Raw genomic sequence first — 288,358 nt, 5'->3', positions numbered from 1 at the left:
TGAAAATCTAAATAGCATTAATCACACTGATATGGTTTCAAAGTGTCCGCTTTGGATCCAAATATTTTTAAAAATATTAAAATATATTTTACTATGTATATTCTTTGTCTATACGAACATATTATTCCTTTTTATGAGAAAACTAGTATTTTCTTCAAAGTAACGTATCAACATATTGCGAACACAACAATACTTTTCCCCTTCTTTTTCATGGGAAAATCATATTTGGAGGGAAGTGTACCTAAAGGTCCGTGGCAAGAGCTGCTGTCTGATTCATTTTGTTTTCTGAGTAAGGATTCATCCCTTCCCTCTCCCCTTCCCCTCCCCCGTTTATATATTCCTGGATACGCCACTGATAATACTTAAAACACTTCATTCTTCTTTCATATTCTTCACTGCAGTTCGTTTCATGGCCCTTGTGAGCACCTACGGCTTCACCCCATCATCGGCCTCCAGCTATCCAGAGACGGACGACAGCGGGTCGACGTCGACGACGACCAGGAACGAGACCAACGACATCCCTCCCATGGATCAACCCGACCACGTCTTACCTTACGACGAGGAAGACGACAACGCCACCAAACAGTCTTACGTCCTCACCAACGGCAAGCTCTCCTGTTATAAATGTGGCGCCTATCAGAACCATGACGGGGAAGATTACGACAGCATCCTCGATGACTGCATGTTCAAAGCGGCAGAGACAGCAGAATATGAAGAATGCCCAAACAGTGTAATGAATATTTCGACGTTTCCATCATGCTACGTAAGTCAAACTTTAAAGTAATTTTGAGAGATTGGGAAGGACACTTTCGCAACAGGTGATTCATGTTCTTTAGTAGAACATCTTTTCAATAATTGTGAATCCGAAGCTCGTCGAATTCACTAAAAAATCTTGTCACCTTTGATATCGTAGATCCAATTTTCTGAAATATCTATTAAAAATGAAAACAATCTTTTTATTCTTAACATATTGTCAAGAATAAGAGTTTTTTAACTCAAATTTTAATATACTGTAGTATTTTCAAATATTTTTTGAGATTGGAGAGGGCAAGGCACTGGTTAATAGGGATATGGGAATGTGACAACCTCATATTTTTTTGGATCATTGTTTCCCCCTAAGTTTCATGAGGCAATTGACCAAGAGGATTTTTCAGGCACAAAACAAATCGTTTTACCCTCTTTCGGAGAATTTGACAATCAAGAAAATGGTCGTAAGACAGTTATTTGTCCGAAAATTCCTTGTTGTTAAAAAAAAATATTGTAAATATCCCAAGCATGCGTACTCCTACACTGTTTAAAATACATATATCGCATATGCCACGATTTTGCACGGTAACGTTCTCCCGGTATTCCAATTATGATTTGGAAAAATATCTTGAATATGTCTGTCAGGTATCGTCATAGATTTTATATGGCATGGCGGAGCCGGGGGAAATAAAAAATGATATCTATGTTCTCAAACAATATCTGCGTCCGTGACTAGTGCAAAATTAGGCTTTTCATTTCTATAAATGAAATTGAAGAATGTGTCTTTGGCGCAATCAACGCCTTTGAGACAATAACACGACAATATTATTATAAACACAATTATGAGAGGTAATTACTGTCGTTCATCATTGCCTCAGACCAATAAAAACAGTGCTCAACTAAAAGAGCACAAATAATGAAGAATCGCTTTGACGTTGACCTTTTACTGTTACACGATTCCCGGAGGGGGGTTTGAGTCATAGTGCACGAACTGTTCACTTCGAATTGGGTTTAAGTTATCGTGTACCTTAGGATATTGACGGTGTGCGGAAAGAGATCTGTTCTGCACTTTACCCACAGGAACACAATCCATCCATATGACTTCTCAGTTTAAGCATGCTGGGAGTTAAATATCCATGGAAAAAAATCCTTCTCGGTTTCAGCAATCCGGAATTTCCTTCCCTTGACCAGCAATGCTACTGAATGTATCTTTTCCGAATGTAACGAGTTTAGCAGAAGTGTCGCTCTTTTTTAAATACATTATTTGTACACATATAATTCCAACAAACTCTGTACGGTGTATCTATTATCAGTAGCTTACGTTGAGACGCTTTGGGTCATATGCCTACCATTCGAATGTCAAAAAGAACGAAAAAAGATGGGGGAAAGAGAGAAAAGAGAGAAAAGAGGAAAGGATTAGTATCGCCAAAAGAAGATTATACGATTTCATTCCCTCTTCTACTCAATGGCCTTATCCTCCTGGGTTTTTATCCTGTTTTTGAGACTCTCTCTATGACATCAGTGCTTCTCCAATGGATGGATTCATGCTACACAGCTTTGTATTACGAACTAAAGCAAAATTTCAACCGCACTTTTATAATATATTAAAACGAACTTATTTTCCTTCTACGTACGGGTATATTGAATACTGGACACAAGCTTACACACAACATGCGTCGGGCTTACTTCGAATCATCTGTTCATCGCATCTGGAACACGGCTACACGACCTGACACGATGACCAAATGACTGGAAGCTGGTGCCTACTTTCGTGCTATAGCAAAATCTCATAAGTCGAGTTTTGAATTTACTTTGGAAATACTTAAGATAATCATTTCATTTGTAAAATAAAAAAATACTTCATCAGTAAAGACAACTTTATTGCAGATCCTGGAGATTTTTTTTGGTTTGCTTGGACCTGGTTTCTATCAGGTCTAGGCAAGTGAAGGAATATCCTATCGCTTTAGGGGACAAGATTGGAAGACAACTACTTATCACCATGTTTTTTTTACTTTCTTTATCACGTTCTATCTTTTTTCTCTGTTTCCTGATTAGGTAAATAAGATGATGGCAGCCGGACACATAACCAGTTTTTCAAGAGGCTGTATGATCTACCATGAATGCATACTGGCGGACTACTGCGAATCGTCCCTTAACAAGACCGGTGCTTGCCAGTCATGCTGTCGGGAGAACTACTGCAACCGAGCTGCCGGAGAGTGCCTGCCACGGATCGAAGTCGTCAAGCTTCTTTTCCTTACCCTCTCTACTTACTTGTTCTTCGTCAGATAGCGGATTACCAAATAGAACCAAAGACTCACTTTATGAGATGATGAATACCCCTTTGGTGTTCTGTTCGGTTACCTGGTGGAAAGGCAGATGCGGATATAATGTGCTAACACGAAGGAACTCGGAACTGTTATCAGTTCTAAAGGCTGCTTTAATCAAGAAGTGTTATCTTTGAGTCAACTTTTGAATTGATGATCCCCCTTTTGGGGTTCTGTTTGGTTGCCTGAAGGAAGTGCGGCTAAGAATCGCGATGTGTTTTTGATGTATTTACTTACTCTACGTTGTGTTACCAACAGCAACAACTGGTGATGATTGACAAAACTAAAAAAAACGGAGAACCCCGTTGTCGGTGTTCTTTTAGATTACCTGCTGGAAGCGCGAATGCGAATCTATTGTGTTTTGTTTTAATGTACTACTCACCCAACGTAACGTCACCAATCGTGTCTAGACTTGCTGACTGTGATCATGAACTGCTGAAGGGACCCCGAAATGTTATGCCAGACACAAATCTGTTTTAACAAAAAGGAGTTATGATCGACTCGCATCGTAAGAAGAACACCTTTTTAATGCACTAATTGATTCCTCGGTTAAATGCAGGTGCAGAGCAAATTGTTTCATTGGGGTTTATTACCATACGTCGCGTCACTAATGCTGTCTAGATCCATTGACTGCGATCATGAAGGGACGTCGAAATTTGTGAGCCGAAGTGAATTGGATATGTTTTTTAACTTAAAATATATGACAGTACTGAATAACAGTACTGGTTTAAGGAATACTATATAATATACATACGAATTATCGCAGTCAACGTAGAATATAAATTGAGTAATTATCAATATTTCTGCGTAGCTGATGTCTCTTGTATTTTCAAAGGATGTCTTTCTTTTCAAGCCGCGATCCATGGAACCTAGCGGTTGCTATCTCCCAGCTTTATGCGGTGATGTCTTTTTACCCATTCTGCCGGCCCAGTATAATCCCCAGTTACATAAAGAAAGCGATAAGAATATCAAGTAAAAATGTGGTTCGTTTGGTATTGTGGTATACTAATAATTTGGCTCTGCCCTTTTCATGGAAGTGTGAAAACCGCCAGACATGATCGAGAATATTGTACGAGTAAATTTTACATGTGATTTGGACAATTCCGCGTATTGAGGGTGACGAAAAATAGGCAACCAAGGGAGAATGCTTCTACATTATCAACTTATTCAACCACAGAGAGACCGGAAGACGGTTGTCCATGACATCGACTCTACAGATATGTTATTTTTGGTTTGCCATTGGGCAATGCTGTTAAAGTGCTCATGTTTCGTCCTTTGGGAATGTCCGATGCATCGGGAAAACAGAAAGATGTCAAAGTGCAGTAGCCTGCAGAAGGAAACACTCCGATATTGAAGGCTGGTCAGGGATAATGCTACTTTGACAAGAATCCTCAGCACCGCAAAGTAGGACGGCAGTTGTCATGGTTTTTGCATCAGTGATTAAAGCCATCTATTGTTCATAATCTAGTTTAGGTATAAGAAAATCCATATGAAATATCATAATACTGCGGTTTTGACGACATGTGTTGAGTAAAATTATGCCTATTGCTGTAACCCAGAGCATATGTGAACGACATGTAAAGAGCCAAAAAGAAAAGTAACTGTTTACTCGGGGGAATATATGGACGCGATTCCACTGGCTGTCTTTGACACTATCCGGATGTAACTCTACCCGGCCAGTGCGGGGCGAAGGGAGTATCAGGTGACCGGTAGCCTTGCCATGTGGCTAGATTCTTGCAAGAAAACACCCCCTAAACGTCCAGCTAGATGGTCTGACTTATCGGGAAGATGTGACCCACATTCACTTAGTTCATTGGCCTGCCAAGCCCACTACTTTGTTTGACTGAGAATGTTGTTTTCCAGAGGTTCTTTTACCAGTCGCGTCGCGACGGATGGGATAAGCAGGGAAATTTGAGAAGCAACAACACTAAGAAGACTGTTCATCATATTTTGGTTATGCGGGTTTTCTCATCATGGAGCTAAAGAATATTGTTACAAGAAATTATATGATGATACTGCACTGCTTTTATATAAAAATTGGGCCATGGCCACATTATCCACAATAAAAAAATAAAAAACAGTGGAATTCTAGGAAACGGGAAAAGGGTGAATTTGAGAAAACGTGAAATGCGGTAACGTATTGTTTTAAGAATCGTTCGTAATATTAGAACTACAAACAAAGAAAAAAGGAAAAGTTCAAAAAAGACATTTCCACTTCTCAAAAAAAAGGTAATAAGTATCACGTCGCATATCTTCTCGTAAAAAAAAATATATTGTTATTAGAATTCTCATCAATGTTTAACCGTTTTCGCGATAGCGGTCGTAAACATTTCCAGGAAATTTCGAAAAATGAAACGGATATAATTGTTTATTGTCCTCACACAGGTATTACTGTTTTCCTTAACGGTAACTTGAGGCCTGATTCTCATACATTTTTATTAGCATCTAAACTGTTTTTTTTTAATTCTATAATTTAAAGCCCTATTTGATTTCTGTTACCAGCACTCAGTGGCGTACGCAGAATTTTTTCTAGGGTGGGGGTTTTAACATTTTTAAATCGGACCGAAATTTCGCAACGCCTCAGCCAGCCGCTGAATAAGCTGGGGGGGGGGGGGTAAGTTCACTTTTTGGGGGTCACCCTTTAGCACAAATTTAAAAAGAAAAGGTTTTTCTTTTATTATTTTTCTTTTTTATTGAAACAAAATTGAGGGGGGGGGGTCATCAAAAATCACACACGCCTGCCAGCACTTGTGAATCATTTCTTTCTTAAATGGGGTTCTACGATAGCAATACAGGTTTTTGGTTGCCAGCAAATATCACATGAGAAATGCTATTTCCAAAATCTAAATAAAAGGTTGATAGGAATAGGTTTGGGCAGGCCCAAGGTACGTCCCATAATTTCACTAAGTACTATTGCATTTTGTTATTAATTACATGAAATAGTGAAGAAGAATTTATATTTAAACAAATATTTCGATGTGTTGTATAATTCACGCTCTGGTAGTGTTATTATCCTCGTATGTTAATGAGATAAACTGAACATGTTGGCAAACTATTTTCGGAAAATCAAGCTAAGGCAATTTTACTTGCCTTGTATGTCACCAATTTAAACGAATTTAAATGAGTAATGAAGTAATCCGAACGTAAGTTCTATGAGATTTAAAAAAATGGTGTTTAAATTGTCCTTTAGTTGATTAATAGAAAATAGATGCGATCGTGTTTCTGACATTTAAGACGTAGTCGTGTGGAAAAATAGCTTAGACTTGCCAATGTATGTTTATATATTTATGTAGGCTGATTCCAGCGATACAAATTTATAACAATATTTTATTCAACTACCACTAAGCATAACCGAAATATCTCCGAAGTTTAGTTTTAGCCGTTATTATATGTTTTTTTCAAAAATACTCTTCTTTGAAAATGCTCTGCCAGTTTCCAATTAGATCCGTTGACATCTCTTTTAGCTACGATAAAACGCATTGTGTACTGCGCGAAAAAGCTGTTTTCGATTTTCCGTTTAAAAAAGGTCTCACTTTTTCCAAGGACATTTCATGGTAGGAATGAAATTGATATCTTACCCTCTTACATATAGGCCTACTTGAAGCATGCTCCATCATATAAGTGAGAAGAAATCAAAGCGAGAACAAATGAAATTGATATCAAATTAATATGAGAACAATAAATTGTAACAAGGATGATAAATGGATTTTTGCCTCCAGATCCAGAGCCACGCATTTGGTTTGATATTTCGTTGTAAAGTATTGGAAACGCGCCCACTCTTTTAATATAATTACGATAGGTCTTTCGAAATGTTGCATACATCGTTTGTTGTATTAAGTTTCTTTGAGAGAGGTCTAATACCCCATTCACAGTGGTTTTGAAATTTGTAGCGGCGTTGTAGCGGAGCGGCGACACCGCCTTAACACCGCTACAAATGTATTCACAGTAGAAAAGTTATCCCGCTGCAGCAGCGGGATAAATATCATGTACCCATTCACGCTGCAGCGGGTGATTTTTATTACCTCCGTAACAAACACGTGTATGCATGGCTCATGACCCGCGAGTGACCCCGATATGACCGGAAATACTTCAGCGCGTAAACATGTCAAGTTGCTTTTTGTATCCTCGATCATATTACTTTTTAAAAAACTAGCATTTTTATTGCTTCCAGTCAGAATATTTTAATTTTTTGAAGTGTGAAATATTTTTATTTGGATAATTATAATATCTACATAATAATAAAATCAATTTGAATCCACTGGTTACTTTATTTCTATTTCACTTTATGTTCCCCATTGCTGGAGAAAAGAGGTCAGTGATAGGTAAGTAAACAAATCACACGTGTTTGTCGCGGTGTTATAGCGGAGAGCCTTCACACTGAGTAAACACCGCGACAGCAGCGGGACTGTCCCGCTGCTGTAGCTAGGCGAACCTAGCGATAGTTTGTCGCGGCGTTATCGCGAGGCGGTGTTATCCCGCGATAGTTTATAACGGGTCCGAGCCTTCACACTGAAGACAACACCGCGACAGCAGCGGGACAGTCCCGCTGCTGTCGCGGTGTTTGAGGCCACTGTGAATGGGGTATAATTGAATCAATCTTTATATGATCCTCAATATCGTTTCCCATTCTAATGAAAGGATTTTCAAAAAAACACCTTTTGGGATAAATTACTTGTTTGTAACCTCATACGATTGAATTCGATTGTTCGATAACAAGCTTAGTTCTTACCCCTGCGGGGAAGAAGTAAGTCAAGTATTACAGTATCCCGATTATATCGCTTTCCTTTTTTTAAATCTCTTGTTTTTAAGGAGTAAGAGTTTTAATTCGATAAATGTGCTTCGATGGTTCGGAGAGATATTATGTTCTAAAGTTATACTAACTAAATACTATTTGGTATATTTCGTTTAAGTCATAAATGTTAACTTACAACTTTGAGGGCAATCCCATAGTGTTCGTGTAAAGGAATTTTTTTTAAATAGACTTTCACAGTAAACATACGAGTAATGTGAATGAATATTTGTCAATATCTTAATCCTACACACAGTAAGTAAATGTTAAGATAATTTGGCATCATCATGTAATTCAACCAGGCACGGAGTTGTGTAAATGAAGGCATGTTTGTGTAACCCCAACTGAATGATTTAGTTTAGGATTTAAACAATAGATTATACTTAATTCTGTGTTAACAATACCCTAGATGTATGCTACCACTAAACTTTACAGTAACTTATGTAAAGAATAACCAAGGGTAAATAACTTATATAACCAATAACCTATGTTACCCATAACCTGCATTACCCAAAACCTATGTTAACAATAACCGATGTTACAAAAAGCTGTTGCCAATAGCATATACGTTACGAATGACTACAGTGGCAACCTATGAACAGACGGAGATGATCGTGAATTAGGAATTTTGACAGTTCTCCTATGTGTTGTGACATGGGCCATTCAGTTATTATACATCTACTTCTCGACTGTTTACTGCAGAAATTAGTTCAACGGCACTAATTTAATGACGTGTGCCTGTGTCAGGACAGAGGAGAGAGTAATTATCAGCTATGGTCACCCAGTTATCCGAACTTGTGCAAACACTCTTCTTTTTTTTACACGGATGGAAGTTGGCAAAGCTTTGGAAGAATGGCGGAATGTAATAGAAAGGCACGCATTGCATAACGTATTTCAACCGGTTTATGCCAGTGTCAGGAACAAACATGACAGTTATTATCAGCTTTTGACCAACCAATACGAGCGAAACATGTGCCGAAGTTGATTCATTACAAGAACTTTGAGCGGGTGTTATTTTGTTTTCACAGACGCGTATCGAGTATACATGATTGTTTACGTCTGGGACCAACCTTTAACATCTCCATCCGAACGACGTGACTCTATTCCGAACCTTGGTTCGATCAGAGTCATTTTGTGAGCAAAGAGGCGTACCATTAAACAGTACCGCAAGACCAACTTACATTACGAATATTATACGAAATGAACAGTCTGAAACTTGAGAAGAATGGAGGAATGTAACTGCAAGGCTTTAATACGCATGGTGGATAGTTCCTCTGAGCAAAACATGTAGACCCCTTTGTCACGTGGTCGCGATCTCGGGCGTTATTGGTCAGTTGGTCCAACATGAAAGTGTCATTCTCACAAACAGAGGGCGTTCCTCAGCAAGGGAAACATGTGGTTCTGGACACCATTTCTCCAACCTGGCTCTAGAGACACACCAAGAGAAGGTAAGACAATTAAACATTCGTAGTTTTAATATTTGAATCTCTTACTTAATAACAAGAAATATATAACCACGAACATAATTGAACAGACTTTCAAGAAATCACCTAAAGGGCAGTTTCAATACCCTATCAAAATGTGCTTAATATTATGTAGCAATAAACGTTTACACATTTTAAAGGTGATGGGCAAGGCCTTTGATATTATCTGGACTTAATTTCTGGATGTCTTTGTGATAGCGTTCATGTGAAATATTCTTTGTAAACAAAAAATCACTGTAAACATGATAAAGATGAGAATGTATGTTTTTGAATGATTACGTCTTGTACTAGCACCCCTTGAAAGTAATACCCCTAGAATAACAATCCTGGACGAACACTCCAAAAACCCGGAAAAAACATGTTTGAAGGTCAGAAATTGAATCGACTTGCAAGAGTTGTAAAGTGGCGCGCCTAAATAATACACTGCCCCCCCCCCCACACACACACACACACCAATGGATACACGGCTGGGATAATAACAATCCATCCACTTAATATTGGAAAATTACGAAGAAGGAAAATAGGGCATTTCTCATAATGGTTCCTTTAAACTAACAAATACTGGAGCAAAATATAAATATAGGATAATTATGATAATTGATTTATAATTATTGAGTCCTATTTGTCCCAGGGTAGCAAAATCAATATCAATACTGCTTTTCCTGCGGATCCTCCAACTTCTATCACCTAAGTCATTGCCATTAATCCAATGAGAGTGGCAACGGTGGTTTAATAACTTGCCAAAGGAATTGATAGCTTTGATTCAAACCCTTATCCCTTGAATTCAGATTCAATTGAAAGAACCGCTATACCATGACGCCTTCACTTTGCGTGGGTAAAACATCACTAGGAATGCTAGTGTGTGTAATCATCCTCGGAATGTTGTCCGGTTTTGAAAGTTCAGGGACAATGTGATCCTAACATCAATCGCTAATAGCCCATTTTATTGTTGAAATAAAATGTAATGCACACGTTCGTTTGAAGTTTCTCGTTACGAATTATTTAATTTGCCTGTTACGAATAACTGAATATAAATAGTCAGAATGCAAATTCTATATCTTACGTGTTGATACGTAGGGCAAGCTGAAATGTTAGTCCTACCATTCCCAAGCAACAACTAATCTGTTACCTGTAACAGGTGAATGAAATAATTCGTAAAGGGGCACTTTTCATAGACGTATGCATTACGAATATGGCCTATTTTTTTCAGAATCTGCTGTAAACGTTCATATCTACAAAAGATAGGTAATTCCAAAAAAAATATCAATTTTGAGTTGAGGTGTCATAGTGTGGTCCGACATAGGTCATGGTTTTGAGCGCTGGCAATGCCTCAATTTTCCATTTAACTATGCATTTGGCAGAATTTGATAGGAGGGTTGAGTCATCAAAATAAATAATAAGTTCATATCTACTGATGATAGCTGATAAGTTACAAATCAACTTCGACTTGGGCCCTATCGCGTAATCAGATTGTGGGATGTAGACCCTTAGAACATCATATAATGAGTTATTTAAAATTCATGTAGTCAATTATTAATATCCTCATTCTTTAAATTACTAGTACTACTACTGTTATTTCTTCTTCTACTGCTACTACTACTACTACTACTACCACCACCACTAATACTACTGCTATTGATTCTTCTTCTTCTTTTTCTTCTTCTACTACTACTACTACTACTACTACTACGACTACTACTACTACGACTACGACTATTTCTTCATTCTAGTACTACTTCTACTACTACTACTACTACTACTACTACTACTACTACTACTACCACTACCACCACTACTACTACTGCTTTTTTTAAATTTTTTACTACTACCACTTCTACTACCACCACTACTACTACTACATCTACTACTTACTACTTACTACTACTACTACTACTACCACCACCACTAATACTACTGCTATTGATTCTTCTTCTTCTTCTTTTTCTTCTTCTACTACTACTACTACTTCTACTACTACTACTACTACTACTACTACTACGACTACGACTATTTCTTCATTCTAGTACTACTTCTACTACTACTACTACTACTACTACTACTACTACTACTACCACCACTACTACTACTACTACTACTACTACTACTACTACCACTACCACCACTACTACTACTACTACTACTACCACCACCACTAATACTACTGCTATTGATTCTTCTTCTTCTTTTTCTTCTTCTACTACTACTACTTCTACTACTACTACTACTACTACTACTACTACTACGACTACCACCACCACTACTACTACTGCTATTTTTTTTTACTACTACCACTTCCACTACCACCACTACTACTACTACATCTACTACTTATGCTTCTACCGGTATCCCGAAAGTCACTACTATCATCACAACGACTTATGTACAGCTACCGCCAAAGAGTCTGATACCAAAATCCACTCAGACTGTCCGAAATAAAAATGGGAATTGACGTCCTACGTCAATACAAGTGACCCTTTTGCGGTTGAAACTCACCTGCTGAGGGGGGGGGGGGGCAGTCCCTCTTCATCACAATAACTACTCTGTATGATTCATCTATATGTCTTGTCAATCTTGAGGCCAATTCCTCCATCATAACCACACCCCCTCCCCTCCCCCCCCCCCCCCGAATCGTGCCCTATTATATCTAATTCATATGAAATATTCAGGGTGTTACACGATTTCTTACATTCCTTATGTATGTATTTGAAAAATAGTCACGTTTGTCAATGTCATATCAATACGATTCATTGTAATGCAATGTATTTCAACAGAAATTAGTGATATTTTGGTACACGACAAATGGGAGAGTAATCCGTAACTACGTCACAATCCACGGAAAATTGTCAATTTGAGATTTGCCTAGCTGTAGTGATCTCATATTTCAAACATTCATAATTCTCTTATTATCGGGCCGATTTATTTCAAACTTTCGCCATTGTGTTTCTCTGATTTTTCTGCTTTCATTCAAATGAACTTGGTATGAGGTTGGATTGCCCTTTAAGTCATATGTTCAGTACCAAGCCCAACATACACTCGTTAAAAAAAACTGCCAAAACGACCTCCCAATGAAACATAGTTCAAAGATGTATCCCTTCACTTACCGGTGCTCTTAATGACCATAACAGGAGTGTGGAAGATAAACGACGTCGCGTGAAAGCAGATGAAGGTAGCATCTCCCATTATTTCGGCCATCCATCCCTCTTAGCTCTAAGATAAACAACAAGGCCAGGCCCCATCATTCTTCTTCCATCGCCGATGGCAAACCAACAAATTCGGTCGTCTTATAGCCCGCACCCAAGTGCACTTTAATGGATCACACTACTCATCCGGCACGATACGAAGATAATTATCACGGTGTAGCAGACGTGCAGCTTGAATAGGAAATGAATTGGAATTCAATAGGTGCACGGCTTTGCAGGACAAACTGTTCTACTTTCATGTCACCTCGGAAAGTGTGTCTGGATTGTTAGAGCTCTGTAGGCAAACGGAAAGGCAGACGCCACGTGTTAAGAAACAAGTCAGAACCAAAAATACTGAAATGAGCTATTCTATACGGTTAACTCAAATTAACATGAATTATGTTTGAAGTTTTAGGTTTATTGATGTGGAATAGCAAGATTATTTTTCTTTCAGTGTCTATATTAAAAACTTTATTTTCCCTTAAAAGATCTACCTAAACACCTTATAGATGTAGGGAGTCGGATTCGGTGCGCGAGGCCAAAAATGCGGGTGTGGGTGTGTTTAGATAAGCGTGTGTTTGGGTGTGGGTGTGCTTGTATGGCTGTGTGTGGGAGATTTCTCTTCTTTTTTTGCAAATGCTTAAATGCGGTTGTGTTTTAGTATTCGCGTACGCTTGTGTTTATCTGAGTTTGACCCTTTTGGTCAAGTGTAATCAAATTAACTGAATTTTACTTTTCCGACGGATTGCATGTTCGAGAATATGGAAAGCCTCAGCTGCGTGGTTCCATTCCAAACCAATCTTTCTTTAGACAAAGTATCAAATATTAGCAGACATTCCATTAGGATCATGGAAGAGATTTATCAAACTCTCGCATCAATTATAGAAAAGGTAATGACATAACATTATTGCATACAATGTTGAAATGTTGTGTAGGGGTGCTCCAAAATGTCTATTGTAAACTTTCCTAATACTCTAATAAAAACAGCGATCTTTTTAAAAATACACTGACATTAAAGATAAAGTTGAGTTCTGGTATTGCCGTTGCATTGTGAAAGAAACGTTGTGGAATCATTCAGAAAAGGTTGGTCATCTACCATATAAGTATTGGTGTGTACTGCAAGGTTCTGGAATCATCAAAATGATAAGAAATTTTGCCCAGTCTTGGTAAAGTTACAAGCACTGTACACAGAAAGATGTATATGGGACTACACGAACATGTGGCGAAAAAACCCTTCCCTATTTTTTATGATGTTACATGCCATATTTAGAATATTAAGGCATTTAAAGATCTATGCTTTTCAGGGAAAGTTTTTTATCTGATGTTCGTCCACACTTGCATAATACAATTATAACGCTCATAAATTATTTGTCACCTCTACCTTCTCTTTAAAGGTACTATGCCCCATTTGCAGGCCAAAAAACTGAAAAAGTTAAATTCCAACTGCATTTGAAAGATAATACTTATTTAGAACTTCCCTAAAAATGGTGGGGCTTGAAAATGTCTTCAAGTAGGAAAATAATGACTATTATTTGTCAAATCGACTTTAGGGCTATAGAGCCCAAAAGTAATAGTCTTGATTTTCAGACAATTGTACCGAATGGTCATACGTTTTATGCTGCGCAAAGATTCAATCAGTTTAATCTTGGCCATCACAAGAAGTGGGTTATTGATGTAGACAAATGCTCATGTACCCTTTACAACTCTTTTCATGTATGTTATTACCAAAGAAGAAAAAAAAGCCAGTCAGTCACTCAATAGTGTCTGACAGTGAAGTCTAGCAAGTAAACAGGTTTCCCTGCATAAGTTGAATATGAGGACACTGCTAACGTTTAAATTTTAAAGATAGGACATACATGACATATTCATAATTCCTACAAAGTTCTACAGAATTTGAGGTTGGCTGCAAAAAGGACATAGTACCTTTAACTGAATATTAAGGTATGATGTTCGGAGTGCTTGTCAACAGTACGAGAATACACCAGACGATGGTGTGTGACAAAATAAAAATGTAATACTACATGCACAATTAAAAAAAACTATTAATATGAAATATATCCAAAGAGAGAGAATGAAATAATTCTTTTCTGGGTTCATTGTTCCTAAATCATGGAAACACAATTTGATTTTTTTTTCTCGCTCTGGGGAAGAGTCCCGCCCTCTTGTGTCTCATGCTATGCCAGGTTAATTAAAGGCCTCCCAATAAACAATAGGTTTATTCACTAGTCATTAGTTCATTAGTTATATTGTTTTGAATTTAGGGTTAGGGTTAAGGTAATATACTAGTTTTTATGATGTCCTTTAAATGTGTCGTATATGAAGATGTACTGTTAATGTACCATGTAATGTCATATCTATATGTAGACATATACCTACCGATGTCTTCATATATCATATCATGCAACCTCATCGCCCATCCATATATGCTAAACCTCTATTACCCGCCAACACTCACATTCTAATACATTGCATCAGACCTAGTCAACGGTAATGCATCAATTCGCTGTTACTACCCGTGTCCTAGATAACGAATTTATTACAAATGCCCTTGAATTTTAATGTCACAGAGGTCGAAAATACATTTCCATGTTTTCCATAATACCTAGAAGGCAATAAAGTAGTCACTCAAAGAATCAAAAGTATATTGAATTAATGCGAAATTCATATCATTTCGAAGGGGAAGCCTTACTTATCAAATAGATCAAATTCTCTTCAAAATAAGTTTGGGGAGCGCAGTAATCATCTCTCAGAAATGTTAAATTTGAAATCCATATTTTTTTGCCTTCAGCGGTCCTCCGTAGAGCGTCAATATGCGTGACGTCACATGCAAGACACGGCTAGCCAAAACATTGCATTTTACGCCTTTCCATGAGATCTATTTGATTTTTCAGGAAATTATTCATGTTTTTCAAGAAAAAATCTGTCCAACAATATATAATTTGTCTATAATTATCAGTTTCGTGAATTTTCTTCGGGTAACTACATTAAATTGTTATATCTAGAACGTCTATTTTTTTTCCTTCTCTCGAGAAACCACACACGGCATTGATTTTTGTTTCTGACGCAGTCATGTATGTCAGCATCTTAAATGTCTCAGGCATAACATCACGTAGGGTCTGTGTTAGAGGCTCGAACATTTAAGTTCAATATTGAACCAGCACTTGAACTCAAATTTTAAAAAAAATCAAATCGTCGAAAGCCAACCTGCTATACATGTATTTTTTCGTGGAATAATGTTGTGGTTATATATATTTCATATGTTTGCCATTTGGAATGATCCCCACGTGACCAATTCTTCGTAAATTGTGAAGATAATTAAACCACGGCACTTTATTTATCCGAAAAGATCTATATCTACACGAGGTTGGCTTCGAAAATATTTTCCCATGCCTTTTGTACACACTTTCTCGCATTAAACGTTTATAGAACTATATTCATTGAGCGTTATTCACTGTTTAGTTTCCGATAATTTGTCTATATTCGGCTCTCCAAAGTTGTGTCTGACAAATGAAGAATGGTGTGGAGTTTACGTTCACGATATATAAAGATTCACATTATACACTACCGAATTAAGAGCCTGAAATATTTCGCTACTCTAAATTGAAATGTGACTCGGGTAACCAGCTCAGTTTTCTCTGAAGTAGTTTGGAATGGGTTGTTTAGTCTCCTTTCAATAATTAATGATTCTCGTACAGATGAAACTGAGATAAAATCTTGCAGGGTATCGTTCGTTACGGCAATTCCTTTCCGTTTACCAAACAAAACTCGCAGCTAAAAGCAGAACAAAATAAACAAGTGCAGATACGGAAAAGAGATTAGAACATCCTCTAAGACTCTTTCTGTTATTTCTTCAAATGACTGGTTAACCCATAGCATGTCAGAGTTCTACAGGTTTAAATAAATCAGTATGTATTCCTCAAATTGGCAAAAATAATATGCATATTATTCTCTTTTATAGCTTTAAAAAAAAGAAAAAAGGTATAGGCTATCAAATGAAACTTACGAATGAAAATTATCGAAAAGAAGAAATTGCTCTGTAATTGCTCTGTACTTTTATAGCTGCTCCGGACACAACCAAAGACTGACAGAGCTGGCTGTGGTCGAGGCTTGAGGATTTGTAGTAAAGTCTCGAAGTCTTGCAGACTGCGCTCTAATAGGGCTATTAACTTAATACACAAATCAGATAAAATGTTAGATGCAGTCGTTAGGTACGTACGTGATTGATAACATGGAGTTATCCCTATATATGAAAGTAGGTAGTGAGAACACGTCCGTGTTCAAACGCTCTTGCATTACATGCCACATTTCAATTACCAAAGCGGCACGCGTTGAATAATTCAACACCAGAAACATCACCAGTTCCATCATGTCTTTGATTCCCAACCCAAGGCCTGGAAACAGAGTCAACGGTATATTTATGTCAGGATCATTTTCAAATACCCAAGCCGATTTCCAATTAGCCTAAGAGGAACTCGACGCTTGTATTATCATAGTGGTGAGATGACAATGTAGGCGTTTGAAGTAGCTGAGTTTGTTTAAAAGGGAATAGTCACACACACACACACACACACACACACACACGCACACGCATACACACACAAAAGAGGGGGAAAATCCTCTAGATAGTTTGTGTCCCTGCCACTATGCTACACAGTTGCCCATAGAGTTAGAATAATTTTTCTTTAACTATTTTTATTTAAAGATTGAGACAATATAAAATATTCTTGACAGATAAAGTCGATATCTTCTCAGAAGTTTATTGATTAATCCAAAGAGCCATAAGAATCGATCAATAAAGCTCTGGCAAAATATAAACTTTATCCAAAATAAATCATAATGTCGCAATCATTTCATGAAAAAAGATATATATAATAATTTCGACTGTACTGGCGTTAGTGTATATTCAAAATATAAGTTTTAAAGACCGTCAATACTACTGGGCCAGAAGGGATTAGACCACACAGCGAGGTCACTGACAGGTGGCTTTCTCATTAACTCAGCTCTCAACTAACATAAGAAAAAGAGGATCATGGGGGACCAACAGGCATCGGTTGGGGAAGTTTTCTATATAGAGGGAGCAAGTAGCTACAAGTAGGACAGTAGGGCTTAACCGTTATCGCTGTAAATTAATATTTAAAAAAAGTTATGAAAACACTTGAAATGAGAAAAAAAGGCGTGGTCTTTTAAATAGTAATTCAGTAGACCACCCGACGCCATTATACGCACACACCATTGCCTTAAAAGGGATCCGGTAACTTTGTCTTATATCCTTTAGAAATAATCCTTGATTTAGCTCATGCTGCAATGATAATTATAAACCTTCAGGTCAGTCAGGAACCCCATGACTTTTACAAGCCGATCGCCTGTCTGATTATCAAGATATTAATGATTGGAATTACAAATTTTGAAATCCGTTCGCCGAATGGTTTTCATAACACTACAGTCTATTGGGGAAAACGAGTATGGTAAAACCGGTCACTCAAAGATTTTTACTTTTTTGAGGCACTTCTTGATCATTTTGAAGCGCGTTTTTTTTTTTAGTGCTTCAATTTAACACCATATCAAAGACACTGGTAACATGTAGGACCGTGTATCTCAGATTTAACATTGTTAAACGATCCCTTTAATTCAAGTCCTACTCAGGGTCCTTGCCCTGTATTTCATGTCCTCCTTTATTTACTTCAAAGGCATACTTCTTAACCGTTGTTCTTGTTCTTGTGTTATTAGTAGTGGATGTGGTGGTGGTTTTTTTCTTTCTTTTTTATGTTTTAGTTATTTTTAAACATAATATCCGTACACAAAAAACTTTTTAGGTGATCAGATGATCAGACCACTTTAACATTGCCAGTACTCACTCAATATCAAATTAAGTCACTATAAAGGTTTTCGACGATAAAAATAATCTTAGTTCAAGCATTGCTCCCGGCTAACAAATCATTTCAACACCCTTTCGCTCCAGTTTATTATAAACTAAATTTACAAAGCAAATTCAAATTATCTAGCACTTAGACGGTTCAGTTTTCACTCTCGCATGTTCACGGCTACACTTTGACTTCTATAATTATTCTGTAGGTAACAATTACATGTCATGTCTGTCAGCCTACGGGACTGAAGCATCTCACTGCTTTGCCAATTTGCCGAAAAGCCTCGTTGTTATTAGAATAGCGATTATCGAGTGGCATTACGTGATGAAAGCATACAATAAACTAAAATGGTGATGGTGATAGGGTTAAAGAGACAGTGTTGCATTTTCATCAATCAATGTTGAGGGCTTTCTCGAGGATAATGAAGAAGGAACAATAATGCCAATAAAATCCTTCTTATTTTAATTGATTCTCGCTCTAATATTTCTATAGTTTTAGATGTATAAGGATTGTGTTATAGCTAGCGGTATTAAACAGCAAAATATATATACAACTTCCATGTTTTTATAAAACTTTGGTAAAAGATTCGGCAATAAGAAAGAAAGAGAAAATACCAATAACCTCTTTATTATGTTAATGTATTTACGATATACGATGTTTATATTTTTAACACATAGGGATGAAGATTACAGTAATAATGGTAAAGCGAGCGTTAACGGCACATTACAAAACAACTTATATATATAAAATGTGGTTCTCATTAAATTTTCGAATTAGTACGATTCGATATTCATTATATATTATACTGCTTTCTGCATCATTACCCAACCATATATGTATTCTGTCATACCACGCATACGTTAATGATCTTCCATCTGATGTATTTTTCTTGTTGGTAATATTGTCTGTATAATTAAATATTTTAAAACTATTAGAACGAATTCGGATTATCAAGAATACAACATAATGATTTAAAGGATGAAAATCCACGTTTGGTTGTGATTATTTTATTTTTCTTCCAAACATTATTGATATATATGTTATTGGAAAATCGTTTGCGATGCTGTTCAGGCATTGTTTGGCAAAAATAATAATGAGCACCGCAAACGCCTATTGCAAAGACAACATGAATTCAAAATAAGGGGCTTTTTATTATTCCCAACGCCTTCAACATCATTGCATACTCTTTTTAATGTATTGTCGACCGTACACGTGTATAAATATAGTTTGTTTTCATTACTGACGATTTCAGTGCTATATAGGACAGTCACATAAATGGCAATTCGACCGATTAGAATTTGTCTTAATGTGTCACAATATATTCACAAAATTTAATAAATGTGTACTCTAAATGGAAAGGAGTGGTGAATACACTTCTTAGGGTTGTAGCTGAGTTTAGATCATGTTTAGGGCTGCGAGTGTGTTTTATAGGTTATGGTCAGGATTGCGTTTTAGGTAAGGGTTAGGGTTGAAATTACATTTTACATTAGTTTTAGGGTTAGGAATAATGTTGGATACAGAGTTCAATTAGTAATGTTTAGTGTCGGAAATTACCGCAAAGCAATTGTTGCAAGAGTATGACGTACCATACATCCTCAAGAAGTGAATGTCGAATTCTATCTATTTAGAGAGATAGGGTTACGTGATATAACGCTGGCTACGCCCTGTAGCTTTTCACCCGGATGACGTAAGCGTAATATTTCAATCGCAATGTATCGTTCTTTATCTCCTATATTTCAGCACTCCATGTCTGCGCTTCAATCGTCTCGATTTGGAGATCTTCCTCAAACACTCCGCGGCTCGCAGAGTCAACACAAGCCAAGCAAACACACTCCATACCGATGAAAGTGCTACCAGGAAGGTGAGTCTTTGATTTTTCAGACCCGTGTCCAAAAGCAGAGATTTTAAAGATACCGTTAAGCTAGAAAGTTATCGCGAAGTGCTAATGATAGCCGTTTTTGCGACAGGACAATTTTGCAAACTTTAAGCTATTCTTTTTACTATTAAACCAGGGCTCCTCATTTAAGTTAATCATTTGCACATGATTTGTAAATATCTTGATGTCCAACCAACAGAAGTATTCAAACTGCACATTATAAGGTTTACTTTATTTTAGACATTAAACTTTCCTAAAATCCCGGCCAATCGCGAAGACGCAAATGTTGAATGCACGTAGAGGTTTTAAGTTTTGCACAAAACTCTTCTTTGCGTAATTAAAGCAAAGCAGAAAGAAGAAGAAAATCCAAAAGTCCTTATTTGTCATATAACATGTAATGTACATTCTAAAACTTAATGGAAATTGCCATTATTTTGCCGGCATTTTGATAGGAAAGAATTTCCTACCTGTCTCTGTCTCTTTTAATGTGCCTTCTCTCTCTTTCTCACTCTCTCTCTCTCTCTCTCTCTCTTTCTTTCTCTCTCTCTCTCTCTCTCTCTCTCTCTCTCTGTTCTCTCTCTCTCTCCCTCTCTTTATCTCTCTCCACCAGGGCTCAAATTAATTTTTTGTCCACGGGGCTCTTCCCCCCCCCCCAAAAAAAGAGCCCCCGTGAGCCTTCTCACGGGGGCTCTTTTAGTACTGACGGGGGCTCTTTTTTATACAAATATCCATTGAATTGGTACCTATGATACTCCTCAATTATTTGCTATTTCATCATTATCATTCCAATCAGCATTTTCCCTCTTACAAATTTACAAGCTACATAGCTGTTACTGGCCTGTGTATATAATATATACGCATACAACACTGATCTTTATGATGTCTTTAACGTGACATATCTTCTTCTCCCCTTGCAAACGAGAAAGAAAACAAGGTCATTAAAAGGGATTAAGCGACAAATAATGATTGTGATTCAAATTGATGCGAATATTTGTTTGAATAAGCACTGCTATTCACCCGAATCTTCTTTGTAAAAACAACTTTTACAAATCTCAGTCATGCTTACTGAGTTGAGACGTTCCATTCAATGTAAAATACTCATTAAAGAATACACTTCTCCTAATCTGAAAGTGATCTTACAACACAGTGGCAGATTTGTATGGCTGAGATTTGTAAAAGTCGTTTTTACAAAGAAGATTCTGGTGAAAAGCATTGCTTATTCAAAAAAAATCCTTGCATCAATTTGAATCACAATGATTATTTGTCGCATGATCCTTTTATTAAATAACCTTGTTTTCTTTTTTGTTTGCAGGGGGAAAAGAAGCTATGTCACGTTAAGAAATCATAAAGATCAGTTGTATTATGCGTATATACATTATGATACCAGAACAAATGTTGATTATCAGAATGTCATTTTGGAATACCTCTAAACAAATACCACATTGTCTTTAGCCCGTATCAGTATTAGTATCATGCAATATAAAGCTATTATTCTTTATTTAATTCAGTATAATGCTTTTCCTCAAAAATAGTTTTGCCATTTTTTTAGGGTTGAGACGCTAAGAAATGGTTTCAAATGCACATTACACAAACCCTGAACCATTGCAAAATGATGGTGGTTCTCTCTCTCTCTCTTTATTTTAATCATGCATTATCAACTACATATAAAGCAGCAACCAAAAACTTAGGGTTATCTGAGATAGGTGAAAGTAAGAGTTAAAAAGAAAGTCATGCTAAAACGGCGCTTCACTCTCCCCCCCCCCCCCCATGAAAAAAATAAAATAGATTAGTAGTCCTCCTCTCCAGCACCCCCCCCCCCCCCCGCTTTAATATCACATTTTCACTTGGCAGCCCAAGGGGGCCGGGGGTGGGAGGAGGGGGTTAAACCCCTAACCCCCCCGTAGATCTGCCCATGTTACCATATCATTCCACGACATCTTGGTCTTCCTCTTCTTCTCAATAGGGACTTTTAGATTTGCGTGGACGTGGACGTGTTACGTCCTTTTAAGGCACTGGCAGTCACATGTCACGTCCTTTTAAGCACTGGCACTGCCTTAAAAGGAGATCACACGTTTCAGTCCACGTTCCCATCGTGCAAATCTAAAGGTCCCTAATATTGATTTACTGGTCGAGGTTCATTATTTGCTAGTCATTTGAAATCACCAGATTTCAGCGGGTTAACGCTTTCACAACGAAAAACTTCTCCATGACCATGTTTCTGCCCTTGCGCGATCGCCTCCAGCTCCAGCAGACATAGCGCGGCAGCGTGCACACGTACCGCTACTAAGGGCGCAGTAGGCCTATAACCACTGCTGACGGCGGCACTGCACTGTGAGCTGAATCGGTAATAATAGGCCTACTCATAAAACAAGAAATCTTGCACGCTAATCTAAGTTCCATTTCATTTGAAAATTGAAACTCAATATCGTGTTAAAGTTATACCAGAAAAGAAAATCTTTATATTATAATTCCACGGGGGCGATTTTTAATTTTGCAATCGCCCCCGTGAGCAACCTGACGGGGGCGATTATGTAGCTCACGGGGGCGAATCGCCCACCGCCCCCGTGTATTTTGAGCGCTGCTCTCCACTGTTTTCGTTGGATTCATTGATTCATATTTCTTTGTACGCTGGTTGCTGTATTTCACGACCCCTTTCTCATGCTGTCTATGAATAGCCAGAAGCGCATTTAGACCATGAGTCCATTTAGTCCATGTCCATCTGGCTTTCGACAGATGATATTAAGTTCTCCAACATCTTTCACAATCAATCCCCTAGCTCCATAAGATCTTCCTCCATCTCCCCTTTCTCTCATTCCTCAATCTGTGCTCGTTGTGATTTTCATGAATTAAAAATGAAGAGCTTTTAGGGAGGATTTGGGAATACTTTGCCTGTCACATGGAACATGAATGAATTGCTAATCGTGACAAAATTTGTCAATGGATATGTCATCAACACACGCACTGGGATGTACTCCACCATGTCTCCTGTCAGAATAAATGAAATTTGATTCGATTTTTTTTCCTTAAATGTATCCTCCTCTTTCATTTTTTTTCCTTGTGGTATAGATCTCTCTCTCTCTCTCTCTCTTTCTCTCTATCTATCTCTTTCCTTCATCCCACTTATCCACCCACCCCCCCTTCTCTCTCTCTCTCTCTCTCTCTCTCTCTCCTTCATCCATCTCTTTTCTCCTCTCTGTCTCTCATTTTCTTTAGTTTCTCTTTCTCTCTTTATTACTCTCCCTGCTCTAGTGCTCTCCCTCTCTTTCTCTCTCTCTTTCTCTCTTTCTCTCTCTATCTCTCTCTCTCTCTCTCTCTTTCTCTGTCTTCCCTTTTACCATACATATCTAATTCATATCTCATGACTTGCATCTCACAGTTCTCCAATCTTCTCGTTGCCACTTTTTTCTATTTTTCTTCTTTTGGCAGCTGTCCAATCTTTAAATCTAAATTCCCATCTTCAATTTCAGTCAATCCCAGAATCTTAACTGACAATGTGAATAGTTCATGCGTATAATATTTTCCTGTCTCAGTTGCACTGAGTCCTTCGCGTTCTGGTGAAAAATAAATATTTCTAATAATATTGTTCTTTGGTTGTTTTATAATTATTCACACATTAATTTGTCGAATGCACAGCACCATCAATTCATTGCTCTATCTATTTAAAGCCACATAACATCGGAAGTCATATTTAAAAACCATAAGGATCTGATTTAATCATGAATATAACGATGCCAAGTGATAGCTATTAAAGTGAGATAAAAATGAGGCAAAACAACCTTCATTTTCCCCTCTGGCACGCAGCAAGGAATGATTGATGATACATCAAATAAGCCACAACATAGTGAGTGATAAGGAATTAAAAATGTATTAAGTTTCATTCCAAGATAATTGGATTGATGTGTAATGTAGCTTTTTAAGTATGTAAGTGGTAAAGAAATCGTGCATGTTTGATGTATAAGTTTGTTTTATTCATCGGTGGATATAGTGTTATCTTAAAGGGGCGCGACTGTTTCCTTAGGGAATGTGATTTTAGTGTCCTTCCATACTTACTCCAGGTAGACTGAGGACAGGTTATCAATTTGTGAACGATTCCTCGATCTTTGTAGTTAACATGGTTAAAATTGAGTGATAATGATTCCCCGAGGCCTACATTGTTTCATTAACTGCTATAAATTAAGTTAAGAACCACTTAGCTATTCTTTCAAAGCAATATTGATGTTAGGGAAGTGTTTGGTTGAATTAAATGGAGACTGCTCATGTTTGCGCCTTAATTCATGTCTTCATTCAAACCATTAAAACCGCTAACGGACTGTTTTAAAAAAGAATGGAAAATCAATGTTCCAGGCGGAACTTCATCACGAAAACACATGCTGCGTTTGTGTATGAAGTGTAGGAAATTAAGGTTCCGATCCCAACCTACTTGAAATGTCCAAACACCCTATTGCTTTGAGGATGTCAGTAGCATTTAAAATTATCCTATTTTCGCTGAAAGAACTTGCCCATCTCTTCTCATCATATGTATTATCTTCATTACCATCATCACCATTATCAAAGAAATCTGATCGTCGTCATCGCCATTCCCATCGCCACCAACATCATTGCCATTATCAATAAAGTAATCTGATCATGATCATGATCATTACCATTATCATCACATCCCCCATCGTCTTCATAGTCATCAGTAGCCGTTACCATCATCACCACCGTCATCATCATAAGCGTCATCCCCATTTCATCAACATGAATTGAAAAAGAAGACCTTCGGGTTACAGTTATTTAGTTATTCTTTTTCTTTTCCCGGCATCGATATGACTCTTTTCCATATGTACTATTGTTTTGTATTCAATGATTTTCTTTGTTTTTGACGAATAAGAATAATGATAATAATAATCAACATCGTCACCACTATCATCATCTCATTCAAAATTATCTCCCTCCTCCACCACCTCATTCTCCGCCTCTTTCTCATTATTATCATCACCGAACCCTAGTCATACCAGTATTCTCGAAAGCCTTGCCTCTGCCAGGAGGCAGTCTTACTCACTCTCGACCTTTAACCACCATCATAACCCTTTGACAAAGTTTCATACCGTCATTGACTCGGGTCTGATTTCGACGACCACCACTAGCTGCAATCTGGCGGGAAACGCTAGACGGCCTCGACAAACTCTGCAGCGGAGACCTGCCTCTGATCGGAGAAGATTCCAAGGAGACGGGAGTGATTGCCCGTGCATCTACGCATTATCTACATATTGATACAGCGCGAGGGGGGAGAATGCGAGAAAAAGGGACTTGGTCACGTTCTCTCTGAGATTCAAATCTTGGAGAATGCGTCAATCTCTTTCGGAATGACAGCCCGAATTTGAGAAAGCAACAATTGCTGTCGATTGTGAATTGAGGATTGAGTGTGATGGACGTATAATGAGAGGTGTCATTGATATGTTGTGACACAATGTGCGTGTGCGTGTGCGTGTGCGTGTGTATACCTGTATACCTGTATATCTGTATAAGTATACATATGTGGGTGTGTGGTTGTGTGTAGGTGTGTGCGTGTGGGATGTGCGCGCGTATATTTGTGTAAATTCTATTTTCTTTTGTACTCTTTGACGTATACGTTCTGCTCTTTATCATGATCACTAGCAGTTTATGACACCCCCCCCCCCTTAAAAAAAAACATTATCTCACATGTAGTTATTGTTACATGCTTTTCCCTACGAATAATCACTCTACTTTGTGTTTCTTTCTTTTTACTGACTTAAAAATCCGTCCCGTTCAACTGTCTATCTATAAATCAATTGTATTTTAAGCATTTCATCGTTGTTGTCATCTTTTTTCTTCGCCGTTCATAACACTTTTTTTCTTTCTTTCGCGTCGTCATCGCATTTCTCATGTAGTTGTGTAGTTCTGCTTCTTCTTCCTCTATATAGATAGATAGATATATATAAATGGTATTTATTGATTGTTGTCCATGTATCGCAGTTACAAGTTTCTGAATTGCACCTGAATAAAACATTGATGGAAAAGACAAGTATGCATTTCAAGAGATACTCTGCTGTCATTAAAATCATGGAGAAATATATTTAGGAATGAACTTATCGTTCCTTTAAAGGAGGAGACGATTCTCAAGTCATTCGTACTATAGCAGTAGAAACTAGAGTGCCGAAACCCCAAAAGAGAGGAAAGTGAATTTGCGCCTAATCTGATTTCTCTAAACGTGAACTTTGCTTTATAAGAAAATGTATCTTTTCCCGGTCTCCAAGGGCAACCGTTTCGTAAGAGCTACATTCTTAAAGACCACGTTTCTCGTTATCTTTCACTTTTAGACTAATTCCTTCCACTTTGTCCAACATCTATCCAAATCTAATTTCGACTCCCCGAGGTGGGATGTGAGAAGAATAAAGCAATATCGATCACGTGTCCTGCGTGACGTCGCAAGTTCCCTTGCATTGCCGATTCGAATACCAAACTTGGAATTCAACCCGCGGGTTTGGTGGCATTTGAGAATGCCTCTGTAGTAAGTGATAAGGTTGGTCAATGTAAATTTGATTTGATTTGATCGAATAACGTGGTTTTTATCTAATTTTATGTAAGACGATCGCCAGTAACTACGGCAGAGACAGCGCCATGGGCAGTGTTGACTCTCTACATTGTTACCTTTTTGTCATTCGCGCAGAATGAATGGTTGAAAATCACCTGAAAGCTGGAGATACTTATGGAAAATAAAAGAGGGAAGTGAACTTGTTGACGAGAGGAATGGGACTAGGTATAGAGAAAAGGAGAGATGGAGAGAGAGATATGACGAAATAAAGACAGTAACGCTGCGCATTGTGCTTTATTTTATTGCATTATTAATGGTCTTTTGCTGCTTTGTGAACTGCCAATTTATCGCAATGTATCGGTGAGAGTAAACTATTCAATATTGAAAAAAAAAACACTAAACAAAATTCAGTACTAAACTATGCGATTTTAAAGACCTCCAATTATTAAAGTAGAACTACTGGAGAACTACAAATATATTCACGATCATTAAGCATGCTGATGAGGATTCCGCGAACTGAATTTTAAAAAACATTCTCTCTAATGAGCTACGTTTGTGTCGCTCTAGCAGATTTAATGGTTGGAATCGCCATGTCCTAAACGAGATAGAAAATGAAAGTAGTAAACACTTTTTGAAAAGTGAAAGGATAAAGTCATTATGTTGCAGAGGGGGTAGAACTTAAAATGGGTAAAATCTCGCTGTGCTGTTTGCAGAATATATTTATTGCATTGTTAATTCCCTTTCACTACTGTGCAATCTGTCCCCCCCCCCCCCCCCCAAAAAAAAGGGAAATTTGTGTTTTAGGTAGAAAATTGATATTTCAATGAGTTTCTTTTAAATTTCAATTATAGAACCACGAATATATGCACGTTACAATATATCAGAACGTACATCAATCATTTTAATGAAGTTTCCACATACGTATTAATGGAATTACATATGTTTCAGTCTACTGCGTTACATTTGTGTCACTTGCGAGAATGAATAGTTGCATACCACGTGCCCTCGACTGAGTTAGAAAGTGACAATAGAAGGCACTTTTAAAAACAAAACAGGGGTAGTGAAGATAAGAATGGTGCACATAAATAGCAAGCAAAATTCTATTTTGATCCTCTTTGATGTTTTCCAACAATAATGGGATGGCACTGTGATATATGATGAGAAATTTTCGAACCACACGGAGCTGAATTTCGTAACATTCCATTTGCGTTCCATTTGATATAAATAAAAAGACCCCTCAAAGAAGGAAAACAAATTGCCCCGGGCACCTTTCATAAGTATACAAAAGTCAATAGTATGCATTATCGGCACAGTTAACGATGCTTTTACATATAAACGGCTTGCAGACGGGCACCATGTTATCGTTTATCGAGGCATTAAGCTTCATACTTTATTCATTTGACCTAAAATGGGGTTCCCTAAGTATAAAGTTGATAACGAGGTTAATAATGCTTTCTGTAAACCAGGCCGGTAATGCTTTTGCTCGTAGAGCGGACTCTTTATCGTATCCGTGAGATGAAACATGAATACTGATGAGGTGTTAAAATGCTCCCCCGTTCTCGCACCCATGCCAGACAAATCCCAACACGTTTTATCTTTTCTCTTTTTTTCCCGTCAGATTTGGCGGGTTCTTTTGACCTAATCCCGTTCTCTTCACCTCGTGAGATTAGTGTGATGCTTGTGCCTATCATCTTACCCGCGAGACTTTACCTTTCTTACCCTCGTTCAGACTTGTAAAAATTCATCGTATAACCAGAGACTTGCCCTGGCTTAGCGGTACAAAAACCATTAAGTCATTATTTTGTCTTCTTGTGTGAAGTCCTATAACGGAATGTTGTAAAGGGAAACGAAGGTTTGAACATCGTTTCGAAAGACAACCTTTAAAAAAATTGATCTGACTTTCAAAATTCATTGTTTAGGTAAACGTAAGCCGTACATCTAATATGATAGGTAATTTCTTTTAAGTCCGACCAACGCCATTTAGCGCAAAGTCGTAAAACAAAACGTTTCCCAGCGAAACGTCGTACAAGGAGACGTTACTTAGAGAAACGCCGGTTTCAGCGTTGTTTTGACTGAAAATTTCAGTTGACCTGGTAAAAAATAGTTTCTTTATACGAAGTTTTTACACGATACGGTGTTTTCCGAGTGCAAGCTCCTTTTTGCTGCTTGATGATGCTTTACGTTTCTTCACACGAGTGTCGTATAAATTTATCCTAGTGTAAATGCGCCTAAGGTAATTCTCACCATTCCCTTCGACACTTTGACATGCCGATATACACTGATATACTCAACTGATCCCAAGATTTTCCAAGGCGCATTTCGATAAGGCGAGGAATCTTCTTTTTGTTTTCGTTCTGACATCCATGCAGTTTCAGTCGCCTTGAATTTCTTGTTCGCCATGTTTGAGATACTTATAGCCCATGCATGATTTTAACATATGAATTGAAGTTCATATTTTAAATGACAACAACATATTGACAAGGTGCTCGTGGAAGTTTATAAGGTCATATATATTTTTCTTTTTACCAGAAAGGAATGACTAGCTTTTCAGAGTTGAAAAGCTAAAAAAGATGAGATAGATCCTTGACGTTGATCTTAGGTACCAGTACAATTTTATCTTCATATTTGTTCTTGTAAATACATCCTTATGTCGTTAACCAGGAGATATATTGCTCATCAGGATTACATAATTTTGTCCAGCATGCTAGCTATGATGTTGACTAGTACCATCTTATATTCACATTTGTTATTTTTAATCAGTACAGCCATATTTCTTTAAACGTCATATTTCGAATATTACGGCATGTGAAGAGCATTTCTCATTTCCTGGGACCGTTACATCCTTCCAAAATGAGCGGTATAGAATTAATGACAAGCTCAAAGATTAATTTTTCACCTTCACCAGAACTCAAACTTTCTTTTCAATCTTCGAACTTTCAAAAGTCTTTTGAACGTTCTTACTCGATTGGAAGCATAGTTGCCAAGTTGCATGTAAAGAAGGTCTTCTCGACTTCAATTTCAATTTAGCAGACAGCAAGATCCTTTCCGTTGGTATTTCTTCTTTTTTAAGGGGGAAGAGCTAATATATCATTCGTGACATATTTCAAGTTTCATCATGGGTAGCATACGTAAAGTGGCTGAAGAGGGTTTGTTACGTTCTTATCAATTTTTACCCACTCTTGTTGCGACTTTGTAGAGTACTGCGAAATAAAGATGACGAAAAAGTCAATTCTCCCAAGGCTTTATTATCGACAACTCAATCATGATTGATAGTATTATATCAATTTTCTCTTTATTCTTATCGATCTTATTATGGCACGCAGCAGCCCTAGCTTTAGATGAATTTGGATTTAATATTTGGGGGGGGGGGGGGTTAGGATTATACTACCTAGCAGTTTCCATTCCTTGTTCTGTAGCCCATCTTTATACAGTTCAGGATGGAAAATTAAATAATTTCTATGGAGTCGATCTGACCTTAAGATGTAAGTGTTTTTTTTTCAGAACATACTTAATTTATATTGCGAATGTAAAAAGCCTTTTATCTTGTATATTTTAAGGAACTGGAATAACTGATATTTATATTACCGGTTTACATTAGGAAAGTTTCTCTTCCTTTTAAAAATTGCGATAAAAGCACTCAATTATTTGAAACAACAAAAATATGGGATTGCCCTTTTAGGATGAGTTTTTCATCAGCGTAACCGTAAGTAACTACTTGTCTCGTACATTTAGAATAACAGAACTTAACCAGCGATGTAAAAACCGTCTTGTCGCAGTAATCTCTTTAACATACTAGTAAGGCAATGATGGCAAAAAATTGAGATGCGTGGTCCTACATGTTATCAGTGTCTGTGAAATGATATACTATTGAAGCCCTGAATTGCGCTTCAAAATGATCGTGAAGTGCCTCCAAAAAAAAGGGAGATCTTTGAGTGACCGGTTTTACCGTACTCATTTTCCCCATGTAGTGTTATAACAAACCGTTAGGAAAACGGAAAATGAAATGTCGATTTCCAATCATAAAAATCTTGATAATCAGACAGGCGATCGGCTTGTAAAAGTCATAGGATTCCTGACTAACCTAAAGTGTATATATTATTGCAGCATGAGCTAAATCCAGGAATATGTTTCAGAATCTGAGACAAAGTTACCCAATCTCTTTAAGGAACATGAACTTGTCCTTTAACTGGGATCTCGTCTACAGCACTAATGTACATAAGCCCATACCGTCTGAAAGGATGAAAATAGAGATGGGTGATAATGTCGTTGAACTATTTCTCCATTGTCCCTTGCCATTATCCAACAGGATGGGCACTCGTTCAATCTTCCTTTTCCCTCAGGAAGGCGCGATTCTCGGCTGTCTGCTCTTGTGTGTTAACATAAAAAAAATAACGCCCCAAATATTAAATTCGCGCGACAGCACGACCGCGTTTTCTCTTATTTCGTTATCTAGTTACTCGAGAGTACTGTATAATATTATGAGGTCTTAAGTTGCTCCAAGGAAAGTTCCCTTCACCCTAGTCTTCACACTTTTTTTTTGCAAAGTAAATCCCAATTTATCCTCTTATTTTGACATAACATGTTTAGTTCTTGAATTTCTGGAAGGATATTTCCCTTTACCCTAGTTCTTCATATTCATTTTTTGTAAAGCACCATAATGCTTAACTTGATCATCTCGTATATACTCATTCATAAATGGAATTACGAGTTCTTGAATTCTTTGAAGAAATGTCCCCTTCAACTTAGTCTAGTATATTCATATTTCGCAAAGTAAATATTAATGCTTTATTTGATCATTTTATATAGGCCTAGACAAATGAAATTATTATACATTTTCAGTTTTCACGGCATTCTTCATGACTCTATATGAAAAAGTGGAAATTGGAGATCCATTCCTTTAGGAGTTAGATGGATTACTATTTAACTCATATCGAGATGAATCCACTTACAAATTGTGAAATGGGATCTGCCACAAAGTAATATTGAATGGCTTTCGAAGATTGGATTCCAGAAGAAAGAAAGAAAGAAAGAAAGAAGAAGAATTGGAAGTTGAAGGATAAGGTAAACAAAATGATGGAGAAGGAGAAAAAGAAGAAAAAAGAAACAGAGAGAGAGAGACAGACAGGGAGGTGTAGTGATGATGGAAACGGACGTAAAATATTATGTGGCCCAACTGTATCCTTGCCTCACTTATTCACATATCATACAATCGGGATGACCAGTGTTCCCTCAAAGTAAGTTTACGAAATTACGAAGAAACCTGGAATAATAGTTTTGGAAAAGCACGGCCTTCATGTGCACGGCATTTTTGTATGAACAATAACATGATCAAAATACAAGCAAGCATAATACTGTCGCTGATCAAAAATAAGGGAACTAAATTCTAAGAAAACAGAAAATCGACAGCAATAGCTATTAAAAACATCGGCGAAAACGAAATGCTAAAGGTAAAAAATGCCATTAAGTGTCCTACATCCTGTATCTAGCAAATAAAGAGTAGTTTTTCTTATGGAATGACAGGCGTTGGGTGCCATAAATGTTTGTTAGAAGAGAGAGAGAGAGAGAGAGAGAGAGAGAAAGAGAGATACATAAAATTCGATGATTAAAACACCGATCCTCTGCATTTGGTGTTTTATGATACCATTATATTTTATGTTAGGGAGCCTAAATTGTATTCATAAACATGAAAAGGTAAATTAATATCCATCGCATATTTTAAAGGATCAATATTTTCCACCCTAACCTTTGAGGCACCAAATGCCTGCCATACCAAAGTGCACCTCAGTCGTTAATGCGTTGCTACTAAACCAATTTGATTACTCCTTTATGACACCAAATGCATCAAATCTATAATTAAAAAACCGGTAATTTTTAGACAAATCTGTATGGCATCATCCCCCTGCCATACAATGTACTCCTCTGTTGCTGAATTTTTGTTAGCCATTCCATCTCACCCCACAGCACCCCCCCCCCCTCCCAATGGGAAGATGCAGAACGTGATAAATCTTCTTTTTTTTCAAACCGTATGGCCCGAATTCACAAAGGTGGTTTGTCGACAAACCTTGGTTTTAGTGCGTCATTTGACGCGTTTATACAAATCAGGTTTGTACAAACGCGTCTATGACGTACATAAACCTCGGTTTGTCGACAAACCTCCTTTGTGAATTCGGGCCTATAACTTTTACATGATAGCTCCTTTTTTGTCAAGTCGAACCTTTATGACACCGTCCGCCTTCCATACGATGCGACACCTCTGTTGTTGATGCATCGGCAGCCATCCTTTCTCATTCCAGCACGACCCCATGGGAGGACGGAGAACATGATGAATATTTTGTCCCTTTCTTTGCGTGTTCGAACTTTATAAAATGCATTCTTCTTCAATCGAACCGCTTATAGCGGCGCCAAACGCCTGCCATTCACCGCTACACCTCCAGTCGATGATCCATTGGTAGTCAGCCCATCTCATCCCACCGCACCCCTCATGGGAGGAGGCAGAAACGTGATGAATCTTTACCCGTTTCTATCGCACCACCGTCCCCACGGAGAGCATCCAAGTAGCATGACATTCGTCGATGATACATTTGCGATTTCCTCTTCAATCATTCTGCTCGGGTGTACACCTGGGCATCTTTTCACAAAACGTCGTTAATTTATAAGTACAAGTTCGCCAACAGCCCCATAATAAGTAATACAGCGTGTCAGTGGGATGTCGGTGAACTTGTACTTAGGAAGGTTTTGTGAGACGGTGCCTAGTATGTTTTCTTTTCTCAGTTCCGTCTCACAGTACATTGGGTTCCGGTAGGCATTAGGTTGAGCAAATAATGATTTCTTTGAAAGATAAAATTTTGATCTCAAATACAAAATCTTTACATCCGAAATGTTAAAGGTATTACAAAGTTTTGGGAAATTTTGAAAAATGGGTGGATAGTGATTATTTACAATTTTGATATATTTGGATGTACAAATGGTAGCTGCGACCATGAAAATCTCAGAATATGTAGCTGAGGTATATATTTTCCGAATGGGAATAGATGATTGGCCGATTTTAGTCAAGAAACATTGTTTTACAGCTTAATTAATATCTTGACCTTGAGAGGGAGCTATACAAGCTATATGAAGTGTTTATTATTTACAATTTCATAACTTTAGAGTCGATTTCCACCGCGACAACGGTCAGTGAATATTGTAGGATCGCATATGGTTTCAATATGTTCATTTGAACCAAATTCACGACCCCATACCAAAACTTTGTATTACCTTTAAGCTATTCAGCTACAGTCTCGGCCAACGGTGTGACCCGACTTGACCTTTCTGACGTCATTGGCAATAATCGTTTCGTGGACATTCTAAAGTTTGTAGCCCCCCCCCCCCTGTCTTTGGTGAGAGAAGTTTTGAGGGACCTGATGTAGATAGCTTCTTTCACTCCCCTTTACATAGTACCACAAATAAAAATGAACGTTAATCATCGTGAAGTGAGTACATTCTTGAATGAGAAGTGTTCATTTACTCAATACCCAGGACATATTTCCTAATAAATTTGGATTGAAAAAGGTAATAACATTTCTTTGTAGTCTTCAATATTACTTATTTTGTTGAATTGTATTTGTGTTAGTTAACCTTTTCGCTATTAATCAAACGCAAACAAATCCTTCAAATCTTATATAAAATCTTTGGGGTATGGAAATAAATATAGTCTTAAACATTCCGTATAAATTATGTTAGGTTCTATTCTCTAGAATATTGTTTTTTCCTTAATAACGAGCCCCCAATCCCACCTACCTCTAAATCTTATGTTAAGCTTTTAAATACTATGGGTAGGAATATCATAGTCTTAAGAAATCAGTGTAATTTATTTGTTTGCATTTTATTCTAGTCACATATTTTGTATCATCATTATTAAAAAACTAACTTTACCATCAAATATCATGTAAAGCACATGCATATCATTAGCATAGACGATATAGTCCTTTAATAGTAGAAACGAGACCGCATATGTCAAATAATATATGACGAGTTTTACTCCAAAAGGAGCTAAATCCACTTTTGATGAAAATTGAGTTATTGATATCAAAACATTGTGTACTTCAGTACCCGTCTTTCATCAAAAGTATTTACCTAAATTTCGGGAGCAATTATGAAAAAGATGTACAAAATCTGGTAAACAAATTCTTTTTTCTCTCAATTTACAAAAATGGATTTAGCTCCTTTTGGAATTACATCTATATAGCTGCTCGCATCCTCACTAATGAGGCTTAGTATGACGCAAGGTCTCATTATCAATTCGTTTTTTTTTTTTATAATAAAAACAGAGGAAGGTCTTCTATCTTGTTATAAATTGATGTTCAACATTGAAATAAAAACAAACAAAGGAAGGCCTTATTAAACTGGATAGCGGATGTCATTATGTGTTTAGGTTGTTTAGAATTTTTCCTCATTAAAACATCATACAAAATCTACGTCATGAGATCTAGCATTTGTGTGAAAAGCCAGAATCTGTAGAATTACTTGACGTTAGAATTCAGAAATCCCAATCGTTGAATACTATTGAATCAAAGTTAGATTACGTCGTTTCATTTAATTATGACAATAGTTTTTAGTTCATCGAGATTTTGTCAGAGACGTAGAATGAATTTGCATAGCTTCTTCGATCTTATAAATTGGTATAAATGTACTATTATTTAGTATTTTTACATCACAGAAAATGATATCATTTAAAATCGAGGAAATTGAACAGATAAAGATCCACTGTTTTATCTTCAGGTGATAGAAAAAAGGCGATCGTGATCGTAGTAATGACTGTAGAAAATGAGAACACAGCCATCGCTCTGAGCGATCCATCCTTAATTTTTGTAATTAATTATCTTTTTATAATGCATACGTATGTATATATGTTTTTTATACGGATAATAAAAACCGAACCAAAACAATAAATGAACCTAAGGCAAATTCAATAGTTCTGTCCATCATACACTGGGATGTGCGAACATTTTAATGACGCATTACGCAATCCTAACATGATATCTAGGGGATCTACAAAGAGGAAATTGAAATTGGTATTGAGTTGATTTTTTCTCTCGAAAGTCTGTGTGATCGTCTTCACACTCATAATAAAAAAAATTCTCAAAACATTTATGCACAAACATGAAGAAGCGAATCAGGGGATAGATTTGTATTAATCAATGAATTAACGATATAGGCGAAAATAGAACAGGACAAACATCCCTCTCTCTCTACCAAACTAATTCAAAAAACGAAACCCAAAATCAAACGGTGTTTGTGAACAAACTATGAGCAGTATAAATACAATAAATCTGACAGAAAGGGATTTGAACATGCTATTTTCAAAACAATGTACCTCGTTGAATCGTGTGTGGGTTAATTAAATCAAAGTATCATTTGAAAGGATATTATCTTTACTTTATGAACAGCAAATAATTTTTTCCGTACATAATAATAGCTTGTTCGCAATAACCGTTTGCTTTCGAGTTTCGTGTTTGTTTTTTTCCGGGACACAGTGTACAATGTCAATTCTAGATACCTGTACAAGACAATCACTTATTAGGATACAATCTTTTATTATTTTGTTTTCTTCACACATAATCTGATCTTGTAAATCGTATTTTTGAAATCGTCTCACACGTGGCGATTTTTTGTGTAAACAATTTAATAATAAGTACTTGAATCAATGTCGTTAAAACTTTGGACTTAGGGTTTAATTTTACCGAACTGAATAATCTGCTCCCGATCTTCGACGTGTTTTCATCATTACGTAGGAAACAAACACATATAAATACGGCGAAAAACAAACATAATTGGGAAGATGACTCACTTTGAGACTGACTATTGCATCTGGCGGCACCTTCGGGATATAAAGAGACACATCTCGGGCTTGTTCTACGTCAAAACATCAAAGATAATGAGATCTGCTATAATTGGGTTGCAGAGCGAGAATGAAAAAGGGACAGACATACCGAGGAAGGACGGACAGAGTAAGAGGGAAAGAATGGGAGGTGAAAGAGAGATAGAGACAGCGAGACAGATGAAGGACGAAGAGAGTGAGAGGGAAAGAGAGAGAGAGAGAGATGGGAGGGAGGAGACGGGAGAGAGAGGGAGAGAGAGAGAGAGAGGAGAGGGAGAGAGAGAGAGAGAGAGAGAGAGGGGGGAGATGGGAGAGAGAGAGAGAGAGAGAGAGAGAGAGGGGGAGATGGGAGATAGAGAGAGAAAGAGAGAGATGGGAGAGGGAGAGAGGGAGAGAGAGAGAGAGAGTGAATGAGAAAAGATGAGAGAAGGGAGAAAGAGAGAGAAACCTAGGCAGGAAAAAGAGAGTGGGAGAGAAAGAGAAAGAGGACAGGAAAGGAAAACCATTGATATTATTCCCTTAATAACTCATCTTCGTTTAAAAAAAATCCATGCTATTGTCTGGATGTATGACTCCGGAACTAAAGAAAAAGAAATGACTGATATTAGTACGCCATTAGTCAGAAGAATCGTCCAATATACCTTTGAAAGGCAAATTGAAGTCGCCCTTGAGACGAGGATTAGTTCCTTCGAGACTTTCAAACGAGCTTGATGCCCGCAATAATAGTTTCGCTTGCCAGTGATAATTGGTCGATAAAGGCAATATATATAGCAGTTGTATCAAATATTATTATGTGATATTTCCGTGATTTTCATCTTAAGACGAGATTGGCTCGGATAAGTGTCTGCAAGAATATACATCCACAGGGAGAAAGTTGAATCAAAGGTAGAGAACTACTTATTGATTGGTCGCTCCTATATTTCACAGTTTACCCTACTTACGTTTCATATCGATCAAAATTGTTCATCTCTCTCTCTCTGTCTGTCTGTCTGTCTGTCTCTCTCTCTCTCTTTCTCTTTCTATCTATTCCATTTTCTGTGTCTATCTCTCCATCTCTCTCTCTCTCCCTCTTTCTCTTTCTCTCTCTCTCTCTCTCTCTCTCTCTATCTATATATATATATATATCTTGCTATCTATCTCTACCTATCAATCTACCTTTCTATATATTTACCTCACTCACTATTTCTCTCTCTCTCTTTCTCTTACTCTTCTCCTTCTTCTTCTTCTTCTTTTCTCTCTCACTCTTTCTACTTCATTATTATTTTGAACTCCCCTTTCGTTGCGAATGTCATTTCCCTATATTAGTCTTGTTGTCTTGGATACAGGTTCTTTATCTTAAGGATTACAAATCTTTAAAAAATGTTCAACTCTAATATTTCGTGTCTTTCACTTTTTGTTAAATCTCTCTCTCTCTCTATTTCTTTATATAATAAATATCTCTTTCTTTTTCTTTGTTATGCCCTAGCATATATATAATTTTACGTCTTAGTCGAATCGTTCGCTCGGGCGAAATAGCAATTACCACATTTAACAAATAATCTCGTTATTGATTTCGACATTGTATACGTTTGACTATATACGTTGCAATAACTTGCATCAATTATGTAATTTATCTAGAGACGGATCCATTATGGTGGAAACCCTACTCGCCACTTGGAAATCATACTTGGCGAGACTTCCACAAGTAGTTATCTTTCCTTGCCTATCTCTATGAAAATGATATGGACTAAACCAGGCTAATAGACCATTTCATCTCACTCTCCACCTACGCCGAGGGTTATATAATTGACCGATCATAATCAGATCCGCGCACAGATGTAAATTGTGTTTATTTAGAGGATGGTGACATTTTTCATTATGCACGGCTGTCAGGAAGGCTTTGCACGCTTGCGCTTTAAAGATAAAGTTGATAAAGTCATGCGATTGCATTGTGAAAGAAGCGTTGTGGAATCGATCAGAAAGGTTGATCATCTAGCATATAAGTATTGGTGTGTACTGCAAAGTTATGGAATCATCAAAATGATCAGAAACTTGGCCCAGTCTTGGTATTAAGTTACAAGCACTGACACATACAGATGTATATGGGACTACACGAACATGTGGCGTAAATATCCGTCCCGATTTTTATGATGTTACAAGACATACTTAGAACATTAAGGCATTTGAAGAGCCATGCTTTTCATGGAACATTTTTTATCTGATGTTCTTACACACTGGCATAATACAATAATAACGATCACAAATAATTGTTCACCTCTCCCCAGAACTCAACCTTCTCTTTAAACACAGATCCAAAAAGTATCGTGTATTACGCAGTGCGTTAACTATACAATAATATTGTCATGCACTACATGAGTGTAACCATATTGCTCTCGCAGAATCTGTTTAATATCATATTGCCTCGTGCATTTAATCGGGTGATTGGATGAGCCGCTAGCTTTAAAATGTTGCCTACAAAGTTTGTCGTTGGCCTAACTCGTCGTTAAACCCTTCCAATCGAATTGATTTAAAAATCACATTTATTCCCTTCTCATGATCGGTAAATAAGTAAATACTTTCAAAAAGGAGGCGAATACCCGGAAGGCTGTGTTAGGAAAACAATAACAATATATCAACAAGTGGCATCAAGAAATACCCATGCTCGTTTTACTTCTGGTTCGTTATACACTACTCGGAGTAAGTTGTAATTTCCCTAGATTCAGATGTTTATATAGAGCATGAGGTAAAATGAGAGAAAATTAAATTGCACAGTCTTTCGAGTATGATTAATGTAGTTATTTCAAATGTGTTGACAAAATGACTTGTAACAAATAGTCCTTTTGGGATTACTTATGGAATGGCACCCATCGCTCATAATGCACTGCCGTCTGTTCCATTAATGTTATTAATGTACGAAGAGAAAGCTGGGTTCTTTTATTTTCATACTTTTCAGGCAGGATCTATAAACGTGGTAGAAGCATTTCGAAACCATTTGGACTTAATAGTATTAGTATGTCTCTGGAGAGACGATATTCTACATCTCATGCCCAAAAAATACAGCCAGAGGAAAAATCTAGTGGTCAAACCACCATCGAGAGGAATCGTGCAATTAGAGAAAATAATCCCATTGTCTTGAAGGCAAATTCTTAACCGAAAGTCCATTTGCTAGATGTTTTTGTCTGCATGCTAAGAGCGAGGAGGGCGTTTTACTAATAGCATTTTACTTTGAGTTAGAGGTAAGATTGAGTTCTGATGGAAGAGAAGATTATCTTTGAGCTTTTAACAATTTTCACATATCCGAAGAGGAAAGATCTTAAATTTCAGGTCACAAATACAGCCGGAAGAAAAGAATCCCGTGGTTAAAACCACCACAGAAAAGAATAGTACATTTAGAAAGAAGAATCCTTTTGTCTCGAAGGCAAATTCAATAATAGAAAGATAATAACCCAGACCGCAAGTCCATTTGCTAGATATTTTCTTCCGCTAAGAGCAAAGAGGGCGTTCCACTAATAGCATTTTACTTGGAGTTAGAGGGAAGATTGAGTTCTGATGGGAGTGAAAATTATCTGTGAGCTTTTACAATTTTACATCTCCGAAGAGACATAATCCTAAATTTCAAGCCACAAATACAGCCCAAAGAAAAATCCGGTGGTCGAAACAACCTTAGAAAAGAGTAGTATGTCTAGAAATAAGAATCCCTTTGTCTTGGAGGCACGTACTTGATCAATTTAGAGAGCCCAGTAGATGTTTTGGTCCGCTGGGAGTTATAGGAGGGACCCTTTTTCCACGGAATAGCCATTAGCGTAAAAGGGAAGGTTCTTAAAAATGAGCTGTAAATGTTGTATGTTAAAAACAAAGGTATAAACTCGAAATTTTACATTTCATGCCCAAAATACCGACAGCCTGATTAAAAAAGTGTGTTGAGTTTAGAGAGAAAAACCTCTTTCTCGTGGAGGCAAGTTCCTCTTAGAAAAATATAAAATACTTCATCGAAACGGACAGTCCAATAATTGCTAAATGCTTTCGTATATGCGAGTATGAAATATTTTAACTAATTGAAGCACTAAATTCAGAGTTAGAGTGAACGCCGAATTCTTGTGGGGGTAAACATTATTTGTGTGGTTTTATATTTTGGCAATGGAATCACATATCCAGTATTCAACTTAAAATTCATAACCCTCCTGGCATACACCAGATATTTTTTCTCCAAACAGTGTCTTTTGGGAGGGGACAATCGAAATGTACTGAACATACACTAAAGGCACTAACAAACGCCGGGGTACGGAACACTATCCAATCATTCATAAGATTGTGCGGGTAAGATAACGGAAATGGAAGCGGTGCGTATAGTAGGGCATCAACCCCTATGGCATTTATCACTGATCATGTTGATAATGTTGAATTGTGCACTGGTGCACACCGCGCTGTCGGCCTGTCACACACGAATGCATGTGCAAGACGCCCAAGAGCTAATTTATAAATGTTTCAAGTTTTGAAACAAGACTCCTCTACTCTCTTGATGCGGAAGAGCGAGAATTGTACTCTTTAATCCCCCACTGCACTACTTACATCTACTTGCGCCCTCTGTATAGCAAACAATACCTAATCGGTGACCATTGGTCCCCCGTGATCCCCTTATGTCAATTTTCAGCTGATTTGATGAGATAATCACCTGTCGGTGACCATGGTGGGAGGTCTAATCCCTCCTGGCCAAACCATTACAGAGGGGCTTTAACGTGCCAAGCGAGAGGTCACATCGCTCTGGAGTTGGATCCAGTCCAAAGTATGATAGAATCAAATAAAAACTAGTTGATTGAATAAGTATTTGACCCATCCGAAGTGTATTTACTTATAAGGTGGATTGACACTCTTTAAACAAATTTATCCCTACTGTGACTTCTCAAAGAGTGGGTTTCTATTCCTTTAAACTTCAAGATTAGAAAGGAATGACTTCGCCTAATGCACGTCATTAATTCGTTGAAATTGATATTTAATGAGGAAAAGTAAAGACATCGTCTGAATAGGGAATGTTCCGCACGCTCCTCAGACTATGTTTAATCTGTATGATGAGTTTCACAGACTTGTCAGACCAATGTAGGGAATACTTTATCACGTCAATAGATCTATCAATTTTGCTAGCAAACAAACATCAAGGAACCGATCGAGAGGACAACGGCCTTTAAATTGCCTGTAAATACCAGTTCAGTTTACAGTTCCATAAGATGTCAACATGATTTGGAGTTCATATCAAGGGAACTTCTTAAATCGCAACTTTTTTGTTATATATGCCCATTTATGTTATCAGTAACTTACAATCTACTGAAGATAGTATAGATGACGATTCTGTGCCTATAACCTCTGATTTAAAAAAAAAATCATTAACGATTCTCACTTTTTTTCATAGAGGATTTTAGGCTAGTTAGAGCGCAATTCAATATAAGAAGTAATAGATAATAACTTGAATTACATAATTTACGCATTTGGCACTCATTGAATTACCATCTCCTGAAGATAACACTTACATTATTAACGTGTCATGGGGGGCGTTTCACAAAGATCCTAAGTTGAACTTATCTCTAAGTTGGACTTAACAATATTATGGAAAGCCGTAAACATCCTTGAAAATATTTTGTAAAAGTTATTTTAAAAGGCATAAATGTTGATTCAAATCATTCATATTTTCTATTATCATGGTAGATTTCATGTTCTTGATGTGGAATTTATGAAAAGTCTGTAATACTTTAATTTTTGCTTTTGAATATATTTCATAATAAAGGCTACAAATGGCTGTACATAATATTTAAGTTCAACTTAAAGTTAAGTTCGACTTCGAATCTTTGTGAAACACCCCCCCCCCCCTGTACACTTAACAATTTTGGGTTTTCTTCAGATTTAAAACTACATTTTATCCGTCTAATGACGCTGTAAAATGTAAATATATAACTGCTCAGTCCTTAATTAAGACGAAATGGTATACTGCTCCCATATTCTGTTCTCAGTAACTTGCTATCTACTGAAGATAACACGTATAAACAACGGTAAAATTTTGTCTTTTTAGATTAAACCGCTGCTCCATTTTTCTTTCAAAAAGATAATTCGAGACTATCAAGGCATGTATTAAAACATTAACTAAGTAGAGCACACTATGCTAATACTATCGTATCAGTATGTTTACATCTACTATGGATTAGACCATGACGTTTTTACATGAGAACTAAATATAGGGCCCATATATATGTATATATATATAACCCTACATTTGGTATAAACAGGATCTGATAAAGATTGGTATAAATTACCCTAACCCTAACTTCAAAACAATGTAACTATTAAACTAATGACTAATGATTGAACCTATTATTTCTCGGGAGGCCGTAACGTTTCCTCTGCCTGCAAACGTACGTAGAGGGCAGTAATTCTATAGTTCAATCGTTAACAGGACACAGAGATGTCCTGCTCATGACCACGTATACTTAATGACTCATTTTAAAACTACAATTATCCGTCTAATGACGCTGTAAAATGTAAATATATAAAGGTAGGCTGTAAGGGACTTATTAATTGACCCGTATCAATTAACGTAGATCAATATGATGATTCTATTTTTAAAAGTTTATATATAAAGTGCCAAGCGTCTAAACGTCTGTAATTATTACAAATCATTATAACTGTGTACCAAAATATATAGAATAGGATCATGAAAATGAAAATGAAAATAAAGCATTGATTTCATAATCATTAATTTTCTTTAATAAAAGTATTATTAACTAAGTGCTACCCCGAATCGAAATGAACCGAGTGAAAAGATATGGAAATAGGAATGGAAGCAAACCCTTTTTGGTTGTAAACAAATGTGCAATTCGATCATGTTGCTCCCAATTTATGGGCACATCGTGACCAAACATGGCAATCAATTGAAAATCCCCTCCTTGAAAAGCGACGGCGAGCCGTCTGATTAAACAACATAGAAACCTCATTATTCCCATAGGATTCCAAGTAATCGAAAATAGTACTACAATATTAAAACGATTAAGAAATACGATTTTAATCATTGTGGTCACGTTTGCTCACGCAGATGAATTATGCACCATCATGTTAAAGGAAGAAGGTTCCATTAGTATTTACATCCTCTCAACGATTTCTGGGAACTGTGGTTCGGGAGATTTAAGTCTTAAGATTGAAGCCGTGGTAGTAAATAATTCCCCCCCCCCCCCCTCCCGTAGGGATGTGTTTGATTTTTGAGAGAGAACGTATTTGGCTCATTATTTCCAAAATGGGATTGTGCCGCGGTTTTCAAAGCAATTCTCGCTGTTGCCAATTTATATTTAAAAATAACCGTATACTAACGAAGGACATTACATTAGAGGGTTCGTTGGCTTGTTGGACAACCAACGGTTGTACAGTGCGTCCCAGAAAAATCGAAACCGAGAATTATCTATGTTTTATCATAACTTAATCACAATTATAATTATTGATTTAACTCATATGATGCATATTTTACGCATGAGTAATTAAAATCAATTTGAAGAGAGGAAACCAAAAAGTCATTTGGCGGACGGTATCTGAATTTCAAAGGGAAAATCACATTTCTAGAAAGCTGAGTTTCTGCCCTTTCATATGACACCTCAATCAGGAAAAAATGAGCTAGGAATAACAAAGTTCTGTTTGTTTAAAGTAGTGCTTGAAAGAGGGGGATCTAAGCTTTCCAAATATGTGTCATTTATCAATTATAATTGTGATTAGGTTATGATAAAACATCGATAATTCTCGGTTTCGTTTTGTTTTCTGGGACGCACTGTACAATACAAGTACATAGGAATTGCCTTACATAGTTGTGTCGAAGCTTTTGCAGTCAGTCGTGTTGCGCGTTTGTCGCAAATCAAACAGATTGATATTATAGCGATTAAACAATCACGTAAACACGTTGTTTTTTCTATGAAGGTCAATGCATGTCATCATAATACCCACTTTATTTTATTTTTGAAGCAAAATAAATCTCCTCCGAACATTTTCGTTGGAAAGACGCGTTTGTGCCTCGGGCGTGATATTGCAGGCCACGTATTGATGTATATTATGCCATCCATCATTCGGACTCTCTCGGGCCGGATGAGGGGCAAGTTCGATGGATCTTCCCTTGACAAGCCCCGAACCTTTTTTTGTGTGTTTTCAAGAAAACGCACGCTATATTCCAAAGGGAGTCGGTGAAGTAAATTAATCATTTGGTAATCTTAAAGGGGACGTGGAATATTGTAGTAGGATGAAGTGTAATGCAAAATGTCCGATGATTTTCGATTTAATAATAATAATAATAATAATAATAATAAATTTAAAGGAAACAAAACGGAATATGAAAGATATTTACGTCAGTATAAATATTGGTTAAATATAGTTGCCACGAAAGGAACGTGTCGAAGGTACTATTTAGTAATTCAGGTAAAAATGCTCTGTTCTGAATAGGCAATCATGATGACTTAAGGGGGAGTGCTTTTGCTCTGCTTCTTTGCCTTTTGGTCGGCCTTATTTGACGTTCTTCAAGGGTTCGAACTATTCAGTCTCTCTCCCTCTTTCTTTCTTTTTCTTTCTCTCTCTCTCTTAAACTTGTATACGGAATATTCTTTATAATAATGATTGCATTGCTCTTCCACTTTATTATTTATGTCTCTATTTTTCTTTCTAGCCCTCTACCCCCTTGCGCTTTCTCCCAGACATTTTCTCTCAACATCCCCTCCTCCTCCTCACTCGCTGCTCCCCTATATCCCCGCTCTCTCTCTCTCTCTCTCTCTCTCTCTCTCTCTCTCTTGCGCCGTCATCATGAGCTTAGGCTTGTCCTTTCTCGCACGAATCGGCTCCCGGGACTTAAGGCTCGTCCAAGTCGCCTATATAGGGTTTGATTTATGCAAGTACCATTTATATTCTACCTTCGTACATGTAGATCACCATTAATATGTTTTCCAATCAGATTATGGAAATCCCATCTTGACAGGGGACAGTCCATAATAGCTTGCGTAAACATGGCGATCCGTCAATCTCATTATTCAAGCAAAAAGAAAATTACATGCGCGACAGACACTGCGTGAAGAAGCACTATTCTTGTGAGGGCCAAGAGGGCGTTAGCAGGGTGGAAAAGTTCATAAAGTAACGTCCTACTGGCTCTAAACAGATGGAACGGACTATGTTATCAGTAGTACAATGGTTGTAGGGGCATTGGCATCATCGACAGCTGGACACAAATTCGGAAAACCGAGTACGGGTTTAAATACTCGGAAAACATATTTATCTCTCAATGTGTAGCAGTGTATAAGGCATAGCTAAAAAGTAAACCTGAGGAGTGTTTTACAAAAACTAAGATCGACTTTAAGTTTGAATTTACTTTGGCAGGCCGTTCATGCCACTGTTTGCTTCACCATTTACTGGCATTAGTCTTTCAAGGGATGTCATGGTCACAAATCTACAGAATGCATTTTTCGATGATTCATCATCGAAGGAAAAGTATTATGTAAAGATCATAATGGTAAGAGCAACCAGTGACATGAATGGCCTGCCATAGAGAGAGAGAGACTTAAAGTCGGTCTTAGTCTTTGTTAAACACTCCACATCTGTTAACATGTTTTTGTTATCAATAGCACACTGCACACAAACCTACTGCCTTACAATGAACGTTAAGGGCTGTATATTAACCAAGCGTTATTCGCTGTTTTCCAAGTATTTGCCTGTACTCAATTTTCCGATTTCGTGTCTGACTAATTGGGGACACCAGTCTCACTACGTGAATGCTTTGCGATTTTACAAACCACTGATTACATGGAAGGTACGAGAGCTGATCGCATCATCTCCTATCAACATTCCTCTCCACCACCCCCCCCCCCCCCCCCCCCCAACCTCCCCCTTCCCCTCCGCCTTCATTTCCCGCCCATCTATGTTGCCATTTGATTGGGAGTGATACGTAGCCCCGTGCCTCCTCTATCTACGCCGTAATGTTGTTGTCCTGCTAGATTTTGTTTTCTCTCTCTGTCTTTCTCTCTCTCTCTCTCTCTCTCTCTCTCTCTCTTTCTCTCTATCTCTCTCTCGCTCTCTCTTTCTCTCTATCTCTCTCTCTCTCTCTCTCATCATAGCCATGTGCGTAGTGTGCCAAGTGGGGTTATGTTTTGCATACTAATTCTCGAGAAAATCACATATCGGGACAGATTTTCAAAAACCCATCATAACTTCAATTTCACCGACATCCCATTCAGACGCTTGTATCAAAATTTGCACGGATTTCAATTGCATATCGGCAAATTTGTTCCTACGACAGTATTGTGGAACGTTACCCTTATGTACTGATTGAGTGTTTCAACCATACTTCATTATTTCGGCGTGTAAAGTGAGTTATTTCTCAAAGGTTTTCATTGAAAATTTCCTTTATACGGTATAGAAAAACCTCTTTCGATTTAAGAAGGGCTTATTATCTCATAGTCGACATAAGTTATGAAGTCAATTAAGCAAATACGTGGTCAGCATTTTGCTTGTCATGCTTGCGGGGAAAGTTATGATGCTTGGGAAATCATTTTAATGTATCTGACACTATAATGGTGATGGTTAGTGTATCTACGGGGCTGACAGGGGACAGGAGGCACAAAGGACAGGGGAAGAGGAGAGGGAAAAGAAGGTGGTACTCCCCCCCCCCCCCCCTCCTCGTAATGTTTACGGGGAGGGGCATTTATCCTATGCCCCATATCGAACGTCAAACGGAAGTTGAAAGAAGGAAAAAGAAAAAGGGTGAAAGTGGTCATGGAAAGTCCAAAATACGACACCCCATCACCTCCCCCCCCCCCCCATTTGTTGTGCCTCAATATCTGGATCAACGACAGAAAGACATTTTTCTGTGATAGAGAAATAGAGAGAGTGAGAGAGAGAGGGAGAGGGGGAGAGAGAGAGCAAATAAATAGACAAATTAAATCTGGGTAGAGAGACATCGAGAGAGATAGAAGTTTGGGATTAAGAGAAAGGGGAGAGAGAGATGCAGTTAAGATCGAGAAAGAAATTGAGAGAGAAGACAAAGTGAGAGAGAGAGAGAGAGAGAGAGAGGGAAGTAAGGATAGCGATAAAGAGGGAGAGGGTAAGAAAGAAAATGTAAAACACCAATGCAACATAGTAATAGAGAGAGAGAGAGAGAGAGAGAGAGAGAGAGAGACGTGGAGGCAGAGATAAATAAAATCAGACAGAGACTGAGATAGACCATAACCTCTTATCGCGGTTAACAAATCGAAGCAAGATTGTTCAAAGCTAGGTCAAGTCCGCCTGTTGAGGCAGTCTCGCTGAAGTTAATCAATAAGCACAATATGTAGAATATAGCCATGTTCACATGAAGCCACTCTATTTTTTAAACTTTAACTACATGTATATGCAAGACCTCGAAGTTTTAAACAACGATCCACTAACGACGCGGAGGGTTCACACGGGACCGAAATGAACGACTATTCGAAGTTTTAACATTCAAACTTTCTAACTACAAGCTGGCTAAACCTCGAAGGTAATGGCGTCTGCACGGCGCATAACTTCGAGAGAGAACCCGGAGGCTCGTAGTTATCACACTAACTATAAGATCGCCCGCGGTATGTAACTACGTTATCTTCCGCACGGTTCGTAACTACAAGTTAAACCTCACTGTTTAAACCCAAGACATAAACTTGAAGATCAAGTCCACTCCACTGAAAAGTTGAGCTGATTAGATTGACAAAAATCTAAGAAGCCCAAATATAACTTGGTTTTGGAAAATGGTGCTCGGACTTATTTTTGATAATTTTTGTTAATGAAAAAAAAAAGTTAACGATCGAGCCGGTTTTCCCCAAAAATATATTGAGCTATGTTTTTGTGACGTAGGGTCCTCTCACAGACGTCCGCGAATCGACTGTTTCTGTATACAGCGCATGCGCATTCGAATGTGTTCTCACAGACCCCTTTGTTTTTACCGAATTCGTACGTTCGCATGTTGAACTTGTCAGTCCCAATATTGTTTAGCCATTGGGAACGATGTATTGAGCGCTATATAAACACGGAATATTATTATTAATATTATTATTAACATCTCTCCCTGTCTTTCAAAGGGTTTGGGATGGCAAAGAAACTTTTCTTAATACCATCCCATTCTGGCCGATTTGAGCAACCGTAAGACTGGCAAATCGGCATCTTAAATTGTCAGAATGTACATCGCTGGCGGGACGCGCGCTTTCCTTGTGAGGAGCATACGTCACATCACTTGATCAACAATCTGACATCTGTGCGGCAAATTTAAATGTTTTGCTCGAAATAACCGCAACAAAAATCGTTCTTAAAAATCACCTGATTTAAGTTCGCCCGTGTATTTTGCAGTTTTAACCTTTGATTTATTTACAACATGCTTTAATTTTTGAAAATTGGAGTGGACTAGGCCTTTAAAGACAGTGTACGTGCTGTCGTGTGAACCCAACACAGTTATGTAGCAGTAACTCTTGTCCTTAAAGATAATGGCAGATACGAAGAAAATCGAGTATCCGCTTATCTCTTCTCGGTGTTTCTGAAGCGAGCTTCTGGTTTTTAAGGTCACTTGAGCTCGGTAATGACGCGTTTGTCAGGGTATTCCATTGATCTTCTTCAAGACAGTTTCGCCCGCTTTCGTGTCATTACAAGACGATACAAAACCTGGGGCTTCGCTACTGGGGGATGAAATGGTGTGGTGATCATTTTGCCCCCTCAGGGGTACTCTGGTTGTACCGGTTCGGGGAACGAATTGAACTTCAGTTCCGATTGGGTGCTTGCATCTCATGTCAAGATTTGTTAAAACGAGGGAGCGGAACCAGGAATCTTGAAAGGGGCACAATTTCTGTAACCAAAAAAAATATCCTGTAGGCAAAAGTAAAGGTGGCCCAAGATTAAAAAAAAAAAAAAAAAAAGGCACAGTCGACTGCGCCCTCATCCCTCATCTTGAAACACCCCTCAAAAGAAATTGTTCTTTGAATTTTAGGTGTTAGCGATGTTTTCTCTTTTGTGTGTGTGGGGGAGCGTCACCTCCAGCCCCCCCCCCCCTTCCCACGCACACGCACACACACACAAACACACACACTTCTTTTTCTTTTCTTTCATAATACTGGACTCCGTGGTCTCTTCATGCCATTCCATCTGTCTTCCTTTAAAACCTGTTAACATGTTTAAAGTTCTCCGTGAAACAATGAAACTGTTTTCACGAGAAAGCGACAGATTCCTGAGGGGGGATCGAAGCTATATTCGGGCCTGCCATCCAATCACTTAGACCTATCAAGGCAGATAACGTGCGATTATTGAACTTTTCCTCTAGTAGTCCGTTGATGCCGAGCTTCTGTCGCAATCGAGCCGAAAATTGGAGTAGGAGAAGCAGATTGGTGACTATTTCAGTCAGGGCGTAATTCATCACGTCGTCATTGAGGCTTGCACGAGGCAGAAAAAAAGACTCAGAGGAGAAAATCACAGCGTTTTTGTTGTTGATTTTGTATGTTTCCTTCCAGATGTGCTGCTTTTTCGGTTATCTCTTTCGAAACTGGGTTCGGGAAAAGGATTGTAACTCCCCAAGGGGTCGACACATTTGGTGCATCTCGTCTGCATCCTTCCGACAATGATTGTTCCGGGCTGCGTTATTTTTTTCGGCGGCACAGATTGGGGTTAGGTGCGTGTTGAGCCTATGGGAAAGTTTAGGGTTAGGGCTATGGTTAGGGTTAGGGTTAGAGTTAAATCAAGACCCCTTTTAAAAAAAACACCCCAATCTGTGCCGCAGAAGAAAATAACGCGGCCGGGCTTTATAGAGTGATAGTTTTAGGATCGCAAAAGGGTTTCAAGGTACGGTTTAGGGTTAGGGTTAGGGCTGAGGTGTTCTGGTTAGCAGGCGCGCCGGAAGCAGTTTGGGACTGGGAGGGCAAACATTCCAGGGGGGCTCACATTCCAGGGGCAGTGACGTAATGACAAAAAAAGTTCGGAAGGGGGGGGGGCACACGAAAAACCTGCATCACCACCAGTCTTACACGTTACATGCAGGTCCCGCGGAACGTTTTTCAAAGTGGAGTATTATCGATCAGGTAGAGCGTAAATTGGCGTGGGGTCCAGGGAATGAGCCTCGGCAGGGGGTCAAGGGGCTGAGCCCCCGGAAGCTCAGGGGTTTTAGGTATTTATTTACGGTTAGATGAGCATCCAGGGGCCCTCTGTAAGGCAATTGACGTGTTCCAAGGGGGGGGGGGGAGAGCCCCCAGAAATTCACGGGTTTTGATATTTAACTACGGTCAGATGAGCATCCAGGGGCCGTCTTAGGGCCCTTGGTGTGGTTCAGGGGGCAGAGCCCCCGGAATCTCAGGGGTTTTAGGTATTTAATTACAGTCAGATGAGCATCCAGGCAGGGGCCCGCCTTAGGGCCCTTGGTGGGGTCCAGGGGGCAGAGCCCCCGGAAGCTCAGGGGTTTTAGGTATTTAATTACGGTCAGATGAGCATCCAGGGGCACGCCTTAGGGCCCTTGGTGAGGTCCAGGGGGCAGAGCCCCCGGAAGCTCAGAGGTTTTAGGTATTTAATTAAGGTCAGATGAGCATCCAGGGGGCCGCCTTAGGGCCCTTGGTGGGGTCCAGGGGGTTTTAGGTATTTAATTACGGTCAGATGAGCATCCAGGGGCCCGCCTTAGGTCCCTTGGTGGCGTCCGGGGGCGGAGCCCCCGTAAGCTCTGGGGTTTTAAGCATTTAATTACGGTCAGATGAGCATTTTTTATACCTTATTTGTGACATTGGCAGGTCACTTATTTTTTTCTCCGTCTTTCTTTCTTTTTTTCTTTAACATACTTTTTCAAAAAGGAGGGGGGGGGGGGGCTCGAGCCCAGCCACTTTGCAGACCATGACATAAAGGCTTCTAAATTAGCGTATTTCGCCTGACTGTAATTTGGGAATTTCTTATTTTCCAACAAACGCATAAAAAGGTATGACTTACAAAAGAAATGGAGAAAAAATGCCGGAAAATCATGTCACAACATCAACATTTGTAAATCAATTGTTTCGAATAAGAAATACATCATCCCCCCCCCCCCCATCAGTACGCCAGCGTTCAGGGGCTCATGTCTTCTCACCCCTATAACAAAAAAACGGGCACGCTTTCCCATTCTCGCACAATATGTCCACGATATGCGCGTATCGCTATTATAGAGACCTCCATTGATAAATACCGTATAGGTGGCATGCGCAATGTTTATGAAATTTAATTCCTGTGAACTTTCCGTTTCTTCGAATGGAATTGTATATGTGATTTAATTCAGGTTTTTATTATTGTTACGTTCTTTTGGATTAAAAATACAAGCCTTTACTGTTTTTTTTTTTTTTTTTTTTGGAGGGGGGGGGGGCGTTTTGGGGGGGCAAAAATGCGTTTTGCCCCCCCCCACTTTTTTGACTGGGGGGGCAACTGCCCCCCCTGCCCCCCCACTTCCGGCGCCTATGCTGGTTAGGATCGGGTAGTACACCCGAATCGCACGAGGCTTCATTTGTATTACATTATTGCGCTCATAATAAAGCCAATTAATTCTTAAAGGCGCGGTAAACAACGTTTTTTCTTCTTCTTACCGGTAAACGAATGGCAACTGTGCGCAGCAATGTTCATACGCGCATCCACTTCGTTGTAAGTTAATCGTTACAGAAAAGTGTAGCATATTAAACTTGCGTCATTAAACTACAAAACAAAAACGCTGCGGTTAACTGCGGTTTATCTGAACAAAGCTTTACAATCGACTCTGTAATCGTGCGGATGACATTTTCGTTCATGTCTTCTCGATTCTCGAGAGCATTCTCTTATAAAGTATTGCTCAACACATTTTCAGACGAGCTAATTTCATCTTTGAAAAACGAGTTTAATATCGAGTAGTAAAATTCCTTTAACCAGGCAAAACTAATGGAAAGTAATGTACCATTTTGAAGAGGAAAAAAAGATTAACTTATACTCCCTAACCATGTTAACGATACAAAAGTGCTTGATCTATTTTTCGGAATTCGCGGCATCACTTATGATATGCAGCGCCCTCAAATTAGATGGAATAAAATGGGGGTAACACATCTTGAAGAGTACCGCTGATTACGGATAACCATTTTGCGAACTAAATTAGATTTAACGATGTTTTCAGATAGCGGAAAGAGTGGGGGCGGCATGTGGTAATGAGGAAGCCAGATTTGAGTTTGAAGAAGACTTAACTTTTTCAAGAAATATTTGTCTGGGGAAAGGAGGCTTTTAGGTTGTTGTTGTTGTTGTTGTTGTTGTTGTTGTTGTTGTTGTTGTTTTTTTTTGGGGGGAATGGGGCTTGTTTATCCTGCATTCAAAGTCATTTTCTATATGTGACTCCAGAAATTTATAGTAAAGGCTTGAAGATACGCGGGGGGCGGCATGAACACCCCACCCCCTCTAAAATCATCACTGATCCTTTTTACAGACGTGAGATTTAGACTTGCCTTAAGAAAAAAAATCATAATATGGAAGAACATACGACTTCCTATTGAAAAATCCCTAATAATAAGGTGGCTTGGAATATGTTCTGTTTAATGTTGTCAACTGCTAATATTCTAGCAGATTTTAATCAGAAGAAATAATTCAAAATGTGTAAATTGGTAAGGTGTTCATCAGCAGATTAAAGAAAATTTGTTCGGCTAACTTTATTAAGTAAATCTATTTTGTTTTAACAGTGTCCTTTACAACGTCGTATCATTGAACATAAACAATAGAGATATTTTATCACGAAAAGTCACCATTGCAACTCATATTAAGTATATCTTGAGAGGGCACTTTAATGATAGACAAAAGAAATAGATGGAGAAAATGCAGAAACTTCTTGAGATGGTTGTTCGATAAAGAATTGACTGCTTCGAACATAACAAGCTAAGTGCGAGGGAGCAATGCGGTAAATTCTGGAGAGTATTATAGATCGCAGGTGGATAAATGATGTCTCTTCTTTACAACGTCTTTACATAATCACAAGAAACGTCGTATTTCTATTCAAATGACCATAAAGTTATAATCTACTTCAAAGTTCACAATGAAGAAAAAAAGCATGATAAAGAGGAAGACGAAGCACTATTTTCGTCTTATATACTTCATATTCACGCAGATGGGTCCCTTCCCTTCCTAATTTTAATCTGTTTGAGATGACGAGGGAAAAAAATGGGCTGTTTTCCAGTGCAACAACATGTTTTCAACCATTACATTTCATGGCTAACGGGCATATATGATATTTCATCTTTAAAATGTCTCCTCTTGTAAAGAATATTTCAAGTTGGGATGATATCTGAGCTCTTATTTGCAGATAAACTGACCAAAATACGAGGGGTGTGCGTTAACCATGGCCAGGGGGTGGTCGCAGGCGCGGATCCAGGATTTCTTAGGGGGGGGGCCCAAATTTGAAATTTTGCGAGCCAAATATTGGTACGTAATGGTGACAAAGAGTGACGTAAAGCGGGGGGGGGGGTCGGTGCAGGGAGGGGTGATTTTCCCCCTCCTTCCTCCGCGAAACGCGGAAGCTTTGACGTTTCATTAAATTATTAGAGAAAAAAGACGATTCGTTGTACCGTTCTCAAAAATAATTCTCGTCTGAATTTAGTTTTTGCACTTCCCGCGCGAAGCGCGGAAAATTTTAAGATTTATTAAATTATTAGAGAAATAAGATGATTCGTTGTCGAGTTCTCGACTCTTAATCCTCGTCTGAATTTAGGTTCTCCCCCTCCCGTGCGAAGCGCGGAAGCTTTTAAATTTCCTTAAATCATTAGAGAAAGAAGACGATTCGTTGTACCGTTCTCGACTCTTAATCCTTGTCTAAATTCAGTCTCCCCCTCCCCATCCGCGCAAAGCGCGGAAGCTTTAAGTTTCACAAGTTTATGAGAGAAAGAAGACGATTGGCTGTCCAGTTCTCGACTCTTAATCCTCGTCTGGATTCAGGTTCCCCCCTCTCGCGCGAAGCGCGGAAGCTTTTAATTTTCATTAAATCATTAGAGAAAGAAGACGATTCGTTGTACCGTTCTTGAGAATAATCCTCATCGGAATTTAGTTTTCCCCCTCCCGCGCGAAGCGCGGAAAATTTTAAGTTTCACAAGATTATGAGAGAAAGAAGACGATTCGTTGTCGAGTTCTCGACTCTTAATCCTCGTCTGAATTTAGGTTCCCCCCTCCCGTGCGAAGCGCGGAAGCTTTTAAATTTCCTTAAATCATTAGAGAAAGAAGATGATTCGTTGTACCGTTTTCGAAAATAATCCTCATCTGAATTTAGATTCTACACCACCCCCTCCTCCCGCGCAAAGCGCGGAAGCTTTTAAGTTTCATTAAATAATAAGAGAAAAAAGACGATTCGTTGTACCGTTCTCGAAAATAATCCTCATCGGAATTTAGTTCCCCTTCCATCCCGCGCGAAGCGCGGAAGCTTTTAGGATTCATTATATCATTAGAGAAAGAAGATGATTCGTTGTACCGTTCTCGACTCTTAATCCTTGTCTACATTCAGTCTCCCCCTCCCCCTCCCGCGCAAAGCGCGGAAGCTTTTAAGTTTCACAAGATTATGAGAGAAAGAAGACGATTGGCTGTACAGTTCTTGACTCTTAATCCTCGTCTGGATTCAGGTTTCCCCCTCTCGCGCGAAGCGCGGAAGCTTTTAAATTTCCTTAAATCATTAGAGAAAGAAGACGATTCGTTGTACCGTTCTCGACTCTTAATCCTTGTCTAAATTCAGTCTCCCCCTCCCCATCCGCGCAAAGCGCGGAAAATTTTAAGTTTCACAAGATTATGAGAGAAAGAAGACGATTCGTTGTCGAATTCTCGACTCTTAATCCTCGTCTGAATTTAGGTTCCCCCCTCCCGTGCGAAGCGCGGAAGCTTTTAAATTTCCTTAAATCATTATTTGTAATCCATCGTTGTGGAATTAGAAATAAACCACGTTTGAATTTGATTTCCCCCAAGCCCCCCCCCCCCCTTTCAGTACGCCAGTGTCTCCTCTTTTCCTTTTTTCTTTCCCTTTCCTTCCTTCTCTCTTATTTTCTTGATGGGATGGGGGGGGGGGTCAACAGCCTGGGAGGCAAGGCCCTTTCGCCTCCCCCCGATCTCCTTCTTCCCCCTTTTCTTTTCTTCTTCCTCTTCTTTCTTTCCCTTTCTCTCTTCTTTCTCTTTCCCTTCTTTTCCTTTCTTCTCTCTTTTTTTTTTTTTTTTTTTTTGCGGGGGGGGGGGCCAAGGCCCGCTCGGCCCCCCCCCCCCCCCTGGATCCGCGCCTGGGTGGTCGGACTAGTTTTTCCGAGAAAATAGAGAAAACTTTTAGAAGAACAGAAAGAAGAAATTTAATTAGGTGTCATCACTTCGTCGAATTGTCAACGAGGCTAAAATTTCCGAAAGAAATTTCTAACTGAGAAGGGTTACATTTTCACCCCCCCCCCCCTTTCCCCTTCTACTTTTGCATTTTTTCTTCAGAACAGTCATCCGTCGATCTTCTTCTTTTTTAAATATGATTATTATTCTTTATAAGATGATGACGTGCATCCTATTCAAATGATCGGTTAAAAGTGTACACGTGACCAGGCATATATTTTGCCTAACGCGTAATTTGGATAATGACCGGTCATTATCCAATTCTAATGACCGGTCATTAGTAAAATTAATGTTTTAAAACATCATTTTATATGACAAATAAAACATAATCTTATAAAACAAACATTACACAGCATTTTGTTCGGGGGTTAGTAAATTACCCGCACTCGGTATTGTGTGGGTAATTATTACTAATGCCCTCACTGCCGTGTATTATTTGTATATTATTTGTATGTATCTTTTTACCCTTCTTTCCTTCATGCTTCCATTTGAAAATAAAAAGGCAAAATTCAGATTGCAAAAGTATTTAATACATTCTCATTTATCGAAGTGATTATACTGCCCAGATAACTGCAAAGAAGGAAAATTAACCCATCTTGATTGCTTATTTCTCGCAAAAAATGTCTTTATTTTCAATGTATTAATGAACTTGTGTTTCATGTTTTTCCTCTGGAATAAAGAAATGATAATGGCAAAATTTAAAGCACATTAAAACATAACAATTCCCCTAAAAGTCCTGTACGATACATCACTTTCACTGCTACTGTCTTATGAAATGACATTGCGGTGCATGTGCATGATGCTTTGTACGGAGTTTCTTCTTAAAGCGTCATGATTAAAGCATTTTAGAATTTGTATTTACAATCAGTATCATTTAGGTAATTGTTCTTTAATTGTAGATCTGTCCAAATGACGCTATGGCATGAATCTATTTCCGACTATACATGTAAGTCTATAATTAAAAGGGAGATTGTGAGCCGATAAATAGAATTAATTTTCCATGTACTATTTCCTCTCATTTCTTTACAGACCTTCAAAGATGTCTAGTCACTTCCGAACGGTTGACGCAAATTTGACGCAAGACCTCACTATACAACCTACCAGGATGGGAACAGAGTGCGATACAGCTTTGGAAAGAAAGACTTAACGTCGAATGCCTCATCCCGCCGTGCCCCCTTTCCGTCAAGGAGATGGCCGTTTTCTGAGGACAATGAATACCCTCCGTTAACGAGACACGTTCCGCATCAGTGAACACCCATGCTCTTTGAACTGCAATGGTCGATATGGCGCTGCATACGTTAACCAATACCAGAATGATCGGGTATACACTAGGAGCTATTGACGTCACGGTGGTTTAAAGCTTTATTCGTTGGATTTCAATCAAGGGTGTGAAGGTTCGCATCCCTGTCTAGTGCTCCGAAGTCTATCTACACCTGCTCGTCTAGCTTTTTTGTATTAATTCTTCAATAACTTTATTTTTAATCATTAACTAAACTCCTTTACTACTTCATTAATGTTGTCGTCAAAGTCCGGAATTTTAAAATCTGGTAATCAAACTCCTTTTTTCTCCTTCGGTCTTCGGTTGCTGTATTCTCTTAGAAACCCTCTATAGTTGGACAAAACTGACAAAGTGGCAATTTCTTTTCTTCCTTTGGTAAATTGAAAATCTGAGAACTCTTTCTTTCTGGAGGAAGGAGCTACTTGTGCCAAACTGCTCCGATATTATCCCACCCCAACCCCTTTTAAATTGTCAAGAGCCGCCCCGATCAAAGATCTGTTTTATTCTTCCTCTTCGTGAAGTGTTAGGTGTCGTGTTTTCTTTCTTTTGTTCCCGTTGTCTTTGTTTTTTTTAGAAGGGATGGTAATGATTGAAATGGAGATTATGACGGACGGTCTTGTCAAAATATTGTGGTATCCATTAACCTGGCGTTAGCAATACTTGAAGAAGAATTGAAACGAAACCTTTCAAGATTATTGATGGCCTGAAGTTTGAGAAGATGTTGAAAATGAATAGAAAAGACGGAACCGCCCCTAGGGTAAAGTATTCCTCAATTTGTAATGCCTCGAGGAAAAAGATGGATGGGCTTTCTTACTGATTAAAAATCGAACATAATACGTGGAGATAGAATGATGCATAGTTGCAATCGTATCACTTCGAGGTTTAGAGGTAATGTTTGGGATTAAAGATAAAGTTTAGTTCTGGTTATGCATTACTCAAAATATTATTGCATTTTGAGCATTTTAAAAATCATCAACATGAGTTTTAAATCGACTAAACGACTTAACATTTCTGGGAGCACCTTAACCAGAACGGAACCTTCTCTTTGATATGTCTGAAAGATGATTGGCCGGTGAGTGTAACCAGTAGAGTACGCAGGATTTTTTTGAGGGGGGGGGGGTTAAAATTTGAAAATCGCGCAGAAAATTTCGCAACGACTCAGCCAGCCGCTGAATAAGCAGGGGGGGGGGGGTAAGAGCACCTTTTCCCCCCTTTTTTTTTGGTCCAGTTTTTGTGGAGAAATTTAGCAACGACTCAGCCAGCCGTTGAATAAGCGGGAGGGGGGGGGGGGGTAAGAGCACATTTTTTTTTTTTTCCCGAAATTTGAAAATTATGCCGATCGATATTTCGTTTATTATTTCGTTTAGCACAAAAAAAAATTGCGGGGGTGGGGGTTTCCTCCAAAACACACACATTAAAAAAATAGGGGGAACCCCAAAACCACCCGCTGCGTACGCGCCTGAGTGTAACTGTATGTCTCGAGTATATATAGGAGTGTCATGAAAATGAAACTGATGTCTACCTACATGGAAAAGGAAGAGTGTCGGAAAGAAGATGGAGGCCAATATGAGCGGATTTCGCATTTCAATTGGCTACCCAGGCAGATTACAGGGCTACACCAAGAAAGACGGGGATATTCCGAAGGAAGGGATGTTACAGACTGATGATAAGGAATATAGTTTCTACAAACAAAATAAAGCTTTAAGACGAGTGTCTACGTGTGAAAGAGTGGGGCTTCCTGGTTGCGCATATTTTTTTTACACAACTGTTTAGCCATTTTCGCGAAAATATTCCAAGAAGTGCCCTGGTGAAAGAGTCTAAATCGTCAGCGCACTATATATGCGACGTGCAAGCACGTACACCCAGGTAAGGGAAGATGATAGAAAGGGGAAAACAAGGATATGGAGAAGAAAAAACAAGGAAATACATAAGGAAAGAGAAGAGGATTAGTCAAAGTAAGAATATAGAAATACATAATTGAAGAGCTTAGAGGATCATATCCGTTGGGGTTGATCATAGCATATGACTTAGGCTTCTACCAGCCTTAAGATTTAGTAAGCAAGCTTTCGAACCAAGCACTTGACTTGAGAAATTCCATATAGAATAGGATGAAAGCTTGCCGACTAAAGATCTCTGTGTGCATGATAATTTGAACTATCCAATTTGAAGTTTTCCCGCGGTTCCTCAAGACACTCCTGTCAATTTAATCACCCAATTTCTCTCAATACCCTCTATACTTCTGCAGCATGATGGAGGTTGGTACTCCTGACAATTGAAGCCCTTTGTTCGATTTATTAACTGGGGGCGGAGAAAGAAGATGACAAAAAGAAGAAATTAAGATGATGGATTATGCCCGAGGCCTGGTGAACAAAACATTGAAAATGTCAGAAAATGTATGTCATCGCGATGATGCGTCCTTTTAAGTACCAGAGCTAAGGTTTCAAACTGGTTGTAATCTTAATAATGTTGGCATCAGCGAAGACACTCTTGTCAATTTTAAACACCCGATTCCTCTTAATACCCTTTACTCCTGCAGCATGATGGAGGTTGGTACTCCTGACAATTGAAGCCTTTGTTCGGTTTATTAACATGGGGCGGAGAAACTGGGGGCGGAGAAAGAAGATGACAACGGTACAAATTAAGATGATGGATTATGCCTGAGGCGTAAGGAACAAAACATTGAAAATGTCAGAAAATGTATGTCATCGCGATGATGCGTCCTTCACATTCGAATTTACAGAAACAAATACACACACCAAACAACAACAAAATGATTACAATATCGAAGCGACACTTGGGTTCCATAACGCACGAGAAAAAACGCTTGACAAGTATCGCAAATTAATTGTGGAAAGTAATGGACCTTCAATTATTGTGAAAGGTATAACGCTGCAACGCCGTGTAACGCCATGTAACGCAACGCCATGTAACGTTACGTTGTGTAATGTATGAGCTATCAGTCAGTGAATAATTAAGACTTTGTTGGTAAACTGAATGTTTTTGATTTTTAAGTTTTCCTTCAGTAAAGACCCATTATATTCCGTTTAAGGCTACGTACATGCCATTATTGCCACGGGATGGCTAAGGCCCATGAAACGTGTTTATCTACTGCCACAGATCTATGACAAATTCGCTCACAGCCAATCAAATGCAAGGATTTCAGTAGCTTATAACAAGTATAGTAACTTGTTATTGATAACATGTTTCATGAAACAGTGCCCAAATCGGTACGATTGCAAAGACTTTCAAGAAATGATTAGAAGGGTTATTTCAATATTCCATTGTAAGTGGTGAAGTGTGACGTCATCAAAAAAATCTATTTTTGGAATTTCTCAAATTTTTTTTTTCATTTTCCGAAAGAACATCAAAAATAATTTCCAAATGTCGAAAACCAATTGAATATGTTAAGTATTGGCTGAGATATGACCATCTGAATAAATATATTTCCTATAGGAACTCAATGTTATTTGCTCTGGCTCCTAATTTAAAAGATGAGAAATTATTTTTAAAAAAATAGATTTTTATGACGTCACAGCTTCGGTACTCTATAAAAATCGTGCCTGGATTACGTAACACGTCATTGTTATGTTGGCACATTTCAACAGGTTATGGACTTGGCTATTTTTCGGAAGGCTTTGCGATCTTGTTTATCACAAAGAATGAACTGACATTATCCTTGTCTTGCTGCTAGGAGCGATGTTGTGTAGCAGTGTTGAAATTCGTTGCTGCAATCCTTTTTTTCTGTTTGATTTAATCACATAACTTTGCGGGAAAGATTTGCTTGTTATTAGTAATTATATCAATCTGTTTTGTTGCCTAACGCACTGAACATTATGTTGGTATTATATGCTGATTTTAATGGTAACCGAATGTAAAATGCATTTAATACCTTAGGGTTTCTTTTATCATGTATATTTCATATAATATCATTTTTACGCCCTCCATATTTTATACCCGAACTCGTTTAATTATTTAAAAATATATATATTAATGAATCTATAATGTGTATAAATATACTCGTTCATTTTTGATGAATTGTGTGGAAATGTAGTTGATAATCATCATTTTAATACATTTGTATTTCTTTTATCATTATTCATTTTAAAATAATTCGTCTATAATAATTTCTTGTACATATAAATATAATTTTTACTAAAATTATTTGAGCACATACTCTCCGCAGTATTTATTTCGTGTCTTTTTATTCTAATGGGACGCTTGGTCTTTATAAACATACACAAACATACACCCCATCTCCACACCACCTAGGCCAAGGGGAGAGAGAGAGAGAGAGAGAGAGAGAGAGAGGGGAGGAAGTTAGAGAAAAAGCGGGAATGGAGGAGAAGGTGGAGACAGTGAGAAACGAGGAGAGTGAAAGGGAGAGAGATAAAGACGGAGAGAGGGGGATAATGTGTGTAATAGACTGAGAAACTGAGACATGAGGCAGAGACAGGGCCAGGAAAGAACATAAGAACAAATTTTTGTTCCCCCAATATCGTATTTTAAAATAATATTAACAATATAAAGAAAACTGATCAAAATGTTGATAAAATTTTATACAAAAATAGCTTTATACCGTAAATAAGTATTTATTGCTGACCCCCCCCCCCAACAAAAAAATAATAATGGGAAAAAGCAGCACAAAGAAAATTCTGTATCCGTGAGTCGTCGATTTTCGAATTTACAGACAGACATTGACTTCCTTCATAAAATAGGGAAATAGAATACATTTTTTATATTTTGCAATTTGCTAACAAGGCATTAAATATTCAGATACCTCTTACCCCCTCCCTCTCCTCTCCTCCTCCACCTCCTCCTCCTCTTCCTCCTCCTATTCCTCCTCCTCTTCCTCTGTATCCTCTTCCTCCTCCTCCTCCTCCTCCTCCTCCTCCTCCCCTCCTCTCCTCCTCCTCCTCTACTCCTCCTCCCCATCTCCTCCTCTACCCCTACTCCCCTCCTCCTCCCCCTCCTCCTCCCCCTCCTCCTCGTTCTCCTCCTCCTCCTCCTCCTCCTCCTCCTCCTCCTCCTCCTCCTCCTCCCCCTCCTCTCCTCCTCCTCCTCTACCCCTCCTCCTCCTCCTCTACCCCCTCCTACTCCTCCTCCTCGTTCTCCTCCTCCTCCTCCTCCTCCTCCTCCTCCTCCTCCTCTACTCCTCCTCCTTTTGATTTGATTTTATTTTATTTCTGCATTTTTTCCAAACAAAATATAACTGAATACAAAGAAAGAACATATAAATATAAGGTATAATACAACATAAACAAACAATAATTTCTTCATGTCAAATTTTTTTTTTACATAATAAATAATAATAATAATAATAATAATAATAATAATAATAATAGCCTAATAAGTCCACTCCAAATTTTATTAAACCGAAACGGAAATTCTTTTTGCCCAATTGATCGTGAGCGATATAATAACGAAACTTATTATTTCCATAACATATTATCATAAATTTAAAGTATTATCCGAACTATTCTGTTGGAAAAGTGCAGGAGACCGCAATCATAAGCAAAGCTTGACAAGGATGGCGGCCTCAAAAAAAAACGAAAACAAAAACAAAATCTTAAAGTAAAACTTAAAATGAAAAAGTGTTTAAACGATCTTTGTGTATGAGTTGGTGAGTGTGTTGTGCAAGTGTGTATATATATATATATTGTGTGTGTTTGCGTATGTGCGTTCGTGTACGTATGTGTGTGCGTGTGCGTGTGCGTGTGTGTGTGTGTACGTGTGTGCATGTGCACGCGAGCGTGCGTGTTTGTATGTGTTTGTAACGAATAGTGGAGTGCACGTAGCTCTGTGTGGTATAGTCGAGTGGAAACGAATACAGCCTTTACAATAAAGGAAACTAAGAATACGAAATAGAAAACAAAATTTGCAAAACTGAGTTGCAATGTGACCAAAATTTGACAATTGCCTATTGCATATTGAAATCAGTTATGTAGATACTTCGATATAAGAGGGTTTTTTTTAGAGGTGCTTTAAAAGAATAGAGAGATGAACAATGCCTTATTAAATTTGGTAAGGAGTTCCAAACATCTGGTCCATGATGTCTTACTGATTTTTGTGCTAAAAGTATTTTAGGATTTTCTAAGTGATAATTTGTTGAACAACGTGTGGGGTATGTGTGAATGTTTTAGTTTAAACTGTAAATATTGTAAAATAGGGATGGTAATTGATTATGAGAATATTTATACATAAAATGCATGTCTGAAAAAGGTGAATATCTTATATTTTTAATGTTTTTAAACGCTGAAATAAAGGTTCCGTGTGTAATATATAATATGAGTTAGTGATCATGCGAATCGCTCTCTTTTGAAGCAAAAATAAGGAATTAATTCTTGTTAAACTACAATTACCCCATACAATATTACAATATATCACATGTGATAAAATTTGAGAATTGTATAATATAATCATAGATCTTTCAGAAAGAATTTTTAAAAACTTATACAGTATTCCAATATTCCTTGATATTGAGGTATGTATATTACGTATATGCTCATTAAAATTTAGATGAGGGTCAATAGTGACTCCTAAAAATTTAACGTCCTTCTGCTCCTCCTTGTCCTCCTTCGACTCTGATCAGAACCAATCAACAAAGCGCCAGACTCGAATCGACCCTTCTCAACCTTGCTGTCACCAATCAAGAGCAATTTACCCTCCTCCAACCCCTCCAATTCTGAAAAACGTGCATCACTTTAGCAATCGAGCCGAGCAAGGGAAAGAGGTCGATCCAGATTTCAGAATTCCTTAAAAAAAAGTGGGTGGGGGACACTATCCGAATGCTTTCTCAGGGAAAAACAAAATGAACCAGATGTTTCATGGTCTGTTTGCGTAAAAGAAGTGAAAATAGAGGGTGACAAAAGGACAATTAGGAATGGGGGCATTTCGCGTACTTCAGATGTTCTACATGGGGCAGGGGCAATGCAAAGGCGTGCACCCCACCCCCCTCCCCCTTCACCTCCACTAATCTGACCTTCCCAGCAAATTTACTCACAGAACTGATCAGTAGGAGGGAGAGGAAAGGAGAGAATGTGTAATATGTCACCACCCACATTTACATGTTTTATTTGATGCGTTTGCCAACCTGATACCGTTCGAAGGCTGCTGAATTGGAAGTTGTTGAACTCTCGTTCTCGTTAGACGTTGCCTAGGGTTGACGAATACCCAAATCACTTATATTAGGATGGGTGAACACCGATATTGGCATTTAGTTCGACTGAATTTGATCCGCAACTTCAAAACAACAGAACAAAAGCTACAAGAGATCGATTATCTCATAACAAAAATCACAAGTAGCGGAAAGGGTGTGGTATAAGATCGTATTGAGAATAAAGGGCCAGGATTATCAGGGATTACATTCCAATTACAGGACACTCAGAGGGTCGATAAGATTTATGAAATCACGTTCCTGGGTAAATCACTGTCCGGATAAAATTCCCTTCTCCCTGCACCTTTTCATAATGCCAGATCCGTCCCTGTTTTAAGAATACCCTGAAAACATGTTTGTAGATCTTCTTTCAAGCGGTTATATCCATCGTACACCGATGAATGTGAGACGTGCCAGATTATTTGTTTAAAATATTTCCTACATTTATTTGAAATAGATGCACTCCATCCCGTAATTACAATTCTGCAAATGTCATTATTTACATCTCTCAGATCATCGTATATTCTTGAGATGAAATATGAGTATTTTCAGGTCAAGTCAACAGATCATAATCTGATAAGTGTTGTCATTTTAATTGGAAATATCAAAGTAGCATAAGTAGGTCGCAATGACACGAAATGATTCGATCATTTCGGCGTTATTTGTGAAGTGAAATATTATTAGCTCTCCGTGGAGAGAAATTATAATTCAATAGCTTCCTTGATATTTGTAGAGAGCAAACATTCACATTAATTGTCTCGGAGCCACTGCTGTAATCTAGGCCTGTTTTGGTTTCTTTTCCTTATCCGTATCATTTTACTCATACGCATGTTATGAATGCGGTTATAGCTAGTGGCGGATCCAGACTTTTACCTCAAAAGGGCAAAAACTATGCCTTTTGTGAGCCATATACATATTTTGTTCTTCTTTTTCTTTACTTCATCAAATCAAATCATTTATTTTCCACTTTTAAATTGATACGAATAAATCAATCAGAAATTATTTCTGTAAGTAAAAGCTGCGGGATCATAATACACAATCAAGCTTCATAGAAATGACTCCTTAACAGATATACAAATCAAAACGAACAAAGATTAAGACTTATTAATAAAAGTCATCTATTTTGAAGTCGAAAATATGCAGAGTGCCTGAATATAAATCTGAAATGACTAGGTTGATATTTACATAATGCTGCAAATAATGTTTGTTCATAATGCACTCACTATTTAAGTCGATAAGTACACTATTATTCACAGAATCGTTCTCTCGTTGTAATCATGGACGTTTACACGCAATATGGACACATGGGGCTGTCATTTATTTCGAAAGTAACTTTCAAGCCATATACATATAGTTCAGGAAGCTATACCTAGTTTTGTATGGGATGGGTTATCGCTCAAAATATATTTGTGTGGGTAAGAACGAGCAAGTCTTTTAAAGAAAAATACAAGAAAGGGAAAACAAGGAAAAAATGAAGAAATAAAAACTAATCCATATGTATTTGATTTTATTTTTTAAAACACACATGCACTGCTCGGAATATTAGCATTCAGGCGTAAGAAAATCATAAAAACATAACCCCCGAAAAAGATCGAGAATGGATGAAGAAAGAGAAATCTGGAGTTCAAACATGCATCACCATGACATGTTCAACCTTTTCCCTTCGGTGATACTACCGTCCCGCTTGATAATATTCATCGTCCAAAAAATACATATTTAACAAGTACAATAACTGCAGAAAACTCGGTCTTCGCATTTATGGTGTCTGCTCTCTCGGGTTTCATTAAGACTCCGGGCAAACAGTTCAATCCGATTTTCTTTGCAATGTGAGTCAGACAAGGGAAAACTCAGAATCAACCTAACTTTAAATTGATAGGTTTCGTGGTTCAAACACTTGACTGGAGAGACGAAGGTTCTTGGTTCGATCCCGGCATTTATGTTCTCGGGCAAGGCATTTTATTTACATTGCTTCTTTCCACCCTGTTAAATGCATACTCGGTGGCATGCACACGTTAATGTGGTTGAATTGGCTCGTCTGCGCTCGTTAAATGGCGCCTCCCCAGGGAGCGGAGCGTGTGCACCACTACATGTACATGTGCGGATTAGCAATTTAATCCAATGACCGGAATAATAATAATATTAAGGGCTTAAAAACGTAGAAATAAGTGCTATACGATGTTACTATTGTTATTAATGCTAAGATCTTATAATCAGTTAGATTTGATTGAAGATACCCATCATACCTCAGTCGGAACGCAAAAGCAGCCCCAAACCAATTCCAACTCATGACCAATTGAGGGTAATGCAACATTTGTTATTTATTGGTCCGTTGTCGGTCTCGGCTCCATCTTTCGAACAGTTACGATTAATTGCAATTTATTTGCGATTGATATCAATCCCGGTCATGTACATATAAGAGATAAGAGGCGGCAAAACTTGCGATTGATTTAAGGACTTGTGATTAATTTGCATCAATCGCAACTCTTATATGACGGGGTCCTGGTATTGATCTTGTTTGTGTGAATGTTAGTCATAGCCTCTGATATTTTCTTTCATTTTGCACCTCGATAAAAGAAAGTACGGCTTCACATTTGAGTGATATCCTGTCACTACAAATTGAATAATATATATCAAACACAATTTGTCTTTTGTGGAGGGGTTCTCTCGAATCCCACAGCCCCTAGTCGTTATGGAGCTCTCGCACTCTGCCGTGTAGGCCTACCGTCCATCTGCCGGGCTATTAAAAAAAAAACAGAGTCCAGAACGTTGGGTTTTGAGCGAACTTGTCCCCGGCCGCAAAAAAAAAAAATCATAAAATTAATCTTTTCACCGTTTCGTTGCCATCTTCTGACCGTTCTCACCGGGCGCATACCGGGTGTTGAACGTGCTTCTACCGTCTTCACCGCCCAGATTGACTTTTGTTGAAAATTTTGGCCGTTTCCATACCGGGCCCATACCGGGTCTCGAACGTGTGCACCGGATTTGTAGCAGCCACCTACCAGTCACTTAGCGTCCCCTCACCGCTCGGAGCGTCCTGTGAGCGAGTCCCCGGACTGCTGACGTCATGACACGACTGCCATAAATACCCCGATTTGAACGGCAACGGTCAGTCCGCTCTCCATTTTTCATCACCGTTCTGTAACGGGTTATGAGCGTGTTGTGAACGTGTTCATACAGTGTGACCGTTTTCATAACGTATTCATACCGTCCTCATACCGTTCAACACCGTCCTCTTGCCGCTTACTTGCGGCCGGTGCCAGCCGGCCAAAGTTTTGAACATGCCCAAAACTTTCGCCGGGTCCCACCGGGTGTAAATAAGCGCCAACGCCCTATTAACGTGTTGCCCGCTTTGATAACGAACCACCGTGTGCCCTCGCCGTTCTCCACCGTCCGCAGACATTTTCGCGCACGGTGGCACACGGTAGGCCTACACGGCAGAGTGTGAGAGTCACTTTATGTTCATGAGGCTTTATAATACATTTCAGCAATGTCACAAGGTTTTCGATATATTAGGGCTTGACTATACAGTGTACGTTTCTCTATTCTGACGCACGCTATATTTCTCCTTCTTTTCATTAGACGGGAAAATCAGTTCCACGAAATGGAGATTTTATGAATCCCCTACAATCTATTAATAAACGAAAACGAGACGCATACGTTTTTCTTATAACACAACGGAAAATATTGTAAGAAATCGGATTATGAACATGCACTTAATACAAAATTTCCTTGGACAATGCCTCCGAGATGAAGAAATTGGAACGATGACTTTAACTAGATGAAAAGAACAAAAGAAAACAAGAGGGAGATGAGAAAGAATCGCAGAAGGGAGTCAGGGTGCGAATTGGAATTGATGAAAAATGATCATAAACATGCAGCATTTTTAACGCTTATTCCACGACAGACACGAAAAGAAGCTAAATAAGAAAAAAGTAAAAGCACACCACGAATCAGGTAATAATATGTTTGTAATTCAAACGAATCAAATAACGAAATTTGCATAATTTGATAAAGATGGGAATTCAATTTAAACACAGTAAACTATATCAACAGACGATAATCACGAACGTAAACTACTTCACAAAGCCGAAATGAATCTTCGGTTTCGAATTGGGAGACCATAGGAGTCAATCTCGTCATAACGTTTGCCGTAAAACCTAGGAATTGAAATAAAACCTACTCAAGTTCTAGATTTCGGGAGAGAGAGGGTAAGGAGAGAGGGAGAGAGAGGTAGCGAAAGAGAGAAAGAGAGAGAGAGAGAGAGAGAGGTAGCCAGAGATAGGGAGAGAGAGAGAGAGAGAGAGAGAGAGAAAGAGAGAGAAGAGAGAGAGAGAGAGAGGTAGCCAGAGATAGGGCGAGAGAGAGAGAGAGAGAGAGAGAGAGAGAGAGAGAAGTAGAAGGTGGAGAGAGGGGAGAGGGAGAATGAAAGAGGGGAAAAAAAAGAAAAGCAAATAGGCAAATATAGATGTACATAACGAGAGAAACAATAAAATAAGAAATGGGAATGACATATAAACAAGGTAACAGGGAAAGTTAGATAAAGAAAGAGAGACAGAGAGAGAGAGAGAGGGAGAGAGAGAGAGAGAGAGAGAGAGAGAGAGAGAGTGACTGGAAGACACACAAACATTTTAAGATAAGGTAGTTTAGACGTATTTACAACATAAATAAAGAAATTCCTAAGCAATCAAGCAAATGGACTCATGCAGCTTAAGACTCACAATTGACAATGGTAGGAGTTCTTTTAATCTGTCTTCGCCAGAGGTTATTTTTTTCTCCTCCCCCTTGTTAAACTAAAAACAAATGAACGGAAAAGAAGAAGAAGAAGTAGAAGAAGGAGGAGGAACAAAAAGGAAAATGTGTTTTCCTGACATCACTCAAGGAATTTCTTCTTACGATCAAACTTTAACCCTATAAACAGCCTCTGCTTGGAGTAGTTAAGAAGTGCCGTGCTGGGACCGAATATATGATTATCACCAACAACACCACCACAACCATCCCCACCACCACCACCACTGCCACCGTCACCAGCATCAGCATCATCCCTAACATCATCACCAGCACCATCCATCATTATTATAACCACCAACATTATCATCATCATCACAATCATCATCATCATCATCATCCCTAACATCACCACCAGCACCACTATCATCACTATTACCACCACTACCATGACCATCATCATCATCATCACAATCATCGTCATTATCATCATTACCATCATAATCATGATTATCATCCCCATCGTCGCCACTACCATCATCGCCATAATCAGTATCACCGCCATCTTGCTCTACATTATGACACTCCATTTCATCCACGGACCTAATGCACTTTTTTTACTCACTTTACTTTCCCTGTACTGTTTAGTAACCGCAGTCACACGACGAGAACGACAGCAGACCTTTAACAGATCAAACAGACGAATACAGTACACCGAACAGCCAAGGGTCGGTTAGGTTTTGGAATCGAAGTGGAGTCCGTTAAGCGGTGTGACGGAGGTATTACCATCCCCCTTTACTTTAAATGAACTAAATGCTTGAGTGAAGTGGCGTCTTTTGTTGACCGGTCTTGTCAGAAATGCAAGGCTAATCTCTCTTTGATACTGAACCTTCTCTTTAAGTGGACCCATCCTAATGATAATGGGACAGAGGCGATGGCCAAAGTTAAACAATATTAAAATGTCCTTGGCATGAAAGCGCCGATAAATTATACCTGGGAAGTTGAGATGCGAACCGGCGCCGCATGCCACTATACCACTTTGCCTGCTAATGGCATACAACGGCATTAGCGGTGACCATTAACGTAATCGTTATTGCAAATGCAGTTCATTTGACCCATTTCAAATTTAATGTGCAGTGTTCGGTGAAAAACTCGAAGCGGCACAGAAAGGATTTTCTGAACTTATTTATATTTGTATACAAACGTTATATTAACTAGTTCCATATACACAGTATGTATATAAATCAATATTTTAGCCGAAAGTAATCATGTTTATGTTACAATCTATATGAATTTGTATTTATCATATACTGCTTTATATACACAAATATTTATTGAGTTTACTTTGTTAGTTTGATTTTTTTTTCTGAACTATTAATTAATTAATTTATTTATTTATTAATTTGTTCATTTATTATCTTTTTATGTAGGAATAATTTGTTGTTTATATATTTGTTATTGTTATAACACAGTGCTTATTGACTATGGCAAGTCCTTTGCTACGCATACTTCCCATTCATTTAACATGTTTGATAAACCGTGGCGGATATTTTGCGACGCCGTTTTATCGCCCCATATCTGAGCAACTTTATTAAGCTTTCCAATAATTATGTATCATAAGAACTAAAACTAAACTAAACAAACCCATTCACTCTTGCAAGAGAGGAAGCTAAAATAAGGACATAAACAAAAGGGTCAGATTTGATATTGTAAAATATAGCCTTCCCCCCCCCCCCCCCCTCGAATGTGATTCTATTTTAAGTAGGTTTATCTTTCTATACAGCAGTATTGAAAATTGTCAGAAGTTCTGCATAACATTTTAAACCTAAAAAGCTCATATTCGTTTGCAACAGAAAGAAAAGTAGCAACATATATTCAGGGGCAGCTTTAAGCCATGAAACATATCAGCCCCTACCTCCCCCCCCCCCCCCCCCCCCCCCTCGACCCACAAATATGCCCTTTAGGATTTACAGGATCAATATCTGGATGGTTACCCCAAAAAACAGGTGTTCTCTTACCCCCAGAGGGGCGTTGATGTATGGATTCATTCCAAATGGGATTAAGATTGATTTAAGAGGAATATGAATCTATAATTGACCTTGTATTCAAGGTAGGTCAACTGTATGCGCCTTTAAATAAACGCGTACACCGAGATTTCTCAGATGAGTGCCTCAGGCGGATGGCATGTTTTCCATCCATTTCCCGTTCATTATGCAAGATAATATATCTTTGAGTGTATTCCGTTGAGTTGGCCCATTGGTGATAGAGTTCGAAGTTCAAAGTTTATTCCCACATTTTCATAAAACAGACACAAAGTACACCGAGTAAATTATTTAAAACAAATGCATTTCATATTAATAAGATGAATAAGAAGACGATTTTTCTTTCGGTCAATTCATCAAAGACGTTCTACAGATTTGTAATATGACTTGTGATATCGATATCGAATCTCACAAGAGTCTGTCTAAAATCTAGAGCTAAAGATTAGTAACATGCATCTTTATTTTGCTCATCTTGATTGCAGAAAGTTATATAGATTTACACATATTTTTTTGTCCGATATTCTAACTACTTCTTTTAATGACCATTCCTGGTGATCCGTTTTCTAACTTATAATTTCAACCAGGGGTTTATTCCCAGACTGGTTGCCTCATATCCTATGCTTTTCTACCTCTCGCTTCTCGAGTTCTAATTGATTGCACTGCTTTTTACATTAACTCGAATAAATTCAAAGAAAGAAATAAAACTGGAGTAAATCTGTACTTCATCGCTCTTGGCAAAAGGTATTCTTGAGGTTCCTCCAAGTTCATCCCTTATCCCTGATCTGTATCTTATGTCAGAGGAGATATATCTTGATCGGAATATGACCGGATCGGCTTAGTTTCTAATTTCCCTCCAGAGATATGGAAATGCAGACGGAGCGCGGGATTTAATTGCTCGCCGTCTCTCCCTCTCTCCTCTCTCTCTCGCTCTCTCTCTCTCTCTCTCTCGTGCTCTCTCTCTCTCTCTCTCGCTCTCTCTCTCTCTCTCTCGCTCTCTCTCTCTCTCTCTCCTTCTCTCTCATTCTTGTTTTCACTCTCTTTTACGTTCTAATGCGCCCTTCCACTATATCTCTGTCAGTCTGCCTGTCTGTTACTTTCTCTTTCTCTTCTCTCAGTCTGTCTCGACCTGTCGCACGCTCACAGTGCTCCATTAAACTCACACTAAATATTTATTTCTTTCTCCCTTTCTCTCTCTTTCTGTATCCCTCTCCATATCTATCTATCTATCTATCTTTCTATCCATCTATCTGGCTTTTTTTCTCTCTCCAAGGATATGGAAATGAAGCCAGAGCACAATGCAATTGCTCTCCGTTCCTCTCGGGGTTTTTTTTAATCTTCCGCCTTTTATGTTTTAATGCGCTCTCCCTCTATTTCTTTATCTCTCTCTCTCTCTCTCTCTCTCCCCCTCTCTATTTTCATCATATCTTCATTTACACAGTAGCTTTCAAGTAATTGAATATGACTTTCAAGTGGAATATAAGAAGACTATGTACCTATCTGTTTCTCTCTCTCTCTCTCTCTCTCTCTCTCTCTCTCTCTCCCTAATCTGTCAATGTGCCTTTATCGTTTACCATACTATTTTTAATGACAATTCCTCCTATAAGTCCTTCACTTAATCTCAAAGAAGTGATTTTTGAAATAATTTGAGGAAAAGGGTAAATGATTATACATGTAGAACATAGGACAAGTGGAGAAAGAAGGAAGGGAAGGGAGACAGAGAGAGAGAGAGAGGGAAGAGAGAGGGGGAGAGGCGAGATGGTGCAACATGTCAGAAACCACAATTATACAACGAATTCAAACCACAATCGGCTCCTAAACACCAGATGGCAGTATTTCACTAACGGATTGAAAGACATTAATTTACACTAAGGTTTCTTTCTCATTCCTTTACATAACTGGGGGGAAATGAATATTTGTTCCTACCAATGTTAAATTCATTTAGGTAACGCTTAGCATATAATAACTGTATTAAGTAACATTTTTCCCAATGTATTTTATTTAAAGATAGAATTGAAGAGAAGAAAAAAATGGTGATAAAAAGCAAAAGGATTTAGGAGGGTAGGGGGAAGAAAGTGATGAAGAAAATTGAAATAAAGAAGTAAACCTCTGAGATGATTTAAAAATGACGAGGATGTAAAAGGACTTGTACGAGAATGGAAGGAGTACTGCCTATCACGATCCACAGATGACCGAACAATAAAAGATATCAACCACTACCTTCGTATTCCAAGCATTTAGACCCCCGACTCCGGCTCGACCAGTCGTCTACATTGACTACACACTATGGCTCGAATTCACAAAGGAGTTTTGTCGACAAACCTTGGTTTTCGTGCGTCATATGACGCGTTTTGACGCGCTTTTACAATAAAAAACGCGTCAAAACGCGTCATATGACGTACATAAACCTCGGTTTGTCGACAAACCTCCTTTGTGAATTCGGGCCAATGTGTGCAAATTCTCCACCCACTTTTGTAGGTGTGCATAAATGATCGAACCACATTGATTTTCCGATGCTACCATTCACCGATTTCATGCCTGGGAAGAGAGAAGCAATTAAATGTTTTTGCTTCAGGAGAGTGGTGTCGTGCCGGGGATCGAACCCATGCCCTTCGAATCTCTGGTCAATTAAATAAACCTCTAGACTACCACACATCGCGATAGCTCAGTCGGTAGAGCAGCGGTCTCGTAATCTGGTGACCCGGGTTCGAAACCAAGTCGAAGCGCTAGTGCCCTTTGGTAAGGCATTAATCCTCAATACCAGGTCCCTCGGAAAGGACCTACAGCCGTTGGCCGTCTGGCTGCTTACTAACAAGCATTTATGCTTTCATAGCAGTCAGGTAAAATAACCACCACATCTGTGACATAAAGATAGATAAAAGAAGAGAAAAATAGAGGGAGAAAGAGAGAGAGAGAGAGAGATAGAGAGAAAGATAAATATATATACGGTATATATATATATATATATATATATATATATATATATATATTGAGAGAGAGAGGGGGAGAAGAAGGAGAGAGAGACAGAGACAGAAGGTGAGAGAATGAACTTATACTTTTCTTAGGCATATAACGACATAAAGAGATAAAACACAAAAGAAAAAGAAAAGAGAGAGAGAGAGATGCAGCAGAATGAGGAAGAACTAGCAGCTCAAAGTAAGTTTTGTTTTCTCTTTCCCTCTCTCTAACCTCTTTTCACCCCCCCCCCCCCTCTCTCCCTCTCTCTCTCTCTCTCTCTTTCGCTTTTAGATTTTTTTCTTCAATTAACCGTTTTTTTTTTTAATAAAAAAAAACCCGAATGGCGATGATATTTTTTTTATAATTTTTTTAAAATGTGATAACAGAAAACGACAGTTATTGTTATATTAAAAATCTTTCGGCGACATTCGCAGAGGCGTAAATTTTAGCGGTTGATTGTCTCCTGCATGTATTTAGATGTTGACAAATCAGTGATTCTCGAACTGCGTCTTTTGCCTCGACAATTTAATAAAGTAATAACTTTTTGAATATTGATAAAAAGAGAAAACACCGATGACCGGCAAGTGTGATATATTTATTTGATTTGATTTGATAGAAGTGAATTGATTGCTTTGCAATAAAAAAAATGCAGGGCAGTTGTGATATCTTAGTCATGCTTTGTCAATCTGACTGGGAAAAAAGAAGAAAAATAATTTGGGGTTAAAGTGACTCGGTAATATTGTTGAAGGTTGATGAAAGAACTGCGTAATTTGTGTATAAAATGTTACTTATTATATACCTTTTACCGTACTAACCCTCTAACATGCAAACAATCCTGAAACAAAAAAAATCGCAAAACACAAATATATTTATGGTTTTCTTTGAAGGCGTCACTGTGCGATACCCTCTAACAGTAAATTCTCCCAACCATTTTTGAATTTTCCGTTTGTCCATGAAAATAAGACACAAGACAGGCTTTTAAAAAAATCTACTTTATTGTCTTGAATGGTATATAAAGCCAACTCATTGCTTTGTGACGATTTACATTCACCTAAAATGTAAAAATTGTAATAATGTAGTTGGGAGAATTAAGGAATCGATCAGATCAGTTTTTCCCATTTTTTTTCTCCATTAGTAATGGTCTGTTTTTACTCACACTTCCAGATTATCTCAAATTAAATATCTATTAATGAAGTCACTCCCATAGCATCATTTTCTCTCATCTGAACAACTTAATATTATTTATATAATTATAGGTGATGTGTACACTTCAGATTCGTCACGTCTCTCCACAATATACGTTCATTTTGTCGATGGCGATTCTACGACCATTGATTGACAACAAAAGTATCCAATATAAATTTTAGCGTCGCATGTGGACTTCAAAGAACATCGCGGTGGACATTCACAGCAACCCACTTAGATTTCTGTTTTGATTATTTTCAGCATGTAAACGCTGCTGTAGACTTAATAGACGTACATAGCAGAGATATAACGTCATTACTGTTTTCGTTTGTGTATCCTTGGGAACCACTGGGTTGGTTTCATGAATTGGGGATTATGAATTTGTTTCTTGAAATAGGCCAACGTATTGCTGAGGTCCTGATTGTTTACAAATAAAGCGATTATTTGTGAGCAACGGGAAATTCCCCCAATCGAAACAAAAATGAATAAATAAGCGATGGATCGAGTCGCTTTTTGTTCATTCTATATTCTTTAAAACTACCCAAGGCCAAACAAGTGAGTGATGTAGAAGCAATGTTATCTAGAATGGATTAGCCGATGACATTTAAAAACACTGTACCACTCTAAAGATTTAAAACAAAATTTTAAAAACACTTATTGTTAAATATGCAATTCTCTTCGTAGCTCAGTAATAGTAATACTTGTATTCCAATAACCCCCCCCCCCCTTTTTATAAAACTATTTTTACAATTTGATATGATTATTTCGGGACTAACCCTGACAAGCAAGTGAGCAACATACCTCCCCCCTCCCCCCCCCCCCCTCCCCGTTTTTCCACTTGCTTGTTTTTCTTGTTATGTATTCCTTTGTATTGTACAGTGCGTCCCAGAAAAAAGGAATCCGAGAATTATTGATGTTTTATCGTAACTTAATCACAGTTATAAACAATGAATGACATATATTTGTCAAGCTTAGATCCTCCTCTTTCATTTGATACAACTCATAGGATGCATATTTCACGCATGAGTGGTACAAACTATTTGAAGAAAGGAATACCAAAATTCATTTGACGAACACTATCTGAATTTCATAGAGAAAATCATATTCTAGAAAGGTAATTTTTCCCCCTTTCATATGGCACCTAATCAGAAAATATGAGCCAGGAATAACAAAGTTCTTTTCCATATTTTTATTTAAGGAAATCCATTCCAGTGGCTGTCTGCCCTATAATAACAACAACGAAGACGAAAGACTTCATACATTTCTGATCGGGTTTGTTGTTTGTTGCTACGGCAAGCAGCCAGTCAAATCGAATTCGTTTAATAAAATTATTGAAATGCAAGCATTACTTTAAACAAACTGAAATTGTAAATTATCGTACCATGTAATAAAGCCAATGGAAACATAATTTCTATGTATTACCATGAATCAATAAAGACGAAATGACTGAATGACAAAAATGTTGTTTTTGCCATAATAAAATAGTCTCGTTTTTGCTCGCTCGCAAAAATTTAGAAACCGGATACTAGTATACAAATATATACTGTCTTGAGAGGTTCTGGTTGAAACTATGGGCAGGAGGTGGCTCCAATGGCACTATTAGAGTCACCTAGGCCCATAGTTTCAACCAGTTCCTCGAAAAGAAGGCAGGGTAAACTTGTTTAATATCCTGCATTTAAACAAATAAACAAAACAAAAAATGTATTAAATTTTGTTTTAAATAATTGTATTGATATATACATTTTTTAACATTATGAACATTTTGGATTTTAATCAAATGTTTTTAATTTAAAATTTATCACATGAATTCAAACAAAACATTTTAGTATTTTACAGTCTATATATTTTTTTTCCTACCCGTAAATAATACTTTCAGTTGAGGTACTACTAACCGCTTGGGAGCCGTAAATAGCACTTTTTACAAAATAGTGTTTATTTTTGATCACGTAAAGAGCTCTCAACTAATAAAAAACAATAAATTTTTGATGCAGGATATAATGGCGTATGTGATCGAACCATAGGCGTCGGCCCCTATGCTAAAAAGCGCCCTTTAAGAAAATCGGTCTAGTGCAGGAAATCACGATGGAGCAATTGTCGCAGGAAAATGTGTAGTACATCCATATACCCAATTGGTATAAACATAACCTTACGCCACACACATCCTCACGCACACCAGCACGCACACAGACTCCTGCACCAACAAAATCCAGACGCGTCTTATTTTTTCGGACACCCACGCACACCCGTAAACTGATTATCCACACACGCACACTCACACAATGTGTACGAAAATTCAAATCCCACAGACTATTGCATGATGAACCATTAATATTTTTTGACCTAAATTATTCTCATTTATAAAATGGCTTTAGTATTTGAAGCATCGTGATTGGTCAGTACGCGTCACATGACATGTACAAAATTTTTGATGCAAGCACGATTTTGCAGAAAAAAGCGCAAAAAAAAGTTAATAATACACGTGACCATGGAGATCCAGTGCGCGCGCGTACGTGTAGTACGCGCTCCCTCGAGTGCATTGCAATTATTGTAGGCTACGCGTAGCTAATATTGTACGCACCACCATGATCCCCAGCGCAACGTACGAGTAGCTTAGCTCTAGCTAGCTAGCTAGAGCGGGGTATTATTAAAAAGCAAATTTTTATTTTACTTTTGCCTTGGATTTAGGCCTGTTTTGACTTTTGGATTTTATAATGAAGCCAGGAATTTCAGCTGTCTGATGTAGACTCGTCTCTAGACCCACTATATGGATTTTATTTTTAATCAAGGCAATGAATCCCATTGAATTTTTGGTAAGCCTGCAAGGTCTTAGTCTAGAACCAACATAACTCTAGATCTAGATCGAACTCTCGTAGACTCTAACTTAAGATCTAAAGTTTCGTTTGTTGCTATTTGTGTCGCTATTTTATAAAACAAATAACGCACTTGACCCTGTTGTGCGAAACGTAAATGCAGTGTACGCTCGGTTTCTTCAGATGGTGCGCACTGTAAACTCGCCGCAAGCGGCTCGTTCACAGAGAGCGGCAACAATCTAAAGAAAACTCGCGTGTACTGCATTCACCGCTATTGCACTCTGGGACGTGTGTTATTTGTATAGTTTTTAACCCTAGACTCAGTAGAATACCAACTCACCCATCCTCACATGTAAACATGCACACGCACATACGTGTACACACCACGATAAAAAAAAACACACCCACACACCCGCACACCCTCACATACTCGTACAAACCACAATAACGTACTATCATACGCGAGCACACCCTCGCGCGCACGCACACGCGCACGGCACTCACTCAATATACACGCACACCCTCACTTACTCGTACAAACCACAATAACGTATGATCATCCGAAAGCAAACACAGGCGCGCACACACACACGCGCATGGCACTCACTCAATACAAACGCACACGTCCGCACCAACGCAGCCCCTAATAATTATGTACACGCTTATCCACTCACGCACACCCACCCACACACTCACAAACATATACCCACACGCACACCCACCCATTGTAAACTAAAACTCTCATCCAACAGAATCTGTCATAAAGAACCATCATTTTTTCGACCTCATTCATTTTTATCATTTTATTTGTACATTGCAACTTATATCTAATTTTAACCCTTAACCGATTGGAGAAGTTACGGAGGGAACATTCAACATTCGCCAAATCGGATCCACATTTCCTTGATGGTAACTGGGAGGGGTAAGTCTCAAACATCCTTCACAAGGAAGTTTTTTTTTTTTTTAAAGGAAACCACCCCCCCCCCCCCAAAAAAAAAAAAGCAGTAAAGAAGTTCTCTTATATTTCAGAGTCATAATCATGTCTTAAAAACTGTAAAAGCTCAGACAACCTAACTATTAATAACGACAACAACAAAGTTAGGTTCTAAATCTGTCAGGGGATGAAGGGGAACACGAGTACACATTCGTTCCTGCGTCCCCATCCCATCCTTGGATCCGCCCCTGCACTGGATTATGAAAGGGAGAGAAGAGACAAAAAGAAAAAAAGAGGAGGGAAAAAGAACGTAGTCTTCATGAAAGAGTGAAATAATGACTTGCAGAAAGAAAGAAAGGGAAGACGTTTACATGCATGCGATGATAGAGAGAGAGAAAGAAAGAAAGAAGAGGAGAAATGAAAGATGGCTACATGGTTGACATAGAGATAGAGAAAAAATGAGAGAAGGAAAGAAAGAGAAGAGAAAAGAAAAGAAGGACGGTAAAGCGGTCACACCCAGCCATATCTACACCCTCTCTATTTCATCCATTCAGTAGTATCATATCTCCTACATCCTGACAAGATCCTCACACGCTAGCCCATCATGACATTGGTTTACCAGGCAAACATGTCAAAAATCAGCCACATTCTCCTAAAAGATGTTTTTTGTTTTTTTGCCTAATCAGAGGAATTATTAAATATACATGGTTACAGTAAAAGATACAATACTATAAATCAAATTTACATAATCACAAAAGCATCATTAATGGCATAACAAAGAATTGAATTAAATTTTGTTTTGCAAAGCAATTGAATCATCTTTAACAAAAAACTTATACTGATAGTTTTGTTTCCCTCTCTATTTTTCTTTTTTCCCTTTTTCTTTCTTCTTAACTAACACCTACCAGTTCTTTTGATAAAAGCTTTCTGATAATATTTATGTTTGACTTACTTTCCAATCTTTTTATAATTTTTCTTATAACTTTTCTTTTCTCTATCCCAGTCATATTTCGATTAACAATCAATTTATGAATGGTCCAAAATGCTATAGTAAGGAATAAAGTACAATGACTTTCACAATCTATTTTGAGCAGGCGTTGGATACTGAACGTCAGTATCTTTACTTTGTATATCTCGTAATATTTCTTTCAGATGTTTAATGAAGGGCGTATTTCGTTTGCAAAAGATATATTTCTATTTCTGTTATATATATATATGAAACTCTTTTTACTGCCATCTTTAAACAGGGACCGTATATTCACAGGATCAGCTGCCCCCCCCCCCCGCCCCCTCCCCCACCCCCCCCCCCCCTCCTCCCGCCATTTTGTAAATAAAGGTCTGGAGACTTCAGAAATGATGAAAGGAACCGAATTATCTACATGAAGGCCGCCAAGGAAAAGTCCAATTGTCAAATCACTTCATTCTGGGGAAGACAATACAACTACTCACGCACGCATGCACACGATCAGCAATATATCACATTCTTTATACAAAGAAAAACAAATTTATTTCATTCTTCAACATGATCGAAAACAGCTTTTCTATTAAACACTATCTATTTCAAGAATAACATGTATGATATGGTTGTTTAAAATAATGTTGCTATTATTTTCATGTTCACTTGACGAGAAGCATTTCTTTAGCAACATCTCGTGTTTCTTCAAATTAAAATTGCATCTCACAGAAATTGAAATCCTTCACAGATAGCAAGGGCGTCCGTCCGACCTTCCTTTATTTCGTTTTTCTAATTTCACGTCTCTGAGAAAAATAACAGGATGTGGATTCGTGAGTAGAAATCTCAATATTTGTCCTTGCCTTGAAATGAGAGAGCATTATTCTTCAATGAAAGGATGCGGGGTAACCGAAGGGCACAGTGGCCAAAGATGTTTTGTTTTGTTTTAATTAATTTCCTGCAAAACGGGTTTCATCTAATATGTGTATGTTTTGACTCGAACATCGACATTGATGTAGGGATTGCATCTCAAAGTGGTTTGTATTCAGTGGCAAAGGCTATATATATTTTCCAACTTTTATCAATTATTATTATTATCATTATTATTTAAAAGAAAAATACAAAAAAAAATCAAAAAGAATCTCATGTTTGAAAATTAATATCTTATGATAACGTTATCGTTTGTAACCCTTATAATTTACAAATAGGTTTTTACAAACTCTTACTATTATGGATATCGAAATAAGGACGAGTATAATATTCAGAACTTCATTATATTTCACTATACACTTACAAGTGAATGAATAAATATCGAAGTATTGTTATACTCATAATGATTGTTCCATCATTATGATGCAATTACTATTCGATTGTACATAGGCTATCCAGCTTGAATATTATGACACAGGGCACATGTATTTCCTAGGTAGGGATTAAGCATGTGATACTCATTTTCCCCTACCCTCTGCTCCATTTGCAGACACTTAAATCTGCTAAATTTGCTCTACAATGAAGCTTTATTTTGCCAATAAATCACTGGATAATTCACTGCCATGCGCCTGACAGGCTCATGGCTAATTGATTAGTGATTTAGTTTTGTAAGAAAAATTCAACCTTCAAAGCAAACGAGTCTACAAGAAAGTACACAAATCAGAACGGAATCGGACAAACTAAATACGAGAGTTATTAATTTTTTAAACTGTAATCTCTACACATAGGGGAACTTAAAATTGGCTGAATCTGTAATGTCACTATGACGATAGTGCTGGACAACTTTCTCATTCGTTCCATCACGCAAAATGACTAAACTGTTGACAAGTTTGAACGAAACCGGACAACAAAATTACGAGAGTAATGAATTTTAAAAATTGTAATCTCTACATATTGGGGAACTTGAAATTGGCTGAATCTTTAATGTCACTATGACGATAGTGTTGGACAACTTTCTCATTCGTCCCAAAACGCAAAATGACAACAATTTCGATGATATATTGAGTAGTTGCCCTTGGGAGAATAGTAAAACAGAAATTGATTATAGTTTTGTATAAGACAAACATGAGAGTTTTCCATCACTACGTGACTACCCACAGACCAAATTGCAAATTTGAGATGCGCGTTCATCCAACGATTTTAAATTTCAAACTGTAATAAATGTTATCATTTGGCCTTTTTTAATCAAATTTTGTCATTTTGATCCCTTTATTTTTCTGCATCCATACGAATTAACTTAATAAAAAGGTTGGATTGAAGAAGTTTCAGGGTTAGTTTGTTCCAAGTTTGTGTAGAAGTGGAGAATGTGAATGAACTTAGAAATTAACCGTGGAGCAATATTCATAATAATAATAATAGCTCACATTTATAATGCTCCTTTGTTTCTAGGCGCGGAACATAATATTACCCCGGTCATCGGATTCAGGCTTACCCACACACAAGGTATGCACATTCTCCACTCCCTGGGGAGCATTCCAGCCAGTCGCCATTTTACAAGCGCCATTGCTAATCAAACCACATTAGCTTTCGCATCCTACCGGGTGCCCATTTTAACACCTGGGTGGAGAGTGGCAAATTCAGATCAATGTCTTGCCAAAGCACATTAGTGCCGCGGCGGGACTAAACCGCGGACCTTGTGATCCACAGTCCGGTGACATATCCACTCGACCACGACACCTCATGTCTTTCTCGGATTCGTCTTACATTTGTTATCTTTTATTGGGTTTCTCTCAGTTATATCAATCATGTTGCTGGCGTGAAGAAATGGTACCAATTACCCACTTCTATCAAATTAAGTTAAGCTTTACCCCGATTTAAAAAGCTTTGTCGCAAATTCCTATTTGAAAATGTGTAACAATACAGTATTCCGTGTAGGTATGCGTGTGTGAGTGCGTGTGTGTGGGTATCGTGAATAAATTATATTTAATCCAATTTGTTTTGTGGGGGCCCTATTAATTAGCAATAAGGTTCGTTTTGGTCCTTTGTATTTTGCATGTTTTATGTATTTTATTTTCTATTGTAAATTTTGCTGTTACATCTATATGGTTTCATAAATTCAATTAAATTATACATTACTTGGCGTGTTGGCCTAGAAAGAAAGAAAATGTCTGTATATTGAATTCTGCATGATTGGCATGGTGCAAACTTAGCTTTTTTTAATGAAAAATAGTGATAAATATTATTCAGAAATCTCTAAAATAAATTCTGTGAACAAGATTGAAAGTAGTACACAGCGAGAAAAAAAGCATCAAACCGCGCTATGAATAGCTTGGTCGTATAATAATAATATATTATAGTTTGTAATATATGACAGAATTTCGGAAATAATAATGCTTTCACATAAGAAAAACTAAATAAATATTTTTTAAAAGGTGGAAAGGACGCAAATCATTATTTTTACATCTGCTATAAGGCCTTTTCAACCTTTTATTTGACTGCGCAATAACTTTCTTTCTTTGGTCAGTTTATATTTATATGAAAGGCATCACTTGGTATTAGGAAAAAGTATTTAAAAAAGGCTTTCGAACCCAATTAATTAATTTTAGTGTGTTCTTTGCAAACTGCTTAGTCAAAATTTTAATTGAAATTGTTCAATAGATTAATATTTAATTGTTTAATATAAAGCATGAGACATAGCTGAGACGTATCAAGGTACTGATGACTTGTAATCTTTTATATTTCGTTAATTGGTAAACATATTTTTCTTAACGAATTATCTAGAGCCCATACTCAAAACTATCCTTGATCTTTTCCATGCACGTGTGTTATCGTCGAATTCGTAATCCGGATCGTCATAAATATTACCTTGTCATTTTGAAATAATCGGCTTTTCCTGGCATTTTTCTTTCATATTTCACATCTGCAACAGAGAACATCGTATATCTCTTAGGTCTTCATCAGCTCCTACTTTGTCATTCCCAAACCTCATAAACAGGCTGGTTTCAATTCCCTTCAGTCCTTAGCCCCGCGCCTTTGGAACAAACTCCCCGCGTTCTTAAAGTAGATATACATTGATTTTAAAAACTAACTTTATTTTCATTATTGCAAAGTTGAAACTGATTCGACAAGGTTATCAAAATTCAATGCTTGAAAGCATTCGAAGTAATAATTATCATAAATTACAAAACGCTTAAATATAGCCCCGGCATAGCACCTGAAGAGCTCTCCGAACGCTGCTAAGATGTGTGAGATCACAGTATGGACATGATTTGCACAAGCAGACGATGTCCCATGACATCTCACACATTTTCAGTGCCTGTGTTTTCATCTTTTCTTGAGTTCTTTCTCTTACTTCAGTACCGTCAGGCTAAATGTATAATCTATTGTCTCACTCTAAACCCCGCACATGTTTTTATTTTGATGACAAATGCAGCGATAAAAAAATAAAGGAATCTGTCGCTTGTAAACAAAATACGCCATTGTATATTCAGCTGCACACACCCCGGTATGTTCGGCGTTTCAAGAGGGAACAAATGCCGTCCTTAATATCATTCCGGGGGGTTTTCAATTTGAAAGTCTGGTTTCTTTGATTGTTAATTAACCCCTATCCTGTGTATTTACAAGCAAAATATTTTAGTTATCAGAATCGGGTCATATTCCTTTTTGAATGGTTTGACATGCCATTACATGTATATACACTGAACTCATTATAATTTGACAAATAATAGCTTTGCACTTATGTTCATTCTTTATGGGATGTCGTCTGCTTGGGCAGTATTGGTCCATATACTGACGTCATTAAACATCGTTATTTTTCCGGCGAATCTCTCGTATATATCCCAGCTGCTACGGAGGTGGTTGTATTTGTATTTTTTTATAAATCACCCGATATGTAGTTGACCTAAAACTTGTACGATGGCCATCTGTTAGCTTACCAGTTTCTAGTGATACATTAGTTGACATATTTGTGATTTTCTTTGAATTTCACCTTTAAGAAACATTACTTCACTAGATGTTCTTCAAAAACATTTGAAAACATACCTGTAAAACTTCGTTTACATTGTTGGTAGTCTAAGAGAAAGCGCCTTGTATCCTTTGGAAAAGGCGCTAAATCAATCCAATTATTATAATTATTATCATTATAATCATTATCCATATCTCTCTCTCTCTCTCTCTCTTTCCCTCTCCCTCTCCCCCACCCTCTCTCTCTCTCTCTCTCTTTCCTTCCCAATATATATCTCTCAATATTGAAAAGGCTAAGAGGAACAATGTGCAACGAGATGCAGAGTGAAAATAGTAGAAAAATACACAAAAGGCATGGATTGAACTTCAGACGTTCTTCCGATTTATTCTCATTTTATTCTTCACCTGATGAGAATAAAGCGCTTGTGAAGTTCAATCCATGCTTCCTCTGACAGTTTTTCATGTAGCGTTGTGAATTGATATCTTTTCTACCATATATTTGTATATGCAACCCTAACTCCCTTTTTGTCTCACTCCCTCGTTCTGATGCATATAATATTTTCCCTGTGTATTCTTTGATAATGTCACCTTCATCGATTTTTCACTCAATGAACCATTACTTTTAGTATCTCTCGCTGTCTCTTTGACAATCTCCCGTTTAGACTAACAGAATAAAGTGTATCGCAATAGGAGAAAGGTGTAGCTATACGATACGTAATGACCGTGTCTGAACGTCACCAAACGAAATGTTGTATATAATAGAGAGAACGCATATTTGAGCATCGTTTCCAACGAAAAATCAATAAGGAATCGGTTCCCGTTCTTGTCTGAATGTCCTGCGGTACGAGAACCGGAGAGCTGAGCGGCGCTTATCTTGAGCAACCACTGATGATTGATGGTTAGTTTTTTTGTTTATTTTACCTGGCTGCTAAGAAAGCATATGTATGCTTGTAAGTAAGCAACCGGGGGACCGACGGCTTTGAGTCCTCACCGAGGGACTTGGTAATGACGATTAGTGCCTTACCGTAGGGCACTAGCGCATCGACTCGGTTTCGAACCCGGGACATCCAGGTTACGAGACCACTGCTCTACCACAGAGCCATCGTGCCTCCTGCAATCTTGGCAAGCTGTTATATCACTTGACCTCTTAAAATCTAGGTTAACCATTCTCTATGCTTCTATCAGTGTCTGTAGCTATACAATGACTCGCTATACGCTGCTTCTATGTGGGTTTTCTAAGAACTTCATGTAGTCCGAACAGCATATAATTATAGTTTATTTTCAATGCTCGGCATGTTTTATAATGAGGTTTTGGAGGCATCGAATTTATTACATTGCTCTTTTGTGTGGGAAAGATTGAAAATAACGAAGGGTCTATATTTATAATTCCTTCTCAATGATTGGAATGGTTTATAATGAGGTTTTTGCGGCATCGAATTTATTACAACATCGCTCTTTTTTGTGGGAAAAATTGAAAGTAACAAGCAATGAAAAGCAACACACCGTCATGGCCGTGGTATGAATAGCTTGGTCCAATTACTTGACCATTCCACGTCATATTTGTACCGTGAGAGCATTTTAAAAGCAATGGTGCTCCCCCGAAGTAAACAAAATACGAGAAAGCGCGCATAGTATTACTTTCTGCCTCTGCCAGAACGTCTATTCACTGCTTGTTGGACTTCACATTTCATAAAGATCAATATCCATTCTTCTTTAATGGAATTTCTAACAGTCAGACCAATATTCTTATCTAAGAATCTTCATTGCATTAACATGCAGTTAGGATACGATATGTAAATCTAACAAAGTAACTCAGAAATATTTCATGTGCTTCCTTTAAATTGCATGTTTCACAAGAGTATTTTATATATTAATTGTCATCACATCAGGAAAGATTTGTTAAAGTGACTTAACCCAATAATGTTAATTTTATTCGTTCTTCGCAAACGGTTGGGATCGTTAAAAACTACAATCGAAAATGTTCAAAATATTGCCCAATAGATAATTATTTTGAATGAAACAAAGCTTAATCGTAAAAAGTACTGATGACCTTTAATTTTTTTTCTTTCTATTTCGTAACTGTGGGAGACACGTTTTTCGTTACGAACTATTGCCCATGCATGCTCACAATTATCCCTGATCTTTTGAGTCTCGGCATTTTCCCCCTTCTCCCTATACCTTATCCCTCTCTATCCATCTCACTCTTCCCCCAATTCCACCTCTGTATCTCCTTCTCCATTCCCCCCTTCTCCCCCTCTCTCTCTCTCTCTCTCTCTCTCTCTCTCTCTCTCTCTCTCTCTCTCTCTCATTCATTCTCTCTCCTTTTTTCTTCTATGTATTCTAGGATTATAAGTACAGTAATTTGACGTATACTTACGCTCTGTCACATTCATTCTCATATTTCTCTTTCTCTTTCTCCGTGTTCTTTCTTTCTCCCCCCCCCCCCCCCCCCCGCTCTCTCTCTCCCTCTCTCTCTTTCCCTCTCTCTATGATTTATCAAATCAACTTAAATCATAAATAAAGTACTAAAGGAGGCGTTTCTTTCACTCATCTTTGTTACTTTATTGACTATATCTCTTCACAACTTAACCTTTTAACATCTCAGCACACGAAGGTCGATATAACTATATACATGTTTTGGTCCCGGAAAATATTCCTTTACTTTTGCTGAAAATCATAATCTGATACATTAACGCTTTTCAAAATGCTAGATCTATTTGCCATGCGTCCTTGTCATGGGGAAAACGAATAAAGCCATATTTGAATCAATAGAACTTGATATAATAGGGCGTTTACAATAAGCATGAATGCTGGTCTCGTATTCAACACTGTGAAATATATGTGATCTATGGATTATTTGGTTCATCACGGACCCCATAGATCATAATAGTCTATAAATATACACTTCCTTGGAAACTACGTGACTGCAATAGTTCCTTTCAAAAGGAATGCCCTTGAGTTACTGTTGTAGTCGCCGAGACCCCATTACCTGAGACCTCAAGTGAATACATTTCTTTATTTGTTATATATTCCCAACTTTTAAGTTCATTTGATTTCATTACAGTTAGGTTTATATTCATAATTCTCAATTTTGTTGAAGATATATATTTAGTAATAATACAGGTTGTACATCACTAAGGTAGCAGGTTCAAAAGGTTAATAACAATAATAATATTTCGCGTTTATAAAGAGCTTGATAGATCGACGGTGTCTCTACGCGCTTTACAAATATATCATTACCCCGATTTTCGGCTTTAGGCTTGCCCGCGCACATTGATACACATTCTCCACTCCCTGGGGAGCATTCCAGCCAGGCGCCATTTTTACAGTCGCTCACAATGCATCCTGCCAGGTACCTATTCACACCTGGGTGGAGAGTGGCAAATGAAGATTAACGTGTTGCCAAATGACGTTATTCCCTGGCTTAGATTTAAACCCAGGACCCTGGGACCACTAGAGCAGAACACCTCTAAAATTGTAAAGCTAACAAATTTGAATATTTCATTCCTAATTGTTTAATTGCACTGCATTTGTTAAGAAAGAAACACACGTTTAAAGAAAAGCCTCATCATCGGTCTATTCGTAACAAATGACGTCTCAAAAATATTGTATATTTTAATTCAGCTAGCTAGCAGAATCTCAAACGCGCTTGAGGCGGTGTATCGTAGGGTTAGTTTGCCCGAGAATGTAAAGTAATCAAGGACCATAATTTGATAAGCTGGACACCAAAAAGGTAGAATCCTTTCCTATGACATCACAGATATGAAAAAGTATATTGGGTTGCCTTGTCTATTATATACAGTTAACGACTCAATTATTCATACCCTTACCAAGTTTTTTAATTTTGTTTAAGGATGTGAAAATTGTATACATCTAAAAGTATTTATCAAAGGCCCTGAAATAACCAGTCCATTTTTCATTCTTGAGTTACGAAAAACACAAAAAACATCAAGTTTGCAAGGAATATGAATAATCTAGTATTTGACTGTACATGACGTATCACATGAAGCACTTTTGACCAATACTAAAACTCCTTAAAGTTTGATATGATATAACAGACGTCAATCGTGATTTTCACCAATTTTTATCATGTCTTTAAGTTTGCCTCTCCTGAGGAATTCAAAACTTCGTTGACACACTTTCGAATAATTTGCAAAATCATTTGCCATAATTGTATCAATCTTCCGGTATTTAGAGTTTCATAGGTCAATTTGATTTGTGTTTACAGTGCCTTGTAATATTTCACCTATTTTTATCATGTTTATAAGTTTTCCTCTTTTGAGCAATTCTAAAATTCGCTGACACACTTTCGAATAATTTGCAAAATCATTTACCATAACGTTATCAATATTCAGGCATTTAAAGTGTTATAGGTCAACTTGATATGTATTTACAAAGTCTTGTGATATTTAACTTCCGCCTCTAACTGTTCATTTTCTAAATGATCAGACCTCGATAAATCTGACCTTTTCCTTTTTTTCTGCATTAAGTCATCAAAATTATATGCACGATCTAATATTTATCGTGCATGGAGAATACCATCTAACGCTATGGAGGATCGCATGTTAGAAGCACAATAATGGTCATATTAAACAAGTATGACTTTTTTCTTATGGAATACACGATTTCTTTTTCAAACTTTAGTTACTTGACGTCATCCATCTTAACATTTGGCAAAAGTTACAAGTAAAAAAAAGGATTAAAAAAAAAAAAATGAAATTACCCATTTCACCGCTGATTTGAGTAATAATGTAGGTCAAGGAACAAACCGTTAGAGCAGAATAGATTTGTATCTTCAAGAAGGCGACGACATCGCGATCGCAAATACTTTCAGAAAATGAATATAAGACAATTCCAATTGCGTTATCCATCCTTTATTGAAATGTACGAACAATTACAATAACATAATTTGAAAGTGATTATTGTGAGATATATACTTACAAGGGGGTACTTAAGTTGCCCTTGAATTTATTTCATGAAAGTCTTTGCAACGTCTTCAACTTGAACCTCATTCTAATATGTCTACGATCCATTCTTAAACTCGATTTAAGACCGAAAATATTCTGGTTTTTATGTAACTAAACAAATATATTAACGCGTAAACACATAATTCAAGCATGCAGCATAGCCATGACGATGTCAGTTTAGGCGAACAGCGGGTGACCGATTTATAATCAGAGCATAATATACAGCGCAGCTACTTTATAGATATACTACACTGCGCTTCGATGAGAACCCAAAATAGTATGCAAGGAAGTATAGGGAGCGAGCGAAAGTATGTATTTTTTTTTTAAATAGTGGAACTTTGCTTTTCTACTGCACTTACATAGCGGTTTACATTGGTGCTAATAATGTGATAATAGTATCTAAATGTTGACGATTACTTTAAAATAGGCAATAGCCCAATATGTAAGAAAGAATTTTGTAAAAAGGAATACGTTTTGTCAATGATATTTTAGATACAAATGGTGATTTTTTTTTCTCTCTGGAAGATTTCAAATATAATATTCAAATATTTTTGTCGTGCATTATGCGGTGCAATTAGAAAAGGGTTTAACAATTGTCCTAGTTTTAACAGGAAGCCACAACTCCTTTTACCAGATACAATGACATTGGTTATGAAACGTATTCAAGAATGTTCACAGATCTATGCAATTGTATTGGAGAAAAGAGAAGGAGAATGTAAAATGTTTCTTAAATGGAAATGCATTTTTTTTTTACTTGAATGAAAGGTCGTGGGAAACATATTGTTGCAGTGGATTTAATTGTACCATTGATATGAGCTTACGATGGTTTCAGTTTAAAGTTGTGCAACGAATATTCTATACCAACGATTTACTGTTTATAATTAATATAGTCCCAAGAAAAGAATGTACATTTTGTCATAAACAGAGTAAAACAGATATGCATCTACTATGTGATTGTACGCATGTTAAACATATTTGAGATCGGTTGGAACACTGGATATATACTGGAACCTGAAATATAATAATATTTTCACTACAAGATAAATTATTTAAGTTAAGAGGTTAAAAAAACTATGAATTGAATTGTATACTAATTGTGGTGCAAGAGATGATGTATACTTGCAAAATAAAGAAAACAATTTGCCCGACTTTTATTATATTAGAATTTCGATTATAAATTATTTCAAAAATGAAAAGTATATTGCAGATTCGAATTGTAGAAATAATAAATTCACAAGAAAATGGTTTCAATTCAGGATTTATTTTATTTTATAAAAGAACATTTTTCATCCCCCCCCCCCCCCCATCATTAGCAGTGGTCACTACAAAGTAATTGTATAGCCCAATAATCAAACTATAATTATGTGCGATTTGTATTGTTTATCCTTTTTTTCTCTCCATTAATGTCACAATACATTACTGAAAATATGTATGTCTTCAGTTTACTCGACAATTCAACAAATATTCGTATCTTGAGTAGTCAATTTTTATTTATATTATAAATGTAAATTACCTTGACTATATGTTTGTTAATCAGTAAAAATAACTGTGGAGGGAAAATTATGAGGGGGGAAATTGTTTTTAGCCCTTTCCAAACTTTGTTGTGCTGAACACGTGAGGGCCCAAATACAAAAATTGTGAAAAGCGGCACGTTCCCCGGTGAACTATAGTTTACGCCACTAACTGTCCATTAGTTGTAGTATTTTACAGATATTACGCATTAATCACGTTAATGACATACACATTTCTACGAAACACTTTTAATAGTGAAAACGGATCTCATTGAAACACGTACTAAAGGAACCTACCTTTAAAGATGCATTTCTTGGAGCGGACACTTTTTTTTTTTTTTTTTTGGGGGGGGGGGGGTCTCAAAATTTCAAAATTTGACATTTTTTTCGTTGGGGGGGGGTAAGGTCACCTTATTTAGGTTAGCCGTGGGTATAATTTTTTTTTTTTTTTTTTTTTTTTTTAATAAAAAAAAAAAAAAAAAAAAAAGGGGGGGGGGGGGGGGTTTTAGGTTTTTTTAGGGGGGTTTACATACATTAAAATACCAAAGGGGGGTTTGAACCCCCAAACCCCCCCCCCCCCCCCTGCGTACGCCCCTGCATGTTTACATAAATTTGATTGCTGTCTTGTTCCATGTTTTCTGTGGCCTATGCTTTAATCCTGAACAGTTTTTTTCAATCCCTTTTGAAACTTCCGATATTTGAACGTATATATCAATGGATTGACACACATATTCACGAAAGCTATGTAGACAGAGGAATAGAATACTGGCCCATTAAGATTAATGGGCCCACCAATGTTATAGTAAAAAAATATGATTTGGTTTGGGGTCCAGCAAATCACGTAGGTTACGCAGACGATCAGAAGAGTTTTGATCACATTTTTTCGCGCCTTTTCTCGAAAGTTGGGTACACCTGGCTCAGCGGTGGTAACTTCTGAACGGTGTTCCGTGGATGTGTTTCCGATGTCATCGACCCGCTGTCGCATCATTTTTCCGATTCGGATGTAGACGTAGGCCATGACGAGGAGAGGGATGAAGAACTCGACGATGACGGTTAAACAGCCGATGAAACCCTGGATGAAGGAGCTTTCGTATTTGACGATGCATCGACCACCTGCGTGCTGGTTTACAACCATCCAGTGGATGTTGTACCCAAAGCCGATGATCCATGGGGCCACAGCCACGCCAGCTGCCCGTCGATAGCTAAATTTGTTGCGGTAAGCGACCGGGTGCATGACGGCGAAGTAGCGCTCGAGGGCGAGCATGGCCAGGTTGTACGTCGACGTGATGATGGTCCCCCAGAAAATGTAGCCCGAGTTCCAGAACGAACAGATGATGTCGGCAGCCAGCTTCTGCTTCGGTACAGCAGGATGCGGGGCGACGAAGGTCACGAAGAGAAATATGGACGTGGTCATGTCGATGACGGATTGGTTGGCGATGAAGAGGTTAGTGATGTTCCGTAGATCCTTGACTGCGATCATTACGACGAGGACGAGGCCGTTGCCGAGAATGCCGATGGACCCCAGAAAGGAATAGATGGTCACCGCGATGAGACGGGACGATCCCGGATTAGTGAGCGGGGGAGTTTCCAAAGTGGCGTTCATGGTGATGCTTCTCTAATTCTTACAGTCTGGATCGATTCCTCTTCAATTTGGATTGACTGTTTTATTGTAAATGTCACCTGAGACGTATGGTTTACGTGCTATTCATAGGATGAGTCAGCTCAAGAATGCCTTTTTATGCGAGGCCGCTAAACTGGCGTGGTAGAGTCTCAAACTCGGGTTACCCGCTTTACAGAGCAGGGCACTTTCCACTGAGATGAAATTCAACCAGGCAAAAAACATCGCAGAGCTTGTTTGAAAGTGAGTAAAGATGTTCTCAATTCAAAACGATCAGGATATAAATAATGATACAGGTTTCATGACGTAGTTCGGGATGAAACATTTATCTCTCGTGAATCCCTAGCAAGAAACTGTTTGCAAACTGAAGAACGGCCGATGTTGCAGAGCTCGATAATCGCGATCATTATATATCAGATTATAAGCTTGACATAGCAGATAAACGTCTCCCGTTGCGATTCAATGCAGTAATTTGATGAAAGATTTAATTGATCGTGAACACGTTCTAGGCCTCGATAATGGCTTATGTTTTCGAGAAGATCACGCAGCGCAGCAGACGACAACTGACAGTATGGTATTATTTGTAATAATAAAGAGTGACACTTTCACCCACGCTTTTGCGCACTGATGCAGACTGACAAGCTACTCCAAAATTATTTGGCCTTCAGGCTGTGTTATGATACAGGAAAAAATGAGAAAATTTATGAGAATTTATGAGAGAGAGAGAGAGAGAGAGAGAGAGGGGGGGGGGGAGAGGGGGAAGTGGCAAAGACAGGAAGGGAGAGGGAGACAGGTAGTCAGACGGACAGAAAGAGAGTGAGAAAGAGAGAGAGATAGAGAGAGCGAAAGAGAGTGAGAAAGATAGTGAGATAGAGAGAAAGATAGATAGAGAGAGAGAGAGAGGGAGAGAGAGAGGGAGAGAGAGAGAGAGAGAGAGAGAGAGAGTTAGAGAGTGAACAAGTGGCGGATGGGATACAGATAGTGAGGGGTTTTAATTGGATAAATGGGGAGACGGGGGAGACTGTAGAAAGAGGGAGGGGTCAGAAAAGGTGCGATGGTGAGAGGGATGGCGAGAGAAAGAGTAAATATTATTGCATAGGAGAAGGAAGACAGATATTGCGTGTGTTTATATGTATGTGTGCGTGAGAGAAAGAGAGAGAGAGAGAGAGAGAGAGAGAGAGAGAGGGGGCGAGGGGGGGGGGGCAGTTGAATGGAATTGAAGCGAATTCATGAAAATTATCCAAACCCAGAAACAAACACGCATGAAATCAAAGATACGTGAGGAGGATGAAAAGGATGAAGGTTAGAGAACATAATCATGAAGCTCAAAAGGCATTAATACAATTTGAAGAGATTCAAATGCTACGGTGTAAAAAAGCGAAAATATGTCAAGAGTTTCTTCCAAAATGGATTACATCCAAACTTCCTAGCGTTTTCGAATAAATCAAGGGTTTTGTCATTAACCGCTTTCTTTTGTCGGTTTTCACGTTTTGTTTCCACTTTTATGGTAGGGATAATGCCTTTCATCAATTTGATTATCTTTTTTGTTTAATCTAGCATTGAATTTTATTTCTGTGGATTTAGTCCCTTTTCAAGATGGAAGTGCGGTCCAACGTCACTCATTCTGAATATTTAAACCACATAAACGATTCAATAAGAAATTTAATTCTGCTAGAAGGGCATGTTTTATCATCTTCTACAATGCTTATCATTTATTCGTTTATTGGAGGAAAAAAAAATTCTTGTAAAAATAACGCTTTTAGATGTTTGATTCCAAAAGGAAATATCCAAGACAAATGTATTGAATTGTTCCACCTATCACCATATGTACGAAGATCGTGAAACTTATCTTAAAGAACGTGGTTGTAAAATATCGTAGTCGGCAAACTAGATTTAATCCCTTTTGAAATGAAACGATTTTGGATTAAATCCATTTGGAACAAGATCGGATTTAGCACCTTTGGGAATTGAGCCCACTGTCCTACTTGTAGCTACTGGCTCCGTCTATATAGAAAACTTCCCCAATCGGTGCCTGTTGGTCCCCCATGATCCTCTTTTCTTATGAGCGGAGCTGAGTTAATGAGATAGCCACCTGTCAGTGACCTCGCTGTGTGGTCTAATCCCTTCTGGCCCAGTAGTGTTGACGGTCTTTAAAAGAAGCGTCATTCCGAACACTTTATTTGATAAAAATGTTTCAACTGCGCTGTTGGTTCTCGAATCGAGTCCTATATGTCGGCGAAGTGAAAATTAAGTATTAAACTACGCAAATTGTTGGCAAGTTGGCTATTAGATGGCGCTGGGTCAAACAACAGTGCGCTAGGGCAGGAGGTTATCAGTTCAGTATCACTTTAAAGACCGTCAATACTACTGGGCCAGAAGGGATTAGACCACACAGCGAGGTCACTGACAGGTGGCTATCTCATTGACTCAGCTTTCAACTAACATAAGAAAAAGAGGATCATGGGGGGCCAACAGGCACCGATTGGGGAAGTTTTCTATATAGAGGAAGCAAGTAGCTACAAGTAGGACAGTGGGGCTTTAAAAGGACTTGGTAACATTGTTCAGATGACAGAAGGTGGTGCTAAGGAAGGGACTTCAAAGATAGTTGCATTATTAATTCACGGCCCACGAACAAAAACCCGTTATGGTGACCGTGCCTTTTCATCGATTGCCCCCGCCCTCTGGCACAAACTCCCACCTATATTTAAAATGCCCCATCCATCGAATCATTCAAAACCCTTCTTAAAACCCACCTTTTTAATCAGTTATAGTTTACTGGAGGCGCACACAAGTATTGTATTGTATTGCATTGTATTAGTAATATTTCATTTTACTTTGTTGCTTTTAAGGTATTAAACATGTTGAATAATTTAAAAGTTAGACAGTAACACCTGTGCGCTTAGAAACATCTGTATAAAGCGCCCTATAAATGTAATTATTATTATTATTATTATTATTATTATTATTATTATTATTATTAAAGATATTCTGAAAGTTTGAGTGAAAACGGACCATTACTAATGATAATATGGGAAAAGCTGATCTGATCGATTCCTTAATTGATTATTATTCTCCCAACTATATTGTTACAATTTAATTACATTTTAGGTGAATGTAAATTGTCACAAAGCAATGAATTGGCTTCATATAGCATTCCAGAAATTTCAGTGTTGAAAGATTCTTAACACCTGTGTTATGTCTTTTTTTTTCATGGAAAAACGTTTGGGAAAATTCCAAAATGGTTTTGGAAAATTTACTGTTAGAGGAAACTTGCACAGTGACGCCTTCATAAAAAATGACATATATCTCTGTGGTTTGAGAATTTTAGGTGAGAGTTCATACAAAAATGACACAATTTTTTCATCAATTTTCGACAATGTTACCGAGTCACTTTACAGAAAACTCTTCATACGATGGATCTACGTCAATGTTAATGTGTTTTTTTAACTGAAATAAATATTGAATTAATTTTATTCAAATGTCGATCTTGTGTCCACTCTTTCTGAATTGATATGGCTCTCAATTTTTCATTTCCCGAGTAACAGTAGATGTGTTTTATTCATCACATGTATTATTCGATTTCGCAAACAATTTGTATTTTAAATTCAATATTGCACCTAGAAGATCATATTCCACGCTGTCTTCCCTGAACCTGACCTTTTCACCTATTCTCAAATGTTGTCTTTATTTCTTTGCTATTATAACTTTCTTGCTTACCTCTCCTTTCTATCTGTCCTTATTTTTTCAATTCAAACAAGAAGACATTAATCACCATGACAGCGATGGTATACAAATGCAGCGTTTCAATACTCTCAATTAATTTTTCATAATGATAGGAGAGGCATGTTATGGAACATGTTGATACTTATGGGTGTCATAAGCGATACCGATACATTTTATGTAGCTCTCTCTTGTTCCTCTCTCTCTCTCTCTCTCTCTCTCTCTCTCTCTCTTTCTTTCTCTCTCTCTTGTTCCTCTCTCTCTCTCTCTCTCTCTCTCTCTCTCTCTCTTTCTGTCTCTCACCTCTCATTCTCTCTCTCTCTCTCCTCTCTCTCTCTCTCTTTCTCTCTCTCTCTCTCTCTCTCTCTCTCTCTCTCTCTCTCAATCACACACAAACTACTGTTTTCCCATGTGCCCCTTTTCCTTTCTAATAAGTGGCTTTTTTCTATGTGATAAGTTACCCCATTAAAAAAAAAATGTTCCACTTCTCATAAATGCCCCTTTTCACCTATGAAATATGTCCCTTTTCATTCTCATGAGTGCCCCTTTTCATCTCTGATGAGTATGCCTCTTTTATTTTGACACATGCCCCTTTTCCTTTCTAATAAATGCTCTTTTTCCTTCTTATAAGTGCCCATTCCCTTTCTCATAATTACCCCCCTTTTCTCTGATAGGTGCCCCGTTTATTTTAACATGTGCCCCTTTTTCTTTTTAACAGAGGCCAATTTTTCCTTCTCGTAAAAGCCCCCTTTTAATATCTGATCGGTGCCCCATTTCTTTTCTTTCACCATATGCACATTTTCTTTTATTCTAAGTGGTCCTTTTCAGTGCGATAAGTGCCCCTTTTTACCGCTGATAATTTCCCTTTTTACAATGTACGTGCCCCTATTCCTTTCTAATAAAGAACCTATCCCCCTTTCCATCTCTTATAAATGCCCCTATCAAAATATGATGGGGTGCTTTTTTGCCGTCGACAGATGCCCATGTCTCATTCTCAATTTCTCATAAGTGTTTTTTTCATCCCTGGTGAGTGCCTCTTTTCAGGTATCAGAAGAGCCCATTTCCTGTTCTGATTTTCACCCTTTATACTTTGACACGTGCCTCCTTTTCCTCTCATCGTGAAACGTGTCCCTCATTTAAAGCGACTACAAGCAATTTCCTCCGGCAAAATAGATGATATAATTATGTTTCTTATCAAAGGTCTTCTTTTTCGCACTACACTGCATCCTCAAAAATCTTACATTTTTTCCTCGCTCGCTCGCAAATGAATACTCAGACCGCCACAGTATGATGATTAAGTAATATCTTGTATGATGTGTTTACAAAGAGAAGAAAGTATTGAAATCATCTCTGATAATGTAATCACAATGTAGGGGTATATACCTATATGTTAAAAAAAAATATATGGATAGATTCGCTTCGAGATTTCCCTCTGTAGGTGCCCCCTTTTTTTTCTTTTTTCTTTTTTTACAGAAAGTACCCTTTTTGTTGGAGCCCCCCCCCCCACCTTGGAGGTCGCCCCGCCGCCCCTGACCTCATGACTGCCGTAGAAGTGACTGTCTACTGAGATAAGAATCCTGAGAGTCGACGGTATAATTAAGACAAATTTCTCTTCGACAACAACAGGCTCAGAGAACTGTCCATTACAAATCATTGTTATCAAAATAAAGAGGTTGAGAAATACAAAGCGGATTATGCATAATAATTCATGATAATTCACGGATCATACAGATCCTTTCATTTTGTATTTTCGGTCTCGCTTGTCAAACTTCAATTCAAACCGATGCATTTTAAAGAATCATTCAATATTATGAAAAGCTTTACGAGACCACACTAAATGTCCATAGTATTGAAATACACGCTACCCTAAGCCTACTTGACCTTGAGAATTCGTTCCGACCTCTTTCACCCTATGTTTAGAAATGCTATGTGAACCTTTAAAGAGGCAGGCGCGGATCCAGGATTTCTTAGGGGAGGGGGCCCAACTTTTTTTTTTTTGCTCCCGAAAATTTGAAAATCGCGCCGGCCGAAAAGTCGCTCAGTGGGGGGGGGGGGGGGGGGGGGGGGGGGTACAGAGCACAATTTTTTTTTTTTTTTTTTTTTTGCTCCCAAAAATTTGAAAAACGCGCCGGCCAAAAATTCGCTCAGTGGGGGGGGGGGGGGGGGGGGGGGGGGGGGGGGGGGGGGGGTAGTGAGCACATTTTTTTTTTTTTTGATCCTCAAAAAAATTCAATTTGCACCCCCCCTTTGAGCGCCAGGGGGGGGGCCCAACCCCCCAAAAAGGTAAAAATCACGTGATTTTACATGATTTTTTTTCTCAAGGGGGGGGGCCCCCCCTGGATCCGCCACTGTAAAGAGGAAACAATTAGTTCCAGTTGCGTAGGGTGGTTCGAGCCTTCGATGGGTCACTGGCATTCGTGATGGGGAGGGGGGGGGGAGGGTGAATCTTACGACGTAATACAGATGAAAGTGAGGACTCCGATTTTATAGGGATGTAGTGAGATCGAAGATTAACTACGATCTTCTTTTCACGCTCTCTTCACCCCTCCCCCTCTCCCGATCCCCTTTTTTCTATGCTTTTATTATTTAAAAAATATATTTGGGAGCTGACCCCCTCTCCGGTCCCTGTCGCTACGCCTTGGTAACGGTTGCACCGTTGCAGTACACACCCACAAGCAATGCGATTAAGCATATGTGACGTTTCAATGATTTTAATCCTCTCCGCTGAGGGAAGCAGTCAGGCGATGCAGGATTATGTTTGACACTACGTGTAAAGATGTTGAGCAAAGCATTAGCGTGCACTTGACTTAGTATTATTTCTCTCTCTCTCTCTCTCTCTCTCTCTCTTTTTTTCTCTCTCTCTCTCTCTCTTACTCTCGACCTCCTCATCATCCCTCCATCCGTCTCTTAGGCACGCAAAGACCTTTATCTTTTGAAGAAAAAATACTTGTATTCGCCAAACTGGATTTAATCCCGTTTGGAATGACACGATTTTAGATTGAATTAATCCATTTGTTCAAAAGTGGATTTAATGCCTTTTGGAAACAAGCTCTTGTGTAAAGAACGGTTATTTCCAACACTTTATTTGAAACAAATGTTTCAGGTTGTGAATAAAAAAAAATAAAAAAACGTACCACAGCCAAGTAAATATATATATATATTTTTAAAAAATGGCCATGCTCTGCTAAAAGTACTACCGTAAAATCTTTAGCAGTATGGTCTCGTAACTCGCTGATTCCCTAGCTGCGCTGTTGGTTCTTTATTGTTTATTATTCCATATTGCAAAGTACATGCATTTTAAAATCAATATTGCACTGTGAAAAACATATTCCTCGCTGTCATCTCTGAACTGGACTTTTTTCACTCATTCTCTCATATCTTTTTCTCTTTCTTTGTATTTTAAATTCAATATTGCACTGTGAAAAGCATATTCCTCGCTGCCTTCTCTAAAATTGACTTTTTTTGTTCTCTTTCTTTCTCTTGATAACTCTTTTTTCCCCCTTCTTCTCTCTATAATTATATATTTTCTCACGTAAAAAAAAATAATTTAAGCTTGTATTGCTTCTTCACTTCAACAAGGAAAAAAAAAGAAATACATTCCTAGATTCATGGGCGTTTTACAAATTAATAACTCTCATATAGTACATAAGTCAGAATCATTAATGTGAGCAGAAATCGATGAAGTTAAATGAAAAAATAAGTACGGTCTGTTCTTGTCATTCATGAAGGCGTCGATCACCATGACAACGAGGGTCTAAAATTGGAGCGTTTCAATGCTTTCAAATAATTCTTTATAGTGATGAAATAGGCATGATGTGGAACATGTTGATAATTAAATTTTAAAAATTTTCTAACCGTACTTTTTACATATCTCTCTCTATATCCCCCCCCCCTCTCTCGTTCTCTCTCTCTCTTACTCTCCCTCAGCCTTCTTTCACTCTCAACCTCACTATCTCACTATCTCTCTCTCTCTCTCTCTCTCTTTCTCTCTCTCTCTCTTTCTTTCTGTCTCTTTCTTTCTTTCTCTCTCTCTCTCACTCTCTTTGATTTTTTTCTTAATTTTTTGGAAGATTTTGATTGACACACAAATAAATGTTCTGATGAAATGATGTTTTTTTTGTGTGTGCAAAATCTGAGAGCTTTTCCTTGTCAGAAAAAGTCACAGAAACAAGATGCTTGCATACCAATAGGACATCCAATGTCCATTTCTACACTTACACGATTTTTACAACCCTTTCAAATATGACAGATTGGTCAAAATAATATATAATGTAATTATTAATCGCTAAAATTTGAGGAGGCATGGTGCCGTAACTACCACATTCAAAATTATTCTGACAGACTTTGGTATTTTTTAAAACTTCATCTTTAGCAAATTGTAAAAGTTTATGACCATTTTTGTTATGATTCACAATTTTTGTGAATCAAGATTCAAGAACAAGTGGTGACCTTTCGGAAAAGGTTCTTCAATGTGCATGAAGCAAAACTGAACATTCTAAGAATCTGGTTGAATATATTTACGTCTATGCAGACATATTCGAGACAAAGCCTTATCTGCCAGAGGCTATTATATGCTTAAAAGACCAGGAAAAGGCATTACCATGGCAAAACTGAATGATTCAATAGTTTTCAAAAGTTGATATTCATGTGTGCCACGACGAAGTAATCGTTTGATGGTGGATATGGAAAATAATGCGACATAGTGAATCGAGAAGCTTTGAAAGCGGTTATTTAACCTACAAAAATGTTTAATATTTTTTTCTAAAGGCTTCCAACCTTCCAATAAATCGATACATCGCATAAGAGCATATTATATGCTTGTACCTGTAATTCTGTGGACATATTAAAAGGAATCCTTCCTTCTTGAAGCAAATTGCGGCTTTCCCCGTACGTTCTAATAACTCGATACCAGTAGTGAATTGCGGGGCGGAAGGGGGTACGCACATGGGGCAATGCCCTCTCAAAAGAAAAAACCGATACACATTTGGTAAAATGATAACAATAATAAAAATACTCCCTCATTTTACCCATCGCGACAGCATTTACTCATGGTGCCGAAAGGCCTTGGTTTCGAACCCATGAGTAACTCCCGGAGAGAAGACCATTGCTTTACTACTGAGCGACTCTGCCTCCATCATCACCCCTCCATCTCCATACCTCTGTCAATCCTTTACAAGACGAATATTGGCTGCAAAGCCTGAGGAAGGACTCCAAAGAATTATCTCCCAGATTATCATTGAGCATGCACATTTTAATATGGTTCCAATAAATAATACAGTCGTTTGATGCGCAACATTGCAAAAACATAATTATGTATGCCGAACTATTTCCTCTTCAAAAATGCTGCCCGCGTTCTCTCTCTCTCTCTCTCTCTCTCTCTCTCTCTCTCTCTCTCTCTCTCTTTCTCTCTCTCTTTCTTCTCTCTCTGGCTGCAAAGTCCGAAGAAAGACTCCAAAGAATTATCTTCCAGATTATCATTAAGAACATTTTGAATAGGTTGCAATAAATATTACAGTCGTTTGATGCGCAACATTGCAAAAACATAATTATGTATGCCGAACTATTTCCTCTTCAAAAATGCTCCCCGCGTTCTCTCTCTCTCTCTCTCTCTCTCTCTCTCTCTCTCTCTCTCTCTCTCTCTTTCTTTCTCTCTCTGGCTGCAAAGTCCGAAGAAAGACTCCAAAGAATTATCTTCCAGATTATCATTAAGAACATTTTGAATAGGTTGCAATAAATATTACAGTCGTTTGATGCGCAACATTGCAAAAACATAATTATGTATGCCGAACTATTTCCTCTTCAAAAATGCTCCCCGCGTTCTCTCTCTCTCTCTCTCTCTCTCTCTCTCTCTCTCTCTCTCTCTCTCTCTCTCTCTCTCTCTCTCTTTCTTCTCTCTCTGGCTGCAAAGTCCGAAGAAAGACTCCAAAGAATTATCTTCCAGATTATCATTAGGAACATTTTGAATAGGTTCCAATAAATATACAGTCGTTTGATGCGCAACATTCACAAAATATTCATGTATGCCGAACTAGTTCCTCTTAACAAAAATGTTAACTCCCCGCTTTCTCTCTCTCTCTCTCTCTCTCTCTCTCTCTCTCTCTCTCTCTCTCTCTCTCTCCATAGCCTCAGGATTTTTGCTCTTTATACTCATGTATAATGTGTAATTCCTTGCATCCTAGATCAAAAGATAATGCACAAAAAGTTCTTTAAAAGTTGACCCTGTACTGATATAGGTTAAAGATAAAGTTGAATTCTGGTAATGCGGTTGCATTGTGAAAGAAAAAGGTGTGGAATGGATCAGAAAAAGTTTGTCATGTAGCATGTAAGTATTGGTGTGTACTGCAAGGTTCTGGAGTCATCAAAACCATAATAAATTTGACCCAGTCTTGGTAAAGTAACAAGCACTGTACACAGAAAGATGTATATGGGACAACACACATGGTGTCGGGGCTACTAACCTTGATTTCCTTATCTTTCTATGCTCACTGCTCAGCCAGTATACATTTTCTACCAAAATTGTTTGGCACATGTCATTTATTTGTACTCTTGAACATTCAGTGTAAGTTTCGTTTGATTCTGTGAGAATTCTTTTCTTTAAAAAAAAAAAACAGAACTCAAGTTTACCTTTAATGCTTGACTCGACCGATTTTTGCTGCAAAGTCTTGGAAAGGAATCGGTATTCAGTATGATCTCCCAGCGGATCATTAAATACATTTGAATGTTTCAACGGGCATCCATTAAATCGATGCACCTTGAAGAAGTTGTCATGTGGAACGCTTTTCACACTAGAATTACGCTTCTTGAAGTGGCCCCTCGTCTATGCTCTCTCCTCTCTCACTCATCCTCTCCCTACCCCCTCCCATGTACATGTTTATTGTTCCTTCCTCTGCTCTGCTCTGTTTCTGAAACTCCTTTTCTCTGCCATCCCTGTCCTTCCTCTCTCTCCATCGCCCACACCTCCCCACTTTTTTTCTCTCTCTCTCTTTCCATTTATCATCTATATGTATTTTGAGTTTTTCACCTCCATCTTTTACCGCTAAGCTTATCTATAAGCTCCATTATGATTGCTCTTTCTCTCTCTCTCTCTCTCTCTCTCTCACTCTATCTCTGCTCCCCTCTCTTTCCTATCTCAGTAACCCAGTAACTCATTAGAATCCTTCGAGACATGGATATTAGCTATTAATCCGCTATGCTCCCTGATAAAAACCCTGCTCATGCAGAAGGGGGGAAAAAAAGCAGTAAACTGTCTCATAGAAAGAGCTACCATAAATAAAATGGCACAAGCGCTTTGCCTAATGCGTGTCAAAAATCGTACGACATTCAGAAAACCAAGTATGCTCAGGACACTTTTTCATTTACCCCACTTGTTATCAATTTACACATAAAATATTTTCTTAAAGGTATAGACCAGTTTTGGAACGCCCCCCTCTCAAAAAATGAAATGGAAGCTCTTCTAACCAAACATGTGAAAAAATATGTTTTGACTAATACGTGATGATACAAACCGCCTACTAATTGATATATATGTGTTAAATTATCATATCGATCCGCCCTGGATAGATATTGCGAATGCACTTCAACATTGAACATTTGGGCATATATTTCTGTTTTTTGCGAATTCAGGTTGAAGTATTACCATCTAAACCTCTGAAGGCAATATTTAAACAATATTGAATGGATATTTTTGCACCCAATACCCTTGAACCGCAATTTAACCACTACCGGTCTATATCTTTAAGTTGCTATGGCATCCTTTTCCCTCCTTGCAGCATGGTTTAATTTACTCCAATTTAATCTCATCTAAATGTAGCTACACGTTTTCCAGAACATCTTCAACAAGAATAAATATAATACATCGTTTGATCTGGCCCCAAGCAGACAAAATAAATACACCAATACTCCTTCTATTTTCATACTTCCCAGTATCTTTTTAATACCATCATCTGATGTTCCATCCATCCATCTCCTCCTCAGCAATGGACGCAGACCAGACTGATAAATCTTTACATGCCTCTCGTAATAAACAAAACCTCTACCTATACATAGTTATATGCAATGTTCCCATAAACCCAGTGAAAAAATGTAACATGGTGGTACATAATGAAATAAACAAACTCTTTACTTACAGGCAATATTCTCATAAATATTCAATGGTCCATTGTTGTACATTTCCACAAAAGCGGGTATACGAATTCAACGAACAGAAGAGGAAAGTTGAGATGCAGTTTAGGAAAGACTCTTCTCGATTTAAGCACGATATCCTGGATGAATTTTGTAAAGGAGGGCCAGGAATATCTTGCTTGATTTGTGAAGTAGCCTCCTAATATTTTAGATATAAAATGCTCGGGTAATAAAACAGATCATCAACTCTCCGCAAGAAGGCCGTAATAGCTCTATTTGTTCAATGGCAGATACGACCTTCTTGCAGCAATCACTGTAAATTGTTAAGCTCACCGGACACTATACGATCAGCCTACAAACCGATGTTGGAAGTATCTCCAAAAGCTTTTGATATGAACATTCTAACTTCTAAAATCTCAATGATCGATGATTTGAATAGTCATAGCCGCGGATAACCCAAAATGAACTTTCAATGGATTTTCAAGCTTCCTTGGAAGAGTAATAGCTAATCGGCTCAGAATAGTAGTTCTTGACATCATAACAGTAGTGAAATTATCTACGATTTTAAGCCAATTTAGCATTTATTCTGACTAGAATGCTTAAATGCACTCAAATTCTTTTGTTGGCATTCTTACCATTATTTAGAACCTACATCAAAAGCATGTTTGTTTAGATTTCAAAATCTAATATCATTCCTGTTTCTTCGAAAGTCGGATCACAGGAAGATCGTATAGTATGCGGTGGGCTTTATTGTGTACATTTAAAAAATACCCTACCATGAGGAATATCCATAACATTTACATATCTGTATACATTAATTGTTCTCTATAAGTACAGTCTTCCTACAAATTTAGTGCAAAAATATCATCAGAATACAATCTGTGTTGGTTTTTTTTCAAACCAGATTCCTTTTCTTTTTTTTGAATTTCATATCTACTCACTACAGTACAAGTTTACCTACTTAAAAAATATCTGTAGTGCAAGATTACTGTATATTTCCAGGACTCTAATCCTTACTTATGTCTATAACTTCTGTTTAATCATATTTTTTTCAAAGCAATATCTTGAGAAACAACTGGATGTCACTGTTTCCGGATCAGTTAATACTCAACAGATCAAAATTTGAATTATACCATACCCATAAAAAAAAAATGATATATCCATTAATGAGGGAAATATTGAAAGCTGCATGGCTTATATCAATATGTATCATGCCCATTTGTGCTGAAATGCATGATAGAACTTTCAGAATATGTTCTTCATCATTCGCTAGAAAAATAAGAGAGTTAAGCGAAAGAATACCTCAAAAGGGAGAAAAATATTACCCACAATTTCAGGAAATACATTGTAGATGCAAGTTAGATTTTGACAATAAGGTAACAATGGTTTCTTTTTCTTGAAAAGTGCCTTTTCTGTTACAACAAAGCGGCTACAGTATCATTACCAAATATACGGAGTTCATTTAGGATTACCTTGTTTTTAATATTTGTGACAGGTCTCAAGAATTAAGTACATGAAAAGGAGATGAATTGAGACACAGCCCAGTCCTATTTTTACTACTTTGTGGTATTGATTAATAAACATATTTGTCTAGTGGAACACTTTTGGAATGTAAGTCTCAAAATGTGAGATACAAATAATTGAAACATCTAACGATGGGATCAAGACTCACATTAACATTGATAATTATAATACGATTGTTTGGTCACAATTAAATGAGAGGGGGGGGGGGTGTTCAATTGTTAGGTCAAAATTAAAGGAATGAGGTGTTTGACATCTTAATCTTTTTGGTTATATCAATTCTACAGATTGTTGATGTTAGGTTTGGTCCTACTCATTGCCTAGGGTACTTTAAACTTGAATTTTATGTTAATCTAAACTTCGCTGAAAAGTGTTTAGTATTTACCTCACGATCTCTTGCGAAACCTTTATCAAAACGACCAAAAATGAAAAAAAGTGAATTAAAAAATGACAAACATATGCACTGATTTGGCACGGAACTAAATTGTCTTGCTTTGAGGGCAAATTCAAATTAACAAGAGTGTCTTTGAAATCAATTTCTTGGCTTTTTGGTTGGGTAAAACTCTTCAAATCAAAACGACAGTGGTCAGCTTGTGGACTTACTTGGCTTATTCATTATTTCATAATCTAACATCTACATTGCTTCAAATATTGTAAAATCAATATCTGGCTCAGTATAGTAGAATTGTGCTGTACATTAGATTCAGTGCACTTTACATTTTTGCAGCTAACAATTTACATGTAATATGGTTTCATATCAGGTAGCTCAATCATTTGTTGCTTTGAAAATTTGAGTAAAACAGGAGCATATGGTATTTGCTACAATAGTGAATGAATCACTGCTCAGAGTACAACCAATCATTAAAACTTAAAATTGTTCCTAATTTTCTGCATTCTACCTGCAGCATGTATTATCAAATATAGTGATTTCAATTGTACAGCCAGTGAAAGATACCGTGGGCTTTAAAAACCTAAAATCTTTCCTTATTGCATTTCTTCTTATTAAGTACACAAATTCATTGAATACAATATTCATGGCCTTTCCAGTAAAAATCAAAGACAGGTAAAAATTCATATTTTTAGAGTTGATCAGACGATGCTGATTTCTCTAAAAGGCCCTTTAAAGGCCTTTCATAATACTCTGCACATTACTTTTCTTGAATGTGTGCCCCTTATACACTGTACACTGTAAGTAAATAAATATACATGTAATTCAATACATGGGAATATACATGGACATATAAAAATGAATTATGCTTCAAGTTTATGAATAAATCTGAACATTTTATAACTATCAAACCATACGATAAGTAAATTGAGATGTTGAATGAATTTCAAAATGAAGGGATTTTGGTAATGATGTTCCAGTAACATGCATTTATGTATTTAAATCGTCACTGATATTAATTACAATGAATTTTGTTCGGACTAAAACTACCAAGCAGTATTCAAATGACAATGTATTGTCGTTCCATTTCTGATTTATATCTGTAAATGCGAAGGACTTAAAGTGTTGGAATTAAATTGGAAAGACTTTTTTTTTCGTAAAAAAGTATCAGCCTGCATATTTTTGGAGAAGGGAATACCGTGGCTCTTTTAGCAGCAAGAGACATTGATTGTAATGATAAATATCTGACCAACCTACAAACTAATTGCGCCTCTGGCTTCCATCGGTATTGTCAGTGAAAGATTAACCGAAACTATTCATGGGTTCTAATTCTTGCTCCTGAATACAGAATGCATGCATCTCTCCATGTTAGTCATCAAATCTTTCTCAATAACATATCCATGACCAGGGAACCGTTTCACAAAACTTGTCATCAGTGACAAATGACAGTTTTTGTTATTAGCTACTGAAATCCTTGCTTCTGATTGGTTATCAAGCAGATATGTCACTGATTTTTGCCATTTGTCATTGAGAAAAGGCTTTGTGAAACAGGTCCCAAATTGTGAGTAAGCAGGGAAATACCGTAGTAACTACTAATGTCTTTAAGCAGAGGTATCTAAACTATAGCTAGGTAAATATTACACAAAATGGATATGGGGGGAATCAGTGGGAAATAACATACTAAATAGAAGGAAAACAAATAATCTTCAGAGCCTGTGCAAAATTATTCATAAATGCATTTAAAACATAAAAAGGAATAAATCTGTGAATATAATACCCTTTTGTATGCAAGTAACTCAAGAATTACAAAAATAGAATTGAGAATATAATATGCTTAGAACTTATAACGAAAGAAACAATATGTCACATGATTCAACTCATAATATATATTTTCCACTATAGGGAATTTCTTTAAAACATTGCAAAAAAATATTAAACTTTTTGAGCTGAATGACTGCAGTTGCAGCTCCACTCATGCTGCTGAAAACATACGATACAATGAAATAAATCTCTCTTGAAAGACATTTTAAAAAGACATGATGAGATGGAGCATTTTGCGGAAGCATCAGGAACTTTTCTGTCATCGAAAGGAATCATATTCTTAAAAAAACATGAAATTATTACTGTCAACAGAACATAAAATTATTACTCTTTAAAAACTTCACTGTTTCAAGTTTTAGTACATTGCCCCTTTGTCACACAAGTGTGAATGTATCAGAGATCCTTTTTTTCACAAAACTTGTCAGTGGCAAATGAGAGTTTTTGTTATAAGCTACTGAAATCCTTGCTTCTGATTGGTTGTCATTTGTTGATTTTTGTCATTTGTCATTGAAAAAAAGCTTTGTGAAACGGGTCCCTGGATTCTTTTCCTCAGATCACCCAGTGGGTGATCCCTCCCAGGTCCACAGGAGAACCAGTCTTGCTGTCGTTGAGTCCTGACTAATATTACCCACTGCTTGATCCATGTCCGGTTTCAACCGCGACAATGCAGGCTGATCAATGGAATGTTCTACCTTGAGTATGAGCAAGGACTCACACACTTCTGGGCTATTTGCCATGCTTCCAGTGATACCAACAAAGGAGGAGATGAGGAACGTTGGTCTCGTCAACTGAACAGATTCAACATGAATTGCAAAGCCTCCATCAGTTGTATAGGCTACTGATGCATTACTGTACAGTTACTTTTGTGCACACTTAAAATTATGACTTTCTTGTAGATACAAACCCCATCTATTTCTTCCCATTCTCAGTATCCTCTGGGTGTTGTCTTGTTTGCGGAAGCTCCGAAAACTATCCATTGAAGACATTTCCATGCAACAGAGGATCGTTAAACAATGATGCGCGAATATTAATCAACTAGTTGGGTTTATTTGGCAATGTCTACACACTATTGAAGTCTGGATTCAGTCCCTGGTACGTGTACTTGAATTGGTGACAGTCCACGAACATGATAAACATGGCGATAATGGCTCTTTTTACGTTCATCAGCTATTACAATTACATACGTGTGAGCAACTTGATTTATGACAAATTATCATTCCAATACTCGTCCTTAGGAATAGGAGACATGTGCTAAGCAAAACATTGCTACAGCCACATGCCAAGTTCTGGCCAGACTCTTAGCTTCAGTCCCACATGCTGGTTTCCGCATTGTTCTACAAAACAAAGTCCAGGAGAACACGGGCGGAGCTCACTACCGGAAGATGTTGTCAAATTCTAATAAGACAAACTCCATGACTTGGTTCTGGTAGACGGTCGCCATGGCCATGTTTATGTTCTCCCGCTCGGGCCACATGAGGGTGGGGCCGAAGACCGTTGCCACGTTCTTGGCCGGCATACGGTTGTGATGGACGTTATCCATGACCCTGTCGAGGGGGGGGGGGGCGAAGATGAAGGAGAGAAAGGAAAGTTGGTGAATACATGTATTGCATTGTATTCATTTAGTAAACTTCATTGTACATCAATATTCTGTTTATAAACATATAAATCAATTTACAGTGCAATGTAACAAATCAATATTCTATTTGTAAACATATATATCATTTAAATCAATTTACAAAGTAATGTAACAAACCAATAATCAATTTACAGTGCAATGTAACAAATCAATATTCTGTTTGTAAACATTATCATTTAAATCAATTTACAATGTAATGTAACAAATCAATATTCTGTTTGGAAACATATTTATTATATAGATCAACTTACAATGCAGTGTGTACAGCAAAAAAAGAAGTAAAATCATATACAGCAGAAAAACTCTTCTTTTTCTTCTTGTATTAACATTAGGTAAACTGTTTATTGAAGACATTGCTGTACATGACTACACATTGAGATCTTTGTAAACATTGAAAATTGTTTTCATTATATTAACCCCCCCCCCCCCCCCCCCCACCCCTTTTTTTTCCGCTTGTCAGATAACCCTGGCAGGTGCTGCAAGAATTCTCAATGAAAATACACCCTTAAAATGTAAGGGCGTCGTTTGTCTTTTTGTTTCTGTTTTTGTTCCTTGTTTGTCTCTCTCTCGCTCTCTCTTAATGCTGGACATGCTGCTAGGTGACACTTTTTGTTTTTCTCTCCTGCTCGTCAAAAAATAAAGGGAGTGATGTGAGAAATGTGACGTGAAGAAAAAAAATGCCCTGAAAATCTAAGTGCTTTTGCCCCCTCCATTTTACAAGTTTGTCAAGTTATCCCTGGGGGGGGGGGGGGGGGGGCTGTAAGAATTTAAAAAAAAAAAGACCCTAAAATATAGTAGGTAGTTGTTATTTAATTGGGGGGAGGGGAAGTTTTTTTTTATTGTTGTTGATGTTGTTTTTTATTTTGTTGGTGTTGGCATTGTTGTTGTTGTTGTTTGATGTGTTGCTTTCAGAAAAGTTTGAAGTCACAAGGCACCGGGCCCTGAGCATCCCAGGTGAAAAAAGTTCTTCCCAATCGCTAGCTAGAAACCAGGGGAGTGTTTTACGAAGACTAAGATCGACTTTAAGTTGGACTTAACTATGGCAGGCCATTCATGCCACGGGTTGCTCTCACCATTGGTTTCTTAATTATGATCTTTAGATAATATTTTTTCCTTCAATAATGAACTGTGAAAAAAGCTTAATTCTGTAGATGTGTGACCATGATTTGAACGTCCCTTGAGAGACCATTGCCAGTAAATGATGAGAGCAAACAGTGGCATGAATGGCCTGCCATAGTTAAGTCCAACTTAAAGTTGATCTTGGTCTTTGTGAAACACTCCCTAGGATTCCATTTCATGTGGCCTTCTCGGATTCATCTAGTCCTACCTTTTGAGATGCGAGAAGAGGGCAAAGATGGTATCTTGGTTCACGCGAGGCATCTCGCCAAACAGCTCTCGGAATGCTAAGATCTTCTGATCAGTACCAGGTATTTGATCTGTGGAACAATGGAATATGAATGTTACCAACAGAAGATGGGAAATATACACATACATGTATTTCATTATATATCATGGGTTAGAATCTAAAAGTATGCTCAAATCTTCGATCTAAACTAGGTATTTGATCTGTGGAACAATGGTTTATTAATGTTTACTAACAGAAGATGGGAAAATATACAAAGGTCTCAAAGTGAAGGCGGAGTTGAGTTTAGGTTTAACTATGAGTAAGAGTTATCTCAAACTAGGGTTATTGATGGATATTATAAACTTGTCAATGGTCTCAAAGTGAAGGCAGGTTTGAGTTTGGGCTTGACTTTGATTATGAATTAACTCAAAGCTGCAATGATAACTATAAACCTTTAGATCAGTCAGAAACCCCATGACTTTTACAAGCCGATCGCCTGTCTGTTTATCAAGATATTTATGATTGGAAATCGAAACCAAATTTGAAACCAGTATGGTAAAACCGGTCACTCAAAGATTTAAATTTTTTGAGGCACTTCTTTATCATTTTGAAGCGCAATTTTTTTTAAAAGGATTCATATCAAAGACATTGATAACACGCAGGGCCGTGCATCTCAGATTTAACATTGTTAAACGATGCCTTTAATAGACTTACTGATGGATGCTATAAACTTGTCAAAGGTGTTGAAGGTGAATAGTGGCTCCGGAAGTTCCCTGAAGTAGAGCTTGAGAGCGCCGGCTATAACATGGATGTCTTCCTTCCACGGTGATGACTCCAGATCTATGGGTTTCTCTGCAGAAAAAGAAGATGAGAAAATACAAATGTCTCATAATAAAACAAGCTAAATCAGATTCCATTCTTAAACAGTAGACTTGTGGGTGCACCATGTGAGAGAGAGAGAGAGAGAGAGAGGAGGGGGGGGGGGGGGGAGGGAGGATTGAGGAGTCCTGAAAAGGACTCTCTGTAATCTTTCTTGAGGGTTTGTAGTCCTGAAAAGGACTGTTGGTATAGTCTTGAAAAAGACTGTTGGTTATCTTTCTTAGCTTATAAGGAGAACTATAGCGCTTGGAGAGGATGAGTGGCTGGAGTGGCTCGACGTTTCGAGCAGGTTTACTATCCGTCGTCAGGAGCGATTCCATTCTATACACACAATGATCAACTTGGAATTGTATTTTCTATATGAGAGAGAGAGAGAGAGAAGTGACCTCTGACCCCTGTATAAACCACCACTCTCCAACCCTCTCTTATCAATGTACTCCCTCCAATGTTGTACAAATCATTTCTCCCAACATACTCAGCAGAGCTTAGTTTGAACAGAAGTCCAGTACAACCTCACAGAAAAAATAAGCGGTAAACCTCTTCCACTCTCTGTGTCTGTCTCTGTCTATTGTCTCTCTGGCTGTCTGTCTGTCTGTCTCTCTGTCTCTCTCTCTCCCTCTCTCTCTCTCTCTCTCTCTCTCTGCACTATGCATATTTAGTTATATAATATATTGCAAGATCAAGAAATACAAGCACACCATGCCAATGTAATTTCAATTTTACTGCAGAGGTTTTGTCAAGGCGGTTTACCAGAACTCATGCGAATGAGGCTGATGGCAAAAAAACTTTCTAGGGGTGTTGGAAAGCACCCTCTAAAGGGAAGAAGTTCTTACCTTGATCGACGAGGAAACGTAATTTCTGTATGAGAGAGAGGTTTCCGCTGACCCTGTATATCCCTCTAAAGGGAAAAAGTTCTACAATGCTTACCTTGATCGACGAGGAAACGTAATTTCTGTATGAGAGAGAGGTTTCCGCTGACCCTGTAAATACCGTCGCACTCCAGCCCTCTCTTGTCGATGCACCTGATGCACTGGTTGACGAAGCCTGGTACCGTCGTCCTCTCCTTCTCACATAACTTCCCGATGTCCTTCCCAAACACATTCTCCTCTGCAATGGATCAAAATATAAAGAGAAATGATTTGAATGGTGGTGGTTATTTTACCTGACTGCTAAGAAAGCATAAGTGCTTGTTAGTAAGCAACCAGACGGCCGACGGCTTAGGTCCTTTCCGGGGGACCTGGTAATGAGGATTACTGCAAACTCACATATATATACATACAAAGCGAGTATTAAAGGGATACTGAGCTAATGAACTTTCTGCCCTAGTATTGTTTTGTTGCACAAAAACCATCTCATGGTCAACTTGCCAACAGTGCGTAACCCAATACCTAATTCCGACTTCGCAGACAGAGGACTCGATGCAAGAACCCACAGCACAGCTAGAGAAGCAGCGAGTAACAGGACCATATTGCTACAGTCGATGCGAGATGGCACTGGAAAGGATTTTACGGTAATACAGGTATGGCAGTACATATAAAGTTGAGTTCTGGTCATGCGATTGCATTGTGAAAGAAACGATGTGGAATCGATCAGAAAGGTTGATCATCTAGCATATACATGTAAGTTTTGGTGTGTCCTGCAAGGTTCTGGAATCATCAAAATGATAAGAAATTTGGCCCAGTCTGGGTAAAATTACAAGCACTGTAAACAGTAAAGTATATGGGACTACACAAACATGTGGCATGGAAATCTGTCCCGAAATGTATGATGTTACATGCCATATTTCGAATATTAAGTCATTTGAAGAGCCATGCTTTTCAGGAAACATGTTTTATCTGATGTTCTTCCACCCTTGCACAATCCAATGATAATGCTCATAAATTAGTCTTCACCTCTTCCCAGAACTCAACCTTCTCTTTAAATTGAAGGGCTAACGAACCTTGTAAGATGCCCTTGCGTCTCAGGTCTTCTTTGTCGGGTCTCGTGAAGATGAAGTTCTTCAGTTTCTCTCTGATCCTACTGTTGCTCTTCTTCATGGGAGGGGCATCGGGAACCGGTGGTGACACTGATTTGAGGGAAAATATAAAAAAAAGAATAGACCAGTTCACGGTTAGCACATGTCCGAAATGACCACGAATATCCACAGATCTTCAAAACATGAAGAGGTTTCACTTTGTTATTTTGAAATAATCAGTCCTACAGCGATGAAGGTGCTACATAAATAGCCTTAGTTTGTTTCCCCTTCTCAAAGAATACTTCCACCTGTGTATCATGAAGTGCACTGCTTGTGCATAAATGAATAATGATTACATAACTTTCAAGAGCACGTATCCCGTATTTTGTCTTTGTGTATTTCACAATTTGGTCTGCAATGACCTTTATCTGCTCTTGCTCAGACTGCAACTATGAACTGGCTTATTTGCCATAAGATGCTGTGCCACAGAACAACAGGACAGGGTGGAGTTGGAGGTGTTGTGGATAAGTCATCCCACTGCAGGTCACAAGGTACAGGGTTCAAGTCCCGGAGCAGCACTAATGTCCTTCAACAAGATGTCTTATCTACATTTGCCACCCTCCACCCAGGTGTTTTAAATGGGGACCCAGCAGGATGCGAAAGTTAATGTGGCTGGATAAGTTAATGTGGCTGGATGAGCTAGTGTACGCTCGTAAAATGGCGACTGGCCAGTTTGATTGATTATATCTCTCTTGCTATGACATAACCATCGCCAATGGATTTTTTTTCTAAAGTGAAGACATAAAAAAAAACTTTGAGTGACCGGTTTTAACACACTCGTTTTCCCCAATAGACTGTAGTGTTATGAAAACCGTTGGGCAAACGCAAAATTTGGTTTCGTTTTCCAATCATAAATATCCTGACAATCAGGCAGGCGATCGGCTTGTAAACGTCATGGGGTTCCTGACTGACCTAAAGGTTTATAATTATGATTGCAGCATGAGCTAAATCCAGGATTTTGTTTCAGAATCTCAGACAAAGATACCGAATCCCTGTAAGAAAATATTGACTGTTCCACTTACAACCAGTTGGTGTCAGAGGCGAGGAGTTATAAAGTTCCTCGGGAATGTCGGAAGATGACCCTGTTCGACCCTGAATGTGGGAGGAAGAAAAGAATACAACAATAAATGGTCACATCAGTCATTTAGCCGCATTTTACGAACACAGGTAATGTTGAATATTTTCTTTAAATCTGCTCCTGTGGTTGGATTGCAACTTTCAGAACTAAAATGGTTTTAAAAAAAATCATATTGTAACTTTCAGGCATGTTTTATGTAATGGCTGATTCTTGTTTAATGCATGAGATTACTACATAACTCCTTTACTTTAATACTCAAACAATGTTAGAGATAGTCAAAAGAACAAAATTAATCATCCTCATCGCTTAGCATCCAATTAACCCACACTGTGGGTTTGGACATTTCATTTTCCTTATGGTCCTTCTCTAAGCCTTCCAGTCTTTAGCATCCACCTCGGTGAGGCCTGGGGCCTGTTTCATAAAACTTGTTATCAATAACAATTTACAAGCTACTATTATAAGCTACTGAAATCACGGCATCTGATTGGCCGAGAGCAAATTTGTCATTGAAATTTAGCAGTTGCTATAGATAACAAGTTTCATAAAATGGGCCCCCAGATGCTTTAAAGTTTACTAATAACGTCTCCTTCCAATTTTTGTTTTCACTTTCAGTTAAGCCAACCGAAATATTAGACTTCTTTTTTTCAAAGGTGTTTTTTCAATTTTTCTCGAAGCATCAAACAGTACGAGCAAACGTACAAAATAATTAAATTGAATTCAAATTTTATTTCAATTCAAATCCATAAAAGCACATAAGATACAGATTATATACAATATAGAAAACAGAGAACACACACAAAATGGAAACATGTCTACAAATGATGGATGCATACGTTTGACAAAGCAAGGTATACCGGTAATGAAAAACAAGATTGTTTTTATAGGTAAGTTATTAGACTTACTCCAACTGCTCCTCTGATGGCTTCAAACCATGCCTGACTAGTCATCTCATCCTCTCCCTGGACCAGGAAAATACCTTGATCGGTGGTAGACAGCTACATAGAGAGAGAGAGAGAGAGAGAGAGAGAGAGAGGGAGAGGGAGGGAGAGGGAGAGAGAGGGAGGGAGAGGGAGAGAGAGGGAGGGAGAGGGAGAGAGAGGGAGAGAGAGGGAGAGGGAGAGAGAGGGAGAGGGAGAGAGAGGGAGAGGGAGGAGAGAGAGGGAGAGAGAGGGAGAGGGAGAGAGAGAGAGAGAGAGAGAGAGGGAGAGGGAGAGAGAGGGAGAGGGAGAGAGAGGGAGAGAGAGGGAGAGGGAGAGAGAGAGAGAGAGAGAGAGAGAGAGAAACAAACATATAACATCGAGGGTTAATCATTGTTATACTGTATGCATCAGTTTGCCTTTTGAAGGGATGCCACTTTGTTCTTTCATAGTGCATCGTGTGGGCCTTCAGGATTTAGTTGAGTTCTGGGGGGTGTTTCACAAAGACTAAGATCGACTTAAGCTGGTCTTGAACTATGGCAGGCCATTCATGGTCTCTGAAGGGACATCACAAATCTACAGAATTTAAATTTTTTGACAGTTCATTGTTGAGGAAAAAAGTTACTTACATTGTAAACTTGAGTTATATCTAAGACTTGGACTTATCCTACGGTAGGCAATTTATGCCCTTGAGGAGCATTCTTACCATAAGGTCACCGTGTGGGCATATGGCAATTACTAACTTAAAGAGAAGGTTGAGTTCTGGGTAGAGGTGAAAAATAATTTGTGAGCGTTATCATTCTTATTATGCAAGTGTGGAAGAACACCAGATAAGACATGTTCCCTGAAAAGCATGGCTATTCAAAGGCCTTCATATTCTAAATATGTCATGTAACATCGTAAAAATCCAGGGTCAGACTTTTACGCCACGTGTTCGTGTAGTCCCATATACATCTTTCTGTGTACAGTGGTTGTAACTTTACCAAGACTGGGCCAAATTTCTTATCATTTTGATGATTCCAGAACCTTGCAATACACACAAATTCTTATATGCTAGATGATCAACCTTTTCTGGTCGATTCCACACCGTTTCTTTCACAATGCAATCGCATGACCAGAACTCAACTTCATCTTTAAGGGCACTGCTAAACATCTGCAAACACTTTTACCTGCAAGGGATCAATGGAAAGTCTAGCCAAAATCCACAGAGTCTCCAAGCTTAATACGAAATACACCATCTTAGTTCTTTACAGATATCCTGGTAGACCGGATTCGTTCACGCACAATGTGCTTTATCTCAACTCTCCCTGGGGAGCATTCCTACCATATGGACACCGTGTGGGCATATGGCAATTACTAACACTCAGGCTTTCGTCATCCTACCAGGTCCCCATTTCTCCCCTGGATATGGAGTGGAAAATGTAGATTGATGCCTTGCAAAGGGATGTTGGCGCCCTGTCGACCTTTCCATTTCAAGTCAAGTGCTTAAACCACTCAACTCAACACCTCTATCAAGCCTACGGGACCAGATGATTCAGTAGTGAACAGGGTCTGTCTTCAATTCAATACTTAAGTACAAAATGTAAGCTTTTTACTTAGTATTTGGCTTAGATAAAATACTTAGCCAATTTTGGTATTCAATTCACAATTTTGGTTAAGTATTTAACTCTAAATCTAAGCCAACTCCATACACGACTTAAGTCGATTATTTGGAGGCCTTTATTGGCAGGCATATGGTTTTCTTACACAGTATTATAACCTACACACAATTATATCAGCGCGCATTTATTGCAATGCATCAATTACGCATTACTTTTGATGGACCGTGTGACGTCACAATGCTTATCAGTAAGTATTTTACTTAGATTTCGTCTTACATAAGTATAAGTCTAAAATGCGATTTGAATACGAGATAATTAAACTACTTAACTTAGCCATTTACTTAGTAAACTTCTTACATATGCTAAGTATTGAATTGAATACCAGCCCAGGTGAATAAGGTAGTCTTACCTCAAAGATTAATCTCTTTCCTGGAGTTCTACTTCTGCACCAGCAAACCTCATTTCTGAATAAGGTTAGACTCACTTCAGGGTTACTTGCATCCCGCTGTTGGAACAAATGGAAAGATTATCAATACTTATAACACACGTACATGTATCTCTAGATTAAGAAGTTCATATGAAACTAACTGTCATGAATTTGTATTTGTACATAAATGTATTTTAATCCCCTTCCTCCTCCTGCTCCTCCTTCTCCTTCCCTCCCCCTCCTCCTCCCTATTTCCCTGTCACTCCGTCTCATCCACTTTCTTCACCTCCTCCTCCTTCCCTTCTCTTCTCCCCCCTTCCTCCTCCTCCCTCTCCTCCTCCCTCTCCTCCTCCTTCTCCCCTCCCCCTCCTCCTCCCCTCTTTCCCTGTCCCTCCTTCCCATCCACTCTCTCTCCTCCTCCTCCTCCTCCTCCTCCCCCTCTCCCCCCTCCTCCTCCCCCTCCCTCCTTCCCTCCCTCCTTCCCTCCCTCCTTCCCTCCCTCCTTCCCTCCCTCACATTTACATCCTCCCTCTGCTGTTCCACATATCTGGAGCAACCCTAATGAGAGCAAGCAACACATTTATAAGATTGTACAGTGACAAGAAGTTTCCTCCAGCATGGAGAAAGAGAAGGTTGCTCATGCGTGGGTATATAGAGGGCAGCACACGGACGTACGCACAGGAGCGTAATACCCATTGGCTCAGTGTTATGTAGTCATCGCCAAGTTGCCTACTTCACGAACGACTATATACCCATGCATGAACATCTTTAACACACCGATGAAATTCAGTATGGACACGCGAAAGTCATGCTCCTGCACTGTTGTGTGTTTCAATACCACACTTGAATCACACTGTGAACGAGAACAAAAACGCCCCCTTAAAGCCCCACTGAACTACTTATAGCTACTTGCGCCCTCTATATAGCAAACAATGCCTAATCGGTGCCTGTTGGTCCCCATGATCCCTTTTTTATTATGGTAATTGAGAGCTGACTTGATGAAATAGCCACCTGTCAGTGACCTTGCAGGGAAGTCTAATCCTCCCTGGCCAAACTAATACAGATAAGCTTTAAGTACCTCATAGTGCTTGTGATCTTTGTAGTATTTGAGTTGTGAACCGGCCAAGACCGCGTACCCCGGCCGGCTCTTCTTCTTCGGCACTCTATCTTTCATCAGCACCATGCTCAGCATACCCTCCTTCTCTCTCACTTCCATCTCAGTCGGCGCGTATAAGCTTATCCTCTGCAAGAAGAGAGAGAGATATATGGATAGTGAATTAGCTTGTGCAGACTAGAGTGGAATTTACATTTGTATAAGGAAACATCATACAACGACCCATTATATAGTATTAGTGTGAAAGTGGCATACAAACTGGAAAACAACATTTTATATAGAAACGTACAAAACAAAATGTTTGAAGAGGTTAGTTGATATGATATGTATGTTCAGTGTCGGCTATAAAGATGACAGTTCATCGGCTGCCCAGGGGGGTGTTTCACAAAACTTGTCATCAGTGACAAATGACAATTGTTGTTATAAGCTACTGCAATCCTTTAATACTTCTGATTGGTTATCAGCAGATTTGTCACAGATATTTGTCATTTGTCATTGAAAAGGGGCTTTGTGAAAAGGGTCCCAGAAGAAGGCAGCAAGAGCTATGCACTGACAATGGCAGTCATGACATTCCTGTGGATGCCCAACGAGCTGACCGATAATCAGTGAGCACTGGATGAGGCCTGCCTAGTTACATGCTTTTTATGTGCGTATGATACGACATTCACACTGAAAGCCGACCCCAATTATGATTTGAGTTTTCAATTGAAACCATGTTCTAACAAACGTTTTGCTGAACGATATTTATTCATGCGATATTCATACTAGAAAAAGGCTAATCACTTTTTGTATAGCTATATTGTACGACTTTATAATCATTTTTGGTCATCTGAATGAGGGATATGTGGTTTTGGGTGATCGTGAGAAATAAGTGGTTATTATAGTTTCACAACCATGTTAGTATCAATTACACTTCATAAATATGTCAACTAAGTTTATAAGAAGGTAAGGAAAACTTTGAAATGGCAAGCTGTAATTGAATTAATCATGATTACTTTATGGTGCTTGAAAGAGAGACTGAGAGATAAAGTCAGAATCAAGAGAAAAGGGGGAGAGGGGAGAGGGGTAGAGGGAGGACGGAGAAGAGGGAAAGAGGGAAACAAGGGGAATATAGAGAGAGGGATAAAGGGGACAGAAGCAGATATATGTGTAGAGAGGTGAAGATATAGAAAGAAAGGGCAGAAATGAGAAGAGAGGAAGGGGAAAGTGGGGAGAGGGGGAGACAGGAAGTGAGAAAGTAGAGAAATAAAGAGAAAGAGAGAAGGGGAGCAGAAAGATTGTCTAGAAAAATACAAAAGGAGGTGAGCAAGTCTTAATATACTTAATAGGTGAAAATATGAAAGACAGGAACATTTCAGAAGTCAGAACTGTGAACAATAACACTGCAATATAAAAAGAGACACATAAATACAACAATAAACATACAGGAAAACAGGCTGATGGAAAAAGGGAAAGAAAAGGGAGAAATGGGGGAGAAAACTGGGATGGCAGCTAAAAAATTATGTTAGACCTCGCTTGGTACAGTGTTGTTCTTTTATTGGTGGGCAGAGCTTTGTAAAGACATCAAAGTTGATATTTGCACTGAGAGTTGCAATGGAATAGAAAGAAAACAATATGAGAACATACAAGAACTATATTCTGAAACAAACCCTTAAAGAATTGATTGTAATAAGATGTATACAAAACACAAACAAGTTCTTGTTAATGAAACATAAAGATGGAGAAGTCATATGCATGTATCAATATTTAACATTAAAAAAGTAAGCTTTGGTTAACAAACACTGTAAGAACATTAATAGCCTATTATGAGCCTTTACAAGTATTTGAGAAAATGCAACAAGTAAAAGAGATATAATATGCAAGTCAACCACATGATAAAGTTGTATTAATTAGTATGAATGTCAAACTGTACGTTTGTATTCATTTGATGAAAAAAAATGATATGTGTTAATATTAAAATGTTAATAAAATGATTCAAAGGAATAAAATGGAGATTATTTTCCTAGTAATGTACAGTTGATTTGAAGGGTTCATCAACGCTTGAAAATAACGGGTGGAGTTACAACCCTGTTGTTGCAATTGCAACAGACAAAACAAAACAGTACAATATACCATACGGCCAATAATTGTTGGTTTAATGGTACGAGTATTTGAAGAATGATTACACTAAACCACACCAGTATTAAAGACTAATTTTAGTTTACTAAAATACAAAAAACAAATTTTATCCATCTTTCTCAAACAAGGGTTGGTTTTCAAGCCCCTGAAACCATTAGGTCTACCTGACATTGCAACAGATTAGGTGAATTCCATCAATGGTAACTTTATCATACACAATAGGTGACATCAATAGCTTAACCCAAAGTTTCTTGGAAGAAACATGTAAAATTTAATACATTCATGAATAAACAAGACTATTCAAAGATTATACAGACTAATATAAAAGGTATATATTTGTGAAATGTATGTAAGTGAATGTGAATAGCAAAACGTATGAACTGTGTCTGTGGGTACATGCAAATGTCACTACAGAGATAATATCTGTGTATGAGCAAATAACGGTCATTTGTACAAGACTATAAAAACCCATCAGGACGACTACCGGTATGTAATCATCATCAATTATACACCATCGGTAACACGGTGGACATTTTTCGACTCAAAAGGGCAAACAAAAGGTATTCATGAAGAACCTTCATCACTATGGTGGTGTGATGGGACTTCTACATGTTTCAAGGATCTGAGGATATTCGGGGGTCATCTGTACAAACGCCATCTCCGATTAGGCTAAATTATCATTGATGTACATGTAATGAATAGATATGATCTTACATAATGACCATATTGGGAACCAAGCAGCAGTACTGTTTATATTAATTATTAATGGTTGGATTCACAAAAGAACCAAACTATGACAAAGTCCAGAATAGGCCATTTTCGTAAGATAACCAAATTCATTGCATGCGCCTTTGTAAAGTGCGTAATAAAAATGATGTTGTTTACCGGTCACAAATGGTTGTATTTTAATAGTCAGCATGCAAATTGCATACATTACCGGTGTTATTACAAGCTATGATGTTTGTCCTACCTAACAACAATTAATTATGCAATTTGCATTCTCATTATTGCAATACAAATAATCTTGGTTTACATTATCTTTTGGACCGACATTAAAATACAAGTACTGGTGCTTTTTGCAATTTAAACACTTGCGCAAGTTTGAATCAAGATAAGGATGTGAGGAATGTAATGTATATATATATTTGTGAAAAGTGAAGGCGAATGTGGTGCCATTAAATATTAATTCACTTGTGAAATGGTGTGATGAAAGACCGCTTCAGCAAATTGTATCAGACATTACAAATTGCAGTCAACGCAAATAAATACATGTAGCAAGGGCACGAGAACAAGGCCTTCTGAGAGGTTCTTACTTGAGAACAGGGCCCTGTTTCACAAAACTTGTCATCAGTAACAGGTTACAATAACTGTTATAAGCTACTGAAATCACAGCGTTTGATTGGCTGAGAACAAAGTTGTCATAGAAGTTTAGCATTTGTTATTGATAACAAGTTTCATGAAACAAGGCCCTGGTCCAATAAGATGACGTGGGTCTTGGAACAGAAAGGGCTGTTCCCATGTTAACGAGACTTGGACTTGACTGCTAAGAGCGAGAAGGCCAGGGTGTTGCCTCAAATAAGTGGAAACTGGGTGAAAAGCCTTCTGGCTCTCAACAGATGTTTTGGTATATAGCTTGTGTATGAAATCCATGACAACTTGATTAAGTTCAAATGTTCAATGCAAAGATATATCGTTTGTTCAGAGCCAAAAGGGCATTAACTCTGTATTAACGTATACGAATGGGTAAACACCTTTCTGGCTTAAAACAGACAATATACATGTATAAGCATTCCATTGGTTATGAGCTGGGAACTTGGTTAGACGTGTGGTATGAACATATGTGTACATGTATGACTGGTTATTAACAATTCAACGGTTATGAGTTATCCACTGCAAAAAGACGACAAACAACTCAAACTCTGTACATCATCTGTTTGGAGCCAAGGACATTAACTCGAAAAATTTGAAGCGGTGTCAAAGCCTCCTGGTTCTCAAAAGACGATATCATCTGTTAAGAGCCAAAACGACATTAACTAAACAACACTTCACACAGAGTTAATGCCCTTCTGGCTCCAAAGGGACAATAAAAACACAAGCTGAAATAACCACTGTTCGTTATATGCTTTCATCAAACAACACAATGGTATCCTCAAACACACACAATCCACTCTAAACGGAAAGATTCAAGGAAATGTTTCCTGAACCTCTTTGACTTACATTATTAAATCTTCGCTTAATTTCATCTTTCTGTGAGAGAGGAAAGTTAGAAAGACAAGTTAGAAAATAACTCCATTAGTTTATATAATCAGAAGAATGACTAAAGGGAAGGTAAAATGAGGGAATTTTAAAATGAATATGTTGAATCATAAAACAAGGCTTCACACATTTTTTGGAACGGGGTCGAGATGAACTTTTTACAGTCTGCATGTATGAACCCTTGTACAAACTTCAAAATTAGGTTTGGGGGGCCTGTGTGTCCCGGCACCTGCTAGTGTTGAGCCCTCCATAAAATCATAGTTCATTAATAGAGCTTAGGTTTAGAAGATTGCTAGAGAGTTTGTTCGAAAGTGATTAAAAGTTTTGATGTTCATACACTGTATAATATTTCAGTCTTACAGGAGAATACTTTCAAATATGTTTTAAAAAGCATTATTTTGAAGGGCAATATCATTTCAAAAACATAAAAGATAATTTTGTTCATTCTTTTGGTTCTAATACGACACTCTTTTGACAAAGCATTTTCAATTTTGTAGGTTCACAATTTAATTAATATGTTAGATATGCATGAGAAAACCATGAGGAACATGTACTTACTGGGAGGGGGGGGGGGGCAGGGAATGAAGAAAAATATTACAAATTATATCATGTCATAATGTAAAAGGAAGTATGTATCAATGTGCTGAAGTTAATTTGAACAATATTAATTCTAACTCAAAGAAAAACACTGAATCACTCTGATAATACAATTTAGAAAAAAATAAGACACACTTATTATATCTTATGTGCTATTTTCTTTTCAGTTATTAAGCAATGTGTATTTCAATGATGTATTATTCAATCCAAGCGTGCATGGAAAGAGGTAGGAAATATTTATTTGTGATTCAACAGGGTTTTTTTTTTTTTTCTTTTTGAAAGATATTTGATGTCCAAATTGAGTGAGATGTATGTAACATTTTCTTGATATGACTAAGTTCATTAGTGGATTGTCTTGACATGAAAATCTAGGATTTATGTGATTCAATGTAGGTTTATGAATGTGGAAACTGGAAAGGCAAAGCCATGATTCATTTGAATTCATTAGTGGTATGAAACTTGATATGACAAACTATTATTTATCTCAATCCACTAGAGGTATTCCATTCATGCAATGAACTGATTTATTTAAATCCATAAGCGGTATTTTATGACAAACTATTATTTATCTCAATTCTTTAGAGGTACGTCATTCATAAACTGATTTATATAATTTCATAAGTGATTTGATCTTCGAGTTGTAAAATACGGTTTATCTGAGTCAAAAGTGGAATGATCTTGCTATGACAAAAGTGTGATTTATCTCAATTTAATAGAGGTATGTCATTAATGCAATAAACTGATTTTTTTTTTTTTTAATTCATAAGAAGCATGATCTTCATATCATAAAACATGATTTATATCAATCAATAGTGGAATGATCTTGATATGACAAATTATTTTTAATCTGAATTCAGATGTCCATGTACATGTATGTCATTAATGTATTAATGCAATCAATTGGTTTATTATAACTAATTAATAGTTGGATGATCTTAATGTAAAAGACAATGATTTCTCTGAATTAATAGTGGTTTGATCCCTATTTTACAATCATTGCTCTGAATTCATTGGTACTATGATCTTGCTGGACAAACTATGAATGATCTCAAATCATTAGGGGAATGATGCAAATGTGATTAACTGTTAACTGTCAGAATTTGTTAGCTTAAGATTTTAATTTGATAAATGTGATTCATAAATCTGATGGTTTCTTTACCTACATGTAACTCTCATGCAAAATGGAGTTTAAATGAATGTTTTGCTGAACTAGCTATGGAATAAATAGGCATTTCAACTAAATTCCAATATTATTATTTGAAAGGTATAGAGCATCGAGCGAGAGATAGGAGAGAGATAGGAGAGTAATAAGTCGACCTAATCCACACTCATATATAGATTCCTTTTCATTAAGAAATTAAGATGGATAAAAAAAATCTTTGGGTTTAAAGCGATACTGAACTGATGAACTTGCACAGCGCCATCTCATGGTCAACTTGCGAACAGCGCGTACCAATCCACTGAATTCTAAACTACGTATAGTGTAGAGTTCAGAGTCACCAACAGGACAGCGAGTTACAGGACCACACTGCTACGGTTGACCTGAGATGGCGCCAAAGGTAGTACTTCTAGTATTAAAGTGGATGCACGGTAATGACGGTATATATTGTGTACATGTATGTTGGACATCTATGATAGTGGGCACAACAAATACCTTTCTTTCATACTCCAAGTCCTGTAAAATATATATAAATAAATATATATAAATAAATATATTTGAGACACAATTTATATTAGAATACTAGCATCAATGTATCATCACTTAAGAGTCAAACGAGTAATTTTTTTTGAATTAATAGGCCATGAACATGGCATACCAGTACCGGTAATGCTTTTTTTGAAAGCATACAGAATTAAGCGAAAAAGCTAGCACAAGCATCGCTTGATTTTGTATGCATAACAAAAGGAATATGCCATTTTCTTAATGTAACCAAATGTATGCATACGCCTCCTACGAATGATATAATTTGCCCGTTACAAATAAATGTATCTCAATGGTCAGAATTCAAATTGCATACATTAGTCGTTGCTAGGTAGGACAAATGGTATGGCCTGCCCTACCTAACAACACATAATATATATGCAATTGCATTCTGATTATTGAAATACAATTATTTGTTATAGGTGTATGAAATTATTCATATCAAGGCACTCAAATACAAATTTGGTTACTTACAAAAACGGCCTATTGCTTGTTACCCTAGTCATCAAATTCATGCTTTCCCCGCACACACAATGTATGCACATTCTCCACTCTCTAGGGAGCATTCAAGCCAGGTGCTATTGTACAGACGCTCACAATGCTGAGCAAACTAAAGTGACTTGCATCATACCAGGTATTCTTCATCATTCTTTGTTCTTAGCTTACTTTCTTTGGCGTTCTTAACCTTTAAGTATTTCAAGTGAGTGGCTGAGTTTCAGTTCACATAGTAAAAGAAACCAATAATGATAAAACTAACAAGTAATTAAACACCTCATGAATCAACATCCCTTTATATTTTGTCACTTCCGAGTTCTTTTAGAAGTGGGTGCTTCTACCAAAAGTAAAAAAGTGAAACACAAAACCAAGTTGTCTTCTTGCATCGATGAAAGAAGATAATGCCTGATCACTCAATTGTAAAGACACACACACAACAACAAAACAAACAAAAGTGTGTGCTAAACTCCATACAATTAACATAAGGTGATCCACTTCTGGCACTCAGCTAACGACATCATTTACATATTTTCTCATTCAAATAAATGAACATGTTTGCTCATATAAGGGCAGGCATATTTTTTGAAGGTTTTTTTAAAGGATATGAGGAAGTATGCAAACTAGACGTAAAGAAAACATGATTTAATCTATTGCATGAGTATATGGACTTTATGTTTGTTCCTTTGTTATGCTCTGTTCTCATTAAAAAAATGTAATACCGGTACAGCAATTTTAATTTTTGCTCTTATAAAGACAGCCGTAATTTTAAGCATTTCAGAAAGTATGCAGAATATAAGAGAAATGCATAATTTGAGAATTATACAAATTAGATTATATTTATGCATAGATATGTTAATGATTTTGAGACAATAGAAGATTCCATTTGAGATAAAAATTGATTTTTTTTTTTTCCCTTCAAAATACTGCAATTTTAGTTTTTTGTTAAATCAAAGGTATGTTACATGTACATGTATATGTTTATCAGATCATTATTCATTATTAATATGTTTTGTATGATATTGAATTACTTCTTTGTTAACAGTTCTTTGCGTAACACTGTATTCTGGACATACAATTTGGTATCCATTTGATACTAAAACAGTTTGAGATTGGCATTTAAGTGATATCAGTATTACAGTGTTACTTAGAGAGGGGAAACCAAAGATTTGTTAGCAATCTCATTTCCTGAGAGCGTCTTTCCTGCTGTATCGCTTGCTTAGATCTAACTGGCTTGCTCGAAGGGCCCTAATGAGTTGAAACAGTATTTACATCCATATCATCTCTTAAAGGGGGTCTAGCATGGCAAATACTGGTTAACGCCATCTACGACTTCTTTTGGACAACTGCACATAAACGACTAAAGTTCTCCTCACGCTTCGGTTATGCGTATGTTGCACGCACGTGAATAATGCTGTCGCGTCATCCGTAGTATGTTTTTATAACCGATTGGCACTCAGTCAGGCCACGGGAAAGATACTTAGTCTTGTCAGTCTACACTCCCTTTAACTTATTTTACTTTAAACTGCAATATTCATAGTCGTAGGAAAAGAAATGCTACAGATTTTCGCTTGCCACATAATTATGCATACTCATTTTTTTCAAAAATTATTTACATGTATGTACCAAGGACATATCATTTGGAATTCGCTTTCCTCATCAATACAAGAATCTCAATCGCTGAATGTTTTTAAATTAGGTTTACAACATTTACTCTTGCAAAATATATTTGTTTTTAAACCTTTTGTTTCATTTATCTGTAATATTATATGCCAGGCACTGTGTTGTTTATTCCCCCCCCCCCTCCTGTATTGTTGTATTTGTGTCATGTCCTTATAATCTGGTACTCACAACGTACACATTTATACATTATGCTTACAGATAGATCTACAACGTGCTAATTTACGAATACCTTATACATGCATATAGTACATGTATTTATATAAATCTATTTTCACTTTCAATCCATATGTATATCACTTCTTCAATAAACATGTCTGATGATGCACATGTATTACATATATATTCAACTCTATAAAAGTGCAAGGCCGTGAACCTGTTGCATATTTTCTAAAGTGCAAAGTAGTGAATATGCTCTCATTTCCTTTACTGTTTGTCGTCTTTAGGGGAATTTGACATTCTTTTCCCAAATTAACTACAAAACTACTATCGTCCTAAAAACAGGATAGTTGACTTTTCATTATATTATTTCCTGCACACATTTTTTAATCTTTCTATTTTTGGTATTTAGGGGAATTTGACATTTTATTCCTAAATCAACTACAAAACTACTATTGTGCTGCACATTACAGTTGACCTTTCGTTGTATTATTTCCTGCACACGTTTTCCATCTTCCGATACACCAGGATGCGCTTACTATTCATGAAACACTCTGTATTTGTTTTATTACAAAGTTAATCAAAATTATGTAATGTACATGTAAACCTACCAGACTAAATTTTAAATGAACTTACCAAAATATAATATTGCTACGATAAACATTGTAGGCTGCAAGATATTTCAATAAAATGAAATGACTTGGACTTTGATTAGAGAGAAAAAAAACGCTTAAGTGCCTGTGATTTCCCTATCTGAATATGCTACAAGTAAAGAAATAATTTTGAAATAGATAGTGTTTATTCTTTAAGTGATGGTGAAACATGCTGTATAGCAGACCTGCCAACCTCAGGAGTTCAAAAACTGTATTCTTTAGTCCCAAAAGTTGTATTTTACTGACAAAAGTTGTATTCTTGAAAATAAACATGGACTGATACGCGGATCAATGCCTCTTACAGTTTCTACCTACAGGAAGAATTTTTTTTATTGATCATTGGTTGAATATGCATGATTTTGTCATGACTGGTTTGTTCGATGAACCAATGAACATCCCCAAATTGCCGATGTGAGATACTTGTAGGATACTTTACAGGACAGAATGGACATTTTGCCATTGAAAATGGCGGACGCACACACAAAATATTAATTTGGGGAAAAAAAAGGAATTTTTTTTTTTTTTTTTTTTTTTTTTTTTTTTTTTTTTTTTTGAAAATCATATTTTATTAAGGAAAATTGTACAGTCGTATTTGCTTCTAAAAATCGTACTAAATACGACTAAATCGTACTGGTTGGCAGGTCTGGTATAGTGTTGTTATCAGAATATAAAGGCTTTTAAAAGGAGTATAGAAAATAATTGTACTCTTAGCTGTATCAGAATTTAAAAGAAAGAAATGTATGGCATTTAGTTTGATAACATTTTAAAATATCTCTGCAAATGTGCAGGAGATACAACAAAACTTGAACATTATGACTGAGGTAAAAACTCAAAACTCTCTATGAAAGAAAAAGAAAATCTGAAAATAATTCAATTTAAACAGCGATAGTTTGTGAGTGATTGGAATACATAACTGTGGATATTTTAAAGATAATGGTCAATAACATATAGGTATAGGTCGATTCAAGTGTGCATTTAGTGTATTGAATGATTATTTGTCTATACCATCTGTTTAGGGTCAGAGGGCTATCAAAGTCACATACTGTAACAATGAGTTAACATCTTTCTGGCTCTCAACAAGATATTAAAGTACATGTAAGTTCGTGTGTGAGACAGCTACATGTAGCTATGCAATAGATTAAACATGTGCTTTCTGTGTAATAAAATAAGGAGAGTTTACCTGATTAGTTACAGGTGGGGACGGATTCTGGATATTGTTCAAAAGAAGAACACAGAAGAAAAAAAGATACACAGACAAAGATGAGCACATTAAAACAACACCTAGACATATAAAAGGGATCAAAGAAATTATTGAATCTAATGTTCATATGAGAAAAACACAGATGTAAACAGGTAAACATTGAAAGTTATACATACACAGTGAAACCTGTATATGAAGACCACTCAAGGAAAACATGAAATGTGGTCTTTATACACAGGTGGCCTATCTATAGTGGTAGTCGCTATTAAAAGCAGGTTTAACTGTACAACATACATTTTAAATTGTTATGTGTTTTGTTTTTTGCTGAGTAGCTGGTATATGCAAGCTTCTTTTACACTGAAATATGAATGCAAGAAAGGAGAAATGGAAAATAATTACATGTAGTTTTGGGCACATATGATTTGTTTTTCTTCAATTATGCCGTTTTATAAGCTTTCCATGAAGTTTTTCATAGACAATGTGTCTACTCTTGGTGTCCGTGTTGAAAGCAAAATGTGCAGAAGTTAGAAAATTCATTCAATGACTTCTTCAAAATACAATACAAAATTTGATAAACAATTTGATTTTTTTCTTCAATTTAGATATTTTTTATGCACTGTGTTTACAAGCTGCCATGTGGTGAGAATAGCAGTTAATTTTTCATTATTAAATCTATTGAATTATTTATCCTGTCATTACTTGAAATATTTGTGGAATTTGTAATGGTTTTCAGAACCATTACATACATTCTACTACAAATCAGTATGGGTGCATAGTGACATCAATTTAGGTTAGCTAATGACTGGAATTTGACTTGAAAGGAAATACTTAATTTGTGTGTGTTTAAAAAAAATGTCAATGCGTACAGCATTCAAGTGAAAATTTCATGAGGAAGCATGGAGCATAAATGGTTTTAACATGTAAATGTTGTTTTGGGGGGTTTGATATTTTCAATATCTCAGCCCTGTTTTGTAAAGGCGGCAATGAATACAAAATGTATGACAAATTGGCTCAAAGCCAATCACATTTCATGGTTTAGTGGCTTTCAACAATTCTTGTAACTGCTTTTTATAACAAGTTTTGTGAAACGGGGTATTGCTTGCCAGTGTCGTGAACATGGGATAAGTCGGTGGTATTGATAATAAAATTCAACACAATGAAAGCTTTGAGTGCAAGCTTGATAATAAATAATAATAAAAGCAGGTTCTTGTCTAGCCCTCATGACACTCCTGGCGCTCCGCAATTATTACCCGGCTTCAGCAAGGCTGCCATTACGGCGCTCTAGCGTTTCTAGCAAGTCCTGCCAGGTACCCATTTATATGACTTTGGACGAGGGTGGCAAATGTAGATTAATGTCTTGCCAAAGGACATTAAAATACCTTTTATATAAAAAAGAGTGCCAGAAAGATTGCCTGAAAGTTCTTTTCATAACATTTAAATCACTTCATTTCCTCAATGTACATAGAAATGTGAACTTTATTATGGCACACTATTAAATGTCCTGCAGTGAAGCTCAGGCCTGGTATGATATTCATATCAAAGGTTAAACTGAATGAATATAGCCAAAAAAGCCATTTCTTTATTAATTGCTGTTTTCTTTCTCCTTCATATTTTTCATTGCTTATGATATGTACATGTACATATATAATCTTTTCTACATCTGATGTATGAGTTTTGAAAATATTTAAATATTTCAGTTGAGGTTAGAAATAAAAGAATATAAAAGGGCTAGCTATGCAGGAAGCATAAAGAAAAATATCATCCTGTTTATATTCAATGTGTCTACGGTACTTTTTTTGACAAGAGTTAGTACTGCCTATCAAGACAGAATTGCAAAGATACTTTTCAGCTTTTAAACACCAGAGGAGAAAGCTTATGATATGTGCATATAATCTTTTCTTAGTCTGATGTATGAGTTTTGAAAATATTTAAATATTTCAGTTGAGGTTAGGAATAAAAAGAATTTAAAAGGGCTAGCTATGCAGGAAGTACTACACAGAAAGTATAGCGATGTGTTTACGGTACTTATTTTTGCCAAGATTTAGTACTGCCTATCAAGACAGAATTGCACCGATACTTTTCAGCTTTTAAACACCAGAGGAGTAAGCAACACCACAAACAGACAGACAAAGCCACAGAACTTCCAGGGAACGATACATTTAGAGGAGAGAGCGGAAGCGAGCACGAGACAAGGACAAAACAGATACACACACAACGACGACGTCAAAGCTTACGTCTACAAAGCGGCCGTCGTAAGGTATACTGGGGCTGGAAGACCGTAAGTGAGGGTGGAAGGAATGAGGGCGCACCGATGACGCTTTCCCCTGGCGGAGCTTTTGGCTGGGTAGCTTGGGCTCGTCGGCTTGACCTCCACCTTCCGATACCATGCGATGGCGAGGAGAAGAGGGCACCTAGGGATACGTGTGTTAATGAGAACAGGGCGGGGTGAGGGGTGGGGTGGGGGTAGAGGTGAATAGAGAATGCACGTTAGAAGAGTAAATCTATAGGTCACGAAAGAAAGAAGTTATCTCGTTTCAGACGGATGATTCTGGTATTTCAATAGGAACAGGCTAAAACAAAATAATATTCTACACAAAACAAAAAATAAAGGTTAGTACATGAGCAAACCTGGAACATAGCCCTGTCAAAGAGCATTTGACCCACCACTAGTTGCAAAATAATTTATTCCACTGCAATGCATTTCAGTAAGCTCCCTTTGAACACCATATTTAAAGTCTTATATAAGCGATCCAAGAAAGCAAAATTTGCAAAAATCCCTGAATTTCCCCAAATGCAACTTAAGCGGGGGTAAAGTGGAGGCTAATTAGCACGATATGCAAATTACATCTTCATATATACAGTACATGTATAATCAATCTGAAAACTTGTTCATCATGTCTAGTGGCCCCAAAGATATTGGTTTAAACACCTACATTGTTTTCATCAAATACTTTTTTTTGTTGAAATTATGGGGAAAATGTAAATATATCGGATGCTAATTTACATAATATGCAAATTATGCCAATTATTAAATCAATCTGAAAATGTGTTCATAATGTTGAGTGACCCCGAAAATGTTGGTTTCAATACCTGAATCGTTTCAATCGGGTACCTTGGTGCAATTTTATAGCGCTATGTATTTTTTTCATATTAACAGAGCTTTAATTTGCATATTATGCACATTTTGTTGATTTTCCGTATTTACATTTCTTTAGACTTTTAATGTGTTTAGGTGAGCTAATTGAAATGCATTGCAGTGGACACAATTATTTTGCCATTAGTGGTGGGTTCCCCCCTACTGCATGGACTAATAACTTCTCTGGGGAAACCCCATAGATCTTTATATTATATATTATACTGATCATCTGTTGACAAACTGTTTACACAAAACAAGGAAATGTTGCCTCTGCCAGATGAAATATGAGATGATTAAATTTCTATGTATTTGATACACGAATCTTAATTATCTGAGTAAACAAAATTTAAAATAATTACACTTTCCACATATAATGTTTTAAATTACTGGGAAAAGAAAAACTACATTATGTCTGCAACACCACAAACATGTGTGAGAGGGATTCACATTTTCATTGTTTATCAAGGAAATAACATTAGTATAAGGTTGGTGCAGTGCTTTAAGTAGTAATATTTACCTCTTGACCAAGCAACAAAGCTTTTTAATATGATTTTGTGAGTATTTTGTAATGACTATACCTTCTACTTTTAATCACAAGTCTAATACAATGGAAATAAATATGTATACTCTGTACTTGAGAATCAAAGTTCATAATTTGTGTGTATATGCATACAATCTTTGGGTACATAAATAGATCAATTAGTTTACATTATATATCAAATGTACATACAACATTATATATCAAATGTATACATGTAAATTACAGAAAAGAGATAAAAATTAATATACATGTCCTTTCATGCAAATCATAAAAGTGTTATTGCATACTTATGATTGCATCTAGAATGTCAATGAGGAAATAGATTGGTATGACACATACAATACATATTTTTCAAAGTACACCTGAAATATGATTTTGATGTATTCTCTTCAATATTTTCTTAATACATTCATGACATAATATCTCATGAACGAATCTGCCATTCTCTCTCTCATTCCTGCCTCCTCTTTCTCTCTATCCTCCTCTAAATCTTTATTTCTGAGTTACTTTCCCATTTCTCACTTCTCCTCTGCCCATGCTTCTAATCTCTGTTCTTTTTTTCTACCTGGATATATCTCTATCTCCTCATTCTTTTTCTCTCCCTTCCACTCTTCTGTCCATCCGACCACATAGCAAACGTATTCTTTTAGTCCTTGTCTCATTTGATCTCTGTCTGTCTGTCTGTCTGTCTGTCTGTGTGTGTGTGTGTCTCTCTCTCTCTCTTTCTCTCTCTCTATCTCTCTGTCCTCTATATCTCTCTCTCTCTCTCTCTCTCTCTTTCTCTCTATCCATTTATCTCTCTCATTCAATACATGTATGATGTGCGTCACTCCTATTCCACAATGAAAGCTAGAATATAATACAGTACTTCCTTAAACTTATGCAAATGACGCAGACTGTTGATAAACGCAGCAAAGTCTATTATCCCCAGACTCAGTATAGACACAAATTTATGTAGAGGGATTATCAAGGGTTTGTATCAATTGTGCCTGGGTACAGGCTACATCTCTGCAATACAGGTATATAAGAAGCCAGGGAACTCCCACTAAAGAAACCCATCCATCTTAGTCATAAACAGGGCCCCGTCTTACAAAGAGTTGATATCAATTGCAACTTAATTGCGACTGATATCAATCGCAACTATGTACATAAGAAATAGGAGACTACAAACTTAAGATTGATTGGAGGACTTGCAATTGATTTAGATAAATCGGAACTCTTTGCGATTGATTCCTCCAATCAATCAGGTCAACTCCAGTCATACACCTAAAGTAAGCTTGAACTTGAAAACAGTGCTTAGCAGAATAAGGCCATTTTCGTAATGTAACCAAATTCATACTTTAATATTAAGAGCCTCGATACGATTATTTCATTCACAATTTCACATGTTACGAATAGTTGCATTTCAATAGTCAGTATAAAAATTGCATATATTACGTGTTGTTAGGTAGGGCAAGCCATAATGTTTGTCCTTCATAGCAACAACTAATGTACATGTATGCAAATTGAATCCTGACAGTTGAGATACATTTAGTCTTATATGGAGAACTGAATGACATAATTTGTATGAGGCGTTTCGCGAAGGCATTTGCATTACATTACTGTATGTTACATTACGAAAATGGCTTTTTTCTTTTCTTCAAGTACTGTCAAATACAGACGATATCACACAACTCATTTTCTTGATGTCAAATCTGAAATTTATGGATGACCCTTTGGATAAGAGATCATATACCGGTACTGTCTTGTACTGTATTGTGATAGCCAGAAGTACATGAATGTTTAAAGGTAAAGACCAGTATTGGAAACGCCCCAATTTCAAAAAATGAAATGGAAGCTCTTATTACCAATCATGTGAAGGAATATGTTTTGAATATTACATGATGATAAAAATGTTGACGGGAAACCGCCTACTAATTGATATATTTGGTAAATTAGTGTATCTCTCGCCTGTTGAGAGATATGAAATGCACGTGTCGCGCACGTGTGTGTAGTCCCATATACATCTTTCTGTGTACAGTGCTTCTAACTTTATAAAGACTTGGCCAAACTTGGCCAAATTTCTTATCATTTTGATGATTCAAGAACCTTGCAGTACATCTATGCTAGATGATTAACCTTTTCTGATCGATTTCACAACGTTTCTTTCACAATGCAATCGCATGACCATAACTGGTCTTTAGCTTTAAGTGTTTGTCATTCTGGGTTGAAGCAGACAATATCATGCTGATGATGAACTGACCCCTTTTCCAGAATGGAGTAAACTGATTGAAAACGTCAAAAGCTGCCATCTTTCGTTGAAATAAGTGAAATATCCACATTACCGGTAAGAGCAAGACTATATTTGTTCAGTTTACAGTATTCCTTTAGAGGAAGCGAGCTTCAAACACTGATAAAGAACTCTACCAAGGCAACAATAACAATACATCAGTAGATGGGCGAGTCCTAGATATCTTGTCCCAAAAGTTAAATACTGACCACATCTTAGACTTCAGTATCTGATGGCTGTATCAAGCTGACAGCCATACGAAAGCTTTACTCGGACAACAAAATCAAACAAAATGATGTTCAACATTCAATAATGCTATGAATGTATGGGACATATCTGTAACTTGGACTTCCCCCAAATGCAACCATGAAAAGAGACCACACATAGCTTACAGCAACTCAACTGATCTCCTGCTGCAGGAACTGAATACATGCAAGTGACGTCTTGAGATTATGGATCATACTTGAATTCTATGTACAGATCTCATTTACAACGTTTATAGCCCTCTTTTTAAATCTTAGACACAGACAAATTATGTGCTTTAATGATTTTTAAAAATTTTAATAGCACTGCAAAAGCATGACAACTGTAAGCAGATTTTGATAGGACATTGCTCCTGGAAGTCAGCAACAACTAGATAGATGGGTATGGGTTAGGATCAGGTATTGAGTTAGGTTTAGAGTTGGGGTTAGAGTTAGGGTTAGCGTTACGTATGTATATTGTTTGGTCGAGAGTTAAAATGTGGTATATCTATGCTCAAATGTATGAAATCCCCCTGGAGGAATTTGTCACTGGGGCATGTGTCCTACAAATATTCAAGTACACATATCTATGCAACGCCTCTTTCTACGTATGTTTTGATATTATCTATTATACTATTTATACATTTTGGTCTTCGATCATTGGCCTGCTTGGTATTAAACAAAAGCAATCCATAACAACGATAAACATAAACCCATCTAATATTTTGTGGTAGGCCTAGTAAACTAAAAACACCCCCTTTCTTACCTCGATGGTCTCATAAACATGACCTGGAAGACTTGGCTCATCCATCCCAAGTTGTGCAAGGGGTTTAAATGTTAACATTGTAGTGGCCATTGTCTCCTCTCACAAAATAAAATTACTAGTAGAATCCAATTGATGACCAATAGGATGTTCATGCAAGCGATCGACTCGAGCCTTCTCAAGTTTTCTATCAAAATAATTCTCAAATGTCCATTTGGCTACTCCTTTTGTTCAGCTTTCCAGAAATTAAACACTCATCTTGCTGACACAGATCCTAGAATGCTCACAACTTCACAAGGATCCAATTACAGCCAGCAACTGTCCTTTATGTATTAAAAGGCTGATTGTACATTCCAGTACAAAAGGTATTAATGTACATCAGTATGTCATAATCCACATCTAAACCAATCAAGTGTAAAGTACTTAGATGATTATGCAGGCACGAAGAGGGTGAATATTATCAGTTTCGGAATGACAATCCAAAATATTGAATGCAAAAAATCCTGTGAATTGTAGTCATCATATAAAGGTCATACTATATAGCATAAATTGTAAACTTCAAGTGGAAAACGAGTTCTTGGGAGAGATTTATTGATAAAGAGAAGGGGACCAAAATTGATTTTAATCTTGAAAATGATGATCAGATTAAAGTTGTCGGTGGGCAATTGTTTCCAAACTGGACAATTTGCATTACGTCAGAAGCAGGAGAACATCCAAATGTCAGCATGAGCTCTAGAGGACAGAATCGCTTATGGTATAATAATCCTATACTGTAGGAACAGTCTGTCCAAGGAAACAGATCAGAGCAAAATGACTTTCCTTCTTGAAAATAATGACCGAATTGTCACAGAGTAGTCGCTTCCAAACTCCACAATTTGAGTAACATTACAACATTAAAACAGTAGCAAATCGGGGGTTCCCACTGCCCACTGGTATATTGCCAGGTGCAAAACAGGACATCCACTTGTGGTGACGTATTGAAGGAAGAATGGTTCCTACAACCCGAGAAGTCCCCTTTCAATGGTTTTCTCAGTGTATAGGAAAAGACAAATAAGGAAGCTCATGATTGAAGGATGGTCAGACACACCTGAAGGTTTACTTTTCTCCCCAAGAAATGAGTACCTAAATTGAAATGAATGCTTTCGTGGCCTGTAGTTTACAAGTGTACTCAGTAGGCCTGTACTCAGTAGGCCTGTCTTCATCAGCTCGAATTTGCCAAATAGGCCGCTATTTTAACTAGCCCGATCTCAAAATAGCCAGCTAATTTGCGTCCTCATCAGCCCGCAGTTGCAATTAGCGGGCTATTAAAATATACAGAGAAATTTTGGTCTTGTTCCACAAAATATATAGCCCGCTATTTGGGAAATAGCCTGCTAATTTGCACCCGTCTTCATCAGACTGAAATACGGGGTCAACTTCTTGATCCCACCATGCAAAACGATTCCAAGTTTTCCGCGTTTGTAAATAGACTGTACATGTAAATGTGTGTACGATCAGAAGCATAGCACATGCGGTCTGCCGTCAACAGCTGTACTTGAAACACATGTTTTACAGTGCGGGTCAAATCTTGAATCCGCAAGATGATCGTACATCGCGTACAGTCGGTCTCTGAAGTGCGCATGCGCCAATCCCTGGTTTATTTTCGGCGCTAGTTTGTGATGAGCGTATCGATCTGGTGAAGACGCAATTTGGAGCTTCGGGAAAATTAACCAAGTCTGAAATAGGGGGTTATTTGGCAAACTCGAGCTGATAAGGACAGGCCTATTGATTCAGTCCTGTGCGATTCCTCACCATTGTTTGTGGATTCCGTGTGGACATAGCTAGTATTAAGAAGCCAATGTCTCCAAAAGCAAAAGTAAAAACATTTGTATATGTAGAGCATATACCACCATGCTTCAACGACCACACTTTTGCATGCTCTATTTCCTCTTTCTGTTTCACGTCATGACAGACGTGATGGATTAGGTGAAGAAATTAAGACTGATCTGGAACACGAGTTTAAAGTGTACAAATCGCCTGTAGTTTGAGCTAGAATGTATAAAAATCAATCTAATCTTTTTTTTCCAGGCTTTTATGGGTTAACACTTGATTAAGGAGTACCGGTATGAAAAAACAAAGGATAACATTACAACTCCACACAGGCCAGATTGGCAATGCGAGCATGTATGTGTGCATCGACCAGCCTATTCAGCGTGTCGTTCTTATGTGTAATCAGAGTGTATTCAAACTGCAGTATCTCTTTGTAGAAGTAATATTTGAAGCTTGTATCCTGAATATAGTACAGTGACCTAGAACTCTTTGCATCAAGAACAAAAACAACAAAAAATGATTTGGAGATTGATACGCTTTCATGTACCATATAAAGTCCATTGTAGCTCAAAGATTTCAAAGATCATAAAACCATTTAAGTTTGTGTATCCTTGGTTGATTAAATCTTCTTCAAAATGGCCAGTAGAATACACCAACAATATTCACTGAAGTCAGAAACAAGAAATAAATCCAAAGAGAAAAGGGTGTTAAAAGATGTCGCTCAGAGAATACATTTTGCTCATCTTATCCCCTCCACACCATACATGGATATGACCAAAAATCTAAATTATCATAACATATAAACAATTCTTTTGTTGTGTCATGCAGAGCCTGCAATGTTCAATGTCCTTCCTTTTTATTGATTTAACACCATTTATTTTTCAAAACAAAGGTAAACACTCCATGCATACATGTATTTCAACCACCAACAAAATGTACAGCCTTGACCAGAGGGGAAATTCCCTATACTAGAAAAGGGCCTTCTGGGCATCAGAATGTCAGTATTTTCATACTAAATATTTTCATATTAATTCATAGAATTTTTTGCAGAAAAAGGCCTGTCCTCATCAGCCCGAGTTGGCCAAATAGCCTGCTATTTTGTGGTTCGGGGAAATTAGCCCGAATTAACAAACCGCGTCTTCATCAGCTTGAAACTTGAGCCTGAGAAATTGGCTCAGTGTTCGCGCATGGGTAGTGCAAGATGGACCCTTCAAGATTAACGTGCATGCCCGGATCGAGAAATCTTCCAGAGTCTTCGGGCGAGTGGAGACGGACCACAAATAGCGAGCTTTCTTGCAAACTGACCTGAGGTATCTCGGGAAGATTTCACCAGCAAGTAGCTTGCTTTTGCGTCTTCACCTGCCAAATAGCCCACTATTTCATGACCTGGCTAATTTCCCGGTTCCGAAATAACGGGCTACTTGGCCAACTCAGGCTGATGAAAACAGGCCTAATGAGTCCAGGTACACATGTGGTACAGCAATTTTACATCAAATGGAAGCTTTGCAGGGTCAAATAATCATCATTTACAAGATATCAAGAATAGATCATGAAGTTGGAAAATAAAAAGAAGGAAGTAAAATGTATCAATAGTTGCATATTTCCATGACCATATTTGGTCAAGACTAGATACGTGCACAAAGCACTAAACATAATAGTTAATACTCGACAGTCAAAGTGAAACTTACAAGTGTCTACCTGATAGAAACCTATCTCTTCAGACATCAAGATTATTTTTTCTTTGAAGCATTATGTGATCAGTAGGACCCTGGAAATGTTTTGTGGTTTATTATTATTTATTTTATTTTTTTTAATTCATAGGCAGAATTCATAACAAATCTTCAGCCAGAGTGTAATACAAGAAAAATTCTTTCTTCAAATGAGAGACAGAACAGTTTATAGCTAAAGTAAAAAGAGGGAAATATAATTTACCATATATTCATACATGTATATATTTCCATGACCATATTTGGTCAAAACAACATCTATGCACAAAGTACTTAACATAATACTTGACAGTCAAAGTGAAACACACAAGTGTCTACATAGAAACATGTACACTGTACATACAGTGTACAGTACTTAGACATCAAGAATTGTTTTCTTTGTGGCATTGTGTGATCAGTAAGTAAAGACCTTGGAAATGTTTTGTTGTGGTTTTTTTAATTCATAGGCAGAATTCACAACAAACCTTCAGACTTTTTCAGTGTGGCTGTTACAGCAAAAAAATGTTTCTTCATGTAAATTTTGTATCCATACATGTATTTTGCAAAATAAAATTGTGGAACAGTTAATAGCTCAAATAAGAAGAGGGAAGTAGAATTTTTAAAAAAAAATTCAAGACCATATTTGGTCAAGGCAATCTACATGCACAAAGTACTACCGGTAAGCATAACATACATTATGCAATTGACATTTAGAGTGAAACTTACAAGTGTTTACATGATAGAAACCTATCTCCTTAGAATTCAAGAGTGATTTCTTCTTTGTAGCACCACATTGTATGTGATCAGTTAAAGACCTCGAAATATTGTTGGTGTTTTTTTCTTGGATTGTCTTTTTTAATTCTTATGCAGAGATCACAACCAACGTTCAGATCTAGGGTGATACAGCTAAAATTCGTTATTCATGTAAATGTTTGTATTCACAGTCCATACATGTATTTTTCAAATAATGGTGCGGAACAGTAAGTAGCAAAAACAAAAATGCCCCCCCCCCCAAAAAAAAAAAAAAAAACACAACAACAACAACAACAACAACAATCACAACAACAACAACAACAATCACAACAACAACAACAAAAACAACAACAACAACAACAACAAAAACAGTGATAAAATTTAATTTTGATTTTGATTTTTGTTCTCGTTTCCCATTTTGGTTCTTTTCCTTTCTGTTTTGCATTCTAAATAAAGATTCATAAAGCATTTGGATTGAAATAATTTACATGCATTAGTGATAAAAAAAACTTATTTTCAGATGTAAATATTTGTGAATTTATGGAGTGAAATGACTCATTGGTAGGAACACACCCTTATCTCATTTATATCCTGGTCATGACAATACCATGATCCCATTTTGATGACTTCACATAGCCATGATATACACCGGGCATACAAATACAATACAGTATACATCCAATGATTCAGTCCAATTCATTTAAAACGGAGGGGGGGGGGGGGCAGTTTGAACAAGAAAGGTTGTAGGGTCCCAACTTGACGTATTCAAAAAGAACACTGAGGTATATATATACATAAATGTTGTTCCAGTGAAGAAGAATTGACTAATTTTTCATGAGTAAAAGCATCAAATATTCTATTTCTATTTGAAAATTTGAGCTCATTGCAGTTGGAAAATGGTTGGATATAACTGACATCAATTGTATGAATACCCCCCCCCCCCCCCCCGCCCATTACCATTCTTGGACACCCCCATATATATTTTTTTAAATAAAAATGAAATAAAAATGATATAAAGAAGTCATATTTTATTACATGGGAAACTAAAAACATGCTGTTTTTAGTTCTTTATTTGTTTACCCTTTTGAGGTTTATTTACTTGTTTGTTGGTTGATTAGTTGGTTTGTTATTTAAAAGTTAACAACCAGGGTTCATACTACATCAAATGCTATTATGAGGGACTTCATTGCTGCAAATGTGTAGGTAAATGAGGACAAAATAATTGCCTTAACCCCTGGAAAATTACAAAATGATTTGGGAGGTCTTGAATTGAACGTTCAGAAGATGTACATGACAGAATCACATACAGTATACTGCCTGAACAATATATGTGTACTGTAAATATTTCAGCAATATTTAGGCAGCATAAAAGATGACACATTTTGTCTGGGGAAAAATCCTGGAGCAGACAATTTCACACCTCGATGGTGGTTGTAATGATAGGATGATCGTGATCCAATTTGCCACAAATCTGGAAAAGCGATTTTGCAGGTCTATCTCAGCTGAAGTGTACCCTTGAAGGTTATACCTCGTCTGTTGGTAGGCAGAAGGGTGCTAATTTCTTTTAAACGATATGAGTTAAGATATGAGTTAAAGCCGTTCTGGCTCTTAACAAATTAGAGGTACATGTACCTTAATGTGTTGTGACTTCCCTTACTTACATGTATCCCTCCATCTTTTTAATTCTCTATACTTCTCTCTCTCATAATCTGTCTCACTTTCTCTTTCCTCCTTCTCCTCCTTCACCCTACCTTTCTTTTTCTTTTTCTGCTTTTCTCTCTCTCTCTCTCTCTCTCTCTCTCTCTCTCTTTCTCTCTATCTCTTTCTCTTTCTCTCTCTCTTTCTCTCTTGCCAACTTTGAGAATAGTACATGTATTTTGTTTCTATCTATTCTACTCTACATATTCCCTTTTCCACATATCATTATCAATCATAAATTTATTGCCCATAAATAGTCCAGATGCTGACTTTACATACATGCAAAGTTTACACCCCTTCGACTCCTAGCAGATACTATAATAGCTCATCTTGAATCTGTCCCAATATAATCATTTGCATAATCCCAATAAAATTATGAATGAAAATATTCAAATCAGCCTTCAGGAAGCATTGCATATATGGATAAACTGCTTACCGTATATGGAAGCCGTCATAAAAATCAACAGTCTCAAATTATCATTGCATGTCTTCCGTCTTATTTTTGTATTTCTTGTCCTCTCCTGCTCTTTCATTTCCATTTCTCTTATCTCTTTTCCCCCTCTCCTATTCAACTGAACTTCCCTTTATCTCCCTTTCTTTCTTTCTTTCTCTAAGTTATTATCTCAATCACCTGCCCCCTTCCTTCCTCTCTCTTTACCCTTATCTTTCTTATCTCTCTTTCACTCTACACTATGAACACTCTCTCTTCTTTTTTTGGATTCTGTATCCCCCCCCCCCTCTCTCTCTCTCTCTCTCTCTCTCTCTCTCTCTCTCTCTCTCTCTTTCTCTGTAGTTTAACTGTCACTCAAATGATCACCCTCACTGCCACTTTATATGCTCAATATTCTCTTCTTCCCTCCTCCATCCTTTCTCTATCTGCCCCCCCCCCCCCAAACACTCAATCTCTCTCTTTACCTTTGTATTCTGTATCTCCCTCTCTCCCTCCTCTACCCCTCCTCCCTTCTCTCTCTCCCCCCCCCCCTCTGTCTCTCTCTCTGTCTCTCTGTCCTTCTGTCTGTCTGTCTGTCTCTGTCTGTCAGTATGTCTGTCAGTATCTCTCCCCCCCCCCCTCCCCAATCTCTCTCTCTCTCTCCCTTTCTCTATATAACTCACATGAACCCATATCATCCACATCACTTTGAATCATACGGTTAGTCACCGTCACCCTACAGCCTATCGGCTTTACATCACTCATCAACGATGAGAACTAGATTTGCTCATTCACAAACGAGTTCTCTTCAAATTCGTTGTCAGCGACGATGACAAATTCACCAAGATGAATATTTCAGACAAAGGAAAAATTAAGAATACATTACTTCTAAATCCTGAGCTGAGAATGTCTAAGTATCATTCTGTCTGCATGCACAGCAAAGTGAAGATATTTTTGTTCCTACTTCCTTTTCATTCTACATCCATAACCTACGTACCAATGTTGCATATTCAATACAAGTTTTGGGCAACACAGGAAATATCTATAGGAAATATACATTCATTATTACAAGTGTCTATTAATTACTTTCCACATGATCACATTACTATCATGATGTCTGGGATTTAAAAAGGGGCAATACAAAAGTAAAGAATTACTCTACTCTTGCTTTCCAAGCTCAATTCATACACACCATGCATACTTGGTGTTTAATATTTCCTGTTCCAAATCGGAAAGTAATTACATGGAATGACAGGTGCCAAAAAGTGAGGTTACTTTGTACACTGCATCATGAAGACCAGAGAATGATGTACAAGATCTATAAAATTCAAGCAAAATATTATAAAAAAATGAATACTTACTGACGGTAGATCCCAGCGTGTCTGTGACCTGTCTTCACTGTAGTAGTAAGGCTCTCCCTGCGTTGGAGTTGCTTTATACCACTATGGAGAAAGGCAAGAAAATATTGGAGTATATTACACTGCAACATCATACCACGCTATCTACAGTACATACACAGAGTTTTCATACAAGGAAGTAGATGGGTATTGAAGAGTCTTTTTAAGAGCTTCAAGTTGTAGTCCTTATCAAATGTTTATTGCAGGGAGGGACGTTTTTATTTTGATTTATATGGATGAGAGCTTTGTATTGTTTGCAATGACTGACTGGTATCTATTGGCGGTTAGGGAAAGTTTACTACCCATAATTTTCAGTAAAGAGGGTTTTCTGGATGAGCAAGGGTTGGATTTTCTGATGGTGGGTTCATTGGTTAAGAATGACTTCTAGATACATTCTCAGGGAACGCAATTTCACTACATTATCATCTGTTTGGGGAAAGAAGGGCATTATTTCATGTACTTTAACACAGAGATAACACCTTTCTCACTCTGGAAAGGAGAGATGTCCGAAATTGATATCATTACACTTGGACTGTAAGTCCTTGTATTTTAATGGCATGGTTCTAAAACATAATCTTGGCTGAAGAGTCATATTTTCATAGTGTAAACAAAAATGATTTGGAGGGTGTGGTTTCATATACCATTAAAAAAAACTATATTAGTATGAGGAAATGCATGATAGGCCTAAATGCACACCCATACACATTCTAATGAAACTTTCAACAAATGAAATGTGATTATAATTAAAGGGCAAAATCTGTTATTTTTGTAAATTGCTTTTTTTTCAACCATTTTCAAAAGTCTTTCCCAAAATTAATTAAGACAAAATCTATTTCAAAATGTTTCAATTATGTTTTCAAAGTGACTTGAATAAGTGAATGAACTGACTTTAATAGCTTTTATTATGCATGAAGACAAAATCTATTTCAAAATGTTTCAATTATGTTTTCAAAGTGACTTGAATAAGTGAATAAACTGAATTTAATAGCTTTTATTACGCAAATTGCCCCATCCCTTCCATGTCACTTCGTTAAACTTGTTAGCTTCTTCTTCTACATGTACATTTATAAATTGATTGAAAATGGACACCCCTACAAATAAATGGAGTGTACCTTTTCTGATGTGATCTCATTGATGAAAACAGGGTCTCTTGTGACAGTCTGTTCCACTCTCCAACCACGGGGTACACTCAGATCATCTTGCGGAGGGACAACTGTTGTTGGACTGTGGGGCTACAAGAAACAAAACAAAACAAAAAATAATAACAAATGGATCAGGAGACTTTAATAATGTGGGGTGTTGCAAGAAAGTTGTAATCAAATGCAAATCCCCAAAATCAAGCGTAAGTCTTGTGATTAATTGCAAATTGCAATAATTATATTTATTTCCTTGAAGAAAATTTTCAATCGTACATTCCCCCTCAGTATAATCATTGCAAATAACCCCTATATGAAACAAGTCTATTCCATCATCAATACATTTTTCAAAAGGTTATGATTTTTTTCTGTAAAGAGTAAATTGGAGAAGAGCTTGCAAGATACATGTACGTCACAGCGTTTGGAAACTTGTGTTTCACCGATGACACCTACACAAATTCATAACTTTCCTATTTTTAATTGGATATTGCTATTTTTCACAAATATGTTTCTCTCATTTTTCGGACTTCTCCTTAAAAGGTATAGACCAGTTCTGGTCATGCGATTGCATTGTGAAAGAAACGTTGTGGAATCAATCAGAAAAGGTTGATCATGTAGTAAGTGTTGGTGTGTACTGCAAGGTTCTTGAATCATCAAAATGATAAGAAATTTGGCCCAGTATTGGTAAAGTTACAAGCACTGTGTACAGGAAGAGACTATGTGATATCTATCCAGTCCAGATAGATATGATAATTTACCACATCAATTAGTAGGCAGTTTCCCGGCAAAATTTGTGTCATCACGTATTAGCAAAACATATTCTTCACATGATTGGTAATAAGAGCTGCCATTTCATTTTTGAGAGGGGGGCATTTCCAAAACTAGTCTATAACTTTAACCCTAAAAAGGCCGGGCTATTTGAGGTCTTAGTACGGCCGGGGGGGGGGGGGGGGGGGGGGGGGGGGGGGAATTATGGCCCCCTTAACATATTTATGGTAATTTATGCAAATAAAGTCCAAAAAAACAAATTTTTACCCATAAATCATATATTATTCATATAGCATTCTTTTTCACTACATATATTCATTAGACCATTCTGAATAATAATACAACAAAAAATTTGGAAGAGCCAGCTTATTCCTTATGTTATCCCTTGTTTTGATAATTTCTTATGTATTTCATTGTTTTTTTAACTTACAGTGTATGTATTTCATTGTTTTTGTTGTTTTATTTCATTTCTTACTACAATTCAACTATTTTGACTTCCTAAACAACCACCTAAACTTGAAAAAGACCCAATAACCAATGTTTGATCTGTTTTTAGGAAAAATGACTTTTCCATATGTTTTGTACACAAATCACGAAAATGAGCGATTTTCGGGCTGACATGCAAAGACAAAAGGTCACGTGACCTTGTAGCCGTAAGTCCGATTTTCAAAAAAATTCTTTTAAAAGTTGCGCCAGACTCGAAAGAAAAAAGTCAGCGAGCGGCGGGGCGCCATCCATATGCGTTCCCGAGCAATCAGAAAATTTGTGGCCTTATTAGGGTTAAGCTAGTCTTGCTTGTACATATAGCTGATAACTACAGCAATATACATGTACCCAATACTCATTATGACCACTCTCAAAAATCACTTAGCACCTCATTTAAAATACATTTGGCATCCAATGATGTATTGCAAATTGCAAACGCACAGTGATGTCCATACATTAACACTCTAATGTGCATCTGGCTAAATCATTCATCTACTTCAGAAGTTCAGCTGCCCAATGCAAAAACAGCTGAATTTCCTGTAATTACAAATAATGACAACAAAGATGTGCAATCTATTTTAAAAAAAAACCTGCACAAGTTGTCACGAATGAGTCATGATAAAACCCCCTAATAAACCAGAAGTTAATCATATGACAGTATTAAATAGCTGAGGCATACATGTAGGCTTGGGTGACATCATATCGCAGTTTGCGTAATGGAATCGTTAAAGGGAAATTGGCACGAAGAATGTTTGAATAAGTACTTATCTGGGCTTTATCTATAAATGATGCATGTTGTTAATGATTCTTAAGATAATAATTGAATGATTTATTGTGTATACTATTTATTATTTATTTACTCACAATTTCATATATTTATCTATTCCTTTATTCATTTATTTGGTAACTTACTTATTCATTTATTCTTTTCTTTCATTCATTCATTCATTCATTCATTCATTCATTCATTCATTCATTCATTCATTCATCCATCCATCCATCCATCCATTCATTCATTCATTCATTCATCCATCCATCCATCCATCCATCCATCCATCCATCCATCCATCCATTCATTCATCCATTCATTCATTTATTCATTCATTCATTCATTCATTCATTCATTCATTCATCCATCCATCCATCCATCCATCCATCCATCCATCCATCCATCCATCCATCCATTCATCCATCCATTCATTCATTCATTCATTCATTCATTCATCCATTCATTTATTCATTCATTTATTCATTCATTCATGTATTTATGGGTTGATTGATTAATCACTTGACTGATTGATCAATTGGAATGATTGGTTGCTTGGTTATTGGTGGATTGATGAGCTGATTATTAAAACGTATGACCGGTTGTTCTAAATGTAGCCAACAGTTTATTTGATAGAATGATCAAAAGATCAATTTATTTATTGATTGATTGATTGAACTATTAATATGTTGTCGATGATTTGTTAATTAATTGGATTTATATTTATATTCATGATAAAAGGATAATGACTCGATTAAAAAGTATTCAAATTTGCATTTCTTTTCTTATTTAAAATCTGTATATATCAATTTGAAATCCAACTACCACATAAGTCTGTGAATATTGATGTGCATCCCCTCTTTCTTTTCTCTTCTTTTTTCTGTCTTTTCCCCCTTTTTACCAATATTTTGTTCTTCCATATTTGTATTATTATGTATCCTTTGAGGGTAGTCATACTATCAAGCTTTGCTTATTTTGTCAACCCTCCTGTTTGATGTTCTCGATTAGTTACACCCAGCCTTACCTTATTCTACATATATTCTTTTGTCATGTGTAAATTTGCAATATTTGTTTGTTATATATTTGTAAAAATGCAAAAGAAAAAGAAAATCAAACAGAAATAAATAAATCAAATCAAATCAAATCAAAAACAGTTGATTAGATACAAGTAATGTAAAATCGGAAACTGTTGCAATTTTTGTTTTCTTCAATTTGAAACATAATTCATTAGATATTGCATCATAACCTACATGTGTAATAACAAAACCTCCCCTCAACTAAGAAAATCAAGAGAAAAACAACATTATTGTGTAACTGACAAAGCAAGTGAATTACATTATGACAGACAAAAACTTCCTGACAGGGTAATTCTGCTATTATGAATAAAACTATTTTAGGCCAATACTTCTGTTGTTAAATACTGGTTTCTCCTTGGCATTTGAAGTCATGTGGGTTTTAATGACACAAAGTCCTTTGTTTTTGGATGTTTCGGATTACTTCCGTTCATATGCAATATCCTGATCAGTTATTCCCCAGTAATCAGAAAAGCATAAACATGTACATGTACATACATGTAGTGTAATCACTGAAATAAAATGGTAGGGGACTGAGTCCCCCCCCCCCCCCCCCTTTGAAAAAAAATAGGCAGAGCACTGGTAACTGAATTCTTCTTGCTTTGAGCAGACAATGAGTAATGTACATGTATATTAATACATTTCTACCATCACCCCGACCCAATTGTACCCAATGATGTCAGAGCAAATGTTGCAACAACCCCCCCACCCCCCTCCTCCAAACCCCCAGTCAAAACAGACGTCATAAGGCCAGGAGAGCCAGGTCTGTATTGGGGTAAGGTGAAGAGTTCGCTTCTTTCACCCTTCCCACTTACGTCTGTCTAATTCCTGCGTCGGAAATTGAAGCTAATTCTCTCCATTTTCCGTTTGCAGTTAATCACTTTTGAGACTGGGTGTTTGAAAACAAAGGCATGAGACATACTGTACATTGTCTGTGGTTTAATAATTGGTCTGTGGTTTTAATTGGTCAGAAGCAGCAGCGATGATTTGCTATTTATAACGATTGCCACATGAAAATAGAATGATGATTTCCCTAAAGACAGTGATTATGAAATCATAATCAAAAATGGTGTCAGCTCCTCATATTGACAAATTCCATAAAAGCTAAATAAGTTTGATGGCCTGTACTAAACAAGATTAAAGTTTGCTACTTTACAAAGTTTGTGCGTTTGACAACAATAAATAATATAGTATGATAAATATCTATTAAGAATTTAATGGACAGCAGATTTCTTCATAATGTAATCACTGTTGAAACATTATAGATGATCGACTTCCTACTTGTATGTCCTTTTTAGGGTTTGTGCTAACTTTTGTTACTGCTTTGTTTTGTTTTTTGTTTTGTCAATTGCAATTATCGGAACATTCATGTATAATGATGAATCAGGAGAGCTAAATGGATCAGGCGTTTGTTTGCCATGAACCAGATATTCAACTGAACAAACAAACATCACACCTTGATCCTGAAAAAAGTCATAAAACCCCCTACATGTCTAAAACGATTGATGTTCATGAAATAATAACTTAATTTAATAATGTACATGTACATGTAACATTCTTATTATTACACAGGCTTGAAATAAAACACTGAAAGAAAAAAAAAATTGTATTGCCCTTTGCGACTGACCCCAAAATCTTGAAGTATACAGTCTGCTTTTTTGCTATACCAGTTTGGCTATCCTCCTTTAAAGCCCCACTGTCCTACTTGTAGCTACTTGCTCCCTCTTTATATAAAACTTCCCCAATCTGTGCCTGTTGGTCCCCCATGATCCTCTTTTTCTTATGTTAGTTGAGAGCCGAGTTAATGAGATACATGTAGCCACCTGTCAGTGACCTCGCTGTGTGGTCTAATCCCTTCTGGCCCAGTAGTGTTGACGGTCTTTAAAAGGCACCTTATGAATTATTGTAATCACAACAATCATCGCTTTACCACAAATGGCATCATGATGGTTTCCTATAAAGACGGTTTCGATTATAAACAAGATTTGCAATCAAAAGTAAAAATCAAAAGTAAGATGATGGATCCAGGGGTAGTGTTCTATCTTTAGGTCATCTTTTATTTCATCAACAGATCCTTCTAATGATTTTAAAGTATACCAATCACCTTTAATAAGAGAAATGATTTGGGTACAGCTAGAATGTATAAATTCAACCAATTTTTTTCTTCTTCTCCCTCCATTCTATAGGGTTGCGGATAAGGAGTATGAGGGGAAAAAAAGAATAACTTAACCTCGGACATGAGTCGGACTTGGGTTCCATGCGAGCCTGTAAGGGTGCAAGAAGTCTACTCAAGACAAATTATGTTTTGGCGATTGGTACACTAAATCCACTGCCAACAGGAACAAAAGACAACTCTTAAAGGCCGTCTGTACTAGTTTGGCTAGAAGGGATTAGACCTCCCAGGGTCGTCACTGACAGGTGGCTATCTCATCAACTCAGCTATCAATAAACATAATAAAAAGGGGATCATGGGGAACCAATGGTCACTGATTAGGCATTGTTTTCTATAGAGGGAGCAAGTAGCTACAAGTGGAACAGTGGGCCTTTAATCTCCAACTCACCGTGCTTCCCCCTCCTCTTCCCGACCCTAGGTGGGGCTTCTGAGATCCTTTGGGACCTGTCTGGGGTACGTCATAGCTCTGCGGGCTGCCGCTGCTGGTGTCTGATGGCAGCCGATGCGCCCAGTTGCGGGCTCCAGGGTTCTTGACCACGCCATCCCCACCAGAGTTCTGGGGGATCTCTCTGCTCGGTGTCGGTGTGTACTAGAAGACAAAGTGAGAGAGGGATGTTACTTGTAGTGGTCGTTATTTTTACCTGACTGCTAAGAAAGCGTAAATGCTTGTAAGTAAGCTACCAGAGGACCGACGGATTTAGGTCCTCTCCGAGAGACCTGGTAATGAGGATTAATGCCTTACCAAAGGGCACTAGGGCATCGCCTTGATTTCGAACCCGGTTTTGAAATGTAGCAACTAGCAACAAAAAAGAAGATATATACAGTGTAAGCCATCACTGGAACAGATCTGAAATTGAAAAATTAACGGATTGATGGTTTGTTTAGTACCTGATTACTGAATTAGAAAGCATGTGTAATTTGCCTCCATGATGCTAAATATCAAAAGTAGAAAGATGGAACAAGAGAAGAAAGAAGGAAGTATACGCATTCCATGCCAACATCGAGTGTACGTCAGTTTACAGTGGATTTATTTCAATATATGTTTACAGTCACAACAAGATACAAGTATTGCCTGCTGAGTGCCAGGAGTGTGTTGAATCTACATGTATACAAATGTACAAAAATAAACACACAAGTTCATACCTCTCACAATGTTCCTTCATCATGAACATTCTATTCTCCCTACTCTTATTCCTAATGTAGAGCTACAAGTACGGGTAGATTTCCCCTTTCCTGTATTTTTTATTTGCTGTTACATGTATGTAGCACTTGCAGTGAGTTTGAAACCTATAGCTGCTACCGTTGCCAAATTAGAAGGTATTTTAAACCCTCGTGTGCCTGAGTGCAAGTATTCACAATTGCTACAAGTGAAAACGTGAGTGCGGTTCAATAGTCTCCTCTGAATGATCACTGGTCAGTACCTTCTTATCATCTTTTTCTTCCTCTTTGCTAGATGGAACTTTCACACTCCTTGATACCCTGCCAATCTTGCCCAACTTTGCTGAGACATGGGCCATCTTTAGGGACATCCTCTCATGGAAACCCTCGCTCCCTTCAACGCTCCCATCGCTTGACCGCCTCTCCTTTTTCTTCCGTCGAAAACCAAAGAACTGGTGAGATTTTTCTTTTCCAATGTCCGATGCTGATTCAATGTCTGACCCTGCGATGCTGTCCGTCTCGCCCTCCTCGTCAATGGCTTCAGAGATGCTGTTTAAAGAGGACAGACTGATGGACGACCCCCTGCGGAGTCCTTGAGGATTGTTGCCGTGACCTGCAGCATCGGCTTCGGCTTCGTCCCTGCGGCTTTGGTATTCCTGCTCCAGGCGGTCCACTCTGGTCTCAAGAGTCTGGAGTCTGGTCTCCACATCTTGATGCTCTGTTGCGAGTTTCTTGATCAAGCTTCCCAGTTCTTCCTCTCCGCCAGGGCAACCCTGCATGGTGGTCTCCTGGCGCTTTTGAGAATTCCTGCGATCCACAACCTCATAGATGTGGAAGGAAAGATCTCTGACAAGCTTCCCGCGGACACTACTCGATTCTTCATCGCCAATCTCTGTACCACCTTCCGTTAGTCCATCCAGCCGACTCTCCGTTTTGCTTAAATGCCCTTTTACTTCCTCCTGCTTTTTCAAAATACTCTTAACCTGCTCCAAGTCCTCATCACTGTTTTCAAATCCAAGAATTCTTCCATCATTACAACTTTCCATCTTGTTTTCTTAAGTTCCAGGGTATCTCCTAACCTCCAACATATTAGGTACATTGGTACTTCAGAACAAGAACGGAAAATGACCACTTATTAATCAACATTAGAACATTTTGGGACATCCCAAGCCGATGCAGACTGTACAGCACAATAAAAGATGAATGCAGGATGGCACTGAATTCTTGCGAGGTCCTATTGTTTTCAGTTTTCAAAATCCTCTCCAATTTCCTTATTTATTCATTTGCATCTTGGTCATGTGGGCCTTAAAGGAATCTTCTCTATTATTACATGTACTTTGTTTCCTGGAGCATCAATAATAGAGCCCTGTACACGTACATGTAGTACAGAGTACATGTCCTTTGTTGAAAGCTAGATGGGTTGTCATTACATCTGTGTCAAAGTATAGGAATTAAAAGGGGAAGTCCACCCTGATATTATAATGTAAGTCGATTTTAATCAAAGCAGAAAGTGAGAGGAGCAGGTCAGTAAAAGTAAAAGTTTACCTTATCAAGGTTGGTATTACTCACCATACATGTACATTGCACATTATTGTCCACTAGCAAACTTTTTAAACAAAGGCGTTTCTTGACAGCCTGAAAGCTTCACCAAGGCTTGCCCGACATATCAACAAGTAATGTATGCAGACTGGATTCCAAGTATTGCAGTTCATTTCATTCAAATAGCAGGTTAATGGAAAAGTGAAAACTTGTCACTAGATCCTCAGGAAAGAAACATCCATAGATTTGAATATGTTTAATAGTAACTCAGTCTATTCCATCTTTAGATGTCCATTCACCATGGTAACTATGTATTCACAGGTTTCTTTTTATCAACAACAATGAAATTTTGTTTAATTGAATGCTTTTATTTGATTGAGTAAAGGGTAAATTGTGCAATTGAACAAGGAAACCGTTGTTGCGATCTAGAATAGGGGGACTCTTATCTTTTAAACTGTAGGTTCTTCTACATGCACATGCTGTACCACATACTACATGTATAATTACCCAACCATTTGACATGGTCTTTAAAAATTAACAAAAATAGTAACATTCCTGAAAATGAAAACTTTCATGGAAATATTTTTGGCTTTATATTATCTGTTGGGGGCTTTAATTGGTTCCTACACGTATCTAGGTTTTGAGTATAATCAAACACTATCATGTCATACATGTAAGTACACTAAAAATAGATTCTGACATATTTGTGTTCAAGCTAATGAGCCATGGTACTATACAGCTTCAAGCTGCATAAATTTACACTGCAAGCACATAATATTGTTTTTGTCTCACATTCCAGTGTTTTGCTTCTTGTTTTGTGTGTGGGAATTCTTTGAAATGTACGTGTACATGTACATTGTAAGTACAATTACCTTGCACTTTTTTGCAACAATTTTTGTTTATGTTTTGTTTTGTGTTATATTTTAACTCTTCTCTCTTTTCCGTCCTTTTTGGACACTACTTTGTTGTTGTTGTTGATGCTGTTACTTTGTTTTGTTTTTTTAAAGAGTTTAATTTGAGTTTTTCAGCTCTGTTTCTGTTTCTATTTACTAGATCACTCTCTGCTGAGTCTGCTCAAATTTTATGTTATTTCCACTGATGAGAAATAATTTCATTGTGAGGTCCACAGAAAAAAAAATCAAACTAAAAGTGATGCAGTTGTTTCATCATGGTTTATGATTTACTGTACCTTATAAAATGCACCTACATGTACATGTACCTGCACATGTACAGTACATGTTAATCTGTGCAATACATACCGATATTTACAAATTAAAAACTGAATTATTATTATTTTTTTTGTAATACATTTTATCATCCAACAGTGTAGCGGGAGAGAAAAAAAATGTTTGCTAAAAAGATGATCCATACTATAGGGTATTCAGTTTTCTTCGTTTTGTTTGGTTTTAGAAAGAATTATCAAGTGCATACATGTACATGCGTAAGCTGAAAAAATAATTTAATTTTAATGGGATAAAATTACTTACCGAAGCAGGTTGATCATAGGAGACTGGTTTTGGTGAATGATGAGGGCTACTTTCTATATGTGCCTGGGGTTCATCATAAACTACAGGTTTAACTGGTTCTATATCAGTGTGTGTAAGATTCGAAACTTGATATGCTCCTATATCGGGAACCGGCAGCTTTTTGACCTTTGCCATCACCTTGTCGATATCCTCGTAGACATGTTCAGCGAACTTTCTGTCTATGGTGCGGCTCGCGATGAAGCGTGTGTCAATGAACTTGATGTCCTCACGGATTGCAGGATCTGCGTCAGAGCTGCCCTCCTCTTCCTCATCAGATGGGCACAGAGTAGCATACACCGGGTTCAATGGTTTCTCCTCCTGTTCTTTATCGCTGCTCATCATTGATGGGACACCCTGGACACCCTGGGCGCCGTCATCACCAAAACTGATCAGGTCATATTCATGGATGCTGTTTGTCTGGCGTTGGCTTGGAGGCTTGGACGGTGGCACTGGGAGTTGAATTTGACGGTTCCGTCGACGGTTGGGTTTCACGGCGACCAAACCCTTCTTCCCATCTCCGCTATCGCCTTGCTTGGGATTTACATCCATCAAGGACGTTTCTGGAGTGGCCTTGTCTGACGTGCTCTTTGTAACACCACGTTCATCAACGGGTCTCGGTCCTTTGAACTTAAAACTTGACAGTTCTCTCACTATTTCCTTGTTGGGTGGGATGTCACTCGGCGATTTGCTAACAATAATACTGACTTGGCACTTGTCTTTTTCCTCGACTTGCTTACAATCCTCATTCTCTGTCGCTTCGTTCTTTCCTTTGCTTGCGTGATCAGTGTCGTGGCTTTTCTTTTCTCTTCTTGAAAACCTCATACTCATACTCTTCCTGACGCGAGAAATCCTCTTTGTCATCCCTTTCCCTCCGTCCTTTCCACCACTCTGTCCTCCACCCAAATGCTCTCCTTCTCTCTCTCCATGCTGACCCTCTTCAGTCTCTTTGATCTTATCAGAGTCAGCACTGGGGAACACAAACACATGTGGCACATCTTCTCTGACAAACTGTTCCTTCTCTTTTGTTTGGTCATCTGCTTTTGAAAATCTACTTTCATCTGGAACAGTCGCTAATAGACTAGGCGCTGAGGATTTTCTGAGGAAATGGCTCGACATTTTTCTCCTAAGTTCGGGACTCCCAACAGCCAGAAGATTCTCATTCGAGGCAGATCTTGGACTTCTTTTCAACAAGACATCACTGGGACTCCTGGGTTTCTCATCGTCTTGGCGACTATTTTCTTCATCGATGCTTCCAAGCCTCGCCTCCATAAGCTGAATCTTCTTCCCTATGCCATCCTGCTTGGTTTCAAGTTCAGTGGTGTAATTGTCGTTTGCATCTTTCACTTTGGCTTTCCCCTCGGGACCTCTGTTTTCCAATTTCATCGAAGCCCTCTCGAATCTTTTGATCTTGCCAGAAATATCTTGCTGCTGTTCACCTGCCATTCCTACCAAAGTCATGTCCACGTTAAAAGTAGTACCTCAACAAGTTCCTCTATCCATGTAGTGTCACACAGTGGAGCTCTCAAACAACGTCTGCCCTGTGCACTCTTCTGTGCAAAAACATATTATTGCATTTATTGCAAATTCTTGGGACAATCAGTTCCAAAGTCCTGTTTGTTTTGAAACACCTAAATGTATAATTGTCAAGCCACTACATGTAGCTCTGTTATGTCAGTGATATCCAATCCTTCGACACTTAAAACAAACAATCTGTCCTCAAACACAAGTAATGAAGTACTGTACTAGTTACAAAATGGAGCACATGACAGTTACATAAAACCTTTCAAAACTGCTGGTAAACAAGTTCCAAAGTGATTTGCGAAATTCCAAAGTGGCTAGGTGTACTGCAACAGGGAACTAGCTGAACCTAAATCACCAACACAATGCAGAAAAATGGCTGGGAAAATTGTGAAGTCGGTCTATTCACTGCAAAGTTTAAGCTAGTTTTCCACCTGAGCACTCTCTTTGTATGACTCGAGTTCCTTTTCTCCAACGTCAACAACCAGGCTTGCTCGACAGGTCAGCCGCGATAGGAATCCAGAGGGGAATCGTCAAACCGGTGAAACAAAGCAAGAGTCTCCTCGTTCACCTGATGTAACTGATAGAGAGGATGCCTCTGGTAACGTCACCGATTCCTGGCAGCTTTTCGCTTGCACGTCTTCCCTATACTAACTAATTAAACCTCTCTCTCGCTCTCTATCCTGTCTGCTCTACATTTACATGTAGCACCTTAGTCAGACTTTGGATTAGTTCAACCCCTGTATTTTTGAGGGCAAACTTCCCCATTCGTTCACTAACTTTTTTTTTTGCACCCCAACATAGAAAAAACAAAATCTCTAGGTCGCAAAGTCCATTCAGTGAGTAAAAGAGTCCCACTGGTTTGTCACCCCATGTCATTAAAGGAACTACTGTCAAGTATTTATGTACATGCAAGCATGCCAACTATTTATATTTCCCCCAAAACTATGTCATTATTAGGAGATAATGAGGATGAGAGAGTCGATTACAGAAAGGTATTTCCTGTTATGACATGTACATGTACTGTTGTATGTAGCAGGATTACTTATATTTTGCCAAGCTTTGTCAAGCTTTGTCAGCCTTTATCATAACGACAGGATATATCTGTCATTTTTTAGAATTACTAGCACCTCCCTCACGATAAGATCAGTTGGTACACATTTACATTTACATGTATGTATCGTCTGTTGAGATTCAGAAGGGTGTTGGGTCCATGTAAAAGGGTCGAAATTAACACCCATCTAGCCCGCAACCCAGACATACAGTCTGGGTTAAGGTCTAAAAGTACATGTACCCAGGAATGTATAGAGTTGCATTTCTCAAATTCTTGTTTAATTGTGAGGTTGCAAAGAAACTTGCAATTTTAATCTGCTGCCAAATACTTTTCCACTTTCAAGACATTACTACTTATAAGATGTTAAAAAGTTTAAATCCCTCTTCAATATCTACATGTGTAAATTAGCAATATGATATACACATTTTGTATTGCTTTTATTCTGTTTATAAAACTTTTGCGAAACTTAACTGCTCCTAAAATTTGTGAACATTTCAATCAAGCAAAAAATCCTACATGTACATTCACATGGGTTTTTTTAGTACATGAGTTTTCATTTTATAACAGTGCGTATCAAAGTAGCAACAACTTCTAACAATTTGACATGAATAGTCAGAATATGAAAATGTTCACATGGCAGATACACACATTTTTTTTAATTTTGGTATTTATAAAAAAAAACATTGGATATGGCACTTGGAAACATACACTTGAAAACAATGCTATCACCCTTACTGGCCTTTAAATCTGTATGACTTTTTAAACTCTAATATATTTTTCTTTTTTCTGTGACTAATACAAGGGTTTTGCAGGATACACTATAAAAGAGTCACCTGAATTTTAAGGGTACAAATTACCAATTCCTTCTTGCTCTGTTAGTACAGTATATCCTGTTTACATTGACTTCAAAGTTCAATTGTGATTCCAGTATTAAGGAGATATTTAATTGCTGACTTTCACAACCGTGTGTGAATAAAGATTTGAAGATAACCAATCACCTAAAGAAATAATTTGCATACATGTACAATTACATGTACAGTTTAGAATGTACATCAACCTAAACAAAATTACTGGCGTGATATGAATATAGGACAACAGTACATTTAGAATAACATTGAAAAAAATGTTTCAAAAATTAAACAACTGCAAAGTACATGTGCATTCTTTGAAGCCTTGAAAACTATTATATTACACAACTCTGTGTGCTGAATCTTCTGGCAGTGACAGTTCATATTTTGAAGGATACCTACTGTAAATTTTTCTTTTGAACCCTTCTTCTGTTTCACTTTCACTGTTGTTATTTTTTAATATTTCTGTGACGATTGAAAGCAGCAAATAAATGTATCGAATGGTATGTTTTAAAATCTTAACCTCATATTTTGAGACCTTTCAATAAATTTGATCAAGTGTTTACAGTACATCTATTAAAGTTGAGAGTAATATTCAAGGGTCTTAGGAGTCTCAGCTTGCAAAATTGGACAATAAAAAAGACAGCTCTAGGAAACCTGAACCATCAAAGAAGTTGAATTCATGATAGAACATTACCAATTTGTTAATCAAATAATTAGTGTTAAAGGTAAAGACCAGTATTGGAAAATGGAAACACCCCAATTTCAAAAAATGAAATGGAAGCTCTCATTACCAATCATGTGAAAGAATATGTTTTGACTAAATACATGATGATAAAAAATTTGCCGGGAAACCGCCTACTAATTCATATATTTGGTAAATTTGTTTCTCTCATGGTCTGTGAGAGATATAGGGTAGTACCATATACATCTTTCTGTGTATAGTGCTTGTAACTTTACGAAGAATGGGCCAAATTTCTTATCATTTTGATTATTCCAGAACCTTGCAGATGCTAGATGCTAGATGATCAACCTTTTCTGATCGATTCCACAACGTTTCTTTCACAATGCAATCGCATGACCATAACTGGTCTTTACCTTTAATACACCTTTTATTTGCTTTCTTAATAGCTGATGATCTCCTCCTCCTAATTTTAATTAATGCTTTTCCTTTCTTCTTCCTCTCATCATGATCTATCTTTTTTATGTTTTTTACAGACTTGCTTAAACGCAGTCTTTTTTAGGCTGATATGAGTTTTAACGTGAATAAATAAATTCAATTCAATCTTTGATATCTCTCTCAGATTTTCTTTATTTTTCTTTCCTTCCCAATTGTGGAGGTAATCTTCATCTTCATCTATTTTTTCTTCCTTGTAATCTCCTTTTCTCCCTTTATCTTTTCCTCAGGACTTTATTTGTTGTTCTTCTTCTCCTCCTCCTCCTCCTGATATTCCTCTTCTTCTTCATCTTTCTCCTTTTTGTCCTTCTGCCTCTTCTTCTTCTTCCTTGTTCTTCATTTACATGTACTTCTAATTCTTGTCATCCCTTTCTTCTTCTTTCTCTTAACTGTTTCCTGATCTTTTCCTAATAATGTATTTATATTCTTCTCCTTTCCTCTTAATTTTCCTCCTCCTCCTTGTTCTTCTCATAGACTCTGAGTTGACACTTTACCCAAATTCCTCATAAAGCCTTGGGCAGAGCCTACACATGTAGCTCAGTCAGTCTCTGGCTGCATGTGTCTGGTGCATCTTAAATGCTGGATGCCATCAGTCCACAATGTACATGTAGTCTCAAAGTGCAGGATCTGTTTAATACATGTAGCAACTGGCAAGGGTCTGCGCCTTCAAACTACATGTAGTAGTCTTCTCCCATGTACAAAGTCTGTTTAATAATGCATGACAAGTTTAAATTTCTAGAAGCATGGTTCTGGATATAAAGGAGGCTAGGTTGTACGTAATTATGACTGTAAACTGGTTATTCTGGGCCCCATCTTACAATCGTAAAGTCCAGTAATCAATCGCAAGTTTGCAGTCTCCTATGTATGTACAATGTAGTTTAAGGCTGCGCCGGGTAGTCGAATGCTCGAGTACCCGCACGGTTGACAACTACTCGGGTACGATTTCTCGTACACAAATATTCAGCCAGAAAAAAAAAAAAAAAAAAAATATCCAGGCCCACGCTTACCCGTACCAGGGAGAGCGGCGGCCGCTGGCATGGTACCGTCGGTAAAAATGTTTCCCAACTCAAGCACTGTCAAACTCACCTTTCAGAAACTGGGACCAAATGTCCAGATTTCTGTTTGGACTTGGAGGAAAATGAATTATTCTGCCATCTTTGGTCTTTAAAGGCACACTGCACTAATTGTAGCTATTTGCGCCCTCTATATAACAAACAATGCCTAATCGGTGACCATTGGTCCCCCATGATCCTCTTTTTCTTATGTTAACTGAGAGCTGAGTTGATGAGATAATCACCTGTCCAGTGACCTTGCAGGGCGGTCTAATCTCTCCTGTAAACTATGGCAGATAAGCTTTAAAACAGCATTGTTTACTGTTATTATTCTTATTAAATCGGCGCCTTCAACTGCAACTCAAAGTAAAATTGCATGCGTTTTTTCGGCGAGGGACCTGGGAAACTGCCGAGTGGTATGGTAGTGGCAAAAATATGTAAGAAATTAAAAAATAGAAAAATAAAAAAAATTTAAAAACAAGGGAAACGCTCTCGGCGGTCTCGCCTGCATAACGCAATTCAATATGATAAACCAGAGCGTCAATGACGTAGCGCTCATCCGCATCTCGCAACAACAAATATCCTAAATTTTATGTGGTACACTTTTGAACTGGTCAAAAAATAAAAATTTGATGCCCTGGAAGGTACATAATTTCATTTCATTTGCATAAAGTACCATAAATAATCAATGGAGCAAAATCTCACAATTCTGTGTAGAAGTTTAGTGTTCCAAATTTAGCTCTACCAGATAAGGCAAACCAAATCAAAATCGGTCAAGAAATGAGGGAAAAGAAGCAATTTTTGTTATTTTTGGAATAAATTTTGCATAAATTACCATAATTAATTAATGGAGAACAATTTCAAAATTCTGTGTAGATGTTTAGTGTACCAAAGTTAGCTCTACGATATAAAGCAAACCAAATCAAAATCGGTCTAGAAATGAAGGAGAAGAAGCCTTTTTTGTGATTTCGAATAAATTTGCATAAATTAGCATAGATAATGAATTTCACGATTCTGTGGAGAAATTTTAAATCCCCCTCCTAGCCCTATCATATGAAACAATCAGAATCAAAATCGGTTGAAAAATAACGAAGAAGAAGCATTTTGAAAATCTTGATGTTGATGCCACAACAAAGTCTAAGTTCGTTGACCTTAAATGACCTTTGACCTTAACTTAGTGACCTGAAATTCTACTAACATGATTGGGGAGACTTGATAACCCTATAGTCCAAGTTTCATTGACTAAGAACTTATACTTTCAAAATTATATCAAAAATTCAAAAACTTAACCTTAGGTTACGTTTTCAATGATGATGCTACAACATAGTCCAAGTCTGTTGACTTGAAATGACCTTTGACCTTGACTTTGTGATCTGAAATTCTACTCACATGATTGGGGATACTTGATTACCCTATAGTCAAAGTTTCATTGACTAAGAACTTATACTTTCAAAATTATATCAAAAATTCAAAAACTTAACCTTAGGTTAAGTTTTTGATGTTGACGCCGCCGCCGTCACCGGAAAAGCGGCGCCTATGTCTCGCTTTTTTGATACGCAGGCGAGACAAAAATCTTCTTTCTTTTTTTTTTTAAATTAAAAAAAAAATCAAAAAAATTATAAAAAAATCATGGCGTCCGAATATTCGAGTATTTGATTGTGAGCCTGGGAGTGTACTCGGGTACCTCATTACACTGTTGTGCACAGCCTTAATTCAGTTGCAATTGATATCAATCGCAAATAACTTGTGATTGATATCAACTCTTTGTAAGACAGAGCCCAGATTATGTTATTATTTGGGAATTATTCTACAGGTGTCATTTACATGTACATGTACAGTACATGTACTTTACAGTACAGTATAATGAGGAAGTCAAATAAAACAAAAATATTTCACCAAGTACTAAAGTTTTAGAAAAGTATCGGGCCTGTCTCTCTCTGTACATTATTACCCAAAACACTTTCAACAACAACAATTTTTAAAAATGTCAATTTGGAGCTAATGTACTATACCAGAGATGCCAACTTTTGGAAATCAGAAATAGGGAGGATTTGTAATCGACACCAATTAATGTGCGCGTAGCGCACATCTCGAGCGCGTAGCGCCCGACACATGCGGCCGGGGTCCAGGGCCCGCCTTAGGGCCCTGGAAGCTCTGGGGTTCTAGATGCTCTCTGGTGCAATCTGAGCCTTATTTTGGAGCATTTTACATGTGTATTTAGTTAAATAATTCCCCCTTTTTTTTTAAATAACATAAAAATTGTACAAAATGCATGATGAATTACTTTCAGACTTCCGATTACACAGGTACTTGATACTGTATTCGGTCTTATACTTCCGAGACCATTTCCTGGTCTTATTTTGCTGATTTTCCGCCATTTGGATTCTGTGGCAATATCCACGCATTGGTTACGGCGATCCATATGCTGAAACAATCTTTCGCTACTCTTAATTTGTCTTTTAACATAGTGGAATTATTACATGCTTAAGTTAGCAGATGATATTTCTCTTTCAATTCACAGATATATATACTGATAAGCGCCCTCCAAAAAAAATCATAATAAAAAAAAAAAAAAAAAAAAAAAAAAAAAAAAAAAAAAAAAAAAAAAAATTTTTTTTTTTTTTTTTTTTTTAATAAATCGGGAGGATAAGGATGGTGATCGTAAGGTCGGGAGTTGGGGTGAATTATCGGGAGCCTCCCGATAAAATCGGGAGGGTTGGCATCTCTGCTATACATGTAAAATGAACATGTACATGTAGATTGTGTAATATTCTGCCATTGAAATTTAAGCTACATGTGTACTGTACAAATGTATATTACAGGGGGAAACACCTTTCATTGGTACGTGTACAAACATTTCAATAGATAATGAAAGATAATACCTGAACACAAAAGGGCAGCGACAATGAACATGCAGGAAGGAGGAATTCGATTCAATGAAAATAGCCTAATACATACAAAGCATGAATACATACAAACACGATGAAAAGTAGTGTTGCTGTATAGTGAATAGCATTATAATGAAGTACCCCCTCATTGTTCGTCTTATACAGAAATCAACAGAGTGGTTTTTCATGGGCTTCCATGTGGATGAAACTAAAAATGATGCTAATAAAGTAATTCCATGAAGTAAAAGATGATGTTTACATGTGAAAATCCATTTATCCATGTTTTTGTTTATTTGTTCACTTTGTTTTTTCGTTTGTTCATTTGTTTATTTTTACTTTTGGCATTCTCTTTTCATTCAAAAAAGATGGCAGCTTTTAAACATTTTTTTGCAAATCATGAAAAGAAAATATTAATGTAAAAGATAAGAAGATAAAAATCCTGCAACATTCTGGTGTATACTTTTTCTGTTTTTCTCACAGTGTTGAAATAAACAACTACAGTATGTTTCAAAAACTGAAAGTATTCAAAGGAAGAAGAAGAACAACAACAACATGGAAGAAGAAGAAAATGAAGGGAAAAAAAGGAGGAGAAGAATGAAGAGAGGAATATGAGGAGGAGGAATATGAGGAGAAGGAGGGAGAAGAAAAAAAACTTGTAAACAAGAGAACCTGTATGCAAAAGAACAGGGTGCGCTAATTAGTATGCCAAATTTTAGGACAATCTGATAAACCCTTTGAAGAAATTTCAAAGGAATTCTAATTAATTAATTCTAATCCTCCTTTTGTCACCTTATTTGTCACCTTATTTGTCACCTTATTTGTCACCTTATTTGTCATCTTACATGTATGTCACCTTACGTCACCTTATACAATAACTTGGGAGTCAGAAAGCGTTGGTAGACTACAGGTTTTGAACACTATATTCGCTATGAAAGTAATACAGTTGTACATTGAAGACTGGATATTCTTCTCACTTTTCTTTTATTGGGTCAGGAAAATTGAATTGTGATGATATACACTGTAGACATGTTATAGAGGTCAACAGACCAACATGTATATTTACTCAGAACTATAAAATTATATCTGGTGAATTTTGGTGGTTTGTGGTGCATGGTGACATACATGTACATGTACATGTACAATGTACATGTATTTGAAACATTTATATTTTTATTTTTTTCTGGGGGGTCCACAAACTACAAGCACTGCTTTTTAGTGGATTCCCCCCCCCCCCCCATTTCCTCAGAAATTAAGAATATCTTGTAATAATTTTATTATGTGCAAAGTTTATTTGTATAGTTTCCTGAAAAAATGAATTATGTATGAAAAAAAAAATGTAATATCTTTGTTTACCTTTCTGTTGGAAATGAAATGAATATGAATATGAATATTTCATTTTCAATAGAATTATCCAAAGAACTGCAACATCAAACTGGCATGATTTGCTAATGCTATTTGTGGACCCTTGTTTGAATTGGCAGATGTGTAATTCTTGGCAATAGTGCCAGAGTTTATTCTGAGTAGATTTATAATAGTGCAAATTAAAAACATGCACTGTACATGTCTTGCTGTTATTATTCTTTAAAAGATAACAATGTCCATAATTATACAATGTACCGGTATGTACATATCACTTTGCATTGTATTAAGGCTCTAAACTTGGCAGAAAAAGGAAGGAATAAAATAACAAACAAATAGTGTCAAGTACAGTTCTCCAAGCTCTCACTGAAGAGTATTTAAAATTAGACACCATCTAATAAGTGCTTTAAAGTAAAATTTATCATACAATATTAAAATTATCATGATAACTAAAATGTTGCATTTATAACTCTATGATATGATATCATACAAATGGTATTGAAAACAAAATTTTATGCAAACGGTCTATAAGAGTGAGTATATAATTTGGAGGGAATGTAGAACAAATTAATCAAATTTATGGTTTTGTCTTTATGTACTGTACTTACCAGAGGGCTACTGGGCTCTGAATACGGGCTTGGAAGCCTTTCTCTTGAATTCAGAGACAGAGGTGCCGGAATGATAACGTCTAGTTCAGTGGGCCTCTTCTGTCTGTCGCTACCGCTGTTGTTCTCCTCAAAGTCAGTGTTTGGAGGCTTCGTCGGAAACCTCTTACTTATTAATTCCTCCATCATGCTATTGTGGTTTCCATAGCGACTGCTCGGCGGGTCTCTCCTCTCCCCATTCCCCGACGGGGCCGAGGTCGGGGTCGACGCCGGTGCTGCTGAAGATGGTGTATCCTTCGCCAGGAGGTACGAAGCGGGGAGGTACACCGGTTTCTCGCCCGGCTTGCGGACATACCACCAATCCTTGTTGGACTTCTTGATGAGCTGAAAGACATCACCTGGTTTCATCTGCAAATTGTCTCCATTGCTGTTCTTGTAGTTGTACGGGTATCTTGCCGACACAACCTCCATTTTGAATGTTCTGTATAAACGATCTTCTTCACACACACAAACCAGCAATACACAAATCAATGGAATGATGAATGATGCCCCTTCATGGGGCTATATTTGTACAAATACAGGAAAGGGGTAATTAAGTGGATATCGATGCTTAGTCGGGATGGGTTTCAATTTTCATGTAGCCGACGGGTCAAACCTTGATCGGGTGTCATTTAATATGTAATCCACTGGTCTCGGTTTTGCTGCGAAGCGAGTATTCTACCGGAATGCCATGCTCTGCACTGTGCATAGCTCCTTCGTACGTGTACACATTCAAGCGGACTGAATAGCAAGGGGCAATCAGAACTGCATGGGTTAAAACACAGGATGATTTCTCTAATCCCAAATTAGCGCTGCTCGTCTGATATTCCAAACCTAATTCACACGTATTATGTTTCCAAGGCAAGTCCAGGAAGGGGTATTCCTCGCTCGCTCGCTCAAGCCAATCCAACATTCATGCCAATGCGACCAAGGGGGGCTATTAATAAAACCTCGTCTGGCTGGATGGGAAACACTCCATTACATCTCATTAAAAGATGGGCTGGGGAAAACAAAACAAAGTACAGACGCTCCTTGTTGGGAATGTGGCATGTATTGCTCTCTACTTCCTTTCCGGCGGCGACTCGTATCATGAACAGGCACAGGGCATTTCTTCAGAATGAGTAATATAGAACGCCACACATATACACACACAAATACAATCCAATGGTCCCTGCTCGTTGAACGGCACTAATAATCAACAGTCCGTCCTATAGAAAGGGACTTGTTTATCGGCACTCTGTGTGCAGCTGAGCTGGGAAGTCTCCAATCAAAGGGTTCTCAGTCTCCTTTACAGGTGGGTGCCTCCTCTCAATGCACTGACATGAACTCTCGAGTATTGATATGCTTTTTCACCTTATTTGTTCTCTGAAAACACAACCACCTTGTGTTTTGTAAAGGAATGTCATGGGTGGGCTGCAACGGGGCAGATATAAACAGGGGCGGTGGTGGGTTCTATTCCTGGTACCGGAGGCGTGATGAGGGAGAACCAAAGTTGCTCTTGGGAAGTCGTCCTGTTGCTACATGATCATCCAGGGCTTCCTTCGCGTGGCTTGCATCTTTTCCTGCAATTAAAAATAGAAAAAGAGACGTGCAGGATGAGCAAGGGGAGGGGTAGACAATGTATACATGTAGTACAATCTGTACATGCATGTAATACAATTAAATGTAGCTCACAGGCTTCAAATAACAAAGTGCTCCCCCTCCCCAATAATAAAAAGTTTTTTATAAATTACAGTCGCGCAGTATCAAACTCAAGCAGACTAAACCGATGATGGGAGTGTACTAAGAATACATGTGGTTTAAAAAGTTAGTGTAAATGTACATACATGTACTCTTCAAACGTAATATAACACATTTCTATCGAGGGGGTGGTGCTCGCTGTGGCTTAGGGGTTATGACATTAAGAGAGACATTCACGTACTAACTATGCAACAGGACAGGCAATAACAGACCCTTCGCATCACATTTGGCATTTTATGAAACATCCGCTCTTCCCCAAACCCACAAGCAAGCATCCAATGTCAGTATATGAGAAAAGGAAGTCGACACACCTGTACTCTTCAAAACTATGTAAAAATTTGATTTGATTGCCCGATCATGCAGTCAATGTCACAAAGCATCCATACTCCAGAGGCACCATTCATAACAGCTCCTCCACGTGATACATTTGGGCCAACTTACACCCCAGCAGATAAAAGGCGCCAAGCTTTTACTGCGTTTTATGGCAAGAAATGTCAACATGCCAAATGATATGCCTAGCCAAACCAAACAAAGTCATCCCAATAAGCGCTAAATGTATCTGACTTTCGGTCAACTTTATACATTGTATGATTTCTACTCCTTGAACAATAGATCCTTGTTTTCTTTTCAAAAGGCAATAACAACCACTTGAAAATTGGAATTCCAGACATTAATTATTCTCTTGACAATACAAGGAAATAAATTAATTACAGAAAGATTATGTAAAGTATATACATGTTCTGTACAGAAATGCACAATATGCAAGATTAATGCATCAGTATACCGGGTAAATGGATCCTCGAAATCTATAATGACCTCTCAAAACTTCCAATAAATGGAAATTTTGCTAACCTTCAATTTTATTAACAAATACATGTAATACTGTAATCAGCTCTAGACACAACTACTTGGGGAAATGCCGCATGCCCATAAACATGTACAAAGGAGCTGAAGATGATGAATGTAAAATCGGGATTTATATAATGCTTGATATGAAATAGTTTCTTAACCGCATTAAAGATATCATCACCCTGGCCATCGGATGTGCACTAACTCCACTTCCTGGAGAGTATTCCTACCACATACAATGTAGTGATCATATGGCATTTACTATTAAACATAACGGCTTTGGTCATCTACCAGGTCCGCCTTTCTCTCCTGGGTATGGAGTGGCAAATGTAGATGAATGCCTCATCAAAGGACATTGGTAACGTGTTAGGGATCGAACCCACTAACCTAACCTCTGTAAACCCCTCTGTAAAAACCCATTGCAAGAAACAATTTTGCAAGCCACGCCAAGATAGTTCCAACAATTTTACATGCCACGCCAAGATAGTTCCATCAACTTTACACGCCATGCCAAGATAAATGGTCATAAAATGATACAATCTCAGCAATTTATCTCCTAAAGGCCATTCATGGTGTCTCCCTCTTAAATTTACAGTAGCACAAGACAGTGTCAAAGTTCGCCTTTTTTAAAGTACTTACCCCATAAAAATTGTGCGAAAAACTTGGGGCACTTGTGGAAGCTCAACAATGCAAAGTTCGCTGGACACTTTTCAACACCAGTGCACGTCTACAGAGTAAAATGCAGCAATTGCTGGATTTGATGGTTTGTACCGTATGTATTTTCAAGCTTGTAGGCAGGCCTGTATGTATCCAATACCCTGGATTAATTACTGTTACGTGACTACCCTGTGTACATTTAAAACCAACAGCATATAAAAACTAAAAACACTTCATGGGGAGCTCGGATTTCAAGCACTTCAAAATGTTTTCCTCCTACCCAAGATAAATTTCCTTCAATTGTTTGATGTACATGTACATGTAATTGAGTACTACATGTACATGGATGTAGAAGGCAAGTGCCATATTCCCTGAATTTCATCTATGAGAATTACAATAATATAAAAAATTGTTTGTTTTTATTTCCTTGTATCACAAATATTTCCAAAGAATATATATCCCATCAAAGACTCCAAAAGCAATATGGTACTGCGAGTACATCGGATAAGATCAAATTCTGTGAGAGTCTACAATGAAACTTAGCCCACTCTTAAATTTCACGATGCCGCCATATGGACCAAACTTTCCAAATGCAAGCTTCAAGCAAAAGAATTGTTTAGATCAATTTAGTGTATGGTAGATCCGTAGATGGCAAGAGCATTTAGTCCGTTTGAAGGCAACACAATTTTCTTTGTTGGTCTCTAGTTTCACTCTTGATTATTGTAAGTTGGTGAGTTTTTAGGCAAACAAAAGCTCAAATACATGCGAGTCACAACAGAGACTAGAAAAATAAACATGATGGAAATAGAAAGTTAAAATCTTCGTGTAGTAAATCAAGATTGAAGAATGAACGTTGACAAGCTATTTCATCAGCAGGAAAGGTAGAAATTTAACAACTTTGAATTTCTTTTTCTTTTTGAGAAGCCTCAGGTACATTATATTGTGCATAGACTTTTTTAATTATTTTTCAATAAAGTACAATGTATTATAAGGGCAAGTCCAAGATTTTGTCCTCTACTTTGTGAACCATAATAAAGATTGTAGCATATCTGAGTTGTACTACATGTAAGGTGAACCAATCACAGAAAAATATTTCATTTATTCTGTTTAAAGGTAAAGACCAGTATTGGAAATGCCCCAATTTCAAAAAATGAAATGGAAGCTCTCATTACCAATCATGTGAAAGAATATGTTTTGACTAATACATGATGATAAAAAATTTGCCGGGAAACCGCCTACTAATTCATATATTTGGTAAATTTGTTTCTCTCATGGTTTGTGAGAGATATAGGGTAGTCCCATATACATCTTTCTGTGTATAGTGCTTGTAAATTTACGAAGAATGGGTCAAATTTCTTATCATTTTGATAATTCCAGAACCTTGCAGATGATAGATGCTAGATGATCAACCTTTTCTGATCGATTCCACAACGTTTCTTTCACAAAGCAATCGCTTGACCATAACTGGTCTTTACCTTTAAACTAGTCGTTGCATCAAAATATGAGCTTCAAATATTGCTCAGAACTGTAAAGACATTCAATGGTAAAATTTAAGATAAAGTTGAGCTCGGGTCATGTGATTGCATTGTGAAATAAAAGGTGTGGAATGGATCAGAAAAAGCTGATCATGAAGCATGTACTGTAAATATTGGTGTGTACAACAAGGTTCTGGAGTCATCAAAATCATAATAAATTTGGCCCAGTCTTGGTAAAGTAACAAGCACTGTACACAGAAAGATGTATATGGGACTACACAAATGGTTTTGGGCCTACTTACCTTGATCTCCTTATCTTTCTATGCTCATTACTCAGCCAGTATACATTTTCCACCAAAAATTTTTGGCAAATGACATTCATTTGTAATTTTGAAAATTCAGTGTCAGTTTTGTTTGATTATGTGAGAATTCATTTTCTTTTTTTACCAGAACTCAATTTTATCTTTAAAATACACTTTCAATAAAAATAAAGGCGACTTGTGAGAAGACTACTCAACTCACCTGTACTCGGTCTCGCAATTGATAAAAGGCCTACATGGACATCTACACAGACTTACAAGTTACAACTAAAGTAGAAATGTACAAGGACAAGTCAATTCGACTCCTTCAACTTTTAAAACAGAAAAGGGGTGTGTGTGAAACTTGAAAGCACAGACCCACAGTTACTCTCTCTCTCTTCAATGTGGGTATGCCCTTGTTTAGTGAAGAGAGGCTGGTCAAACAATAGCTATTTACCATTGCCAAACAATCATGACACGCCTATACCGCAAGATATATTAAACCCTAATATATATTTAGTAAATAAAAGCATGATGCATAAAACATGTAGGATAGTGGATACCATGGGTTTGCCCGTTTCAAGCACAGTTTTTCTCAGTCGGACTTAAGGTTATTTGATCTAGACAAGATCACATAGCATGATCAAGATATCATTAATAAAATCACCAAAGTGTGAGTTTTCTTCTTTTATAAGATTAAAGTGTAGCATTAGTATATAATCTGTTTGGAGCCAGAAGGGAGTTAACTCTTATACTGTAATACAGACAAATATCTGCATGTCTAAACTTGTAATACCTTATACTGCTTTCATTATAAAAAGAAAAGTTTTGTAAATCTGTCAGGATTTGGCAAAGGAAGAAGGCCAAAATAATTTTTTAAAAACAATAGTCACACAAAAGTTTGTCATTTTCAATTTTTTTCTTCATTTACCAGTATTTATTTTAATTATTTGTTAAGGTACACTGTAGCAAGACCTACATTTAATGTTCATAATTGTATAAAGAAATCATCAAGTATCACATAAAGGGGAAGCAGCTATCAAGAACTTTATACTTGTGTTTTTTTAATAATGTAAAAAATCTAAAATTGTACGTGTATTCTTGCCAAATTGGTAGACCTATAAAAAAAAAATGAGGAATTTGCAAACCATAACTCACATTTTTGTACCTACATGTACAATTCAAGACACTGAGGGCAGCAATGCCAAAAACAACAAGTATAGTGATTTTGTAATAGTCCAACTGTACACATACATGTATCTCCATACTACAATTGATAGGATCCATTGAGAAATAAGGAAGTTCACAAAAAACAATCCTGACCTGCATAACTTTCAACACAGAGGGCAGTAACCCTTAAAATATATTGTGCATTTTTCATCTGTACTACATGTACAGTGTACATGAACTCATCATGGAAGGGTGCAATTCTATGAAATTGTTATCTTTTAAAAAATCATTTGGGATGTGATTTGCATCAGTGGACTCTTTTCACTATAAATTTTAGATTACAGTAGATGGATGAACATTCATGGGATCCTAATTGCATGTGGTGTGCTTTTTTTGGAGTCATAAATCTCACATACCCTTTCGGCTCTCAGGATAGGATATGTTGGAAAGAGCCTTTAGAAAAATTCAAGGAGTGGTTTGCACTGAACACCATTGGGAGAATATACACAATTACATGTATGGCTGCCTTTCAATAGAAAATATTTTTAAGGGGGATTAAAATCAGGTGGGAAAGAAGGGCAAAAGAGAGCTCCTTTGAGAGTTGAATCAGAAACTTCAAACCAACAACAACAAAAAATGTTTCTTTCTTTTTTCTTTTTGTACATTAGAAACGAGGTACTTCTACATTTAAAATCAGAGTCCAAATACTGAAATTAAAAATATTCCAATAAAATGACTGTTTGATAGTTGGCAGGCACAATTGTATTGTAAGCTTTATCCTTCTCTTTCCTCTTCCACTCCTCTTCTTCCCCTGTTTGTCTCCTTTCTTCCTCCCTCCCTCCTTCACTTCCTCCCTCATCCATCCCTGCCTATTAACTCCCCTTCCTTCCTCTCCCACCTCTTTCCCCTTCTCTCTCCTTCCCTCCTCTCTCAAACCCCTCCCTCCAAAACATCAAAACATAGTAAAAAAAATAAATAACTGCATGACATTGTAAATACACCAATACATAATATGACATCCTCCATTATTTCATAATTATTTTTCTGAATGACAGAGACAATAATGAATGCCCAATACACGGCCTTCTAACCCACGCAATAAGCCTTCATCCTGACCAAATAAAATACAATAGGATATGAAGTTTACTCCATCATAACAAATGAACCGTATCACGACCAAATATGTGGCCCTTATTGTGTAAATAATAGGGATTTAAAGTGCAGTCACTGCAGTGAAGAGTGGTACACCTTATTGACAACTCTGCTTAATCCCAGTGCAACTGATTACTGTATACTTGACTTTCTATTCATCCTGAAAAATACATTCCAATCTTTTCATTCTGTAGTGTACATACATATATACGTACATGTACATATCTCTATATGTCTCTGTTATGTACATATACATGTACATGTATGTACATAAATATTTAAACATTACTCATTACACACTGTACATGTACATGCTGTCTCCGAGGCTGCTCCGAGGCTTTGGAACAGACTTCCTCTTGAGATTCGGGATGCTCCTTCGTTAGATTCTTTCAAATCCTCCCTAAAGACATTCCTTTTTAATTCTCCCTGTTAATCCTCCCTGTTAGTCTGTAGCTCTAATGTGTTATTTACGGTAGATGTAATGTAATTGCCTTAATTTGAATTTGTAATGTTTTGCCCTAAAATTAATTGTATTCTATTGTATTTATATATATTGACTAGATGTATCTGTGCTTATGTATTTTGAATTAATTGTAGGTTGATTAGTATTATTGTAAATATGATATTGAATGTATTATTATCTAAGTATTGGCAACTTTGTAAAGCGCTTAGAAACATTGTAATAAGCGCTATAGAAATATAATGTATTATTATTATTATTATTATTATACCGGTACGTACAGGGCACAGCTGATTGCTGCACATCATGGTTCGTTTATATCCGACTCTTTCTTCTCATCGGTTTTACGTCTCCTTCCCTACTAATACTATACTAATGAAGCTATTTCCCTTTCAAATACTTCACAGCAAGCCCCTGACAAACTACACCTTATGTTAACTGTGCCTGTTAAACAAACATCTTCCGCAAGACAACCTAAGAAATTCCATCAATTAAATTTAAATTGTACTTGTACGTGTATGTGCCAATGGATGACTATAGCATGCTTACACCGCAAATGTAGTATGAGGGCACTATTAGCTGAGAATAAAGGATTGTGGTTGCATTACTATTTTTGGCAACATGGCATTTATAATTTTTTTTAAATAAAAGTAAGTCTGATCTATTATTCTCTCATCCCTTTAGTTGTCTAATGGAGTAAAAACAAACAAACAAATAAACAAAACAAGATCTACATGAACATTTATGACTTAAATAATGTAAAATTATAATGAAAAACAATCATTTTTTTTAGTGAATGTATTGCCATTTGAAAAGCTAATTTCCCATTTACAGAACATTTAAAATAAATTTGGTATTCCAAGGAGGACTGAGTGTTCTTCCCAATCTACAAATAAATGAACATGTTTGTACACACACTTACAGTTGTTACTATGTACAGTGTACTCAGGGCCAGAAAGTACATGAGCTCATATCATTTTACATAGTTGAAACCATTCTGGCTCCAGGCAGACAATACAATGTGCAAAACCACACAATGCGGATCTCTTTCATCACAGGCACAATCCAAGTGACTCACCAAGATGTGTTTTTTCCTTAGCAATAATGGGCGAATAGTTCATACTTCGATATTTTAAAAATCAACACCCTAGAAGTAAACATTGCATTACATTATGAGTTTTGTTGTTGTTGGGGGGGGGGGGGGTTGTAATACTGGTTTGAAAGTTCTTATCACATCCAGAAGTAAAAATGACGTGTACAGTTTCGACGGCTAGCGTTCAGACATCTTTCTCAGAAGAGATTTATGCAGAATGAACTGAGCCACCGATTTTTCGATGGCCAGTACTTGTTGTTTTGGAGACGACAAGAACTACTACTGATCGGAAAAAAGAGCATCAAAATGCTTTGTGCAAATCATGGCTTCCTAACTCTACATGTATCTAGCATCTAGAGTCTAGTCTATAAATAAATGAATGTCATAATCAGAGTCATTACTGGTATCATTCATTGCCCATTAACCTATTAATGGACAATTAACATTATTTCCTCATACTGCAGAAAATCTTGAAAAGTTGGTGACACGCAAATCTAGTCCACTAACTTTGAAGTGGTGAATCTGCAGTATTTAGTGAAGATAGTTTAATGGAACCATTCAAATTTTGTATATTTATTCAAGCATACATTGTAAGAGCGTCAAATAATAACAGCAGAATCATTTTGTATATTTTTAATTGCATTTGCGCTCTCTGTAGAATCAAATACATTGAGGTAGTCCTTGTATAAAAAAAATTTGTGTGAAAACAACTGCAATTTGCTTTGTGTGCGCATAAAAATGCCTGTAAAGCGGAAATGTGCACTGCCGTTCACTTGTTGCGTTGAAAACAAGCACATGAAGGTCAAATCATCAAAATTTGTTGACCTTTCGAGGCATATCATTTCAATTCGAAAGATATACTTTTTGAATTGAATGGTTTATTGAGAATACTGAAAATACTGAAAATACTGAAAATGGTAGCCTTAGGGCTGAATTACATTCAGTTTACGATAAAAGCACATGAAACACGAAGCAATGTTACAGCAATTATGAAATAATGTTTGTGAAAATACATCCAATATTAAAAATGAATAATATAGTAATATAACCAAAACCAAGTATGACCACCCCTATTCTTATAGCTCAAACATACAGCTGTGATATTGTATCTTTCTTATTAAAACCTAAAATGTACCGAGAGAAAAGCCAGTATAAATCCTTTGAACGGTTTAAAAGTATATGAGAAAGAATCATAACTGAAACTTTATAGCCATGGCAACAAAGATACAAAGTTACAAAGGGGTGTCTGGTATCAAGACGCATCCAGTATTAAAGGTTAAGTGACCATACACGTACTTACATGAAAATAATAACGACTTGCAAAACCATGTTAGAGGATTTCCCAGTCATATTGGTACCAAAAACACGAAGAGATGATTGTTATTTAGAGTGAAAAATCGGCAGCGTATTTGACAACATTGGAACTAAAATATACAGATGTCCTCTGTTGCTATTTATACCTCATCTTGATCAGAAATATTGATATAGTGTGTATCTCAACTTCCAAATCAATTATTTTATCATCCCCTTAATAGCGTTATTCATCAAATTTAAGTAGAAAACGGCTTATGTCTTAGATTATTAAAAGTTGGAGCACAAATGCAGTGACTGTGCACCTGACCGTTCCCCAGAGCAGCGCATGGAAGAAACCACTTACATTGCAGGTCCAAAGAGCGTATTAGCATGCGGTTTTGCCTTGATCTTAAGCCTGATATTTCCCCATTGGGACTTACAACTGTACAGCCTCCATGGTTGAAGTGCTGTGGCTCTGCTGTGTTCGTGTCGAGCGGATATCAACAATGTGACATCACATGTACTTAATAGTTTCCCAATCGATTGTTTTTGCAATCTCTCCATGAAAAATGTGTGAAAGAATATTATTCTTGAGTCTAAATCTTTACTATTTAAGATTTAATATAATCTACTTTTAGTGTCATTGTTGTCAATTGTTCTAAGCTGCTAAATTCAATTCATTTATGGAAATTATTTTCATGAATTAAACTTTGAACTTTGTTTGAAGTCTGAAAATTAGATTAATGACAAAGCAATCAAAATAGAATTTGTATTTGTTTACACGTTTAATCAATATTTATATTGGAGTCTCTCTCAATACATACCGTATATTTGTCATGATTGTTGGGACTATATCTCTTAGAGATAAAGGCATAATTCAAAGTAGTATAGATTCTACATCTTTAAGCATTGCATTCCATATTTTCAAGGGTAACATTTTTATTTACACTCTCCAAAATTTCTTTCTATAAAATTTCAGGTCAAGTACAAAGATTAAGAAAATTGAAAGATGAAAAATTGAAAATGTATGACAGTCAAACATCACTGCAATAAAACCAAGTACTGGTATATTACACAAGGCTGCAGTAATAGATTTTCATCACCAATACATGTACCGTTATAGAGATCAGAAAAAACATTTCATAATTTAAATAATGAAATAAAGATTTTTGTATTCCCATTGAATATGTAAACAAACTTTTCAAACAATGTTTTTTTCACAAACAAAAGATGCAACTCGTTTTCCCTTTTGCCTGCCAATTTTGGTTCCATACATGTATGAACGGGGCAATCTTGCATGTAATATCATTTAGTTAGTATTACAATATTTTTCTGTGATTAAAACAAGAGGAACGTAGAGAAATAATATAACTCTATCGATAGTTAATAAGTTGTTGTGAAAAGAGCAGGCCACAATTTCAAATCATAAAGATAACACCAACAGTTTTCAGGTATGAACTATGAACTCAATGAATGCGCAAACTGCTCCATCACTCTGTACATGTACATAAACACATTGCTAACGGTAGGCTGTGCACATGAAGTCACACGTGTGGTATCACATTAATGTGTTAAAAATGTTCACAGTTGCATGTAACTTTCAGTTTCAGATTCTTTAACTCTGCAATGGGGTGGGTTTACTTCATGCCTTAGGACTAAAATAACTCTGACCTGGGACAGCTTTGCTTGCTGCAAAAATGGTCATGTTTTGGTCATTTTACGGGGCCTGAGTTGTCCCCCGGTCCGAGTTAATTCTACATCTAAGGTGGTACTGGACAGGACCAATTGGTATATACGTCCAGATTTAACCTGACGCCGTCATAGACATACAGTACTAGATAAACATAGGTCTAGAGTCGAGATAGATATCTCGGTATCTCCACGCCATAGTCACACTCACAGCAGCTAGGTCCAAAGTATCAATCATGACGAGACATATTCAATCATCATCATTCATGGCCTGGTCACACACACAGCACATTACACAGTTCTGATTCTGAACAAGCCCCAATAATCTAAATTTATCCTTAAGTAGGGTCTGGGTCTAATAATCGATTGAGATTGCTGAGTTTCCTCCAGTCCCGTCTGTGAGTGTCAGTCTGTAAGAAATAGACTTTATATTTTTACAATTACATATTTCTACGCAACGTGCCGAGCCAAAATATGCCACTCCTCCCTATTTTCGCCGCTCCTTCCCCCGCGCCTGGGGTTGAGAAGGGGTGGCTTCACATCGCACGCTGTTGCAGCGATATGCGATCCGGAAGACGATTTGCTACTGAAATTCCGCACAGGAATGACATACAAAGACAACATGAATACGGAACTACATGAGGAAATATAAGCTACTATTACTTTATTTACAATACACTTCATCTTAAAGATATAACCATACATTTAGATGTTAAAAGCAAATAAATACTCACTGTACGGGTTACTCAATGACCTCTTTCTCATAAAAACATAGAAGTTGCACTATTTGATCAAGGCCTGAGATGGCGCTCTTCAAATTACGCTACTCCACTACACGCTAAACACACAACAAACGGTGCATTCTTTATTTTGTTATGCTCCGGAGAAAGGGGAGGGGTGATTTCTAATCTCCGGCCCCGGGGGTGTTTCAAAGGGAGTGAACCTGCATGCATACGCGTACCCTTAATAACACTGAGTGGGGGTGGGGGGGGGGGGGGTGGGCGGATTAAAGCGGCGTTTTTCAACATTTTTTGTAGTCACAGCACCCTTTTAAGTAAAAAGTTTTTCGTCAAAATCGAAAATTCATCACAACGTATTAATTTTGCATTAGTGTGGCCCACGTTCCCGACACTCGTCACGTACCATGTAAAATGTACGAGCGGCATTGTTCTAAAAGTCTACAAGCAATTAGCAAAGCTAATGAGCTCAACCATGGACCTACAAAGAATGGCTAAACACGAATGACATTTCCCATACGGGTATAATTGTTATTTTGTATTATTCTAATCAAACGAAAAATGAATACGATTCAAAATTCCTCTCGCGGCGTCCTTATAGATAGTAGGGAATGAACACTAATTTTTTTTTTTTTTGCTCCCGGAAATTTTAGGGGGCCTGTCTCCCCAAAAAGGTAAAATTAACGTGTTTTTACACGTTTTTTTCCAGGGGGCCCGGGCCCCCCGGCCCCTCCCCCCCCCCCCATCACCCTGGATCCGTAGGGACACTGCATGGGTGGGGCAGGTTGACCATTAGTCAGACGGTGGTGGGGATAGAACCGGATGCGATGTGTAAATTATATGAGGTCATTGACAGTCGAATGTTGCAAGGATGAACGAGATTCAAAGACTGGGGGAAAGAAAGGATCCTGATAACTAGGCCTCCTCGATCTTTAGGAACACTCCGTATTTTCTCGTTACAGTCATAGTAAATATTCAACGGAATTAAAGTCATGGTCCTCAGTAAAAAAAAATATATTTGAAAAAATATTGATTTTAACATGCACTTAATTGGTCCAGAACATGACGTTGCAGCAGTAGCGTACGTATGAGTTTTTCAGGGGGGGGGGGGGTTTAACATTTTTAAATCGGGCCGAAAATTTCGCAACGACTCAGCCAGCCGCTGAATAAGCGGGGGCGGGGGGGGGGGGAAGGGGTAAGAGGACACACTTTTTGTTTTGGTACCCAAAAATCGCAACGACTCGGCCAGCCGTTTTTTAGGACAGCCATTGGCATATTTTTTTTTATCATTAACAAAAATTAAAAAATCCAAAGGGGGGGGGGGGGATTTCTTCCAAAATACACACATAACAAATACCAAAGGGGGGTTCAACCCCCAAAGCCCCCCCCCCCCCGCCCCTGCGTACGCGCCTGCGTTGCAGTAAGGTTAACCAGAAAAGAAAGAACAGGGATCTACTTGTTACAACCAAAAGTAACTATTCTCTTTGTTATGATGATTACAATTTGACTTTATCCGCATCCCTTGTTTAACGTAACGCTTTTCGTGGAGTAATACACAATGAAACAATTTATTAGGGATGAAATTTATATCTACATGTATATGAAAGTCTACTGTCAATTTCATTGATACATAGCATGTACTTATCAGCATGAGTACATATCAGCCGCATACGCGGGGGGGGGGGGATGTGGGGGTCGAACCCCCCCCCTCAATTTTTTTAAAATATAACATAAATAAATCAATAAAACAAACAGAAAAAATGTGCTAATAGGCTCTTACCACCCCCCCCCTCCCGCTTATTCAGCGGCTGGCTGAGTCGTTGCGAACATTTCGGCGCGATTTTCAAATTTTTTCACCCCCCCCCCCTTTGAAAAAACCCTGTGTACGCGCCTGGTACATATATATATATATATATATATATATATATATATATATATATATATAGTATATATACCAATGTCTTACAATAACTACGGTCTTGAGTTTCCCTTTGTATAGAAGCCAATTTCGGTTGATTTGCCTCCACACACACACACACACACACACACACACCCACACACACACACACACACACACACGCACGGTCTGAAGACTCTCCACCGCTCCTGAAAGAAGAAGAAGACACTGTGAATATGACGGACAAAGAAAGCGGACAAAATATACAGTTCCTCAGGTAGATAAAGGAACATCCCTTCACTGCTATTATGTAAAAAGGTGAACTTTTTACATAATAGCAGTGAAGGGATGTTCCTTTGTCTACCTGAGGAACTGTATATTTTGTCCGCTTTCTTTGTCAGTCATATTCATACTGAGAAGAAGAAGAAGAAAAAGAAGCTCCATACAAAAAGGAAGAAGAAAAACGCGGCAGTCCTAAAAGGTATCACGACGCTATTGCCACTCTTGCAGAAAAGTGCACACCGCCACCTATAATCCGTATCGTATGCGTCACTCAGAATATTGGTATGTTCAGTGGTTTGGGATTTGAAAAAAATGCTAGGCCCTATGATTTGCTGTGTTTGTTTGTTGATGGGGTTTGGGAGCTAGCAAGACATTTCACTGATAAAGCGATCATGTTCACAAACATGTGCATGTACAAATGTTTGCTTTAAAATATTATACTTTTTGTGAAGCAAAAACGCAAACAATAAAACAAACACTTAATTCGCTATACTTATTGCCTACTTTGTACTTGTTTTTACGCAAAAAGGGACCACATTTTGTGGAAAATGTTATAATTATCTGTCAAACCTTTGCATTGAGAAGTGAAGCTAGACCAACCAGGGCTCCCCCTTTATATATCTAAAATTAATATGGGCATCCAATTAAATCAAATCAAATCAAATCCCAATTGAGATTATAAGAAAGAGAAAGAGAAATTGACATAGAGAAGTGGAGGGCTATTCGCAAACAAATGATATACAAAATAAAGGTGTATTTAAATTAAAGAGCACAGGCATAAAATTAATGGCAGCGATTTAAAAAAAATTGTAGTGGAGAGGAGCGGGAGGCAAGTACTCTCCCCCTCCTCCCCCTCTCTCTATCTCTTTCTCCCTCCCCCCCCCCCTCTCTCTCTCTCTCTTTTCTTTCTCTCTGTCCACCACCCCCTTCCCCTTTTCTCTCCTTCTCTCTCTTTCTCTCTCCAGAAGGGCTATGAATCATTTTCGACTGTGGGAGAAGCCGAAGGTGTATAGGAGCAAAAATAACTCCTGGCTCCAAACGGAAAACTTGGTGATGGCGAAAATAGATAGGGGCTTATATAGGGCTAGACGTAAACAACAGCTGATCATTTAATTAGGAGCAGCCAAGACGCCGCAGTAAATATGGTGACACACCCTATACTTCGAAATACTTGGCGGGAATTTCTAATTTATTACTATCTGCGAGTTTGAAAGTTATTTTAGTTGTTATTGGATAAAATTAAGTTTTTGTCTGGTTGGCCAACTTTGAAACCTGGGCATCGTTTCACGAGTCGTTTAAGTTTATTAGTAAAACTAAACGTATGTACACGGAATGATTTTGTTTTGTATATGAAAAGAAAAGAATGATGGGGAAATGTAAAAGAAGATGAACTTGAACTGTGGATGTAGCACTCAGTTATTTTTTAAAAAGTTCCGTCGTGTATACGCCAAATGTCAAAATGTTTTGTTTTAAATCAAATCATCATGGTGTGAGGGAAGGCCTCCCGATATAGCAGCACTGTAGCTTATATTGGTTAATGTCAAATCTCTATAGTCTGTGGATCACTGATTGAGACAAGTTCCATGTAAAATTCTCACCATGATCACTTTGAAATGACGGTATGACGCCAATGTTTGTCGGCGGATTATTTTCTTCTGAACCCCCCCCCCCCCCCTCGTACGACGCCCTGTGTGGCAAGTGGGGGCAGCAGCCGTATCCACTTTGATCGTCATTCCTTAGATTTTCCATGAAGGCCCATGAATTATTACGTTTATTGTATTAACGATGCACCACCACCACCACCACCACCACCACCACCACCACCACCACCACCACCACCACGCACGGTCGGATATGCCCCTCTCTGTAGGAGCGTACCCCTTCTTTTACCCCCACACCGAGACTTTTGCTCTTCGTAAAGTGATGATTGAGAGTGTGCATCATTATCCTAATACTTCCTCATAAATTAAACAATCAAACATAAGATTCCATTAACTTTTCTTTGGTATAAAATCATAGAATATATGAAAAATAACAATACAGCCAAATTTCGGAGTGCCTCTAGCTAGAATCCAATGTCATGATATATCACTCCGTGGCCGTGTGAACTTCCGTATAGCTTTCTTGATACCGGAAGTGACAAACTTTGGCTTTACGGTAAAACTTTAGTTGCTGGATCTATCAATGCTGTGTAGCTCTCTGTACTAGTATACAGCGCGAGACGAGACCGTTGGAAAACTTTACCCCCGCGCCAGTTCCCCTGATCTTACCGAAGTTTAACACTCATAATCACCACATTAATATATTGATTTTCTGGTGAGTACTCTTTGAATGTTTTATGGTTGTGTATTTTTTAAAGAAATGTATACAATCCGCAGTTTTCTGTGCAGATTTTCTTTGTTTGTGGGTGTGTTGTTTTTTGCTCGATTCTGAGATCCGTGTCCGAGGCTGTACCGGCCTACGGGCGAGAACTACCGCAGAGATACAGCGGGGAGTGCTGTGCAACATTGCGTAGGTCTGCTACGTGTTGCTTCTATCAAATCATTGACAATGTCATGATTGTGAACTTCGAAGGCTGTAGTGTGAACAACCATTACTTCGGCCTCAAGTAGAGAGATTCGAGCCGTGTTTGTGGTTTTAGATAATTGAAAGACTGTATGAGACGGGATAAAATGCAGACAGTGACATGTACTTTTGTAATCAAAACTTTAAAAATTGTGACTCTTCATCTTGCTCTTGGATTTAATTTCATGCAGTGTCATGAACAAACATGGAAAATGAAGTCGAAGGTGAAATGTCAAACCTTGATAAGTAATCTGTTATTAAATTCAAGTCGTCAACTTTAATTTTTACAGATACCCGGTACATAACTTTCCCTGATGATTAAATGTTCATTTGACCAGAAATTACAATGGTTGTCATCTTCTTCTTCTTTGCTATAAGTACAGGCCACCGTCGGGTGTATTCTCATGCTGATGTATATGTATATACCTTTTAGTTTTATGGACTGCCAATTATAGAAAGAAAAGTCTTTGTTAGAGGAGTATAAGACATCTTTTTTGACGCTCGATCTCCTCCAAGCTCCAGTTCAGATATTCGACGAAGCCAGGCATAGTCTATTTTTAATATGATTGTTAAATGGGTACCCGGTAGGATGCGAAAGTTCATGTGGTTGGACGAGCAAGTGTGCGCTTGTAAAATGTAAAGCGCTTAGCACATCGTTGGATCGATGTATTGAGTGCTATATAAAAAACAGAATATCTTATTATTATTATTATTATTATTGTTTAGGTCTATGCCATGGATCTATCTCTAATTAGGGAGGCCAATGCCCGGGCGTAAGGCTTCTACGCCTACGATTTGTGCGCTCGTCGTCCAAGTCAGAAAATTACCAGAAGAAAAAAAATGGGGAAAAAAAAGAAAACAAATATCTATGGAATAAAATGTATAACAAATACACAATTACACACTCCACAACATACCTATAATCACGGATCTGTAACGGTCTTTCACCATTTGTTGACGATCTTGCAGATTTTGACGTTTTTAGATCCAATAATTATGTTAGCAGACGACCTTGGCGCGCACATATGAGAAACTAGAAGGGTCCTAGAGGGCGATGAGGTTAGCTCACTAAAATCCTTCTCAATGACTGAAGGTAGAGCCTAAAAATATGGAATCAATTTAATATCAAAGAACTTTTGATAGAGATTAACATATCAGTTGTGCACAAATGTCACTTTTAACAACTAGAAAATATAACGAAAAACGATTATATCTTTTTAATTGCAGATTTTTACAAACTGCACATACGAAGGTAGATAGAGTACGATGTTTTTGTCAATCTTGCGTTGGTTTGAGACCCATAGCTAGAGCCATCTCAAATTGGGGAGCAAAACTCTGAACAGATACGTCATTGTTCCAGCCCAAAATAGAAGTCTTGCGACATCATAATATGAATATGTATGAGGTCCGGTCTCATCGCGCGCAAAACAAATTTGACGTAGTCTCACACATAGTACCTTTTTCTCAGCACCAGACACCAGTGTCGTGCAGTAATGTATGAAAGTGTAAAAAAAGACATTTCAGTAAAAAAAAAAAGTCTACGTGAGCAGTCTATACTCCAATTGAGAAGTGTAATGAATGCCATGGTTTGAACGTGTGTGTTTTAGTGTATGATATCATCATATGGTTAGTGAGAGAGAGAGAGAGAGAGAGGGAGAGAAATATCTCCGTCAGTACACGTCTATCAATGCGTGCAGTCCTATTGACTATGTTTGATTCCGTATTGTGTTTGCTGCAAAGTTCTGTGCAAGTTGGATTTATCGATCGTTGATAGTGTCAAATTGATCTTCACTCATGAGGAAATAACTGGAATACAAACTAAGGTAGGCCTATTTATTTATTTCAATAATTTTCTTAATTTACAATGAGTGGCTTTCGAGCTTTCTCTCATTATGTTTTAAGTTTTGACCCTCCATGCCATGGCATGGCTAGCATGGCTCGATTGCGGCTTGCATGCAATTACCGTACCTGGACGGCCTGTAGTACTGTGTCGGTGTGTGCGACTAATTCAAGGCTAGCCGGTGATGATGAATGTACTTTCGCGCGAAGTTTTGAACTTGTTGTCCGGGCAATGACCATGATGACACGCCCATTCCCTCGGGCCTGTCTAATTCTCGACGTAATATTTGGGACCATGAAATTGATTGTTTCAAGGCTCTTACGGACGGCCAGCCGTAGAAGGAAGGGAGTTCTTAAAAGCTGGATATCTCCTATTTGATGGAACTTCTGGAGTCGGCAGATGGGTGAATTTTCTTAGTGAAGGTAAATGCTTTCTTTTAATCTTAGTTTTATTATAAACAAATTAGTAATTAAAAAGTTAGATTTGGGCATTGGCCTCCCTACTCTAATGAATTGTCATTAATTTCACATCTTAGAAGTTTAATTTCTGGGTAAATAAATGACAGAGTTTCAGTTATATTCAATGTAAAATGATGTAAGTGTGAAAGGGGCAACATGGTCACCGCACTTAGCCACTGTAGATGACAGTGCTGTTCCATACACTACATGTACATTGCAAAAGTGCAAGTGTGAAAGTGGCAACATTTCACCAAGCCACTCTAGGGCACAGTCAAATAAATGTCAGTGCTTTATGTACTAAGCAAGAGGTAACAACATTATCACTTAATAGTAGAACAGTTCACTGTAAGCCATGTGAGGGGACAGCAGTATTGTATTAAAACGCCATTTTCGTAATGAAATCAAATTTAATGCCCAAACCTTTGTTTAGTGCCTCTTAATGAATAGAAAGAGAAAGAAACAGGAAAACACAGAAATATATTAGGAAAATATATTTATACATTCGTAATTAAATTTAATGCACAAAACTTTGTCAAGTGCCTCTTCACAAATTATTTTATTTACATGTTATTAAATATATAATAATGTTATATATTCAATAGTATTGCAGTTGTCAGAATGCGAATTAAATATTACATTATTGTAATTGTATTGCACATGCACTGATCATATCATGACGTCCCTATGTGCTTACAAAGAGCTTTGAAAATTATTAACCTAACTTGAGCTCTGGAAGCCAATATCAGCGCACAGTGCATTTCAAGTAATAATCCTACCAGGTACAGAGGTACCCGTTTACCTCATGTCTAGCGAAAAGAAATTGGTGCTGTGGCGGGACTTGAACCGTGGAGTCGTGGACCTTGTGATCCACAGTCCGGTGACATATCCACTCGACCACGACACCTCTACAATTGCATACAAAATGTTGTTAGGTACTGTAGAACAAACCATAATGTTTGTCTTGCCTAGCAACAATAATGTATCCAATTTGCTTTCTGACTATTTAAATTATTTGTAACAGTTGAATTAAATAACTTGTAATGAGGCCCTTGACGAAGGTTTTTGCATTCAATTGAGTACAATACGAAAATTGCCTTTTCTAGAAAAGAATGATAGTATTGGGCCATTTTAGAGGACAGTGCAATACATGTATATTGTAAATATGCTCTAGTGTGAAAGGGGGGAAACGTCATCAAAGCGCAGTTAAGCTCTTTCAAGGGGACCGTATGCTGGCAACAATCACAAGTCTGTGAGGAGTAATTTGATAGGGAATTCTCTCAAGAGCCAACCTCGTGAGTGACCTCAAGTCTTTCATCTTGATCGTTGGCCTGTACCTGAATGTCTAATTGTGATATTTGGAAGTGTTGTGAGCTCTCAATAGAGGTTACACCCATAATAAATCATGAAAACATTTTTTTTTCACTTCCCCAAAAGGCCCATCGTCACTATCTCGAGATTGCCAAATATCCAGCTATTTGAATTATCCCGATCGCAAACTATCCAGCTATTTGCGTCTTCATTAGACCGAAGTAGCAAATTAGCTGGATAGTTGGTCGGGATAATATCCCAAGATATCTCGGTCTAGTTTGCAAAATATCCCACTATTTCCGAACTAGCGGGATAGTTTGCGACCGTCTTCATTAGACCGGAGTACGGAGTCAAATATCCCGATCCCATCATGCACAACGATTTCCGGTTCGCACATGCAATCTTTACCGCTCAGCGCGCTAGTACAACCACTGACCTCGAGTAAACACAGAAAACCGGAAATCGTTGTGCATGATGGGATCGGGATATTATCCCGACCAACTATCCAGCTAATTTGCTACTTCGGTCTAATGAAGACGCAAATTAGCTGGATAGTTTGCGATCGGGATAGTTCAAATAGCTGGATATTTGGCAATCTCGAGATAGTGCAGACACGCCTAAATAGATTTTGTGAAGTTAATTGTATTTTTATAGTACATCATTACATGTAATTGTATGTTATTAAATGTTATCTAAATAGATTTTGTGAAGTTAATTGTATTTTTAAAGTACATCATTACATGTAATTGTATGTTATTAAATGTAAGGTGTTAGGACAAAAATGTTTTGTCCATGAAATGAAAGGTGTACTGTTTATTTGAAAGGTTATTTGTAAGTGATGCACTCAATTAAATGAGTATTTTTCATGGACTTTTTGATTGCTTATTTCCATAATAGTTTCTATTAATGCTGACATTTATATTCTAACATATTTTTTTATCTCAGCCTACCTCAATTGAACGACCCCCACCCCCAACAAAAAAATAGATAAAAAACAGAATTGCCACCTTGAAAGTGAAGAACATATTATTTTAGAGAAAGAGTGAGGTAGTGTCTCGCAAGACGTACCGCACAACCATTACAGAATGTATGTTGTACTCGTTTAACCTTTTGTATTGTTAACCAAACTGCAGTATAATGTGCCTCGTTACTTTTATCACGTAGCCTACAGTATAGTAATGAAGTTGACCCACAAACAAAAAAAATAACATTAGCTGGTACCAACTGTCCTTTTCCAGAAATTTATGGTGGTATTTTTAGAGTTTAGGGGAAATCAGTCAGATCACCTGTAGTCACCATTGTGTTTAATCGCTCCATGTTTTTTTCTCAGTACAATATATGCCTTTCTCTCTTTAAAGGGAAATCCGTTTTCAAAGATGTATGACTCAGGAGCTTAATTTCTCTTTGGAGAACCTATAATGAAATGTTATCCAAGATCCAGTAATATTGAATAGTGCTCCAAGGGAGAAAACACTTGGGAGACAGAACAGAAATGAATGACATTTTTTAACGGTAGAGATGGCTGCGACAACGTCACAATCCATCGACCCAATTGCTTTGAAATTCGCGTAGACTTAATGATCTCATATTTCAAACATCCATAACTTTCTTAGTATTGGTCCAATTTATTTCAAACTTTCTCCATTCTGTTTATTATATTTTTTCTGCTTTCATTCAAATGAACTTACTACAAGGGTTGGTTTGCCATTTTAATGCAAGTGATCTGTCTTTCACAATTTCAGTTATGTAATTCATATAACGTTAATGCAGTTCTTACCTTTACAGTAGACTTGACACCATGCATTGCATTATACATTTATACATGTATCTAGGCTTCCTGTAGGCCTTCAGTTTGTCTCTTCTTTGTTCATTTAATACATCAAATACAGTACATGTACATACAATAACAAGTAGATTTTTTTTTGTTTTGGTGTCCTTCGTTACTCAAGAAATAAAGAGGAACCTGTCAAATTAGGGCCTTTGTTGAATACTTTTAGATGTAGACCTAAGCTTTCATATTTTCACATTCTCAAGAGACAAAATGGGTACAAATCAATTGTTCAAATACTTCTAAAATTATAAAACTTGGTGAGGGTATAATGGTAGTTGTTAACTGTACACATGCTTATTTTGCACATATTTATACAGTTTGTGTGATGTTGTTTTTCAATGAATATGATTCATACTTTAGTTTCCCTTCTAAGTAGCTGCCTCCAAAGATATTGAAAACAACATGTGGTTGGTTGTTGACATAACTACTTCTCTTTAGCTGTAGGTTCACACCAGATTCCACTTTGCTTGTGGTTTTGAGGTATTTTTGAAGTTTTTGGTACCGGGCAAATGGGAGGGGAGCTCCCAAAATACATCACAGAGTTGCCAGTTTGTATTTGAATGATTGCACCTTCAAAAATTATTAACTTTTTTAAAATTTACAAGTGGGTTTTTCCTCAAACTTTCACTTACCTGTTTCTCTCATTTTCTGCTTCTATTAAACCCACCATGATATAAAGGTGGACTTTCCCTTTAATGTCTTGTTGCCAGCCTTCAGTTATAATTGACCTCAATAGCTACTTGCTCAGGCCAGGGTGTAGTTAAAGAAATTCAAGCCATCATTTCTGTGTTATAATTTATTAAATGTGAATCCATGTCATTCGTAGGTTGTTGTGTACATGTACATGTAGGACCTTCAAGGTTTCGCAAACTTAAAACTGTGACGATGCCGTGCGAACACGGCTAGTATTAACAGAACACAAAGGGAGGGTCATGGATGCCAGGGAAGCTGTCATACAAAACTTAAAACTGTGACGATGTCATGCGAACACAGCTATTATTAACAGAACACAAAGGGAGAGTCATGCATGCCAGAGAAGCTGTCACACAAAACTAAAAATATGACCGCAGACAGCGCTCAAGTGTCACAAACAATTGGATTAAATTATATCGTGGTAAACATGATAACTGAAGTCATTGTCATTGCTCCTATTTTCAGTGCATATCTGTCAACCAAAACCATGTTTTTTTCCAGACAATGAGGAATTCTGTTCCTGTCAGTTACGATACAATTACTGCTATTATGATGATAGTACAAATTTACAAAATACAATATGATTACAGTGTAGGCTTATATCATGTATACTGGCTGTGCCTATTGATTTAAAGTTAGTGAATTAAGTAGAGAAGACAAGGAAAATATGTTTAAAAAAAAATATGGATCCATTGTTCTTCTTTCGTACATCACAAAACTGACAATAGTACCACATTACATGTACATGCACATGTACCTTTATGCATGCAGTATACAATGTACATGTACATATGAAGTTTTTAATTATGATCTACTGGTACACAGTATGTGTAAACTATCGTTTGAATAAATGTGTGTTATTTTGAGAAGAGACAAAAGCTGCATTAAAGTTGATACTCTAAGACAATCCCAAATACTGAGATAATTACATAAATAGAAAGCTTTTAACCCCCATAATAACACCAAATGGTGTCCACCCAACAAAACAAGTTTAGAATAATGAATTTATTCGAGTAAACTCTACCAAAATATCTAAGTCTGAAACCCGGAAGTGCACGTAGAGTCGGGCCTCTATCCGTGACGTCACGAACGGGACTCATGGGTACAGTGAGAGTGAATGGCAGTGATATCCCTACGTAAATGCTATCCTGTCAGAGCTTAGATTTGTTGTTGTTAAGGAGTATATTTGATGGATTTTCTGTTTTCATTTGAATGAAGAATAACGAAGCAACATTTTCCAGTCGCTGATTTCTTTTTATATCCTCATATTCACCTATTTGGTAGAGATTTAAGACGAGTTTACTGCTTAGGAATTAAAGTTAAATCGTGCACGTATGAATAGGCGGATGCATTATATTGTCATCAGATAAGGTACAGGAGCAGTTTTGTAAAACGAATAGGTCTAGAACTATGATAGTACTTATCATAGATGTGTGTGACTGCCTCAAAAAAGGATACAGTACCTGTTAAACATTTTATGTTGTAAAATATCAAACTTGAACGAGATCATGCAAGCGCGCTTCCTCTATATATTTGGCGAGTGATGCGGCTCTTGCATGAACGTTCGTGAAGCGAGCAGAATCGGGAGGTAAGACCAAGCCGCTGCTTGCTTGTGATGGAACGTACGTGCGCTAGTTATATGTTTATCGGCAATTGCAAGAGAATGAAAGCGTTGCCAGCTAAGAAAAACAACTAACAAAGACTTGCTCCTGACTACCGGTGTCAGAATTGGTAGATGAAGGATCTTCAGGGCCAAGGAAGGCGAAAGACATGGGAAAAAGGAAGAAGAAACCATCGGGAGATCGCTGTAGTGTATGGTAATGAACTGTGCATGGGTAGACAGCTACTGTTCACTCCGTGCCTGGGCCGATTTCAACACCAAAACAAAAATTACATGGCGAAAATATCGACTAATAGCACATCGTTAGCATGTATATGTCATAATTTATAAAAGGGGAATTGATATTAATACTATGAAGTACTAGGGGAGGGTAAAGAATTGTACATAGAATTATGATTTATTAGACTTTTCAGCCTTTGAAACAAAAATATGCAGAAAATCGTATCACTCTGCACATGTTTGCTATGAAACATCCGGGTACGTGAATATACTCTTTCCCGGACGTGAGGTCATAAATAGTAGACCAGCGCCGTGACTGATTTTCTACGCAAAGAGAGGCGGATATTTTCGACATTTCAATTGAGGATTTCGAGTAGACAGAATTTTTTTGTGATATACTAAGTAATTGAAAAACTTAAAAATAACATATACTTGCCGTAGGTAACAAATTAAGGGACATTTATTTGCTTAGAGTATCAACTTTAAGAAATAATTTGTCAAACCTGGACTGATATATCTGGTTCACAGACCAGGAATAACACTTCAGCCCTGTTCAGACTACATTGTAGGTACAGGAAATTTATACTGCTCTCATATGAAAAACGTTGTATGTTCAAGTAATACTATGTGCAAAGAATAGCAAAAGGAGTGTTCAGACTAGAAAACAACTTTAACATTGTATTATAAAGAAACTACTTATAAAGAAACTACATGTAGTTTTGAAGCGCTTGCTTACAACAAGTAACGCCCAGATAAACAATCTCTGTATGATGCAACTTTCACACTACTATGGGACCGTGATTCTTGATAAGTTCAAAACGATGTTCGAAACGATGCCCAAACATGCATTTTGCTATATGACCTTATAGATGTCATATGACATCATTTGATACGCCGTTCAGACCGGAATATAAAGTGATGACTTATGGCAGGGCTCCACCGCAACTTTCTTTGAGAGGGGTCCAGATTTAAATGTTTTGAGTCTTCATTCATGAGCCTTTATATAAAAATCTTGAAATTTGGGGGACTCCAGATTTACCCGGGGGGTGTTTCACAAAGATCCTAAGTAGAACTTAACACTAAGTTGGACTTAAAAAGTATGGACAGCCATTGGAGCCTTAAAATGAAATATAATCAAAAGCAAAAATTGGAGTATTTTAGATTTTTCATCAATTCCACATCAAGAACATGAAATCTCCCATGATAATAGAAAATATCAATGATTTGAATCGACATTTTATGCCTTCTAAAAAAAAATTACAAAATATTTTCAAGGATGCTAATGGCTTCCCATAAATTTTAAGTCCAACTTAGAGATAAGTTCAACTTAGGATCTTTGTGAAACACCCCCCTGGACTTACATTTTGTCATGTTTCCTGGGTGCCTGTCAACGTCGAGCCCTGCTTATTCTCGTTTAGCTATACGATAAATCCTGGTAGGCTGAACGAACGCAGGGTTCTTTTTCTTCCCCAGGAAGTCGAACAGAGCCTTTGGTTTTACGTTTTATTTCCTGCCCAACGCTGGTAAAATGCCTATTGTTGTACTCTCGATGCCCTTGTGCAATGTGACAGGAAAGCAAACGTACTTGAGCTGCAGGCAGAAAGTGTTTTTTTCCTTCTCCTTTTCCAATCCAAATGGCTTCAAAGTTCTTGAAATCATAAATTTTGCCAATGAATGGCTTTTAGAATGACAATGGAGAGGTTGGAGAGGCTCTTGAGAATGTTAAATAAATGCCGTTCCCACTTCTGTAGAACTGTGAGAAAAATATCCTCGCAAGATTTACCTGTGGAAGATTAATGCACAGATCTATACTCCACCAGAATTTCAGACGAAATCCCAGACAAGATCTTTTGACAAAGTGTTGATTTAAACTAGTATGGGACAAACAACACACAAAATAAAAACAACAAACACACAAACAAACATGAATCAGACAAATTCCTAAAAAAGATTGCATTGAATGAGAGGTTTTATTATTTTTTCCTTTGTGTTTTTATTGAGGAAATGAATTGTACAATTTTCATTCATGTACAGTGTACATTTATATTGTGTGTGTACCTTTACATGTACAGTACATGTGCAGTATTCATGTGGATGCATACATGTGCACAGACAGGTTTTCTCCAACCAACCATTATTTTTGAAAGAAGCTCATTACTTAGTGTATTTGTTGGTGTATTAAATTGATTTCTATAATAATTTGGACTAAAATTTTGTCAGTCTGAAATATTTTGAAAATGTTTAGGCCTATAGATGCAAAATTAGTTTAGAAATGCTGGATTGTTGAGTGGGAATGACCCCATTGGAGGCTTATTTTCCTGGTGTCGGGGAGGAAAATATTGACTCTTGCCCAAATCAGAATGACATATCCCTTTGACCTCTCTTTTCTTTCCATGACCTGTCTTTTCTTTGCCTAACCTGTCAGTTCAAAACTACTTATCAATGGGACACTTTTCAGTCCATATTATTGACTTGAACTTTCAAACAGGGTTTCATGCTGATTTGAGTTCAGTCTTATTTGAGTTCAGTCTTCTGTAATTCACAAGGCAATGAATGTTACAAAAGAAAATGATTGGTTCGGGATAAATGGTACATAACGTACATGTACTGTTGTATGCTGAAAAATAGGAGGGTAGTTTAGAAAAGGGTGCAGTTTATTTGTATGATTCTCTCCTGTTTCTCAAAGTGCATGGCTAAGGTCAAATCAATCAATCTACATGTACATATACTTTTAGAATCAATATTTAAACTTTTGAAAGACGTGTATTTACAGCTCTGAGCGCTATACTGTGACTAATTAATTGTACACATACAGTGTACATGTACATGTAGGCCTACAACATGAACTTTTAAATGAGAATGGCTTAGATACATGTACGGGGGAGATATTGCTACACTGTCTGTAGATTAAAAATGACACATTTTCCCTGCAGTAACATCTTAATGTAATCGCTATTAAACAAAGCACCTGATTGAAATTCTTCTTGAATATTGTTTACAACTTCTTTGAAAAGTGATTACAGGGTAACAAAAGTCTGAAGCTTGGTCTAGCGTCTTTGTCCAGCCAGCCCTGTGGCAGGTACAGTGTAGGAGGATCGGTCACAGATGGATGAATGTATCTTGGAAAAGTGCAATCAGAAACCATGAATCATATTCGTCATCCATTGGGCTGTCTGATGCAGTCATGGGCCAAATATTTGGTGACATTGATACATGTACATGTACATGTGACGTGTAGTTGGTTTTTGAGTGAGCAGTGTTCACATTATTGGGAACTGAAGTTAGATGTTATCAAGACTACTGTAACTAATATTCATACCCCTTGTACATTTGTTTTGATGTGTTTTTTTCTTTCCATAACTCCAGAAATAAAGTTAGACTGGTTGAAGAAGGGCCTTTGTTTAATACTTGTATAGGTGGTTTTTGAGTGAGCAGAGTTCACATACAGATAATTGGGAAATGAAGTTGAATTTGATTTTTCTTTTCTTGTTTTTCCCCGTAACTCAAGAATGAAAGGTGGACCAATTGTATTAGGGCCTTTGTTTAATATTTGTATGCAAGCTTTAATATGTCACATTCTCAAGAAACATCATTTGGTACAAACCAATTTTTTCACATATACCAGACTACATTTTCATAAGAAATTACAAAACTTGGTAAGGGTATGAATTTAATTTAGTTGTTAATCGTATACAGTCAATAAATGGGAGTGAAGTTGGCATGTTATCCAAGTTTTTCTGTATTGTCCCAAAGGGCCTGTCACAAACACAGCGATTGTCTATTGTAAAAGTGCAATCAGGGCAGTATGAATCATTCACATCATCATTTTTTGTCTGTCAGATGTGGTTATATTACAAGCCAAAAATTTTATGACAAGGGGCTTCTATTACAACAAAAAACCAAAACATGCTCATGTACTGTGGGCCTACTGTACATGTATATGAACGTGTAGAATAGCAGTGTTCACACACAATATAATGACATCTGTTCAGAGCCAGAACGCTGTTACAATGTAAATGTAACTATTGATCTGTAGAAGTTTAAAAGTTTTGAGCCCTTCCTGCTTCACACAACTAGGATTTTACATACTGTACTGTATGCTAGCCTCTAGATAGATCTTTGTCACTCATGAATTAATTTAGCATGATCTGATTCAAATACTCAGTCTGTGCAGGAGGATAAGTCATCAACACAATGATTGCATCTTGGAAAAGTGCAATCAGACACCGTGATTCATGCTCATCCTCAATTTCTTGGTCTGTGGCTGTGGGCCAAACTTTCCTGGAGTCGCTGACTGTGGGTTTGACATAGACTTATCACACTGTCTGTCTCTATCAAAGTGCTTTATAAATATTCTATATATTCATTGGTTACTTATGATATCATAGTTCTTATGAGAGAGAGAGAGAGAGAGTGTGTTCAGAATTACATTGATCTTCATGTACATGTACACTAAAGGCATTGTTTAACAATGTTTTCAGTTTTACAAATCTAAGATGCATGACCCTCCATGTTATCAGTGTCAGTGATATATGGTGAAATAATGAAGCTCTAAAAAATTATGTTTCAAAATGATCATAAAGGCAAGGGATTCCTGACTGACCTAAAGGTTTATAACTATGATTGCAGCATGAGGTATTAAAATCAAGGATTTTGTTTAGAATCTGAGACAAAGACATTTTTTATTTTTTTTTATTATTTGAAAATATTTATACAGGATGACAATATCAACCATGGCTGTTTTTCATATTGGTCCTGTATATATACATACATGGTATAATACAAACAATATATACAAACTATCAGTGAATACAAATATCATTGAAATATGCTAAACATGAATAGATTACATGGATATTGAATAATTTAACATTTTATAAAATAACCACCAACTGGACACATAGATTTACATTCAAAGGTTTACCTAGAATCACAAAAAGAATGATTTGAAACAATGTAAGAAAAAACTGAACTAACAAACTTGTATTTATCAAAGTAGGGTAAAAAAAGATATATATTCACACATCCATGAAGATATTGGTTATTTAGAACATTAATGAAAGTACAATCTTTTATAAAGGTTTTTAAATGAAGAAATAGATGTAGAATTTTGTAAGTTAATAGGTAATGAGTTCCAGATAACTCCTCCTGAGTACATAAGACTGTTCTGAAAGCATTCTAGATTAGGTTTTGGTAATATTACATTTGTTTTGTCAGCGGCTCTAGTATTTAATTTATGTCTGTCGCAGACCATTTCAATAGCATTACACATCCAATCTTTTTAACAAATACATGTACATAGACATACACTCTATGTTTCACACCTTCATATCCATGTGCATGCCGCATAGTACACATGTACACAAGATGGCCTACATGTTCATGTGCACATATACATGTGCACATGTACCTCCCTTAGGACAGGGATGCCTCACACAGGAAACCGAATTGGAACATACGTCCATTTCATTGACAAGAATTACAGTTTGATAAAATTCAACATGTGCATACTGCATACCGGTATATACAGTACATGTAGTGTTCATTTACATTTTTTTGGCATGCGTTGGGTGTGAAAATGTGTGCTGTACATGTAATAACTTTCACAATTTTGTAAGTTTGCAGAATGGGATAATGGTAAAATTTACAATCATATCTTAAGCAGCATTCTAAAAGAAAATATTTTTGGTTTCGTTAATTATCTACCAAGCTGCTTCTTTTGTACTTAATTGCTCGTTATTATTGAATATGATATTTATAAAAAAAACCTCTACTTGTGAAGTAGGGATAGTTTAGTTCCAAAGAATGCAATACTTGTACATTTAGTTGAAGATATCGTGCAGTGTAGATTTGGTTTCGTTAATTATCAAACTGCTACTTTCATACTTAATGAATATGATATTGATAATATCTTAAGTTTTTCTTAACTATACTTGTAAAGTAAGGAGATTTGGTCCGTAGACTGCAATACATTTATAAGAGGAAATCATGCAGTGTAGGTCTATATAAAGTACCGGTATGGACTATGGAGTTCTTCCTAAACTCCATGAGTCATGAAATGTACTTGTATACCGATGTCTATATTGCGAACACCGTCGCTTTCACTCTCTCTCAATCTCTACTTCTCTACAATACAGCACCCCTAATTTAATTTTAAAGCCCTAGCTCTTTCTATCTCTCCCTAATATCCAGTCAATCTCACTTCCTCTCTGCCTCGAAGCTCATATCGAACGCTCCCTCTCTTTTCGTTCCTATCTACAGATCCGTACACGAGGACCAGGCATGGCGTGGAAGTGCCTACTTGTTCTGACGATAGCGTTCAGCGCGGGCCAGCTGTACAGGACGTATGCTCAAACGTGTAAGTAAACGTAACTTGACCCTCAGATGTGGTTACCGGTCTTCCTAAATACATGTGATATCAACCAGTCTGTCTAACTGCTGAACAATATTTAACTTGTTGGAAACTGAGTGAGGACTGACTTTGTACGAGGTTCATGGGAAATGGTAGACCTGTACATTCAAAATATCCTCAGGGGATTTACAGTATATATGAAGCTATGGGGCTGAGATGTCCTATCTTTATACAGTCAAACCTGCTTTAGTGACCACCTGTCTACAAAGACTACATTTTTCTTTCCCCAAGTGCAAATGGTTTCTCATTGAAACATGTACTAAAGGAACTCGTCTACAAAGACCACATGTTGTGTTTCCCTTGGGCAGTCGCTATAGACAGGTTTGAATGTATTACACTAGAATTCTACCAGACTACGCGTAGCAGTATGCTTCATACTCTTGTGCTGTGTGCTTGCCTGACATAGCAACATGATAACATTGCTCCTCACTGAAGCCGAGTGGGAGAAGTTCAGTTTAGAGATGACTTGGGTATTTCAGGCACAATAACACTATGCACATGTGCATTAAAGATAAAGTTGAGTTCTGGTCATGCGATTGCTTTGTGTACTAAAGAAACGTTGTGGAATTGATCAGAAAAGGTTGATCATCTAGCAATTAAGTATTGGTGTTTACTGCAAGGTTCTTGAATCATCAAAATGATCAGAAATTTGGCCCAGTCTTGATAATTAAAGTTACAAGCACTGTACACAGAAAGATGTATATGGGAATTCACAAACATGCAGCATTATAATTTGTGCTGATTTTTATGATGTTACATGCCAGTTTTAGAATATAGGCATTTGAAGAGCCATGCTTTTCAGGGAACATTTTTTATCTGCTGTTTAAGCTTCCACACTTGCATAATACAATGATAACGCTCACAAATTAGTTTTCACGTCTTCCCAGAACTCAACCTTCTCTTTAAAATGTTGTACCGTACTCACAAACTCTATCAGTTAACAAGAAGTTTTCCAAGACATCAATTGAAAGTGCTTCTTTCAAATGAAAGTACGTGGGCATTGTGTTTGTGATACATACGTTTCGATGATCCATTATATTTCAAATCAGCGCTAGTTTTGATTGGCATTATAACAATTCAGATCTAGGAATCTGTCAAGTGCATAAAAAGTGCAGCCGCATGCAAACAAAAACACATTGTACAGTGGTTCGCAAGTGTGTTAAAATCCTAACTTTTCAGGGTTATAAAGTACTAAATGAGCTTTATTGAGTAATACTGGTACATGTTACAGTTCAAATAATAGAAAACTATTGTCCATCCTCAAATAATCATGGAGAAATTTTTTCAAAAGTTTGTTCTGTTCATTTTGATAGAATTCAGAGGCATTACAAATGAAACTCCTTGTTGCGACATATGCAAGTACTTAGGGCAGTTTTCAAGTGAGATATTGAAGCGCTATTTCATGGATCAAATTGTTTGAGAAGCTTGCTAAACCTCTTCTATGTATACATTTATGTACATGCATGTACAGTATGTAGGCCTCTAGTGTGGCTCTACATTGTGGCAGAGAAACATTGCCCATGACAGTACGGGATCCGCAAATGAGTTTGCAGGATTTTCGGCTCCCGTCTATTAATAACTCTTACACCCCTGGCACCCAGACCATGCGTAGGAGTACCTACACACACTGGCAACGCTCCCTTCCGAAGCCCCCTCTAGAGTGCGGACATGTAACGCCATCAACCAGGCGCTGCGCGATACCTGTATTATGGCTGGCTGGAAATGTTTCATATCCTGATAGGCTAGCACTTGAAGAGATGGGAAGGAGAGATATACAGTGCGTCCCAGAAAAAACAAAACCGAGAATTATTGATGTTTTGTCATAACTTAATCACATTTATAATTAATAAATGACACACATTGGTAAAGTTTTGTTGATGATCAGCCATGTATGAAGTCTTTCATCTACTTTGTTGTTAGGGCAGACAGCCAGTTTTAAAGTCTTGAATAAAATGAAAGAGGAGGACCTTCGCTTTACAAATATATGTGTCATTTATTAATTATAATTGTGATTAAGTTATGATAAAACATCGATAATTCTCGGTTTCGTTTTTTTCTAGGACGCACTGTATAAGGGGCAAGGTCTCCGCTAACATGCAGGCACAAGGAATAGAACACTGTTTACGTACATGTATCACCTCACCTAGCTGCCAGCAGGAAGGTTTTGACAGTCCTGTATTGTCAATAGCAGTATTACTGAATGAGGAATTCACTACTGACAATAACAATGCAGTTTGCAACATTTCATTTTCGACTTGGCTCCATATTCATGTGTAATGCAAGTTCCAGGATCACATCATCATTACCAAAATGGGGCATCATTGTAAAGGGGAATAAATAGGCTTTTCAATGGTACTACATGTATATCAGATATGATAATACAATAACAAAAGAGATATAAACGCTAAAACTTGAATTGCTGAACTTTTTTGAAGGGTTTATATTTGAAATACTCTTTTGGTTCAATTATTGAATTTTGATAACATTTGTTTAGAGGTTTTGTTTTTTAACTTTAAAAAAACACAACTTTATTGGCAAGCAAGCACATTCAAGATCAGGGTTTCTTTAATATTGGCAAGTTTCACATACATTAACTGCACATGTACGTACACTAACAATGTTTGAAAATCCCCATTCTGAATGATAGGGAAAACTTAAAATGAATCCATCACTCATATCCTAAATGCAGAAACATGTCACTTGTATAAACATCATAAATCAAACAGAATTAAATCGTATGATCAATCAAAACTATAAAAAAGTTTTAAGTTACTAACATGTTCATATACATTGTATATCTGCAGTGAGCCAAAGGGGCATTGAACCTGTGTTCAATTGAAATGCGTAAAAGGGGAATCATACCTTGATAGCGAACTTCTCGCCGAGAAAGCGGAAGTGCAGACTCTATATTCTGTTAGTACATTGTGTATGTGAAAACTGTATTTGTCCCGAATTATCTTTTTTGAGAATGTGACATATCAAAGCTTACGTCAAAAAGTATTCAGTAAATGCCCCGATTCAACCAGTCCACCTTTTACTCTTGAGTTACGGATAACACCGAAAGCATCAAATTTACAATGGGTATGAATAATTTACATACATGCAGTTGGTAACTGAATCATTCCCGTACCAGCATATTTTTTTTCTATTCATACCCGTTATTGAATATTGACAAAAGGGATTAAAAAAAATAAGACTTGGAATGGTTTCAACATCCTTGTATTGTATTCTCGATGGCCTAGTTACAAGTACATCCTTCTACATGTACCTGGGTTTATAGTACTTTTATGTAGGGCTTACATGTGAAATTATGTACATTGTAGTACATTATATACATTGTAGCTTCAAGAGAGGGACAGAAGAGGAGAAAAGGGTGGGGTGCGTATCAGGGCGTGGTCAATACTTCTGATGAAATATTTAAGCGTAAGTTTACAGTTATAGCCCATAGATTTACATTAGGAGCTACAAAGTACAAACACATTTATACACTGAATATACATGTAATTGTAATGTACACATTTGTATTGCAGCTTTAAAAGTCATAAATATATGAAATATTTATATTCTTACAAAAAGGTTGAATATGGTTATTAATTAACAATTCACTGTGCTCATTTGTCTTCACTATTGTGTTTTTTCCGTACTTGTTATGATGTTTATTTTGTTTTCATATTTTAAAATAGGATCATACTTACAGTTGTACCAAACTTTTTATAATCCAACCACGTTTTCATAGTAATTACTCTTTTGTTCTTTTTATATTTGCTTTTACTGTACCATGTTATTGTTTTAGAATATTTTTGTCATGCTATATATATGTACATGTTTTTTTAAATGAAGATATGAAAATAAAATTCAATTCTATTCAATATAAGTTATCATCTTCCTCTATGAGTCATACATTTTGGAGAGGGCCCAGGCTTGATTAGCACAATGTGTCATTTTCTAGTCCCATTTATCAGCTTTTATCATTGTTTTCGCGCTGTGACATTTCTTTAACATATTATAAAAAACATATTTTGTACACAGACGTCGTTATTTTTGGTGGCTAAAAATTCACCCAGTCAGTCAATTAAAGCAAATTTCTCAATCTCTTTATACCTGTATTTGAATCAAATACAATGTAGACCATGAAATATGATGTTTTGTTCTTCTTTATTTTTATTCCCTAATTGGTCTTTCAGCTTCTAGTGCATGCAGTGATGCAAAGACGTGTGGGGAATGCATATCATTGGACTCATCGTGCGGTTGGTGTACGTTACTAGTAAGTATTTCAAGAGAGGGTCAAAGGTCATTGGTTTTATGTACCATGAAAATAATACACAAACAAACAAGGATGTATGGTACACATACACTCTCTGCAAATAGCACAATTTGTAATCATCCAATAATCATTCAGATTGGCTTGGAAATATAAATTGGGGAGGAAGTTAGAAGAAATTTTTTAAGTTGAAATACACAGATATACCTGTAGTCAACTTCTTCAAACATTCATTTTCATGATCACCAGTTTTAAACAGTTAATCTGCCGCAATGATAATGAAATAATACTGTTTTCTGCTTTTATAAATCTAAATGTAAAAAAATTTCTATAAAGTCACATGTCTTTTTGTAAATGCACTGCGTTCAAGCTCATGCATAATTTCAGTAGCCGCTGAAAAATACAGATGATAAATAAATAGATATTCTAGTGTCATTCAGTTGAAAAAAAACCCATTTTTATAAGAGAGAGTCTCAAGTTGAGAGTTTGATCCAATTAAATGCATTTATTCATTTCCCATATCATTCAGTATATGAGAAATCGGTATCAAACCAATTATACATCAAACAGTTTTTAGTTAAGTTTTATTAATTTGTATAACCAAGCGATTATAATTCATATCTGTTACCCTGTCATAAGTGGTACAGTCTTTGTACAAAAGTATCTACAAGTACTTACTAACGTTTGTCGATGCTTTTCACAGATCTTTAATGATTTTCCGAGAAAAATATCTTACCAATTATACATCAAACAAGTTGTAGTAGAGTTATCTTGATTTGTATAACCAGGCAATTGAAATTCCTATCTGTTACTCTGTGATAAGTGGTATAGTCTATGTACAAAAGTACATGTATCTACAAGTACATACATGTACTTATGTTTGTATTACTTTGTAGATACTTTTCACAGATTTGTTATTGATTTTCTGAGAAAAAAGCCCGCCTTTTCGGAGCTGAAATAAACACTCATACAACCCTAGTTTTCTCTTTCAATCAAACACTTCTGTTGGGTGTTCATTGTAAAGAGTGCTTACTCTACCAACCTTTATATGTAACATTATAATAAATAATGCAATACAAAAAAAAACACTCAAACTTGCAACTGCCATCAATATCAGGTGCGTTTTATCAAGGATTATTTTTTCCTTTCGTTGAAATTCTTGGAACTTCCAAGAAAAGAATGTCATTGTGATCTTTAATAAAGCAAGGATACTCTCCTAACCATACTACTGTAGGCTACACTTCTGATATAATAACATCCAAAAAAGAAAATATTATGTGTTGCCACTTATTGTTTTGCTCACATACAATGCAAAACTCATGTACATGTAGTTCGTTTATATGAAATAGTAATAAATTGTTCAATGCAGGAAATTGTCAATAAATTTAGAATTTTTTAGTTTTTACATCAAATATATACTTCATCAAGATACCATGTATTATGTTTTTTTTTATATTTACTTGATCTAATAAACTTCCTAGAAATTGATATTACAGGTAATTTTATGTAAACTACACTGTAGCTTATACAATCTAAAACCCATACTCCATAACCCACACTTCCTGTTGACATATCGCCAACACAAACAAAAATGCATTGTTTCTGAAATATGTGTATCTATGATCTGCCGTATAACAATGTGCTATAATTCATTACAATGCAAAGAATTATTAAGAAAACCAACTTCCATTCCAACCTCTGCTCGGTGAACATTCAGGATGTGAATAAAATAGCAATTAGACTTTGTTTCAAAGGAAGTTATGAGTCAATATCCAATCTGACTCTGAGGTTTCTTTTCGCTAATGAGCCGATTCGGAGCTCCCTAATTTGATCTTATTGACACACCCAATGAAGCATTCATCATCCATTCCCTGTAAGGCCTGTCCTCATCAGCTTGAGTTTGCCAAATAACCCGCTATTTTCATTATTCCATTCGCAAATTAACCAGTTACTTAGCGTCCTCATCAGCCCACAGTTGCAATTAGCGTGATATTTGGTCAAGAAAATATCTTGATCTTATTTCCAGAATATCCCGCTATTTAGGAAATAGCGGGCTACATGTTATTTGCGCCCGTCCGAGCTACTTTGTGATTAGCGTATTGGTTTGGGATAATTTCTTGAGTCTGAAAATAGCGAGTTATTTGGCAAACTTGAGCTGATGAGGACAGGCCTAATGTGTGGTGTGGGCTGTTTACAGCACAGTATGATGACAGCCACTGTCTTCTTTTTTGTCTTGATCATGCCACATGCACACATGTAAATAAGGGTTCCACATGAATTGGCAACTTCAAAGAAAAAAACTCATTATAAAGTGGTTAAGAATTGTGAGAGCCGGAAGGTAATTTTTGGTTACCGGTACATGTAGGTGTTAATTTCCAGTAAAAGCTACATGTACATGTAATGCATTGCATTGCCTCCACTTTTGATGCACACGTATTACAGTACGAGATTTGTCACAATTGCAGTCCATAGTACAAACACCCACAAAATATTCCGAGAAGTCATTATATGTCAATTTATAAACAAATATGTAACTTTTGAAAGAACATAACAGTTTTAAAAGAAATATTTTGTGACCAAAAGTGTATTTCCAAATATAAATGGTTTTCTTGCACTTTAGATACTCAGTTTTGTTTAATGTTTCTTTTCACATTTCACATCATCATCACTTCATAAAATGAAATGATACATCATAACGTAGATTACAAATGCAAAATATTGTAAGATTGTTACACAAAAGACAAAGATGGTTCATGATACACAGTGTATTTTTACAGTCTAAATGTATATCAGGTATTTCTAATAAGTGTGTACTGATGCATGCATGTAACTTTAATAAAGAGATAGTTGTCACTTTGTCTGGCTTTGATATTGAATCGCCAAGACGCTCCGATCGTGCTTCCCTAATCAAAGTCAATTGCCAAACCAGATTCCCTGCCGAAGGCTCGTTTCTAATGACTCTGTCACAGAATGAGATCATAGAGACAAAGTTCCTTGATGCGTAGACCAGACTGACCTGCCATTCACACCAGAGAAAATTTATTTTAAAATGTATGGAAACAAAATTAAGGAATTATGTTGTGCAAAAGAGACATAACACAGAATATGAATATACAGTAATAGAAAAGAACAATTGTTTAATTGTTTGAAGGAAAACCAGGGAAATAATTTACTCTGTATATGATCAACCATAATACAGGTATACAAAGTATGTTACCAGTATATATTATATTTACTGTTAGCTTATGTTGTGGGCACTTCTAGCACTAGTAATTCCAACATATTCTTGCAATCGATCTTGCCCGGTTATTGCAGTTTTTGTTACATTAGATTGTCACAGGCTATGGACCCCATTTTTTAATCCCATTTTTTAAAAGAATACTTAAACCTGTCTTTGGCTTGGTATTCTACGTTTTCGTTATTTGATGTCTGGGCCCTGTAGAGTTGAAATCAATCGCAACTATGTACATACATGTAAGAGATAGGAGACTGCGAACTTGAATGGAGGAGTTGTGATTGATTGGGATCAATCGCAACTCTAAAGACTGGTCTACATGTACATGTATGTAGATTAAAAAATGAATCGTACACAAAGCACTAATGATATTTAGCTGTGTACTTCATATGTATACTATAAATTTTGCTGGTGTAAATGGGGAGTAAGCCAGTGCCTTATACCTCGTTACACACATGGTGTCTGTATGTCTCATTAGAGGTGCCTGGAACCCGTGTCAGACTTTAAGAAGAAAGATGTGTGAATGTTCGCGTTGTAATTTTTTTTTCAAGGATACCCTACATCAGTAAATTCTGTGTGTACAATGTTTGTACACTGTAGGCCTACTGCAGTACACCCAGTTTGGAGATTATATAGATTTCTTTAATTTATTCCTTTTTCTTCATTTTTTCCCTCAAAATTGTGAAACAATTCACAGAGAAACAGGACATACTGGTACATACATGTAGATGCTGCTTGTAAGTGTCGGCTTGCATGGTGATGTAGATATACAGAAAGATTACCGAGAGTCCTTTTCAGGACTCCTCAATCCTCCCTCTCTCTCACATGGTGCACCCGCAAGCATACTGTATACTGGTACATGTATTATATAAAGGGTGCCTTTTACGGAGGCGTCTTTGTTTATTGCAAAAGTCACCGGACTGTAGATCGAATGATTCACAGTTCAAGACTTAGCCAGAGCACTGATGCCTAATGAAACTTAAGACAAAATCTATATTGCTTCTTTCAACCCAGATTTACATATGTGTAGGGAATACAAAGAATTTCATCGAATGATGTTATGTACAATATACCTCTGCTCAGAAAGTGCATGTACTTCATTTGCTACATGAACTTGTTATCTAAGCTTGCATAATTGGACAGCTTTCTTGGAAGATTTGGCTGAAAATTCCCTGTATTCTACTAAAAATGTAATTCTTTGAAGAAGAACAAATAGAAGACCAGTAGGCCGATGTTAACATGTTGGTAGGCCCCACTAATGTGTCACTGTGAAATAACTACCAGCAAGTCTTTCATTTTAGCTGACAACACATGCAAAGAGTAACTCTTCCTGTATAATGTATTGCAGTTAAAAAAAACAATCGGTTCTAGTCAATTGCACCTATTCACCACCACCGACGAAGCGCTGATCAAAAGTCATAATCCAAATTAAATGTATATAAAGCTTGAAATTGAATGCACTATATTCAGCAATTATCACTATTCAACACAAGCTAGATATGTTCGTGTATCCTATATTCACCAAAGTGACAATTCTGCCCAATTGTTAATAAACTTTTTTATCTTGTGTATACATGTATCATGACTTTTTCACAAATACATATTGGTAGTACTTAGTGCTGAAAAATGTTTCAAAATAATAAGTGGGTATTAAAGTCCAAGCTGCATGGATTGTACCACATACGCACATTGCCGCAAATGTATCTACATGTATAAGTATTACTTTGAAGTTTACCTCGTGACTTTATCAAGCTGGTAGTCATAACATGTAGAGATTAAATCAAACAAAACATCAAATAAAATCATGTTTTATGTCAAAATATGATCATAATTCCGTAATACAATTGAGTAATACTTCTTGACTATACGTTGTATTATGAGACACACCTTTGCACCCATGACTCATACATGTACATGTAATACAGTGTAACCTGGATATAAAGACCACTCAAGGGAAACATGAATAATGGTCTTTACAGGCAGGTGGTTATGTACATGTACAGGCTCCTGCAGTACAGCTTACAACGAGAAACCCTTTTCATTTTCAAGGGAAATGATAAATGTGGTCTTTATAGACAGGTTATCTCTAAATAGGTGTTTGCTACTTAAAGCAGGTTTGACTATTTCACCAAATGTGTAGTATAGCCTCTACTGTAGATGTGTGGTTTAATAAAGAAATTGTATCACTTGTAGTTTAAATCTTACATTTTTGTTTATCTCTTCTATTTCAAAGAATTATACAGATGACACAGGCAACCCGCAGTGTGATTTAGCAAGCAGCTTGAGCCAGAGAGGATGCTCACAAATCGTTGATCCAGACAGTACTATGGTCGTTAGGATGGTAAGGCAATAACTTGTATTATATTCCATGTTCAAAAAATCTTACGCTACGATTGGTCAAAAGTAAATCATGTGATGAAAGATAGTTCGCCCATCATTGATGGGAGAAGAAAAGTTTGTTGCACTGTGTAGATAGTAGAACTATCTGTACACAGTGCAACACACTTTCACTGAAGACTATCTACACAGTGCAACGTATTTTCACTGAAGATTGTAAACGTTGCGTGTACGTACGTTAGTAACTGCATGCACTGTACGCATCGTACACCGTTTGCTAGCTGTTAATTGATGACTAATTGCTCTAAAATGACGAAAGAAGTGAAATGTTTCCGATGTGGAATATAAAGCAAATAATCACCTGTTGGTTTCAGGTGATGGCAAACTATCAATTCCTCTGCAATCTGAATGTATACGCTGTCTTTCCTCGGCTTCACTTCGGAAAGATAGCTACATCCAGATCGCCTCGGAAGTGATAGTTTGCCCCATCACCTTCACCAACGGTAATTATTTGCTTATTAAATGCCCTGGTCAGACCTCACCGATAATGAATATACATGTTTGTACACATAATTAAACAATAACAATGATGACAAAAGGGATCACATTGTTTAAAATAAGTTTCAAATATTTATTCTTGCAAGATATCAATCTTTTATAAACCTGTTGATTCATTTATCTATAATATTATATGCCAGGCACTGTGTTGTGCATTGTTTCCTTCTGTATTGTTGTATATTTTCATGTCCTTGTAATCTGGTATTGATATTTATCTTTTATAAATCATATATCTTTAGGTCGGTCACTTATAAGGTTCACTTCCTTTCTGCCTGCTACCTGCCAATCAACTTTTATATTTGATATATTATATTATATTTTAAAGAAAAAAAACATGAAAAACACTGCTAAAATTATCTATTTCTGTTTTTTTTTTAATTAAAAAATGCCGGCGGCCATCTTGAAAAATAGCCCAGACTATCAGGGAAAATGTACCAAGCGGCCATTTTGAAGAAGAAAAAAGGGCCTCCTTCCTATTTTTCAAAAAGTCAGGATGCTAAACATGTTTTTGTTTTTATTTGGCCCAATGTATTGCATGTATTTTCATATTTCAAACATTCATTTTTCTCTTGCTATTGATCCAACTTACTTCAAACTGTCACCATTTTGTTTATCTTGTTTTTTTCTGCTTTCATAAAAATTAACTGATTGATAGGATAGGATTGCCCTTTAGTTTAAAAGTGACAGGATACATTTGTAGGTATTCCGCACCCAGATCCTGTGTTATATATTAAAAAACTGAACTATTAATCAAGTAAGTTCTGATTTCATTATTTTCTGATACTGATGGTGTAAAACAAAAGTTGCCATATATTCAAAAGTTGTTGCCATGGTTATTTTTCTGTTGCTAGGATATTCCGTTGAGTAATGCTGGCAGCACTCCTCAGGGCCAGGCAGTCCAGGTTAGACCACAGCAAGTTGATCTGAAGCTTAGAAGGGGTAAGAATTCTTCACCTTTTCATTATTTAATACTAGTGCTGTAGTCAAACGTTTAACCGTCCGGTATCCGACCGCCCATGGCGGATTCTGTTTTCAATTTGACGGTTTCGTTTTCCCGATTTTTTTTTTTTTTTTTTTTTTTTTTTTTTTTGAAGTTTCGATTTATGCCCCTCCACCTGGCACTATGCCTGGCAATGTCTCCCAGCTCAGTAATCTGTGTGTTGACTCACCACTCCAAAACTAGAACAACACTCCAATTTGTCTGTCATCTTGGTTTGAAAGTAATCTTTGTAATAGATCTCATCATCTCAATATGTAGTTTATAATAATAATTCATCCAACTTTTACACAAGGTTCTGTCCTAGGTCCTCTACTGTTTTTAATTTACATTAATAATCTTACACATTCTTCTAAAAACAACATTGTTACTATTATTTGTGACAAGTTCACAAGCACAAATCGGCCCCTTTAAATGCACCTCGCAGTTAAATGAAAGTTGCCGACAGAGTCGGTAAAAAAAAAAATAATTTTTTTTATTTATTTTTTTTTATTTTATTTTTTTATAATTTTTAAAAAAAATCGTTTAACCGAAAACCGTACGGTTTTGACTGGCGGTTAAACGGAATTGGAGATATCCGTGATGTTACATCACTATTTAATACAGTGAAACCTGTATATAAAGACCGCTCAAGGGAAACATGAAAAGTGGTCTTTACAGGCAGGTGGTCTTTAGGCACAGGTTCATTTTGTTCACAATTCAGCAACACACACTATTTAAAGGCCCACTGTACTACTTGTAGCTACATGTACTTGCTCCCCCTATATATAGAAAACAATGCCTAATCGGTGACCATTAGTCCCCCATGATCCTCTTTTCTTATGTTAATTGAGAGCTGAGTTGATGAGATAACCACCTGTCCAGTGACCTTGCGGGATGGTCTAATCCCTCCTATAAGCTAGTACAGATAAGCTTTAAGGGAAACAGAAAATGTGGTCTTAGACAAGTAGTCTTTCTATACAGCTGATCAATGAAGCAGGTCTCACTTTCACTGTACAAAATTAATAACAATCCCCTTTAAAGGCACACTGTCCTACTTGTAGCTACTTGCTCCCTCTATATAGAAAACTTCTCCAATCGGTGCCTGTTGGTCCCCCCATGATCCTCTTTTTCTTATGTTAAATGAGAGCTGAGTTAATGAGATAGCCACCTGTCACAGTGACCTTGCTTGCTCGCTGGGCGGTCCAATCCCTTCTGGCTGAAGTAGTAAAGCCTACCTTTAAGACTTTTACAACAAAGAGAGGGGAAAGAGAGAGGAAATAAGGGGCAGAAAACATTGCTTCTGCTGTGTTTGCGGGGTGGTGAAACTCTCAATTGGTTCTCACACTCTAGCGATATTGACAGACAAGGGTCCCGGTAAGGGCTTGACTTGATTCAATTAATATTTCCTGATGCTAGGGTTATTAATATCTACATGTGTGATAATAGTTTGTGAGGGGATTGCACAGGGGAACGCGATATATAGTGTACAGTATGTGCAACAAGTCTGCGTGTATGTGTGCGTATGTGTGTGGGGTGGGTGATGGTAATGGAGTTAAGCATGTACGGCAAACAAGTTGCAACCACCTGAATATGTTTTCGAGCATTGTTTTAGTGCCTTAATTGTTCTTTAGCGCCTTAATTGTTCTTTTGATTAATTAAACTCAATTTGTTTCTTTGCTTCAAATCCAATTATAATGTAAATACATGTGTGTTTATGTATATGTACGTGTAACAGTTTTTAGCAATACCAAGAATTAATTTTTCTTCAAAGATAATATTTTAGAGTAAAAATGAAAGTTAGCTTGTATGCTTATAAATGTAGATCCGTTTAAAATTGCCCCAAAAATCAATGCTAAAAAAGTTTCAGTACACATAAGATAGATTTCATTTAACATGTTTTAAAGACAAATGTGCCTCTACAAAATAATGCATTTCTGTGATGTTATTGTTTCTTTAACAGTGTTTCTCCAAAAAAACATTTGGGGATATTGTGATCACATACATGTAATTATTTAAATGTAGTTATTCCCTCCAATGGTTTTTAGCCACCAAGTTATTGAATGGTACTATTAAACTTGTCACATTGTTTCAGTTTTGCATTTGATCGGCTTAATTGCCATTGTGTCGGACTAAATATCCATTGAATGTGTATTTTCTTAGAAAACCGACAGCACTATAAATCTATACTCTATCATTAGTGTGATACATGTTCATTCATTTTATTTTTAATTTAAAGGGGAAGTCCACCCTGACATTCAGTTGGTTTCTATAGAAGCACAAAAATGAGAGGAGAAAATTAGTGAAAGTTTTGAGCTCAGAGGGTAATAGGGACTTTTAGATTAGCACGAAGACAATGTGGATTGCTACAATCGACGTCCTTTTAATGCACTACCTTAAATGGATGTCACACGTATCAGTCCACGCAAATCTAAAAGTCCCTAATGATGGTGATGGAGATTGCTGTTGAAGTTGTTGTTGACGTTGCTATTGTTAGTATTGGATTTATTTGTTTATTTGTTTTCATTGTTATCATAGGCATCTGAACCTTGATATATATATACAAAAAAGTGGTTGTGATGTTCCAGGTCTGACAAGTTGAGGAACATCTTCTTCTTCTTCTCTTTCTCCTTCTTCTCTTTTGTTCTTCTTCTTCTTCTTCTTCTTCTTCTTCTTCTTCTTCTTCTTCTAGGACTACTACTACTACTACTACTACTACTACTACTACTACTAGTAGTACTACTCCTACTCCTACTACTACTACTATTACTACTACTACTACTACTACTACTACTACTACTACTACTACTACTACTCCTACTACTACTCCTCATACTCCTACCACTACTACTAGTGCTGCTGCTGCTACTAGCACTACCTCTACTAGCACTACCACTACCACATCAATGTATTTGTTTTCATTAGCTTGTACGGTCTCTTCTCTTGACAGGAAAGCCAGTGGTTATGACGCTCCAGGTCCGACAGGCCGAGGATTACCCGGTAGATCTCTACTATGTGATGGATCTCTCTAAATCCATGGAAGATGATCTCTCCAAGCTCATGGACCTTGGAGATATTCTAGGTATGTACATGTACATGTATATACAGTCAAACCTGTCTAAACAGACCACTCAAGAGAGAGAGAGAAGAATGGTGGTCTCAATAGGCAGATGGTCTTTATGTACAGGTTTTTGTAATACAGATATCAATGGAAAAGTCTATTTGAGGGAAATTTAAAAAAATGTGGTCTTCATGGACTTGTGATCTTTCTATACAGGTGGTCGCTAAAGCAGGTTCGACTGTACTTACATGTACTGAAGATGCATATAGTCGTCTTTATTTTCGGTAGCAGAATATTGGAGAACTTGCATTAACATTACTCAAATGCCTGTAGGAGAGATATTTCCTCGAAAACAGAAAGATATGTGTGTACATGTACGTTATATTCTCAGCCTTGGTGGCATGTACCAAAATCACAGCAAATTCTTGTTATTTCCTCCCCATGTGATAGACTATCCTTAAATTTTCCTATATTTCCTCTGAAACTATATATTTTATAGTTTTATTTATAAATGTACTTGGTTCCTAGATTTCTATCAAATCCTATTTCCTTTTAAATTTAAAGAGTATCGTTTCCTTTATCCATCCTCTTCATTACAAACTCTTTTCAGCGAGCGAGATGAAAAATATCACAAGCAATTTCAGACTTGGTTTCGGATCATTTGTTGATAAGACTGTGATGCCCTATGTCAGTACAGTGCCTGAAAAGTAAGTATAAATTTACCTTTTATTAACCATTCAATCCCAGTTACATAGTAATTCCCCATCTTCATACCCAATTTATAACCACATGTCCTATCTTCTTGTAATTTATTCATTATCCAAAGTACAAAATTATTGCAGTTTCATTTATGTTACCGTATTTGCCGGCGTAAAGGCCGCACCGCCGTATAGGCCGCACCCCCAACTTTGACATTTCGTAGAGGAAAAAAAAAAACTACAAAAAAAAAAAAAAAAAATTAAAAAATTAAAAAAAAACGGACCAAACAAAATGATCGTAATTTTCTTGTAGAACACTCTTTTTTTTTTACAAACTATACCAAATTCATCAATATTCCTATAAATCAACAAGAAGTTAACCTCAAAAATGATCATAATTTAGCAGATCTTCATCGACTTTTAAGCTAGTACTGTATCGTACGCAGATTTGGTATCCTACAATACCCCTTCCTCGATGTGCGGTGTAATCCGAAATAGCATTTTTCGACCTGCGCAGTTGCGTTGCACGGCAGCTAGCTCCGTAAGTAACGGCCTGTCCCTTTGTTTACTTTTTGGCGATGCAATGGTATGGACTTAGATCTAGATCTATCGGCAGATTTTATTAGAAAAATAAGTTTTTTTGTCTTCATGTCAACTATGCAACATAAACTTGTCGGTAAGTTGTGTGGAGTTATTCTAGAATTGTCCTGTACCGTTGTCTAGTCATGCTACCGTTCCTATAGTCCCATACGTGCAAATGGATGTGATGTTTTGACCGCTGAATTTTGTTGTTGTTGCGTATACAGGCAAAAAATTAAGTTTTTCATTTCGGGGGCTCCATTTCAAATTTTGGGGAAATTTTCGGGGGCTACTTTTTCAACTTTCGGGGGCTCTTTTTTCCATTTCGGGGGCTCTTTTTTCTGGGGCTACTTTTTCATTAATTCATAAAAGGATAGGCCTATAGTTTGTTGAGATTTGTTTAGTAGGCTAAGGTTTCGGGCTTCCTGCTTCATAATTGCCTATTAAAAAAGAAACCCCTTTTTCTAGTTCAATAACTAAGTTTTCATGTATTGATTTGATGCAAGAACTGTAACATAATAGACCCTAGATTGTGACTATTTCTGGCCATGAATTTCGATAATCATTTTTCAAAGTAAAATTTTCACAAGAAAATCAGACAGTCGTTTAAAAACGTAGACATTAGTAATACTTTTACTAGACCTAATTCTAAGCTCAGGTTTCGTAAATCTATTCACGAAACTATATTGAAATCGCGCCAATAATGATGCAAACCAACAGATAACAATTTCAAAGTGTCAAATCTCTTCGACTCGAGCTCAGCCCAACTCACACACACACTGCAGCTGCAGGAAACTTCAACACCGCGCCGCAGGCGTCGGACGCCTGCGCTGCCGGACGCCTGCGCTGCCGGTGTTGGAGCTTTAGCCCATCTTCACTCACACACACTGCACAGCGGCAATGCACTGTATTGTACAAATGCGTGTCAGTCACGGTGATTTTGTCTGATTTTCTTTACTTTTAAGAAATGATTATCAAAATTACGTAAACATGGCGAGAATATCACAAAATAGGCTTTAATTTCATACCTCTATTAATGGAAACTTTATAAAATTGCGGCAATAGTGAATTCGTGATGGAAATTGATTGCAGTTTGGCGATCATTTAGTGGTTCATAGTCTAGATTCAGCTTCTACCAAAACAAAATCGACCGCCAAAAACTCGACCCCTACGCTCCGATCCGTCTCGATCTCTCGCAACTGCGAAAATGTATGTGTTTTGGCGTACTTGCGTGCGACATGGTAAGCCAGGTAAGGTATGGAATATGGTTCGAGTTTTTGTATGACCGATTTTTGTTTATACAATTTTACACGGAGATTCAGCGCGCGGACCAAGAAATGCACGCAATGAATACGAAGCTAGAAGAGAGCGCGCGACCGCTCGTAATCGTTACGGGGGCGATTTGAGATCATTTCACTTTTTGATGTCGCCCCCGAAATCGGATTTTGAGCCTATTTCGGGGGCTGTTTATGGTCTTTCCGGGGCGAATCCGCCCTCCGCCCCCGTGTATTTTTTTGGCTGTGCGTATACGCCGCACCCCGATTTTTTGATTTTTTCTCACCCGAAAATACTGCGGCCTTTACGCCGGAAAATATGATACTTAATGTATTTTCATTGTTATTATCATATTACTGTTAATACACTGTTCGTGAAGTAAAGAGCGTTTGTTTCGTCTAAATTAAGCACAATGTTCAATTCACCTTTCTTCTTAATGCTTATTACATATTTAGATTAAGCGTAATTTTCATTTGTTTTGTAAAGCGCTTAGAAACTGTTTGCGTATAGCAGCACTATATACATTTTAGATATTATTGTTATTACTACCTTCTAACATTTGAATATAATACCGGTAAGATTAATATACATCATAATTATTATGTATCAAGCCCAAAATAATGTATGAAACATGATAATACTAATACTAATCATAATATTCAGGATTCATATAGCTCCTAATACATCTAAGAAGTCTCTAATCTATTAAGTGCTTTACAGATATATTATAGCCCCTGTCATTGGATTTAGGCTTGCCCGAATACAATGTATGCACCTTCTCCACTCCCTGGGGAGCATTCCAGTCAGGCATCTTTTTTTTTTTACAGACACTCACAATGCTAAACAAACAACAAAGATTTTCAGATCAAAATATATTTCATGTAATAAGGGTAAAGGAGAATCCAGTAAACAGACTGGCTTCAAATCCTGTCAATCAGTTGCCCCACACCTATGGATCAAACTCCCCGCATTTCTGAGAAATAGTAAATGACTTCTTCAAGAAACATCTGAAAATGTTCCTCTACATTTCTTAATTTGTCCTTAGACCAAGGGACGGTGCTTTGTTATCCTCTGGAAAAAGGGCCATATAAAGATGCAGTTGTTATTGTTATTATTATCATTACTGTTATTATCTTTATTATTATCATTATTATTAGTAGTAGTAGTAGTAGTAGTAGCAGTAGTAGTCGTAGTAGTAGAAGTACATGTAGTAGTAGTAGCGGTAGTGGTAGTGGTGGTAGTGGTATTATTATTATTATTATTATTATTATTAGTAGTAGTAGTAGTAGTAGTAGTAGTAGTAGTAGTAGTACATGTAGTAGTAGTAGTAGTAGTAGTAGTAGTAGTAGTAGTAGTAGTAGTAGTAGTAGTTGTAGTAGTAGTGTTATTATTATCCTTTCACTACATCAGATCACTTGAAATCATTTGAGGGGATAGTGCGTACATAGATCAATTAAATTGAATGGAAGTTGACTTCCTCAAAGTAATTTGTATCACTTTCACTTGCGTGTGTTAATCTAGATCCATGGTGATAACCAAACTTGATTTGTTATAAATAGAGGGTATGGGTTCTTACATGTTCTTGCAGTATGGAGTAAAATAGTGCATAAACAAGGCAATTCTAAACAAGAATGGAATCGCATTGTTCCAGCCATTATTAACAGGGCAGGGGGAGGGGGGGGGGGGGGGCTGAGCCAGTCTGTACATGTCTGTTGGTTGATGATATGCAGAAATTCAATTCTGTAAATAATTTTGAGGGGAAAAAACAAGAAGTGAATGTTAAAGTTCATTTATGTTTCCCCAAATATACATAAATGTATCTGCAATGTATACCATTGAGAAGACTGGACTTTGTTAAGAGAAAAAACTTTGAGAGTATTTGCATACATGCATGTAAACCACTCAAAAGAAGTTCCGCACTTAGTTTTAGCATCGATATCCTGCTTGTTATTGTATATGTTATCATACTTGATGCTGGTATCATTGAAAATCCTGTTTATTCCTCTATACAATGATGCCCCATATGTACGTAATGATAATGTAATCATGGACTGAGCAATACACTTGAATATATGGCCAAGTCATGAGCGAAATGTTCCAAATGCATTGTTATTGTCAATAGGGAATTCTTCATTTTTTATTTAGAGGGTGGATTGTGTTTTGAAGGAATAACAATGCATTTTACAATATTTCACCTTTCACGTGGCCCTATATATTCAGGTGTACTGCACATTCCATGATTACATAATCATTATCATAATCATATAAGAAGCCACCATTATTATTATTATTATTATTATTGCCAATTGTAAGGGGGAATAAACCAATCAAATATGATAATATAGTAACAAGACATTTCGACGCCCAAACTTGAATTGCAGAACTTTTTCGATGGGTTTTGATCAAAAGCATAGTCAATGATTATATAATCATTACCAATGGGGCTGTATTGTAAAGGGGAATAAACCGACCTTTCAATGATACCAACGTCAAATATGATAATACAGTAACAAGACACTTTTTTTAATGCTCAAACTTGAATCCCAAAACTTTTTTGAAGGGTTTCGATCAAAAGCCCAGTCCATGATTACATAATCATTACTGATGAGGTATTATTGTAGAGGGGAATAAACCGACCTTTCAATGATACCAACGTCAAATATGATAATATAGTAACGACATTTTTTTGATGCTCAAACTTGAATTGCAGAACTTTTTTGAAGGGTTTTGATCAAAAGCACAGTCCATGATTACATGTGCATTACCGATGAGGTATTATTGTGGAGGGGAATAAACCGACCTTTCAGTGATACCAACATCAAATATGATAATATAGCAACAAGAAATTTCGATGCTCAAACTTGAATTGCAGAACTTTTTCGATGGGTTTTGATCAAAAGCATAGTCAATGATTATATAATCATTACCAATGGGGCTGTATTGTAAAGGGGAATAAACCTTTCAAAGATACCAACATCAAATATGACAATATAGTAACAAGACATTTCGACGCTCTAACTTGAATTGCAGAACTTTTGAGGGGTTTTGATCAAAAGAGGATCATCAGAAATCATGTTTTCTTATCTTTCAGATTGATTGCACCTTGTACAGGGTGTGAGGCTCCGTATGGATTCAAGAACGTACTCCCATTGAATGAGAACACTAACTTATTTTCAGTGAGTTTTAGTTCATTTGCTTTGTTGAAAGTGCTTTTATGTAACCTCCATTTTCTCATTTTTGGTACAGTATGTTTTCTTCTTTAAAAAAAATCACATTGTGGATCCAGAGCCCTGTTTCATGTAACTTGTTATTTGTCACATGGTACGATAAATGTTCAAGCTTATCAACACTAGTGTGGCTAGGAGGGATTAGACCACACAGCGAGGTCACTGACAGGTGGCTATCTCATCAACTCAGCTCTCAATAACATAAGAAACTGGCACCGATTGGGGAAGTTTTTTAGATAGAGGGAGCAAGTAGCTACAAGTAGGACAGTGGGGCTTTAAAAGCTACCAACATCCTTGCATTTGATAGGCTATAAATAGATCTGTGATAGATCTGTGGGAGTTGTTATTGATAACACGTTTTGTGAAACAGGCCCCTGATTGCTTCTACTATTAATGATGATACTACATGTAATTTACACAGTCCATAACATTCATTGCGCTGCCTGAAGCAAACATGATTAAAGACAAAATACTTATTCCTAGAATGTAAATACAAATACATGTCAAGATATAATATGAAACATTGTATGAGATACTTGTAATGATAAAATCCACTTTAAGATCACTGAATGAAGCGGACCAGGGGGGCGTTTCACAAAAACTTGTCATCGGTGACAAATGACAGTGTTTGTTATAATCTACTGAAATCCTTGCTTCTGATTGGTTATCAACAGATTTGTCACTGATTTTCGTAATTTTAATTGCAAAAAGGCTTTGTGAAACCGTTCCCAGGTAGATTTTCAGTGAGGTTTTCTAATTTGCATTGTAAGTGGGTGTCTTTGGGATGAAATGTGAGAGTCTGTTTCACAGATTTGCCCCTGCAAGTTACAAAGTATTTTAAAAATGTAAATATTTCTTGTTCTTTGTTTTTTAATTTTACTAGGAAACGGTGATGAACCAGAGAGCTTCAGGAAACCTAGATGCACCTGAGGGAGGCATGGATGCTCTCATGCAAATCACAGTCTGTGGGGTAAGACTACATTCATTGTTCTATTAAAGGGATCTGGTAACTTTGCCTCAGATTCTGAAACAAAATCCTGGATTTAACTCATGCTGCAATAATAATTATAAACCTACAGGTCAGTCAGGAACCCCATTAATTTTACAAGCCGATCGCCTGTCTGATTATCAAGATATCTATGATTGAAAATCGAAACCAAATTTTGTGTTTTCCGAGAGGTTTCATAACACTACAGTCTATTGGGGAAAACAAGTATGGTCAAATCGGTCACTCAAAGATTTTTACTTTTTTGAGGCACTTCTTGATCATTTTGAAGTGCAATTTTGTTTAGGGCTTCAATATTACACCATATTACAGACACTGATAACACGTAGGGCCGTGCATCTCAGATGTAACATTGTTAAACGATGCCTTTAAAGCCCCTCTAAAGTAATGGGAGCCCCAAATCGCCCAAAATTTGATGGAAGAATTTCACTTAATTTGTATCATAATGTGAAAGAGGATGTCATTAGAGACACACTTCTGCAAAGATTTACACCCCCAAAATGTGTTTGAAGACGAATATTGATAAAAGAATATATAATTTGGGTTTTCTATTGTAAAACCTAAAACTTTAGAGGGGCATTAATTAATGTAAAGGAGAATGCAAATCCAACAAACAATAGCTGATAATCTTATTAAAACTGTCAGCCAATTAAAATTTCTTGAGTTTCATTTTCCTTTAAAGAGAAGGCTGAGTTCTGGTTAAGATGACATATAATTTGAGCATTTTCTTTCCTTTTTCGTCAGCTTTGAAGAAATGTTCCATGATTGCACACATCCACGATCGTCTCCTTACAATCTGCTATTGTAAATAATTAACTTTTTATTCCCTATTTTTTTCCCCTTTTTTTTCTTTACCAATAGAACCAAATAGGATGGAGAGAGAATGCAAGGCATCTTGTGATCTACACCACCGATTCTTCCTTCCATTATGCCGGAGACGGAAAGGTATATACCGTAACATATTTATTTGAACTTCTATCTATCTATCTGTCTGTCTGTCTGTGTGTTTGTCTGTGTGTTTGTCTGTCTGTGTATCTATCAATCTTCTATGCCTCTTTCAATGAATGTATATTTCTATCTATGTACCATAGCTAGGAGGACATTGGGGCGAAAACGGAATGGACCTTAAGACACACACACTATGAACATGACTGACAAAGAAAGCGGACAAAATATACAGTTCCTCAGGTAGACAAAGGAACATCCCTTCACTGCTATTATGTAAAAATGTGTAGAACTGGTGTCACATGCATATTCACTTTTTACATAATAGCAGTGAAGGGATGTTCCTTTGTCTACCTGAGGAACTGTATATTTTGTCCGCTTTCTTTGTCCGTTATATTCATAGTGACAGGTTCTCCATCATTTTTTTGTTGTCTTCAGGTGTTCTAGTTAGCCGTTCGAACTGGTTACATTGCGATAGGGGTTGATTTTCTGGGTCTATTCTGAGTTGACAATACCGTTCATTTCTGGGTCAGGGTTCCATGAAGAAATATGCTGAAAGTCTTCTGCATCAAGCATAATATAAAAAAAGATAATCTGCGTGTGTAGTTTATAAAGAGGGATTAAGGATAGATTACAGACTTAAAGAGAAGGTTGAGTTCTGGGATAATAGGTGAAAAAGAATTTGTGAAGTTGTTCAATATTTTTTATGTTAGTGTTGAGGAGTATCATAAATACTGAGAAAGATGGCTCTTCAATGCCCTCATAATAAAAAAAATGGCAAGTAACGGCTGATGGTTGTGGACCACAACTTCATGCATATGTTTGTGTAGTCCCGTACATACACATTTCTGTGTACAGTGGATATGACTCTTACCAAGACTAAGTCAATTTCTAATCATTTTGATGAATCCAAAACCTCACAGTATACCCCATTGTTTCTGTGCTACATGATCAATCTTTCTGATTTCTTCCACACAGTTTCTTTTGCTTTGCAATAGGCCATTTTCATAATGTAACCAAATTTAATGCATAATAAGTCTTTGCGAAGTGCCTCAATACAAATTATTTCATTCCCCAGATAAGAATACTAGTATTTTAATAGTCAGAATGCAAACTGCATATATTAAGTGTTGCTAGGTAGGTCAAGCCATAATGTTTGTCCCACCTGGATGCGACCGTCATTGTTGGTCAAACAGTTTGTGAGCGTCATGTAACGCCTGGCTGGAATGCTCCCCAGGGAGTGGATATTGTGCACACATTGTGTGCAGGCAAGCACTGAATCCAATGACCGAGGTAATAGTATATTTGTAAAGCGCTTAGAGACATTTGTATTAAGCGCTATATAAAAATTAAATATTATTATTATTATTAACTTATGTATACAGTTCGGATTCTGACTATTGAAATACCATTACTCTTATCAGGTGAATGAAATCATTTGTATTGAGGCACTTCATAAAGACTTACACACTAAATTTGGTTACATTACGAAAATGGTCTATTGCATGATCATCACTCACGTTATCTCTAACATATAATACTATCACACTCTTTTACATTGCTCTACATTGCATGTATTGCACGTAATGATGAAAGATGCAATATATGAGCCAAAGATAATCTACATGTATGTATGGTTTATAATTGGGGATTAATGACATAATATACACTTAATCCAAAACTAAGAGATGAAGAACAACTGCTAGCGACATCCTCCTAATTATAACCTTGATCTCAGTGGCTGGTTTTTATTTCCTAGAACAATACAGATATATTACTGTAACTACATTATGTTTGCTCAATTCTGGCTGATATCCAGTTATAATGATATGAAAGCAACTGTTGGAGGTTGAACATAACTGGGTATTTCCGTTCATTAAGCATTTAGTATAATCAAGGTTGTAGTTTTGAGTATGCATCTCATGTTCATTTTTCTGTAATATGATTTTAATAAGCCTACCAGTATGTTAATTACTTTATTTAGCTGTTTTGGGTGAAAAAAGTGCATTGGCTTTACAAAAAGATATCCATGGGATTCTTTGTTTATTTTATTTTGACATAGTTTTTACAAGGTTGTGGTATCAGTTTTTAGAAGCAATTTCTTTTTATCCGAAACATACACATACACTGATGTACATTACATGGTTTTTCCATGTTTTGACTTATATACAAGGATCATTCACACTGTAGCTATATGATAAGTAATTACTTCTTCTTTCTAGTAGTTGCATCAAGATATGCCGTTAAACCAAAGTATAGCAAAACGCATCTTTGAGCATTGTTTTGAGCGATAAATCGATGAAGAATATTAAAGGGTCTTGTTCTAATCTGGCTGTTGTAGTGTATGGAAATTGTATGACTGGGCAGGGCCTATTCTGAGCGCGCACTGACGATTTGGCAGCTGTCATATCAACTGAGTGAACTGACCTCTTCAAAACTAGTTTCATTATACAATGTTTTTATATGTTGTTCTTTCCCAGTCTGTATACCACTTTCACTGTAAGATGAGTCTTTATAGGAGTTTTGTATCAAAACACAAAAATTAGCACTACTGTATTATTATGATTAGAATATCAACTTAGAGGAAGTGAAGCATATAAAAGAGATTGCATTAGAAACATCCAGAATTGCTTCAAAAATAGCATTGAGGGAAAATATATAACTTAATATCACCCCCCCCCCCCCCCCTTTCCCATCATATCAACCAATTTAGGTTCTTGATCAAAGCTATGCCGGCCTCAAAAATACAAAAACAGCACTACTGTATTATTATGATTAGAATATTAACTTAGAGGAAGTAAAGCATATTATAGAGATTGTATTAGAAACATCCAGAATTGTTTCAAAGATAGATACTGTAGCCTTCAGGGAAGATATATAACTTCTTATCATATCAATTCTATCCCCCCCCCCTCCCCCATCCTATCAACATATTTATGATCTAGATCAACGCTATGCCGGCCTTAAAATCACAATAACAGAACTACTGTATTATTATTAGAATATTAGCTTTAATAGAGGAAGTGAAGCCTATAAAAGAGACTGCATTAGGAATATCCAGAATTGCTTTAAAAAAAGCATTCAGGGAAAATGTATAACTTCATATCATATCAATTCTATTCCCCCCCCCCCCCCCCCTCCCCAATCATATCAACCAATTTAGGATCTAGATCAAAGCTATGCCGGCCTCAAAATTACAAAAAAATAACTACTGTATTATTATTATTAGAGTATTTAAAGGAAGTGAAGCATATACATGTAATAGTGACAGCATTAGAAACATCCAGAATTACTTCAAAAATAGCCTCCAGGGAAAATATACAACTTTATATCATATCGATTCTACCCCCCCCCCCCTCCCTCCCCCATCATATCAACCAATTTAGGATCATGATCAAAGCTATGAGGGCCTCAAAATCACAAAAACAGAACTACTGTATTATTATTATTAGAGTATTAACTTAGAGGAAGTGAAGCATATAAAAGAGATTGCATCAGAAAAATCCAGAATTGCTTCAAAAAGAGCCTTCACAGAAAATATATTACTTCATATCACATCATTTCTACCCCCCCCCCCCCCCCGAAACATATCTACCAATCTAGGATCTACATCACAATTATGCCGGCCTCAAAATCACAAAAACAGCACTTTTGTATTATTATTATTAGAGTATTATAGAGGAAGTGAAGTATATAATAGAGATTGCATGAGAAACATCAATAATTGCTTAAAAAATAGCCTTCCTGGAAAATATATAACTTCATATCAGATCATCTCTACCCACCCCCCCCCCCCAAAAAAAAACAACATATACATGTATATCAACTAACTTAGGATCTAGTTCAAAGCTATTCCGGCCTCAAAAACACAAAAACAGCACTACTATATTGTTATTATTAGAATATTAACTGAGAGAAAGTGAAGCAAAATATTATAGAGATTGCATTAGAAACATCCTGAAAAGCTTCAAAAATAGCCTTAAGGGAACCTATCAACCAATTTAGGATCTGGATCAAAGCTATGCCGGCCTCAAAAACACAAAAACAGCACTACTGTTTATTATTTAGACTATGAATTTACAGGAAGTTAAGCTTATAATAGAGATTGCATTAGAAATATCTAGAATTGCTTCAAAGATAGATAGCATTCAGGGAAAATATATAACTTCATATCATATCATTTCTACCCCCCCCCCCCCAACATATCAACCAATTTAGGATCTAGATCAAAGCTATGCCGGCCTCAAAAACACAAAAACAGAACTACCGCATTATTATTATTATCACAATATTAGCTTACAGGAAGGGAAGTATATAATAGAGATATTCCCAGTTGTCTGAGCTCAATAAAAACAGAGCCAAAATGAGTAACACGATACACGGTGGCTGAACGCATGATTGTTCTCAGTGCGGTGGATAAATAAATAGCTGTATTGGTATTATTAGAATATTGACTTAAAGGAAGTAAAGCCTATAAAAGAGATTGCATTAGAAACATCCAGAATTGCTTCAAAGAAAGATAGCATTCCTGGAAAATGTATGATTTCATATCATATCATTTCTAATCCCCCCCCCTCCCTCCCCCATCGTATCAACCAATTTAGGATCTAGATCAAAGCTATATGCTGGCCTCAAAATCACAAAAACAGCACTACTGTTTATTATTTAGACTATGAATTTACAGGAAGTTAAGCTTATAATATCCAGAATTGCTTCAAAGATAGATAGCATTCAGGGAAAATATATAACTTCATATCATATCATTTCTACCCCCCCCCTCAACATATCAACCAATTTAGGATCTAGATCAAAGCCATGACGGCCTCAAAAACACAAAAACAGAACTACTGTAATATTATTATTATTATCACAATATTAGCTTACAGGAAGGGAAGTATATAATAGAGATTTTATCCCAGTTGTCTGAGCGCTATAAACACACAGCCAAATGAGTAATACAATACACGGTGGCTGAGTGAATAGGCCTGTCTACATCAGCTCGAGTTTGCCAAATAACGTGCTGTTTTCAGACTCTGGATATTATCCCCAAGCTTGAAATCGCGTCTTCACCAGACCGATACACTCATCACAAACTAGCTTGGACGGGCGCAAATTAGTCCGCTATTTCCCCGCTATTTCCCAAATAGCGGGATATTTGGGAAACAAGACCAACATTTCTTTGGATATTTTCTCGACCAAATAACCCGCTAATTGCAACTGCAGGCTGATGAAGACGCAAATTAGCTGGATAATTTGCGATCAGGATAGTTGAAATAGCGGGTTATTTGGCAAACTCGAGCTGATGAAGACAGGCCTAATGATTGTTCTCAATGTGGTGGACAAATAAATAGCTGATTCTGACTCATATATTGTGTTCTAAGCTGGCTAGGACTAACTTCCTGGCTCTGCTTTTGTTGTATAATACACGTACATGTAGCTCCAATGTCATGTATGCTGTTAGCTGTATTATATTGTTTATGTGTACATGTGTATGTATTTGTCCAATAGAACAGTTTGTAGTTATCACATTTCAGTTTGGGTTTTTGTTTTCATTTTAGTTTCTTTTACTTTACATGAAAAGCAATGCATGAGACATTGCATATTAACAAAATTGATATTCATGAACAATAAAGACATCTACACGGCATAAGTTTGTATTACATTTACACTAGACAATTTCAAAGTTACATAGAAAAAAGGGAACTTTTTCAAAAGCATAACTTGTTGATTTTTAGTTTTTCTAAATCATTTTGACACAGTGTCATTCATAATAAGGTAGAAGTATAATAATTATTTTTTTAAAAGAAGAAAAAAAAAGCAAGTATCATATACAAATTACCCCAAATGTCAACAGATCTTTTAAATATGGAATGGTTCCACTTTGTGCATTTTAGAATAATCACTGCCAAAGTCATAGATGTGCTTCATGAATACATTTTGTTTTGCCCTTTCAAGAAGAATACTTCCACCTGTGATCCATAGAATGCACTGTGGGTGAATAAATGAATAATGGTTACATAACTTTCATGAGCGTGTATCCATTATTCATCTTGGTGGGTTTTAACATTTTGGCAGTATGACCTTTATCTGCCCATGCGCAGATCGTACAAACTGGCTTATTACTGTCAAACCTGTATACATGTAGACAGGCTGCTGGGGGGGGGGGGGGGGCATGAAAAAGCATGAGAAAAAGCATGAGAAAAAGCAATTTAGCTCCAAAGTGAAAAGTAATCATGGATGTAGTTCATTTGTTGTAGAATACATTAAATGCTTAATAGAACAACATTTAACATGAAGTGTAAATAATATATACAATTGATAACTAAATTATTCACACCCTTTATACAAGTTTTTGTAATTTTATAATGATGAACAAAATTAGTTTGTCCCGAATTGTTTTTCTTGATAATGTACATATAAAGCTTACATCTAAAAGTATTCAACTACTACACCTTCATTCCTGAGTTACGAAAAACGCTCACAAAGAGCCACCAAATTTACAAAGGGTATGAATAATTAACTGTACATATATGTAAATCCATATATACCTGTACCTGCACATTTACATGTGTATGTATAATTTACAATGCAATATGACAGTACAATGTACCTGTAAAAGTACAACGTATGTTTTGTTCAATTCATATAAAGCTGTAGGTTCAGATAAATCTTTAATATTCAAGTTGTGATGTTTCCTAGGACTCTTCTATTTCTTTTTTTCTTTTTGCTGTGCACATCTTCACTTCAAAGAAACAGAGAAGGAAAGAGAAATGACATACTTATACAATTTGTATTTAACATTACAATGTAATGAATTGCTTTTTTCTTTTGTTTTCCTACAGCTTGGAGGTATCATTACTCCCAATGACGGACAATGCTATCTGGACCCTATTTCACAGAACTATACTATGTCACATTACTTGGTAAGTACCCCACCCCTTCCCCCTCCACCCCCCCCCCCCCCAACAAGTAAGCCAATTAAATGTATAGACCAGTTTTGGAAACGCCCCCTTTCAAAAAATGAAATGGAAGCTCTTATTACCAATCATGTGAAAGAATATGTTTTGACTGATATGTGATGATACAAATTTTGCCGAGAAACCGCCTACTAATTGATATATTTGGTAAATTAATATATCTATCCGGACTGGATAGATATTGTGCAGTCTCTTATAATCTTTTTGTGTACGGTTGTTTGTAACTTTACCAAGACTGGGTCAAATTTCTTATCATTTTGATGATTCCAGAACCTTGTAGTACACAAATACTTATATGCTAGATGATCAACCTTTTCTGATCGATTCCACAATGTTTCTTTCACAATGCAATCGCATGACCAGAACTGGTCTTTACCTTTGATAAACAAAACTTGAGAAAAAGGAAGAGAACACTCCAGGTTTCAATGGTAATTTCGGTCTAAGAGGAAAGAACAGAGTCTTCCTATATGTACACATGTACACTTTAATGTATCGCTGGACAAAATGTACATGGACGTCCATATTAAAATAGCGTGTAATTATTAATGATCTTGCATTATTGAAAATATTGAGATTTTCTAATGAAACCCCAAATTAATCATTGGAATCATTCAGTAGGCACATACTATCAAATTGATATACTGTAAGTATCTACATTGTAGTCGTGTTTATTATAAAGAGAAAATACTACCATCCTAGAAGTCCCCAGAACCCGAACCACCCATTATGGGGACCGTGCATTTGGGCATGTTGCACCAGTCAGTTGGAACAAACTGCCAAGTGCCATTCGACACATTCAATGCTTTGAAACCTTTCAGAAACATGTTAAAACGGTTTTATTTACTCAGAGTTGCAAATGATATTATGTTGTTGAAATTCTGGAGAGAGATTTGTGTATTTTGTTTTGTATAGCGCCTTGAGTAAGTAATTAGAAAAGTGCGCTTTATAAATATTTATTATTTTTATTATTATTATTAAGTATAGGGGAAAAACCTGGAGGTCATGGGTTTGAAACCAAGTAGATGCGCTTGTGCCCTTTGGTAAGGCGTTAACCCTCATTACCAAGTCCCTCGGAGAGGACTTAAAGCCGTCAGTCCCCTGGTTGCTTACCTAAAATGTATGCTTTCTTAGCAGTTAGGTAAAACAAACAAACAAACATAAACTTGCCGCCAATCATATTAAGCATTTTATAGTGTAAATAGATCACAATCCTTTTAGGAATTTTGTTACTTATGTTTCATCACCTTTGTGGTTCATTGTTTAAACTGTATAATAGTTGCAACTTATCTTTGATAAAGACATTGTTATATTCTTTTTCATGTGAAGTCAATTCAAATGGATTGTAAAATTGAAAATGATTTGTTATATTATAATCTTTTTCATGTGATCTCCAATGAATTATGAAATTGTGAAGATGCATAAATTAAATGAATAATAAAATAAATGAAATAAACATATTTGTTTGTTGATTTCCAGGACTACCCATCCATCAGTCATCTCAACGCTAAGATGAGAGAGAACAGTGTGATCCCCATATTTGCTGTCATCCAGAAAGAGTTTGAGATCTACAATGTAAGTTTCTAGATAAAGTCAAACCTGCATTACCGACCACCTGTATAGAAAGACCTGTCTATAGAGACCACATTTTTTGTTTCCCCTGAAAATGGTTTCTCATTGAAACATCTACTAAAGGAACCTGTACATGAAGACCACCTGTCTTTAAAGACCAATTTTCTTGTCTCCCTTTGGTGGTCTTTATAGACAGGTTTCTCTGTAGAAAGTTTACATAAATCATAATCGGACAAATAATAACAAAGTTATGATTGTTTTGAATATATAAAATTGATTTATCCAACAGTTTAAGATTTAGCAGTTACGTAGTAGTAGTAGTAATAATAACATTACTGTTTCTTATAGAGCACTTTACCAGTTACATTGTACCGGACCTATGTGCTTACAGTATTATTACCCCGGCCACTGGATTCTGTTATGATTCTGCACTTTAGAGTGCACATTCTCCACTCCCTTGGGGAGCATTCTAGCCAGTCGGGCGCGCTCATGCTAATCCAACCACATTGACGTTCACATCTCACCAGGTACCCATTTAGCACCTGGGTGGAGAGAAGCAATGTAGATTAAAATGCCCTGCTCAAGGAAGGAAATGCTATGCCGGGGCTTGAACCCATGACCTTTGCACTCACTGTAGAGTGATTCTAGACCACTTGACTGTGACACCTCTACATGCACAATTCCTGAACAATGAAAGATGTTCATGCGTGGGTATATAGCCGTTTGTGAAGTAGGCAACTTGGCGATCACTACATAACACAGAGCAAACGGGTATTACGCTCCCGTGCGGACGTTCGTGTGCTGCCCGCTATATACCCACGCATGCACAATTCATGTCAGGACTTTCAATTTAACTGCCTTTTCCCCGAACTCTTTGTGTTTCCTGCAGAATCTGACTCAATACATAGAGGGCGCTACAGCGGGTATTCTGGCCCAGGATTCCAACAACATTGTACAGCTGGTCAAAGACAACTACAGTGTAAGTTATATAGCTCTATATAGTGTGTGGATGTGCAGAGATGGCAATGTCCTTAAGTGGGGGGACTTCTTCATCTTTTGTGAAGACGAATAAAATGGTGAACATACGGTACATGTCTGTCTTCAGCCGTTTGTTTTTTTCTGTGGTTTTTCATCAAGTTATCGTCATGTAGTTACGATCCGTTGTCAAATTAGAAAATGAAAGATACTGTATATTCATGCATTCAGACATGCTGTAGATGTTATTAGCAGTTTGGAGCATTAAGGATGTTAGTAAACATACTTTAACACAGAGTTAAAAAGGAAACCTTGTAATCTTTAAAGTCATAAGCCAATGCTCGTATTGAAGATTAAAAAACTTTTTTGTTGGGTGTTATTATTTGTAAGGTAGTCAAAGTTAAAGGTAATGCAAAGTTTTGGGAAATTTGAAAATTGGATGGATAGTAATTTCAACACTTTAGACTCAATTTCAACTGCGACAACTATCATTGAATATTGTAAATCACATTATACTTCCAATATGTTCATTTGAACCAAATTCATGACCCCACACAAAAACTCGGTATTAAATTTAATATACATGTATTTAATGGAATATATTTTACAGAATCCCCCAAATCGTAATTTGCATTTCAATTTTTTTTCTCACAGAAAATCACATCCAGAGTCGAAGTGGTAGACGACGCCCCCGAGAACGTGACCATCGACTACGTCGCCCATTGTCCCGGAGGACAGGTCACGCCAGGGTCACAGGTGTGCGAGGGTCTTCAGCTTGGCGACACGGTCAACTTCACGCTGACCATTACGGCGACCGGATGTCCACCCAATAAATACCAACAGTGAGTATTTTTGTATATATATAAATTATGTAAATCATTAATACAGTTTGGTTTACCTGACTGTTAGGGAAACATGTGTGTGCTTGTAAGTAAGCAACCAGGGGACCGACAGATTAAGTCCTCTCTGATCGACCTCGTAATGAGAATTAATGCCTTACCAAAGGATACAAGCGCACCGACTTAGTTCCAAAATCTTAATCGAAGAGTTTCCGCCTTCATTTCTTCCTACAGCTACTTTATATTTGGCCTATAAGTTCCAAATGAGAGTATGGTCTCTGTGTAAAACATTTATCTTTATCTGCCATCCTCGACCCAGGTGAAGCTCATTGGAACGCAATAGGAAGAAATTCCTTTAAATTTTTGATGCACGGCTACCAGACATTCAGCCTATATTGTTTCTATGTTAATCTTTAATCTTCATTTGCTACATCTGATTCAGTTGAGGTAAATGGGTATCCAGTAGAAGGAAATTTTTTGGATTTTTTTAAGCATAGCTACTGGATTTTTGGCCTTTAAATTAAAGTTGAGCATTTTTTTATATTGTCAATCATTAATCTACATTTGCTTCTCTTGACCTGGGTGAAGAAAGTGGGTACGCAGTATTAACCAAAGCTTCCTTGAATCTCTCTAACTTATGCCTGCCGTTGGTAACTCTTCACTCAAGATGCGAAGGTCATTGATATGAGCCCCAGCTTTGCATATTTATCCCTTTTTTTTCTTTTTTTAAACGGGATGAAACTTGGAGAGTTTTGTAAACAAATTATCGATGAAGGCATGCTTGTGAAGAGGTATGTCATAGAGCTACTGCTAGGAGCAGCTAGCTGTGAAAAATTGCACAAATAGACCAGTTCACGGTTACCACATGTCCCAAATGACTCCAAATATCCACAGATCTTCAAAACAATAAGAGGTCCCACTTTGTACATTTGGAAACAATCACTTCTACAACTATGGAGATGCTACATACGTAGCCTTTGTTTCCCCTTTTCAAAGAATACTTCCACCTGTGTATCATGAAGTGCACTGCTTGTGCATATGAATAATAGTTACATAACTTTCATGAGCACATGTCCAGTATTTTGTCTCGGTGTATTTCACAATTTGGTCTGCAATGACCTTTGTCTGCACATGTTCAGACTGCAACTATGAACTGGCTTATTCTAATAGAGCACCTGAGGATATAGGACACCACACAGGAAGCGCATCTAGGATGTACAGCTTCCATATTATGTTTGTTTTGAGTTCTGTGTCATCTTTGTGTTTCACTGATCTAGGGGGTGTTTCACAAAACTTGTCATCAGTGACAAATACACTTTTTATTATAAGCTACTGAAGTCCTTGCTTCTGATTGGTTATCAGCAGATTTGTCACTGTTTTTTGTCATCTGTCATTGAAAGAAGGCTTTGTGCAACGGATCCCAGATGGCCAGAGGAAAAGGGAAGCATGCCCTGTGGTGTGGCGTTACATCAGCATGAGGCCTGTTTTCATCAGCTCGAGTTTGCCAAATAACCCGCTATTTTCATACTCAGGATATCATCTCGAAAGCTTGAAATTGCGTCTCCACCAGACCGATACGCTCATCACAAACTAGCCTGGACGGGCATAAATTAGCTCGCTATTTCCCAAATAGTGGGATATTTTGGAAACAAGACCAAGATTTCTTGGGATGTTTTCTCGACCAAATATCCTGCTAAATGCAACTGCGGACTATCCGATCGCAAATTAACCAGTTAATTTGCGAACGGATAGTTTGAATAGCGGGTTATTTGGCAAACTCGAGCTAATGAGGACAGGCCTCGTGATGTTTAGGTTTGTGTGGATTAGGTTCTCCATTTACTGAGTTGAATGTGCAGGAATTAATGCAGGAAGGAGTGTGTGGTAGGTTTCTGTTTCTTCTTGAAACATGTACAAACCTCATGCATGTAAAATTACACTCTTTATAAAGAGTTGGGAGAAATACGATTGTACATGTGCATTGTATGTGTAGGTATGGATAGACAGATGGAGAAAGGGAAACCAGGTATTGAAAAAGAAAGACAGGGAGAGTGGGGTAGAGAAAGGGGGAGAGAGGGAAGGAGAAGGGCATGACGAGAGAGAGAGAGAAGAGAGAGAGAAAGAGAGAGAAGGGAAGAGAAGGATGGAGAAAGACGAGGAGAGATTTAGTATGACTACATTCCAATAACTCAATTTCAAGAACTAATATGAGCAACCAACAGCTCAGTCAATTGAAAAAAGAAATTCATTTTTTGCCAAGTGTATGGCCAAGTTTATTTTGGCAGGCCTATGTACCACCATGACACTTTCGTTTACAGTAGCCTCTGCCAATATAAATCCATAAAACCCACATTATTAAATGCTCCGTTCTCATATGACGATATGAATCAGCCTTTGATTGTATTTCCTTCCCCCACCCCCTCCTTTTTTTTTTAGGGGGGGGGGGGGTTTAGGGTTACAATGACATACAGTCAACAACTAGATTATTCATACCCTGAATTTAGTCGTGTATGTGTGCATACAAGGAGATTAACACGTACATGCCTATGTATCTCCTTGGTACATACATGTATCTTTTGCAGTGGTTTTCCTTATCTGCAATTGTCAGCAAGTTTTCAGAATTTTTTATTTTCTAACTGATCCAACTAATGTTGTGTATAATATGTCATGTAGAATGACTGTAACACAATTCTGAAAAAAATCCAGTTTCCCTTCTAGTACTAGTGACGATTTACTTAAAACCTTTCAGGACAGGATTTATTTTTAGGGCTAATTTGATCACTATTGCTCACTATTGTCCTTCTAATTGGCAACAATGATATATTTCTGTTATTGCTACATCGTTCTAATAAAATGTAGTGTCTCTGAAAACAATATACATGGGCTGTAATATAGTCGAAAAGTTGGAACAAATTGCCAATTTTTATTGAAAAAACAATGTGAAGTCACTCAAAATATTTTAAAGCTTACTTTCCTTTTTAGAATTCCTAGCACCAAACGCCATATAATCATGAAACCAAAATGGATGCAGTATGTGCAGAAATGTTTGACCTTCCTACTCATGCATCTGGCATATTGGCAGGGCTCTGAAGAAGATGTTATTCATGCAGCCAAACCATCAAATGTGCAATGATTGTCGCAAAAGGGTTAAAGAGAAGGTTGAGTTTTGGGAAGAGGTGAAAAATAATTTGTGAGCGTTATCATTGTAATATGCAAGTGTGGAAGAACATCATTTGAAAATGTTCCCTGAAAAGCATGGCTCTATATTAATGCCTTAATATTCTAAATATGGCATGTAACAGTATACATATATACATGTTCGTGTAGTCCCATATACATCTTTCTGTGTACAGTGCTTGTAACTTTACCAAGACTGGGCCTAATTTCTTATCATTTTGATGATTCCAGAACCTTGCAGTACATACCAATACTTATAGGCTACATAATCAACCTTTTCTGATCGATTCCACACCGTTTCTTTCACAATTAATGCAATCACATGACCAGAAATCAACTTTATCTTTAAATATGACAGGATGTTTGTATAAATAACAGTCATAAGCCTTGATGGTGATTCCAAGTAGATACACTGACAGGAAATGATATGATACTGTGTACCTTACTACCTTCATCATGTAATTGTCATGCCAACAAATGTGCAGGTTTCCCCTCTTTTTTCTTCACATGCAATAATGAACACGTTTACTGTATGATGTTGGTCATTATGCTACCGGGCTGTAAAAATGTGTTGAAATCTATATCTTCTTACCTACCAGTATATGTTTGTGTATAGGCCTTGTACAGTGCATATAATATAGGCTGGAAAAAGGTGAATCCCGGTCGAACAGTTTGGTGAGGAATCGGGATTAAACCAACTTCCTGTGCTATGTACCGACAGGATATTAAGGAGTGAATTTAAGGTCAACAAAACATCATGACATGTAACTCAGGGCTGTCAACCCTCCCACATTTGGAGGGAGTCTCACGCCACCACGCTCATTCTCCCGCCGCCCCAAAAGCTCGTAGCGGGAGATTCCCGCCACCATGCCTTCCTCCCGCTCTCCCGCCCTCCCGCCAACGATGTAGAATCTCCCGGTTCATGAAAAAACCTCCCGCCAAACCGTACCGTATACCCCCCTCGCTTATTCAGTGGCTGGCTGAGTCGTTGCAAAATTTTCCTGCTTATTCAGCGGCTGGCTGGATTTGGCATTTAATATTTCTCCAAAAAAAAAATCTCCCTCCAAGCAGTTTCCCTAAGTTGACAGCCCTGTCTAACTTGCTTTAATATCCTTCGTTCAATGAAACCAACTTTAATGAAACCAACTTGATATCAGAGTAGACTTCACTTTAAGAAAAAAATCTCTTAAAGTTAGAGTCAGGTGTACATGTAGTTGATACTCATTGTCTTTAACTTTATGACATGCACGAGTATGAGGAGATTACATCTGTGTCAAATGAGAGTAATTAGAGGATTTATCACCAAAGTCTATAGGCCTGTCTTCATCAGCTTGAGTTTGCCAAATAACGCGCTATTTTCAGACTTGGGATATTATCCCGAAGCTCGAAATTGCGTCTTCACCAGACCCGTACGCTCATCACAAACTAGCTCGGACGGGCGCAAATTAGCCCGCTATTTTCCAAATAGCGGGATATTTTGGGAACAAGACCGATATTTCTCTGGATATTTTCTCGACCAAATATCCCGCTTAATTGCAACTGCTGGCTGATAAAGACTAATTTGTGATCTGGATAGTTCAAATAGCAGGTTACCGTATTTGGCAAACTCGAGCTGATGGAGGCAGGCCTTATGCCAGTTTCCAAAGGAAATACTGCACAGGTGTTGCTACATTGTACATGCACCCATTGATAGACATAATGATTCTCAAAATACATACACCGAAACTTCATTGCTGTTTGAAACTTTCCTTTCAGTTTTGGTTTAAAGTGTGGTCATTATGGAGTCAGTCTGTACGTCCATAAATTATGTACCAAATATGACATTGATCAACACATAATGTTTTCATGTATAAAAGTGTCTGCTAAAGAGGCAGAAAGGCAACACTGTGTAAAATGTATTGTGGCTTCTGGCTTAGCAGATATTATGATCAAGTACTGACATGCAGTTTAAAGAGAAGGTTGAGTTCTGGGAAGAGGTGAAAAATCATTGTATTATGCAAGTGTGGAAGAAAATCAGATAAAAAATGTACCCTGAGAAGCATGGCTCTTCAAATGCCTTAATATTATAAATATGGTATGTACCGGTATAAGATCATACAAATCAGTACATGTTCGTGTAGTCTCATATACATCTTTCTGTGTACAGTGCTTGTAAGTTGTAACTTTACCATGACTGGTCCAAATTTCTTACAATTTCGATGATTCCAGAACCTTGCAGTACACACCAGTACTTATATGCCAGATGATCAAACTTTTCTTATCGATTCCACATCGTTTCTTTCAAAATGTAATTACATGGCCAGAACTCAACTTTATCTTTATTAAAAGGACTAGCAAGGAATTTCCTTGATTTCAGTTGATTGGATACACTTGTATCGATTATGTGTATGTATTGATTGAAAATGAAACAGTTTAAATAGTTTTGTCGCTCCCATTTTCATTGACAATCAAGGCCCTGTTTCAGAACACTTGTTGTTATAACAAGATACAATAAATGTTATAAGCTACTGAAATCCTTTTATTTGATTGGTTACCCGGCAGATTTGTCATAGATTTGTTTATGAGACAGGCCTCATATTTATAACACACACTTTGGTTACGTGTGTATTTGCAGGTTTAACCAATTTTTGTAAATGGTGTTTCATTTCTTGTCGTTTTTATTAGGTTCACTGTACGCCCCATTGGATTCAACGAGGAACTGAAAGTGAATGTAGAGTTTGCGTGCGACTGTGACTGCGAAGCACAAAAGGCAAGTACTAAAAGTAACATTCAACTAGTATGGTTTAGGCCTATTTAAATTTGATTGAAATTAATAAGTTAATGATATGATATTAAATAATATGAGGTAATTTCACAATATGTGGGTTCCCTATCAACAATTCATTAAATTTATATATTATACTTTGTTACGGAATGTTACAATCAAAGAAGGTAAATTATTGGTCATTCTGTATTTAACAAAGCTTTGTAAAAAACAATATTTTATCAATTTGATGAATGGTTGGTGGATTAGAAAACTCACCTGTTGTGAAAATAACTTGCTGCTTCCCCAGCTGGGCTGTTGGTTCTTGCATCGAGTCCTCTGTCTGCGAAGTAGAAATAAGCCATTTGATTATGCACTGTTGGCAAGTTGACCATTAAATGACAGGGGCATAATGATATAAAAACTGTTGGGGGGGGGGGCACAAACTAAAATCTGCATTGCCACCACCCACCAGGTAGCATAATGGGCAAAAGTGAGAAGAAAAAACCCCGGAAAATTATGTAATTTCAGCAACATTTGCTAATCACTGGCATCAAATTAGTTATAGACCATGTTTGAATTTTTGGGGGGCCATTGAGGGGGGGGGGGGGGTTGTCACCCCCGCCAAGCCCCCCCCCCCCCCCCACCCCAATCAGTACGCCAGTGGATCATGACGCTGTGCGATAAACAATACGCTAGGGCAGACAGTTCATCAGTTCAATGCCTCTTTAACAGCATTGCTCAATATATTTTAACCATATGTTTGAAGGGATCTTATAAATTCCATGTTTTCAAAAGTAATTTAAATATAGTTCTTAAAGGGATTGGGTATCTTTGTCTCAGATTCCAAACAAAATCCTGGATTTAGCTGATGCTGCAACCATAATTATAAACTTTTAGGGTCAGTCAGCAATCCCATGACATATACAAGTCGAATGCCTGTCTGATTATCTATAATAATAATACAAAATAATAATAACAATATTTATAAAGCGCAACATATCCATCTCTAGAGATGCTCAAGGCACATACAAATAATTTAAATTAATATTCAACATACTTAAGATACACCACAAGAAAGGTTTATTTAATTTTGTGATAGATGGAGGCATGTCCAACTTATCTAAATACTAGAATCTTGTTTTTCATTGTACCTTTCTTTGTCAAACGTATATATCCTTCATTTCGTACATCTGCTTACCGGTATACTGTTTTATGCTTTGAGAAAAATTAAATAAAGATTTTTTTTTTTTTTTTCAGGTTGAGAATAGTCAGGTATGCAGTGGAGGAAATGGCACCTTGGAGTGCGGCAGTTGTATCTGTAACCCGGGACACTATGGCCGATACTGTGAGTGCAGCAGTGACGATCCTACGCTAGAAGACAATGACGCACCTTGCATATCGTGAGTACATCAGCTTAACCGAATACTTTGAGATTACGCTGAAGCCAAATATCTAGGTTTATCCACACAAAAAATATTGATAATACTCCATGATATGATATGTATGTAGACTATTCAAGCTTTGTTCATTTTCCTCTGTATTTGTAACCTATAATTTGTACAGGGCCTCTCAGGAAAACAGTTTTAACACTGAGAGAGTAACCCTGTTTAAATCAAACAAATAAATAAATGAATAAGTAAAAAACGACTTTTAACTCATGCCGCCGTTGACTGGCCTTTTTTCAACATTCATATCAAAATGTATATCTATTTGGGCAGACAAAGAGAAATTAGGTAGCGATGATGGCTTCACTTTAAACATATTCCGATTATAATGGTGACATTAGTGGCTCATTTACACATGCGGCTGGAAACCGCAGCATTTATTTTTTTAAGTGTGAATGACTAGCAAGTGGGGATGAAAGCGTGGCTGCACGCAGAAGCTTCCTTCGCACACTTGTTATTTGTGCATTGTAAGATATAGAAACGTTAAGCGTATTATAAATGTATGTCCGTAATAATGAAAAAAGCACCATGATTTACTGTGTTATACATGTATGTTAACAAGCCTTCAGGGATTGAATGTACTTGTATACTGATACTGTCTGTTTTCCTCTCTTTCTACACCCCGTTCAGACCAAACACATCCATCGTTTGTTCAGGAAGAGGATCTTGTGTGTGCGGAAATTGCATCTGTTTCCCAAGACCGGTGAGTATGACATGGGCCAACACAAATTCCATGTCAAATTCCATCCCAACTTTATTCTGTGTGCAGTTTATAATACTTTTTTTTCATCATTACTATGTAGAAAGGTACTCTGATCTACAAATCTTTGTGCTTTGTATTAAATACTGTAAAGTCACAAACTTTTGTGACATTAAACTTTCACGAACTATAAACACCACAATTTTTTTCGCTTGAAACTTGGATGAGTTGCAAACACATTGTGTTGTTCAAGTTTTGATTTAGTAATTTTGCAGCGTGTGAATTCTTCATTTGTTTGGAGAATGGATATTGTATTTAATGCCTCACTGTTGACAATAAAAGTCCATTTTGCAGAACCGGTATTTGACTTTTGACTTAACTTCAAATGTATTGCACATTCCACGATTATATAATCATTACAAATGGGGCATCGTTGTAAAGGGAAATAAACAGGCCTTTCGGTAATACCAATGTCTTATTGTTTAAACATATTTGTGGCCTACACATAAAGATCAATTGATTCATCTGTAATTGAAAACAAGTCAGAAAAAAAATCTTGGAACCAGCAGGATTTGAAGAGAGATATTAACGCTCAAACTTGAATTGCAGAACTTTTTTTATGATTTTATATTTTCGTTGCCCTTCTTTCCTTTTTACAGAACCCCAGTGAAGTTGTTTCTGGCACTTTCTGTGAATGTGATAACTTCAACTGTGATAGGTACCTAGGAGAGCTTTGTGGTGGTGAGTTCAGCAGCTTAGGAAATCTGAATTTATCAAGGATTTAGCTGGTTTTCAATTGAATTGAGCTGGTCATACTGGAATGAAATTTATTGAATTGAATTGAACTGAACCATACTGACCTGAATTGAAAAGATGAATTGAATTGAATTGAAATGAAATGAATTGAATTGAACCATACTGACGTGAATTTAAAAAAAAATGAATTAATTTGTACTGAATCGAATAGAACTGAATCAATTTGAATTGAATTGAATTGAACTGAACTGAGTTGGGTTGAATTGATTTTAATAGAATTGAATTGAATTGAACCGAGTTAAAATGAACTGAACTGAATTGAATTGAATTGAACTGAATTTCCCCCTCAACATGTGCTTGACATACAGGTTCTGATAGAGGGCAGTGTGTATGCGACGAGTACACGAGGAGAAGTCAGTGCCGGTGCAGGTCGGGGTACAGCGGGGACGCCTGCGAATGTTCTACTCGGGTGGATACCTGTATGACAGGAGATGTAAGAAAATGAAGAGAGAAAGAGAATGAGAATGATTTTTTGGTGAAATTGTTGCTTTAAAAAATAAAGTTACATTTGCCAGCGTTAATGACATGAAACGATCTTGGTTTGAATTCTTTTTACTTCCAATAATAATGATCTATACATTTTATTTTATCAGACAAATCGTCCTTATTTTCACGAAGTGACGGTGATGAGGAAAATTGCATACAATTTGCTTGACGATTTTCCTCACTACCATCACTTCGTGAAAATAGGGCGAAATGAGGCATGCTTTTATTCATTTATTAAATGAATCTATATCCTTTGTTGAGACTGCAGCTAGATAGATGCAAAAAAGCCTCACCACGAGTGTGGATAGATCGTATAATCCACTCATTGGCATGTATCATTTGTATAATGATATCTCTTTCTCTTTTTCTTTCACAGACCATATGTAATGGGGAAGGTGTGTGCATCTGTGGGGAGTGTAAATGTAACGCTGGCTCCTCCTATAGGGGAGCACTATGCCAAGACTGTCCGGTAAGTTCCCATTTTCCTTCTTGTTCTTTTTTAAATGTAACTAATTGTAGAGATTTTATTTTTACACACCCTGTACCTTATTAACCCCTTCCTGCATACTGAATTTCCATTTTTTTTTAAAAATAAATATAAGATCATTGTAGGGCTGTTATTGTTTGACATACCCTAGACTTAAAGGTAATACAAAGTTGTGGTATGCGATCCTACAATATTCAGTGATCGTCGTGGTTGAAATCGAGTCTAAAGTTATGAAATCGTAAATAATAAACTCTTTATGTTGTATAGCTCCCTCTCAACGTCAAAATATTAACTAAGCTATAAAACAATGTTTCAAAACTAAAATCGACCAATTAGCTATTCCCGTTTGGAAATTATATATCACAACTACATATTCTGAGATTTTCATGGATGCAGCTACATGTACCATTGTACGGCCGTAGGCGCTATTCGAAAGTTATCAAAATTTACGTGTTTTAGGGGCTAAATTTTCTGGTGCTTATTATACATCCACAGGGGCATCCAAATATATCAAAATTGTCAAGAATCACTATCCGCCCAATTTTTGAAAATTCCTAAAACTTTGTATTACTTTTTTTAAAGTAACCACTCCTTTCCGTACTGGATTTCCATGCTTATAAGCCATCTAGGGGATAGCACATGGACAAATGACCCTCTTATATCCACAGATCCTTTAGAAATGGATTAGTCCCATTTTGTGCATTTTAAAATAATCACTGCCAAAGTGATGGAGGTGCTTCATGAACACTGTTTGCTTGCCCTCCTGAAAAGAATACTGCCACCAGGGGAGTGTTTCACAAAGACTAAGATCGACTGTAAGTTGGTCTTAAAGATAAACTTTAGTACTGGTAATGCGATTGCATTGTGAAAGAAAAGGTGTGGAAAGGATCAGAAACAGTTGATCATGTAGCATGTAAGTATTGGTGTGTACTGCAAGGTTCTGGAGTCATCAAAATCATAATAAATTTGACCGAGTCTTGGTAAAGTAACAAGCACTGTACACAGAAAGCTATATATGGGACAACACACATGGTGTCGGGGCTAGTACTACCTTGATTTCCTTGTCTTTCTATGCTCATTACTCAGCCAGTATACATGTACATTTTCTACCAAAACTGTTTGGCACATGTCATTTATTTGTAATCTTGAACATTCAGTGTAAGTTTCGTTTGATTCTGTGAGAATTCATTTTCTTTTTTTTACCAGAACTGGAGTTTATCTTTAACTATCAGCGTGTTTCTATCTAAAGCCATTATCTGGTTAATGGCCGATAAGGGATAAATTTTTCATAATAGAAACACACATTCTCCGGCATTATCCAGATAATGCCGGGGAGAGCTTTTACGCGTTCACCGGCAAAATTATCCTTCTTTTAGAAGGATAATGCAGGGGAAGCTAACTGGATAACGTAGGTAGAAACACTGATTGTGTTCACATACCGGGGAGAAACCGAAATAGGAGTGATCACGTGATCGGAATATTTTACCCCGACGCGCGCGACACTTCAATCCCGGGTTGACCTAGCAGTCCCACAATACTTTGCGGTGACCTAAAATTGGCCAGAGTCCGATTAACTTTTTCACGGCCTTTTTTCTGGCTAGATCGGAATGCGCTAGATAGAAAGTGCCCTTACCTGGCATTATACGCTTATTTCTTCAACCGGATAAATTCAGTATAACTAATAGGAACACGCTGTATGACAGGCCTTTCATGCAACTGGTTGCCCTCACTGTTGGTCTCTCAATTATGATCTTTAGATTATATTTTTTCCTTCAATAATGAACTATCAAAAAATGTAGATTTGTGACCGCAATTTATACGTCCCTTCAGAGACCAATGTCAGTAAATGGTTGGAGCGAACATTGGCATGAACTGCTTGCCATATTTAAGTCCAACTTAAAGTCGATCTTACTCTTTGTGAAACACTCCCCTGATGTCATAGAATGTACCGCCGGCGCATAAATAAGGATTCCATTAACTTCTTGAACATGTATACAGCTGTCTCGGTGGGTTTCGCAATTTGGTACAGACGTCCTTTACCTCCCATGCACAGATAGTATCTCTGAAGTGGCTTATTGATAAAGACACTATGAATATGACGGACAAAGAAAGAGGACAAAATAAACAGTTCCTCAGGTAGACAAAGGAACATCCCTTCACTGCTATTATGTAAAAATGTGTAGAACAGGTGAATGCATATGACACCTGTTCTACACATTTTTTACATAATAGCAGTGAAGGGATGTTCCTTTGTCTACCTGAGGAACTGTATATTTTGTCCGCTTTCTTTGTCTGTCATGTTCATATTGAGAATAATTGTAGGGCTTGTATTTTTGACACACTGAATACGCTACCATGTGTGTTTCATTTTTGAAAGTACATACATATATATCACATAAAGCTTAGAAAATCATTTGAAGCATGATTATAAGTACATGTGTATGATTGATAGCAATGACATATCTGTAAAGTTGTTCTTACATATAGCTATGATAATACAGTGTACATGTATGTATATTTATTATTTAGCAGATAGAATTGTTACATTTACTTAAGTAAGCAAGTAAGCAAGAAAATAAGTAAATATGTTCAGTAAGTAAGTTAGTAGGTGAGTAAGTGAATAGGAAAGCAAGCAAGTAAGTGAGTAAGTAAGTAGGTAAGTGTGTGAGTAAGTGAGTAAGTGAGTAAGTAAGTAGGTAAGTAAGTTAGTAGGTACGTGTACATGTGTGATTAAGTAAGTGATTGAGTAAGTGAGTAAGTGAGCAAGCAAGTAAGTGAGTAAGTAAGTAGGTAAGTGTGTGAGTAAGTGAGTAAGTGAGTAAGTAGGTAGGTAAGTAAGTTAGTAGGTACGTGTACATGTGTGAGTAAGTAAGTGAATGAGTAAGTGAGTAAGTGAGTAAGTAAGTGAGTAAGTAAGTAGGTAAGTGTGTGAGTAAGTGAGTAAGTGAGTAAGTAAGTAGGTAAGTAAGTTAGTAGGTACGTGTACATGTGTGAGTAAGTAAGTGAATGAGTAAGTGAGTAAGTGAGTAAGTAAGTGAGTAAGTAAGTAGGTAAGCATGTGAGTAAGCAAGTAGGTAAGTGAGTGAGTAAGTGAATAAGAAAGCAAACAAGTATTAAGTGAGTAAATGAATACGTAAGCAAGCAAGTAAGTGATTAGGTAAGAAGGTAAGTTTATGAGTCAGTAAGCAAGCAAGTACGCAAGTAGGTAAGTAAGGAAGTGAATAAGCAAGTAAGCAAGCAAGTAAATAAATGCGTTGAGTAAGTACTGTAAGTAAGATGGTATTTGATTAAGAAAGTGAATAAGTAAGCAAGCAAGCAAGTGAGTAGGTAAGTGAGTGAGTAAGTAAGCAAGCACATAAGTGAGTAAGTAAGTAAATAAGTAAGTAAAATGCTTGTTTTACCTGTATTTTCTGGTCAATGTTTTATCCATCGATCCATAGACTTGTAGCGGTCAGTGTTCTAGGAACGAGGAGTGCGTCCAGTGCAAGGCTTTTGGTACCGGACTGTCCAAGGCAGATTGTGACAAGTGTCCTTTCCCGGTCATCATGGTCGATAACCTAGAGATTCGTAAGTAAAGGACAATCAAACGAGCTGTTAAATTCATGTAAAACCACAACCCCCGACAATTATATACTTATGAATACCGGTAGTTGTCTTGATATTTTTGTGAGTTATTAACTCATTAACTGAGTATCGCACTTGTCATAAGTAAGAAATATCTTGGGGAGAATTGAATTAAAATATTAAATTGCAGCGCCCAATTAAGATCAGTGTGGTCTCAAACTGCACTGCATGATCTGTCGACGGTATACTATAGTGTATAGATGCCATGGGCGACGTGCAGTGAGGATTACTTTATTGATTTCCACAAGCAACATTACTTGCTTGAAAATATATGTGCTTGTTCTTAAAGTCACGATCAATGAGCGATTCACAAAATTTGCGAAAATAACACCCATTCCCCTCCCCCGCGTGAAAATAACTGCTTACGGTTTACAGTTTTAATAAATCTATAAATCTACAAATCTAATCACTCTACATGCATCAAACCTGTTTATATAGATAGGCTGCTTATCATTTCATGATGTTACAGACTTCTAACAGAAATTGTTAATTGGAAAAAGAACGAATGTACCGGTAGACAGATTCCTCTTTTTACTTGCTTTCTATTTTATCTATTTTGTAGTTTGGTTTTTGTTTGTGATTCTAAACTTTTAATTTATTGTGTACCGGTACATAAATTGAACTGTTGTTTGAAATATTCAACCTTTAGGGATTTTAGTATTCAGTTTTCTTTTTTGGAATTACTGACTACATCTAGCGCCAAATGGTAACACAACACAAGTGGACATGGTGTGCGTAGAAAATCCCTTTTTTGTTGTTTCTTGTACGTCTATACTTTGTAAGGCTCTGAATCACAATTTGTTTGAATGAGAGCATGAAGTGTGGAATAATGTTCCATTTTGTTTGTGCCTTTACAGCCACTGGTTCAGAGAGGTGCCTTGCAGAAGACGAAGACGATTGTTCCATTATCTTTACCTATGCAAAGTCAGCCAACGGCTCCCTCATCTTATATGTGCAGAAAGAAAAAGGTAAGAAAAGGGCCTTTTATTTATTCTCGATGAAGTATTGTTTGTTATTTGTCCGGAGAGGAGAGGGAAGGGGAGGTCAAAGGTTATTAAAGCTACATAGTAATCGGTGTCCATGTGTATTGCATCATCATTTATAGACACCAAATTTGGTTGAATTACCGATTAAAGGCATCGTTTAAAAATGTTAAATCTGAGATGCAAGGCTCTACGTGTTATCAGTGTCTGTGATATGGTGTTATGTTGAAGCCCGAGGAAAATTGCACTACAAAATGATCATGAAGTGCCTCAAAAAAGCTATAATCTTTGAGTGACCAGTTTTACCATACTCATTTCCCCCAATAGACTGTAGTGTTTTAAACGGTTTTTGAATTTTTCGATTTCCAATCATAAATATCTTGATAATAATCTTGGCTTGTAAAAGTCATGGGGCTGCTGACTGACCTAAATTTATAATTATGATTGCAGCATGAGCATCCAGGATTTCGTTTAGAATCTGAGGCAAAGATACCCAATCCCTTTAAAGCAAACTTGAACTATTTAATTAATCTCATCCCTCATTCAATTATTGTCCTGCTTGTTCTATTCTATGATTCATTGCAAACACCTGCCTCGAACCCCAAAATTTTCATGGACCTAGCTATGATTATATTGTACTTGTACAAAAGCGTGCATTGCTCTACTTTTCTGTGAAATAAAGAAATGATTACAGCACCCATAAGTCAACAAAATTCAAATGATCTTTAATGATTGTTTTTCGACAGTATGCTTTGAACCAGTGGACATCATGCATGTCATCATCGGTATCGTCGTTGGTATCATCATCGTGGGATTGGCCCTCCTCCTCGTTTGGAGGTTGCTCGTCTATGTTCAAGACAGCAGAGAATTTGCATCATTTGAGAAAGAAAGAGCAGGAACGCATTGGGGACAGGTAAGTGAATTTCTCCCTCTCTCCCTCACTTTCTCTATTTGTCTGCCTGTCTGTCTGCCCCCCCCCCCCCCTCTCCTTCTCTCTCTCTCCTCTCCCTTCTCTTCTCTTTGTCTCTCTCTCTCTCTCTCTCTCTCTCTCTCTCTCTCTCTCTTTCTCTCTCTCTCTTTCTCTCTCTTCTCTCTTTCTCTCTCTCTCTCTCTCTTCTCTCTCTCTCTTTCTCTCTCTCTTTTCTCTCTTTTTCTCTCTTTTTCTCTCTTTTTCTCTCTATTTTTCTTTTTATCTCCCTTTTTGCGGTCACATGCTGCGGGCGTGTCTCCCTCATGACTGTCATCACTTATACTCCACCTCAAATTTCAATTGTCTCTTTCCCCAAAACATTTCTCTGCGATATATTTATATATATATTTTTTTTTTTTCTTCTTTCTCTCCAGAATGAAAATCCGATTTACAAGCCATCAACTTCGACGTTCAAGAACCCCACATACCAGAAATGAGACCGGATTAATGGTGCCAGATTTTTTCTGTTCTTTTTCTCTTGTCTACATATTTTTTGTTGCATTCAAAGACATAGAATCCTGCATATTCTGTTTGAAAGCAGCGATTTATGAAGCTCTGTTCATACATGATGGGGTGAAGTACGTCCGTCAAAAACCTTCATTAGCAAAAAAAAAAAAAATAAATAAAGTGGGGCAAGGTGTTTACAAACTCGCTTCACGTTTGTGCATCTAATAACAAAAAGGTTATTGCACTTTAATAGTGGCTTATTGCATGCAGCACACACTTTTTAAAAATAATAGTAATAATGATGATGATGATGAAGATGATGATGATGATGATGATGATGATGAAGATGATGATAATAATGTTTTCTTATATATCGTTTTACCATTAGCTGACCAAAGTGTTTACCGTCTTATTATTACCCCAGTCACTGAATTTAAGTACTCCTCTGCTAATTGCAGTGAACATTCTCCACTCCCTGGGGAGCATTCCAGCTAGTCGCATCCTACCAGGTTCCCAATTAACACCTGGGCTAGGTGGAAAGGAGCAATGTAAATGAAGAACATTTTTTCACACCCACTTGCCTTCGATTAAACATGAAGTGGTTTGAATTTAGATGCAGTAGTTTTTTGAGGTGGTTTACTACATCATGGATGAATAAGGCCTTCAGTGTATAGCTGAGTTCTGGGCCCCATTTCACAAAACCTTATTACAATGACAAATAAAAAAAAAATCAGTGACAAATCTGCTGATAACCAATCAGAAGCAAGGATTTCACTAGCTTATAACAAAAACTGTCATTTGTCACTGATGACAAGTTTTGTGAAATGGGGCCCTGGTCAGGTGATTTCATTGCGAAAGAAACCGTGTGGAAGTAATTGAGGTTGATAATTTAGCACATTTTTTGTGAGTAATGTGAGATTTAATATCATTAAATTGACTAGAAAGTGACACCGCCTTGCTGAAAGTCACATGAGCCGCACTCAGAAATGTGTATATGGGACTACACAAACCTATGGCATGAAAGTTTGGTCCAAACACTCAAGCTTTGTCTTGTCATATTTGGAATATGAGGGCATTTCAAGAGCCAACCTTATCGTGGGACGTTTTTATCAATTTTCAGAGGACATATTTTTTATGATATTCTTCCACCCTGACATAAAAAAAGTATTTTTGGAAAAGCTCACAAATCACTTTTCACCTTCCCCAGAATTCAACCTTCCCTTTATTCAAAGAAACCTGAAGGGACCTTGTTAACCTGTTAGGAATGGCTTCGTTCATCAATGCACTTCAAAATGATTGTCATTCTGTGTTTTCGTGGTTGGGTTTATCGGTGGTTACTTTATCTAGAATAAGCAAAATAATTTTGGGGTAAATTTGTTCAAAACAGTAGGAAAATTATTGATTGAAATGACAGAATTATGTATGAAGCCCATGATTTTATGTATTGTTTCTGTATACATGTGTATATATGTTTGCTATGTCATTGTCTTGTCTTTGTGTAGCTTTAGATTCTGTTCAAGATTTCAGATTATAAATGTGACGCTTTCTGTGATGCGTTTGAATCTGGGACGAGTTTAAATCTGACCAAAACGTTGTTTTGGTCCTCAAGTTAATTGAATCAACTCTATTTCAGAAACTGTACGGTGTCAATACACACTGTACCATGAATTGTTAGGAGTAAAAACACACTTGGTCCAAAGTTGTGTGGTGTTAATGCACGTTGTGCCAAAAATGTTGTGTGCATGCACAGTATGTCAAAGGTTATACTGTGCGAACACACTTTGTCAGATCTTACATATACAGTTGTACACTGTATAAGTTACACTATGCCGAATGTTATGTATATTGGCTTGAATGCACTCTAAATGTACATGTATACCAAAAGTTTTGCGGTGCAAATGAACACATGTATGGCTGTAATTATAAGGGTGAATGCACTCTTTGTGAGAAGGTACATTACATGTATATGGTGTTAACCCATAAGCGGTTCTGAGTTTTATCATTTTTTTCTAAATTAATCAGTTTCCCCTTCCTCAAATTGGCAACATTTCATCAAATTTACCGTTCCTTCATAGTTTGAAGATGTAAAACTGTTTAATTAAATGAACCAGTGGGAAACAAATCTGCAAAATATAACTGCAAAACTTAGTTCATGAAAATCATGATTTCACACCGTGTTGCCAATTAAGAGATGCTAATGATTACAGTAGTTAAAATTAAATTGCTCTCATTTGAGAAAGGTATAATGTACTGCATTGGAAAAAGACTCAAACTTTTCTGTGATTTTTTGTCTTTCTGCTCATGTATATTGTGTAATCCCCACAATTTTGGATCACATGTAGGATAAAAATGAAGAAAAAAAAATCACTAGAAGGAGTCAGTGTACTGCTAAGGGTTAATACACACAATGCCAAAACTTAGGTGGTGTGAAAACTGTGTAGGAATACAATGTCAGTTTTGAATGGTGTGACCGCACCTAATGCCAGAAGTGATATGTACATGTATGTAAGTGGTGTGGCACCAATCATTTTGCTTAGTGTTTGTATGAAATTACAACTCTTATAATTTGTGAAGCGTCAACTTGTGTGTATATATATCTTAGAGAAATATGGATGAACAAATCTTGTAGCGACTTGCTATTTTAACCAATACATGTAGTTTTGAACTGTTAATTTATATGATTAGTTGTACATGAAAAGTATGTGTGTATGATTGTCAAAGAAATCTAGCCTATCTCTGTAAAAATTGCACATGGCGGACAAAAAGAAATTGAACCAAAGTGGTATAGCGTAGGACCAAAATGCCAAGCATGTACTTTATTTTTCCTTTTAAATGGCGTTTGTTTCTTTCATATTTTCCCTGTATATCTTCCCGAAAATGTTTCTGAAATTTGAACAGACAGCTTCAGTTTTTTTTTCATCAGAATTTTCTTTCACCTATCCATTTAGCTAGAGATGTATGTGGATAAATCAAGAATGGAACCTATGGTCTGTTTAGAGCTATAAGGGCTTTAACTCCGGAGGTAATACCCTTCTGGCGCTTAGCCGATCATACAACCTTTCACCAAACTTGTTTCTCTCACTATGTGACATCACAATAGGCAGAGATTCAACTAGAAACATAGCGGAAGGATTGAGATATATTCTGATATGTTCAGACAACATCGCCTGCTTTCAGTTGCATACATTTCTTAGTTTAAATAGAAGGAAAACATTCAATGTATCTAAATATGTAGTGTGTGGAAAATTTTGAAACAGTGTGCCTAGTTTTATATCGAACTTGCCTATTTCCTTTTCAGTGTAGCACCAGATGGGTAAATCAGTACGTCGCTTAAATTCATTTTGTATCATTTTTTTGGTAGCATTCTTTAACAGTTTTAGCTTACTGTTGCGCTAGTATAACATGTGATGTATGATATTTGTATTTCATGCATCTATTTGTAGTATTTTTTTGCTGATCAGGCAATTTCTTTGGTGAGAAAAATACCAAGGAAGCTAGTGACAACAAGATACTGGTATTTAACCTTCCTGGCACATTGCTTATTGTAAGTTTGAGAGGAGTGGACTAGAATTAATTTTCCCAGCATAAACGTCTTGTTGACATCTTGTAAAGAAATATATAGGTGTGAAGTAGATAATTCACACCTTTTGGATTTTTTAAAAATTTGAATAGCTGTACATAACCAGTTGTAGAAAACAGACCATAATTTATATGTGTAGCAATAGAGCTATGTGTACAATTTCTTGTCTGACTTTGAATGTTAAACAATTTTGTAGCATATTCCAAAGCAATGTGAAACAGAAGAGATTTAGGGAATCCACAGAGAGAATCTATTTTTAATCATGTAACATTAATGATATTTGCAATGAATGTAATCTTTAAATTTTGCTCCAAGGGTAGTATTTTAAAGCTTATGGCAAGTGCCAAAGAAGCATTAACTTATGGATAGCAATGTCGGTATTTATTAGGCTATTTTGATTGATTTCCAGTTTTTTGGCGTTTTTAAAATTCACTTACAAGGAGTAAAAATTGTTGTTACCATACCATAATATATGGGACTTAATTTCCATATAGAAGATAATTCTCAATTTCCTACCACAAAATACTTCTTTGTAGTGGCTATGCATCTAATCTGGATATTGTTAATCTGTATATGCTATTTTTCAATCATTTTTTGTGGAATGGGGGGATTTTTGTCAGTTTTATAAGTGTATAGGTATGTATGTATAGGTGTGAATAGTAACGGTAACTACATACAATGTATTGTTATTATTGATTAATATGCAATCGGTATAAAAAACGGCTAGAATATTATACAGGTTCTTCCAATCGTTAATGAGTTTTAGAACAGACAAAATATATAGAATAATAGTTTCTACATGAAAGATTTGGTATATTGTATTTCTATTGAAAACATATTGATGCTAAAATTGACTTAGATATCTGAATGCAAATGTGATATCTGCAATAATGCAAATATTTTATACCGGAGTTTTAAAAAAATATCATATTTTCTTAAGAATGGTATACTAGATTTGTAAAATAATGCATGGAGCTGGCATTTCTAAGCAATAAACATACTTGTATGATTGATAATTGGTGCAGTTGATAATGTGTTCAACAACAAACAAGAACAATTCAATTCTATGCAATCTTTAAACAGTATCATTTAATATATTAATGCACGTTAATAAACAATGGTATTGTTGTGTTAAAGCTTGTTCGGATATGGAGTGGTAAACCGCCGCACATAAAAGGGCACTTTTTTTATTTCAACGTTTAAATGGAAAACAACTGCGTGCATGAAAGGCCCTGCATGGATTCACTGAGCTCAGTGTCATTAGATTCAGAAACGTGATGCATATTACGCTTTATGGCGTCATAACAAAAAATGCTGAAGCTTTGCCATGTCATACGTGAACGAACGTAATGGCCCGTATACACAAAGCAAGGTTTGAGCTCAAACCTCCTTTTGTTTCGCCAAACCTCCATTTGTTCTTTACAAACCAGGTTTGTAAAAAACACATAAAACGCGTCATATGACGTACGAAAACCAAGGTTTGTCGACAAACCTCCTTTGTGAATTCGGGCCTATGAGTTTCTTCTGTTTCCATGAATGTGACTTGATGAAACTGCATTTTTCTCACAAATTCTTGTTATTATGCAGAAGCCGGTTTAGTAGGGATTGTAAAACAACAACAAAATACCAGTGAAAAGAGTTAATGTATAATTAGTTCTATACAAGGGCATACATATACATGCATTTGTGCGCTGGGCGCATCACTTGTCAATATACTGTAAAATGGAAAGCTCTTAGAATCTGCTAGTTTTGCTCCCTTTTTTTTTCCTTACTTCATCTGTTAGCATCAAACTTATAAGAATTACAGCAGTTAAATAAATTATTTACATTGATGACATAAGCAGGTAAAATGCATAAATGATGTTAGTAAAATTTGAATTCAACCGTTCAAAAAATTCCAATGATTACATACAATTAATCACTACTGAAATACATGTTTGTGAATATGACAGTAGATAATCATTATGTGGCTATTAAAATTGCCCATTATGAGTCTTTGTTTAAAAGTGTTAGTGACTGTATATTTTGACAGGCTGTGAGATAAATGGAAATCCATGTGATGAAGAGTTGATTGTTACTTTTGAAAATATCACATATCTGTCAACTGTGTGTGATTCTTATCTCATTTGTTCGGAGCAGGAAGGACACGACATGTACGTCATATACATGCATATCCATTGTACACGAGAGTTTACACCCTCCTGGTTCCAAACAGAACTGTTCTTATCACGTAAATAGAAATCAATTATCAGAAAATCTTGCTTCTAACTTGGTCTTTGAAAAAAAGCTTAGGCTAATGTTTTTTGTGTTATACTTTTTGAGTAGTCATTCCTGTTAAGTTTCCATTCAAACTGTGATGAAATTTAGAATGGATAATCTTTCCATCATTACAAATAGACCTTAAGCACAAGATAAGAACTTTCTTTAACTTGGTCTTTGAAGAAAGCTTAGGCTAATGTTTTTTGTGTTATACTTTTTGAGTAGTCATTCCTGTTAAGTTTCCATTCAAACTGTGATGAAATTTAGAATGGATAATCTTTCCATCATTACAAATAGGCCTAGACGTTGAAACAAGATAAGAACCTCCATTGTTTTCTTGTTTGTCATACTTCAGACCTGTATCTATAGAATCAGTGTTATAACATTTTACTCAAGAATCATTTGCCCACATTCAATAACAGTTTAAAAATGCACAGATAAGATACTGTAGATAATGCTATGGTCACAAAGGTTTGTACGAGTGATAATTTCGTACGAATCTCCCTGTTTTTCCATTGTCTTCCCGAATTTCTATTGTCTGAAAATCATTCGTACGGCGTTCGTAGCAGTTCGTAATGGCATTTGTGACCGAGGCTTAAGTAAGCTCTGACTTTAAAGATAAATTCATGTTAAGTAAACATGTAACCAAGTCTTGTTGTGTGACCAAATTGAAAATTCTACTTTTTTCTTCGCAAAAATAAAGTGAATCCTATAAAAATTATCTCAAAGACTTTCAAAATCAACCAAGGGTAATTTAAATAGCCTGTTAATCCCCTACCGATACGTGCAAACATAACAATGGTATATTGTGTAATCCAACATGACTTCAAGGGGAGATTCCATAAGCTATCATTGCCCTTGCATTTTTTTTTCGTCAAACTCTGTGCAGTTGTGTTCACATTAAGTGAAGAACATTTGATTGTCTGTTTAAACCATTATGGTGCTATATGAAACTTTCCCTTGACCAATATATCTCCTAAGGTTATTTTTGGTTTTAAATACTTGTAGATTTTTATAAGATATTTAAATGCATGATGTGTATTTCTTCTGCGGTAAATTATACATTTGACTTTCCATGCTCCTGTCTGTCATGTAATCATAGTGATTTCATTTTTACCATTCCAGTTTTTAGTTTTTCGAATGTAATAATTATGGATACAATATATTATGTATAAGAACTGATTTTGGTAAAGAGAATTATGATAATAAAAGTTGCCTTTTTTGGTAGAAACAGAAATATTGTAACGTGTTCTTTTTCGCGTTGTTATGAAAATCATAGTATTACGTTGGTGACGAATTGACTGTTGTGATAATAAACTTTCTCATATACAATTCTGAATATTTTCATAGCTCTTTTAGATCCGTGTTTGTGAAAAATCTCGATGATATACAATGAATACAATGGACATTACCTGTTTTTCAAATCTCCCGTGCCCCCCCCCCCAAAAAAAAAAAATGTATTTGTTTTGTTTTATTTCCACTTGTTCATATCAATACAAAGAAACATCATACAAATAAATATAATGAATAACATGTAAGTTTGACAAAAATATGTTTCTAGTTAGAATACAAGCAAAAAGAAATATATTGATTGGTGCCAAACCATCATGAAAACATAATCTGCATAAAAATAAGAAATAAGGGGGAGAATGGATATCTTATGTATGTTTAGCAAGTTTCTTACAAAGGAAAAAGCAGGAGACCACATGTCGTAAGCGTAAATGCTTGATGATGACCGTGGCCTCGGCCGAGTTAGCAAATAAAAGAATACTTAAAGAAATGAAATAAAATCCCAAATTCCACCGAAGTTCGACCTCGAGATATTTTTGAATGGGATACTTGTACTTAGTAAATAAATAACCAAATTGAACAAATATTCCAACGTCATTGGGTTTTCTTATGTACACAATCCGCTTTTGACCATATCAAACAATGAGAATAATATCTGTTCTGTCAATGTTCTCAAAACCGCATTTTTAAACAATGGTTAAAAATGAATAATACCTATCACAAGGACGAAAATGTAATACCCTTTTGTGGCAGAGATTAGTACAAATATTAAAACGGTGTCATTACTAAAATTAAAAATTTCTTCCCAGAGCCCACCCTCCATATAATTATACTGTATTCGTGATGTACGAAAATGGATGAATGATTGCTATCTCAAACTAAATGACGATAAAACAGAATTTCTCTTGTTAGGCTCCATGACAACTTTCCAAGATTGTTATAACTCATATACGTGTTGGTTCTGTGCACATTGCTCCTTCAGATAAGGCAAGAAATCCTGGTGTTATTTTCAATACAAGCATGTCTCTTGATACACATATTTCAAAATGTGTGAAAGCTGCCAATTATCATCTTCGTAATCTTCGCGCTATAAGGAAATGTTTAACACCCCCAAACCACTCAACAATTGATTCATGCTTTTGTAACATCTCATCTCGATAACTGTAACTCTCTCCTTTATGGACTTCCTAAATACCAAATTCACAGACTACAAAAGGTTAAAAACGCAGCTGCCCGCCTTGTCAATAAATCTAAACGTTCGACCCATACTACTCAAATACTCAAGAACCTTCACTGGCTTCCAATAGAACAGCGTATCAAATATAAAAAAATTCTACTAATCACCTACCGTTCACTAAATGGATCAGTCCCTGAATATATTTCCTCTCTTCTTAATATCTCTTTAAGTTCTCGTGCAGGTCTTCGTTCCTCTAATTCAACAAATTTAACACAATTAAGAACAAAGATGAGTTGGGGAGACAGAGCTTTTACAGCTGCTTCACCCTGGTTGTGGAACTCTCTACCCCATCCTTCAAAATGTCAGCCAATCAAAATTTGTTCAAAAAAAAATTGAAAACCTATCTAATGTCTGAATTCCTTAGTTAAGACGTAGTGTATTTCACAATCTGATGTAACTAACGTTGTTGAATTATATTTAATTATGTTAAATTATTTTCGTTCGATGTACTTACCTTGTTAAGCGCCTTGAGCATCTCTTGGGGTGGATATGTGCGCATTATAAATGTTGTTATTATTATTATTATTACTGTACTCTTGTTCTATCCATTTTGAATTATGATATACTCGCATGGGGCCACTCTACTAAACAAAACCTCAATATATTTGTAAAGCGCTTAGGCACATCGTTGGATCGGTGTATTGAGCGCTATATAAAAAACGGATTATTATTATTATTATTAATAAACTCATACTACATACTACATATACTTCGAAAAAAGGCTAATGAGAATCATCTGCAACAAAAGCTCGATTTCTCACTCTAACACTGTCTATTATAATAATAAGGTCTTAAAAGTTGATGAATTATATTTGTATAATCTCGGTTGTTTTTAATGTACCATTTGGACAAAAATCTGTAACCAGAAAACATTTTGCAAATATTTATTTAAAAAATAATAAAGTACGTAAGTACCCCATTAGACAATCAGGGGGTGGTTCACTAACAGCTAAAATTAATCCCAAATAAGATACAATTGCTCTTAGGCTCAATATCACTCCTAAGAGCAATGTCGCTTTTAGGAACTGATTCACTACAGCATTTGGGATTAATTCTATCATTAAAATCGCTATAAAGGCTAAGCGTGATCCGGATCGCTATTATAGCATTGCCTTTTGTTTCAAAAAGCTTCTTATGTTATGCAATAAAAGGGCATAATAAATGAACGACTGTTGTTGTTTGGTCAGACAAAGCTTAACAGACTATTCAAAAGAACATTGATCAACCTGATATACTTCATATCTATTTCATGCCAGTTAATGGATATATTCTACTCTGATTTCATAGTTTAATCAAAATGGCAGCTCCTACAAGAAAATGGCAAGAAAGCAAAGTGCACGTTTGGAGGGATCTTTTTTCCTTTCTAAGTAATCAAATAAAAGTAATTTAGAGATAGTTTAAACTGGCTCATAATTTGTAATAAGACTATCATATAAAATGTTTAGGGTTTCATTCTCATTTAAAGACCAATTTCACACAAAATATATTTGGAGCTGAATAAAGAAATAACAAGGAAAACTATAAATCCAACCTTCTGAGATCTGGGTGACTTTAATAATCATAGTCTTCTCTATTTCTTTTTCCTTTCTCTTATCCGCCTTCACTATACACCCTCCATTCTTTATTATCTTGATTAAACATTTTCCCTTTACCTAACATTACTCTCGTTCAGTACATATATATATGCCTACATATATCTATATATTTGTTGGGGGGAGGAGGTGGGTAGTGGAGATGGAGGGGGGGGGGGGTCCAAGAGTAATCAAATTACCTACCTCTGTCGGCCAATACTAAAAGTTAGAGAACATGTTTGTTTGTTCTTTCAAGTAAGAGTACGGTAAAATATGGCAAAATTATAAGACAGTTGCTTCGGGGCTGAACCACCAGAGATATTTGTTACAATTTACACGTAATATATTGTCATATTATGAACATTATGTCACATAAAAAGGTCACCAATCAGTTCTTACTTTGTTTCAAATCAGTCACAGAAGAGGCATATGGCTCCGAATATTCGCATGGGACAACGCCCCCTATCGTCAGAGTCAAGCAGCCTAACATGTTAGCCTATGGACTTTTACCCCCCAAAATCGTTAGAAAAGCACATCCACCCCGACGTACGTTGACACCAGCTCTTTCATTAGAACCCTCATGTCGTATTGACTTTTGAAAGTTTACCCACCGTAATTTGGTCAAAATAGGTCGCCAGCTCGCCATTGCCTATATAACACATGTGCAACAAGTCGAACTTTAGACGCAATTTGCCACTCGATTGTAAGATTATAAGTCAAGCACACAAAGGATAACAAACATGAATTATCATAGATCAGTTCAAACTGGTTTATTATGTCCATTTCAGCCATCCCTCCACCGTAATTTTTCCATTTAGTATAGGCAAGCATTTTGCCGAGGTAAGCAAATACATGAATATTCGTGAACGCCATGGACTATTCGATTATTTACAAAGGGTGCATTGTGCACCACATCAAACTCCCCTACTTTAAGTCAAGTATTTCATTGTACACTGTCGCTCATATAGTTTGAATATTTTTTTTTACCCCAATTTATGGAATTATTTTAAAAATAATTTAAAAATAATAAAATTAGATAATAGTATACATTCTCAGATTTTGTTGAATAACGATTTGCCAATGTGTGTTTTGCGTGACTGCTAAAGCACGTGTATGCTACTATGCTTATCAACTAGGGGACCTACGCCCTTAAGTCATAAATGACAGTAATGAGGATTAATGCCCCACAAAAGGGCACTAATATAGCACATCGACACGGTTTTGATCCTGGGGCCTCAAAGTTACGAGGCCATTGCTTTGTCACTGAACCGTGACTGTACGCAGCGGGGGCTACGGTAGGGGGCAGTTTCCAAAATTAAAAAAAAAAACAGAAAATGCAATAAATTTTCAATGATTTATACGGACATACATCTACGGACTTGATGGTCTTAATATTTTTGTAAATTTTCATGTAAGGAAGTTTTTTTTTGTGTGTTTCATCATAAATTTATCACAATTTCATTATGGAGGAAGGGTACACTATTGTGACTCGGGTAGGTATTTTTGTATCCCCACTTTTCCGGGGTATATGAACATGTTCTTGCAGAAATGCCATATCCCTTGAATTTGCCCCTTCTTTACCTAATGACTGACTACACCCATATGCATTGTCCTCAAAATTAATAAATGAAATAACAGGAAAGACCCTAATGGCAAATCATGCATTTAATGGCATTTTTTTAAAACTGTAAACGTGTGTGGCATTTCTTCTCCCTATCATTCCTAACTTGAATAAACATAATTCGAATACGAATGACAGGTTTTAATTTGAATGATAAAAATGACGCCTCGAAAAGTGATGATTAATTTTAATGCTAGTTGAGCAGTTTCTAAATTAAATGACAGATCTATGAAACCCTTCGACCAAGATTCTAATTTAAATACCAAAACGGGAACATTGAATGATAATTGGCATGGCAAAGCCGATCTGCGCTAACTTAAATGCAAAGTAAATGAATCCGAATGACAAACTCGCGAATTTGGCCGGGAAATCCTAATATGTCCGTAATTAATAGCTGAAACATTCAATCACCTCTTCAAGAGAAATTCCTAGCATCAGGCAAATAGAGGGCGGGCTCATGAATAGCCACAACAGTACACTCTCTAAGGACAAAAAATAGATTTGATATTGAAATCAAGGTCAAGGCAAATTTTATCAAGGTAATTATATGCAAGGGCAGTTTCAACTTAGTTCGGGAGACTTTTCGCATACTAGCTATGCTTTTTATTTAGGCTCCTCACATTTTACTCTTTTTTTTTTTTACCTCGCCTTTATTTCGAAATTTCGTACTTATTTTCCGTACATTATACTTGGTTCGATTTTTTTTTTTTTTTTTTTTTTTTTTTGGGGGGGGGGGGGGGAGTATAATGTGGAATAAATAAACTTCAATTAACCAACCAGCATCGGGTCATTCACTGTCCTCGGCATACTCGACATTCACAACAAACACCCCCATCTTGGACTTGGTGTCCCCCATTGCCTACACACATTTCTGATCAGACACCATTCATAATGTGCATTGCAATACCCATTCACAACACACGATGGCCATAAGTTTTTTGTCATGGTTACCACACTTCATAAACTTCCTTTTAAAACTACTTGTTAAGAGCCACCTAAATATCTACATACACCACAACATTCAGTTAAAAATTGTGTTTTTATATCAGGGCATAATTTTAAGATTTTAATTAGTTATCTTAGTCAATTTTGCCAATTATTCGGAGAAAGAACGCATTGTAGTCCTCGAAATGAATTGGATATATGCAGTAGTGTTGTTAAAGGCCACACATGGCGCTATAGCAATATTGGAGCCAACACGGACAGACAGTGATGGGTTCATGCTTGGTGGTCTCCGATTCCCTACGGTCTCCAATTCCCTACACCTACCCTATATCCCGTTCGAAGTGAATTGCACAATAATTCGCTCCGTTCATAAATGTTTCGCAGTACGCAGTCCTGTGGTAAATTTTTTTTTTTAATTATTCAAGCAAATTCGAGCAAATTAAAGACGGAATATTATCGTTACTGATTCTCTCTTTTCTCTCTCTTTACGTGCCATATCCTGACACGTTGGCGACCATGGAGTTCCACAACTCTCTGTCCCATATTCTATGAAGTAATTCATTCTCCCCGAGATCAATTCCACATTCCGAAATCCCACTCCTTAAGCTACTCATCCACAGAATCCTCCCTCGATTTTTCCAGTCAGTGCAAGATTTTCCAAACCATTCTTCCGTGTAACGTGGCCCAAGAAGCTCAGCTGTCGACCATGACAAATACCTCATTATTAGAAACTCTTTCTGTCCATGAAACTCTTAGCATCCTTCTCAGGAACCAAACTTTACAACTGTCCAGTCGCTTTCTTAGGTCTGATGTCAGGGTCCAAGCTACACATTCATACATTTCATCTTCAGCTTCTTATTCTTGCTCGCCTCTTGCATTGTCTGTAATTGTAGTCCCGAGGTAATTAACAGAGGTGGCTTGCTTTATATGATTGTTGTTCCTCCCTTCTTTGAAATTACCATGTATTCCGTTTTCTTGTAATTTAATAATAATCCTCTCTTGTCACTTTCTCTGACGACAACTTCCAAAAGTCGCTGCAGGTCCTTCTCTGTTTCTGCGATTAATATATTATCATCTGCATACCGTATGTTTGTGATATTATGTCCTCCTACCTCAACTCACTGTAGTAATTGAAGAGATCTGGAGACATGACACATCCTTGCCGAACCCCCCTCTTAATGTTGATGTAGTCACTTAATTCTGTTTCCACCCTAACACATGCTGCTCCCAATACAGATTTTGCAATAACTTTATATCCTTTGTGTCTAGTCCTATCTTGGTTAAGTCGTCAAATAACTGATCGTGTCTTACTTTATCAAAGGCTTTTGTATAATCGATGAAACACAGGAAGACGTCTTTCTGCATTTCTACGGCCCTTCGTTATTGATTAGAAAAATTAAATACAAAAGTATAGTAGACTTGGCAATGTCCAGTCATACACCCTCGATAAGGCCTCGAACCTTATCACATCATCCAGAACTGATATTGATGCGCAGACGCATAACCCCAGCTCATTGAGAAACCGCGCGCATCACAAATCGAGGTGGTATTAACGTTTGACGTTCACTTCCAAACCAGCATCAGCCGCTCTCCATGATTAAACGTCATCCTCATTCTCTTCATTTCTAGAACAGGTCTTGTCAATATCACACCGTGCCAGCGGTCAACTCGTCTCTGAACAATGAACACCTCATCAGCAGTCAACGCGAGCTACGATGATTCCTACTTCGACAACGACGACGATGGTGGTTGGTCTGACCCGTCGTGTTATATGCCTTTGATTTTCATTATAAGAACCACGTTGGCCATTGCGATGGCGATGATGATCACCACCCTCATCTTGATTCCGTGTCATCGTCGACTTCGTAAACAACATCATATCTTCCCTTACAACCTCGTACTCTCTGATCTGAGCGGTGCCATCGCGCTGGCATGTTTCGAAGCGGGCCATAATTTGAGACTACCCGAAGAGGTATTTACTGGATTTTTTTAACCAATTTTTGTGTGTACTATATAATCTTGGAATGTTTAGATTTTTGATGAAGAATAAATATTGAAAACAAATAGAGAATGAAAAGGTGACTTCAGTCATGATGGGGGGGGGGGGTCATACAAAAGCTCGAAATGATAAATTCGAACGCTACGGCTTTCAAGCTAACCTGTACATGAATATCTCGTTCAGTGTACATGACATATACCCCTTTTGAAGAAGGCAGTAGGAAATACATCCTTATTTTTTTTAAAGTGATTTAAATTAAACTTCTAACACATTCCCGATAATAAATGTTGGACTGCACTGGAATTATTATAACAAACATATATTATACACATCCAGGCAGTCAAGTCGTAGGCCCATACACATATGTATTTTATTTAAACATTAATATATATCAGTATGTGAATCGTCAATTATCAAAATTGTCTGCGTCATAATTTGTACGATATCATTATTAATTTTGACAAAATAGAAGTCATTACAAATCACTTTTGTACACTGCAAAGGTCTATGACAATTGGTCCCCTAGGTATAATTACATCACATTCTGTTGGAAATTCCATCCACCATTAACTCTCCAAATCAGCTATTCGATCACCTGTTCCTTTCTAATAATTTTGGGAAATGGAGATGAAATGCATTAATGTGAAGCAATAAATTCTCATCATTTCATTTCTCGAATTTTACCTATACACAGTGTCACTCAAAAATTGATAAGTCAAATATAAATTAATTAAAAGCATTACAAATATACCCATGAAGGGAAAACCCTGACATGGTAACCTAAAGAACCCAAAGCTTATTTCTGATATCATCTTAAGAATACTTTGTATATTAATTAATACGTAGATATTCTGTATGATCAATATAACAGAGATTTAAAGGAAGATAAAACTAAATCGTTTGTTGAGCAAGTTGTTCACACTAGTTGTAGGTTTTAGTCATTGTCGCTATTAAACTGCAATCCTTTTTTCTCTTTCCAGGCTGATACAATCCTGAACATCTTCTTAGCAACATCCATCATGGTATCAATTCTGAGCATCGCCTTGGTAGCCGGTTACCAATTCATCACCATCTGTGTAGACCCCTTTGGCTCTCGGAACATCATCACCACACCGCGACTGATCATGGCATGTATCGTCACATGGGCATTTGGGTTCACCTGCTCTTCTTGCCTTGTCAAAGTCGTCTTCGATAAGATCTTAATCGCTATCCTCTCCATCTCCTGGTTGTCCACCATCGCCACTGGCATCTGTTACCTCTGCATCTACCGTTCCGTCGCAAGGGTACCTTGTGGCGGCAACATCACCCAAGAACGTAAGGAGGAGAACCAGAGAATACTCCGCACCTTCGGCCTAATCTTTGGGACCACTGCCCTTTGCCTGATATGTCCCTGGGTAAACTGGACCCGAGTCAGTATAGGTTATGAATACGACATATGTCTATACTTCGCTTCGAATACGATGATTAGCGTCAATTGGATTGCAAACTCCATCATCTATTGGTGGCGACTTAAGGAGTTTCGATTAATTTTTGGATTCTGTAGGAAACAGAGAATCGATCCTCTTCTGTGACTGATTTGAAACAAAGTAAGAACTGATTCGTGACCTTTTCATGTAACATAATGTTTATAATATGACAATATATTACATGTAAATTGTAACAAATACTTCTCGTGGTTCAGCGCCGAAGCAATTGTCTTTAGAACTAAATATTGTATTTTATGTATACATTTCTTGGAATTTTTGCCATATTTTACAGTACTCTTACTTGAAAGAACAAACAAACATGTTCTCTTAGTATTAGCCGACAGAGGTAGGTAATTTTATTAACCCCCTTCCCCCCCCCCCCCCCAAAAAAAAAAAAAAAAATATATATATATATATATATGGGCCTATATATATTTAGTGAACGAGAGTAATGTTATTAGGTAAAGTGACAAAAGGCTTGGAGGGTGTAGTGAAGGCGGGTAAGAGAAAGGAAAAAGTAATAAAGTAGGCTATGATTATTAAAGTCACCCAGATCTCAGAAGGTGAGATTTATAAAATTAAGAGTAAGGTATAATTATATTGAGTTGGGTTGACACAGTTGAAGAAATATGATAAAAAGAAGAACTTGGGTGTATAAAGGTCGCTTGAGGTGAAATTTTGGAGTGGTAGCATATTTCAAGAAATAAGATTAAAGAAAGATATATGTTAGTATAGATTGAAGTTTTGATCCGGGAGTATGTTTAAAGAAGTATGGTCAAAATATTTAGTAGTAGGTGAAGGGGATATAAATGGAGGCTTGTTCCTAATTTAGACGCTTATCAAAACAATTTCTGGAGGTCCCAGGACTCAGAAATTGGACAGGTGAGTTTGTGGACAAAAATGATTGATTGGGTAAAGGGATTAGATGATTTTTTCATTATTAATAGCTCATTTGGGATTGGACAGTGTATTGGGGCTAGACTTGGGTTGCAGGGATGATCCAGGGACCAGTTATTAATAAAAAGCGATGTAAAAACAGTTGAACGTAGTAGAGGACAGAATAGAGCACATCGGGAGGAAAAGAAGGAGGGATGAAGTAGGAGCAATGGAGTGTGGAAGCCATGAGTCGATAGACTCTTGTAGATATTGTATATAGACTTCACCAATTAATGCACATCCCTTCTCGACATCTGCCTTTTGCTTCCATCTTGAACTGATTTCCTGCGCGCATATATAAATTGTGTGGCCATATCGAGATTGAAATGGCTTTACAGACTGAAGTTATAAACTCGAGTAATTCCCCTGCATTGCACCTTTCTTTTGTTTAATGTATAATCATTTAAATTGCTATACATGAATATGTACTCGTTTGTGATTCAGCCGAAGAGAGACATGTTAGACACCAAGTATTTGTTTCTGTTTTTGCTTAAACTTTAGTCCAGAACTTGTAATTGTAATCATTTCTGGGTCTTCTGATTTAGTTGGTTTGGAGAGAGAGAGAGAGAGATAGTATCAAAGAGACAGATAAAGCAACAAGGAGAGAACATGAGAATAAGGGCGTGGTCCTTAATTTCTGTTAAAATGTTAGTGTTAAGCGTTTCGAATTAATTCAGTCTATGTACTAATCCCACCCTCTCATCGTACAGCCCAGGTGGGAGGCCAACCCAGTCCCGCCGGTTCCCCAAATCAGAAACCAATGCGGCAGTATTGAGCTGGTGGGTTAGATATATATATATATATATATATATATATATATATATATATAACGTGACATTTTTCTTGGGAGGAGTTTTATTCACACCTCCATCTGTTGGTACCTCTTGTAACATATGTTAGATTTCAATTTCTTTCATAAGGTCAATGTTTACACTAGAATATTGAAGCATATAGTACATTTTTTATGCGTGTAAGTCGTCTGATTTTATGCGGTTAAATTTATGCTCAAGCTGATGCTGCAATTATTGAAATACTTCCTGGAAAGTCAAAGGCAAAAATAATGTTTTTCGCCTTTTTGTTCCTTATTTTATAGTCAGAAACCAACATTTTAAATATGTATGTGTAGAATGATAGGTGTCTGCTTTCTTTGTTATTTTTCTGGATGATTTGTAAAAACTCATTATAAAAATACGAATAACCTTGAAATACAGAAAGCTTTATAATTACATCCCGGCTATTAAGATTGTGTACACCACCCCTCCCCCTACCCCTGCATGTCAACTTTATTTTTGTTCAATGTACAATAATATCGGTGATTTTAAATTGCATAACATGAATATGTCCTCGTTTGTGATTCAGCCGAAGAGAGACGTGATAGACACCAAGTAAATTTGTTTCTTTCTCTTTGCTTAAACTTTATTCCAGAACTTGTCATTGTAATCATTTCTGGGTGATTTAGTTGGTTTGAAGAGAGAGAGAGAGAGAGAGAGATAGTATCAAAGAGACAGATAAAGCAACAAGGAGAGAACATGAGAATGAGGGCGTGGTCCTTAATTTCTGTGAAAATGTTAGTATTTAGTGTTTCGAATTAATTCGGTCTGTGTAAACTGACCCCATCATCAAGGTGAAATTTTTGGTGGGAGGAGTTTCATTTTTTCAATACTAACTGTAAATATAAGAATAATTTCGAGATGCAGAAAGTGTTATGATTTTTGCACTTATCTCGTTTATATGTTATCAAAGGTGAAATCAGGATTTAGGAAATGGTTAAGGTTTTTCCTAAAATTATCAAATGCTCCCAAGATTTTCAGCATGAAGTAGCAGTAAGGAAGTTTAATTCATTTTTTCCTTCAGCTTCTTGCTTACACCTGAATAGTGATTCATGAAATAATTATAATAATAATAAATGACACATTCAATATTTATTCATGATACAAACAAAAAACAGGTTTATAAACTATTGGATTTCTAAAGTACATGGAGAAAACTTTCAAAAACATAATTTTATAATAAGAACTAGATATTTGTCGTGGTTGTAGTGATTAGTTCACTCTCACCTCCTTTTCTCAGAAGCCTACCCGGTACTACGTATATCATATTAGAAAAGAAGAGAAGCTTCGACCTTGGCTGTAACATTGATACTTATCTACGATCAAATAGATTAGTTTGGAAGCTAATTCTGTCGAACCATCCATGTCTTTGGTCTTGGATTAGCCCTTTACTATCATCTGCAATAAGGCCTTAGTGACATATACCTTTTTTGTACCGCTTTCTTTTCATCTAGAGTGTAGTGCGGCAAATCAGAAATATCGGTGAACAACATTTCATTCAACCTCTTCATTATATTTGAAGATGGGGTACAAGGAGTTACGAAAAGGATTGATACAATCAAATGAAAATTCCGAGTCAGAACATTAATACAGCCAGTTTTTTTCAGGGTGAGGAAGAATTCGAAAATTCGTCGATACACTGAACAGAAATATATTCGAACAGTATTGTTATACCCGCAGAAAGTTGAAGGTCCTGGCACAATAATTTTTAAGATCCATGCGAGAAGGAGGGTGTTTTACAGGACACAAATTGGTGTTGGGTCCAGGGGACGGAGCCCCCAGAAGCTCAGGGGTTAAGTTATCGTCAGATGAGTCTATTTTTATACCTTATTTGTGACACTGACAGGTCACGATTTGGCGTGGGGTCCTGGGGACGGAGCCCCCGGAAGCTCAGGGGTTTGGGGACAATACATTACAGTCAGATGAGCATAATATACCTTATTTGTGACACTAGCCGGTCACGAATTGGCGTGGGGTCCAGGGGGCGAAGCCCCCGGAGGCTCAGGGGTATTAGGTAATAGATTTCGGTCAGATGTGCATCCAGGGGCCGGCCTTGGGGCCATTGGTTGGGTTCAGGGGTGCAGAGCCCCAAAAGCTCAGTGCTTTAGGCATTTTATAACGGTCAGACAAGCATGCAGGGGCCCGCCTTATTTCCCCTGGCGGGGTCGAGGGGGTGGAGCCCCGGAAACTGGCAGGACACTAATTGGCGTGAGGTCAAGGGGGCCGAGACCCCAGAAGCTCAGGGGTTTTTAGGCATTAAATTACCATCAGAATAGTATTCAGCCGTCTGCTTTGGGCCCTAGGTGGTGTCCAGGGGGAAGAGCCACCCGAAGTCGAGGATTTTAGGCATTTAATTACGGTCAGATGAGCATATTTTGATACCTTATTTGTGGCACTGACAGGTCACTAATTGATTTGGGGTTTTAGTCATTAAATTACCGTCACATGAGCATCAAGGTGTCTGACTTTAGGCCTTAGGTGAAATCTAGGGTAAAGAGCCCCCGGAAGCTCAGGGGTTTTAAGGCATTTATTCACGGTCAGATTTTTTTTTTGTTTTTTTTTGTTTTTTTTGGGGGGGGCCGAAAATTGGAAAATTACGTCTTCAGATATTTCGTATAGTGACTTTGAGGGGGGGGGGGAAGGAACTTTTTTGTTGTTGCTTTCTTTAGCACACACAAAAATCCCCCCTTTTCTCCTCCTTTTTGCCAGGGGGGGGGGGTCGCTGTCTGTACCTATATGATTTAAAAATATACTCTCACGACAAAGATGTATATGTGAATGATACACCGTCCTTCAACATCACATGAACACGCACCCACACCCGCTCTCTTGTGAACACACACACACTCTCACACACACATCCCTCCCTCACACAGAACCTGTACTTCACACAACTACACACACTCACCAGCCCATCTACCCACATCATCATCTCATACACTCATCTCATCTCGTCATCATATTATACACCCACATACCTCCCTAAAACAAACCTCACATACGACGCACACGCACAGGTATACACACATACGCACACAAACATAAACACACATAAACACACACACCCACAACATTCTGATATCTTAGACAATGGGAAACACTACTAGTAACATTTACCTAGGAAGAAACTCATTTTATTTACCGTAAGAAAATCGGACCGAAATCACCTGTCCTAAGAAAAATAAAGACTTTATTGTAACAGCTTGCCTTGGACTATCCTCTCAGTTGTTTTCATAGTTACAACAGTTTTTCCAATTTTTTATGCATTGTTAGAAAAAGAGAAATCAAATATTCAAACCATCTAACATCTGTGTTGATCATATGAAATGGTAATGAGAACAAATCCTTTAGGTACCATTAACTTTATTTGACTATTTCCATATACAGTTGCATTATAATTGAGTGTCCTTTTTATCAAGATTTAGAACAACAAAATACCTGCGTCATTTAGGTCTAACCTTAGCTTCTATAGCTTAAAAGCGTTCGTTAAAGTCGGATCGAAAGTAAAACAGGAGGGGTTAATTCTGTCATAGGTTATTTGTTGTCGAGTTGTCAAATCATCACACCATTGAATGTATTTGATTGTTATTCTTCGTAAGTTTAACAAATAATTTGTTTAAGTACATATCCAATTAATAAAGTTTAAGATAAAAAGATTCTCTAATAACAAAAGGCGGGTCAAAATTTCAGTAACTAGTTATTATGGACATCCGAGATGAATACTAATTGTGTAGAAGAGCGCAAAATAAAAGATGTTGAGTCCAACTGAAAGCAAATTGGCCAAACTCTGCGTATAAATGGCTCTGAACGCGTCTTCACACCTAGGTTAGGTATTAATTGAAGGTGGGAAGATGTGGGAAAAAAGATTAATCAAATCCTTGTGATTTATTGAAGAGTTCTCGAATAGAACACCTAAGAATAAAAGCATGAGAATCTACATATTGACATTTTAACGAAGCTTTCCTAGAAATGTATTTAGTGCTTAAGTTTTAATTAATAACATGAAAGAATGTTCTGTAAATGTTCAAGATACCATCCCAGTATTTGTTTTACTACTTTCCACTGAATCCACTAACATTCACAAATGATATGATTAATTTTTTCCTTATAGCTACCCCCTCCCCCCGAAAGAACGAAAAAAAGAAAGAAATATAATACCTTTAAAGGTACTATGTCCCTTTTGCAGCCAACCTCAAATGCTGTAGAACTTTGCAGGAATTATGAGTATATCATGTATGTCATATCTGTGAAATTTAAACGTTAGAAGTGTCCTCATATTCAAATTATGCAAGGAAACCCGTTTAATTGCTAGACTTCACTATCAGACACTATTGAGTGACTGACTGGCTTTTTTTCTTCTTTGGTAATAACATACATGTAAAGAGTTGTAAAGGGTACATGAGCATTTCTCTACATCAATAACCCACTTCTTTTGATGGCCAAGATTAAACTGATTGAATCTTTGCGCAGCATAAAACGTATGACCATTCGGTGCAATTGTCTGAAAATCAAGGCTTTTACTTTTGGGCTCTATAGCCCTAAAGTCAATTTGACAACCAATAGTCGTTATTTTCCCACTTGAAGACATTTTCAAGCCCCACCTTTTTTAGGGAAGTTCTAAATTAGTATTATCTTTCAAATGCAGTTGGAATTTAACTTTTTCATTTTTTTGCGGGCCTGCAAATGGGACATAGTACCTTTAAAAAGGAAATATTTCACTCAACTGCAAACCTGATAAAATGAAATAATTATTTCTCAGCATTGGAAACACATAGAAAGGAGATGAGAAAGAATGAAAACCATGTCGACCAGAAGTGCTTTGAGTGTTAGAGTGTTTTCGTAGTGATATTACATGACTTTATATGCTCGGCTTTTGTCAAAACATCATGACAATTACAAATATGACTTTTCGAATTCAAATATTTGCATTCCGTTGCAAATGAGTGATTTATCGTTTTTTTTTAAATTGATATTAATGCAAATAAAACAAAGCATTATAAAATTTTCCTTACATTGACATAAGGTAATACATGTATGGAAATAAGTAATTGTGAATCATAGTAATAAATCACATGAAAGCATGTTCTGTAAATGTTCAAGATATCTTTCATTTCTACTTTGCTGTTGCTTACAGTAAGATGAAAGTATATGTATTACACCTACAAAAAAGAGAATTCATTGTGACGGTTGTGCATTATGTTTTGAAACCAAATAATGCTAAGCGGTTGGAAGAAGGTTAGCAAAGAGAATCTTTTATTCTTGAAAATTTAACCCTGTATAGTCAACTAAGATACAAGGGCACCCAGTTCAATTTCGAACGGATTCCCAGTCACTGTGGTCTACAACACAATGAGATATCAGATAAGTTTGCTAAAGCAGGACTAAATACAAATATAGAAATCAACAACGCTCTTTTCAGAGCAGAATCAAATTATGTTATAAAGAAATACTACATAGAGATATGGCAAAAAAGATGGAATGAAACATCATCCCCCCTACGGGAAACGAAAACTCTAGTATCAAAAACATTTGTATGTTACTTGAACAACAGAAATCACGAAACTATTCTTCATCGCCTAAAAATGGGGAACTTAGGTTTAAATGCAAATCTATTTGAGTTGAATCAACATGAGACCGGTCATTGTTCAAACTGTGAGCACGAAAAAGAAACAGTTAAACATTTTGTATGCAAATGCCCACTCTTTCTAATACCATGTGAGTCCAAAAAAAGTTTACACCTAGAACATTGCTAATTATTTAAAAAATCATCTATGAACAGTAAATTATTATACATTTTATGAAAGAGTGTTTTATCCCAAATCATTTGATATCATTTTTGTGCGGTATGTGTTCACGCTTGGATGAATAGGAGGCATTGGTTGCGAGAGTGCAAAATCAAGTTGCGCCAAAGTGATGCCTACAGTACGTATTATGTTGGGATTAGCGGAGTGAGAGAATGAATTAAATTTATCAAATTAAATGCATTGCATATGCTTTTTGCAAAGGGCAAAGTCACACCACCCACACACGCGCACACAAATGTTCGTTCATATTTGATATTCGATATGTGATATGTGTGGCATGATTAATTTTGTTAGGGATGTTATTTGGATCTGCAAAGACCGAATTAATACCCAAATCCAAATTGTTTTATTCCAACATCACATAAGCAACTTTGGCGCAAGTCGATTTTTGCACTCTCGCAAACAATGCCTCATGTTCATCCAAGCGTGAAAATATACCACACACAAATGATACCAAATGATTTGGGGTAAAACACTCTTTCATAAGATGTATAATAATTTACTGTTCATAGATGAGTTTTTTAATAATTAGCAATTTTCTAGGTGTAAGCTCTTTTTTGACTCACACGGTATAGATGTAGGATAAAAGACCAAGGATGAAGGTGGAAGAGCATGAAGATGGGAGGGAGATGACGAGAGAAATTCGAAAATGGAGGAAAGGATTCGTTGGTGTAAGAGCAAGAGAGACATGGAGACAGGCATACGGAGAGAAGGGTAGATACATATGAAAGAGAGAAGGCAGAGAGAAAGAGGGACAGAGAGATACGTCGGGCTACGTGGTTGCACATCACATGGTTGCTTTTAATCATAGTTCATCAAGGAAGTGGACCAATCGTTTAAGCTAGCCCCTCCCGCCTTCTCAGCATTGGTAACAAATGGAAACGAGATGAGAAAGAATTAACACCATTGCGACCAGAAGTGCAATGAACCATGCACGACATACACATATCATGAAAAAGCGCAAGTAAGCAATAAAGTAGGCATAGTGATGTGTACCAATTATTCAAAAACAATTTTCACCATTCGAGGCCAATATGTAATGCTAAAATGCAACAAAAAAAAACAGAGGAAACAAAAATTAGAGAAATGGATTTCTAGGTCAACGACGTGACCTATATCATTAAAACTAATTTAACCATGAAAATGATGAAGCTCGATTCATCTGAAGGCTAATACTAATATCAAATATCAAATTTTTCATTTATGACTAGACATGCAATTGAAATGAGAAAAATTAAATTAAAATAGTAAATGGCCTGAGGCCATTTACTATGCTCCAATTAGAGGACGGCACACGAGAAGAAGAAGAAAATGAATAAAAAGAAGACCAAGGGTATTAAAAAGAAGAAAAGGTTAATGAAATGAGACAAGATAATGAATAATGTATAGATGGAAAAAAGACCAAGGGTGAAGAAGGTGAGAGCATGAAGATGGGAGGAAGATGACGAGAGGGAATTCGAAAGAAGGGGGAAAGGATTCGTTGGTGGAAGAGCAAGAGAGACACTAGTTTACAGGAGGCATTAGACCACCCTGCAAGGTCACTGGACAGGTGGTTATCTCATCAAATCAGCTTTCAGTTAATATAAGATAAAAAGGATAATGGGGGACCAATGGTCACCGATAAGGAATTGTTTGCTACATAGCGGGCGCAAGTAGCTATAAGTAGTACAATGGAGATTTAAAAGGTGCTTTATTTCAAAGCCCAAAATACTTTCTGTGTTGCTCTTGATATTCATTGTACTTTAAACTAGTCTTTTTACCATATTAAAGTGTTTATAGACTTTGTTTGTTTAAATGCTTGACAATCCCAATGATTTTTTTGTTTTTTTGGAAAACAAATTATTAATAAAAAAAAAATGGGGGAAAAAAATAAAAAAAATAAATAAAAAAAGACACACAAAAAATGATTTAAAACAACAAAAAAAATCTGCACGCCCGCCCCTACCCCACAATAGCAATCGAGGACAACCAAACAATTTATTTTTGGCCAAACCACGGACTACACGCCTCTTGATATAGACCTGCGCATGTGTGTATAGTGATTTTTATTTACCTCTATTTAGAAATCTAGCCATCTGATTGGTCGAAATTGCAGTCGTGATTTTATCACCATTCTCCCCTAAAGAAACAAACAATGATAGCAATGGTCAATAGTTCATGAGTGGTATTCCCGCAAGATTCGGGGTACCAGAAATATAATTCAATTTTGCTGCGATCCTCATTCGTGAGGGATATGCCCTCAAGATTCATGGTACCAGGAGAATAGTTGCGATCCCCATTGGTTTATGTGTTAAAACTTGGTTTATGCGGAGCGCGCGCGGCTACCAACAGTTTTTGTGCGATAAATTTGGTCGCTACATTTGCACATAGCGCAGACGACCGCCGATCTAGGTTGTAGGCCTTGATCTACATGTATGACGAGATGACGCCTCTTTGAAAATACGGAGATAAACCTGCTCTTTCATATGACACCTTATTTTTTGAGTATCCCCTTCAGGATTACAAGCAATAAAGGTTTGAATCTCGATTTGGAAATAAAAACATTGACCAATTACGCATGATGCACGTAGACTGCATATCTGAATAGGGATGCGTGCAATCTCAATGGGAAGGATAGTAGCACACAAAATCGAGTGCGCGAGCAGGGCCTAAGTTAGACTAGGTCTACCTGCAAGTTATCAACACAGACTTCGAAAGCGTAAACAAACTTGATTACCATGATTGGTAAGTCGCACATGTAACCTATGACCTTTTATACGTTATATAAAAGATGTAATGAATGCTTTAACATTCGAGGAATAGTTGTTTTATGGGCTCTCGGGATGTTGCATCTTGCCTTTACCCCTCAGCACGCCTCGGGGTGATATCAGGATGCAACATCCCCTTGAGCCTGTAAACCAACTATTCCTCTTGTAGCAGTCATAATATCTATACTATTTCCAGGTGAAGAATGAAGAAACAGGATGTATATAAGATGAGACAGGAGTGTATAGAACAAAACTGGAATGAGAGATACATGGCAGGGTGCCGAGAAAAGGGCAGAGGCGTATCCGGTAAGGGTATGGAGCCGGTGTACATCGCCCCCTCTATCGGTGAAGGCCTATAAAAGGGCAATACAACATTAAAAATGTGTCAACACTGGGCTACTCAGATTCAAGCGCCCATCCCCTCCCCGCCCCTGATGATTCCATAGTACCGTTCGCCATAACATTCGGAATGAAGGGAGGGGTTGGGGCATGGGAACCAATTTGTAAAAGCGTAAGCGCACAATTTTCCAACATACAAACAGACAAAGGCCAGTATAGTTCAATGATTTGCTGTCAAACTTCTAAAAGTTCCAAATAAGATGCTGTGATCCCACCCCATGTTTTATCAATGTCTGAATACGCCAAAGTCACCCGATGATGAATTGGAAGAAATAAGTTAATGAGTAAGTTTGAGTATAAGAGCGGATGGTTGCAGAAAAGAGGGAAACTGGAATATGGTCATCTAAGAAATTGTGTTCTACGAGAGAGCATAGTTGTCTATTTGAATGGGAACTGTGGTGGTGAAATATATTATGTTCCGGGCGGCTTTATATAGATAGCGAAATCAGGTGAGTTTGGTGTTGGGGTCAAGCAGGGTCGGATATACGAGGCACAACCGGCCTGTGCCTTTCATTTTGAAACCCAACTGGCATAGCTTAAGAACACAAACACATCCACGAGCACGCACACGCACATATACATGCACACGCACCTTCACACACACGCCCACACACCAACACACACCAACACACATCCCTACAGACACCGCCACACCTTTCGAGGGCAAACTCTATCCTGGTTTAAAGACTACTTGTCGAACAGACAATAATATGTTTTATTTGATAGTACTGACTCGAGGGAAATAAGGCTTTCCAATTTTTTTTTCTTCTTTTAATTGGACGAGAATGAAATCCAATAAAAATGAATAACATAGGCCCACCTGTTTTCAAATCTTCATTCTCTCTTGCAGGGTAATTTCACCTGTAACTTGTAGGTGTGCGCAGAAAATAAATTTCAATGTCCTTCTGTGCAACACTGGAAGGGAAACCCTATTTATTCCTTTATATTTGTATTTTACGTTCATTCAGCTTTCCATTGATAGAAAGTTGTATTACCATCGGACAGCCCCCCACCTCCCCCCCTCTCTCTCTCTCTCTCTCTCTCTCTTTCTCTTCATCTCTCTTCCCCCTCTCTCGCTCTTCCCCTCTCTCTTCCACTTTCTGTCTCTGCCTTTCCCTCCCTTTCTCTCTTTGGAACACCACTAGCAATCAAAATAGAGTATGTCATTACTTCCTCCCACAAGTGAGGAAATAAAAACTGCAACAAAAAATATCATCTTGATTCATGCAGACTGTCATATTTATTTGCAATATTGGCACACATGGATTACATTGTAAAAATAATAATAATTTTAATCTGCATTATTGTTGTGGCACATTGCTAAACTACATGTAATTTTAAAATGAATCTCATTATATGCCTGTGCGTGTGTATAAGGAAAGGAAATTGTTTTACCTGGATCTTAAAGGTAAAGACCAGTATTGAAAACGCCCCAATTTCAAAAAATGAAATGGAAGCTCTTATTACCAATCATGTGAAAGAATATGTTTTGAATAATACATGATGATAACAACTGAATGGTATATGCTTTTGCTTTCCCTCGCACATACATGTAATTCTAAAATATAAGGAAGGGTAATTGTGATTCTTATTTCGAGATTAATTACTTTCAGAATCTTCTTATATTCCACTTGAAAGTCATATTCAATTACTTGAAAGCTACTGTGTAAATGAAGATATGATCAAAATCAAAGGGTAGTAGTTAGACTGCTAAGAAAGCATTAATGCTTGTTAGTAAGCAACCAGAGGACCGACGGCTTTAGGTCCTCTCCTAGAGACCTGGTAATGAGGATTAATGCTAATACCAAAGGGCATTATTGCATCGCCTTGGTTTCGAACCCGGATCGCTGGATTACAAGATTACGTATGCATTACATTATTAAAATGAAATAGTGATTCGATTCATAAATGGGAAAAACTGTATAATTTTAGTGATCTGTATACCTTTTTTTTTTGGTGGTTTTTATATACTACATCTACATGATACATTTCAGTCCTTACACCATCTGCAGTGTGAAAAATGGTAGGTTATATCTGCTATATATCTTCCTCCTTTCATGACTTGATCTAATTTGACGAGAATTTGTATTTGCGCCCCCTTGTGCCAGGCACACATCAAGGTATTGTCTGCTTGGAGTCGCAAGGTGCCACCACTGCGTTTAAGTATATAAGCTAACACCATTTTAGCTCTTAAAAGGCAATACTAATTGTTTGGCGCCTGGTGGGCATAAATTATTTCCATCTCATGTTGTTCTTCAAATTGGCAACAATCATATACTTATTCTAAATTGTTTTAATAAAATGCATATTACCAACAAAACAAACTTTCTGCTTGTAAAATTATGAACAGTAATGACAATATTCTATATTGCTAATGAATATTCTTGGCTATGTGATAAAAGCAACCTATGTGTATTTGTATGATATAATTGTAACCTCACTTAAAGTTCCAACAAACATATACTTCCGACTTATCAATTATACTCAGAATGCACATGCAGTTGGGTTCTGTTCATGCGATTGCATTGTGAAAGAAACGGTGTGGAATCGATCACGAAAGGTTGATCATCTAGCATATACATATTGGTGTGTACTGCAAGGTTCATGAATCATCAAAATGATAAGAGATTTGGCCCAGTCTTCGTAAAGTTAGAAGCACTGTACACAGAAAGATGTATATGGGACAACACGAACATGGAGCATAAAAATCCGTCCCGATTGTATGCTGTTACATGCCCTATTTAGAATATTAAGGCATTTGTAGAGCCATGCTCTTCAGGGATCATTTGTTTTCTGATGTTCTTCCACACTTGCACAATACCAATGATAACGCTCACAAATTATTTTTCACCTCTTCCCAGAACTAAACCTTCTCTGTAAAGATACTATGTCCCTTTTGCAGCCAACATCAACTTCTGTAGAACTTTGCAGGAATTATGAATATGTATCATGTATGTCCTATCTGTGAAATGTAAACGTTAGCAGTGTCCTAATATTCAGATTATGCAAGAAAACCCATTACTTGCTAGACTTCACTGTCAGACACTATTGAGTGACTGACTGGCTTTTTTCGTCTTTGGTAATAAAATACATTGAAATGAGCTGTAAAGGATACATGGGCATTTGTCTACACCAATAGCCCACTTCTTGTAATGGCCAAAATTAAACTGTAAAATAGAAAATATTGACGGTTTAGCTTAGAGTATTGACTTTGAAAAAGCTTTTGAAATGATAGAGAGAAATTTTATGTACTGAATCCAATGACCGGAGAAATAGTTTAATTGTGTAAAGCGCTTAGAGACATTTATATTAAGCGCTATATAAAAATTAAATATTATTATAATTATTATTATTATTATTATTATTATGTATTTGGATTTTATCAGTATTTTATTAATTGGGTGAAACTACTGTATACAGATATACAAGGACGAGTTATTTATAACGGGTTCGCGTCAGATTCTTTTGAGATAAAGCGTGGTGTGCGACAGGGATGACTTTTGTCTCCATATCTTTTTATTATTGCAGTTGAAGTACTTGGCTGTTTTGTGAGACAAAATAACGATATTCGTGGGTTAAAAGTATTAAATGAGGAAGTAAAGATCAGTCAATATGCAGAACACACGGCTATTTTACTTCAACCTGATGGATCGAATATTCGAAGATGCGTTAAAGTCTTGAATGATTTCAGAGAAGCTTCTGGTTTGAAAATTGATTTTGAAAATGCAATATGATTAGACTGGGAAATTGTAAATTTACTATGCCTATGTGTCAAGAAATTCCATTTATTTGGCCTTCAGATTAGTTTACATACTTAGGTATCAAAATTCCTTTGAATGGTAATTTGAGTTTTCATGATCTTAATTTCAAATCAAAATTTGAGGAAATTAAGACAACGTTGAATATATGGAATCGTAGGTCTTTAACCTTGTATGGAAAAGTGACCATTATTAAATCTCTAGTTATACCAAAAATTGATTTATTTACTTTGTATTCTTCCTGATTCCCCTTTATCATTCTTTTCAGAACTTCAGAGAGTACTCTTTAAATTTGTATAAAGTAATGAGTAGGACAAAATTAGACGCTCTTTGCTTTCAAATGAATATAAAGAAGGAGGCCTTAAAATACCTCTTTTATTATGTTTTAACCGTGCAATGAAAGTTACTTGGATAAACAGATACTTTGATAAAGAAAACAAAAGTAAATGAATTTTTTTTTTGCACTTTCTCTGAGACATATGGGAGGTGATATTTTTTAGCGGCAATCTCCGCTCTGATCATTTAATGTGCAATAAATACGCAGATCTTTTCTGGAATGATATATTGATTGCATGGAGTCACTACAAGTACTACAACCCAGTTAAATTCAAAGAAATTATTTCCCAAACCCCTTTGCCTGAATTGTCATATACTGGTAGGCGGATTGATGGTTCTTTTGGGGTCTATTCGCTATTCATAAGGTCCGCTGTTCATAAGGACCGTTATTCATAACGTGCAAATTCCCGTACTTCCTGGTTCGCTATTCATAATGGCAAAAGAGGGTCACTATTCATAAAGAAATAAGGTTCGTTAATCATAAGGACCGCTATTCATAACGTGAGATGAGGGTCGCTATTCATAATTCATATTAAGGGTCATTAATCATAAGGACCGCTATTCATAATATGAAATCAGGGTCGCTATTCATAATACGGTGTAAGGGTTGCTATTCATAAAAAATGTAAATTAAATAAGCAATAAACATCAGTAGGCGAAATAATAGATAGGGGATACCCCACGGCTGTAGCGTAGGTGTGAGGGGGCCATATGGCCCCGACTATTTGTAGAAAACATTTATTGAAAACATATTGAAAACATTTTTGAACAAGAGAAAAAAGGCGTGCCCCCCCCCCCCATCAGTCCGACCATTCGGCCTACCCTCCCTGCAGTATTTCCGTGGTACAAGTACATATTACTGACAATTCTCGTCCAATTAGTTCATAGATGGCGTAGACTGTTTGTGTTTCACGGGGGGGGGGGGTGCGGTTGGGGTGTAGCAGTGTTGCCATCAAGGGGTTGATCTATCATGTCCCTTACCTTCAGCAAAGGATGGAAGCGACAAAAAGGGGGTTGTAGGCAGGGGCGTCGCTAGACCTTTTTGAGTTTGAGGTGGTGGGGGGGGGGGGGGGTGAAGAGGCCACCGAATACCGACAAAAATAGCTACCATTTATATATTAACATATATATATATATGATAATGCCAATGTCCCAATGTCTACAAATTTAACCCTATAAATCCGGGGCCAGGAGCTAAATTATTTTCACCCCCCTTCCCGTGCGAAGCGAGGAAGCTTTGACGTTCCATTAAAATATTAGAGAAAGAAGACGGTACGTTGTACCGTTCACTAATCTTAATCCTTGTCTGAATTCATTTCCCCCCGTATAAGTGCCCTTCAAAGCTTATTTTGATCCCTCCCCTGTTGTTTTCTAGAACTTCCATGATGACCTAGTACATTGTATCATGCTTTATTTGCAGATGGTTTACCTAGTAAGATGCATGTGCTTGCTTGCATTGAGGTCAATTCAGGTCTTACATATTGATGAGCTGTTTGAAATTAACTAGGAGGTATGCGCGTATTGGGGAATGTGGCTTGCTGCTCTACTTTTTTCAAAAAACTTCCCACGACATGTAATGAGTGTTTAGTGTACATTATATGGGACGTACAGTGATAGATGGAATGTTATTTCAGTATGTTCGAAATGACTTTTAGGTAACTCCTTTTTCCTCCCACATCACCAACATTCATTCATTTCATTTCATCTACATTAGTTCATGAAATGCATTCAGAAAATGAAGAAAATAAGAAACGAAAATAACCCGTTAAAGCGCGAAAGCTTTAACGTTTCATTAAAATATTAGACAAAGAAGACGATTCGGACGATTCGGGCGACTCTTAATCATTGTCTGAATTCTCAAAAATGTTTCTTTATCCGATAAAAAGTCACACTTCGTAGGGGAAAAAATTACCGACATAATACATCTCACCGACTTCAAACTTCTACATAAATATAGTATACGAAGATCGAGCAAGAATACCGACACAGCGGACCCGACACAGCAACAAAATTATCTATTCGTATCTTTCTTGCTCCCTCGACGTGGCGACTCCACCAAACATACCCCTCTCTCTCTTTCTCTTTAATCCCCTTTTTCTTTTGCTCCTTTTCTTTCTTTTTTCTTCTTTTCCTTTCTTTCCTCTCCTTCGTCTTTGTCTTTTTTTCTCTTTCTTTCTTCTCTTCTCTTTCCTTTCTTTCCTTTCTTTTCCTTTTCTTTTCTTTTTCCCCTTTCCCTCTCCTTTTCCCCCTCCCCCTTTTCTCATTTTCCCGACAGCAGCGCAATTTTACCGACAATATCTTGACAGGTGGGGTTGTCGCACCCCACACCCCCTTAGCGACGCCCCTGGTTGTAGAGAGTTAGATTATATACAATATTCAAGCTTTTCGTAAATATAAATATTGCACGATTTTGTTTTTCTCCTCATTAGTAAGGAAGTAAGATTTTCAAGATTTAAAGTCAAATAAGATACGATTTTGCGACCGTAAAGCATTATGCAAACGGTGGCGTCCCCTTTATTATGTCTTTTTTAAAAGTAGGCCTATATTTTCTTTTAAGCTTTGATAATTATATAAAAATACATCCCCCTAATCTAGCTAATATATTTCCCCCGCTCCAGTGGTGGCAAAAAAGGGAAACATAACACACACATAATCCTATCGTAATTTGTCCCCCTTGTGCGAACCCCCCCCCCTCCCCTCAAACTTAAGAAAATTTACTGTGGTGACAAGACCATATTATATTATAAGGAAACCACCTCAGCCCCCCCCCCCGAAAATAAATATTAAGGTCCGCTACCTGAATGTCCGAGTCGTCATCATAAAGGCGAAGGCGGCGGGTGTGGGGAGGGGGGAGAGGGGGAGGGGAGGTGAGCTTGAGGATGTTTCATGATTCAAATGTTATTGATTTAAATTCTCAATTATTGTTATAACATTGGATAACAAATTTCAAACCTACTTAAAAACAAGACAAATATTCAGGGCCATGTGTCGCCCTGGGGGTGTCCTCCGTCCAATATTTCCATTTGTTATGAGCATTTTGGATATTGCTTAGGCCTATTTCATTTTATGAATAAAAACCCTTATCCCGTATTATGAATAGCGACCCTCTACTCCTATTATGAATAGCGAACCTCATTTCATATTATGAATAGTGACCCTATTATGAATAGCGACCCTCATTTCGTATTATGAATAGCAACCCTCTACTCCTATTATGAATAGCTCTTCTCCTATTATGAATAGCGACCCTCTTCTCCTATTATGAATAGCAACCCTCTACTCCTATTATGAATAGCTCTTCTCCTATTATGAATAGCGACCCCCTTCTCCTATTATGTATAGCAAATCTCTTCTCCTATTATGAATAGCGAACCTCGTTTCATTTTATGAATAGCGACCCTCTTCTCCTATTATGAATAGCGACCCTCTACTCCCATTATGAATAGCGAACCTCATTTCGTATTATGAATAGCGACCCTCTTCTCCTATTATGAATAGCGACCCTCTTCTCCTGTTATGAATAGCGACCCTCTTCTCCTATTATGAATAGCGAACCTCATTTCGTATTATGAATAGCGACCCTCTTCTCCTATTATGAATAGCGACCCTCTTCTCCTATTATTAATAGCGATCCTCTTCTCCTATTATGAATAGCGAACCTCATTTCGTATTATGAATAGCGACCCTCTTCTCCTATTATGAATAGCGACCCTCGTTTCGTATTATGAATAGCGACCCTCTTCTCCTATTATGAATAGCGAACCTCGTTTCGTTTTATGAATAGCGACCCTCTTCTCCTATTATGAATAGCGACCCTCTTCTCCTATTATGAATAGCGAACCTCATTTCGTATTGTGAATAGCGACCCTCTTCTCCTATTATGAATAGCGAACCTCATTTCGTATTATGAATAGCGACCCTCTTCTCCTATTATGAATAGCGAACCTCATTTCGTATTATGAATAGCGACCCTCTTCTTCAATTATGAATAGCGAACCTCATTTCGTATTATGAAAAGCGACCCTCTTCTCCTATTATGAATAGCGACCCTCTTCTCCTATTATGAATAGCGACCCTCTTCTCCTATTATGAATAGCGAACCTCATTTCGTATTATGAATAGCGACCCTCTTCTTCTATTATGAATAGCGAACCTCATTTCGTATTATGAATAGCGACCCTCTTCTCCTATTATGAATAGCGACCCTCTTCTCCTATTATGAATAGCGAACCTCATTTCGTATTATGAATAGCGACCCTCTTCTCCTATTATGAAAAGCGACCCTTATAAATAACGACCCCGATTTTGCATTATGAATAGCGACCCTCTTCTCGTATTATGAATACCGACCCTCTTCTCTGATTATGAACGGCGGTCCTTGTGAATAATGAACCTTATGAATAATGACCCTTTTCTCCAATTATGAAAAGCTGTCCTTATGAATAGCGGTCCTTATAAATAACGGACCTTATGAATAGCCCACCTTATGAATAGCGGACCTTATGAATAGCGACATTGACCCGTTCTTTTATGTCTTTTGATCAAATCCAAAGCCAAATTAATTTTCTGTCTGGTTCATTTATGTTATATTATTAAGTTCTTTCCGCATTAACTAGCAGTTGGAAAAATATTCTAATACAAGGAAATTTTTAAACAGAAAGTTCTTCTCTAAATTGTGTCGATACTTTATTCAACGAATTTTGTACGTTATTTTCGTATTTCAGATGTGGTCTCATTTATTTGTAAATATCTTTCTGGAATGTTATATTTATATGGTTAAAAGGAAAGAACATACGAAATGTTTTGTTCACAGATGAAAAATATTTTTCTGGTACTCTTATAATCAATATTATTTATTTCGTCAATACAGTTATTATTTTTGCAAAATATTTTATATTCACTTCTAAAATGCAAAACGTTATTCCACTATTTTCTTCTTTTCAACGAGCTCTCAAACATTTGGAAAATATGCAACGTATAATTGCTTCCAAGAAAAATCGTCTTGATCTTCGTAATATGAAATGGCAGATATTTTGTTAACTTTTTGTATTGCTGATGAGTTAACTATTACACTTTATTTTTATTAAACATATTCTATGTCTATACGAACATGTTATTATTACTATTATTATTGTTATGTACTATTATTATCATAAATGAGATTTGTTTTCAATAAATACTTTGAAGAAGAAAAAAATAAACTGATTGAATCTTTGCGCAGCATAAAACGTACGACCATTCGGTACAGTTGTCTGAAAATCAGACTATTACTAGTTACTGGCTCTATAGCTCTTAAGTCGATTCGACAACTAATAGTCATTATTTTCACACTTAAAGACATTTTCAAGCCCCCTCTTTTTTAGGGAAGTTCTTAATTAGTATCTTTCAAATGCCGTTGGAATTTAATCTTTTCATTTTTCTGGCCTGCAAATGTGACATAGTACCTTTAAGGTGTTGGGAGCCCCAAATTTGCCAAAAAATTGATGGCAAAATTTCACTTTACTTGTATTATAAAGTGCAAAGATTCCCCCCCCCCCTCAAGAAAAAGAAATCAATAAAAAAAAAAATTCGCTTGAAGACAAATATTGATAAAAGAATATTTACATTTTAGTTTTCTTCCACATTATGATTCAATTTAAAACCATGGACCTACAGGTTGCAAGCCTGGCCCCCTATGACTATACAGTGAACCTGTGTGTCTATATACGGTGGCAATTAAGTAAAGGCTTTACGTGTAAATGACGTATTAATCGCTCTTACAATAATGTGTATTGCCAGGTCATGAATCCCAGAATTTTTCGGGCGGATGGTTCGCTAGTTCGAAGTTCTTTGACAAGAAGAATAAATAAATGACACAATGAGGATGTTCACACCGGCAGAGAAAGCGCGCGCTAGACCGCGCTATCTCTGCGGTTTGGAAGGTACAACGTCGTTTCGGTCCGCCCAACAGCGAGCCACGGCGAGCCAAAACGGCGTGCCACTGGAGCACCTCTTGGGGGTGGTCCACGAGAGAGAGCGCGGTTTAGCGCGCGCTAGAAAAGAGGGGGTGCTACGATAGACCGCGCTATCTCATTGCGGTGTGAACAGCCTCAATGTTTAGTGCAGGGGCCACGGGCCACTGGCTTCATCGGGCAGGTAGTTCTATTTGTGTGAATGGGTAAATTCCGACACCAATATACAACCAATCAAACCAAGTTCAATACCAGAAGAAAGCCAACTCTTAGTATTTTCAGTAGCCGCTCACCCCAAAGCCGCATGACCACCGTCAATGGAACGAGTGAGGGCTTGCGAGAGCGGCTGAAGTGCAATAAAGACTCGCTTTTTCGCTCTTCTCCAACGCAAAGAGAGTCCACATTGTGCTGGATTACTATGTGTTTTCCGACAAAAGTGCAGAGAAAGTGCCATATTCTGTGTATATTATACTTTTTGAAAGGTTAACCAAGTGACTCCCGGGCACCCGTATGCTGGAAAGAAACGCACTTTTTGGAAAACTTCACTTGTTCATGCAAAAATGCTTATTTGTTTCATGCACGCAAGTCAGATTGAGAGGATGATACAACCGTTCCATATGCTTGCCCTTGATTCGCCAGTGAACGTCATATTACAGACAGAGCGTGATTATTGGTTGAATGTATAACGTCCAGTAATGACGAGCCATATTAACATATCATTGGATCACTCCATGATGTCATAGGTGGATTTTTACATCTGAGAGTAATCATTTTTCTAGAGGTTGGTGAAAATTGGTAAAACAGTTATCGATGTAATAATATCTTAACCAAATCCGTTAATATGTCCGTAATTAATAGCTTAAATATCTAATCACCTCCTCAAGACAAATTCCTAGCGTCAGGATACTTGAAGGCAAATAGAGGGCGGATCATGCATAGCCATAAAAAATACACTCTTTATAGACGAACATAGATTTGATATTGAAAACAAGGTCAGGGCAAATTTTGATAGGGGTAAGAGCAAACGTATAAAAGATTACTATTCATCGAGGTAATTATATGCGAGGGCAGTTTTAACTCGCAAATGATTGATAAAATGAAACAATCACAGGTAATTTGGGGAATCTATTCGTAAGGTACCTTTAAACAGAAACGAACGTTGTCATCGATATAAAGTAAATTGTAAATAGCACAGTAATTCGCTCTGTTCATAATTGTTCTGGAGTACGCAGTCCTGTGGTTAATGTTCAGCAGTCAAAAAACTTATTCAAGCCCTCCCCATTCTTCATTACAAATAACATATGTAAGCGATTCACAAGTAGAGATTAAGAGCAGATCTGGTCAGATTTATTCCTTAAGCCTTTGTAGGGGCAAAGATGGAATAAAGAAAATGTTTTTCTTTAAATGGGACCTTTTTTAGTTACTAATTGGAATCAAAGGAAAGTAGACCTGGCAATGTCCATTCATACACCCTCGAACCTAATCACATCATCCAGAACTGATATCGATGCGAAGACGTTTAATCCGAGCCTATCGAGAAACGGCGCGCATCACACATCGAGGTGGTATTAACGTTTGACGTTCATTACCAAACCAGCATCAGCCGCTCTCCGTCATTTAACGTCATCCTCATTCTCTTCATTTCAAGAACAGATCTCGTCAATATCACACCGTGCCAGCGTTCAACCCGTCTCTGGACAATGACTACTTCATCCCCATTCAACGCGAGCTTCGATGATGCCAACATTACGATGTCGCCGATGACGGACGACGACGACGATGGTGGTGGGTCCACACCGTCGTGTTTAAGGCCTTTGTTTTACATTAAACTCATCACGTTGGCCATTGCGATGTCGATGATGATCGCAACGCTCATCTTGATTCCGTGTAATCGTCGACTTCGTAAGCAACATCATATCTTCCCTTACAACCTCGCACTCTCTGATCTGAGCAGTGCCATCGCGCTGGCATGTTTAGAAGGGTTCGGTGGATTCGAACCCCCCGAAGAGGTAAGACAGTCGATAATTATTGCCTTTCAATGAAGAGAGTTGATTTTGTGATGTCAGTAACATACGTTACTGACTACACAGGATTGGCCCGTAAATACAGGGACGGGAAATACCGGAAGATAAATGCTGGTACTTGTAAATACCGCCCAGCAAGGACGGGAAATAGTAGGAAATACTCCAAAAACATTTTTTGTACACTATATAATCTTGTAAAGTTTAGATTATTGAACAAAAATAAATATTGAACACAAATAGACAATGAGAAGGTGACTTCAGTCATGGTAGAGGGTCATAAAACTGCTTGAAATAATAAATTCGAACGCTATGGCTTTCAAGTTAACATGTAATAAAGCTACATGTACATGAATATCTTGTAAAGTGTTCATGACATATACGGCTTTGGACGAATGGTCGTGTTCCAGCAGTTAACGCGACGCGACACCCCCAACGCACCCTTTCGGCAAAATAGGGGGGGGGGGCTTTGGACGAATGGTCGCGTTCAAGTCAACGCGACGCGACGCTACCACCCTTTCGGCATAAGCCGACATATACCACCTTTGAAGAAGGAAACGGGAAAATACAGTTTTATTTTTTTAAAGTAAATTCAATTCAACTTGCAACACATCCCAAATAATAAATGTTGGACTGCACTGGAATTCTTATAACAAACATACATTATACACATCCTGGTAATCAAGTAGTAGGCCTTATATACACACATGCATTTTATTTAAAATGTAATACATTTCAGTATGTGAATCGTCAATTATCAAATGTAATTATTCTGTATACTGCAAAGGTCTTTGACGGTTGGTCTCTTAGGTATAATTACATCACCTTCTGTTTGAAATACCATCCACCATTAACTCTTCAAATTAACTATTTGATTACCTGTTCCTTTCTACTAATTCTTGGGAAATGGACATGAAATGCATTAATGTGAAGCAATGAATTCTCATAATTTCATTACTTAAATATCCCTTCTACACATAACCACTCAAAAATTGAATAGTCAAATATAAATCAATTAAAAACATTACAAATATACCCGTGAAGGGAAGACCTTGACACGGTAACCTAAAGAACCTAAAGCTTATTTCTGATGGAATCTTAAGAATATACATTAAATATTGATAAATTCATAGATATTCTGTCTGATTTATGTAAAAGAGATTTAAAGGAAGATAAAACAAATCGTTTGTTGAGCTAGTTGTTCATACTAGTTGTACAATTTTGGTCATTGACGCTATTAAAACGCGATCCTTTTTTTCTTTTTCCAGGCTTATATGTTCATGGTCATCCTCTTAGTAACATCCATCATGGTATCACTTCTAAGCATCGCCTTGGTAACCGGATACCAATTCGTCACCATCCGTGTGGACCCCTTTGGCTCTCGAAACATCATCACCACACCGCGACTGATCATGACATGTATCGTGACCTGGGCATTAGGGTTCACCTGCTCTTCGTCCATTGCCGTCATCGATGACGATAAACTTTTCATCGCTCTCCTCTCCCTCTCCTGGTCGACCACCATCGCCACTGGGCTCTGTTACCTCTTCATCTACCGTTCCGTCGCCAGGGTCCCTTGCGGCGGCAGCATCACCCAAGAACGAAAGGAGGAGAACCAGAGAGTACTCCGCACCTTCGGACTAATTTTGGGGACCAATGTCCTTTGCTGGATCTGTCCCTGGGTAGCCTGGACCCGACAAAGTCTAGGTCATGACGAATGTCTAATCAACGCTTCGGAAGTGATGATAAACATCAATTGGATAGCAAACTCCATCATATATTGGTGGCGACTCAAGGAGTTTCGATTAATCTTCGGATTCTGTAGGAAACAGATAATCGATCCTATTCTGTGACTGATTTGAAACAAAGTAAGAACTGATTCGTGACCTTTTCATATAACATAATGTTCATAATATGACAATATATTACGTGTATTACGCCGAAGCAATTGTCTTTAGAACTAAATAATGTATTTTATGTATACATTTCTTGGCAATTTTGCCATATTTTACAGTACTCTTACTTGACAGAACAGACAAACACATTCTCTTAGTATTAGCCGACAGAGGTAGGTAATTTTATTACTCTCGGACCCCCCTCCCCCCCCCCCAAAAAAAAAAAAATATATATATATAGGCCTTTATATATTTAGTGAACGACAGTAATGTTATTAGGTAAAGGGACAGGAGGCTTGGAGGGTGTAGTGAAGGCGGATAAGAGAAAGGAAAAAAGAAAAGAGTAGGCTATGATTATTAAAGTTACCCAGATCTCAGAAGATGAGATTCATAAAATTAAGAGAAAGATATAATTAAAATGAGTTGGGTTGACGTTGACACAGTTAAAGAAATATGATAAAAAGAAGAACTTGGGTGTATAAAGGTCGCTTGAGGTGAAATTTTGGAATGGGAGCATATTTCAAGAGATAAGATTAAAGAAAGATATATGTTAGTATAGATTGAAGTTTTGATCCGGGAGTATGTTTAAAGAAGTATGGTCAAAATATTTAGTAGAAGGTAAAGGGGATATAAAAACAGGTTTGTTCCTAATTTAGACGCTTATCAAAACAATTTCTGGAGGTCCCAGGTCTCAGAAATTGGACAGATGAGTTTGTGGACAAAAATGATTGATTGGGTAAAGGGAATAGATGATATTTTCATTATTAAAAGCTCATTTGGGATTGGACAGTGTATTGGGACTAGACTTGGGATGCATCGATAATCCAGGGACCAGTTAGTAATAAAAAGCGATGTAAAAACAGTTTGAAAGTAGTAGAGGACAGAATAGAGCACACCGGGAGGAAAAGAAGGAGGGATGAAGTAGGAGCAATGGAGTGTGGAAGCCATATGTCGATAGACTCTTGTAGATATTGTATATAGACTTCACCAATTATTTCACATCCCTTCTCGACATTTGACTTTTTCTTCTATCTTGAACTGATTTCCTGCGTTTATATATACATTATGTGGCCATATCGAGATTGAAATGGCTCCACAGACTGAAGTTACACATTCGAGAAATTCCCCTGCACTGCACCCTTTTTTGTTCAACGTACAATAATTTCGGCGATTTAAATTGCTAAAAATGAATATGTACTTGTTAGCCGAGGAGATAGACACCAAGTA

General features: G+C 37.1%; 4 protein-coding genes across 10 annotated transcripts; 2 read left to right on the top strand and 2 right to left on the bottom strand.

Annotated features, from left to right (window-relative positions):
• Nucleotides 1-406: 406 nt before the first annotated feature.
• Nucleotides 407-3,157, top strand: LOC105445542. Its single transcript, XM_030990345.1, has 2 exons — nucleotides 407-763; nucleotides 2,803-3,157. Exons 1-2 carry the CDS (start codon nucleotides 410-412, stop codon nucleotides 3,034-3,036), a joined length of 588 nt encoding a protein of 195 aa, XP_030846205.1. The 5' UTR covers nucleotides 407-409; the 3' UTR covers nucleotides 3,037-3,157.
• A 76,067-nt stretch (nucleotides 3,158-79,224) lies between these two features.
• Nucleotides 79,225-92,986, bottom strand: LOC576231 (tyramine receptor Ser-2-like). Its single transcript, XM_030989790.1, has 2 exons — nucleotides 92,296-92,986; nucleotides 79,225-79,313 (listed from the first exon to the last, which is right to left on the bottom strand). The coding sequence occupies exons 1-2, from the start codon at nucleotides 92,984-92,986 to the stop codon at nucleotides 79,225-79,227; spliced, it is 780 nt and encodes a 259-aa protein (XP_030845650.1).
• A 12,585-nt stretch (nucleotides 92,987-105,571) lies between these two features.
• On the bottom strand, nucleotides 105,572-179,062 carry LOC105445543 (rho GTPase-activating protein 27). Of its 7 annotated transcripts, none has more exons than XM_030990344.1 (17): nucleotides 178,962-179,062; nucleotides 166,315-167,912; nucleotides 151,976-152,176; nucleotides 146,298-146,417; nucleotides 145,150-145,230; nucleotides 132,676-132,852; nucleotides 130,421-130,447; nucleotides 123,919-123,948; nucleotides 119,548-119,712; nucleotides 118,452-118,547; nucleotides 116,427-116,519; nucleotides 115,469-115,538; nucleotides 114,372-114,497; nucleotides 113,360-113,539; nucleotides 112,268-112,405; nucleotides 111,536-111,644; nucleotides 105,572-110,116 (listed from the first exon to the last, which is right to left on the bottom strand). In XM_030990344.1, exons 2-17 carry the CDS (start codon nucleotides 166,780-166,782, stop codon nucleotides 109,945-109,947), a joined length of 2,253 nt encoding a protein of 750 aa, XP_030846204.1. In that variant the 5' UTR covers nucleotides 166,783-167,912; nucleotides 178,962-179,062; the 3' UTR covers nucleotides 105,572-109,944. The 7 variants fall into 7 exon arrangements, with proteins under 7 accessions (XP_030846204.1, XP_030846199.1, XP_030846198.1 ...); XM_030990339.1 differs by lacking the exons at nucleotides 166,315-167,912; nucleotides 178,962-179,062 and adding exons at nucleotides 113,266-113,328; nucleotides 155,772-158,752 and having other exon boundaries at nucleotides 113,423-113,539; XM_030990338.1 differs by lacking the exons at nucleotides 166,315-167,912; nucleotides 178,962-179,062 and adding an exon at nucleotides 155,772-158,752.
• Nucleotides 179,063-183,327: 4,265 nt separating this feature from the next.
• On the top strand, nucleotides 183,328-253,562 carry LOC373367 (integrin beta G subunit). Its single transcript, XM_030990337.1, has 24 exons — nucleotides 183,328-183,459; nucleotides 197,940-198,036; nucleotides 202,275-202,354; nucleotides 207,820-207,927; nucleotides 209,333-209,420; nucleotides 212,408-212,539; nucleotides 213,129-213,225; nucleotides 218,162-218,246; nucleotides 219,181-219,267; nucleotides 220,165-220,248; nucleotides 227,091-227,171; nucleotides 228,702-228,797; nucleotides 229,684-229,773; nucleotides 230,424-230,611; nucleotides 236,447-236,531; nucleotides 237,786-237,928; nucleotides 238,604-238,676; nucleotides 239,333-239,414; nucleotides 239,798-239,922; nucleotides 240,352-240,444; nucleotides 243,903-244,029; nucleotides 244,944-245,054; nucleotides 245,816-245,982; nucleotides 246,414-253,562. The coding sequence occupies exons 2-24, from the start codon at nucleotides 197,961-197,963 to the stop codon at nucleotides 246,474-246,476; spliced, it is 2,361 nt and encodes a 786-aa protein (XP_030846197.1). The 5' UTR covers nucleotides 183,328-183,459; nucleotides 197,940-197,960; the 3' UTR covers nucleotides 246,477-253,562.
• The last annotated feature ends 34,796 nt before the right edge of the window (nucleotides 253,563-288,358 follow it).

This window comes from Strongylocentrotus purpuratus, unplaced genomic scaffold (assembly GCF_000002235.5).
Source record: "Strongylocentrotus purpuratus isolate Spur 01 unplaced genomic scaffold, Spur_5.0 spur5_scaffold_19, whole genome shotgun sequence".
Taxonomy (NCBI): Eukaryota; Metazoa; Echinodermata; class Echinoidea; order Camarodonta; family Strongylocentrotidae; genus Strongylocentrotus; species Strongylocentrotus purpuratus.
The sequence above is the reverse complement of the archived record's forward strand: the minus strand, read 5'-3'. Positions and strand labels throughout refer to the sequence as shown.

Coding starts and splice junctions, on each gene's coding strand:
- LOC105445542 (XM_030990345.1), top strand. CDS start 410: ATGGCCCTTGTGAGCACCTACGGCTTCACCCCATCATCGGCCTCCAGC. Junction 764..2,802: donor CGACGTTTCCATCATGCTAC/GTAAGTCAAACT, acceptor TTTCCTGATTAG/GTAAATAAGATGATGGCAGC.
- LOC576231 (XM_030989790.1), bottom strand. CDS start 92,986: ATGAACGCCACTTTGGAAACTCCCCCGCTCACTAATCCGGGATCGTCC. Junction 79,314..92,295: donor AGTTACCACCGCTGAGCCAG/GTGTACCCAACT, acceptor TTCATAATCCAG/TGCAGGGGCGGATCCAAGGA.
- LOC105445543 (XM_030990338.1), bottom strand. CDS start 157,268: ATGACTTTGGTAGGAATGGCAGGTGAACAGCAGCAAGATATTTCTGGC. Junction 132,853..145,149: donor CACGCTGGGATCTACCGTCA/GTAAGTATTCAT, acceptor ACGTATCCCTAG/GTGCCCTCTTCTCCTCGCCA. Junction 118,548..119,547: donor AAGATCACAAGCACTATGAG/GTACTTAAAGCT, acceptor TTGTTCCAACAG/CGGGATGCAAGTAACCCTGA.
- LOC373367 (XM_030990337.1), top strand. CDS start 197,961: ATGGCGTGGAAGTGCCTACTTGTTCTGACGATAGCGTTCAGCGCGGGC. Junction 227,172..228,701: donor ATACTATGTCACATTACTTG/GTAAGTACCCCA, acceptor GTTGATTTCCAG/GACTACCCATCCATCAGTCA. Junction 239,415..239,797: donor CCTAGGAGAGCTTTGTGGTG/GTGAGTTCAGCA, acceptor CTTGACATACAG/GTTCTGATAGAGGGCAGTGT.